This window comes from Grus americana, chromosome 1, assembly GCF_028858705.1.
Source record: "Grus americana isolate bGruAme1 chromosome 1, bGruAme1.mat, whole genome shotgun sequence".
NCBI classification, from domain to species: Eukaryota; Metazoa; Chordata; class Aves; order Gruiformes; family Gruidae; genus Grus; species Grus americana.
In genome coordinates, this window is record NC_072852.1 from 57,165,853 (window position 1) to 57,423,950 (window position 258,098).

The window sequence follows — 258,098 nt, forward strand, 5'->3', positions numbered from 1 at the left end:
CTCCAGGCAGGAGCAGTGATGGCAGCATATGGCACACAATGCTGCCAGGCAAGAGTTCGCTCACGCCTCGCAGCAGGACATAGCGTGACTGGGCCTGAGCCGTTTCCAGAAGCAGCACCCCACGCCTTGCTGGGACTGACAAATAAAGGGGGTTGTGCTGCCCCAGCATGGTTGGTTTAACGGTTGCAGAAGGGGATTCTACCTCTGGAGCAGGACGCAAAGGCGGGAGTGCTGGCTGGGGGCCCGGAACGGCTGCCCGCTGCACCACCTGCCATCTGTCAGGGGAGGGTCTGATCTGCCACAGGGCTGAGGAGCTGGGCAGAACAGGCACCTTTTCCAAATGTAGCCAAAGGGAACCAGGGTTCCCCACCAACCTGGTAATGTCTAAGCTGGTTTCCCAAATATTGCTGGGCTTGGCAGAGGCCTGCCTGCTTGCTTCACTTGCTTTGGGCTGCAAAACAGATTTTTAAGGTGCTAAAATCCAGATCCTTGTATGTTAAATCTGTCTTCACTGCCCAGACCTCTGGCTGTGCCTGGAGACTAGCCTTCAAGCACACATAGAACCCCACCCCCCCCACCCCCAGCTTCCACAGCACTTGTGACATCCTCAGGTGAGCAGGGCAGTCAGCCTGTTGTGGGGCTTAGGGACAAGAAAGTGTCCGTGTGTCCTGGGGAGTGTGTGAGGGGCATGCCTGGCAACGAGCAACATATCATTAGGGGCCATGTGCAATCTCTGTCCTGTCTTCAGCTGTGCTGGTGCCGCCCTGTAGCAGGTGCCCCAGTGGAAACCAGCAGCTGGGGCCATCAGACCCAACAGGCCAGGAAGGGGAGGCGGCACTGCAGAAAGGGCTCGTGTGGCACAATACAGCTCCTAGCTCAGTAGTGCAACTGTGAGGGCCCCTTTCTGCGGAGAAGTGGGAGCCTGAAAGCAAGTAATGGGCAGCTGACCTCTGCTCTTCCTTCCCTCCAGGCCCATGGAGTAAAAGGCAAAAGCAAATCTGCCCTGTGTCCAGCCAGTGCTGCCATGTAGGGCTCCAGGCTGGTTGCTGCAGGGTTAGCTGCTGAGTGACAAGGGGGGGGCAGATGTGCACTCCAAGCCCCCAGAGCCATGACGATGCTATTCCTTGTGCAGGATTTTGCGTTGGAAACCCAAGCCTGTGGCTCACACGCTCTCTCTTTTTCTCTTTCTTGTGTTGTTACTCCTGTCACTTTTAAATTCCTGTGTTTGTTACTAGTAACTCACCGCCATATTTACCAGGTGAGACATAGCCTAACCGTGCCCCACAGCTATCCCTGCTTTGGCCCTGAGATGGGTCCAGGCGGCTTGGGCTGAGAGAGGTGGGGGAAGGCAGGGGCTTTTGAAATCATTTGGATTAAGGTGCTGACCCTGCTCAGGCACTGGAAGGATAACCTGCCATCCTTTGTAATACCTTGAGGATTCTGTCCCCACCTTTCCCCTGCGCTGGGCTGCAGTGCTGCCAGCTGGGGAGGGGGTGGGCATCTGTTGCTCTCCTTTGGTACCTGATGCTTTTCTCAGGGGGAGGCCTTGGTGCAGGGGGCGCAGGTACCTCTGCTCCACGGTGGGGCAGGTGAATGCCAGCCCTGCACGACCTGCTCTCTGTCAGCCATTAAACTGGCAGCCAGGTAGAGGTCATACCTGTTTTGCAGCTGGGAGAAACTCCTGCTTTCCTGAGCCCTATTTGCTTGTTAACTGCATGGAGAGCCACTTTCTTAATCATTTGCAGAGGGAGCCTGCTGGCAGCTTCCTTCCTTTCTGTCCCCCTTCTCTCCACTTGTAAGCAACTCAGAGCCTCTTATCTGCCTCCCTCAGTGTCCAGGTTGGAGAGGTTAGCCCCCCCCCCCCCCCCCCCCCCCCCCGCTTTCTGTTGCTCAAGTTACAGTGTCATGTCCTAAAAATCAGAATAACTGGGGCTGGTGGACACTCCCTTCAACCGCTGGAGCCTTCCCTCGCTCCTCTCCTGGTGGAGCCCTGGTGCTCACTGGGAGCAGTGAGAGGATTAGCAATTGCCTTACAGAGCTCCCACCAGCCCCCCCCCCCCCCCCCCCCCCGGGCAGCTGCCCAGCCGTGGGACCAGGTGAGCACAGGAGACAAGTGGTTTCTTAGGAGGAAAGTATTTGAGGGGTAGGAGGATCTTTCAAGTGCTAAGGGGAAAAAGTGAGGCTGCCTGTTTGTCAAACTGAAGCAAAATCAGCTTCTTTTAGCCCACAGTGAGTAGTAGCCCCCCCCCCAAAAAAACCCACCCAACACCAAACCCAGCTGTATGATTTCTTTTGTACAAATATTTACAAAGCTGCAACCAATAAATAAAGAATGAAATTATCAAAGTGCAATGAGCTCCTAGAGGAAGGTGGGAGCACTCCACCGGCAGTCCTGGCCTGAGCCACCCCTGGTTCCTCCCACTTGGGCCAGGCACTTCCCCCACCACCACCTTTTTTGTCAGAAGGATGCCAAAGCCAGTTACAGATGTAGCCCTTCCCCAGGGTTGATGGTGAAAGGCTGAGCTCACAGCTGCTCCCTTTCACCTTTACCCAGCTACCATAATTTGTAAAATTTTGTAGGAATTTAATCACCCTAACTTTGCCCAACAGACTCAAGCTTGGCTGATGCACTCGAGAGCCCTCAAGGAGCCCAGACGATACAAAACCATGAGCCTCACCTCCTGAGGAAGCCAGCTAACCTGCCAGAGACCCTCCGCACAAGGGGCTTCTGTCAGGAGAGTGAGCGCTAACACGGTGCCTGGGGGCAGAGGAAAGATGGTGCCTCATCCCAGGAAATATTAGCAAGTCTTTTCCCCAGCAGCACCCAGAGCAGGCTAGCCCCATTCTCTGCTTTCTTACTATTATTTGTTTGAATAATAGTTCAATAGTTCTTTGTCGGAAGAGGTATTCCCCTGGACATACATTTTTTGCACCCGTTGGGAAAAACAAAGTCTGATGTTCTGCCTCTACCTTGAATGTAATCCTGAATCTTTCTGCTGTAACCACTACTTGTTTGTAATGTGTATTTGACTAGCACGCACTCTCCCTTCCACTATGCAGCAAACAGCGAGGGGTGATCAGCACCATCTGAGATGATGGTGTTGGGGCATCGGATTGAGAGCGAGTATTCAACTGGAAAAGGATAAAAGTGACAAGTTAACAGGGGAGAGAATGGATCTTTAAATTGAATTATTTTTTCAGTTACAAATATTTGGAAAAAAAAAAAATCCATTTTATTAAAAAAATTTCAAACATCCACGTACTCAAAAACTTCTCTGCTATGCTGGTGGGTGGGCTTGGGGCCACTCTGCCTTTTCCAGCTAAGGGTAGGTAAGCTCTCTGGGTCTTTCTCAAACCTGAAAAAAAAAAGAAGCTGGCAAGGTGGTGCCTCATCCCTTCTTGGCTGCAGGGAGAGTCCCTCTGGGTACGGAAATTACCTACCCTGCAACCAGAAGTAGGTCTTATGGTAGGAGAAGCATAGGCAGCTTTTACAGCCTCCCCCAGCCCAGTATGCTGGTCTGGACCTCAGCTGTTCTGGTGGTGAGGGGATACTGCAGCCTTCCTCAGCCAGATGCCAAACTGGAATGATTTTAAGTGAAAACACTAATTTTCACATCAGTAAATACGCTGCAACTTCCACCCTTCTGTGAGCCTGGGCTTCTGAACACAGTTCTCCCATGGCCTGTGACCCATTACTGTCCTACTTCGCAGAAGAGACACCACCTGCTTTTCTCTGGAGAAGCTTGTTCATGTGCAGACCACACTGTCCTCTGCCTCCACCCAGCCCTGCTTTCCACCAGCCCCTCTCCCTTTGCTAAGGGCTGCCCTCCCGCATTGTTCCTACACCCCTGAGTTTTGAGCATTTCTTGCTTTTCAGGGCCTCCTCTGCAGAGCTGCTGTTCAGGGAGGGTTGGCAGCAGAGGCACAAGGCAGGGCCGCCACTGCTGGCACCACAACTGCTCCTGCCCCAGCCACTCCCTGCCCTGTCAAAAAACAAAGTCAAAGCTCAGCACTCTCCGAAGATGCAGTTTATTTACAAACCCATTGAACAAAGTAAGAATCTAGTGTCATTTCATGAGTAGTTTGTGCTCACAGACAAGCGCTTTCAGTAGAAAGTCACAGACTCCATATCCAGAGCCACCACCACAAAGCAGCAATTCTCCACTCCCGACCCGTGTCCCCGCTGCCACTGCAGGGCGACGAGGACGAGTTAGTCTCCCTGAGCCAGCGCCAGCCCGAACCCCATCCTGAGCTACAACAGTGCCAAAATATACACGTTCCTGGAGTTAATTTACAGCTTTTTGGTTAACAGTAAAAATCATCTAGAGACTAAAATGACAGCATGAAACACTCTTGTTTAGGGGAAAGGTGTTTTTTGTCTGCTCCCAGAGGAGACAAGGCCCATCCCCTAAGGCTGTTACAGTGGTACCAGGCCAGTGCAGTCAGGCACCTCTTGTCAACAACCCACACACCAGTGCCAGGGAGGTGGGGTAAGGCTGATGCCTGTTCCCCCTTCTCAGCCCCGGCTCCAGGTCAGAGGAACTTGTCCAAGTGCTTCAGGTTTTGCCATCCCTCTCCCCGGCAGAGGCGAAGCCCTTGGCTGGCATGGAGGGGGGTGCGCTATCCCCGCTCCCGTGCAGCAGCGAGGCTCTCCTCACCAGCCCGGATTCTACTTGCACCCGCAGTGCCACCTGCCAACGGCACCAGCTCTCTCAGATCAAAGCCACGCTGCAAGGGCTGCCTCGTCCCCACAGCTACAGTAGCAGACATGCTCACACACCCACGCAGCTGCTGGCCCATGGGGCAGCGCGCGAGGGTCTGCGGACCAGGCTGCTCCCCCAGGCACCAGGGGGGAGGCAGGGCTGAGGCAAGCAGAAGATGGGGGTGGCAGAGATGGGGAAGGCTGGGAGGGGCACGTTCATTTTTGTGGCCAGAACACACTTGTCCCTTTACAGCATCACCCTCGACTGTCACCTCCATTGGGTCTGCAGCTCGGCCTCTTGGCGCTGCTGCCATCTGTCCTAGGTGGCCTGGCAGCCCCCCCGAGGGGGATTTTGTCACAGATAGAAGTGGGTGGGGTGGGGGAGGGCAGGGGGTGAGACATGATGGGGGTGGGGGAGAGGAGTGTGCGCCATTGAGAAAGTTCCCTAGGATGGGGCAGGGTGGGGGTCACCCATCTATGTCCCAGCTGAAGAGATGGTGCTTCACGAGCATGTCCTGCACACCCTCCTTCAGCGGCTTCTTCTCCTTCTCCTGCAGGATGACACACAGACCTGGGTCAGCGCACCACAGACAGAAAAAGGAAGGTTGTGTCTGTGGGCAGAGCCCAAGCACACCGAGATCTCCGGCACCCAGACAGAGCCGCCCTCTGCACTTCCCGCCTCCACACAGCTGAAACAGGGAGAGGCCCTGCGGTTTGGAGAGCACCGGGGAAGGGAGGGGCCTGCCATTTCCCTCTGCCCTAGCTGGGCAGGGACAGGCAGCACCCTCTGCCAGCACTGCCACACAGCGCCTGTGCACAGCCTACGCTGGCAGGGAAAGCAGCTCCAGCCACAGCCTCTGGTGCTGGCTCAAGAGGAGGCAGAGGATGGGCTGGAACACAAAGCTGGGAGAGGGAGGCAGTAAGTGAAGCCCATGGCTGAGGGACAGAACGAGAGACGCCACCTACTCACCTCCCTCTTTATTGGCAGCTCCCAGTCCTGAGAGAGGCTGAAGGCAAATTTGCAGAGGACTCTGCAATGGAAGAGAGCAATGGTAATACACGCACACACCCGCCCCACGCATGCCCTCCCTCGTGGATCACATGCCCAGCCTTGTGCCCACAACTGCTGCCCCCAGGCACACAATTGCTGGCTCCTCAGCTTGCCCCAGCAGGCCACTAAGCTTGCAAGGACGCAATTCGTTGTTTGTTGGTGTTGAAGGGCAGCCTTCCTCTTTGGGCTTTCACATCCTGCCAGGCCTAGGCTGGAAAGAAAAGCTTGAAGATGTGACTCAAGTGCAACCCCTACAGAGCCTGACACAGCAGCGCAGGGAGGCACGGGCAGCCTCGGGCTCTGCAAGACTGCAGACACACGCAGCCGAAGACTGCTTGCAGCTGGCAATGGGGAGGGTTGCAGGTTCCTCTCCAGAACTGCCAGTAGCACCTCAGAGTTTCTGCACCCCTCTCTCTTCCAGAAATAACAGAAGCAGCCTGACCCCCATGCACAAGCGCCGCATGGGGATGGCACGTGGAGCTCCCTCGCTGGACTCCACTCTATGCAGGCACAGCCTCAAGGCTGTCCCTAGGACAGGGATGCAGAGCTCAGACCTCCTGGCAACAAACTTTGGGCTCAGGGGAAACTCCTGCGTGGGGGTATCCTCCAGCTCCTGCAGCGGTGAGGGAGCAGAGGCCCTCCACAGGAAGCTGGCTGGGAGAAACATGGCATAAGCCTATGCACCTGCTCCACACAAACCTGCACCCAGCCATGAACCAGTCCTACTTGGTTGTGCTGAACTAGCACAACCCTTGTGCTGTGAGAAAGCGGCCATAGGACACTGCAGCGCAAGAACAGGGCACCCCAAGGTGCGTACACACAGGCTTGCTCCTGGCTAGATGCTCCCACGGAGGCCAGAAGCAACCAGGCAACACGGACAAAAGCCAGTTCCTGCAGGACGGCGGCAGCAACGGGGCTGGAGTGGTGGTGGCGGCAGTGGGGGTTTGCTCTGTGGCTCTCTGAGAGTGGATGTGACTTTGCAGAGTGCAGGGGGGCCAGGAGCACACAGTGTGGATGTGTGCCCTGGGCTCCACGCGATGTGCTTTGTGTGAGCTCAGCCGCGTTCAGACCCTGACATCACTCCCTCGCTCTACCAGGAGTCAGCCAGTGAACGACTCCTTCCTGGCCAGTGACAGTCGGACCATCTCCCTAGCACTTTCCCTGTTCCCTGCTTGGACTCGTGGTGGCTGGCAGACGACCTGGAGAGCAGAGGGGTGGAAAGGCTGTCTCTCCACCAGAGTAGGTGCAGGGCACAGCAGGAGGTTGCTGGCAGGCAGAGGCTGCCTGTTTGTCACGACAGCTCCCCAGGAGCCAAGCTCTGCCCTTGGATCAGGCAGGCGCAGTGCATCGCGTTAAACTGTCTAGACAGTTGCTGCTGCCTCAGCACACAGAAGGAAATCTCTGCAGTGGGGATGTCTGGGCAGCCCATGCTGCTACTCACTAGAGAGGGCCCAAAAGCCAGCCACAGTGAAGGCCACCTCCTGCAGAGGAGGAGGAAATCCATTCCAGACCCTGGCGAGGCCCACGGGGACACTCACCTCAGCTCACATTTGATCTGCACCCATCCAGGACTGCGCAGGAATGACCATGGATGGAACCACTTCTCCACAGTCTGCAGGCTTGAGCACAGCACCTCCAGCCACAAATGCAGCACCTGCTCGCTGCAGTGATGGGGTAGAGGCATGTTACTGGGCTGAAGCCAGGGAAATAAGCCCCATCCCTTTGGGACAGTCTATTTTCAGCCCAAGCCTTGACCCCAGCCCACAGTCCTGTTCCTGGCAGGAACAGGATAACCCAGTAAACTTGTGTGAGCCGCTCCTGCAGTAAGAACTACTTCTTCCAGCCAGGAGCCAGGCCAGCGCGATGAACAAGAAAGGAGCAGGTCCCACTCAGTGGCTGCAGTGAGGGGGGAAAAAGACCCTGTGGCCTAAGGTACATTGAAACAACTGCTGCCCTTGAGCCCGCTCTGCCCCCTCCCAAACTCCTCGCACCCATGATGCCAAGGGTATCAGGACTGGATGACTCACTTGAGTCCAACGCAGATGAGGGAACGAAGCTTCACGTCCATTTGTGCATGTGCAGCATCGTGCGTCATGTTCACAGCCTGAACCGCCTGCAGGGAGGGAAGATGTGGTTACTGCCTTCTCAGCTTAGCCTTAGGCTGGGCAGCCATTTCAGCAACACAGCCAAATGCTCGCCTCCCCGGAGCTCCCCACCCTCACCCAGTGCCACTTGCTAGCATCACAGGGGCCGAGCCTTCCTGATGGCTTCAGTTTCTGCATTTCCCCAGGCACCTGGTGTCTCTACTCCTTCCCATTAGGGAAGGTCTGGGAGAGTCTCGAGATGGGCATCACCCTCCAGTAGCCTCCAGGGGAAAACTTCCCCACGTGAGGAGCTGGGGTCTGGCTGGGCTGGGAGCAAGCACTCACCCGGTAAAGCAGCTCCTCCAGAGTGAGGACTTTGCTGTCTTCATCAAGCCTGCAAAGATCACAGCAGAGACCTAGCTAGCTCTGGAGCCAACCTGGCCACATATATACCTTTCCCCCTTCATACCCCAACAGCTCTCCTGCAACTGCTGAGCCCACAGGTGATCCTGCAGCCATGAGAGAGCAAGATACAGACCCAGAAGCAGACTGAGTAGCCCGGGGAAGGGGACAAGAGCCACTGCCAGCCCCGAGTCAGCACAGGCACAACAGCCTGCTGACACCACACCCACAGGAGGATGGGGCAGACCATGACCCTTCCCAAGGTGGAGAGCAGCAGCAGTTTGACGAGCACGCAGGAGTGGGGCACAGACCCAGCCGCTTGGAGAGAATAAAGTGGCCTTACCTGTAAGTCTTGCAGAGCACAAGGCGAGAATACACAGAGTCAAAGTCCCGTTCCACTTCTCGGCTTGCAGCCTAATAGGGCAGAGGGACAGTCAGGACACTCCGCCCTACAGCCCCCTCACCCCAGCCCTCTGGCAACACTGCCCCACCAAGGGAACTGAGACATCTCACCTCTTCAATGAACAGCCAGGGATGGCAGGGCCCCCCCAGCAGAGATGGCTTCTTCAATCCATGTTCAAATATAGACTTCAAGGCTGGACACAGCGTCCCTCGCACCAAGTCTGTCACCCCTTCTGTGACTGAGTCATCTCCAGCGATGGAGTACTGAGGAACATGAAGAGCCAGCCCTCAGCATACTGGCAAGGGGGCAGAGCATGGAGGTGGTCACTCACCTACAGCTTCTCTGCACACACCTCTTCCACTCCCAGATGCCTACCAGCCCTGCCCCCCGCCCTTAACCCCTTGCTTTTGCTGGCTCTTGCATAAGGCACCACGTTCAGTGCTTCTTCCCTGGGATTTGCTGGAACACCAGGACCTTTGTGCCTAGGTGCTGCCCAGGACACCACACGGGTGACCCCAGCAACATCCTGGCAGCGTCCAGCATGTAGGAACTGCTGCATTTTGGTGTGATGCTGCCTGAGTGAAGGTAAGGAGAGGGACTTGCAATGAGGGTCTCTGGAACTCTGTAAGCCGCTAAAAGTCAAGACAAATGGGGGTAGATGGGAATTCCCAGGTCAGCTGGGACACCACTGCGAGGTATCACCCTGACACATTGTTAGCATGAAGGGCTGAACAGTAACATGCCAAAATTAGGATGAGTGGGATCCTCCCTACTTCCACAGTTGGGAGGAGAACTGCTCAGCAGTACAGGGTGTGTTTATACACAGAGAGCTGATCTGCATCTAAGGAACCAGCCCTGAGAAGGGAGCGAGGAAGCAAGTGCAACGTCAATAGCGACATCTCCTAGGAGCTTCTCTTGGGGTCTCAGGTCAGGTTTTGAGCCTTTCCTCACTCACCAAACGCTGAGGGGGAGAGGGAAAACAGGACGTTCTCCACTTTCACTGCAAATTGCCTAGGCCAACAACTGATGACATTTGTCTCCTATCCATTACCCCAGCCTTGGGGCCATATTGAAGTATCTGCTCTAGATAGGTGGCATCTCACCACTGCTGGTTGCATGAGGAACTAAGAATCCCTCCCTCAGGCACAGCTGCTCAGGAAGAATCCACTCTGGTGCCAACAAAGCACGAGCAGGATCCACAGGCACAGCCTCAAAGGAGGAAGAGAGCACCGGCAGTGGGGAGCAGGCAGAAACACCGCCCACAGGATCCTGCTTTCTACCCGCTGCTTTCTCAGCTTCCCTGAGGCTCAGCTCTAGGGTCCTTGCAAGCCCAGGCATCACACTCAGCTACCCCCTGCAGCCCTCTGGGGCCCTCATTCTCCACTTGGTCAGCATCAGGAAGTTGAGCAAACAGGATTAGCAAGATAAACTGCCTGATCACATCACTAAGCACTCAATTGCCAGAGAGAGAACACAGACTCAAGAAAGGAAATATACAGCTCTTTTCAACTATGTTTTTTCAGTTATGTTTCACATGACTCTCTTTTTATGTTTTTGGGGGGGTTTTGTTGTTGTGGGGTTTTTTTCGTTACCTCTTTGCTCCGCTCATCCAAGATCTCCACAAATTTTGCAGGAAACCAACCTACAAAGAGTAGACAAAGAGGTGAGCCTGATATAGACACTGAGAAACCTCTAACACAGACAAGACCAAAGCCCAGCGGAAGCTGAGAATAAATCAGAGTTCATAGGGTCCAACCCTAAGAAGGCAGCGAGCAGCCTCAAAAATCAAAAGAATTAAAACTACTGCAAGAGGAAGCCAATTACAGGACACTGCCCACCAACAGCAGAGATGGCACGCACCCAAGCGCTCTGTGCCAGGAGGATGGAGCCTAAACTTGCTGGTTGCAAGAAGTAACCAGGCAGCTGCACCACTGCTCTCATACTCTGCTTTAACGTCTCCCTTGTCCCTGGCAGATACTCCAGGTAACTGGCAGAGCCTTTGCTGCAAATGTGCCAGAGCAGTTGCTGTGGATAAATGGATGCTCCACATTCAATCCCACTCCCCCCCAGTGCAACCCATTCTGCTCTCACCTCTCAGTCCATTCAGCTCTCCCACCCAACAGTGCTCATCCTTCTGGGAAATGATCTGAAAAATAGGGAGTGGAAAACACTGGCTGAAGAGAGTGCAGTGCCAGGAGGCACTGTAGGAGATCCTACAGCTGCCCAGCTGCGTGTGCACAATGAGGAACTGCTTTCTTCTCAACTGTTTTGCCAATGTTCACTTCTCATGTGGCCCAGAGCCTTCAAGGGCAAAAAACTATTGCAAGCACAATGTTACCCCTGTTTACCCCGATTTCAGATTGGGATGTCGACAGCTAAAATGCAAATGGATGCCTTTACAGTGCTACCACAGCTTAGTGCACGGTCTTAAACTGGGACCCAGGTTGAACCAAATCAATCTTTTGCTCAGCTGTATGGCAGCCAGGAAAGGGACCTGGTGGCTGCATTGAGAATGATCCACAAGACAACACTCACAGGAACATACTGCCTCATCCCCAGGCAGCCCCCAGAAACAGCAGCTGCTTCCCTTGGACTCCTAACTGAGCTCTGAGCTGATCTCCTCCCTTCTTTCCCTGCAAAACAGGGAGGGCAGGATCCCAAACAAGTTGGATCTGCATGGTTTTGCCCCGTCCCCTGACTCATAACTGACGCACTGTAATGATGTCATTCTTGCGGAAGCCCAGCTCATCGTCATCATGGCGCTCAAAGTCCAGTAGTGCCTTGGCTCGTCGTCGTCGGTTGCGGGAACAGGCCACATAGTTCTCGTGGTCTCGCTGGTGGCTCTCCATGCTGTAGTCTGGCGTCAGATCCTAGCATGCATGTGGATGAAGAGCAAAGAGGAATGAAAAGCAACAGTTGACTCCCAAATGATCTGCCAAAGCTTGCATGCACCTGTTCCCAAACCTTTTCCTGCTCCTAGCAGGTAGACAACCACCCAGCACACCCCTCCTCCAGCAGGAATGGGTTGAGCAACCCTCATCCTCCACCCGTTACACCTGGAATGTTCTTCCTCAAGCCCACACTCCAGGAGCATTTGAACAGCCCTGTCCTGTAGCGGCCACTCAACACTCATGCCTGGAGCACACAGCAGTGCAGATCCAGCTGTTCCCACTCACAATGCTGCAGTTCTTGGGATCCACACGCTGGAAGTGTCGTGCCACCTGGACAATGGCCTCACGCAGGTCGGCCACCAGCTCTGTCTGCTTGATGTTCTTGGCTTTCAGTGCCTCCAGATCGTCATCCCCTGGGGGAACCCACAGAACCAGAGGGAAGGCAAGTAAAGGACAGCAAGTATAAGGTATTTATTTTTTTTGTTAACATTAGAAGTCATTGATTCTGCAGAAATCAAAAAAGCCTGACATTAGAAGTGCCTACACTAAGGCAGGTACTTGCTGCTTATCTATTCAATAATGTAAATAACCAATACCAATTTGACTGTCTCGGATTTTAAGGAGCTAGTATTTCAAACCACACATGGAAACGGAAAATGCTGGGTTTTTTTCTTTGATCTGTCTGGACAACTCAGTATACCAAGGTACTGCGTACTGCTTTAGAGAAGTGTCTATGCAGTATATAGACGGCTGAATGGCGGGACACAAAACTAGGGAACTTTCAGAAATTCTCTTCAAGTGAAATTCTCCTGACACTGAAACAGCTTTTGGTTGAACTACTTCTGATTTTTGCATACCTCACAGGCTGAGAGCATCTTCTTCATAGAGTCTTGAAAAAGATTTGAAAAACCAAGACAGCCCACTTTACTCTGTTAGTCTAGAAGTCAGAGCCATGACACAAAATCCGCCATCTACTTAAGACCTTGACCTCCCTACGAACCAGATTTCAAAGGTTTTGGGTGTATAGAAATGGTCACAAGTACAAAGTAAAAGCTACCAAAGCATCTTTCAACAATCACTAATTCCCCCAGGAGTTTTGACAGCCTATCTCTATTAATTTATGCAAAAAGATACCTAATGAGATGGATTCATTAGGCTGTTAATGTATCTGAATGCATTAAAAATTGGGTACATGATGTTTGGCAACAATGAACCATTTGCTGCTGCTTCTAAAAAAAATTCAGTTCATTTTAAATTCAAAGTGTATTTTCATGCATCTATTTTTGCGCTCTCTATAATATATTGAAGATGTGGTAGCTTGATTAACAAAATCAATGTTTAAAACAATTTCTTTTTCATTGAACTCCAATTTTTATACAAACACAGCTTTTACGCAAGACCCAAGTAAATCACTGGCTAACAAATTAGCACTCTGCTTATCTTCTAACATCATTATAGAAACCAATATGAATAAAGCGTGGCCTGAGCTATACAGCTGCTGCAACAGCTACGTACACATGAAGCTTCTGTTTATTGAAAAGTGATTAACAGTATCTTTTAATCATAACTGATCCTAATTAAAATAGGCCAAACCTTTAAGAACATCAATAGAAGCACAGAATTAGATTTAAAATTATTTTTATAATTGTTTTCTATTTGCTAAATTAAATGATTAGAGAATCAGAAACACAGAGCTTAAGAGAAAACTGAACTTTGCTTCTGGACTAGAAAAATTGTAGGGAATACTTACTCCCAGTCCAAGCAATGAAAATTAACAAAACTTCCTCCTCAGTGGCCAGGGGTAGGAAATAGAGCATGTAAGAAGTCTCACTACAGATTCAGAGATACAAAGATTGTAAATAGATAGGTGATTACGCAGACAACGGGGATTCCCAGAAAATTCATGTTGCTAAAACAGAATGTGACTAAAGAAGAAACTACTCAACCGCAGCCACACTAGCTCTGTGGGCCGCCCTCAATTACATAGATCACTGATTCTTTCTGTCATCATTCAGTCCCTTCTGGCCAAAATACCATGCTCCTCCCTCTGTACTCAGACCAATCCCACCCAAACATAAGTAGGAGATATGGGAAGCAAGTTCCACACCCTCCCACCTTAGAATACACACGATACAGAGGAAAGCAACTGCAGTTTCCACCAGATTCACCTGACTGCACCCGACAGGCCTGCACGCACATTTCCAAAACAGGAAACCAGTGCAGGATTGACCACACGTGAGGAGGCTCGATTTTGATCCTGCAAAGACTGACTAGCTGCACCGTTGTGCAGAGGAGGATTAGCTCTCCTGCATTTCCTTGTTGCAATGCCCATCCAACAGGAAAAGGGCAACACACACATCATGTTCTCCGCCAAACTACCATTCACTGTTTTTTCTTTCTATTCCTTCATTAGAAATCTGGTCCCACTCCTTGAACCCCAGCTACAGAACGCCCTGACCGATCTGATCTAGCATGAGCAAGAATCTGATTTCTAGCAAGAGAGGTTGGACTACAGACACCTAGAGGTCCCCTCCAAACAGTGCTCCTGTGATTCTATGACTCCTGTCCAAGTCACTACTAAATCTACATTCACTCTAAGGAAGAAGAATTAAGTTCTGGGTAAGTTCTTATTCCCACTCAGCTGAGGGTGGTGTACCAGTGCTACACAGTAACTATCACAGCCAGCAGACTTTACGCTTAAAGTTGATTGACAGTTCCCAGTATAAGGTGAATTTATCACATCCAAGCTTTCCTTTCCCTCACTTGGGCTGAAGTTTTCCATTTGGGTTATCTGCTGCAGGATGACAACTTCTCTATTTTAACCAATGTTTTAATTACTGAGAATAACATTAGCTAAAAAACATGACAGTGACTATAGAGAAATCCCACTAAAATGAGAAAACCCTATCAATCCTCTCGGTTCTACCATTGATTCATTTTGAAGTTTGATCTTAAAATTTATCTTTGTGTGTGGGTATAACTCACAATTACTGTCGCAAAGCTACTCACACTTGGTCAAGAAGACTGAAACACAAGAAAGATGCATTTGGCAGCTAAATTCCCTGCCGGTTCAGTCTGTACTGATTCTATGGTAACATTACATACAAGAGGTCTGAGTTTAGGTTGCACAAGCAACTTTCTTGCATTTCTTCACTTCTGCATGCTTGACTTTACAGCTTCATTGGTCTTCTACCATAACTTTTATATATAATACTGTATGTGCTTGCAGCAAGCCTGTGACAGTATATCAGCTTTCTGGAGAACATCAGAAAAGCTATTCTCTGAAAAGACCACTAAAACCCAGTTTTAGATTTATTCAGGCCATTTGAACCACAACAGGAACACTGTTTGAACCCTGTAAATTCAGTATGTTGTCTTCCTCCAGAAAAACACTTTCTGTGGTGAGATGTGGCAATTTCAAGAAGGCTAACTAGTTGCAAGGAAGGTGATGACAGTGAGGCTTACAAAAGAAAGGGGTATTATGGAGTCACAGAAGCAAGTTACTTTTAAATTGATGCCAAACCTATTCTGGCTGTGTGCTTTCTGGCTTAGCTCACCAGCGAAGAAAATTAAGACTTGAAAGTGTTCACATTGAACTCTCGGAATAAGTGACAGGGAAGCATCAGTGATGTTTGCGTTTACAAATTTTGATGGGTGACACACTGGACCATCCTGCCCTGTCACAGATCTTCAGAGATTTTATTGAACTGAGCAGAGGAAGAACAGGAGAGTACAACATCCAGCCTGTGGACTGCATATGATCTGCCAGAAAATTTGTTTGAACTGTTTGTTAGTGCAAGGAGGACATGACAGCTGGGCTGAGCTGCAGCTCATTGTTAGTTGCCATTTAAAGACAAACCATCTCACCTAAAATTCACTTTCTGAGCTCAGACCAAAGCAAGCAAGTAGAAAACTGCACTTCTTCCCTCTCACCCTTCAGTTCTGGCTCCCTCTTCTCCTCTTCCTCTGTCCCAGTGCTTCCCTGCTTTGCTCACTCCCCTCCCTCCTAGGCTGCTATATCCATCAACACCATGTGAAAGGCGCAGGGTTGCCCTTACCGAAAAGCAGAGAGGTGATGCCAGATTTCCTGCGCTGAGTCCTGCGCCGCACAATCTGAGGGAGTGGGAAGAGAGAGAACACAGTGCACACATTAGGACAGATTTCAGAAATAAAATAAAGCAGTCCTCCACACAGGTCAGCTCTGGGCAAGGGGTCCTGACAGCTACCGCTGGAAAGGGTAGGCAAGTGAACTGGCAATTTTAGACAGGAGTTCCGGTTCTAACACGATGAATCAGCTCTACTGCTTGATCTGCTCCATGTGAAATGGGTTATTTATAGCTCAATTATTATAAAAGCATAATTGAAGTTCAAGAATCAACCATGATTCGAGTGAATAATTTTAGTTCTAATTCTACTTGTTGCCAAAAGCAGTTCTACTTGTAATTATATATACATTTCTAAGTGGATGCCTATTACATTTTAGAATTGCAGGAGTGTCTTGTGATTAGCACACAGACAAGCATCAAGAATATATCTTCCACATAGGCTTGACAAGCAGGAGCTACTATATCTGCAACTGCAGGCTGTAGTCCAAGATTAAACGCAGGTGCATTTTTTATTCAGCTTCTCAAAGGCTGCTGCTGTTTTCTGACTCTACCTTCCAGAGTTACTTTAGTACATCAGTTTCTTGCTAATGGATTAACTGCAGTTCCTACTCTGCACGCTCCAAGCAAATTTTGCCAAAGGCATATGTTGTTTCTTTTAGTTTCCATTAATAAAATGCATCACTTTTCATCATAACTCTCATTAAATTACAATCAATGTCAATATCCCTTTCACCTGGGGATTTATCAACCAGGACAGATCTGGCAGCATTTCATTAGTACAGACCTCCCCCTCACTTCCCAAGACCTTTTCTCCACTGGAGCTAAAATTCTTTCAGGCAGGAGGACCTCTTGCTCTCGAACAACAATTGGGAGGGAACATGTAAGGGAAAGGTAAAAATGAAGCAGCAGAGGCAGATGGGACTCTGTGCACTCACTTTGGATAAATTGTTGACAGTGGTGCTGGAGTTGAGCAGCTGCCCTTGGTCAGCGATGAGGTAGGCGAAGTGTTTGCGACGCTGGGTCTCCACCGCCACATCTGTCAGAGAGCCAGCCACACGCATGGCCTCCCGCAGCAACACATCTGCATCTTCAATCTGACTTGGGATGTCCGAGAGCGTGTTGAAAATTGAGGCAGAGTTCTCAGACTGGATTAGCTCATCCTCCTGCAATGATGCAGTCATTTTGCCACAGAACAGCGAGCATGACAGCTATGCTCTTGGGGCTGCTAGATGCAATTTTACATTCAGTGTACAGTCGGGGCCAGAAACAATGAAAGTACAACTAGATAATTCCATAAAAACTTCAGTAGGAAGAGTCCAAGCTACCTATGGGAGGGGAACATCATCTTTTACTACTCTACTGCACTGAGATCTGCCCCCAAAATTCTAGCTGGCATGTTTTTGAATCACAGCATTCGTCATTGAAACGAAGTCAAATCAGCAAGCAAAGAAAAACCAGAAGCTATTCTGCACCCACCGTCAGGATTGGGCTCAGCAGGGATCTTGCTGGGGACAAAGGAATGGAAGCAGCTCAGTCTCACATGCAGCGTAGCCCCTACCAGTTCAAACTGTGCTCCACCTTCCCCTTATTCCCAACAGGATCACCCTTGCCCTTCGCGCAACAAGCTGAACCACAAAATTATTTTTCGCATAAAAAGGAAAAGATCAGGCAGTTAAATGTAAGCCAGCCAAATCAAATGTAGTCAGGACAACACTAACCTCTTGGAGCATTCAACAGTGCCATCAAAAGCTTCCCAGATGACCACAACCTCAGCTTTATATCTCTGCTCAGAGATTGTGCAAAATCAAAAAGTATCTTGATTTATGTAAGATGGACCCTCGGGCTGGGATCTAGATTGAATAGAGGGGGGCAGCTGATGGGGTTTAATTATGAGGGAACAAATGAGGTAGGCAGGGGAAACAGCAATCCCTGAATCCTGTGAAGTGCCTTGGAAGTTCTTCACAGCCCCCATTTCTGAGGAAGGCAGGATGTCATCTTCCCAAGTACATGCCCAAACCACACACAGGAAGTGGATACAAAACCTTCTTGCCCCTAAAACTCAGAATTAAACACTGTAGTACTATAAAGGAGGAAGAGGAGGTGGGAATTACCTTCATACTGAGCATGCCCAAAGTGAGCTGAAACAGCACCAGAGAGCCCTGGTAGAAGAAGAGGTCCCAAATACGTAGCAGCAGCTTGATGTGGACAACACTAGCAAAAGAGGTGAGGAACCAGTGCAAGGTGATCAAGGAGAGCTCTGTGAATAAAGACACAGAAAAGAAACATGACAGAGGAAGTCAGCCAACCAGTGAAGATGGACTCTCCTAAGTGTTCTCCTCCCAGCTCAAAGATGACCAGGCACTGCCTGAAGGGCCAGGAAATTTGTTCCTAGCCCTGCTGCTCTCCTTTTGTGAAACAAAAACAGTAATTTTTGCCTGCATGCCACTCTGGCAAGAAAAGCTATGATTTCTAGGGCACACTTTTACCGATGTCATGCTCCTGGAGCAGTTTGTCCAGGCGGGGCAAGTACTGCACAATGAGCTGTCGCAGGACACGCTGGTCAGTCTGCACGCCCATCAGGGTGGTGCTGAAGTAGGAGGCAGGAACCAGTTCCTCGATGATAGCGCACATCATCCAGAAGGCATCTTCCTCCTCCAAGAAGAGCAGCAGAGAGGCAGCCACCTAGGATTTTGAAGGAATAAGAACTACATGTCCTAAGAGGAGCAGAAGTCTTCCCCCATTTCCTCGGATGGAGAAATGGACCAGTATCTAGGTGACCAACGTCCTCCTTCCCCCACAGCAGCTCTCCTGCAGTCTCCCACTGAAGTGATTTCTCCTCAGTGTAATACCTGTCCCTCCCCAACAGATGCACTGAATTCTTCCACATCTTTGGACATGTGGTGCTACTCTGCTCTCCCTTCTCTAGGAAAAACATTCCACATGGAAGGGATTTCCCTTCGGCTCATCTGGAGGCCATAGTGTCTGGCAGCACTGCCTCAAATCACTTGCCGCAGCATAGCCACCACAGACAAAACAATCCCTATCATAAAGGCACTCTGAAAGCAGGTTACCATGCCAGTGCCTTGGCAATATCCAATCTCTGGGTAGAGCCAGGCAAGTCCTCGTAGTATCCTGCGTAGCCGTGGTACCCCGATGCTGTTCATGTTGGAGAAGCAGGCGTTGCTGGGCATTGTGCGGAGCAAATCCTTTTCAATCTGCAAGATAACCATAAGCATAGACAGGGTCAGCTAGCACCATCTGAACAATGGCCTTGTGCTCTCTGCACTTCCCCATGGCCCCTTGCCTCAGGGAACTCTGCTTCCCCACACTCATGCAGAAGTCCTTAGGCACCAAAGAAGATGGCCCTGTCCAAGCACCCAGGGTCAGTTTAACAGCCTTCACTGACATGTGGGAAAATGCCAGTCCAGATCGTGACTTGGTGTCTCCCGAGAAATACTAGCCTAAACTCAGCCCCTAGCTTCACCACTGAGAGTAACAGGCATACTGGTTGGGAGTTTCATCTGCTTGGATTTCAAGCAAGGCTTCCCAACAGAAAGAAAACAACAACCTGGCCACATCTGTGACAGGGGACTTGGAGGTGAACAGCCCACAGATCTCCCTTGGGCAGTGTTGTTCCTCCTTCCAACCATTTTGAACCTATCTTCTTAGTGAGAGGTGAACATGTGCAGAGCTAGGTTTCTTTTGCCATACCCTTTGCCTTCTCCCGCAAAAGGAGAGGTCAGAGGAAGAGGGAAAACACTCTGTAACAGTCGTCTTGGTGTTCAGAGACTTTGTATTTGAGGGAACAAAGACAGGCCCTGTAAGCAGCTGCTACTACCTCAACAGAGGTGCATCTATCAGCCTTTCACCCTTCACTTCCTTCAGTGACTATCAGGATGTTTGCTGAGATGCAACTGCAGCACTGTTTTCTAGACTGCAGGTAGCATGGGCCCAACCCCTTCCCTGCTGTCCTAGGAAGGAGGGGAGCTGCACAGTTGCTATTCCAACAAAACAATGGAGAAATATGCCCAACAGTAGGATTAAGCTTTAGCAGGATTTGACCACACATGTCCTCTCAACTGTCCCTGCTGCAGGTGTCAGGCAGACATCCCTTCCTTCTCATGCAGCAAATCTTGCCATTCTCCCCACTCCCTTGTGCCCAGTCAGCACTAGACAGTATGTCCTACCTGTTTGGCAGCAATGCTTTCGTCATTAGAGCTGTTTTTCACGATATCCCGATACGACATCTCTGAGTTCCTCTTCTTCTGCAAGGCCCCCGACAGACGCATCCACAGCTGGGGGGACAGGGTGAACAGAGATAGGAAGAGTCACTAAGACAGCCACAGAAAGCCATAATCCGGCATCCTCTCAACCAAGAGTAAGTGGTCTTGCTCCACTGTCTCTTACTCCAGGCAGGACAGCCTGCCCAGAAGAGGCAGCACTCTCACCTGTGGCCTCATGCTATGTGGGATGCCGGCTAGCACCAGGGAGCGCAGCTTGTCTGAATGCGGTAGGGTGACCTCAATTTTGTCCCATGTGAGGTCGCCCACGTCATGGTTGTGTGTGAATTCCAGATGAGCCTGCCACTTGAGCCTCTGCTGTGGCTCCTCCGTCAGTGGGATCCCCAGAAGCTTGCTGGAGTTTGGCTCAGCACCATCTGCCTCAGCAAAGGGAAGGGAAAGAAAAGGAGACAAGTGAGAGAAAAAACAAGAGGGGGAACGAGCATAGGGTAGGGAGTAAGATGGCCATATGAAGAAAATGTCTTAAAAACATTCATATCTTCCAGCTAGAGCATGGAAAGGCAAAGCTTCATTTCTAACTGTCTTCTCCATGCAGCAAATTTTATGGTCATAAAATTTGGGGCCTTGAGAACTAAGCAGCTGTCAGCAGGCTTCTAGCCTCTACTTACTCATGATTTAGTGCATAGCGTGGCTGGAATTAAACAAGACTCTGACAGCAGTCATGCTGCTGGGTTTTGTAAGGATCTGTAAATCAGCCTGACAAAAGCATAGCAGGCTTCAGTGGTGGCAAGCAGAAGCTATATGCTCATGCAAGTAATGAGGTGCAAAATGTTAACTTCAGGGATATTTTATCACCAAAAAGAAGCTTTAACAGGGACACCTCCAAATTCACAATGAGAGAGCACCTTAAACTGAGGCTGGCTTTCTAAAATAGATACTTGAGCACAAGTACAGATTTGACGTAAGGCACCCTGTCCTTCATCATCCCAACGATGCAGTCCAAATCTTTCTGCTGACTTTATAATGCACAAGTAGTCTATCGAATGTTCTGGCCAAAGAAAATTGCTGTATCCTGTCCTCATCTCCGGGTCATTGCTTCAAAGAGGATCCTCTATGACTCAAGGTGCCTCAGGGCACATGTGCCAACAACTTCTGCCCTTGCACTGTATGGCCTGAGCCCTGGAAATGTCCTCTCAAAGCATATAAAGCAATTCCTGCGTACCCCATTCCTTTCTCTTCCTCTTTGCAAAGGCAGCCAGCTGTCGTAGTTCAGTGCCCAGCGGCAACAGGTCTCCACACCTCCTTCTATTTGGTCTCCTGCCTCTGTATCTTGCAGAAAAACTAGGATGTGGGTTCTGCCCCTACAATTTGCCCTACACTTTGCCAAGCTGCTGGGACGGGTAGAACACATAGTGCTGCCACTCACTTTGTTCGCAAGTTTTTCAACACACAGCACGTGTCACTATGCCTGCTGTCGGTGCTTACAGTGCTACTGACCACAACAGAGACCCCACTGTCAACTGGGAAAGCTGACCTTCCCCAGCATGCAGCTGCTAATGGAAACGATGACTTCCTCTTAGCTTTCCTCTCGCTCTGTCACCCATGACACAAGCATAATGGGATGGAAATGAGACTGCTGCATATTCTGTGCTCCAGACTCCCATAAGGCGTGCAGATCTAATGCACAGCCCTTTGTTACAATGGTAGGATACAGAAAGATGATGATGGGTGGCTAGATGAGGCCTAGGACAGAATGGTTGCAAAATCACCCTGCCATACTTGGAAGCAGGGGAAGGGCTGGACACAGGACACAATGGAATTGGGAGGGATGGGACTGACTTTACCTTCCTTATCAACTCGGAAACCAAATTCATCATAATGGAACTCTGGCTGCTCAATGGATTCTTCTTTCTGGGGGGCAGGAGAAGGAGAACAGACACTTTTACCAGTTTAGCACTGAACAACTGAACAGAGACATGTGGATATTGCCCCATCCCACCACTGTCCACACTGTGCCCTCTGGGCAACTAGACTCCTTGCCCTTTTATTTCTGATGCCTCCCACTACAGTCCCCAGCTGGGGAGGTGTTGCATGCAATTCCCATTTTGACTTCTCCATGGAAGTTGTGAAGCCTTGCCTTCCCACCTGCATAGATTTTCCCAGCAATCCCTCTCCTAGGAGGGCTTGAGCGCACCATCGTATCAAGATCAGAACTTCCCACCTGGAGGCATGCAGCCGTCCTCATGGACTGAGGAATTCACACACACCAGCTGAAGTGGTCTCTACTGTCCGCATCTCTAATACACAGCAGTCCTCTGTTACCTCTGCACACACACAGCAAATTCAGCTCCCTGCATTGCTCCATCTCCTGCCTACAGACACCTCCCCTTTCCTGCAATCCCACCTGCCCTTCCTGTGGGGGGTCTCGCAAACACTGTGCCAAGGCAGCCCCCAAGAAGCATGCTTCTAACACAGCTGCACAGTAAGCTTTAATCTGCTTCACTGGGCTCAGCTGGCCTTCAGCAAACACTGTGGGTAAGTTATGAAATTCCACAGCTGCTTCCTTCCTTCCTGCTCTGCCCACCTGGTGACAAGTCTTGAGACTAGCATTTCCTGCCATGCACAAGCCATCCAGAGTAGCTCGATGGTGACAGAGACTCCTTTGAGGGTGTCAACATTTGTACAGTGGAGCAATAGTTGCAAAACAGCAGGGCAATAATTCACACAAGTTTCTTCGTGCTCTGTAAGATCCTCTTGCAAGAGCCAGGATGCAGCCACAAAACACATGAAGTTTAAGAAGCAAACAAGTGTCCGTAACCAAACCACCGGATGAAGAGTGCATCCTTTTCCCTGTGGCTTTCAGAGACCACCAGAAATCACCAGGGTCCCTTTACTTTTGTGCAGAGCCAGAGAACACACCCTCCCTGCCTTATACCATACCTGTGTGTATTTTGCCAGGATCTCCTGAGGCCAAATGCTGGGAGTGAGTGCTGAGAAGGGACCCCCAGCAGAGGGAGTGTGATGGCCTAAACACAAAGAGATCAACATATAGCAGTGAAAACCTGGAAGGACTCCCTGGTAAGACACATACTCAATAAAGACTGTCCCAGCAAGGGCTCACTCAGCAGTTTGTCACTATTGCTACTCTAGACATTGAGACAGCTCCCACTTCACCAAGGAAGCAAGTAATTTCAGATGGTTTTGTCCCTTATTACTGAGCAAAAGAAGCAGAAAGGCCAAATGGAGTTCCCTCTAAGAAAGGGACTTTTAGGGAAGAGAAATAGTTCCATGGCATCATGTGATCTTTATTCTGCTTGGAAAAGCTGTGCAGTCAGTGCCAAGCCAGGGGAACCATTAAAAAAAATTATTATGGAGAACTAAATACCTCCTACGGAGACATTGACCCCAGCATCAGCAGCACTCCAGAGTTCCCTGAAACTTTGTCACTGAGGCACCAAAATGGGAAATCAGAGCCTTCAGCAAGATGCTCAACTGCTCCCTTTGCTCCAGAAGGGCTGGGATATTGCCAGACCACGTATAGAGAGCTGCAGCAATGAAAGTATGCCTATCATAAGCATCTTTCCAATCTCAGGTAGTGTCCCACTGAATAGCTTCCCTTGGAATAAAAGCAGACATCAAGTTTTGCAATTGAAGCAGATAAGGATGTCCCAGGTCTTCAACTGCGCACATCACCAAGAAAAAGGTTTACTTGGTTATGAAATATAGTCTCCCTCAAGGTTATATGCCCTGAAATAACCAGCTGGACCAGGAAGGAAGGCTTAGACAAAAATATGGGGTGGGAGAGTTGGCCACTCTAAGGAGGAGATCTAGTTTTAGTAAAGTTCAGTAGTCTGCAGTTGAACTCCAATAATTCTTCAGCTTTCTGCCTGCCCTAGAGCTACCATGGTACAGAAAAAATCTCTCAGATCATAAGTGAGCTGCCCACTCTGGGGCAAATCTTGGAAGCAGAACGGAACCAAGCATATCTTATTAAAAATGGGGAAGGCAGACTACATTTCAATCTCCTCCCTCCTCTATGTTCAATGGCTGAAGCAGCTTCTGCAGGCTTCAGTACAGGGTAAAAGAACGAACCTAGTTCACCCTGAGTGAAAAGGCAGCTGGGTCACAAAGAGCGGGGCAATTTCCTCTCCCCCAATTTGACCGGACAGTATGTTAACGCAAAGAATGGCTCTTGGAACCAGTAACTGTATTTTACTAAGTTGCAGCTGAAGAAAGAACAAGCAACCAAACAAGAAGGCACTGTGTCCATTTCTTTCTGCTCACCTGACATTGCGCTCGGTAAGGCTGAGTAGCAGAGGCTGTCTGCAGGTCCAGAAATGCTGTTCTCAGAGGTAAGAGGTCACTATCCTGTTATAAAAAGAAAAAAAAAATTGGTGATAAGAGAATTCAGTTATCATGTAAGAACATGGTGGGGAAAAGACAGACCCCTCACGCACAACTTCCCCACAGGAAAATTAAATCCCTTAGTATTTAAGTTCCCCCACAGGAAAATTAAATTCCAGAGATGGGAATTTCCTCTCGGTTTCATACCTACCCATCAGCTATAAACAGCACACTATCATTTAACAAATTCCTTGTGACAGTAACAGCATTGATTGCAAGAATGTCAAAAATCAAGTCAACTTTCATCGCCTTTTCCATCACGTATTGCGAGTCCTGTGCTTAATTATCAATACTAAAAAACCATACTATTCATCATCGTTCTCTGAATACACTGTCCATGGAGAAGGGATTGGAATAGTGAAAAGGGTTTAAGAAGGTATTATTAGATGCAATAAGCCTGAAAGAGATTTTAGGAGGAGCATCACAAACCACAGGAGCAAAGTGTGGAATATAGCTCCCTTAATGGAGCTGGGAAAGCTTCTGACAAGGATTTTCTGTGACAAACAGGGCTAGGATGTGGACAACATGCTACTGAGTACCTCTGCAATGAGCCAGGAGCCAGGTTCCTCTAAACTAAATCAAGTGATAGAGCTGAGATGACGAAACAGCCCGCATAGCTCCCCCCTTTACTTTCATGATACAGCAGATTTTTATAGGGGTTTTCCAGGAGAAGAATGGAATATTTCAGTAATCAGAGAGAGAGATTTTGGACTTTAAGATCAACCTTATAACTCTGTGTGTGGCAGACAGCAAGAGCTACCTCTGCCAAGCAGATAAAGCCAGTGCTGGGATATATCAGTCACTCGTACTTACTTGGGAAAGAACCTGGGACAAACTAACATTTGCAGGTCTGGGATGGGTTTTCCAGCTTCCCCTTTCCAGTAAAGCTACTTATATCTGCAAACCACTAAAAGAAGGAACCCTAGGGATTCATCCAGCAGGTACTGAGTTGTTTATAGTGCTCAGTAGTACAAGGTTATATTGCCTTTGCATTTCAGTGAGCTTTCCAGTGAGTACTTGCAGCCTGGAAGTAGCTTGCTACAGCACTCCAAGATAAACAGCTGTAAAACATTGCAAAAGCATAAAAAGCATCTGTGTCTGAGAACACAAATGATAAGACTTCTTCCTCCCAGATTTAGACAATTCTCTGCATGAGAAAGGCTGGCATGGATGAACAGACACTCTGATCTTCTGACACCAAAAGAAAAAAAAGAAAAACTGAACAAGAAAAAGTTCAGCTTTTGTTTCTGAGAAGTAATGTTGTCCATACAATGGCCAGTTGCTTATCCACGAGTTCTGTAAACACTCTTCTATCCTTCCTATCACTCTAGCCCCACTTATTCTCTTAGCACCAACTTTTCCCTCAGTAGCTGAAGACATAACAAGAATTACAAAGTGAGCACCTGCACGCTCATTTTACACGGCAACGCACACAGCATGCACACCAAGCAGGTAAATTCACTGACAATACTTATTCCCCTTTCAACATCACTGTGAATGTATTTTGATGCTTTTTTTTTTTTCAGGCTTATCACTGCCCTGCAACCACAGCTGCTCTGTTCCTGAGCCTGCAATATGTCCTTCTCCCCTGCCTTCCCTCCACCCAGTTAACCCTGTTTCCAATGACTACTATTAGGAACACAGTCACTGTTTCAGCCACGCGGTATGTCTGCCATGCTTCTCGTTACCTGTGCTCTGAATCCGTGCTCAGTGCCTCAAGCTTGTGAGTAGGGATCCTCCTCGGTCACTACTAACCTCCATTGCATGCACAATCACTGCTGAACTGACCTGCTATGGAGAAGCTGGGCCAGCGTGTTAGGCACGTAGATGAGAAAACTCCCCGTACAAGGGAATTAACCACGGTGCTCGGGAAGCAGGGCAGGCGAGTGCCGAGGCCAAAAGTCCCTCCTCGTCCCAGGACAGGTGTAGCAGAGGGGAACACCTTCCCTTGTCCACGTCATCGCACACTGGCCTCCGCCTTGCTGGAGATCACTCCCCTCCCTGCCTGCCCTCCTGTCCCTGACATTAGAGCACTGAACTTGGTGGGCAGGTTTTTCCTGCCTCTGGTTCCTATAGAAACCTTCCTGCAAGCACCCATCTGCAACGGGGCCCAGAGAGAGTGGGAGAGGCTCACCTTGCTGCTGGCACTGGGGTGTGCAGAAGGGCAGAGTGAGGAGTGTGAATCACACCAAGAGAAGGCTCCTGCTGTGGCACAAGGAGGTGGTATGCTGGGGACAGCCCACAGAGCCAGGTGTCTCCAGGAGAAGGTGCTGAGGCCACTGTGTCAGCCCTGTAGGTCTTCATCACCCTGCTTTCTGCCCCCTCCCACGCTGCCTCCAGTAAAGCATCACAGGAACTGGGAGGAAGGTTCCCTGACACAGCCAGGCACCACCCACTGCAAGGCAGGAGGAGGAGGATATCTGGCATATGGGATTGATACAGTAAGTTCTTTCCTTTGACTGAGGGATATAAACCTAAAGCAACTCTCAAACTCTCCTAGCCAGGAGACAGCAAGTAACAAAAGGGGCTCCCATGAAGCCTGTGAAATTGCATGCATGAAAATGCTACGGCTAACTTAGCTGTGTTATTTGCACAGTACACACTTCTGAAAACTAGCAACAGTAACAGATACAAAGGAAAAAACACATCAGATCCAACAAATAGTAATGGCAACTCCCAAATGCTTAGAACTCTCAAATTAAAACCAGTTTTCACCCATGCATTAAGAAGCATCTCCCATGTTTAAAGGCAATTTAAGTTTTCTATACAAAGCAATTTTGGTCAGCCAACAGGTAGTCTTCACACTTTGAAAGAAACCCATTTTTTGTTAAAATGCAAATGGTACCTGTTATTTACAACTTTACTTTTTGACTTCAGTCTCTACGGGTACATTATTTGAAGCACTCCAGCTGCAACACCTTTACTGGAGTTGCAAATACACCCTGTGCAGGATTTTATCCAATTAGTTTCTTTTCCAGCATAGGTGTCCTTTAGAAATTGATGTTTGCAAAGGAGACCTGCAAATTTACTTCCACTTGGCAATATCAAACCTCCTCTGGACACGCTTGCTCTTCCACACAGCTGTGATATGAGAGATTTCAATTACCTGCTTCTTGCAAACACCAGATAACAATCTCCTGCTGCCTATGTTTTACTTGCTTGGCCTCTCTTGCCATGTGATCTCCACTAAAGCCTGCTGTGGTAGCGCCTGGATGTGCCAGGCATGAAATGATGCTGTCGGGAGCCTTTCAGTAGGCTCTTTATTTTGGGACAGAAACTCCTTCCCAGGAGTGTTCTTCCCCTGCTGATTTTAGCAACGACAACAACAACAAAAAAGAATCCACCAAAAAGTCACCAAAAAAGCAATAGACTGTGCAGAAGATGAAAGTTTTACAAAGCAATGGTTTTGTATGCTGAAAGCTAGTAACTATGCAAGAGCTGTCAGCGAACGTCATCAGAAGGACCAGGACAAGCATAACAATTCATTCTAGAATTATTTTCATCCACTGTCATAGGAACAGCATATACAACACTTCCTCTGACAGTAAGCTAGCATGGGGAAAAACTCTTCTTTCCATTATGCTTAATTTGAACATGTAGCAACACTGTACACAGTAAATCCCACTGCCACCTCTGGACTGTCAGCTGGTTTCCACTGCTCTCTATTCTCTCTCTTCCAAAACATACTACTATTTTTTTTTTTTTAATAAAGGGAGAAAAGCCACAGTACTCATCTGGAGGCCACACACTTCAGTCTAGTGCTACAAGTCTCTTCCAGCTCAGCTTTTAAAATCCCATGTAGATTGCATTCAATTTAACATTTAGACTGACCCTTCCTCTCTCAGAAATCAGACAAAAATCAGACCTGGCACTGAATCAAGCAGCTAGGAAAGCTTTGTTTTCCTAATTAAAATCCTGACTTGCCCCATGAAATGCACAAGGGGTGCTCTCAGCAGGAAGCCCTTTGCCTTCCCTTCCCCCATCAGTTTCTCCCTGAGGTCAGGCAAAAGCATATCCCGGAGCTGCAAATGCCATTAGTCCCACAAGTCAATATTTGCTTTGCACGTATACAGCCAGAAGAAAACTCCAACTTCACAAACAAGTAAAGCGAACAAAGCACAGCCACGTACCTGACCAAGGAGTGGACAAGATGCAGATAATTTCTGCCCCTCGCACCATGACACCCTGGATTTTTAAGCGATGCAGAATTCCACGCAGACACTGACACACGCCAACTCCTGGTTAAGGAATCAATGTGGTGTTGATGAACCTGGGTCACTCCAGGAATTGTTTGAGGCTTACAAACCACAACCAGCCTGACACTGCTTTGGGTGTTGAGCAATGCGCTACAAGGGCAGGAGGGATGTGCTGAGGTGGTAGCTTGCTTTCTAGCCCATGACTTGGAATGAAAAGTTGAGGGACTTTAACTGCCCTCAGCCCACTTTCTTGTAACAGAGAAAATGAATCAGAGATAAAATAAAAGCCTATGGCAGGCCTAGAAAGGGGGACGTGGCACCTGGAAAGCAGCAAAGGTGAAGGCTGTGACAGCCTTGCAGAGCCAGGTGGGCAGGCAGGAAGGACGGCAAGCTGTTAACAGTGTTATGTCGCTGACTGCAGATGCATCGCTCAGGACTCCAGTGCTGCCCCGTCACCAGATGGGATCACATACTGGCTGCAGGAGTGTGATGGGGCAAAGTGCCTCCCCACAGCTGCCCCAGGGCACTGTAAGAGCAGCAGGTAACAGAGGCAACAAAAAGTAAATTGGAACTCTGTGTCCCCTGCTATAAAGCACCTTGTAGACTCCTAGCCACATCGCAAATGTAATTCCGTGCAGAAATGTAACAAAAAGGTACTTCCATGCAACAGATCTGCTCCATGTGCTCATCGATGTCCAGCAAGTCTGCTTGCTGCGATGACAGAGAGCACCCCACTGGAGCTGAAGGTGCTGAGCCATTTCCAGTTAATGCAAAAGGAACAGAACATGTAACTTCCAGTTTCGTATCCATTTAATCTCCATTTTGAAAATAAGGATGTGAAAAAGCGAAATCCTGGTTCCTACCACTTACATATTGGACAGACAGACCACAGCTGGACTTCCTGATTGTAGTTCAATGTGTTGAGCTTTCCTCTAAAGAAAAAGCCCTACACAACACCTACTTATGTAGAATGCAGATTTCCTACATATCAACATGTATTTTCTTTTCAGAGCAGAACTGCCTTTTATTTATCTGGCTCCGAAGCAGACAGCTGATCCTTTATGCAGGAAAAAGCTGAAGTTCTTACTTCTAAAATCTGGAGATAATAAAGGCTTCCCCCATGTGGCTCATGAAAAAAACACCACAACAAACCAGAACCAAACTTACTTATGGCTGTGCTGATTCCCTGTGTGGCTAATAAAAGCTACCACACTTTTAGCCAGGGAAAGCAGAGGGTGTCTCTCCTTACACAGCAGATATTTGGTGCCTGCTAAGCATGAACTGCACTGCTGTGGAGAACCTCTTTTTTGCCAAGACCCTTGGGATCAGAAGAGGAGGAGTTTCCCCTTTCTCGGTGCTCCCATTATTTGAGAGGTGAGAGGATACGTGATGGGAACATAGAGTGTTCCTCCCGTCTCACACAGGAGGATTACAATAGATCGAGCACTGGAACAACAGTTGCTGTTTTTAATCTGCATTGAATGACGATGGCAAAAAAGGCCAGGATACAAACTAGCAAGCTGTCCACTCTCACTGTACAGCAAAATTTCCCTGCTTCCAACACAGAGGGAAGAAAACCCATGCATGCTAAAAGGCAGGTCTGCAATCACCCTGGTCTTCAAGGCTTAGGGTAAAGGCAATTCCACCTTAAACACCACTATGCAAATATAATTCAAAGGTTTCTTATTAGTGTCTAAGGGGGCCCCAAACATTTCTTCCATGAGAGTCAATTTCTGCACAGTAATTGGACACTTTCACTTGACTAAGCATGGTGCAGGACCAGGGCACTTCTGCAGAACTCTACAGAAACTAATTTTCCCCAAAACTCTCCACAAGTGGTTTTTACCTTCCGGTCCATGAACATCTGCAAGTCTGCAAACTATTTATAAGGTGTCTGTGGAAGGTAATGGCAACTGCCCAGTTTCATTTGCTATACAGAAGTTTGAAAGAAAATATTTCTGTTAGAGATGCAGGATTATAACAATCAAAGAAAGGTTGAAAGACACTACTGACAGTTATTTAAAGACAGATATTATGAAGTCTTTTATACAACATTCCTATCCTGAGCAGTGACAAGCGGTGCCATCCAAGGCTCTCTCCATTACGTCCAGCACTAGCCCTGTAGGTTTGCCTCAGGTGCAAATTCGATTCTCAAGCTGGTCTCATCCTACTGTTCCCAGTGACAAAGGAAAAACAGCCTGAAAAACGGCAGCTCTTCCTTGATACAGCCCCTGATGGATCTGCAAAGCTTTAGCTGTCAGGGTTTGCCATTCTCTTGGTGAGGTGCAAGGAAGGCTACATTCAGGTCACATTCCTGTAATTCTTGTTTGCTCTGATAATAGCAAAAAACCATCAGATTCACCTAGCAGGACTCTAAGCAGGTCTCACTTCATTTGGCTCCAGAAAATGGCTTTTAAGGAAAATGTATCCCACAGCACTCAAGAATTTTCCTCCTTCAGGGCTCTGTCTTTCTAGTACTCAACTTTCTGAAGAGGCTAGTAACACCCAAAACACCTCTTGGGACTATTTGCAAAGCTCTTATCTAGCATGTCATGTTAGACTTAGATCTTGCTCCTGCATAAGTTTATAGGCACAGACAACTCAGGGGAAAAAGAAAAAAAAAAAAAAAAAAAGGAAAATATACAATGATCATTAACATTTGTAACAAAACAAGACAAACCCCCCAATCAGGAAGGTATCTTCTCCAGAACAAATATCCAGGTTATGGACATCTTCTCTCATCTCTCAGTCATCAGGCTCTTCATGGCCAAGAAATACTGCACTGACTGGGCAGTGACAACGGTTCTCGTAGTCATATTAATACCAATATGCTATCTTCTTTTCTGCTATCTCATAAAACAAACGTGTTTTCATTTCTCCTAGGGGTTTTTTTTCTTTTTTTTTTCCTTAAGCTAGAAACAGAATTGCTCTGTTACCAATATAACTTGTTGCATTCCAGTTTAAAAAAAAAGCTGAGACTTCCTCAGAAACAAAACAAATGTGATAGGACATCCTCCTCCTCTTCCCTACCTGGTGTCAACAGTAACGCAGGTGAAAAGTGAGATTTTCTCCAACGCTCCCAGATACTTACCCCGTGTAAGCTTCATGTATCTAAAATCTTGGCCATGTGATGAAAGGTGGCATAGAAAAAAAGTTTCAACAAGTCTTTGTGTTGCTAAGGGTACAAACCTGAAGTGCCAACACTTCTCTGTCTCATGGGGGACATTTAGGACACTGCACTCACTATATACAACGAAGCTACTTGTCTACCTCATTTTACTTGACATTTGCAAAATCTCTATATCCTATCTATCTGAGCTAGAATAGGAACTAGGATCACCAGTGTGATCCAGATCACCAACTAGGATCACCACTGATTTAGTTAGAAGAGCTGTAGTACCACATACACCAAAATATCAGGTACCTTACCTTTATCACTGAAGATAAAGTTGTGATACTCCTTAGGATTTATTTTTCTAAAGTTTTCTTTCCTTCTCATGTTTTGGTGAGAAGTTTGCAATTAACAGCCAGGAAGACAGACATCATCCCCTTCATTTCCAAAACAGTTACAAGCTCAAATGAGGTATCACTTGGGAGGAGCACACTCACTGATTCCTTTGTTAAAGCATACTGAATACCAAACATGGTAAGCAATTTTGCAACACACAAACCAATTCACTAAGAATGGCACTGAGACTAGCGGCTCATTTCATACTGATCCCTTAACCAATAATCACTACTGTTACCATACCACCTCAGGTAAGAGATGTTGATTTTAAAAAGCTAAATATTTTGAGATTTTAAGCTAAATATTTTGAGATTTTAAGATTGTTGAGGTCCTTTGGAACACTGGTATTTGCAAAAGATACCATCTTGCAGGAAAGCAAGCAACAAGTTAAAAGCACAACAAACAAACAAAAAATCCCTAAATTACATTAGCAGAGACCACAAAATTGGAGAATCATTTCAGTCCTGAGCAGGTGTGCAGTGCTTCTCTCACCTCTGATATTAACTCTATCATCCCCCTGACCGTGCACTTACTCTGGAAATATGCCCCTCCTCTCTGCTGCCCCCCATGGATTCCCTTTGCCCTTCTTCAGAGGAAGAGTCACTATGAACGACATCTTCCTGAGATTACCAAGACACATTATCCAAACATTATCCTAAACAGGAATTAAGAAAGGTGGCACCTGTCATTTTAATCTGTTAAATACAGAATTAACATAACTTTATATTAATATGACACAACCAGTCCCCACCCTGACATGTCATGCCTCTTCTCACACCCTTCCTTCCCTTTTACTTCACATATTCTCCAGGGTAGGAATCCAACCTTTGTTTCTGCATAGGGAAAGCCACACACAGAGCATACAGATCTGGAAATACATAATGAAATACATCTTCACTCCAGTGACTGTTTCCTTCCAGCACACCACTCCAGACTCTGTAGCAGCTGAAAAAATACTCTACAATTCAGATTATACAGCAAGCAACTGTATTCTGATCAACATCTCGGCAAAAGCACAGCAGTGCCCCAATCCTGCTAGGTTGGTAGCTCCTTCTTGAGTGATTTTTAGATCCAGCTCTCACTGCTGACCACCTACTGTTCCTAATTCCAACCAGACTGCTTCTCTCTCCCATCTATTAGCACTAAAGGATCCTCCATCTCCTCAAGGCACTTTTACTACTTTATTCCCACCACTCCCCTCCCGAAACATCACAGCAAGCCATACAGAGTAAGGCTGAGACATCATGAAGTAGGAAGCTATGACATCACATAAAAACCCCACACATCAACACTGAAATCTAATTGTTTAGAAGAAAAGTACCTACCTAAATTCAGACATCCCTCAAAAAATTAGGAAGGAAGAAAAGCAGGCACAGGGAAGAAAATTTTCCTGTCCCACCTTTACCAGCTCTGTGAAGAGACACCAGCTGTTCCAGAGCCCAGAACCACTGCCTGCAAATAGATTTAAATCCACGTCATGGTGTTTCTTCACTGCCTTGAATTTACATCACCAGACACTAGAAATTACGTTTGTCTCCTGACTTCCTTCTAACATTTATTACAGCTGGCAATCACAGGGCCTGCAATGTGTCTATTTATGCCCACTGCCTAGAGGATACTGCCATATTTCCATCTCTGTTTCGTGACTGTTCCTTCCACCCAGCCAGACAGGAGACAGACTGTCTCTCCTCTGGGGCACCTCTGAAAAGACGCAGGCGTGGAGAGCAAATGAGGATGGCAGTGCTGGACGGACGACACCACCTGAGAGTCAGAGCCACGGAGAAGAGAAAAGGCAGGTTACGGGAGTGGCATATCCCAGGGAGCTGGAGGGAGCAGGGGTAGGTGGTGGGGGAGAGACAGCAAAGCCTGGGGAAGCGGGGAGCAGGCAGAGCACACCCACAGGGAGAACGTGCCCCAACCAACCCAACGGAGCCTGACGATGAAGCTGTGCACAACATGAGTCACTCGGCGGAACCCAGACCCTGCGTCAGCGCAGCAGGTGAGCGGGAGCCTGCCCGGGGACTGGGGAGGGGGGGTGTCCCTGGGGGGGCCCCCTCCCTTCCCCCCGCGCCCCTGCCCGGGAAGGGGCCGGGAAGCGGAGACGCGGCCGTTCACCCCCCGCCCCACAGACAGCCCCGGCCGCAGGGCCACCCCAGCGGCTCTAGTCCCCCTCCTGCCCGAGGGGCACGGCAGGGGGGGAGGGGAAGGGCGAGGTGTGCGTGGGGCACCTCACAGGTGGCGCCACCATCACTGGGGAGCCCGACCGTCGCGGGGGGCAGGAGCAGGGCTAAGAGCCCCGGAGGGCGAGGGGCGGCCCGCCGAGCCCTCCCGCCCGAGGGCAGGACCCCCGTCGCCCACCGCTGCCCGCCACCCCCGGCTCGGCCACGGTAGCCCCGCCGGCACTCACCCGCTCTCCTCAGCGGCGTCCTCGCCACCTCCCGCCGCGGCTGTCCCCACAGGGCAGGCGCCCGACCCCGACCCGGCGGCCCCACGCGCCGCTCTGGAGGGTGGCGTAGTGCGCATGCGCGGCATCCGGGCGGCGGCGCGGGGCCCTGTGGGGGCTGTAGGCCGCGGCGGAGCCGCATCGCGGCTGGTGCCTCCGCCGGCCCCACCGGAAAAAAGCAAGCCAGGTCCCAAACCCGGATCCTCTAAAGAGGAGTAGAAGCCTCCAAAAGGATTTGTGCATCGTGCCACAGTTTTCTAGGAGGGTGACGTTTTCCCTGTGTCAGTGTTACTCTTTTTAAACTTTGCAGGAAAACAAGTCCAGCACCTCGCAGCTGGCAGCCTCCACCTGGCACAAAGATGTATTTCCAGATGATGAGAAAAAATACGCTAGCTGTTTGGGTTTTTTTATTTGTTTGGGGTTTTTTTGCTCTTCTCTGCACAGGGTTGTTTGGGTTTTTTTTTTTTAATCCCACAAAGAAGGAGTAAAGAAGACCAAAAAGGGAGGACTTCTACACCTATCTGCTTTCTTGGCTATCCATTTGAGTAATAGTTTGAAAATTACCAGTGTTCAATTAGAGTTATCCTTTTCAAACAGATGGCTAATTAAACGTTAAGAACATGAGCAGGCAAAAGATTTTAAACACCACGCGACTCACAAATGTTTGAGACATTTTGAATGCCGTAGTCCAGAGGTAAGGTAAAGCCAGAGCAATCTAGATGAGGGGAGATCGTGGCCTGAACCTTCCCACTTCTCTGACTACTTCATATAGACAAGCCTCATTAAAAACATACTGTATTTTGAAATCCTCTTTAAACAGTGATAACCTTAAGGAGAGCAGGTAGCTTCTTTCAATTAGTTCTGCTTTTCTTAATTCTATCCAGCAATCACACTTGAAAAAAAGAATCAAGTAACTCTGATCATGTCATCTCTGAGAGTGGAATAAACAACAGAGGGAAGAGGGAGCTTTTTATTGCACTCAAGCAAAAGAAATGGGCTGTAATGTAACAGCACAGGAAGAAGAGGTAAGGGAATCATTCCATTTTAAGTCAAGGGCAGAAGAGTTTGGTCCAGTACTGAATGTCCCGTAAAGCACAAACATCACAAACAGAGCATTCAGGGTCAGAAATAAGACCAAAGCTCTTGAATTTCTCTGGTGTCCAATGAATTCCAATATCTTTTTTCTTTCCTTATCAGACAAAACTTACTCGCAGTAGAGAAAGACTTTCACCTGCCAGAGCCCACCTACCATTTGCTATCAAGCACCTAACAGCAAAGGACCTGGAAAAGTAAATCACAGTGGCTGGTTCCTAACCCACACCTATAAATATGATTTTCAGAAGCTACAGAGCCACAGGTACAGTATTAAACCAGCAAGGGAGCACTGAAGGACCACCAGTTCGATGAGCCAAGAAGTCCCATGGCCCTTCCCTTTCATTATTCCTAATTTTTTGGCCTATTTGCTCCTCAAATCACAGTACTCTAAAAGCCAGGACAACCTTTTATCATCTTTTGAGACACTTGTGGAGAAAGTTTAAGAGCAGATGAATAAGACAGAAATGGAAGTGGGCTCAGTTCCCCTTACCCCTGCTCTTCAACAAATCAGTCACATGTGAATGTCAGGTAGCACCTGGCATTGCTCTTTAAACAGCTGGCAGTGCTCTATAAGGGGCCAGTGAAAGGTACTGTGATAAAGTTACCTTGTCACAATCAAGTGTTTCTCAGTAACTCAGAACACAATAGATGGAGGCTTGATTAAACAGCAGACAAAGAATGAAAAGCCCACCTGGAATCAAGGTGGCTGCAAGCTCTGGGGGTTAAATGCACTGTAGAGAACCAAAACATGACACAGTAAACAGACCTGGTTCAATAAGGCTTTTATTATCTTCCTGTACCCACACACCTTCACAGAATATACCTAAAGTGCCAGCTCAATTTTCCCACCCATCTTGCTTTGGTATGGAATCAGCGCTGGTCGAACCTCCTCCTTCAGGAACTTTGCCACCTGTTCAAGAAAGATGGGAAAGAGAAAATTAGCAAGAGAAAGGGTTCCCTTCTCCTCCCCATTCAGACCTGCTTGTCTCACTGGGGTCTCTGTTTCAGAGACACCTAGCAATCTGATACGTCCAGGGTCAAAAATGTGAAGCCTGCAAGGAAGCCAAGGAAAACAAGAGAGAGAAACATGTCTGCCTTAGGAGTATGGACAGAGGTACATAATATGTACACTCTCTAGCACACAAAGGGATGAAGGATTAAACAACACATTACATTACAACCCATAGCACATGTAGCCTCTTTCCACTTTACCTGTTGAGGAGCACGTCCAGTGAAAGAGGAGGGATCCAACAGGCTTTCAAGTTGTTTATGAATAGGGCTGAAGTAAGGATCAGCTCGGACACGGGCAATGAAGTCATTATCACCCCCTTCCTGTTTCACAACAGCAGCTGCTTGCTGGGAGAGAACACGAATCTTCTCGTGGCAATCCTGTAGGAGCAGGGGGAAGAGGAGGGGAAAAGAAAAAAGTCATTCCATTGCTACTGACAGCACATGTTGATCCTGCTAACTTGTGCGGGGGGGAGAAGTATCAAAGCATACTGCACTGGACAGCATACAAATGAGACACAGCTTGGACTGCAGTGTTTCATATACCACTATATTAAACCAAGATCATCTTCATTCTTCCACATCTGCCCTTTGAGGCTAAACCAGTCTGAATGACGCATGCGTTCCCTGTTCAATTATACCACAAACTTATGACACTGGAATCTTTACACTTCCTCAAAGTCCCCAAATACTCTTAGGAGTCACTACAGGATTTTCAGTTGTTCTATTCCCTACTTGCATGATTTTTCCAAAGACAGGCTATAGTAGCTGTTCCCAAAATATTCTATGAACTGAAATACAGGAATTCCTTATTTGCCACTAGTCACCACCTGTATGAAACCTCTTGGGAGCATAACAATGTAAAAACTCCACAGGTTTGGAAAAGGGAAAATAACCTAACTTAATGAACAGTAAGACTATGTAAACCATGGCTTATGTAAGGACAGACTGAAAGAAAAAAACAACCTTACAAATCTGAGGGCCGTAAGACATTCTCTCCCAAAGAACTCTCACATGACACTAACACTGGCAAAAGCCTTCTAACAATTTTTCTGAAAGACTTCCTAATCCCTTGACTTCCTGTGGAATCAATCTGTAAAAACAAGGGAACCTAACTGTAGTCAGGGACTACCTGCAAAATCTGATGCTGCCATGCTGGCCCTAAAATACAGTCATGTGGTTTCACTTACAGCAATGTAAGAATCTTCTCCTCAAATGTATTACCCTTGATCTGTCTTCAATTAGGAGGAAAATGTTCTCCTGGGCCTTGTTTCCTCCATCCAAAGGCCATCTTGCTCCAGCACTGACCTGCCTCAGGTGAACAGATCTGCCTTCTGGGTGTTTAGGGGAGGGAGCTGTTTAGTGGTGGGGAAAGGAGCTGAGTTTCTATGCTATGAGGCAGGAAAGCATAGAAAATGTGCTGTTCCGGAGTTCCCCGCACATGAAAACAGAACATACTAATGTGAATATGAACAACTTTTATAAATGTACTAAACTTTATAAAGTTAAACAGCACCAGAAAGAATGTAGGCCAATAACAAACACAAATGAAATTTGCTCTTCAATCTAATCAAAACAGAAAGGAGTGTTTAGTACGGAATACTTCGGAAAGAGAACCAGCTGAAAAGATAATGAAACTTACCCACATGATGTGACCCTTAATATACTTAGTTAGGAAGCTTACTGACTGGCCCAGTGACAAACATCAGAGACACAGGGGAAAAAAAAGGAAAAAGGATGTTTCCTGACTAGCATCGTGAATGAGTTGCCAGAATTGTTTCAGAGAACTAGAACCACATATCCTACTCAAAGCTCCTAGCGAACCCTTCTGCTGTTAGTAGATTGCAAGTTTAACTTCTGTCCCTGATGTGAAAATAATCACAGAAGGAAAAATTACTATCTAAAGGTAAGTGAAAATAAGCTGCTTTATTAGGATGTAAATTTGATTATCAGTTTTAAACTGAATTGCAAAATTAAATGATAAGGAAATAAAATGTAATTGTGTCTGGATTTATTTACTAAGGAAAACAATTAATTTCAATTTGCTTGGACACAGAAAACTGAATGAAGGACCATAAACAAAGTTGTTAATAAAAAGCACTATACCGAATTAGGGAAGAGTGACACATGAATGAATGGTTCAGAATGGTCTTACTTGCTTTTTTGTTAACAGCACTGATTCATTCTTCTAATTTATAAGGTAGCCAACTGCCAACATGTTCCATTTAAAGAAGCCTGGCCTGTGTTCCAAGTTCCTTCAAACATTTACAAAAGGAAAACGCCTACTAGTATCTAATATAAAAATAGGTCTCCCTCTTCTCCAGCACAGACAGCCAGATTAGCTCAAACACACAGTGTTCCTAAGAGACAATATGCATCTCCACAACTGCTCTCTCCTTAGCAGAGTCTGGCTTTGCAGCACCAGTGTAATATTAATAACTCTATGGGAGTAGGTGGAGAACAAAGAAAGGTGAGAAGGTCAGGACAAGAGCCCAGGTACTTTTGTTTCTCAGGAGTGAAATGCTAGGCAGTGAACAAAGGTATTTTTGACTGCATTTGTACCTGACGGTTGCCCCCTGCTTTCACCATTGCCATGATTATATTCTCTGTGGCCATGAATGGCAGTTCCTGCCGGATCCTCCTCTCAATCACCTTAAACAAACAAACAAAGATAAAAAAGAAACAGCATTACAGGAATTCTGTAGAGAACTGGGACTCCCGGTGAAGCTTTCCTCTCCCTTTGAATCTCCAGGACTGGATAATGACGTAAAGATAATTTCTCCTTTTGAACTTAGCTCTGGAAATCCAAGTATTGAAGCTGATACTATTTAGAAGCTGTATCTTGTAAGGGACATTACTGTGTAAAAGATGTACAATGATTTTTTTTTTAACCTGTAGGTAAGTTACAGGACTGTACGAGATCTGCCTTGACAGTAAGTTCTACAGATCCATCATGTAGTTCAGGGAAAAATATCCTTTGTGGGAAATTTTTAATTTACTACCTTTTGGCTTCAACAAGTACCCTTTCACTTTTGTCCTGCAAACAGTGAGAATATAGTGAGAATGAAGAGCAAAATTCAGAAACCATTTGAACTAACAGATAAAAATGTAATCCTTTGAGTGGGAGGATTTTTATACGCTTTGGCATAGTTGCAGCATTATCAAGGATGCAGTACTGCACACATTATCTCCTGCTTTACCTTTGGATATACCACAAGTCCCTCGGAGATATTCTGCAGTGTACTCAGAATGATGTCAGCTGTGAGGAAAGCCTCAGCAAGACACACGCGCCTATGAAACACACATACCCAGGGCCCCAGTTAGCAATAAAAGCCATGTTCCAGTCTACCTCAGATCCAGCTCTTTAGTTTCTGTAAATAATTCTGTAAATAGCATTACTGTGGTCCTACATCTGGAACTGTTCTCCTTATGGGTGCTTCTTGTTGCTTAAATGTCACAATCAGGAAAGCTAAAGAATACCTTACAGCAGTAGTTCTCAAGCTGGGGAGAAGGGAAGGGGTTTTGGTTTTTGGGGGGTTTGTTGTCAGTACAGAGAGGGAGAGAGAGGAAGAGAAAGGGTGAAGGCACACATAGAAAGCTCCAAGATAATTCAATGATTGCACAGCTAGGAAAGAGGGCAGCAATTTACAGAGCCAGCAAACACATGAGTATCTTCCCCTATGTGTTCTATGTTGCCCTGTCTACTGATCCTACCCCCCCAGGATTAAGACACGCTGCACACTCATGCTGTGCCTGGCTGTGCTCAGCGGGGAACTTCCAAAGTGATCCCATGCATTTGGTGGGGGCTTCCTCCAAGAGACCAGCTCATGGTCACAAAGGAGGCTCCAGGCAAAAAGGAACGACAAAAAGGAAAGGAGGGAAAGAAGAGGAGTAGTGGAGACTGAGCTGTGAAGGCAAAAGGCTCTGCCTCACAGTGCAGCAATTACAGCATCATCCATCTGTGACAGCAGTGCCTGGCCCATTCTAAACTGTGATCTTTTAAAATATACTAGTACTTGAACCTTGTGCTACATTTAAGGCCCCCGATTCTATCATGCTGTCTTCAAAAGGACTTTGCTGTTTTGTAGGTTGATTGCATTTTCTCTGGCTTGCTCTCCTTTCAAAACACTATAGCTTTAACAAGAAAAATCCAAGGCACAGAATTTTTTAATTCGATTATGAAGTGGACAAATCACCCTTTCTATTAAATGAGGTGAAAATAAAATTTGAAACATTCCAGTACATCTCTCAACACTTGGCAGCTATTGGGAAGTAAACACATCAGATCAACCAGTATCTAATTTCTTAAATTTACATTGTTTTCTGCTGCCTATGCAGCTCTTTTCTTAACAAGACCAGCAGCTGCGGAGTAAAGTCCTTTTGGGAAAAGATCTTCTATGCTGTCATGAAATTTTATGCAGACATTACGTTTGTGGAAACATTTTTAAAATAACATTCTCATCAACAATCTTAACACTAGTCTATAGCCAAAACTACTGTTGTTCATTGTTTCACAAGCCCCATACCTTAAAAATCTAAAGATTTCTAAGATTCTAGATCAAATTCTGCAACAGAAGACTACTTTGAAACTAAAACATTTCAAAGGTAAATATGAGCTTTATGCAAATTTAGTACTAATCAGAAGATGGAGGCATTGAATTTAATTGCTGTAATTTACTTGATAATAATTATAGATAACTTTTGCTAATCTCAAAGTAGTCATAATGAAGAACCAGAAAACAAAGCAAAGTTTGCTGAGCGGTATCTGAAAGACTTGCACAGGTTTTCATGAAACATTACTTAAAAAATAACGTTTGTGCTCTTTCTTTAGGATCTGTACTACTACTTGTTAAGAACACTTTACAAAGAGATTAAGTTTCTTTAGATTATTTGGAGGGTTAAGTGATTAAAGAATAATTCAACATTTTAGCTGTAAGAAGTGAAAAGCGGGGTCGAAAACCACATTCAAAACAGACAGGGAGGAAAATTTGAGAAATGTGAGTACTGTTATACTATGCTGTTGAAACAGGAAGACTACAAGAGCAATTTATTACCATGGCTTCTGCATCACTCCCTCTCTCTGCTGGTTTACTTTGCAGAAGATCTTGATGTTAGAAAAACCTAACAGTTTTCATCTGATCTTAGAGAGGAAACCAGTTTGCAGTCTCTAGAGTCTATTGAGACTGCCTTTAATCAAGGTGGTAACTTGTGGTTTTAGTTTAAAAACGGTATTTTCTAAATACATCAGAAGACCTTCCTGCACAAGACCTTCTGAAATTGCTGCATTGCACAATCTAAACAAACCTGTTGGCGCTGTCATCCAACGTTCGCTCAAACCACTGCACAGAGGCTGTTTGGAGGGGATCCAGCACCAGAGTCATCAGGTGTCGAGCCAGGCTGCAGCAGCGTTCTGAACGCATTGGATTCCTTTTGTAAGGCATAGCACTTGAACCTGCAAAAGGAGAAAGAGTGATGAAAACAGGACACAGAAGTAGCGCATTCAGGAAGAAGAGATGAAGGTCTTCCCCCTGATAAGAAAAATGTCTCAGGAATCATGTTTTTAATTAAAGCCTCAAAACATGATGATCTTTGTTAACAGCCAAAGGACAAAATGGAATAAAGAACCACACTTCCCCTTCAGATTAGAAACATCCAAATGTGGGGAGGAAAAACGTGAGGAGACATTTTGCAATTCTGCAAAACAGAAGAAGTACTACCACACAAAAAGAACAAATGGACTTAATTTTTAATGCAGTATTTAGTACCATCTCTCTAGGCTACCCATGGCAACTTTAGCAGTGTTCAAAACCCCATCTGCTCAATAACATTGTCCTTCAAAGTCAGATACTTATACTGCTGCCCATTGCTCTGGTGAATGGATGTCAAAACCAACCATAGAATGTAGAATGATTCAACAAATCTGACTAAGGCTTAATTTGTCAATTCAATCCTATGCTACTATTTAGGGTGGCCTGAACTTTCTTCCAGCCAAGAGCCGAAACTCTACGTTTCCTTCTCCCCCTTCTACCAATGTCAGAATCACATCATTGGTGATACTCTTGCAAGGGTCCAGCCTAGTTTCATTGTTCCAAATTTGTCTGTTTATAAAGACCAAAATGCTGAGTCAAGCTGAAGACAACCTACAGCTCCAGTGAGCTTCATGAGGAATGGAAAACACTAAGTACTCCTCAGATCTGAGTCTTCCTCTGTGGGGAATACGTGACTGCTTCTGCTCTGCCCCCAAACCCAGGAAGTACACAAATACAAGGTGCTTTTTTTTTTTCCCTTTAAAAAGGACCTAAAATACTAACAATGTCAAACCTCAGTTAATTTAAAGCAACTTCTGTCAGTGACATTTCTAAGTTTGCTTAAAAGGCTGCACCAACATAACTGAAAAGATGCATACACCAGTCCAAGAAATGTCTCCCATCCCTTACCAATCTGGTCTTTCTCAAAAGGCTCCTCTATCTCCTTCAGGTTGGCCAAAAGACGAATGTCAGTACAAATCTAGAAAAAAACCCAAGAAATTAAAAAACAGAACCAAACTAACATATACCAGTATATACTCCTGTTAGTGCTCTTGGAGAAGCATTTGCATCTGTGTCCGAGAAGTAAACTGGGACAACAGTGAAAAATTGGACAAAAAAATTGACACTGCAATCATACTTCCTGGCCTAAAAATCCCAGTCAAGAAAACATAAGGAAAAAAGCATGCCCACTGTATTAGAATAGGACTCCAAGAAAGGCAAATGTTTGCAGGGAATGGAAGATAGACCAGAAGGGAACACTGAAAATGTATAACAAAATTACACAGTGATTTGCAAACACAGATAATGTGCGCTCACTGAACCAGCCAGCCTACAAAACTAAACCAGAAGAAAATACCAGAGATCACTTTAGCCCAAGAGAAGGAAGAGGGAGGGAACAGAGATAAATCAATGAAAAGAATCCACAAGGACAAAGAGAACACCACCATTATCAGAGAAGCAATTAACTAGGAGCAAACGGTGAAATTTAAAAACTCGTACACCACTAGGAAAGACATTTACTCTAATTGGATCAATTTAGCATAGATTAGACTAATAACTGATGTGGGATTTGTTAACCCATCTTAGAATCTGCTCAGTAAACTTGCCCTATTTGCCACTGGTCTTAAGAGCTTTGAGATTTGACTATGAGGCTCGTACCTAACAATGAATTTACATGATCACAAAGAGAACAGCTGAACAAGAAACACCAATTAATATTACTTGAGAAGAGCATTCTGCACCATGAGCACCTTCTCTTCAAGATCTAAAATGTTTCCCCTTCTTCCCGATGTATACAAATAGGGTGCTCACCTTGTGTATAGATGCCCCAAGACTGGCCAGCACAGATAGGACTTCAATATCCACCTTGCGACTATAGGTCTGCCCTGTGACCATATAAGCCCTAGAAATAAGCACAGAAGTTACATGCTCCAGACACATGCAACTGTATTGCAAGACTTTGAGCAAGGAATGACATGGCTTTTACAGTGGAGGGCTGTCATTCTGCTCTGAGGAGAACAACTTTGGGTTCAGGCTGTCAATTTTGGGCAGCATGCAGATGGGAGAGAGAAAAGCAGAGCAAAAATGGACAGCCATGCTTTGACAGGGAGACAAGCAGAAGTGGCTGATTTAGGAGATGAAGTTTTCTGCAGGAAGCTGCAACTGGGAGTGCAAGATGGCAAGGGGAGGTAAGTCAACAGCAGCACAGATGTCAGTTTGGCAGTAGGGGGAATCTGGGCCAACACGGACAGCAGCAGTCACACTTTGCTAACACCAAATTTAGGTGACTAAGCATGCTTGTTACATACCGCTTAAATCCTGCCTTTGCAGTCACTAATCTGTCCAGCTCTTCAACCTCAGGGTGAAGAAAAAAACCAAAACAAACAGAGCTCAGAATGCAACAATTCAGGAAGGTCAGCAACAGCAAAAAGGATCCTTTGCTTTTCTCAGTTTACTGTCAACAAATGTTATACTGGCTAAGAAGCACCCTCTCCCTCAAATTCTGTTCACTTTCACACGGGGCCTTGTCAGAGGGATCGCAGTGCCCTTGTGAATTTGATGTTCCCCCAAACAGAATAGCATTCCAGAGGGGAGAACTGCAAAGATTACAAGTCTACGCGCCAGGTTGTCTGACTTACTTTACTATGGTCTCCCTCAAAGAGCTGCAAGAAGCTGGCTTGAGTGCCAGTGGTGCCTTTTACACCCCGAAAGCGCAGGTCATCCCGAGCCCGCTCCAGGTTCTGCAGGTCCATGCACAAGTCCTGAATCCACAAGCAGCAGCGTTTCCCCACAGTGGTGAGCTGTGCAGGTCTGAAAACAACCAAGAACAGAATGTGACTCATTGACAATTTGCACAATAACTCCAGAAGGACCACACTTTGCTGCTGAGTCTACTGTTAAGACCTCCCCTCTGACTCCTCTGAGCAGAAATTTAAAAAATCTGGCTTACATGGGAAGATGTAACAGCACGTACATATCACCAGTAAATGGTACTGAAGATACGATATATCCTTTCAGGAATTAGATGTCATTACATCAAGAGAAAACAGTAATTGTAGTTTCTGTACGTGTTAGGAGATTAAGAAATAAGTAAGAACAGGTATCAGGTTTCACTAATACAGCTTTTGAGTTTCTTAAAGAAAAGTGACTGGAGGCCCACTAATCAGAGTATCTAGAACGGGTTTCACGGCGTTTTTCCAGAACCTCGTCAAGCGGAAAAGCCTCGGTCAGTGCAAGCAACGGGAGATCCCGGCCCCGCTCCCCGCCCCGGGCTGCCCCTTCCCGCTCCTGCCCCCGCCGCTGGCGGAGGGCGCCCCCTGCCGGCCCGCGGGCCGCGCCGCGGTCTCTGCTCGCAGGGGAGAGAATCCGGAGGAGGCTGGGGGGGTAAACTGAGGGTGCAACTATCCCCCACTCTAATTCTACTCGCCCAGGGCTCAGGGGGCACCCTGGCTAACTTGTAGCACTGGTGTGAATCTCTCGGTGCAGAAACGTCTGCGTACACGTTGTGATTTTAAATGATCCCTCTAAGGGACTGTTCCTTTTTATTTATAAAAACCCCATTCCTCGGCCTCTGGGCAAACATGCAATAATTAACAATACCGTCAGCCAACATTTTTTGTAAGACCTCCATGTTGAAATAAATATCTGCAAGGTTCAACCACACTGTCCCCTTGCAAATGCTTTGAGGAGAAAATGGGGATATTATATAGAGCCTTTCAAATTATCCAGATGAACTCCAAAGACAACCTTGATACTACTTCAAAAAAGCATAAGCGCATGAACAAAGTGCTCCTGATTAAGCTCAGACATAAAAAGGAAGCATGTGAGATGTGGAAACAGGGATGGGCGATCCAGCAGGAATACAGACAAACTGTCCAACACTGCAGGGGTGGGATTAGGAAAGCCAAAGCTCACCTGAAGTTTCATCTGACATGGGATGTGAAAGAAAGACACTGCAAGTATGCAAGCAGGAAAAGGGAAGGCTAGGGAAAACACAGAACGGTTTGTAAACGGGGCTGAGGCCCTGCTGACAAAGGACACAGAAAACACTGAGGTATCAATGCCTTCTGCGCCTTAGGTTTTATGACTTTGCCTTGCATACACTTCTTGAATACTCCTTTGTACTCTTTCCAAAAGCCAAGATAAAACTGAGCGCAGAGAAGAATACTCTGAAAAGCTGTAGATGAAGAGGGACCTAGGACTAGAGCTGATTGAACTGACATAGCATATACAGTAAGACAATCAGAGACCTGACCTGATGCTCCCACTCTCCTCTGGGAGAAATTTTAAAGTGCCAGACACTGAGTCTTACATGACCTGTGCTTAATTTCCCTGCTTCTGGTGTTCCATATCACCAGGGTAGAAGATCCAGGCTTACCTCAAGGTGTACAGTTTAGCACCTCTGAAAGCAAACTGTCTTCATGAAGCAGCAGATTATTCTACCCCAACAAGAGACCTACCCAGATCTCATTGTGCTTTGACTCAGTAGTCTGCCTAAAAATATTCCTATTCTAATTCTATCCTATAAGCAGTCAATATCAGAAGTGCTGCACAAGAAGTAAACGTTTCCCAAGAGACAGAAAACAGTATCATCCTGTTAAACAGAATACATTCTTCCTGATTCTTCCCAGGGATCCATATAGGGATGCATGAAAAACTGATGGATCCCGAATCATGACTTTAGAAGAAAGCTTCAGCTACAGTGACAGAGTAGCTGTAGTAACAAGTAGCCAGTAACAAACCTTTCTAAGCTACAGCTGGAACTAACTCAACTGACAGAAAAACAAATATAAAGCAAATGTGACTGGAAGACAGGCTTACTGCAATTCCCAGTCATGCTTTTTGAAACATCACAGAATTTAAACATCTAGGTTTGCCAGGAAGTCCTTCCTTATGAAGCTGTGTTCAAACAACTGCTGACAGATAGTCAAAGCAACAGTTCATTTCCTGAGACAAGTCTGGAGTTAGGCATATACTCCTTTTCTGAACCACCAACATCATCTTAACGATGCCCAGCAGTACCGACTGCCACTGGTCAGGCGTGCGAAAAAGGATGAAAGAAAGCAGTAACAGGTCAATTTAACCAAAACACAGTCGACAAAATGAAAGCAAAGGCTGATGGCTACTTACTGGTAGTGAGTGAAGCCCAAAGTAGGCAGGTCAGCATACTTCTCAGCAAAGTCAGCCAGCCGGCTGATCACCCTCGCGAGCTGGTGGGCGCAGGAAGGATAGAAAAGAGGCGGAATGAGAAAAAAACCAACCCATAGCAGAAGCTAGCATGTTTAAGCACAACACTGTGAAAAAAAGTGGAGGGAAACAACTGTGCAGTCTTTGAATTGTAGAATACAATTGTAGAATATGGCGTTTAGGTTTTTCAGGGTATGCACAAAACTTCTGCTTGCTACAGAACTCAAGCAAGAGATGATACAAGTGGTTGGACTTCAGCTCAAACTAGTCTAGTCCTTGTGCTCAACCGAATCCTGCAGTTGGTTTATCCCTCAGTATTTTCTTTATTCCTGGAACTGGTGAGAAATAAAGGTGTTCAGGATATAATTGACACATGTACAGTCCAGGGTAAATTGGGAGCCAAGACATTCAGGTCAGACAGGCAACACTGAACTACACTCCCATTACATTTGACCTCAGAAAATTGTATTATATAGCTTCTTGAATGCTGACACACTCCTAGGAATATAGTTAAAAGGATGCCTAAGCTGACCCTGAAAGCAATACAGTTGTTTTCTGAAACTAGTACCTGTGGCACAGATAAACAAGGAGTTGCTAGTAATGCCTATGGTGAGCAAAGAAGTTTTGGGGAAAAAACTCGAGAAAGAAAAGGAAGATAACTGTTCACTTTCTTGAGAATAACCCAAACAGACAGCTCCTCCTAGCTTCCTAAGAAGGCCTAGGAAAATCTAAGTTAAAGATGGGCTATTCATAGGACATCAGCACTGCCCACTTCTGAGACACTGTGCACAACTGACTTCTTACCTTGGGTAGCAGCAGGTCAAACCCATCACGGAGGACAATCAGATCCTGAAAGAAGCAAAGAAAGAAAGTTTGGGCCATATCTGAAGGACCAGACATAATGGCTTCTCTCTGAGAGGACACAGATAATTAAAATAGGCTTTGTCTGCTCAAAAGTCTCTTCTTAAAATGAAAGCTTTGCCTTCCTTCTTGTACCAGAACTTGCAGTGAACTTGCTTATGATGAAAATGCTGGATCCATCGTTGCTCCTTCTATACTATCCACAGAAAGTAATACTGGGCAGTAGAAGACCCATTTCCACTGACTGGGTGTGAATGATTATTTTGAGATACTTGGGATGCCCATGGAATGACAGACTAAATCATTCATCCCAAGTGGAAAATGCAGGCATTGTAGGCTAAACACAGCAGGAAAGTAAGTGGACTGATCAGGCAGCAGCCATCTCTACTCCTCCTTTTGAGACTGAGGTACAGCTAGGTGCAAGTGTCACAAGGAAGGTGGTATTACCTAAAAGCCAAACAAGCTTGCAAAGGAGTAGGGTAAAAATAATCATGCAGCAGCTTCTTGTACAATAAAAGCAGTTGTGAAGTTGCAATGACTTGGACACAGGGGAACAGCAATATATACTGAGAAATTAGGCTATAGTTTGCGCTCAGTTTTAGACAGGTTTTTCACAAACATTTTACAGTTCTACAGAATGGTGGTGCTTCCCTTTTCACTTAACAGACTCATCCATTCTCTTGGCCACTGAAAAGCTTTATTTACCTCGAATTAATACAGGGGTTCCAAGCAGCATTGAAAACTCATGGGCTGCGTATATCAAAAGAGGCCTTTTGTAAGTCAGTGAACTCTTGTCCCATTGGCATAACTGACAGTTCACATGCTGCTGCATGTAACCCACCATCTCTTATCTCCTTGAATATTTAACATGCAACCAGAGCTTAGGATAGTATCCAGACAGATCTTGCATCACATCAAAAGAAATAAGGCAAGAGGAGCTTGCCTTCTGAGGGTGGCTACAATAAAGGGGAATTAAATTCAACAGCAAAACTAATAAAAATGTCTGAAAAAATCTATTTAATAATATTTTATAAACAGCTATCAAGTATGTGACTGTAGCTTTGTTTCGCCCAGCTCTGCAGGCAGGAAACTGAAAATATTATATTACCGTATTATCCCCTACGTAACAGGAAGTTGCTCCAAGATGAATGATGGCTGCAGCTTTTGGACAGCAGTGGGCAAAAGTGTGAACGTGGGCCATCACATCATGACGCAGCTTCTTCTCTTCCTCCACTGCCATCTTGAAGTCAATGTTGTCCAGATTTGTTTCCATCTCCTTTATCTGCTCATCTGTGATAGCAAGCCCAAGTGACTGCAAGGGGAAAAGAACTTTCTATTTCTTTTTAAGAGACAACCCAAATTGAGGCAGAAACTGTTCAGATAATTTACTCCCACATGACATTTCACGGAAGGCTGGCAATTTGTCACAATCAAGAGCTGTAACAGCAAATGCTTTCATTCTAGGGTTCTCCAACCTTTTCCAATAGGATAGGACAGTGTTCATGCTTAGATGTTCTTCTTGGGCATCATACTTTCCTCAATCATGTTACATCCCTGTGACAACTACATAAATTAGACACATGGGGAAAGGTCATATAAAACCAGCATAGTTTTAACTTCTTTTAATGAAATTTACCCTTTGGGTAAAGAACAATCCAGCTACCACGTGACTAGATAGCTTGTGTCAGGAAGAACTCTTTGGACCACAAGTAGACCTACACAACTGTAAACAGCAAGCTTAGAACATATGGAAAGGCACATATGTTTGTAGCTTTCCAAAAGTCCTGAAGTACTTCATGTCAGTCTGAATCTGGAAGCTTGGGAAATCAGTTACTTGATCTGTAAGCAGAAGATAAACGCTCCTTGTTCATGTTCAAAAATATTTGCTAAACCTTTTCAGCAAGCAGACCTAAAAACAGAGTAAGATATCAAACCACAGAATTATACACTGGTATAACTCTTGCACAGCTCTATACTTGCACAAGCTAAGTTAAGAAAAACATCTTTTCCTGCTACTGAGAGTTTAAAAGTCTCACAATGAACTTGGCATTACTGCCTTTTCCAAATTAAAATACTATTGTCTTGTGCATTAGTAATTAGAAGTCACCAGCCAGGAAGCTTCAAGGATACAAAGTATTTCAAAATCTGGTTCCCTTCGGAATCAAACTGACTGAAAAAATGTTTTGCAGATGTGGAATCTGGAACTACAGAAGACAGCAAGTGAAGCAGATGTGTCTTCAAGCTCCTTGTCAGATAATTAGTACCTGCATAACTTAAAATACAATGCTGCAAGTGTATATGCAACCATGAGTGTCCAGATAAATGAGGAAAAGCACCTGGTCCTGGACTGCTGCCTTTGAGCTGTACTGATACAGACTGTAACTGCCTGAAAGCACAGAGGCAACTCAGCAGGCAATACACTCTTGTGCCAAGATTAAAATCTCACGTCTTGTTCACACATCCATGATCTGTTGGGAAAAGCTGACCACAGTATGCAGTCATTGAGAGCCACACAGAGAGGAAGGAAAGAATCCCCAAGAAAAGGGACTGCTTGTCATAGGAATACGTGCAAGGTAGGGCAGTGCCAAGGCAAACGCTGTTCTCATGCATCCACAAACATCATGTGAGGCCTCTTCCCCATGAGTTTTTGCTGATATTGACAGTACCTCAGGAAGAAAGCAATGGAATGTCCTTCAAACCTGTCTACCTAAGAAAACTACCTGAGGGAGAACACAGGGTTTTCTCCAAAGCACTACAGGTCAGTGACGTGCTCTCTGGATCGTGCTTTTAAGGTGTCATTTCTCCGTACCTGTTCTAATACTTTGATGCGCCACTGTAACAGTTATGACTGTTCACTCATCCCTATGCCTGAAGGGCAGAACAGAGCAGGCAGATGACATGGAACATCTGCAAACAGAATGAGAACACTGGGCTGCTCATCTAATAAAGAGCATATGACAGAAAAATAATGAAACTTAAATTGGATGAAAAACCCAAAACAAATCAAGGGTCACTATGGGTGCTTATAAAAGAGAAAACATTCAGCTTTCGTATGTGCAAAACATTTTATTAGTCAGTTTGATGCTCCAGGATGTCAAAGCTACTTCTATGAGAAGGAAGATCTCCATGAAATTTGTACTTGACTTCCAAATAGCATATTGTTTAGGTCAAGAGCTCAAGATTCAAAAAAAAAAAAAAAAAAAAGTGTTAATAGAAGTATCATAATAGAAATGAATCTGTGCTTTAAAAAAAACAAACAAAAAACCCCCAAACAACCAACTTAGAGTTTTGAGATGGATATAAACTCATATGCTTCAGCTCTTAATGCAAACTTTAACTACTGTCAGTCAGGAAAAGATTAGTTTAAGGAGCTCCCTCTTACTAATGACACGCTTTGCTGAGACTTCTCTTTCAAACTCCTGCTTACGCCTGCTGTAAGGCACAAAATACCATCTATAAAGATTTTCTATCTGACCCAGTTTCTAGTGAAATAATTTTTCAGTTCTTATTTCACACATTCCAAGTGGACTACTCAAAAATTTCTCCCAAAAGTAGGGTGAATATTGAAACCATTCACCTGTCCCTGTATTTCACCTAAAACTTTCTCAATAAACTGCATGTCCCCTCTTTTACTACTTCTCTGCTACTTTTGGAAAACCTATGGTTAGATCTTCCCAATATTCTATCCTAATACTTAACAAAAGTGAAGTATTGCCCATAGTTCATTCATTCACTTTTTTTTTTTTTTTTAATGTTCCCAAAAAGAAATAGTATGTATCTTCAGTAAGGATGACTGGAGAAGCAACATATGAATGTCTTGAAAGTCAGGATAAGCACCGGAGTAAATATTACCCATAGTACCCAAAAAGAAATACTACGTATCTTCTATAAGGAACCTAAGGGAACTGCTTATATCTGTAACCAACTGATCACTGACAGAGCTAACAGGTGCTGAAAGTAGTTGACTCTTCCTCCTACAGTCTAGAGCTGACATCAGAAGACAAACTCCTCTGGAATGAGGAGACAGATAAAAATAGTAGTCTCACTCTTCCCACTGCAAAAAGGGTGCTCAAGAAATTGCAAGATCTGTCTCTACTTTCTGGGAACAAAACTCTATGGTGGCAATAGGAGGCAAAGCAAGGGTCAAGAGACAGGGGAACCCCAGGTTCGGGGCTTGGGAGTGGAAACCTACAAGTCTCACACTGGTTCTTTCAGCAGCTTGGGCAAGTCGCGTGTTTTGTTCTCGAACAGTAGAAAAGGTGATGATTATCTGCCGGAATTGATACGACAGTGTTTAAATTATCACGCTTTGAACACGCAAAGATCCTTAAGCGTGCATTCTTGGTACTGACGCTTCCTGTACTAGATGAGATTTGCAGCCTGATCACTGCAGCATCTCAGCTGTGACAATACCTAGTACGTGGTATTTCAGAAGGCAACTTCTATTTAACACAGCTGTATAATTACATCTTCAGCTTCTAAAACATCATGTTTGGTGCAGCATTGATATTGATGAAGCAGCTGTAGTGGTATGAACCTTGAATGGAGAAGGAACACGTTAATGACACTGTGCACTGCTTCTTCATTCTCCAGCATGGTGCTTCTCTGCCCTTACCCTAATAGTAACAGCCAGACCTAGTGCTTGGATTGCTTCCTAACAACCCCAGGACTTCAAAAATGGAAACTAAAAGACTCTGTACAAAACAAATGGGCAACTATTGAGTCTGAAAGCTACAGCTATCCTGTCAAAAGGCAGGATGGTTTTGTCTTTGCTTTTGAGGAACATATGACAACTTTTTCACTGTCAAGAACCTGATACAAGTCTTCCTCTCAGTCACAAGGAAGCCAGTTAGTGCATCTTAAAAATTGACTGTGTCTCAGCTAAGTAATAATAATAGGCTGTACACATACCCCTAACTGGGACCAAACTCAAATTAAGAAGGTTTAGCTCAAACCACATTTAAAAAGTGTTAAAACTTCATAGAATCTACTAACACAACAGCTTGCAGTCATACAGACATACTCTCAATTGCTGCTCCCTAATAGCTGAATTGATACCAGTCTTTTGTGCCTTTTTTTTTTTTTTGGTGTTACTTGGCCTGTCAGAAACATCATAAGCATTCCTGGTGTAACTGTTTTGCTCACTTTAGCCAAAAGTAAACTTATCCCAGATATAAGGGCTATCTAAAAACAACTGGCTGCAGATGCATAGGGTGGTCCAGCTGGCACACACTGACAGCATTCGGATTGAACAAGAGAGCACGTCTCATCAGTCACACCTCCTGAAAAGCAAACAGCCAGAGAAGGACACCAATGTTTGCTCAGAAGGCCCCCCCCCCCCCCCAAAACTGCTTAGCAAAGCTTTTACAAAACTAATTTCACAAAAAAAGGCAAAAGTGCAAGGGGGAGGATACGAGACAAGAAGAGGTGATTTGCTGAGGGATGACAGGTACGTTGAAGATTGCGTACAAAGGGTTGTGTAAAACTGGGCTTGCACACTCACCCCCCGCACCCCCCCCCCCCCCCCCCCCCCGCCAAACACGCGATGGGGGCCCGAAGGTGGCTCTGGTCAGTCATCTCCCGCTCTCCCCGGGCCGCTGCTCGGTCTCTGTTCCCAAAGGCAGCTCCGGGAAGGCACGACGCGGGGTTACCGCTGGTTCCCGCGCCGCAGACACCCAACGGCCGACGAGCACCTCCAATAGCGACTCCTCGCACCCGCCGGTAACCGGCCCTCCCCCGCGGCAGTTCCCGCCCTCCCCGGGCTCAGGCCTCATCCTCGCCGGGGCACGGAGGTAGCTCCGGGCCGCTCTCCCACCGGCGGCCCCGTCCCGCCGTTACCTTCTCAGCCTGGGCGAGGTAGAGCCAGAGGCGGCGCCAGGTGCCGAACTTCTTCCTCTCGCTGAAGTTGAAGGCCATCTCGGCGCTGGCATATCGCGACACCAGCGGAGAGCGGTAGCGCGCCAGGTGGTCCTCCTCGGCGCCGGGGTTCGCCATGGCAGCGGCGGCGCGGGGCGACAGAGCGATCACGGCCGCCCGGGGCAGGGAGCCCGCCAGCAGCGAGGGATAAGGGCGGCGGGCGGGCCCGGGCCCCGCCCTGCTGTCGTGACGAGCCCCCGCCCCCGGCGCGGAATACGACGCCGCGAGCCCAACGCGGGGGAGGCGACGCCCCCTGGCGGGAGGAGGCCGGACCGAAGGTGGAGGCGCGGGTAGAGCGGCAGAAATACACGCATGACAGAATAAATGTGCAGAAACCACGAGTATTAAATGCTTAGCAGCCAAACACATTTATTAGTCTTTTTCTTTTTTTTTTCTTTTTTCTTTTTTTTCCAGGAACCCAAAAATATTTTGTAGTTATAATGTAAGCAACTGAGTTGCACATAATACAATCATCTTTCAAAAAATAAAAATAAAATAAAAACAAAAAAGCTGTTTAAAAGCCCAAAAAAACCTTCAGAAAACTTATATAAGTATTACACCATCTCTCAGTTTCAATGAAATGACGACGACTTAATTCCTTATTACTCTTGTCACACTCCAATAAAACATCACCCTTTTCTTTTTTCTTTTTTTCTTTTTTCTTTTTTTTTTTCTCTAAATCCAGCATGAGAAATACAGTACCTGCTATGGCAAAAATACACATAAAATGCAACATTTCAGCTTATTTGTACATTAGTAGAGTTTAAACATTTTATTGTTTTTTTTTCTTTTTAAGTGAACCAGTGATTTTAAGTACCACTATACTAAAAGTAAAATAAAAATATAGAAAAGGAGGAGAAGGGGGGCAGCCAGCCATACAAGAGCACCTTCTAAAGTGCTGAGTTTCTGTGTCCATGGAAAACCCTTAGGGAGTTAAAACACCTGCGAGCATATGGGATGGGAATTAGGATGAAACCTGGCTAATGCAAGACATTGTGTCATCTCCTCTGCATTCTCCCCGTTTGTCCTGGATCTTTCTTTACCGCACGCTAGAGAAGGAGGGGAGAAACCAGAGCTACGGCAAGAGTTTAGTAAAGGAAGCTGTTTCAAGTATAAGAAAAAATAAAACACTTACAGGTAACTTGCAAATAGCATCAATATACACACAGCCACTATTTTTATTATTACAATGTCTGCTTCTAGGGGACAGTGTTTCAGGCAAGAGGACTTCAGCTGTACCTTCCTGTTACCCAGTTATGTGCAAAGTAGAAAAGCTGCCTTTTCTAATCCAGCCATTTTGGACATCGCTGATTTTCTGTTCTGCAACCTCCTCCCTCCACTTTTCAAGGACAGAAGGCGGCGGCATTATTTTACCAAGAAGACTAGATGAAATGAATCTATTTCTCCTTTCCTCTTCCAGACGCACCCTTCTCCCATTACTTGTTTGTAATGAGGAGAAAGTCGCCGAACATCTGATGCCCACCATTAGCCAGTTTCCTGAACAGGTAGAAGGCATTTACCTTTGTAAACATAATCCCTTATGTTTGTGGAACTCAAAGCAGCATTTCGTATCTCCATCCAAGCGGTGGAGATTAAAATAGATCAGAACGCTCCCCCGTCATCGCTTTTCCTCCTCCCCTTCCCTCCCCCCCGCCCCCAGAAAGATTACATTTGGTTAGTTTTGTTAGAAGGTGGGTTTTTTGGTTCTTTGGGGAAAAATACTTCGCATTTCATTCAAAGTAAACATCACAGAATTACCATCAGCAGAGTCGTACTGCTGTTTGTTCTGCTTTCTAGATGAGAAAGAAAAAGCACTGTGCATCAGATATTCTGCATGTTTTAGGGTGCAGCAGAAATCTAGGATATGTTTGTGTGTAAATCCTACAGGTGCACATACATCATTGCAGCTTCTTTCTCTGCATACGTTTCACCTTGAGTACTGGCAGAGATGGAGAGGGTGGCATATGGCAACAGTGGAGAGATGTTCCTAAGGCCACGGGGAGCAATGCAGGACAGAGAGGACCAGGGAGTGTCAGATAGGAAGGTTTCAGGTACAGAAACCATATTCTTGATATTTCAAAGGCCAAATTCCAAAAGGCATGGGCTCATATGCACATCCCTGAGACGCACATCCAAGAAAAAAGAAACAGCGACCGTGTGATTGGAGAGGGGAGGAAGTAGCAGAGGTTCCCTGACAGCGGTGGGATTTACCCAATGAAGACCTCTTCCCCCACCACCCTCCCAGATCCATGCTGGGAGAGCCGTAAGGCATATACACGAGCAGCATCTACTATCACTCCCTCTGTTCCTACACTTTATTGGCAGGTGATGGCTTCTGTATATCGTGGACAAGAAGAGACACTGCATTTGAAGTGTCACTGGTAACACACTGAAATTAATTCAGGGAAGGAAACAGAAAGCTACTCTGCCCTTCATCCCTGGAGCAGCAGCATAAAGTGGCAAGGTTCTTCATATTACAGTCCCCTCGCTGGAACTACCCAACCACCACCTCCCCCTTCCTTGATAGCAGGAAATATGTGTCCACTTGAAGCATGACATTACCAAAAATGCTATTTAAAGGCAGGGAAAAGTAGACAAACTGATTCTGATTTGGTGATCTGGTGAAAGAAGCAGCGAGCTCAAAGTACTTCAATCAAGTTTGAAACTTGTAAATACAACTAGAGAAACGTGACCTGTAGCAACACTAGCATAACTGTGTAAAGGAAGAGCAGGAGAAGGAAACTGGCATAAAGACAGAGGAGGAGTATGAGTAACAATCTCCATCAACTTCTGTTATTTAGGATCTGAGTGTCTGATGGCTTTAATCATTAAAAAAAAAAGTTTATCTCCCTCCACACAGGCAAACAACCTAAAAAGAATGAGCAATCTTGCTGTAAAAATCTCATACTACTTCTATCATGCTTTTTATCTTTAAAGCACTTTACAAACATTTACTATTTGATCCTCACAAAGCCCCTGTGAGGTAGGTATTATTATCATCACCCCCGCTTTACAGATGAAAAAAATGAAGACAAAGTAGTTAAATGACTTGCCCAGGGCAAGGGAAGAGTAAGGGCCAATGTTAAAATTCAGGAGTTCCAGGCTTCTGATCCTGTGCTCAAAACCACTAGTTCAAACACCTTTTTAGAAAGGAGATAAGAAATTGAAATAAAAGCCCATTATGTTTAGAAGAAAAGCTAAGATTTAAAAGGTTACATCAAAAGGGGAAATGTACCACGAGGTATTTTTGTGAGTGAGTTTAAACTTCGGATTTTTTTTTCCTTTTCTTTTTTTTAAAGGCAATCTGACAGAGTGGAACCCTGATAAGATCACATCTGCAAGGCAGGCACAGATGCGAGAGTGATCATCAAGTCTATTACTTATTACAGTACTGTGAATGTCAACAAAAATAAAATTGCTGCATGAAAACACTGAATACAGGCAGAATAATCTCTCAGTTCATGATATTACATGTAAGATAATGCCAAGGATAATGCAGGTACCATGGAACACCATGGACAAAGGAAAAAGTCAAGTCAAAGAGTCCCTATTAAGATGACGAAGAGGGCAGTGAGATCTACATTTTTCTGAGGAGACTGCTCCTGGAAGCTCAGCAAGCTTCAAGGAACACAATTCACAATGACTGCATTTTGGAGATGTGAAGAAGTGAATCCTTTTTTATGACCATTATGATACCACCTTATAGTAAAAAAGGACCATTTCTTTTAAGTAGAGGGCCTTGTCTACACATCAGTCTACATTCCCTAAAATTTCACACACTGCCAACATTAATGCTAAGTGACCGGCAGTAACACCAGACAGCAAAGCACTGGTAGCTGCTGATGTTGAAAAAAAAAAAACCAAACCTGCAGTCCTCTGTCATGCTTTTATCAACACGAGAAAGTAAGTACCACCTCCACCATCTTGTCCATAGCTGTGCCGTCACTGTATGAGCTGTGCCAGAAACAGCAGCCAAGAAAATTTTAGGGGGAAGAAAGCGTAGACATCAAGGACCAGCTGTGTTCCAATTCTCCTGGAAGAGCGCAAGGACTGTTGTAATGGCAAATGAGTAAATCCAAAAGAGAGTGCCAATGGCACTGTGTTTCCTGAGCTTGACAAGGGCCAGAACACAGGAGGTGGTAGACAGCTTCCCAGGTAGAGCCGGTGTCCCATTCACCCTATTGGCCCTGGGTTAACACTGCATGGCGAGAATTCACAATCCTGCGCAAGGCTTAGAGCTGATTTTGTTTTGCAGTCAACATTAGTTTTCCAAATCTCTGCCCAGTTACCTATTGGCCAACTTCTGAAAAAGAGAGGGTCTTATCAACTCCTTTTGATTTCAAAGTCGTCACCTCCGCACTTCCTCAAACTATAACGGATATACCATGGACACAGAAACTCCTACAGTTTAGCAAAGTTATCTTTGTCCCCTACACCCCCTTTGCAGAATGCATAGTTTACAACTCACTTACAAAATAAAGAAGCAATGCTGACCACATATGGGACCTTTTTTTTTTTTTTGAAAAAAGAACAAACAACCTCTTCTTAAGTTCAGTATCAAAATTCACATTTGCATAATAATACATTTCAAGGCCATTAGAGAGGAATGAGAGCGAAGCAAAGAAAACTGCAGAGTCTCTCCTCTCTTTGTCTTCCTGAATAGAGCTGAGAGATCCCACTGGAGTTTCTTTTCAGGGTGGGAATTACAAAGGGCTACAACAGCTCTTGATCTTGTACACCTCATGTTTTGGGTGGAACGAAGAGGTGAATTATTAGAGAAAAAAAAAAAACAAATGGAAGGAGACACTGCAGATTCCCATGTTTAGCTACAAACAGCTTCGAAGAAACAAAAAATTACTTCAGATTTTTTTCCTTTTAAACACTTCTACCTCACCATTTCAAAAACTCTTTTTTTTTTCTTCTTGTGTAATACCCTGTTCATTTAAATGGCAACATTAAGTGTGCTGGAAGTTGAAGGGTTGAAAAAAATAAATTTTCCTGTTTCTCTTATCAGGACACGGACAGAGAGGGTAAAAGTGTGCCTGCACCCACTATTTAACAGAAGCTACAAAACATCATCTTCTCTACGTGTATAAATTTGTCTCAAACATCACTGTTTCAATTCTCCAGTGCTTACAAAAAAGAAAGCCACACGCACTCACACTCATGCACACAAACATAGAGAGAAGCCACAATATGTATACAAACTCAACCTGCAACGGCAGACTAACCTAAAACTATCAACAGCTTCTGTGCATCACACGACATCCCTTCGCACCCCCCCACCCCGATCTCTACCACATATGAATACGTATTGTGCAGTGTAGAGACCAGCCCAAAGATGCTGCTTGTCAAAAGGGACCAGTGGGCTGCAATCTCGACGTATGACCTCTTGAAAGAATAAATTGACCATTGTCTCCCCTCCAGCCCAAGTGGTCTCCTCAATTAGACAGTCACTATACTCACAAAGGCACATTCATAAATACCACATTTAACTTACTGCTTGTAAAAACATAGGAGGAAAATGTTAAGCGCTTATACCCCAACCCATCCTTATTGACCCAGCAAGAAGTATCACAATAACGTATCACTTGGTGAGACCTTACTCTACCTTTAGAAGGTACATATTAAAGAAGTCTTCCAACACCTCTTTTTAATTTTTTTTTTGCATAAATGAATGCTTTTTTTGTTTTTGGCTTATATATTTTGGAATACAGCACACTCACTATAAAGCTCTGTTGTAAGGCTACCCCCTAAAGTAAGGCTGTTCTACCTTGGCTTGCATTTTCACTTCATTTTGCTTCTTCTCCACACGTTCCCAAAACAAAACAAAAAAACCCACACAGTGCCTTATATAGAAAGGGTAAGCCATATCTGGCAGGGAGAGGGAGGGGAAAGAAAGCACGTAATATCATAACCATGTCACTAAAATAGCTATTCTAACAAGCTGTGCAACCTGCTCTTACTGCTCAACAGTAAATGATGAAGAAAATGTTTACTTATGGTTGTGTTTCATCTGAAACAGGAGAAGTTTCCACTTTGTCTCAATTAAAAAAACCAAACAGATTAAAAAAAATGAGGAAGTTAGTTCTGCAAATGCAACAACACACGCTAATACCCAAGAGGAGGCATTTAGTGCTCAAGGAAACAATTTTTTTCAAGCACTGCCTCCTTGTATTGTGCATCCATGCAAACTTCTCCAGTCTCTTCTCTTCCCCTCCGCCCATCACAGTCAACAAGGCTTGCCGTAAAAATACTTAACGCTGGCTGGCACAATGAATTCTAACCACCCCCCCTCCCTTTTTTTCCCCCTTTTCCCATGGAGTGCTCTGTATTCATTTACAGAAAGGCTGTCAGAGTCAAGTCACAGAACTCCCTTTCTCACTACAAAGTTAGCAGGAGCCCTAACACTGCTGAATGTCACCAGTCCCAGCTGTCACACATACAGGGTGAAAATGGCTCTTTGCAGAGGGCACTTGATTTGCTAGAAGCTTGCTTATATAGCACAGGATTCTGGGGGACTTTTAGAGAAAAAACTTGCCTGCATAGCTCGATGAAAAGCAACACGCACGCAAACTGTGGATGCAAACAGATGTTTGCTGCGTGCTACAGATGAAGCTGCATCTATCTTGGCCTGACAATAGGAGCTGTGGCGCTTTTTGTAGCACAGATGAAACCTTAAATCACTTTTCATGTAAGGATTAGAAGCTATAGTTACTACATCACAAAGTTTAAAGTCTCACATAACACCACAAAATAGCTATATTTTAAACAGGACCCTGACTCAGTTTTAACAGCAATGTAGACAGACCCTTGAATTCTACTGTAGACAAAGCTCTGCTTGGCGAGTTGCTACAAAACGGACCTGTTTCCTATTATCTACTGCAGGGGAACTTTGGTAAAATTCAGCAACACTGGTATTTACAGTGATGGGACACTTAATGCAAAACATTGTAAGGGACATGAACTAGCAAGGCTGCTAAAAATCTCCAGTTAGGCTCCTGTCATTTAGCCCAACTAAAAACTCTGCTCCAGCATAATTTTTGCCTTGTGTTTTACATTTGGATGTGAATTCAGCACAACAGGGAAAACAGGCGCTGTCTGCATCAGGGAAACTTTACGTGTTTCTCCCCGTTACTGTTAACACCCTTCTGCCACAGGTGGAAGCCTAGTACTGGAGGTGAAGGAAGAGAGTTTGGGTTTTAGACATCTGTATTTTGATCACAGCGGGAATGACTGATATGATCTAACAGTATCAGTTCCTAACATTGCAAAATAGTAGCAAAAAACTAGAGAACTGAAATGGTATTTTGTGCAAAATCAATTTAGACAAACGAACAGATTCTGCATATGTTGTTTCAGACTCAGGACCAAAGTTGCACTTCAACAGCATTTGTTTGTTATGGTTTTTGTTTTAGAATTGATTTCAACTTAGTTTTCTTGGTATTACTTTCCTGCCCACAAATACATGCATGCATATTTACAATTAAGAAAGCTGCTTCTGCTAGGGGAACCTTACCTCTTCAGAGAGGGAAAAAAAAAGTTTTACTCAATCAGGACTCATACCCTGAGATGCTAACCATCCACCACTACACCAGCATTTCAATCCACTTGAGAAATCTGGATACTAAGGTCACATGATTTACAGCAAACGTGATATATGCAACACAGATGTTTGTTGCACTGGAAATACAACAGGTCCTCGTTTCCTACCTTGGCCCTGATCCAGCTAAGGTTTACTTACACAAAGGGCCCTTGCTCAAGCAGTACTCACTCATTTAAAGTCAGTGGGACTAATTCACATGAGGATCACTCCTGATTTCCTGGACCAGACTTGGCCAAATTTGGCTACCTCAGATAAACATACAGTACTCCTCTCAAAGTTAACAGGAAAACAATATGCACAAACAGAATTAGAAGCCTAAGAGATAAACATAATAAAAGATGAAGAAGAAACGAAAATAATTCTACAGTACTGTTTAGATGTGGCAGCATTTTTATAAAGAAAGAATAAGGGAAAAGTTTGAAGGGATATTTAGAAATTTCATGGCAGAAAAAAAAATAAAAACGTGCCAACTTAAATAACAATTGAACCTTTATATTAATTTTTGAGGTGGTTATCCCAGCCAGTTTGTTGAAAACATCCTGTTTATGTTGCAGAGGAAAAACACACTTGCCTTAATATTCTTGCTCATTACACAAGCCACTTAACTTAAAGCAAAATAAAAAATTTGTAAGAAAAACCTGACACCCTGTGATTGGAAAAAAATCCCAAACCAACAAGAACACCACTCTCCAGACTGCTGGGCAAGTGTTCAGGTAAAAGCATAAAAACACTGGGAAAACATGGCAAGTCTTCCAAAGTACATGGTACTGTAACTGCTTTCCAAAGTAAATGTCAGAGGTCTCAACAAAGTTCTGAGTTGCACTTCGATACCCCAACTTTTTTTTTTTTTTTTGCTTGCTAGACTTTGTTGTCACTGCTAAAATAACATACTTAAATGGAGCAAAGAATTATCAAACCCATTAAAAAAATTCTCAGCTTGATACACACTGCAGGGTGGGGTAAGCATAGTGGCTGGTAACAAATGGGTACTTGCTTATAACACTGCTAATTTTTTTTTTTTTTAAACCAATTAAGGATTCAAAACCAGGGAAAAAAACCAGGAAGGCTGAAACCACCTGTAAAGTGTGTATATGTTTAGACTGTATAAGCTGGAGAACCAAAACCAAGAACAAAACGGTAAGAAGAGTTCTGTTTATCACTTGAGAAAGCATTTTTTAGTGAAAGATGTTATGCTTGATTTTATGTGGAAAGAAATGCCCATAGTCTATTCCAAGATGTGCTCTCCCCACTCCCTTTTCCCTACCTTCTTTGTCAACATGTTTAAACAAATGCTGCCACTGATTCCCTCCCTGGAACAGTTTTGTAAAAGCCCAGAAGTACCCTAACATCAATTCCTGCTGCCTTTTTGCTGTTATTAGCTCAAATGGTAGCAGAATATTTGCAACATTAAGTGATGGTTGTCCCCAGAAGATGAGTCTGGTTAGCACAATGCTCAGAAATCACTTGCAATGCTTAGGAGTGCCATGACTAAGCCATACTAGCAACATCGTGATTAGCTACTTATAATTTGGAGAGGAACAGAACTGTCAACTGTAGTTGGAAAGTAGTAAGATTAATGTTACTTTAACAATGTAGGAAAACTGTCACTGAGGAGACAGTCACTAATATTTGCAGGCCTGCGTGTTTAGAGAAAGGAGGAGCAGACTGTTGTCCTACAATAGGTTTGGACCCAGCAGACCGCTGAAGCTCCACACTACCAACTCTTCAGCAGTCAGTCACAACCCACTTTCAAGTGACTATCAAGTTCCTGGGCTCTTTTTGACTAAATCCTATGATTTCCTCTCTTTTAGGATACCGCTGATTTGATAAAACACAGCCTCTGGCAAAACACCCAGAAATTCTCCCTGTGAGTAAAAAAAATAAAATAAAATCCCAAACTCCCTAAATAAACTCTCCTTCTACTGGCCCATGACAGGATTCATTTAAGTGCGTTGTTATTATTGTATTATTATTGATGCATTATTTTTAACACACACGTATATAGTCAGATGTACACGCAGCACAACAGGAAAACACTGGGCAACTAATATGAAAAGGACAAATTTGGCATCCGATTTTTTTTTTTTTTAAATAATAATAGAAGTTATCTCAACTACTGTTATGTAACTCATTGCACGACATGCTGATGCAACATGTTCTTTTTTCCTTAAGAACAGGTACATCTATTCCATGCAGTGGCCATACTGCCTCAACCTTGCCTCGTCTTCCCTTCCTTCCCCTACTGTAGGGCATGTGGGTGCATGTAAAAAGGCACTAGCACGGTTTTTGTGGTTTGAGTCTAGCCATTTCAGGCGGAGTAAGCCCCTGACCCTTAGAACTGGGAGACAGAAGTTGGCCATCCCAACACCGAACTCTGAAGTTCAAGACTGTAAGCTCTGACAGCCAGCAGCAACAGGGTGAACCGAAGAGTTTAACAGATATTTTCCTCATATAAAACAAAACGGAAAGACTGGGAGGTGGGGTGGGTGAAGAAAAGCAAGCAGCAAATCTCCAAGTGGGGAATAAACTGACCAAATAGCTGAAAACCGGAAAGCTGATCTCTAATGTACATTTTACTGGAATTTTTTCATATTTTCTCTCTTCTGTACTGAAAAAGGCAGGATAATAAAACTGCTTCATTATTGGGTATTCTGTCAGCACTAGCTTTCTTTAGAACGACTTAAAAGTGGTTTAAAGAAGCACCATCATGTATTTCCTGCTAGTTTTCCTAACTGAGGACTCTTTCAGTTACACTATACTGCATTTTTATTAGGTTTATAGTTTCACTTTTAAAAAGGTGCTTGGAAGAGTATTTTCAGTTAGTTTCAATCGAGAGGGAACAAAGTGATAGATTTCCATTCACACACTTCTCCATGCAAATGCACACGTCTGCATGAGTAACAAAGCACTATAAATGATAACCCTTCTTCTCCCACAACTTGTTTAAGATTACAATGACTTTCTGTTGTTGATATTGAGAAGTTTTCTTAATGTATTTTAATTTATACAGTCTTTAAAATTCTTGATCCCCCCGCTTGACAGTAACATTTGGAGATTCTTTTTTTCTTTTTCTTTTTATTTATTTTTTTTAGCATTTTTATTTTAAAGTAAAAACTTTCAAACATTTTGAAGATTCAGGAACTTGTAAAAGTTTATCAACAAGAAACAGCCATCTATCTAGGATAAGGTTAAATAAACCATCTTCAAAAACTGGCTTCCTACCCTAGAATTCCTGAGAATGCTTGCAAATTTAAAGCAGGAAAATAAAATGTTAAAATAAAAACACTGTTAAATGCTCCCAGAGTTAGTCTTCATCTAAAATATATATATGCACTTTTTGGTCTTTTTTTTTTTTGTACATTTTAATTTTTTTCCCTTTAAGCTTACAATGGAAGAACAATTTAGCTTTTCTTTTTAAATATTTCAAATCCCTCATTATGTCTTGTAAACAAGAGGGGCTCTAGCACCCGGCTTTCACCGTAGTATCGCAATGAACTCAACTAGCCCAAAGTGCAGGAAAAGGGGCCTCAGGGCAGGTTGGGAGAGAGAAGTGAGGGTGGAACACAGCAATGAACCAGCATGTATAGCAAATCATGTGACAGAACGGATACTGGCTTACTCAGGCCAAAGGTGCTTCACTAAGAAGTACTGCTGGCACAGGACTTTTAAGGACCCGCTCTGCATGTCTGAGCACGGCTGGTCTTCAAGCAGAGACTAGCAGAAACAAAGCTTTATGGATGTGTGCATGTGAGGGGCACTAGCTAGGAGTTGGAAGAGAGCATTTTGTTTCTTTGTGCATGGTGGGATGGATGAAGGAGGAGACGTGATAGAAAAGTATATTCAGAAGGGGCCAGAGTATGCTGCACACTCCAGTTTACTAAACAAATACAAACCTACTTATACTTTTTGTCACATAACACTTTGCATACAAATCTACAGGCATGTGTATATGCAGCATTTCCCTCAGTCAGTCTTCCTTGTGACATTGGGTTTACATAGAAAGGGCGAATTAAAAAAAGCCATGTAACTCCCTAGCCCTTCCCTCCCACCCCCAGCACACAGGCATACAGACACACACACACACACATGCACACCCCCCCCCCATTATTTGAATCTGCTTTTGCTTCTCCCCACCCGACCCATACTTAGAGTTAAATGTATTAGACATTGTCATATCCTTCAATGAAAACGCTGAAGAAAGAGAGACTCCCCTATCCTCCCCCCCCGGCAGGTAATAAAGCCCAAGCACTGCTCCCGCTGAGGGTTGGAATGGACAGGTATGTGCTGGTACAGTATGTCGGCACTTTGTTAGACGGTGTAACAGCTAGACAACACCACATGGAAGTCTGAGCACTTACGGAAAAAGTACCGGCATCTCTCTCCCCTCTTCTCCCGGCCCCAACCCCCCAAAAGACTTCCCACTTTGTGTCAAGGGATGTTCCTTCAAGTCTGCTACAACTCTTTTCACAACAACAGGTCTTAAAAGTTTTGCTCCCAGCGCACACATGCACGCACACACTGGCTATCACTGTGGATTATAGGTCACCCCTATCCTGCCCAGAGTACTACTACACTGATGCTAAAAAACCCCAAACCTTTCCTTAAATACAGAAATTAAAAAGCAACAGTACAGAAAAAGTAAAAACAAAAAACAAAAAGGTGCAATACTTTTTTTTAAAAAAAAAAGTCTTTGCTAGTTATATACCTCCCTAAGCAAAACCACGTACACAGGAAAAAACACAACAGAGAAACAAAAGGAAACGTTTGAAGTACACACTGGTTTAAGAACATTCGTAAGTAAACGTTTCTGTCAGTGATGGTCTGGCGCTGTAATACACCAAGGCCTGGCACAGGTAACGCTCACCATGAAGGACATAGAAAGGAGTTAGCTGCATGTGCTTTCAGGAGATGAGACAGGCTGGCCAGCAATTTGCTGACACAAATTAGTTTTTGTCAGTTTTAATACAAGCGGTCAATCAATTAAAAGGCTAATTTTGTTGGGCTGGACTTTCAAGTTTTTGACGGAGTCTTCAAGAATGAGTATGGGTGCCTATTTAGGTTTGGGGGAGAAAAGAGACACTTTTTTTTTTAAAGGTACTGAAGCTTGTGAAAGACTGAGTAAGAACATTTGTCTTAGCCGCACAAAAAATGGCAATGTCTTCTTTCCTCCTCTTTTCCCCTCGCTGGAAGAAAAAAATGGCTTGCATTATATAACAAACATTCTAGGGTTCACTCAGTACAAAAACCCCACATGCAGACATAAATAAATAAATACACTGCTACTCAAAAGACAACATTGGCTCCCCTCTCACCAAATCCTTTGGATATGGCAGTGTTCTGCTCTACCACAGGGTTAGAACAAGGGCTAGGAAGCAACTACCCACTCAATATGATCTGCAGACTTGAGATAGCACCCTGCTAAAATGAATTTAAAAAAACCTACTGACAAATTTTAATCCAGCCCAACTGGATTCTGCTTCAGCCACAGGGACTCCACCATGCCTGTCTTGTTTTCAGAATCAAGACATGCAGATGGCCAGCCAGCCCGTAGACCATCAGCAATGCAGCGTTTCAAGATTATATATATAGAGAAAAAAATGCACACACACGAACATGTGCACACGCACTCACACAGAAACAAGCACACGTGGGCAGTTACATGTGCCAGAACACACTGGTACTTATCAACCAGCCAATCACAAAGTGTTGGTTTTTTTGTTTTGTTTGTTTTTTTTGTTTGTTTGTTTGTTTTGTGGTTTTTTTTGTGGGTTTTTAAATTTTTTAAATTTTTTTTCATTTTTTCGTTTTTAAAGTGAGGCTCCGTCAAGTCTTCCCTCCCCCCCCTTTTTTTCTTTTGAACCCCTCCCCTACCCCAACCCAACATGGTAGACCTAAGGACGGAAACACACCCAGTGCAAACAAAGTTAAAAAGCTATTTTTTCAGTATATATGTTTCTTAGCAACAACTTCCGTATAACATGAAAAAGTGAAAAACTAGAAACTAATTTTTTTAATTTTTTGTGTTTAAATTTAAATGGTATGTGTACTTGCTTCACATTGTCTTTCTAAGTTGGCGTTCATGATTCAAGTATTTCAAGAGTGATATGTTCTCTTTTTGGATTCATATTCCAAACGAAAAAACTGAAGTTATATAAGGGAGGCAACTATGTGCTCAGACAGTCTGTCAATGACCCACCTTTTTTTCTCTCTCCGTTTTCTTTTTTCCTTTTATAAATGTATTTATTGCAAGTTGAAAAAAACGAAAAGGTCAAGTTAGTGCTGCTGCTGTTCCAAAAAAGGTCACGAGGTCAGAGTTGAAAGTTCTAAGTTCAGATTGAATCCGACCCTCCTCCCAGAAGGTCTCCAGGTAGTAAGGGAGCAGGGCTGCCCATTCTGTGTGGATCCTCTACGCTTGGGACCCCCCACAAGCTTGAAGAATAGTTTGGGGGCCCCCACAATGAAGCGCCAGTGAGATCACCCCCACTGCTGCTGCTGCCGCCACCACTGCTCCACTGCCCAAGCCCTGTTGACCCACCAAAGAGATTTAAAGCAGGTCCAACTGGATCTGTCTGGTTCTGTCCTGTCTCCAGGGATTGCCAGCCTGCTGTGGGTGCACTTGGGGTTGCTGCAGGTGTAGGGGGCTGAGCTTGTGCCAGAAAGCGACTAACCTCTTCATCTGTGGCAAACTCAGCCAGGATGGTAGTGTTTCCCAACACACACCTAAAGACAAGATACACAGAAGAAAAAAATAATAATTAGAGCTGGAAGGTAAGGGCAAGGGATTCAGAAGGCATGGAAACAACACCGTTAGGTGCCCAAACCAAAGGAAGCATCAGCTTGCCACAACCAAGTGAGCACAGAAAACTTTAGCTGTTCTTGACAGTGAAACTGACTCAAAGCACAAGAACTCCAACTTTATAAGGGGGATTCCCCCCCCTTCAGTTGTTATACCCGCAACAAAACTTTTCTAAATTTAAACTAAGTTCCTGAACATTAACACTGAGAGCAATAAAAGCACCTATACCGTGTAGCTAAAATGGTAAATGCACGTATACTACCTTTCAAATAAACCAGAGGAAGAACAGGTTAAAAGCTTGTCAAAGTCAGAATTAGTATAGTTCAAAAGTTTTCACTGAGTTTAAGGGCTCACAGCACCACCACACCCACACTCCCCCAAGATTTTTTCTCAAAACATCTCACATTTTCAAAACACACCAGAGCCAGTCAGTTCCAAAAAGCTTAAGAACAGGAAACCTAAGATCTGCAGCTTTTCAAGTAAGCCATTTTAGGTGTATCTCAAAACTATAGTAGATTCCCGCACATTCCGGTTATGCATATAAGAATGATTTTCATCTGAAACAATTCACAAGCTTTTATAAAATGGCCAAAATTGTACAGTAAGGTGCATACTGATCACAATTTCATCCTATTTGCACCTTCTTAGTTCTCTGTGTGCCAGTTTGTGCCAGCAATTAAAGGAATACAAACAGAAGGCATCTTTCTCTTCTTCCTCTGCTGATGAATGAAAGATTCCCTTCCATCCACAATACTTGAAATGAGTTCCCAAAGCATAGCACTGGACATAAGTTTTGTGTTTATGACTAATGTACCAACAAATAACTTACATGTGCAGTGCAGTCTGGGCCTTGGCCGCCTCCTGTTTGGTGTTATATCGGATAAGGGCGGTGCCCTGGGTCAGGTTCAGATGGAATGTCAGCAGTGGGCCATGCTGCATGCAGATCGTCCTCAAAGTTGACCCATCAATCTGAGGAAGAACAGCCAGAATAAAACAGATGTTTGTAACTATTTCTCCACATACTTCAATCCCAACTTTGTCTCAGTAATTAAAAGACAAGCTGCTCTCAGAAAGGAAAACAGGTGAAAGCAGTGGGAAGTAAGCAGAGGTGACAGAATTTAATTTCCAAACAGAATCAGTATGCCTTGACTTCTCACAATTATAATGCCTTTGCTTTATGGAATAATCTGACTTATCTTTCCCACTCACTTGTAGCTTGAGTCCAGTTCTCCCCATCTCATTGAGTTTCTTACATTGCCTGATCCTAAGGCAGGTTTTCCGGTAATTATATACAGCTTGTACTTCTCACCATCTTCAGCCATCAGGATTTGTACCAAAGGAACCAGAATATCTTAGTCTCCAGCACTCCAATTTCAGTAGAATTTAGTTCAACCAGTATTTAACAGTTCTTTGCAAAACTGGAAATATCACCTCTACAATGAGGTGTTCATAAAATTTATTTTGGTGCTTTTTTGTGTTTGTGGTCTATGAAATAGTAACCCACAGAAACAGTCAACGATCTTCTGCCAAACCCAGCCATGTTCATTCCTCCTGAACTAATGTTTTCACAGCAGTTGTTGCATACATTCCTTCCGCAGCAGTAACAGCTTATTACTTACCTCCCATAACTGCTGTCCTCCAAGGTGTTCTGTACAGACAGATTCCATTCCTGCTGTGCCACAGGAACACGCACACATGAATGGGATCTGTATGTGCAGATACTTAAGAAAGTGCTACTTTCTTCCTTCTCCCTCTCCCTTCATTATATAATACAATCTCAAATGAGGGAAAAGGAAGTTGTGTGTGGGTACGAATATGGACAAAGTTAAAATAGAGAAACTTGAAGATACTGCCCTGAATCCACCTTAACCTTTACAATTCCTTCTCTCTAATGTACTGACCTGCAGTGAATAGAGGACTTATTATGGAAAAGACAACTATAATCTGCTTCTTTCTCTTTTCTATTAACTTAAATGCCCCCCAAATATATTCTTCCATTTAATGGTTCCTAAAACAGTATTAAACTACTCTGCACAAGGGAGACTTAGAACTGTGCCTCTTCATCACACCACTGACATTTCCTTCACATCAAGGAAAATGGCCTTTTCTATGAAAGGAGCACAGTTTGCCATTTTGGGTGATCTGAAGGAGAACTTCATTCTTCCTTTCACATTGATGTTTTCTTAGACTGTAGAAGAAGAATGGTAAATCACCCTGCTGAACAGGGGACACTCTGTCTAGACCTTGGGGCACTGCTGATAATCACACCGGCTTTTCCTAAGCCCTGAATACAGACTAACTGGGATTGCTGAAACCAGGATCTCCACAAAATTTGTTCTGAATGGAAGCAAGCTCTGAGAACACTTGCAGGAATAACCTAACTAGACTGTTTTTGGCAGGAATGCTGGAAACATTCTGTGGTTTCACTATGGAAACACCAAAGTGAAAACTGGCAGTTACACCAGCTTTATTATTGACAACATCCCAAAGAACAGTCTCTAACAGCTATAAACTATTCCACATTATGGTCATGCAACTTATCCTCACTTCTAAGAAAAATCTTTCTGTTCCAGTAATTTTTTTGAAACTCTAGGTAATGGAAGTTTATGATGGTCACGTAGAAAAAACTGAACATCTTAAAGTTAGCTGAATAAATTACAACAGAAAAAACAACCAGACTGCATCCCAGTTTAGTAGAAACACATTTTATGTATGGTGACAAATCTGACTTTGTTAGGTTTTATTCAAACAACTGAAGAATCCACAAATCTGTATCTCAGTAAAGCAAACAAGTTCCCAGAGACAACAACAGAAAATACCTGTGGAGTGAGATTGTGAAGAACCAGCCAGTAGCTAGGACGCACTGAGCCACCATCACTCCAAGCAGATGCTGCAGATTAAAAGACAGAGTAGTCAAGACAGATTTGATACAAAGAAAAACATTTTTCTTTACAGTCAGGTCTTTCAATCTCAGAGAAATTCAGCACTATCAGCCGTGCTAACATGTGAAAGCCTAATCTTCAGTCCTGAAAACAGAAAAACATCTTTCCTTACATTTCACATCAAAATTCACTTTTTACTAGTGTTTGTCTTCAAGGAGCTTCCCTGCCCACAGAAAGCATCTAGTCCTGAAAGGCCCCATGCACTAGGTATTCCCTCCTGGCAGCTCTCAGCCCTCTTCACTCATTCCCTGCAGTGGGACCTGGGATTCCACATACCACCCCAATTACTGGCAGCAAATTTCCATTTCAAAAAGGAACTTTCCCCCCGCCTTTTACCAGACAACTGCAACTTCCTTTCCTCCAAACCATTAGTGCTGTAAAACGTACACTCCTCAGGTCTGATCAATGGTGCTATCAGTTGATTCTTCTCACCAGAGGCAAGCCTTGAGTCCTGTGCCCCCCAGCCCCTGACCGATCGGGGTGCTGTGCTGTTCCATGGAGATGATGGTTTGGGGTTGGTCAGGCCAGGAGGCGGGCGGGGCAGCCCTGTAGTGTTCCTTGAGGAAATATGGTTTTTCCACATCTTGTTGGAGAGATGAGCAGGATTGTGTCCTATGGGATCTGGGGACCATGTTGATTTGTAATCACTGAATTTTGCTAGAAGATTAAATAAATTGTATGTATTAGAGAAACTTATGAGATTCAACTAGCCTTTAACTGTACTATCACTGTAAACCCTTTGACCGCATTTATAGTGGAGATAAGCACAGAGCCATACAACAGTCAATTTATCATACCAAAAAAATCCATGCTACATCTAAGTTAATCTTTATTTTTTTTATATGCTGGAAAAAAAATAATCCCTAGATCATTTACAGTAATTTAACTGGTCGCAGTATGTTCCATCTTTAATAAGATGAACAGCAACTTTTATGTATGCACTACATTTCATTTGAGAACCTCAGAATTTCTTACAAGTTCGGGCACCACTGACCTTCAATGAAACTGAACCTTCTTCAGGCCAAAAACTTGCAGAGAACTGAAATGAATATTTACCACTCTAGGTCAACTAAGCTAATGCTACCTCCTAAAGATGTCCTCCTCCTATAAGATCAAGCTTTTACATGAACCAAAAATTTCATGCAGAGCTGACACAACAGTAACACATAAAGAAGGCCATTTAGCTGTGTGACAGTTGGACTGTTCAACAATCTTGATAGCACATATTCTTTTTTTTTTTACTAGAAAGCATTGCCAAATGCCTCTTAGAAGTTAAGACCAATAGTGGATATCCCTAACACATTTCAAGAATCCTTTATATATAAGTCCAATAAAAAGGAAAAATTAACACACTTCCAAAAACATCACTATCGGTCATGAATATTTGGGAGCTCTTCCTAAACCAGTTTTCCTTAAGGTGGCAGACTGCAAATTCGCCCACACCTTCTGACAACAAGGGACATTTATTGTGCAGCAAAACCCCATAAAACAAAAGTCAAAATTGCTCAAGTAATTTCTTTTTTCCTTATTCTGTAATGAAAATCAGTGAACATAGTGCAATCTGGGGAAAAAGGCATTAGTGTCATGAATTATCTGAGTCAGAACTCATGTGCGTGTGTGTGCAAACACATGTATTAAGCTCTATTCACTCACAAAAGGTATTAAATTACTTATTCGAAACAAAGGGTAAAAATCCAGGTTTAAAATATGCCAGGGTGTCACAAAATAATGCATTTGTGAATCAAGACCATAAAGCTTTCAGCACGTAAAAGCATGCTTCATTTTACAGGTGGATCGCTGTATTGCCACGACAGAGTAACTGTCAATAGCAAGCAGGTTTCAAGCACTAACCTATGGAAAGTATATGGAAGTGCTTAAAAGTCTGCTTTCACTAGACAGTTTGTTTTATAGATATGTGAATTCAAAATCCCCAATTCAGATGACCCACTTTCTGGCTGTAAAACACCGGTGTGCAGCTTAACAAAATGAGCAGAGGATGGTATGTGTACCAGGCAGTGGTCTAGTTTCCTCAGTTCAACTATGATTTCAACAATTTTTTATCTCTTGGGTCTTTCTTGTGTGCTAGACAAAAATTAAGCAGAGGTAAGAAGCTGATACATGCCACTCCTTTCCCCAGGCTACGAAAGAGAAATATTCTGTGTCACTGGAATGCTGCAAACACAAATATTGCTTCAAACCAGTCACCCCACACACTGGCAGCAGAAACAGTGTTGTTCTTGACAGCTAAATAGGATTTTCAACACATTTTGTGAAGGTGCTCAGATAGCATACGAACACAGCTTTTATTCAGTAAGATGCAAAAAATAGTGTTTGGGCCAGATGCAGCTCTCAGCTATGTTTGTCACTTCTTATATTTACACACAATTCTTCAGTTTTAAGTAGTTGTCAAGACGATGTCTCAAGAGAAAACTCTGGCATTCGTACAAAGTTCAAAATCCAAATGGTTTGTCTAGAGCAAGTATTTCCAGCATCCTACTCAGAAGTGTGTGCAGAAACCATTTTTCACAAGAAAGCTGTGGAGACCTTCTTACTGAGGATCTGAGGCAGATATATAAATTACTGTTTACAGGACAACCATTAAAAGCTAGAGGACTAAAAAGCCCCCTCTCACTCTCCAGGTTTCAGGGAACGATGAATGCTGTAAAAGGTGAGGCAAAAACGTTCCCTCCATGGCACTCCAATATTCTAAAGTTAAAATGAATAAAATCACTCACCTTATTACTCTAATTCCTTAACTTGTACATATAGGAGCAGGTATGTATAAAAAATTATGTCAGTCCCCCAACCTTTTACACATATCAGCAGATTGTGCGTGTGTGTGGTGGGGTTTTTTTCCCCCTTTTGCATCTGCTGCTCACTGCTACCCTATTCTTTAACTTGCATAACTAAGAATTTTGTATTGAGTGGGAGGAATGGCAAAGGATCTTAGTCTAGTTTTAAAAGCAACTACACCAGAGTATTTTATCATCAGGAAGAAAACTACTTGACCAGCCACTCAAATTTTGAGTTCCTCAGAAATTACTGAAAGACTTAATATTCAAAGTGGAACAAGAATGAGGAGCTAATGAACACATGGAAAATGCTTTGCCCAGGTAAGTTTTGGAGCCCACATACCTGAAGTGCTATGAACGTTGGTGAAGGAATTGTCAGAGGCACTGTAGGGCCAGGCACCAGGTGAAGGCAGCGAGGTGTTGAGGGAAGAATTAGACCCTATCAAAGGGAAAAGGAGAGAGAAAGAGAAGAGTAGGCCAATCTCATAGTTTCTGTAATACTATTAAACCTCAAGAGTGCCACGATTTGTACCAATGCCAAGCTTTCACATGGTACACAGGCACACAGGCTTCCTTCTTAGTCAAATACAATAGATTGTTACCCTGTCGTGACAGGAACATCAGAATATTTTCCGATATCAGAATGACTTAAGTAATCACATACCAGTTGCTCGCTGTTTTACCTGTGGTGGTGTCCCGCAGAAGTTGGTGGTCAGTATCTACAATGGGAGATGTGGCTGTCCCCCCCAGCACACTTCCAGGGGTCACATAGGGATCAGATTCAGGGTCAATGTTTTGTATACCTTTCCATGGCACTCCTGGTTGGAACTCTGAGGAGGAGGGAAAAAGGAATTAGATGCAAACAGGGAAATGCCATTTGCTGGAAGTAATTGTTGAAGCTATTTAGGAGGGTAAATAATGGTCTTCTACGCTGTTCCTCAGAGAAAAAAAACAAAACAGGTTTCTCTTAATTAAAATCTGTTTCACATTTCCTCCCATGACACTATCTCTAGTGTCTGAATATGCTACAAAGAAGTGGTGCAAGTGCACATGGTATTCCTTTGACTATTCCTGTTTTATTACATTCAGATGAGGCTTCAATAGTGTTACCCTTCCTTAATACTTTATATGTATTTTTAAGATATGTAAGATTAGAGTATGTGTTATAAGATTAGATTCTGCACTCATACTTTGCGTGCATGCAGAAGCCTTTCTCAAGGAAAAGCTACCTACCTTAAGAGGTTGTAAACACAACATTTATTTAACACTTTACACTGTAGGTACACACAGTTTATACATTATCTGTCGATACTGAGGTAATGCTAAGGTGAGATGCCTTGGGGTAAGAGCAACGTATGTACTCATTGACTTCTTCATGCTTCACCATGAGATGAATATACTTATGCTTTAGTTTCAACTATAGCTCCAGGCATGCCAAATTTTTAAGACAAAAGTATGAATTATATAAAGCATGAACATATAAAAACTCCAGTTACTGTAAGAAAGATCAGTAACTTGGTTCCTTCTCTGAGTAGATGTTCAATGAATGAAGTGCTGTGGTCAATTTTGGAAGCAGTGATAAGAAAGTAGAACTGTCAAACACAAGAACAAGTAAAGAAGCTTCAGATACTATATGACAATTTGGAGAAGTATGAAAAGAGTGCCAAGGTGGCAGATTCATCCCTTGCAGATGCAAGTCCAATGGAGTGATACCTTTATTCCCAACCTGAACTTTTGAAATAATTAATGACAGAATATTTGAGTGTAATTAAAAATCCATGATTAAAAGTAGGATCCAGGATGTGCTCGCTGGAATGAAACCATGTGGAGTGAATCTGGCATGGAAGGGTTCATTTCAGTTACCTTTGTAATGAAGAAGCATAGCCAAGACTACAACTTTCATAGATAAATACAGAAGAAAACATGATATTACTGGTTCAAACAATTGGCACAGCAAGGGCAGCATTAGATTGTGATAACACACTGGCAGGAGAATCTCAGAGAAGACATAAGAAATGCCCCGCTGGGCATTCTAGTCCAGTATTCTGCTAACAGTGGTAGGAGAGATACCATTTAGGAACAGAATGCAAACCTGGCCACTATCTGTAGGCTACTGCCCTCTCACTCCCAGCACCCACAGTCCTTCTATCTAGGACATCAGAAAATACCCTTTATCTGCTAGCACCTGCTTGGGAAGCTGTTTTGCAATCAGTTTATCCAATCACTGTTTCAACTGGCTAGTACCATCTGTCTCCAGAAGCTCTAAAAGCAACACATTCCAGAAGTTCACCACTCTCAGTGGTGGTGGTAGCAGGGGGGAAGCTCTCATCTATTTTAGATTTATATCCTCTTAAGTCCAGCATTTGCACCATGGTTCTAGTGTTGCAGGATTTGCAGAATTACAATACCACATTTATCTTGGTCACTGCCTTCATGATTTTGTAAGCATCTCCAGGTCTTTAGTAACTCAACAAAATAATCTAGGATACCAGGTATCAACGTTGCTAACAATATGAGCAATTGGCACCGCATTAAGGAAGGAATCTGCTCAGCTACTGCCAAAATACTGCAATCCTCTGACAAACAGGAGCACCTTATGCTTAAGGAACAAGCAATGCAGCTCTTGGGTCTAGTCAAAAGATCTCTGCTCTGAGATAAAGAATTCATGAACACAGGTTAGGACCTGGAAATTAGAACATGTTTTAAAAAAAAAATAAAAATAGAGTAAGTCCAAGTCTTGCCTATGTAAAGATTTCCGAGAATTGGTGAGACTGAAAATTAAGTGCATAGTAAGCTCTCATCAAAAAGTTAAGGAATATTCAAACAAGGCTCCAAAGATCAGGCATATTGTATATAAACATATTTGCTCATCAACATAATCCTGGTTTGAAGAAATGTTTTCCCTGAACTTCAGCATACCGACAAATTTCCAAACTATCCTTTGGGACTAACAGTTATTCTCATGCACATTTACCAGCTCTCCCTACAGACATGCTCTTTTACTTCCATATACTACAGAAAACATGAAGTGCATTTCTCCACTGATATTTGAAAGGTCCTCCCAAGAAGTTCAAACATAAAATTATTAGGAAAACCATGACAGACACATCCAGGCCACTTTGCCTGGAATAAATGACTGAACTGCTCTTGAATGGGAAAATTACAGTCTAGTATTACCTAGGTATGCAAGTCTGTGTGACATAACCAAAAGATACAGTTCTCACCAATGCAGCAAAACTTGCTCTCACCTCCAGCTGTGATATCAGTTTGATTGGGCACCACTTCATTTATCTTTGTGCTGAACAATACTGCTCTCTTGAACGGCAGAATTTCTGCAGCAGATGGCATTTAGGAGGAAAACGCGAAAGGTGTAGTCAGGGTGAATGCTGAGTGACCACTGTATTCATTCAAAGGAAAAATGCACCTATTTAAAGAGGTTTTCTCTTGTAACTCATTTTCTTTAACAATTATTTTCCAACACTAGGAAGAAAAATTGTATCTCCGTGCCAGGAACTGACAGTGGGACACACCTACAAGCTTGCAGAGAAAAAAGACCTACAGCGTAAAATAATTTTCGGTCTGTATTTTTCATCAGGGGTGTTGATAAGGTGGATTATGATTTCACCTAAGTTTTCCTTCTCTAGGAAGCCAATAAACTAGAGAGGCTACAAGACAGCTCAAGTGGCTGACAGTTATGGAACAGTAACACCTGTCCCAATAGTCTATGGACCTCATAAGAGAGGGCTAGCAATATGGCAATAATTGCATAAAAGCCACGTGCCAAACCCCACGATCTGCAATCACAGTCATCGGCTGCTCATTTGCACAAGAAATTAGGGATGGTACTGATCCCAGTGAAAGTGTATGTTCAGGATTTGTGAACTCCAGCTATCCTCTCACAGTGGTGAGGCAGTCAGCAACAGCAAAAACTTTACTTATCACTGACAGTGGGACTGCAGGTATTGCTAAGGAAGCTCTACAATATCAGCAAGCGATAAAGAGTAGCTATTCAGCTTCTCACTTCTGTAACAGCCTTCTGGTTCCAAGAATCTTGACAGAGCCAGTGACTGTTCCAAAACCTGGAAACACGGCAGAGCTGATCCTCACATCCCTCTCCTAACGTGCCCAGCAGTACTGTGTTTCTCAGTACTATCTAGGGGAACGGAGACTAAAGAAACAAGTTCAGCAACAATGAGCCTATGAGGGAGGTCCTAAAAAAACCAACCAACCACATTTTGGGGGTTGCTGGCATTATGAACACTAACTCCAGCTCAAGAAGCTTAGTGCTTAACCACCAGGCTGACAGAAAGGTAACGCAAATATACCTGTACAGAGAGCAGTCAGTGCTGTGAAATGTTATGGGCATGCAGACATTCTTGAAATAAACGGATTCTTTAACCGTGTTAGCTCATCAGAAGACATTTCCTTGCCGGAGTTAGACACTGATAGGTTCCCACATAAAGCACTTTACCTACTTTTTGTAGGTTTCCTGGAGTTGTATCTGTCACACAGATTCCTAGGCTTTCAATGCTACTGGTTTACCCAAGAGAAGTATCTGCACCTTTACTTTTTAGTGCTTGAGGGGATACACAGCAGAGGATTTGCAGTTAGGAGTGTTTTCCTGGAATGTAAGAGTCTTCCAGGCAGAGAAAAATCACCGCATCCACTACTTGCTGAACAGCCCTGGTGATTAATCCGTGCAACTTCACGGACACCACTCTGTGTTTAATGAATGATTTATATAGAAAATTATGTGCGTGTTCAAATACATATGTATTTTTCCTAGATACTTGCGTTTTCTAGTGTAAAGATAAAATTCTGCCAGTGAAACTCTAGGAAGACTTAAAGAACGTGCTACAGACTGTAACCCAAAAAGCAAGAAACCTCTACTCAAGCCACAAGTTTCCTGAGCAGTTCTGAAACATGGCAACACTCTTCTATCCTTTACACGACATGAGCAAAGGTGAACCACAACAGCATAGCACACACATTTTATACATATTGTACCAATACTGCTGGCAAAAGAAACCTTGTGGTCTGCAGTGTATCATGTTTGTAAACAATTCCCAGAAGAAAAGTTCATGCGACATAAAATACAAAAGGTCAAGACAAGAAAATCCTGTTCCCACCATCACAAAAAACAAGCTTTCACATCTTTTGCTTTCTAATTCCATGCTATCAATCAGAATTTTTACACCCTGTGTCAGCGTAACACAACACAAATAAGGAATCAATACAGGAGGAGGGAGCTGGTATTGTGTATTCTATAAACAAGTGTTCTTATGAAAGTTTCCATAAGTGTGAAGTCACCAAACTACAGAAGATAAGAGAGATCACCTAACAAATCCCAAATACTATTCAGGCAATTCAGCAGTTAGTTCATATTTAGCCCAGCAATCTTTTACAGGAAATTCAAAATTTATGTTCTAATTTAACATGGAAGAAATTTAAAAAAACGTGATGGACCAAGCCAATATTTTCCTTGCAGTGGTTATTTAAAAAGCATGATGAGGAAAGGTCCTAGCACATCTACTCTAAAGCTAGGACATAACCCCTGCCCTCATGTAATACCTGGAGGCCAGCTGGCGTTGCTGGATTTGCTTCCGATCTTGTTCGTTGGTGGAGATTTGGCAGGTAACCAACTATCACCAGCAGGGCCTGCATGGCTACCGAGTGGGTCGCCCTGAATTATGTCAAACTGGTTGTAGGGCGATCCTCCACGAGCCTTTCCAGGGGGCACTATTGCACCTGAAGCATTAAAAAGACACGTTTACACTCGGGAAAGGTTGGGATCTTTACGAGTACAGCATACTAAAACAAAAAAAATATTTAAGATGCATACTGGTGAGGTAAGACATTCACTAACTTGAAGCAGAGTTTCATCTGAGCTATTTCAGGTCTGACAAGATGATACTGCAAGGTGTTCCCAAAATAGCCAGTCCCCTTCTCACCATTTTTGTGCATATTGGCATCTTGTGAAGCCACAGAGGGAAGCCCTTCCATCATAGTCCACTGCTTAAAGCGGGATTCTGTTCCAGCCTCTTTCCCTCCCACCATGCCATAATCCATGCCACTTGAGCCAAAGCCTGTGAAACAAACAAACAAAACTCCATTGTCATTTGCTCTTTTTGGTTTAAGGGAGTTATTATGATGATAAGAAAGGTAAAAAAAAAAATAAAATCAACAATAGCAAATGTAATGTTCAAGAGGCAACTTCCAAATAAGCTTGTTAGGTCAGTATCCCATCAAGATACACTTTGTTATTAGGTTTGTCTTCTTCCCATGTAATGAAAAATAATACAATTTGATCAAGAGTTGACAGCTGTTGTAACCTTCGCTCTGGTGCTTATATATAAACCACTCATTTCTGGACCCATACATAACCGGCTAATATGGTAATGCAATTACCATATTAACATGGTAACTATAGGCAATGCACCAAATCGCTTTCCACAGAGCACTTACCTGAACCGTATCCAGGTATTTGCCCTTTGGTCTGTAAATCTGAGAGACCCACATTCAAAGGATTGGGTACCATGCTGTCTAAATGTGGCTTAGGCCCAACAGGGTGGGATGGTGAATGCTTCATGCCAGGCTGCCTCTGCTGCTGCTGCTGCTGGAGGGCACTCACCATACGAGCAATCTGCAATGAAAGAAAAAAAATAGGGATTATGTATCCTATACTGTAACACAGAATTCCAGTAAACATGAACAGTGACTTGAAAGAAATGCAAAGGACCTTGCTCTCTGAAAAGTACAATATGAAGAGAGCGCAAACTGAAGAGAACAGATGACATTACTAAAACCAGCACTGTCTTTGCTGCAGACTGCATTTTCCCAGCGCACTTTATACTTCACATGATTGACAAAAACAGTGCCAAACCTGTTGCTCCTGTTGTTGTCGCACAGCTTGAGATAACTTCCTCTGGCTCTGTAACAGTTGCTGTTGCTGCTGCTGCTGAAGGAGGAGCTGACACGCCTACAAGATAAGTGGGGGTGGGAGGAGTGAAAATACAGAGCTCATCAGGTGAAATATAACAGCCAGGAGCTAGTCGCTAGCAAATGCTTTGCTCAGAACTTAGGTGTTCTTTGAGCGTTTTTCATTCCATGCCCTCAAATAAAATGACAATGAATGCATTAGAAGAATACTATATCCTTCACTTGTTTCTAATTTAACATCATGCAACAATATTACTAGTACCTGCTTTATTAACATCACTATGACTACAAGTCTGAAGAAAAGTTCACTAAGAATCAACGAACAACTGCTTTCTGTACAAAGACATTGCTTAGAATCATTACTAACTCACTGCAACATTCACAATAACTACACAGGCCTGTTTAGTTTATCTGCTGCCCTCTAAGGAGGTTGTATTTTCCTGTACAAATGGGGAATACTTGTACAAAAATAACGCAAGATCAGTAGAACAAAACAGAATTAGAACAGACATAAAAAGAAAACTCTTTCAGCACATAATTTGTAAACAGTCTGTCTCACAAGATTACTAGCTACTTACTAATTGAAACTGGGGAATCTGTGGAAGCTGGCTCAGCATGGCAATCTGTTGTGGAGAAAGCTGGGGGCCCATATTGAAGAGACCAGGATTCAAGCCACTGTTGGGAAACTGTTTGAGCATGGAGGCCGAAACCTGCATAGAAACCAGTTACATATCCTCAAGAAATGCACTGCTATAAGAAAAGATGATGGAGTAGAACTATTTCTATGAAGGAATAGGTACAACACCAACCTTAATTGGTGTTCTGGGAAAGACGTTACAGATTTATTAACACATCACATTTAAACATGCACAATCTACGACTTGAGCAGAGTGAATACCCCACTTGATTGACAATATACAGTATAACATGTGCAGATGCAGACACACACACAAAGGTTCCTCCCCCAACCAACTGGTTGCTAGAGACTACACTAAATTAAAATGCTGATATATATGCAGCTAACCAGTAATCACAGTACTGCATTATTACATTAAAAACGTACTGCTTGACAAGGGAAAAGAAAGGCATTCAGGCAGTCACTGGAGCAAGGAAACAGTGCCTCACAGAAAGAGTTAATCTCTTTGTATGCTGAATAAGCTATAGTAAAAGACAGGAGTAGGTGGAGAAGAATCCCCCCATTTCTCCCTGCATTATTTGAGAGTTACACAAGTAGAATTCAAGAGAATCCCTGAAAGTCTTCAAGTCCAAAGCAAAAGGTAAACTTGTGCATTTGGAGACCCTGAGGTCTTAAAGCTCTGCAATGTAAATGCAATGTGTAGCCCTTCATCAGGCCTCTCTTTCAGGGGGGCAGGAAGCACAGGACAAGACTACTTGAAAAAAATTAAGCAACCTGTCACACCAGAAAAACCTCCAGCTTTCATTTGTTTTTGTTGTTTTTAAAATACTTTGCAAAAGCCTATGTAAGACACAGGATTCCTGAAACTACTTTGAGGTTTAAAAATACTGGTAGCAAGCATTTACTATCAACTGCCTTGGAATAAGAAAGAAGGCCGATCCTGCCGCACTGAGTTTTAAGCACTTGCAACTATGAAATTTTTTATCTTATCTAAGTTTTTGATTTCTTAACATCAAGTCAAGACTAAGACAGATGTATAAGTAACCTCAATGATGTGCTCTGAAGGCTGTAGCTCTACTTTTTACAAGTAACCAGTTACTATAAATTCCTTACCTGGGGAGAAAGAAATTGGGGAGGCACTTGCGCCCGGATATTGGGGGAAGGATTTAGTGGCTGCACTGGTGTGTGCATGCCCCTCGATTGTGCTGTGCTGTTTCCAAACAAACCATGATTGCCACCCTATAAAATTAAAGCAGTAGTGAGAAGACGAATCTTTCAGGATAATGGATTTCTATGCTATTAACTACATATCGACAACACTGAGGTAAGTACTGACTTAAACAGAGTACCCTTAGAATCACTAAGATGTTTCCCCTAAATCACTAATATTCTACCTGGGTTACAACTGCTGTACCACATTTTTGAGATGCAGGCTCACTCTCCTCTATATTGAAGAGTCATGTTTATCCACTTACTTCAAAGCACATGACAAAGCTAATGTTTTATACTCTGCACCTTACATGTTGGGAAATGGAAGCTTGGAGTACAAACAACATGCTCAAAAAAACACATTACACTGACTTAAAATTATAGCAAAACTTATGTCAGCAAGAATTTTGGGCCATCATTTTGGCTAATTTGGATACTTTTTCTGAGTAGGTTGTTAAGATATCACACATAAGCCTATTACTTCCTCTGTAAGCCTTTCACTAACTGAGATTAGAATTAAAAAATTTTATTAAAAAGTCTCCTTCTGATGTGAAAACTTCAGCACTCTGGATTGAGATTTTTTTTTTCTTCCACTAAATTGAAGAGCAGGAAAATTTTCAAGGGAGAAAAAACGTTTAGGTTTTTCTTTTTTCCTCCCAGTGATTTATTTTCTAAAGCAAGAATACTTGCTGGTTCTTTGAGGGTTTTAAAGAAGTATTTACTGTTTTATAAGCAACTTCTGTAATAATAAACCCTACTGCATGAAATAGACCAAAGAGAATTTGTGATTATGTTTCACTATTTCAGTCTCTGAGCAGACTTGTCTTTATTTGTAACATCTTTCAACAAAAGCCACAGGAAATGTTATGGACAGTCTCCTACACTAACAGTTGCATGCTGTTACTTCTAAAAGCTGAAGCTCATACTCCAAAAAGGTCCTTATGTGCCATGACTCTGTCCTTTCATTTTCAAGACCCTCAGAACTTCCCATCTTTTGCTGTATATCAGGATGTCTATGATCCTTAGATACCTGGGGTTCTAAACAGTACATTTTCCATACCGCAGTCATGATTCTCTGTTCTCCCTCTCCATGCCAGCACTGCTGTACCCAACATAAATTCATCGTTCTTCCAAACCGGGATTGTGCAGGCCTTCTCCAAAACCTTTCCTTCACTTATATACAGCCAGATTTCAAAAACTTTGCCTCCGTTTTACCACAGTACTGTGCATCTTCCACTATCCTTTTGCTAAAACACAAGTCTCTCATCCTGCTTCTACACTGGCAGCATTATGGATTGCCTCATTCACCTACATCACATTTCACCTCCTTAATGTATCTTCTCTTTCAGAAGCAACTCAAGATGTCATTTTAAGCATGTAAGAGGATAAACAAAAACCCCCAAGAAACAAAAGTATTTTTATTCTGGAAAGAACTGACTGGGATCAACTACACATTAAGATTTTTGAGAGGCCTGAAGCTGCAGCTACACTTTCACCTCTCCCTAAAGCTCAACAGACTTCTGCACACCAAATCCAAGAACATGCCTGCAAATTTTGGACTTAATCTGATGTTCAACACCAATTGTGTCACACAGAAACAGAAAGACAACACAAGGAAACACCACCATGTTAAGCATGTGACTACATAAGCTAATCCAGTTGCAATACTTAGGTTCTATTCTATCATTTCCTAGTATTCCTGCAACATTTTGTTCCCGCATAATACAGAACGTAATAGCTAGAAATTCTTCCAAACTGCAGTTACCCACTTCATTTCTTTTCCACCATTCCCCCGTACACAGAACAAAAATATTGCTACTTCAAGAGTTTTTAAAGGCTGCTAAACCAATCCTTCCTTTGGGCTGTGGGGAAGGGAGAAGGGAACAGGCACAATGCAAAATGATTGCAATTTTTTAAAGGCACATTTCTACATACAAGGTCATTGGGTGGCGTCTGGGAAAATTCAGTGTTGGGGGTGGTGGGGCAAATCAACAGCCTCTAACTGGGTTTTGAAACAGCAGTTAAAATATAAAGGTTGCGACTAACTTCATGACTTCTGAAAAGCACATCTATCTGCTGCTACACTGTGATTCAGGAAGTAAGAGGCCAACAAAACCAGATGGAATATATTTTGATGATAGGAACCAAAGTGGATTGATTCTCAATGTGCTGATATAGCTGAAATTTCCACTAACAATATTAATGTATTTAGTAGGAAAACAAATGCAAGCAACCAACTAACCAGGATTAAGCCCAGGTTGCAGCCTTATAACAATGCATCTTATAAGGTGGCCTGCTTACTTGTCTAGCAGCGAAGTTTTGGGGACTGAGCCCTGAGCCGATTGCCCCAAGGCCGACGTTGGATAGTGTGGAACCAGAGGGAGACAGCTTGTAGCTGGGAGAAGGGGAGAAGGGAGAGCAGGGAGCCTCATCCCCAAGGCACCCATCTTGATTGGAGAAAGGCAAAGTCAGCTGAAGCAGCAGTTAGCCAACAGCAGGAGTTGGTTAGTGAAGCAACAGAACGCAAGAGGAGAGAAAGAGGGACAGTGAGTGACTAGGAAGAAGCAAAGTTAATTTGTAATAGCAATTACAAGGACAAAACTTCTGACTCAAATGATCACTTGACAATTAAGATTTTGGTCCAAGGAGATAATCAATAAATTCCTAAAGGTTTCTTTTTAAAAATACATTTTGAACTCTCATGAAGTTTGTTTCTGACAGTGGCTATTACCATTACAGAAACAAACAAATCTTGAATGAATTCCTAGTGTTAGCACACACCTATGAACATAATTTGTTAGGAATGCATTAGCTCTGCTAGTGGTAGGTATTAATTAGGCCACCAGAGGGAGTTGACAAAAGTGGGTTTTGGTCTGTTGTACCAAAATGGAGGAGTTAAAAAATTCCTTGACAGTAACACGCCTTCAGAGTTTTTAAACCAAATTTCTTTTCCATTTTACGAACTGTATTAAAAAAAACCCTAAAGCATTCTGAATCTACTGGACACTCTCCAATTCATAATGTGAAGCAATTAATATTTGATAGTAACAGTGAAAGCTTCTATTTAAAATAGGCAAGAATATGAAAGAAACACTACCATAACATACAACAGATGTCACAGAGAAACAGATGTCATACAGAAGCTTACAGTACACGGACATACAGCATAAGGGGTTGTGGAATTTAGAAAGGGTGTTTCCAATAAACAACAGACATGAAAGCAGAAAATATTTGGAAGACTGTGATTACTTATATTTACTTAGATCTAAATCAACTTTTTACAGTAGATGATTGTAGTCCATAGCCAAAAGAATCATTGTGATGAAACCTATAATGAATTTCATTGCTACTAGTAGTTTACCCTTCTATGAAAAACAAAGGAATTTCTTTCTGTCCATATTAAGAGCACTCTGTTCTAAAAAAAGCCTCATTCTCCCCAGATAATTTAGCTTGTCTATGCACATCTGACACCTCTGGTTTATATACACATAATTCTACAAATCTAACTCACCCACACCTTTTATTACTGAGGTTGTTCAAGGTTACTGAATTTTTAGCAGTTCCAGAGGAGTAGGGCAAAAACTGGGACCTCAAACATGCAGGTTGATATCAATTTATCTGAAGATATTTCTCTCACCTTCTCAAAATAAGGCCCACTGTCTGTGGTTCCCATGTCTTTGGAATTAGGTGGACGGAACCCAGATCGATCCTTTCTCATCATATCATTAAAATCCCCGAGATTCATGGCTCGTTTATCTACCTCAAACTTCTTATCCGGGAGACCACCTGTAAAAAAGGGGAAAGAAGGCGAAATCAGTGCCAATAACCTCTACCACATTTCATGACAGCAGGTTCACAGCCAAAGAAAGTATCTTTAAGATCAGGGTATACATTAGATCTGTCTTAGAATTTAGCATGGCTACAGTTGCTATTAAAGATGCTGAAAAATTAAAGTAGGAAGTTTCATTTTTAAGAAAAAGCCAATTTATTTTAGAGGGTTTAATGGGAAGTATCTCTCACAACTTATGTACAGATACAAACATATGCATTTCTACAGCAGCCCCAGTTCAACTAATAATATTCACTTATATATAATTCTCAATATCTTCCAAAACCCGCACTGTTATTTATTGGTATTCAGTATCTATAGAGACACCACTATTTAAGTTCTCCATATATTCTACTTAGCCTTTACTGGGTTTGGCATTGAGAAAGAATTTCTCAAACTGCAAAACCACACACATAATTTGATCACAACTCTCCTACAGTCATGTGAACTTAACTCTTGAACACCACAGATCATCTGGTACAGTGTAACTTCCAGACAGGCAACCAGTCTCCCTCACCCTGTATGAAATGACTACACAACCAGTAACAGAGACACTTTTCAAACATCCCCTACAGTCTCCTGCCATTGTTTAGTGAGTAATCTGGTGGAATACGAGGAAGAGAGATTAATAACAGAAGATCAGAGAGATTAATAACAGAAGATCAAACTGTAACACACACAGTGAACAAGACATCATCTTTCTCTATGAGCCTATCATTAGCCAAGTGCTGACTGAAGTTTTCTACCTTACACACTGAACTGCTGCCAAGGAACAATTTTTTTGGGTCATATTTGGCACCTATAAGGTATCAGATGCATATTGTTATGTTGAAGTAGATGGAAAACATCTTTGTTTTAAAATATGGCCAACATGATAGAGATGAGCTTTACTGGTATTTTTAGTTTTAAATAGTTTTGTTTAGTAGCACAGGTGGCCTTTCCACAAAGTTTAAAAAAACCTGTCATCACAGTTAACCAAAATCTATGACTCTTCCAAAGGAAGTTGGTGATAGATATCCTACTCTACCACTGACAAAACACTAAGTCTTTATCAAACAGAGCAGACAGCCAATCACACTGATACCTTCAAAACACTTACCTGTTCCTTTAAAAAGCTTCTCAAAGCCAACGTCTCTTCTTAATGTCCTATCACAAACTATTAATACTCCTAAGTATGTTATTGCCAAGAACCTATGAAATCAACCACTAATTACATGGGGTTTTCTTGCTGGCACAGCTTTCAAAGTTGATCCAGCTTCCTCCTCTCAGATGACTTCATCATTTATCACAAAAACACTTAACAAATCACCTACATATCTTGGCTGGTAACTGAAGTCATACTGACCTGGATGAGCTCATCCCTTTCTAACATATCCTAAAAAGCTCGAACTGGCTCTGCAAAAGCAGTCACAAAATGTCACGTACATCTCAATCTTGTCAATACCTACATCTAACCACTACATGCAATGCCAGCAACGAACTACCAAAAGGCTTGTGTGCTTTAATTCTAGACAGGAAGCCCCGGCCGTTAGTTGCTTGAAAAGAAACTGAAAGAGAGACAGAGTTGCATCACTATCTGAAATGAACCTGGGTCAATGCCAACACAAGATGACTAAGCTGCAGAAACATCCTTTTGTCTCTTCAGTTATGCTGATGATCCAATCAACTCCTCAAACATTATGGAATGATGCCTTGTAAAACGGCTTGTCAAATAACATGCAGAGCATTAAACAGCACCTTTAAAGGCTCCAAGCATAGATAGGCATGCCACTTAGTGCTGAGGCTGCTGCTTAAACTTCAATATAAACAAGGCCTTGCTAAGAGAGATGATACCATTCATTTATCCCATTCATCGAAAATTCTAACGCAACCTTGAAACCTGTCGTGTGAGTCTGTTTTTTGCACTTGCCAAAAGCTATAAGTAACGCAGGTGGCTGAAGACTACCTTTACCTTACATAGTACAAGACAACCATTAAAATCTGAGAAGTTTGGATTTTACTCTCTGTAGTAGGCAAGAACACTTGTGCACAAATAAATACAAAGACCCAAATCCTCTATATGCAGAAATGTAAGACAGGTTAAAAGTCCAATCATCTTCATAAAATATGACACTCCCATCAGATCTTGGATTTTTCCCACTATTAACAGCTGTGAGAAACACTGTGAAAAATACAAAATTAATCAAGAACTTGGAAGATGACATTCGTACTCTAGGGAGGAAAAAAAAACCCTATTAAGTAGATCTCCCCCACCACATCAAGACTAAGTATGCGGCCTTTCTGCACCACTGCACAGGCTATCCTTAGCATGAGTCACCTTCCCTCAAAGTCTGACGGCCTTAAGGGCCTTGACAGCTGAAAGTTCTAATGGATGCAAAAGCTTAATTTGGAGATAAAGAACTAAGAGAACTATAATCAGCATAATCCAGGCTACCATCCTCTTCATTTGTATATTCCTAGATCTGTTCTTTAACAGCAGCATCTGAAGGCAGATGAGAGCCAAACATCCAAGAAGATGACTTATCTCCATCTAGAAGATCTTTAGAGAAACATGATACAATCAGAGCCTGAACTCTAGAGAGGCTGTATGAGGCCAAAGTTGAGAGATCCAAAAATTCTATTACCTTCCCCAAAACTGTGTTGTACTATACAAATGCACACTTTAACATCTCTTATTGGGACCCCTAACTATTCAGAGGAAGAAAGCAAGTTTGGAAGAAATGAACTTCTACTTAATCCTCTATGAAGTGTGATACACATTTTAAACTAATCAACTGTCTTGACATCTGTAAAAACATAAAACTGAAGGTGGTATTTATCCAAGAGTTAACAAACAGCTCTTGCTACTATTTCCTTCCCTACTGTCACTGTTAGATGTTTAGATAAAATAAATAAAATCAGGCAATGAAACAACCCAAAAGTTGCCACAAAGACAGGATCCAATGCAGCAAACTGTAGATGTATACGATGCTAGAAAGGGAGATTACTTAATGCTTAGCACACAGTCAGTCGTAGACCTGAATACACCAAGTTCTTTGGCAGGTAATACCTCAGAAGTAAATAGCTTCTATCCTTGATGTTGGATACAGCCAACTTGTACCACAGATCCCACACTATTCTAAGTTAGAGCAATGAATTTCAGAACAGATTTTGAAACTGTACTTGACTTGTAAACACCAATTTATTTCATCCAGAGACCTCACAGACTGTGACCTGACAAAGAACTACTTTTGCAGGTGGTTCTTCAGAGATATCGCCACAGGATCATCAGTAATTAATTCAACTGACAGGGAATACAGAAGTCTCCCACAGCAAATTTAGAACCACCAGCAGAATAAGCATTGATTGCAGTCAGTCACCTCTTCCTGCCAGCCCTCCCTTCGTAGCAAGCCCTTTGAGTCCTTTCAGCAGCATGCTGCGCCTCTGTGCCTCCATGGTTCAGCTGAGGTAGAAGCCTTTGCTTTTATGCAGAAGTAGCTGGAAACAAGCAGTTTGGTACTGGGACATTTTTAAACATGAAACAGGTAAAACAGTTACCGTGTAACTGTCATACTGTGGGTGTCTCTGCTAATCACAAGAGTCAGAATCAATGGTGTCCACACCTTCATAACAAACTTGATTTGCACTGATACAGGGACACCTTCCAGACACAGAACCACTACACACATGCTCCTCTGGAGCCCAAAGGGCATACCTCATTTACACAGGAAATTCACTGTTGTAGATAAGAGCTGAGAATACTACTACTTTGACGTATCACCCTTTGGAACAAGAATTCTAGACCTCTGGCTTTTGACATTGTAACTGGGAGGAACCTGAGGCCTCTGTGACATTCCTGAGAGTTATAGAAATAGGATGAACATCTGTCTCCAAACTTATTGCTGGACTTGTAAAGCAGCAGTGTCCTTTAAGTGGACTAGGAGATCTGTCTTTGTAGCCAGGGATATGAGGTGATCTTCCTGCTTCTGTAAATTTTGAAGAATCAAAAACTGAAGAGAAGTAGTCCCTAGAACAGGAAACGAACCTCTTCCCGTTTATAAGTATCAGTGACTATCCTGTGCAAATTTTTAGTCTTACTGAGTCTTCAAAGACTTGATAACAAATAAAAAAATCGGAACAGCAGATTTGGAACATCCCTTTTTTTAATACATGCCTTAGTAATCTTGTAGAGAAACCATCTCAAATGGCGGATTTCAGAAACCTGTGGTATTTCTATTGCAATACCATGACAGTGAATAGTCAGAGACAATTTGGAAAAGAACAGAATGCAAAACTAAATCTGATTTCAAGATCAAAAAAGATTTCTGTGAGAGTTCACTACTTAGTTTGCAAAGAAGAAAGTCATGACAAATTCAAAGGTGATTAAATGGGATTAATCCAAGTGGTCAATTCCAATTCTCATATAGGACAGTGTTTTCCACACAGCCCATCCTACTTAAGCTGTGTAGTACTTATGGTGAGGCCAACAAGAGTGAAAAATCTAGCTCTACTGAGCAGTAACTTGTAATAGCCTAAGGCAAGCAACTGAAGAAATCAGCAACAGAAGATATTCTTTTCCCTCACATCACCTCCAGGGAGCTGTGGTAGTTAGGATGTCCTACTTCCAAGAGCTAAAACAGTCCTCCTCTTCCACCAAATGAAAAGGGACCTTCAGGTTCTTGAAACAGCAACAATGAATACAAACTACGTGGACCAAACCAGTCTTTTAGGATGTCCCTTCCATAAGTTATAGCTCCGTTCTGTACAGGTATACATCCAAATCTTGCGTATCATCATCAGCTGTGTAACTATTCAAAGCCTACAGCCAAGATATTGGATGCTATAACTCTATCCTTCTATTGTGAGGAGGACTCAAAGTAAGATCAAACCTTTTCAAAGCACAGCATGTCATCCACATAAAAATACTACACGTATTCTCATATTACAAATGCATTTAAATTAAATTATACATACCTACAGACAAGTCCATCTTACTACCTGGAATGTCCTCAGTTTGACCCTGGGGGAAAAAAAAAATAATAAAATTCAGTTCCAACTTCCATGAAATGCTGAGGAATGTTTCAGAAAGCAGCTCTCGATGGTTAAACGTGGCATGAAGAAAGGACATGCCTGTGCCAATGGAAGTTTTATTTTAAACTAAAAACAAATACAAGGATTCCCGATATCACCCTGGACACACCTCACCTCGACCTCCTAATGCTGTGACAAGTTTACCCATATGAAACCAGACACGTGAATGCATGCGACAGAAAAAGATGGATAGACAGCTGCTCTGTGAAATCAACCTTTGTCCTCATGTTCCAGTGGTCCAGAGATGAAACACTGAAAATAGTGACCAAAATGATAGCTCATCCTCATGACCCATCAAGTCACCAAATCTTGAAATGTACTGCCAAGTTATTCTTTAGTTGGCAGACTGGGACAGGGTGTTCCCATAGCTTTCAGAAGCATCTACAGTCTAGCAGACTAAATTTGAGCTTGGGAGCCAACAGACATTACAAACTAATCCTAGTCCTGTCAGTGACAGTTTGTGCAGACCTGGGCTTCTAACAGAACCTCTGCATTATTATCTTTTGCTAGCCTGCATTACATACTATTCCTGCTTCACAGGATGACAGCTGGCACAATATTCTGTAAAATGTTTTACAAACTAGCATGTCAGAAGTTCTTAAAAAAATTTTATATGTAACTATTTTAAGGTATTTCCCTGCAAATCTGTCTTTCCTCTCCATGATGGCCATTTATTTATTCACTTTACCAATCAATCTTTTAGGTACTGATTAATAATGAGTCCTTTCTGTATTAAAAAGATGCTACTGCACAGTATTTAAAATATAAATAGCCAAGACAGACACAGGGCTGTAAAACCTCCTTTTCTGATATGTGGCTGAGATTCAGAATGAACAGCCTTGGACTAATCTCAGATGTCTGACACTACAGCCAGGAGCTGAGGCCTCTACCTTCAGTGCTCTAAACAGCACATAATAATAATAATCATAATAACATCATGACACAAAAATCCCAAATCCTATTACTTGCAAGGAAACTGCAATCTTGGAACAACAGTTGTCATGATGGAACTTTGAAGAGTTAAAGTAGATATTGTGTTTTTCTGAGACGTCATTCTGACTAGCAAAGAAGTGCTGAATAACCAGCTATTACAGGTATTACAATCGACATGCCAGGATAGCAAATGCAGATAAATAAGTAGTTACACACTGCAAAACAGCTGATCTTTTGACTTTGTAAAAAAGCAGTAAGCTTTAAATAAGTTGGATTTTATATTTTAAAAAATATACTTACTAGCAAGCCCATGTTTGAAAACTGTTTGGATAAAGGGTTCATCCACGAATCATTATTTCCTCCTTTTAATGAGCACTGAAGAGAAAAAAATAATATTTTTAAGCGATTTCTTAAATCCTGTTTTATCCTTCAGATGCACAAGTGTTGAATGAAAATCCTGGTATCAGAGAAATTAATCTCCTGAACAAATTACTTTAAGTTTTTGTGTGGTTGGAAACATTTACCAAATACTTTTTTCTTTTCTCTCTCATAAAATTCTTCATTGTTAGGTATACCAAACTGGATGAACACGTGCTCTGTAGAATGTTTATCACACCTTCAGTTTCATTCTGGAATATGGAAAATTTTGTGAATGTTATTTATTTATTTTTTTTCCTCTGTTACAGTTTAATACATTCTTTAATCCACCACATACAGAGGTAGATTTCTTCCTTGGTTTTCTTCCCTTTAGTGTGCTTTCTCTTACATGGGCACCGTGCTGACCTGGCTTTCAATTTGGCCTTACTATAATTTACAGGTGATCAAAACCAAAACTGAACACAGTTCAACAGAAAAGATACTGGTAAGAAAATTTTTTTGACAGTTGCTTTGGTGGTTAAAATAGAAATCTTTAAGCAAGAAAAAAGTTCATGACAATCATTTTTGCAACACAGGAATTGTAAAACTCCATACCATGTCACAACAGTATTTCCATGTCCTAAGAAGCTGCTCTGTGCTTGCCTTTTGAGTTTGCCTTAACTATGTGATTAGAAGTAGACAAAGCATAGTCCTTCTGATATTAATACAGCATCAAGTGCAACTGTACTAGAAACCTTTAACAGAAACAAGCCTTAGAAAGCAATTCACTCGGGACTATAGCCAAGCTCCCACTCCTGCTTAAGGTCAAAGGTCAAGAACAACAAACACAAGTCAGACTTAAATCTAACAGTCAGTAGAAATAAGTGTATGTGCCAAAGGTACTGTGGAATCTGAACTTCAGCAGGCTATGCAAGGAGAACAGCAGCGGACTACCACAGAAAGATGTGTCAGCAGGAGAAGAGCAATAGCCTTGGGATACTGATTGCTCAGTTTCATTTAGTAATGGCTCTGCAGCTTACATACCAAAAGAATTTGACACCTACTGGCAGATTTATTAGTCACAACAGGTGTAATACATTAAAACAAATCCAGAAACCTCACTTTTTTTTTTTTTTTACACTGTTGTAACAGCCACCTTTCTAGATGAATTCTGCAATATCTTTTTAAAAGAAGTACTATTGTAATGCTCTAACAAATCAGGCATACTGCTTTCAGACCACACAGTAGTTATGAATCATTCAAGCATTTTACCTTCATTTGTGTTTTCTTTCCTCCTTGCCCCCAGCTTGTTGAGTTGTGGGAGGAACTGCTTCCCTGAGAGCCTGCTGTGTTCCAGACTCCTCCCTCCTCCTCCTCTTCCCAGCTGGAATGACGCGTTCCTGTCACTGGCCCATCACTCTCTCCCCAGCCATCTTGCATAGATTTAGAACCTTTAGAAAAAGAAAAAAAGCTCAAAAGCAGTCTACAATACCATGCAGCTGGTGATTTGACACTGCAAGATTAGCAGAGATCATCAGAACCACAAAGGAAGGAAAAAAAAAGGAAGTGTCTTCACCGTAACAGCTGGGAAAATTTGTGCATGAATCCCAAAACCGAGGAGATGCAGTGGCATGTTAGTGTGTCATGTTTTTCAACTATTTTAAAACAATGTCAAACCTTTAAAGATATAACCACCATATAGGGATCTCTTCCCTTATACAGATACAGCTGCATTTGGATTTCTTTAAAAGGCAACCTATTGTTTTCTAGTGTAAATGAACGACTTCAGGAACACTTAAAAACCAAGGGTGCTGAGGACTCTGGTTCAGGTGGTTTATCAATTATTTCCTCTCTTGCTTCAAAACCTTAACACTTCCCTTGTACTAAACTCCTTTACAAAATTACAGAAAAAGAACTTTAAGGATTAACAACTAAGAGGACTTGGCATCGTACTCTGGTATATGTAACACAAAGTAGTTTGATGTGAAAAAAACCCTTCTACTTAAATTTCTGTTCTTAATAATGTCACCAAAAAGACTTATTAGCAGTGCTGTTTAAGTAGATATGCTATTACCAGAAAGCCACAACCATTTCATCATATCAATTCATCCGAAGGACTTTTCCCTGTTGGCTTCTTTTCTTGTTGTTACCCTCTAGCACCAGCTGTCAGACACCTTAAAATTCTAACCTCTACTGACAAGCCGCAGGAGCCCAAATCCTCATCTTGTGCACTGTCCAACTGTTCTTCTTCCTGCTCTAACTCTTCATTCTGCATATTTCTTCCCCAAGCATTTATCTCCTTTAAAAAGGATTTCCATCACCATCACCTTCTTCATAACTAATTCTTTGATTGTCTGGGGTTTGAGTGTGGAAATCAGGGATAAGGATATTAACACACATAGCAGAAAATCTGAATATACAAGAAGTCAGGAATTGTAGTTAGTCTATCAAGGAGAACTCTACCTTGATCATGCTGAAAATAAGTACAGCAGCACGTCACGGCAGTTTAAGAGCTACCTTAAAATTCATCATAAATAACAACCCAGATACTTCACAGGAAACATTTTTTTTAGAAGTATATTCATTTGTGTACCAAAATTGAGTGCTGCTTAGCAAACATACTGGTCCAAGCACAAAAATCTTACCTCTTCACCCTTTAATCATGCTACTTGCACAGAAAAGGATTATGACTGCAGAGTCAAGAACTTAATCTGGCAATGTCATATATCGGGGAGTCCCTGCAGCTTTAATTTATTTCCAGCCACAGTGTTTAAATATAGTACTATGATCCTGGTTTCAACTACAAGACCATAGCTTATTTTTCTGCATTAACAGCTCTCAGGTCTGAGATTCTTGAACATGAATCTGGACAGCGGTGTAAAGATGAACTGTCTGTAGGATTCCTGCTTCATTTTCTGCATTTGTTGAGCGAGGAGGCACAAATAGCTACAGTAAGCAAAGGAAACTTTCAGGATGAAGACAAAATAATGATGCTACAGAACACTGTACTTCCTACTTCTGACAGAGAATTCCTACGCAATGCTGGTAAAACTACGTAAATCCATTTTTTTAAACAGGTGGGCAATGATCTATGCTTCCCTTCTTTGGCTCTAAATTCTTGTTTTCTTTTCCAATCATTGCTAGTCACTGTTTCCTGTCCTTACCTCCAACCATAAATTATACCTTTGCAGGTTCTTTGTCCCAATCTCTTCTTCCAACTTATCCAAGACATTAAACATCTCCCCTTACTCCACTGAATAACGTAGCTTTCTTCTTCATTCCTTCTGGGTGCCAATTAGAAAGGAGTTGAGAGAGCAGTCACAGGACACAGGAAAATGAAGATCTCAGCTCTTAACACAGGTGACCTACTACACTCCAATCTGAAACAGCAGTCATGGGGAAACTCCCAATATTTTCTCCTCTAGAGCTGGGGACAGCTTATGTACAAAATAGTACACATATGCTGCAGCTCTTAATGGTTATGTCACACATGCAGACCAGTTAGGACAAGCAACTGTCCATTCAGAGTCTTTAAAGACTATCTTAAGTATTAACAAACCCATAGAATTTTCAACACATCATCAGCATTTCAGAGGCTCTTATTTTGGTCATATTTAGGTGGCTTTTTATAGATGAAAGAAGAGATCCATCTAAAAAGAATCTAGCATCCTGAAAAGCACCAAGTTTGTGTGGCAGGCACGTGAAGCATTACAGCCATCCACAAAAGGTTGCTATGAAGTTAACACTATGGAAGCAATGCTTTCTCTCCAGCTTTGTTTCATAAATGGCCAAACTATTTAGTTGAGGTGGGAAGAAGGGAGGATGACCCAACAGCATACAATCTGTATAGAGTGTTTCATTCCAAACAGTTACATGTTGCAAAAGCAACTTGTAACTGGAAACAGTTTTACAGCAAGTATTATCAGTTAAGTTCAGTAAGGGTCAAGTATTATCAGTATTTCCTACTAGAAACTTCATATCCAAAAGTTATTTGCTTTAGCTATAACATTGCTATATTGTATCAGCAGGTGATTGCTTTTGTTTGTTGTATTTTCCTTAAAAAGAGTGAAATAAAAATTCTACAAAGAGCTTACATCAGCAGGAATAATTTCCACAAAAATAAAACTCTTAATACAGCAAAATTTTAACTTCAAAGTAAATTTTTAAAAGATTTCAACATTTCATTCACGAAGAACACAGCTGTAGGCAGCTAATATCCAGAAAATAGTCATCCATTTAGGTTCATCCGCAAAAGAAAATTCAGTTCTTAAGAGTTACAATTTTCCACACTCATACAATTAAAAAAAAAAAAAAAGATGCCATTCAAAGGCAAGTTGCATTACCAAAGCATAGATTACCATGTAACTGCCACCACAGTGAAATTTGTCTGTAGCTGTAGCGTGTATTCCTTTTTTCGGATATGATCTTGAAAAGTGATTTATCATGTACCAAGTTTATATGCAAAGTAACAAGTGGGCAGCCAGAGAAGAAAAGACATTTTGAGAAAAAAAAAGAGACATTTCCTCACTCAGATGCTCTAATGTTTCAACACTTCCACACATCAGAGCTGCCCATTTAATTGCTTAGTTAAGAAATTTTTCATTACCTTAAAAGACAAAGTTTCAGTCATTTGTAAGCACTTAATCACTCATCCATCAAAATCTTACATGACATTTAACATTGTTTCTAGGCCTCAGATAACAATTCCTCCATAGGTGACCTATATCAAAAAGCCAAATGCTAAAAATCTCCAGGACCACTGCAAAGAAACTGGTATCTGGCCTATACTCACTAGATTTCATGGCATTCGGGGCGTTGGAAGGTGCATTCCCCCAGCCTGTTGTCGATGCTCCTGTATCATCTACTTCACCCCACCCGGGACTGGTTTCATTTGGCTCACCCCAGGCGGACGTACCATTATCTGGAGCAGGTGGAGTGCTTTTGCTCCAGACTGCACAAAGGAGAAAGAGTTTTCATTACAGACCATTTAGACAATGAATTAATACTGCAGTGCAGCATCACGTCGTTAATCTACTGCTTCATTCTTTCTGTGGAGGACTTTAGATTCTCAACAGCGTGGGTGCAACAGAATTGACAACTGTTCACATCAAAGTTAGAGCAGGCACTGACCTCCAGGGATGAAAAGGAAGAGAATGCTATGACAAGTAATATTCTCCCAGGTTAAACATGAACCCCATATCTAATGCTGTCTATCTGGTAAACTTTTGTGACTATTTAAAAGCACCAGACTAACTCAGAGTTTTCACATACTGAAGAAAGAATAAGTACATATCTGAAGTACATACTAAAACGAAGTAGTATTCTTTAAAGCATGTTTGAGTCAGAAGAGATTACATAACAGTAACATCTTAATATATTTAATGTATTTCCAGGCTACATAACTTTTTCTTGTCCTTATTTCAAAGAACAAAATATTTTGCTAAGTATTCTTTATCACACGGAAGAGCCAAATTGCGCTAAAAAACTAAATTACAGACTCACTAAATTTCAAGTGTTAAGCGTTTCAGAGCAAAAAGTTTTTGACTAAAAATAAGTAAAGAATTTCTCCCTGTTTCTCTAATAATTAAATATATAAAATGTGATTTAGCCTGGAGAAAAGGAGGCTGAAAGGAGACCTTATTGCTCTCTACAACTACCTGAAAGGAGATTGTAGCCAGGTGGGTGTTGGTCTCTTCTCCCAAGTAACAAGCAATAGGGTAAGAGGAAAATGGCCTCAAGTTGTGCCACGGGAGGTTTAGACTGGATATTAGGAAAAAGTGCTTCACCAAAAGGGGTTATTAAGCACTGAAACAGGCTGCCCAGGGAAGTGGTTGAGTCACCATCCCTGGAGGTACTTAAAAGACATGTAGATGTGGTGCTCAGGGACATGGTTTAGTAGTGGACTTGGCAGTGTTAGGTTAACGGTTGCACTCAAAGGATCTTAAAAGTTTTTTTCCAACCCAAATGGTTCTACGATTTTATAATCAAACCTGTTCTTCAGAGCTCAGATTGAATATGCGGATCTGTCAGCTAACAAACATTTTCTTTTACTAGCAAGCTGACCAGTACTCAGATCACAGTTACTGAGGCACAACAAGTAGAAGACTGATTCAAATTTTAAAGACATTTTAAGTACAGAACCAAATATTCAAATAAGAAATTGGTTTTCTTTATGGAATAAAACTTAGGAATTGGAGGCCACACGAGTATCTCATGCATTAAGGTTACATTCATATATAGAAGCTTGCTGAAGAAAGGAACAAGACTTAATACCTGATGCTTGTGATTTGCTAGTCATTGGAGTAGGCAGGCTCTGCTCCCGTGGGGCCTGTCCTCCTTGTGAGTTCTTGTCCCACAGGTTCACATTCTTGTAGTTATAACTGCTAGGATCTCCCCACGCTGAAGTGCCATCATCAATATCCATTTTTCGACTGATTGACTGTGGAGAAGGTTCTTCCCAGCCACTAGGCTCCTCCTCTTTGGGGGCAGCTGGCTGTGGTCCACTGTTCCAGTTTGGGTTTGGAGGTCGCCCATTACTTGGAGTTTGGGGCGGTGGACCCCAGGAACCAGAAGCCTCCTGCTGTTGCTGCTGCTGCTGCTGGTGCTGCTGCTGCTTGTTCCAGGAGTTGGGCTGTCGACCCGTCTCATTCCATGTTGAAGTTCTTTTACAATCATCCCATCCACCCTTTGAAGCAGCGCTTGTATTTGCACCATTACCCCAAGTTCCAATCTCATTTTGCCCACCTTCACCCCAACCAGACACTGGCTTGTTTCCTGCACTTTCCCAGTTGCTGTTTTTTGTTTGGTCAACTTCCTCTCCCCAACCGTTCTTTCCAGAAGACCATCCTTGATTAGTCTGCCGTCCACCCCACCCCTGATCCTTACTAGAGCTATCATTCCAGGAGGAAGATGATTTTTCCTCTTGTCTTCCTCCTCCCCAATTAGAAGAACTGGGGTTCTTATAGTCATTCCATCCTCCAGTATTTTTGGGGTCCTTCCACTCTGTTGGGGTTGAGAGCTCACCCCATCCAGACTTGATTTGATTGCTTTGGCTGGGTACATCGCCCCAGCCCCCTGAGTTCTTTGTCTGTGTGGCAGAGCTCTCCCACCCCTCAGTTCCTTTATCAGACTTCCCCTCAGGCCGTGGCATCTCTTCGATATCCCACACGGTATCTTGCTTAATTTGAGTCTGGCCCCAGCCAGTGTTTGAAAGCACTCGGGGGTCCAAATCAGTCCTGCTCAGCAAAGTCTGCAAGACTGCCTGGCAATCAGGATGCGTAGGCCTATATGATCGGCGTCCAGAATTGTGACTGTCACTACTTCCTGCTTTGTGGTTGCTTCCAGTGCTTTGACCTCCAACCTCACTTCCCGCAGAGCTGGAAGATCTTCCCCAACAGGGAGCCTGGGAATTGCCTTGGTTTTCAGGAAGAGGGTGGCCTTTTTGATTGTCCCATGCTCCAGTGCTAGAATTTGGTTGGTTTGGACCACTCCATTCTCCAATCTTCAGTTCATCAGACCCAGACAGCTGTTTCCATTCTCCCTGAGAGACCCCAGATGTTAATTTGTTCCCTTCACCCCATTTGTTTTCATTTGCATGCTGAGGGCCAAAGTTCCAAGACCCACCACCCGTAGACCGGTTACTGTTATCCCAAGAATCACTTCTTGACCCATTAGGTTTTTGAACAGAAGCTCCTTTCCAGGAGTCCTCTCTATCCTTTCCATTGTTCCCATGGTTTCCAGAATTGCTCTGCCCAGAGACTGTGTCAGTTCCAGAAGACCCCCTAGCTGTACCCCAAGATCCAACACTCCCAGTCTTTCTTTCTCCAGTGCTTTGTGAAGGGGTGTCAGTGCTCCTGGAAGGGTTCCCCAAGCCCATTTCAAAGGGCATTCCCTTATTCTCCATAGGGTTTGGTGAACTTAAGTTCAAGGAGTTAGTGTTTCCATTTTTTGGTCCATCAGTGTTATGAATTTGAGCCTGTTCTCTGCCAGAGACAAAGTTAACACCCGCATTTTCCATCTTTGACTGCTGTTCCCTAGAGGTCTGACCTACTGTGCTAATCTGTGCATTGGAGCTACCACTATCAGATTCCAAAGTCCCTTTCCTAGAATTGCCCTCTTGAACCAGTGCCGGCCAAGCAGATGGGTTGCTATTTGGGTTAAAGTTGCTGAAGCCAGAACCAGGACCGATTCTATCTTGTCCACTCAAGTTCCTCCAGTTACCTAGTCCATTGTTACTCTCGGCAGCAGGGTTGGAAGATTGAACAGATTTAGCCTTGGGATCAGATTTCCAGGCCCCAAGATTACATTCGTTTCCAGCGCTTCCAGACTGGCACTGGCTTCCTTTTCCTTTGTTACTAGTGGTGCTTCCTGGCAGAGTGTTCTTCTCCAAGCCAGGGTTCGAGGCACTGTTGTTATCGGTGGTGTTTTCGGAAGAAGACTCAGCATCTTTGCTGGCAATACAAGGCCACTCTTCCATGTCAGACCCGTCTACAATCACCTTGTCCCAGATGTGAGTTGGGTTGGCGTTGGTGCCGCTGTTGGAGGAGGCTCCAGGACCCCAAGTGGAATTTGCATAATTTGAAGCAGCAGCACCTCCAATTGCTGAATCTAAAAAAAAAAAACCAAAAACAAACACCCCACCCAAAAAGGTTATTTATAATCAATAGTATTTACAAGCACTGAACATCACATTTTTGACACCACTGATTACTGTTTTCATTAATAAGAATCCTTCCCTGAAACGTGTAACGAAGTTGCAAGAACATCAGGCTGGAAAACACCACTGAATACCAATACAAAACTTCTTTCAACAAACTCTTGTGGGGATCTGAATTCACCATTGACTCACTACTTCTGCTAACAATCCAACTCTTAAGTTCAACATGGTAATTATAAGCCAGTCAATGAACCTGCATGGTCATTACTGATACTGGCTGTAGACTTTTCAAATACACATTTTAAATCATACTGTATATAGAACAAAAATGTGTATGTGCACCCATTCGCATGCATGTATGCGTACATGCAGTCAACTATTGGTCTGCTACTCAGCTGACTCAAAGCAATTACAATTTATTACAGATCAAAAAGCAAGGTTGAAGACAAAAAACATCTACTGAATATATAAAGCTGAAAAAGTCTATCCTAAAGCTTCAAATATCTTTTTCAAATTGATTTTGCAACTAGGAATTTCTTTCATCCCTTTGCAAAACAAATAAAATTCTTTCCAAAAGTTACTGTAAATCAAGAGTCCAAAGCTACACAAATTACAATTACTATGTAGTAACATGCAAGCTGTATTCGATATGTAATTACCCCACATTTGTGTCACTGCTATATTTACTCTAGAAACCACAGTCTGTGGTTTTGCAAGCAGCTAAGCTGATCTGTCCGCCACTGGATGGAGGCTAGTAAGAGGTCTCACTTTTCCTTCTCTCTTTCACCAACTCTACCTGCTTCAAGTTCCCCAAGTTTCACCTCTCATTTGTGTCAGTTCTGATGGCAGTTAAGCCCTTTAACTAAGTCAACTGTATTCACTAACTCAACACAAAACTGTCCACTTTTTGGTGGATTAGTTTTTTTGCTGGCTTAGCACATTGTACAGGGTAACCTCCACGTTCAATGAGCTTTGGAGTCACTATAAGGAAATTAGCAGGATGAATGACAATGAAAGGGGCCTCTTTCTTTCATCTGCAGTGAACTATCATTATGTCCTATTTAGTATGACTTCACGTGGACAAGATATTTGTATATCATTTTAAAGCAGACATAAATTAACACAGTGCCACAATGAATGAAGCCTATGTCAGTGATGGCAGCATGTCTGTATATATGCAGACATGTTATCATCATCAGTTTAAAACATCAGCCAAGATTCCCCTCTTGCCATCCACATAATTACCTCTGATCCTCTAAATAATTTAAGTCCATTAGTACTTCCCTGTTTTTCTCTATACAGGGTTCCACTCATTTTTCTATGTATTTTTAGTACCAAGGGACCTAAACTGCCCTCACCACAAAATCCCAGTGATGAAGACTAAGCGCTATCCCCTTCTACAAAACCATGTACTGAACCCTAGACATATTAGTCTTACTCAGTTATCCCACCCAACCAGTTTACCTTATTTTGCAGAGGGTAAAGTTCATAGTCACATCGACATCAGTATTCATACCTGAATAGACTGTTACTACAAATACTGGCTCATATGACAGCTTCCATAAAAATAAGGCATAATGACCTTAAGAAAGCAGATTCCCCACCCCCCCCACCCCTAAGCTCCTATGTTATATATTCAAAAGTGGAGACCACCATTTCTGGCTGCGAATACTTTTAATAGAAGATGAACAGATCAGCTTTCAGTGCCTGTCTCAGGCTTTCAGTTCATTAGCTTAACTACTGAACATCCACTCAATGCCCTCCAGATCCCCCTTCATTGAGGGCCACCAGTAAAGATCCAGACTTCACAGCAAGGTTAGAATTGTCTTGTAAGCTTTGAATACTGATGAACGAAAGTTCGTCTTTATCTATTAAATCATAGCCACCAAGAGCCAGAAGACCAAGCAGTTCCCATGCACATTCTGTTCCTTCTATTGTCTGTATCTCAAGTGCAAACTTAACAATAGCAAGGAAGTATGACTCTCTACCAATATTTAGATCTGGCTATCCTTTTAGTACACTGAGTAAACCTTTTCCACTCCCCCATCCCCCCCAATTTAAAAGCTGACTAGACTGATCATAGGAATAGCTTAAGAAGGACAGCCAAAGACAAGTTCAAAAGACTGCAGGGTTCCTGCCTTTTGAACTTAGCAATGATTCAGCAAATGAATGATGCGTAGGCAGCTATGCACTTAGCAAGATCTTTACACAGGTGATTTTAACAGAGCATTTCACATTTCATTTCTGTGAAGACATTCTGAAAGTATTAAGATTGGGTTTCTTGCTAACATAGTATACTAGGATACAATTTAATAGACTATTTTATAAAACCAGCCTCCCCTCGCTATATTTAACAGTGGCAACAAAATTTTGGTGATTTATTGTTTTGTCTTAAGAAATGGGCTCTTGGTTCTTAAACAGATTCTTCCTTAACAACAAACATGTTGAAGATAAACAAGTTTCTGATCTGACTAAAATGGAAAAGTTACTAGCAAATGACTACTTTTAAGGATGAAAGTATGGAACTGAAGTAACTTAAAGTATTGAAATGGAGTCCTGAAATAAAGACACAGTTTTGCTGTGAGAAATGGTGGTGATTCTTAGAGGGTACTGTAACTTCTGAAAGGCTTTAACCAATAAAGTTTAAAGCTTTGTTTTCCAAAATTGTCTTGCACATCCTAAACATCATTGGTATTGGAAAAATTACATATACCAACCTACACCCTAACCCCCCCATATTGCTACAAGACAATAGTAAATTTGGTGCCATCTTACAGAATGTACTGGGTTTGCGTAGCAAGGTTTTGGTAGCGGGGGGAGGGGGGGGCAGCGCTACAGGGGTGGCTTCTGCAAGAAGGTTCTAGAAGCTTTCCCTATGTCTCAGAGTCAATGCCAGTCGGCTCCAAGACGGACCCACCACTGGTCAAGGGCGAGTCCATCAGTGACAGTGGTAGTACCTCTGTGACAACGTATTTAAAATAAAAAAAAACCAAAACCAAAACAACCTAGTGGCAGCTTTTGCAGCCAGAGAGAGAGAAGCGAGAAACTTTGCGGACACTCAGGTCAGTGAAGGAGGGGAAGGAGGTGCTCCAGGCACTGGAGCAGAGATTCCCCTGCAGCCTGTGGCGAAGACCTTGGTGAAGCAGGCTGTCCCTTTGCAACCCATGGAGGATGATGGAGAGCAGAGATTCCACCTGCAGCCTGTGGAAGACCCCATGCTGGAGCAGGTGGAGACACCTGAAAGAGGCTGTGACCCCATGGGAAGCCCATGCTGGAGCAAGCTCCTGACACAGGACCTGTGGACCCATGGAGAGAGAAGCCCACACTGGAGCAGGTTTGCTGGCAGGACTTGTGACTCCGTGGGGGACCCAGGCTGGAGCAGTCTGGTCCTGAAGGTCTGCACCTTGTGGAAGAGACCCACACTGGAGCAGTTTGTGAAGAATTGTAGCCTGTGGGAAGGACTCATATTGGAGAAGATGGTGGAGGACTGTCTCCCATGACAGGGACCCCATGCTGGAGCAGGGGAGGAGTAGAAGTTCTCCCTCTGAGGAAAAGGAGCGGCAGAAACAACGTGTGATGAACTGACCACAACGCCCATTCCCCATCCCCTTGTGCAACTGGGGGGGAGTAGGAGAAATCAGTAGTAAAGTTTAGCCCAGGAAGAAGGGAGCGGTGGGGAGAGGTCTTTTAGGATTTGGTTTTATTTCTCATTGCTCTCCTGTTTTCCTGATATTAAAATAGATGATTTTTTTCTAAGTTTAGTCTGTTTTGCCCATGACAGTAATCGGTGAACAATCTCTCCCTGTCCTTATCTCAGCCCATGAGCTTTTCGTTGTATTTTGTCTCCCCTGTCCAGATGAGGAGGGCAGTGACAGAGCAGCTTTGGTGGACACCGGGCCTCCAGCCAGGGTCAACCCACCACACAGAAGCATTTCAATTCTGGTGGAAAAATATCCATGTAAAGACAGATTATGTACTGACTTCTTGTATAAAAGCCTCACCAACACCATCTATAGCTATCTAGCAAATATAACAATGTGAAGGAGTAGGTAAGCTACATTATTTTCCCCTTTGGAAACTTGCTTTTGCTTTCACGTGGGATGAATTAATCACAGTATCAGTGTGTAAATGCCTGACAGAATTGGGCCCAATCTGAAATTCAGTTTGTAAAAAGCCAGGATCTCAGATGGGATTAATGATGTGCGAGAGAGACAGCAACACCATACCTTCCATAAACACTTTGAAGGAGCACCCTAAGTGACAGCCCCAGCCTTTCTCTTGTCCAGCTGCTCATTCCCACTCCTCTGGCACACCTACTCTCACGTGCTAGCACATATGTTCCCACTGATATTCAGTGAGCTGAACTGGTAAATCACCCAGACTGAATTGAGCTTTAAAAAACAACCTGGGTTAATTTTAATTCGAGTCAGCTCCCGGTTTAGTTAACTGTGTTATGGTGCAGAAATTTGGACAATGTGACGCAGGTCTGAAGGACCCCTATCTTTCGTGGCAACACTCCTGACTTACATCATGGTAAAGCAACTAACCATTGGCATAAAAAGTTGCCACAATCAATAAAACACAACCATATAACATCTCAGTTGATAACGCACCATTAAACTAAATGTAAAAATATGAGAATTCATAAAATCAAATTTCAAATCTCAGAAAAACAAATTATTAGGTGTCAAATTATTAGGTGGCCTCTACAATACTTCAAAATGTTCCTCATCCAACAGCAAAAAAATGCCGTTCATGAGAAATTTTGACAACTTTCAGAATGCTTCACTACCATAAAACCTCCTTTGTCAGTCTACTACAATCACTATGAAGGTATACCAATGTTGACATAATGCTAGGATTTTATATATAGTCAAAAGACTTGGGGTGGAGTTTTTTCCCCCTCTTCATCTTTCAGGTGCTTTATCAAAATCAGCCATCTCTAAGAGATCTGGCTTAAAACTGATTAGCTCAAACTTTGCCATTGTAGTTTGAAATTCACACCCTCTATCTCCCCCTGCCTTATTAAATAGGCAACACCAAAGACAACAAGCTAAATAATCTGTCAAAGGCAAACTCAGACCTAGCGGTATCGTTATTTTCTTCTTCTGACTTTCAAGCATTTATTATTTCTTTTTTAAACACCTTTATCGTTAGAACTGAAGTTGTCCTTGACTTCTCCGATCACCCAAGTTTTTCTTTAGAAGGCAGATATCTTGAGCAGAAATTTATTTGTTCTACTGTCATAACTTAAGAAGGAATATTACAATTACTGCAATTCCCCAAGGGTCTAAAATTAATCTTAAAATCAATTTATCTTCTTGAATTCAAAGTGAACAGATAAACAAAACCAAGACAGTCACCACTTTTATAAAAAGGCTTATCTAAGGAGAAAACCAAGATTACTACTAAAAAAAGTCAGGCACAAAAGGACCATCTTTCTATTTCATCCAGATGAGGAGTGACAGACACCTGCCATTTGCAGACCTGATATCTACATGTCTGTTTTCCCAGATCATATTAAAATAGTGACAAGATAGGAAATTCATGTCAAAGAAACCTAATGAGCTATTAGAACTACAACCATAAAATGCTTTTTATCCATGCTTTGTGTTTACCTTGCTGCAGTCTTAAGAACCTTACAGCATCCTATTCAAACCACCCAAAACATTTTTTAAAAAATTAACCCTTTCTTGTTCCATTTAATAGTGAAAACTGCATCCATTGCTGATAACAGCGAAAGAAAAGTTTATATGCTAAAGTAACGGGTAATCTCTCCAAAAGCAATCTGAGGAGTTTTATTATATAGATACACGCTTATGCACAGTGATCCCTTTTTCTGCCATGCGCACACAGATGTTCATTAAATATTATTATTATTACTTGCCTGTTGCAGTCCCACTGTCACTCTGCGGCAGTGCTCCTGTCACTGGTTGTGCGTTGTTTGGGTTTGCTCCTGGTGCTGTTGGGGGAGGAGGCCCTGCTCCACCCCCAAGGAGCATACAGGATGGCGGAGGGGGCTGCCCACGTTTCAGTAACACTTTGTGGTCCTGCTGGCAACGGAATCGCGGCGGCACCTCCCGAGGCATGTAGCGGGCGGCGCTTGGCGGTTGTCCGTTCGGCACTGCCACCCTTTTGGCATTGTTGCCACCATTGACTGGTGGCGATGGAGAGTTGCCAATTGGGCTGGCAGCCACTGGTTGGCTTAAACTTGGTTTCGTCACTTCGGGCACTGAAAACCAGGAAGAATGAAAATCAGAATTTTTCCACTTAAACCTGCGTTAGCTACAAGAACTCACTCTGACTCTTTCCTTTTATAATTTCATTCTTCTCTGAAATACTGGGCAACTTCAGCCTTATTGAAGAACAATTAAAGAAGCAGGAATAAGCAGTAGCAGCAAACCTCTTGCTTCCAAGTACAGCTCTGTACCCCAGGATGAAACTCTGTCCTCAGCAAGTATTTTGCTCTAAGCCCCAAATTCCTTGGAAACGTAAAGCTGGCAAAGAATACCACCCTGGGCAACAAGGCATTTTAAAATATGAGCAGTCAAATATAACTGTTGCCCCCTCCCCTCTCGCTCTGTTCCCTGATTTTCAACTGATTTTTGGATTGTTATGCATCATCCTTATGGGAGATCTGAAATTAGATCCCAAGTTTTCACCACATTACTAGGCTACATGGCCACTGCCAGAACAAAAAAAAAAAAAAAAAAAGAGGGGAAAAATCCCCTTTGTTAACAGAGTTAACAAATCTGAGTTCTCTGTACTGCTCTTAAATAAGGCAGTAATAGTTGACCCTCACCCAAAAGGTAGTCCTATATACAGCATTTGTTTTGCGTTTGTCTAAAGTTTCCCAGCTGGTCACCAGGTGCCCCTATAAACAAGGACATGCTGCTTCTGAGTGCTATTATGCATTGGAGAAGAGGAAAAACACAAACAAACCCTTGAGCAACTAACACCATCACAAAATTTGTTTAAGAGGCTCTAAACTTGTAACTCCTTACTCACATTCTCCATGTACTTTTTTGAAAAAGAGCAAAAAAATTCCTAGCCAGGCACCTAGAAGGTGTAATTGCTAAGACATCAGACTCTAAAGGCAAGAAAAATTTAATACATCTGTGCTAGGCTTTGTTGAAGATTAATACAAGAAAGAGATGTCCAGAAATCTCTTGCCAGCAAAGTGAACATAATCAGTAAAACTCTCCCTCTTACAAATGTGAGATCAAAACAAGTGAGTCTCTCTTTGGCCACATGAATGCATTATTTCCACGTTTTATTTTGATATGGGTTTTCTGATTTCTCTGTGTAGGCTTCATTGACCAAAACCCTCAAAAAGGTATTGTTAACTGTCCAATCAAGTTACTATCTTAATTCTCGTCTGTCAATAATGGCAATTTCTCCACACAATTTTTAGTAAACTGACACACAAATCAAGATCAAATAACGTTAAACTTATTTAGCTGATCTAAAAAGATAACTCATCAGTCCTGCCTTATCTGTTGGACTCTTAGGTGCCTGAACTTAAGTTTCCATAAACAAGTAATTTTCACTCATTTTGGTACCTCACCATAAGCAGTACTTTATTTCATTTATACAGGTTGTTTCAGTTTTTGGTTACTTGCCTAAAACCTTTGCAAAACTGAAAGGCTAAATATTTTAGCTAATCCATTTCATCCACAATCCTCATTCCCTCTTCAAGTACTCTGATGCTGACAAACATGGATAGTTTTAGGTTCTCCACTTTAATCACCTCAGCTTTTACTTCTTCTGAACACCCAGCTTCAGTATTTCATCTTGACCCTTCCTCTTCCAACAGTTTTGATTAAGAGCAGAGTCCTGGCTCAAATCAATAAAAAAATACTCTTTAGGATCAAAGATTCTTACCTTTGGTTTTTTGATCTGTGACCTGCAAATTAAAAGCAAGAATGTAAATACAGTTTTAAGACTCTCAAAACAAACATTGAACAGACTGTGCTAAATCACAACCTTAATTTATTAGCAACAAGATCAGTATTTGTTGCATGAAAATAAGCTGATGAACTACAAGTCTAAGCAGTACTCCTAGTTATATATATGAAGTTTTCAAAAATACTACAGCTCCTATAATATAGACTTTTGTTTGATGCAAAAGTCCCTGGTAGAAAGAGTGATTACTTCACTCATCATGATTTTTAGCATTCACACCCCCCCATCCCAAACATGGACTTCCAAAGCACAAACAAACATGTGCTATAGCACTACAGTTCTTTCAGATTTTGGAGGTAAAGTATTACAGTTAAAGTGTAACAAAAGTGTCCTTCTCTGGGAGTATCCTTACAGCAGACTGTTGGTGCTAGCAATGGAATTCCCACAGGAACCACAGGTGAGAGTAGCAGTATGTCTCTGCCATCTTCCCATTTCAACTTTCCCATGACATCTCTTCCAAGGAGAAATCCTAAACCTTACTGGATTCATTGCCACAATTACAAAACATACCAGCAATACCTATAAAGAACCAGATTTCAAAATCTCTTGAACACAATAAGCTGATTACTGAAGTCAGCCATCATGATGGCCAACATACTCAATATGTGGTTTTGCTGTACTTCTACATTCTTTCAGCATAGCAGATTTCAAGCTACAGTAGAGACAAACATACCACTGGTATATTCTCCGGAATCACGTGTATTGTAGCATGTTTTGAACCTGTCGATCATGAGTTCCACTACACAATAATGGAAAAATGCTAAAGATCATCATGTGTCAGGTTCTATGACACCTATTCTTCAAAGAAATTGCTGAACTAGTCCATAATTCTGGAAAGCACACAGTGACAGTATAGAATAATAAAAGCACAAGTAAAAAAGCAGTTTATTGTTTAAACCAACCAAGCCAGAACTCCTTTGTATGGTAAAGAACGCCTTTGTATGGTAAATAAAAAGACAAACTGCACTGAATTACTATGGCATCATTTACTTTGCATATTGCAGTGTTCATCTTTGCAAAGCGGAACATACACTATAATACAAAATCTTAAGCATTGTAACTTCACAGAATTATGTAATCCAAAAGTCTCCAAGACACTAAAAATGCACCTGTACCAAAACCGTGTCTGTACCAAGCCAGATAGCAATTTTCACTTCACTTATAAAAAATCCCATATGTGTCATATTACATCTTCTTCTGTAACACAGTTAAAAATTCTGTTAAACACCTAACTGACTGTGATGCTACGCTACTAAAGTAAAAGAAAGAGGGGGGAAAAATTATTCATTAATCCAATCCAGTAATGTCGATAGGTTTACTATGGTCAACAGTAAACATGTTAAGCAAATGAGTAACTTGTTTACTTGGAAGAACCTCATTTTACCAAATCTTTAAAGAATTCTACATAACTACAGTTTGCTTTAGGGGAAAAAAAAACAAAATTGCTTCTGCCTGCGCTGCATCTTTCTCCTAGCCAAAATGATCTGTGTTTGTGATTTATCTGCCCCCCCCCCCGTCTAGAATACAAAAGCTGAGAAAATGTGCCACTGTCTCAGATTTACAGCTGTCATCTCTTCTGTGGGTAACTTATAAGCATCTCCACGGCGGCGGCAGCAGCTATAGCGAACGGGAAGGTGGAGTCAGATTCAGCCTTCTGACAAGCTACCAACAGCTCCTGGGACACCAACCACAGGAATTTAGTCTGTGAATTTGCTTGCATAACCTCTGAAGTGATTTTTTTTATTTCTTAAGTTTCAGAAGATCCAGAAACAATAGCTTCATGTTATAGAGACTCTGTCTGAAAAAGATACCCCCAAATCATTACTGCTTATTTGGCGTACACCACCACAATCACTAAGAATGAACATACACATTTATGTTCTTGTCTATTTGGTTGCCTGCTCTGTTATTCCTAGATGTCTCCAAGTATTACTGTTAAGTTTGGTCTCCAGGAGATTTAGTGTTTATCCTTCCCAAGATTTTGGCAAAATATAACGACATGCAATGTACTGAATAACTTAGTAGGTGAGGGACCACACAGGAAAGCTGGCAAATCTCCTTTGTATTCAAATCACCAATTCCTCAGTAAACACTCACAGCATTTATCAAGATGATTGGTACAACCTTTTTAAGTTTCTCTTGTATCACTGAATATGAGCATATAATCTTCAAACCAGTAGTCTTTGTTTACCAGGGTCTGCTCCTACTGGTTCCTACACATACTTTTTGTACTTGAACATTAAACAGCAGCAACACTGAGGCAAAGGGACACTGAAGAAACTTTACTCTGTAGCTACTGATCTTTTGCAGTATTATTGTGTCAACACAATGGCTGGATAAAGACAACAGAAATACACTAGTTTATCCAAACCTAATTTAAACTGCTAAGACTCAAATTCGTGAAAAAGCCAGGTTTAAAAAGACCCTGGATAAGCCAAATTTTAACTGAAATCAGAAACCTACAGAATCTAAACACAGAGTAATGTCTGATCTTTCATAGGGTCTGTTATTACTGAAGCAACTGAAAACCAGAGACTACTGAAAGTAAAGCCTTCTGCTCTCAATTTCACATAATCATTGAGGTTGGAAAGGACAGCCTCTGGAGATAGTCCACAGTTTCCACCCCTGTTCCCCACCTGCCCCCAGGAGCCTTCCCAACTCAAAGCAACGTCATCAAAAACAGATTGCACAGGGCCACATCCAACTCATTTTTGAGCATCTCCAAAGATGGAGGCACCACAACCTCTCTGGGAAACCTGTTCCAGTGGCTGCCCAGTCACATGCACGCACAAAGAAGTCTTTTTATGATTAAGTGGAATTTCCTCTATTTCACTTCGTGCACAGTGCCTTGTGCCTTGTCACTGGGCAACACTGAGAAGAGCCTGCCTCCATCTTCTTTACTCCCTCCCACAAGGTATTTAGATACATAGATTGATAAGATCCCCCGAGCCTTCTCTTCTCCAGGCTGAACAGTCCCAGCCCTCTCAGCCTCTCTTCCTTTGTCAGATACTCCAAGTCCCTTAATCATCTTAGGGGCCTTTTGCTGGACCTGCTCCAGGATGGTTACATCTGTCTTGTACTGGAAAGTCCAGAACTAGACAGAACGGATTTTACCAGTAAGAAGCACAGACAAAGCTGCCAGAAACTCAAGTTCGTAAGTTCACTCCTAGAACAATCTACTATATTTTCAGCAAAATAGAGAGCTTCTAATAAACCGAGTGTTCAAATCCATTTTCTGAGCAAAACCAATTTTCAGTGACTTATCAATTCTCCATGGCTCAAAGTGATAGCACTTTTGCTGAAGTGTATTAGCTACAGAAAAAAAAACCCACCTAAGTGATAGTTAGCAAAAAATAATGGGTACCTTCAGTAGTAAATATTTCATATAAACTTCCTTAAGGACTTACTCTAGAAAACAGTTAGTCAATTTTACTGCACAAGTGGCAAAAGCCTGGCAGCATTTCCATCCCCAAACACCTCAAAACAGCAGGGGTTGCATAGATCAAGAGAGCCCATATTCAAGAACTTAAGCTTAATACTTTTTATCAAAACATTTCTTTTACTTCACCATGACACACTAAGGAGAGGAAATGTCTAAGTTAAACACTTAAGTTCCAGAAAAATGATGCAAAAACCAGTCTTTAATGAAGCACCACTCTAAACAATCAAGTTTTTAAATTCGAATACAGTTTCACATCCTGCCACCCCCAACACTATTTATGTTCCAGCTGGATAAAAGAATTCAAATATCAAAACCTACCTTCTGAGCGGATTCCTTCTTTTTCTTATCCTCTTTCTTCCTTTTCTTGTCTTCCATTAACTGTTCTTCCCTTTCTTGCTCCTTCTCTCTGTCAAAACACGAAAAAAACTGGTATGAGCACAACCAAGTTCTGAAAGAGCCAGATGTACTATATCCCTCTTCCCTTCAAGGAAGGCAGACAAGATACTAGATTCCTCTTATCATCACACTTCATTTGTATTTGAGGGTTTCAGTCTAACTGAGGTAAGAAAAGCACCTTCCCGCTCAGTGTGGCCACAATCACGCCACTTGCTGCATTAAGGAAAATTCCTTTATTCGGATCAGGCAGTACCCTATATATATTAACTACATGCCTGATATTAGAAAATATCTTCAAGACATTCTGGCCAAAATACCCTTTTAATTGGGTTGTGCTTTTATTTAATGAACAGTCTCATGAATCTTTTCAAATGGCAAAAAAAGGGAAGTTGTAATTTAATATAAGATGGTTTGGTCTGATATGAAATTTATCTTCACAAGGGAAAGAGATTATTCTATTGCCTGTAGCTATGTCACTTGTAAGAGACTAGAACTGTCATATCAAATCAAAACCATCATTTATTATACAAATCACTAATTTAATTTCTAGCCTATTGTACCCACCCACAGAATTTCTGTGATGAAACTTGTAATATAAATTACTTTCCAGGGAATCTATTTTTTCCACAAGAACGTTCTTTCAAAAAAGGAAGAAAAATATGTGCAGCTGCTATTGTTGTCAAGCTCTCATCTTGTTGCTATGTTTCGTATCAAATATGAAAGTACCAGAAAATGGTTAATTTACTGCATATATGCTATTGGTTGAGCTGTTTCTATGGTGAATCACATTTTTGTTAACCAGTTCTCTTCATCTCCTTAAAAGTAAATTTAAGGCCAAGTTTTCAGCTTACTTGGAGTAATTTATTTTTACAGGGAAAGATTAAGACAAAGACAATTAATGTAAAAAGATGATCTGACAGATGAGGTGTAGGATCAGAGACCAGAGATGTGTACTGTAAAAATGGGAAACAACTAACCAGTATAACCCATGATCTTTCAGAACAACATTTTATAAAAAACAGAACAGCTTTGTAAACAGAACTGGAGATCATAACAGTACTGAAGTATTTCTTATATTTACGCACAAATCAAAGCTCTTTTTTGACCACAGTTTGAAAAGATTAGAGTTGACTTTGCTGTCACATCATTCAGAATCCTCCCTTCAATGCATTTATATGGTATAGGTAATATTTTTGTTTGCATTTTCACTAGATATTGCCAAGCCAGTGTATGAAGAGATATTTACATAACTAATCAATTCCTACAAAAATATTTTGAGATGTTACGTGTTAACAGCTTCCTAATTGAGGACTTCAAAGAACTCTCTTAAAGAGAAAATGTTCTATGGACAGCAATAAAACGTTTTCCTGGTTTCTTAAAGTTCAGCTCTCCTTCACAGATAGAGAAAATAGGTAAGGACAAAATGAGTCCTTAGTAACAACATCCTGAGGTTATTACCAAATGCAATTCATACATAATGGCAAGTTCAGTCTGCATTTAACACAGTTTGAGGCAAGCATTCCACACCATACCAAACAGTGGCTTTTGCACTCTGTCTGGTATTGCTTAAGCCAGGTCAGGTCTTGATCTTTTCTGTTCTCTATAAAACATCAAAGCACACTTCCCAGCCCCAAACTCTGGCAAGGAAAAGCCCTGCAGATTTTTCAGTTTTAGTAACAGCACAAGACATGAAGCACTGGGGAGGTTAGTATACTTCGCATTGTCTGTCACAGCACTGAGACAAAATTTGCTGTTTTCTTTGAGCCACAGATTGTAAACAATATGAAAAGGCTCTCCAGTGACACCCTCATCTTTCAAAGTTAGTATAAGCTCAAATTATGTTTACTACTTTTGTACTGTCAAGCTACATGAGCCTTTTGGGCTGTAGTACCAGTTACAAGTATACTATTTCAAAAAACTTTGTTGCAGCCGGCAAAAGCTTAAGAGCTGTCTTAAAAGAGCTGCTGAAAAAGGGTAGGATCAAAATACAAAATGACTTCCAGTAATTGCCTGGCACGCAGACAGCATTCTACTTAAAAGCACCTTCCTTAATTTTGTGAGCAGCAGAGGAGGGAATGCAGAAGAATGAGAAAAAGGTCATATTCACAACCAAAGCCGAAGCTATGGCTTACGTAGCGCTAATAATAGGAGGAGCCAATGATAGAAGATCCATAGCCTGAAAGTAATCACCTAGTTATGGTCATCTCTCCTTGTGCTAAGTTCAGGACAGGGAGATCGCTACTGCTGATGCCTTGTTTTCAGACACGTACAGACAAATATCTGTGGTACTAAGGCTGCAGAGAAGCCCTTTGTTTTGCATGATGACCTCCCCTTCTTCTGCTCTTTCAGTAGATATGTGCCTTCAACATTCCATTGGGCATATCATCAACAACTACAATATAGCAATAATTGATACTTAATAATTTAGGCTTCAACTCATGTAAGCACACACCTAAGTTCTACTGAGGTGGAAGGGATCTGTCTGAACAATTGGGCTGCATCACATGTACAAGACGGTACAGATCCTGACAAAGCATACCCGACACCTCACAAACATGTAGGAAGTGTAAAGTTATAATCTCAAACAAAGCAAGAATCGATGATATAGACATGCTAACAACGTACCATGATGTTGAAAGTTCACTGAATTGGGGGGGGGAAATAGCTTATTGCCATTTTGGGTGTCACATTTGTCATCTTCCCACTTTGAATCTTTGATGCATTTCACTAATATCTGAAGTTCTATCATCAATCCCTTTTCAGTTGTACGTAAGCAGCTTGTTAAATGCAAATTTAATTTGCAGTGTTAAATGTTCTGATAAATTTAACAAACAAAGCTTTCAAGTACCTCAACCAATTCATTCAGAAGACAATGCTGCCTATTAACCTCTCTCATTAGCTAAGAGAGAACTCTTCCTGGCCTGGTGAAGGAAACTGAGGGGTCTACCACGTACATTCCAGCAACCAGCTGCTTACATTGAAAAAAGCAACATGGGGAGAAAATCCATCAACTCCAAACGAGTGAATTTAGAGTAATACAATGGGGTGTGGTTCCGGTTTTTGTTACCAGCACATAGTAATGGGAACACGGACACACCACAACCCTGAAGAGGAAGTCTGCTAAACAGCAATCAGCAGCCAGCTTTTTACTCTAGCTTTCTTCAAGAAAGGATGTGTTGATCTTAAAAATATGACCTAATTGCACTTTAATATTTCCCACAAAAATCTCAAAATCAACATTATTGAAAAGTATTTTAAAAGCATATTACAGACTTTAATTCCAAATATTTAAAGTAAGGCATATTAACAGCTTACAAATAAAGGGAAACTGTAGGTTGTAACCCAAAATTTTATTTGTAACAACCCAAAACCAAACCAAACAAACCCAGCAGCTATGACACAGTACACTCAATACCTTTTATGTAAGTTCTTATAACAACCTTTCTGGCTAAGACAAAAGGAATCATTTCAGAGAAAAGAAGGTTTTTCAGCTACTTAACTAGAGAAGTAACAGAAAATACTTGTGAAATCCCAGTTATTAAAATAGATATCCATTTTAGGAAAAAGGAAAAAATAGTTTTTCAAGAAATGTGCTCTCCTCCAAAACAATTTGCCAATTTTGGAAAATGTTAAATTCCTACAAAATCCTAATATTCACTTTTCCAGAAAATTCTATTTTAAAAAGACTTATTCTTGCAACATACGGGCTTGAGGCATGGGTAGAGGACAGAAGCTGTCTTCAAAGTTCTTGCTATCACAAACCGTGAAATGATGACGTACTATATACTGCATACTATCTGCCGGCAACACGCTTTGATGGGTAGAGATAAAGCGACACACAGAGTATTAGCCTATACAAAACCCTCACAACTCCATAAAGTCACCCTCAAACTAAAATTGCACAAAAAAAAATAAGTAAAATGTAATGAAAATTCCTAGAAACTCAGGAGTGGCACTTTAGTGTATGCAACTCCCAGTTCCTTCCACAGGGATATAGGACAACAGCGTAACTGTGTTTGGAAGTTCCTCATATGGAAAGATGCGGACTAGATACCAGCACTCTGAGTCATCTTCCCTCCTCTTGACCTCACACTTTACCGACTGTCAGTACAGTTAACTTGATTCAGCTATGCTATAACACAACACAGGAGTGACAGTGAACTTCTATAGGTGCATCCTGTTCTCTACATTGTAATAAGCACAGGATGATTTACAAATCTGCTTCCGAACTGTGAGCCAACTTCTGTATCTTCCATAATACGAGGGATTCCAAAACTACACTTGTAGGATCAGCAGCACTTTAACAGAACAAGCTTTTACCTGTGTAACTACAAGGTCACATTAACAACTGTTAAATTTTCCCTGAAGGCTTTAGCTATAACTAGCCAGAGCTAAAGGCTATCACCTTATGTGAGAGAATGATTTGCCTCTAAGTCTCACTTAGAGGCAACACTTGAGCTAATAACGCTTTCTTACAGACAGGCCTCTAGTGATCCAAAGTATCAGACCACAAATGTATTTCTAATCATTTAGAAATAGACAAAAAGATGCAAAACTTGAGGGACTAAACCAGAAATTTATTCTACAGTAAGGTATCCAATTTTGGTCAAGACTTGAAGCAAGAAGAATTTCCAGTGCACTCTAACTACAAGCATCTAGCTTCTCAGCATTTCTGAAAGTTTCCTCAGTATCATAAATCTTTGATAAGTTATACAGCCTGGATACTGGTGTGTTAGATGCATTGCAAAACACCTTTATAACAAGCTCAAGGCCAAGTACACTTCCAAGGCAAAAGCTCCTCTCAATCTATACAGGAACAAAATCTCTTAGAAAAAAGCAAGCTGTCTTCAACAGTGCTATTTCAGGAACAGATTGCTGCTGCCACCACTGGAGAAGTAGGTTTAATTTCCTTCCACTTTATTCCTCTTCTTCAACCTCTGTCCCTGACCCTCCCTTGCTTGAGCCTTCTCTGGAACTCAGCTGACTGCATGGCAAGCAAATTCAACTTACAAAAACTCACCTGGACCATTCCCCCATTCTGTAAATGGGATTAGCTTAGAGTATTATCAGATGAACACCAGAAGTAGCACACACAAGCAGCAAGGAATCTTCTCCTTTCAAAGGAACATGTTAAATTGGTTGCATTTGAATGAAACTGCACCTTATTGTATTGCAACACAGCACCCAGTTAAAACTCTATAAATTGTGTCATAGAAAGATCTACTAGTAAAAGTGAGTGTATTTCCTTTTGAAACCAATTCCTACGTTATTCTAATACACTACGGAGAATGTTTCCTCTGGACCGTATTTAGCATCTTTATCCCACATTCTGCATATGTGACCCTAGCATTGTCACCTGCATCTGTGCAATTCTCCTAACTGAAACAGGCTTTATTGGTACAATCCTCTAGCATAAAGGTATTTATATACAAATACATTAAAAAGTATAAGCTGATTATAACTAAGGGTCATGAGCAATGAAGAAAAAGCATACTAAAGAGTCCCAAATTGGTTCCTGCACCTCTAGGTGCAAGCTTTTCTCGCTGCAGCAAAGAATACTAGCCATCTACTGCTTCAAATGTTCAAGGTGGATGAAAGCTTTTAAATCATATCTGGAAGCTGGATGTCAGAGACTGAAAATGAAGCAAAATTAAACGCATTGCTGCTGGAGTATAGAAATCTTTGCAGTTTTACTTCTACTTTCATTTAACATATCCCACTTAAAAGACATGCTCCATCATTTCACCAACAAGAAGAACATGGCATGTCCAAACATACAAGCATGCTCCAGTACATTTAAATAGAACAAATAGAAGCAAGACATAACACAGCATGGGACAAATCCCACGGTGGACAGACCCTAAATTCCTAAAGGTAAAATTACTTCTACTAGACTAAGCCACGTAAAGAGTTATGGTCTTGCTGACCAAAAGATTCAAAATGGGATTAATTTTACAGAAAGTTGTTAAAATGCACATCACCACAGCCACCTTTCTTGTAAAGCAATGCTTGCATGCACACACTAGACAGATGTAAATCATGCCAAAGCTGGTTAAATAGGAGATAGCCATTTAGAAAGTCAGTCTTTAGGCTGAACTGACAAAAATAGAATACGAAATTATTTTAGGCCAAATGAATTCTGATGTTTATAAGGAAAAAAACTGATCCTTCAGAATAGCAGCCCTGAAGATCCACAATATAAAAATTTCAAGGAGAAAAAAAAAGAAAATTACTTGTTTCATTGAAATAGGATTTAAGTTTACAGCATCACTGAATAACCGCAATATTGAAGGGATAAACTATGCAGTTTAAAATCAACCAGTTAGCAAAAGGATGATTGTCCCACACTTTTTGAATGAAAGTGAAATCAAGATATCAGAACTCAGCCCCTCAGTAGAGTATGAAATTAAGACTTTTGCATTTTTAACATATACGTACATAGTATAACACATGTAAGTAACAAAAGTGTGTAATACCACACCTCCACACCCCCCAGGGCAAGCTGTGGATTTTATACACACACAATATACACTTTGCCATGTATTAAATGGAAAGACTTTAGAAAGCGTGGTTTTCGAAGTGCTCTGTAAAGTAGTGCTTTCAAAAGGCAAAAGATTATTGCTCATCAAGGAGTTACGAGTTAGCTGCTTTTTTATTCTCTTTGGCTGAAAACCAAAACAGCGTCACAGCAAGAAGTTTGCTTACTTTAAATAGCATATCTGGAACAACTGATATGACTTTATCGCAGCAAAACATCAGTAATTTCAAGTTGCTGTAGAAAATAACCAACTTTAAACATCAGCATGCTGACTTTGCTAAAAGTACATTTTTATAAAGAAAGACTCCTTACAGACTGCTATTAGACTTGTTAATAGAGTAAGATTAATTCTTTGTGGAATATTTTCTATGTTTATATATACATATATATAGATATGCATAATGATTTACATAATATAAAGAAAACAACTCTGACCATAAAGGGCTGATTACTTTAAAGAACTGGACAGTGTAAGCCCTACAATGCAACAACAAATGCTCATAAATAAGTAGGTTTGTTCTCAACACTTCAGTAACTGGTTTGGGGGTGAGGGGTGGGAACCAATTTCAGTTTGAAGAGTCTCCTGTTAATAAGAAAACCTTGGATTGTGTAAAATAAAAACTGTAATGTTTTTAATATTCCATATTTCTTGCTTGCACTCCTTCTATAGATTTACTCTTTCCAGCTGTATCACTCATCTACGTTAAAATAATTACTTCCAGGTAAGATCTAAAGTTCCCAAGTGTTAGTCATAGTTGATAAAAATAAACTATGACTATTTAAGGAAATGGACAGCTGTAGCTAAAGTTCCAGAACATAAGAATTGAGTGAGTTTTCTCCCATACTTCAGTCTTCAAATGCTTCAGAGCTCTTACAGATCAGTAATTACTATTTCATAGCATGTGCACTCATGCATACCAAAGACACAGATAAAGTGTGTTTAGAGTATTGTGAAGTGTGGTAAAAATAGTCTAAGAATGCTAAAACATTCAGTTAAAAATCTGCCTGTAATTAAGATGTCCAGTAATGTTATATCAGAACATTCATTAGGCAAGACACAGTTCTATTCAGGACTTCAAGGTTTTACATGATTATCAAATAACTTTATTTTCCTCTAGAAACTACTCACACATGTAGAAAGCTCCATTATCTACAACTGTTTACCAAGAAAAAATATCTTTGTGGTTCTGAGACCCAGAAAAAATACATAGAGAAACGAATGCATAACAAAATACTGGACAGTAAATGGCTAACTGCTACCACAATAAAATCTCAGTAAAGAGCATGTCTCTGCTACAGGCTTAGAGAGAAACAAGTCAGTTTTTTTGACAAGGGAAGAGCTGGTAATCCTCAAGTACAGTTGAGATCTGTTCCACCATAAATAATCTAACATGGTAATACATACTCTTTCAAACCCTAATTCTCGCTAAAGCCATAATGTCAGCAGATAAGAAGAAAGACTACCTGACAAAACAATTTCTCTGTATCTTCCATTAAGCCCTTTTATTTCTGGAATTACAGGGTGGGGGGAGAGTATCAAAGCTCTGCACAGCTGACCCCTCTGAGGGGGCTGCTGCTGAACATTCCTTTGCACGGGAGACACTTCTTTTCACCACACCATCCAAAAAACGAACATTTTACCTACCTCACTATGCATATAGAAATACTTTGCCACACAACATGGGTTTTGAAATGAATGCAGGCTATCTGGGAAAACTGCCAGATGTCAGTTAAAGTTAAAATGCTTATTAGTCTGCAAGTGCAGTATATACAAGTATTTGCCAGTATTGCTTTGTATTAAAAGATTAAGACATGTAAACTCTACCAGTTTTATAATCTTGAATGGTTTGCATGTCAGGACAAAAAAATGCTTTTATTTGAAAACTAACAGAAAAAAGTTACACAGAACCTTTTCCCTAAACAGTCCTTTCCAGTTTGGTTTTTAAATTATTTTTTATTTTTATTTTTTAAACCAATTCATCTTTTGGAACTAAGTGACACTTTCTGCACTAGATACATGATACTCTTACTGGTTTCACCATCAGATTCACAAATAATTCTGACTGAATGGACCTCTGGAAGTCATCTGGAATCTGGTCTAACCCCACATTCAAAGCAGAGCCATCATCAATCAGGTTGCTCAGGACCTAGTCACATTCTGAGTATCTCTAAGGATAGAGACACTACCACCACTGTGGAGAGCTTATTCCATGTTTTTACTACATCCATTGCATTTGCCTCCCCCAATATCTAATCAGAATTTCTTTTCTGCAACTTGTGTTTGCTGTCTCCTGTTTTATTGCTGTGCACCACCTCCAGGATGAGTTTGGCTCTCTATACCCTCTCATTAGGCAGCTGAAGACAGCAATAGCATTACCCCCTTAGCCTTCTATTTCTAAGGCTGAACAAATCCAGCTCTCTTGGCCTCTCCTTGTGCAAGATGTCCTCCAGAACACTGATCATCTTAGTGGCCATTTAATATGTCAGTGTCTTTCCTGTACAAGAGCAAAAACTGGACACAGTATGTCAAAGGTGGACTTTTAAGTGTTCAATAGAGAAGAATCACTTCTCTTGACCCACTGGCTATAGCCTTGCTAACACAGCAAGGACACCCTGCTGACTCACATTCTACTTTTTCTTTGTCGGGACCTTCAGGTGTATTTTCTGCAGAGCTACTTCCCAGTCAGTGGATGCCTAACCTATGCTATAGCACAGGGTTATTTTGCCCCAGGTGTAGTATTTTCCATTTACATTTGTTGAGCTTTGAGAGGTTTCTGTCAGACCATTTTCTCCCTGAGTTCTCCTTGAACAGCAATCTTACCCTCTGGAGGTGTCAACCACTCAGGCCACTTTAGGATCATCTGCAAACATGCTGAGGGTACGCTCCATCCCATGACCAGGTCATTAATACAGATGTTGAAAATTATCAGCCCCAGTGTTGACTCCCACAGGGCACAATGAGGCCTAGCTGCCAGTAGACTTTGCATCGCTGACTGTAACCAACTCTGTATCGCTGACTCTGGCAATCCAGCTCTGAAATCCTTTTTCAAAAAAAATGTTATCACCTTAGAGTAGAATGGACAAGTATTTCTGTACTTAGTGGTCCATTGAGCAGGGAACTGATTACAGATGTCTTCTGTAGAAGAACTGCAGCAGAAACCCCTAAATGAGCTACCCTCCACTGCAGGTATCTATCAGTACACCACTGCATTTTGCAGCCCAGATCAACTCCACAAAGCTCTACTGACAGCTTTACCAGTGGGGCTTTGAACTGGTTACAGTGACGCAAGTGAAGTCGATGAGTATTACTGCCACCTTAATAATGCATTCTTGTTGGTATGTATGAGAAGTGCTTTTAAAAAAGTTTACTGTTGATCTGACTGCAGTTAAAAAGCAAATGCTAACTTCTGACTATGGTGTAAACTTAATTTTAACAAAAGCAGCTCTGCACCTTCTTAGATTACAAACTGTTTTAAATGCCAAGAATAGAATTATTTTTTAACACTAAAAAAAGTCCCAAGAAACTAATCTATTTGCTATGGTAACTACGCCACAACAATTATGACATTTGTTTTAATGTCAGAATGTGACATTTCAGAAAGAATACTGAAAAAGTGTAATACAGTTTAATTAAATGAAATATTTTCTGCCAGAGTATCATTTGTGGCACCAGCAAGGGTCATGTATACAGTAAGAAACTGGATCATACAGAATCTCTGCAACATAAGTAGTTACACTTAAAACAAACTTTAACAGTTCTTGGATTGACTGACAGTTTTATATTTGTGTTTCTCAGTCATAAAAATATGAGACCTAAAAGCCAGCCTATCCAAACTATCTGGGAGATACAGGACAGAATTTTAGGGGAAGGTGGAAATAAAGAAAAAAATAGATAATATGACATTGCAGTATTATTGCTGTAGTTTAACACCCTTTAAAATATTGGTGTTTGTAACTTTTGTAATATGGCATTTCAGAAGGGATCAAGAAAACAATTGAAATATAGGTATGAGTGAAGCAGTTTCTATTTAGCAACAGTTAAATTACTGAAAAAACCCCACCAAACCCAGAGAGAAGCATGCTGCTTAAAAGCAGCTTCTACTGAATGGAGGTGCTTTGAATTCTACCTGCCTGAGGATATTATATGGGTACCCTCACAGCATCATGGTAAATTTATACTTCATTTTATAAGCAATCTGATTGTTTACTTTTATTCAGTTTCCAAAGAAACACTCTAAATTCACTTGCTTTAAAAACCAAAACACTTTATGCAAGTTAATTAATAGCCTGACAAGCACATTACATACCTCCAGATCTGTATAATACTGTAAAATATTTTCCATATACAGTGCTTCAGGGCACTGTAGTAATGAAAGTAACATTTATCAAACTGTAAGTCATTACTTTAGTATTTAGATTTAGTATAATTAAAGCAAGAATGTATTTAATTTTATCAGTGGGAAGTTAAGAACAAGGTTTTCCACACAAAGTTATTATTCATCTGTTGTAGGCCAAGCTGGAAAAACCAGCACGTTAAGGTTGCTTGAACTTCTAATACATTAAAAAAACCCCAACTCTTACAGCTTGCTCAGATTTTCTTGGCAAAGGTATTTAAGGTTTGTGTTTTCTACTCCAGTTATTGCCTGGGGCAATATTTATTTTTAACAGGTAAGAAAATTCATTCAGCCACTTCCTGCAAATATTCAGTTACAAAGTTTCAGGACTGTCACAATCCATATCAGGAAGTCTAAATTAAAGGCAGAAGGAAAAGTAACATATTTTGTAGGTCTGGGAAACACTGTATAAATCTTTCCAAATTACTGTCTCTTCTAACAAATCTTATCTGCGTATATTCAGTATATTCAGCTGGAGTTGGGCAGGTAAACTCTCGATATTCCATTACTACTAAGCATGCTCCATAAATTAAGGCTTATAACTAGGGTTATATAAGGATTTTTTTTTTCCATAATTGCTCTTCTTGAAGACTACAAACCACTGTTTATCCTCGGTAGAGACAAACACTGTTCCTCTTCATCCTTATGTCAGCTGAGCTGAGAGCCGAAGCAGGACTAAAAGCAAGTAAAAAGCCCCTGGGAACAAGCTGTACAACCCGACTGCAATGAAGCAGGACAAAGATCCAGGTGCTTTCAATTTGAATCCACCATAATGCACATGCGCAAACCAGCACTTGCATTCAGCTATGCCTCACGCTTCACTGGGCAAGTTGGTTCCTTCCTAAAGTATTTTAAATAACAGTTTTGAAGCCCCTTGTTTTAAACCACATTTATGTGTTTTTTGCAATGAGTAAAATGCAGATGTAGCATCTTGTACGAAACAAAAACCTGAAACCCTGTATTTGCATGCATGAAGCATGGAAAATAGTTTAATGTTGTTGCGCATTATATAATTAGACAAATGGTTAGCTGCCTAAGTCTTAAACAGATGTATACTTTTCAAAAGTTCATCGGTATCTCGTAATTTTAATGACAGTGTATAATCATAATCTTCCTCTGTCAGATGAGGGAAAAACCACACAAGAGATTGATATGCATATTGTTATGTAATAGCCAAATACTAGATGCTATAAGAGCTGACTATCAATTTTGGCAATCACAAAGCTCAAATACAGACAGTACTCAAGTCTGAAGAAAGAACTTGTTTACCAGCTAAATACCATGGATGAATGAGCAAGTTCTTAGAATGCAATAAAGATTATATATACTCACTTCACTGTGAAGTTGCAGTTAAGCACAGTGTACACTGAACTTGAATGAGAAAGATCTGCAACAGGCAAAATTCAGTCTGGTCTATGTATGACTAAATAACACATGTTCAAGTTCTCATGCTAACTCTAAAATGCAACTGTTACATCTACTACAATCTCACTCTCTGCTACTTTTAATGATATATTTCCTTAAGAAATACTACCTATGTTTAGCAGCTCAGTTGTATACTTTTTTCCACCATTATTTAGAACTGACCTGGGGGAGGGAAGGATGACATTTAATAACACATGCCACACAACACAGAGCTTTCCCCAGCATATGTTACAAAACAAGAGCCTGCATGACCTGCTCAAGGTTACGGAATGACTCTATTGCTCACTCTGAATTAAAAACTGGTATCCTCCTGACTGCTCCTGTATTTTCACTAATAAAATAATACCACTACTGAACACTTGCACAGTACCTTTCATCACAGGATGTCAAAGGTCTTTATAAATATTAATTAAGCATTGCAACAACACTAAGTAGTATGTAAAACTTAATTCTGCACATGAGTAAACCCAAGTAAAGAATAAATAACCTATGTTCAGAGTCATAGCACAAGTCAGCAGCATGGAGAATAAATGGCTCCTGCCATTAAGGAGCACTCCATTAGAAACAAGGACATAATTAATACTCCAAATGTGATGTGAACTGTACCACCCTTGTTCGCCAATACATTACTATAAAGCTTCAGTCATGCTCAATCCTGCAAATATCACACTAAATTTCAGGCAGCATTTTCATGAAGACACTAAGTTTGGCTTCCTCCAAACACAGAAACAGTTCCCATGAGATTTTTTAGTAAAATTCTGTTTTTCTTATCTGGTAACTTTCCTTAGAGAAGACAGGTATGAGTGTTATATTCTTTGGTACTTTTTTTAACAAGTAATATCAAACTGAGACACAATTCAAACATGAATTCAGACCCCACAAATGAAAGTAAGCTGCTACTTAACATTCAATCATGTACTCCAGTAATTAAGGAAACAAAATACCATTTTAAGAACTCAATATCCATTCCCAAAAGAAGTAACCTTTCCGAGTCCAAAATGAATGTTTTCAGCAAACTATATGGTAGTGATCACTTAAGTACTTCAATGATCTTACAACTTAATATAACGTCCACATTTGACCTGCTACAAACATTATTCCTTTACAATTAGTTACTCTTTCCAATGACCATAACTATCATGAGACACTAATCTGTAACACTCAGCGTTCTAGTCTGAAAGCCAACCGTGCTAAAACTGGTCCTAAGTTGATTTGCATCTATGTGCTGCCACATTCACAGACTTTAGTGACAGGAGTGACATTAATTTTTTTAAATTCCTGTTAACCTACCAAAAAGAACCCAAAGGTGACAAGCTCCGAACTCTTGCAAAAATTCCCTTTTAAATTCAGTTTGAGAATCTGACATTAATATGACTGCAAAAATTACTTTTGTTTGGGAGAAAGACTACAATAAGACAAACCAAGTTGCAGTAAAAACATTTACAGACTCACTTCACAGTGAATCCTGTGTTAGGATTTACAATTTCAATAAAGAAATTAAATTAAATTTCATTTTTGTGTAATTCATAATTCAGCCCAGCAGCTTTTTGTTTGGTTTTTTGTTTGTTTGGTGGGGTTTTTTTTTTGTTAGGTGGTTGTTTTTAAAAACAGCTCAAGCACAAGTTTTACTTCCCACCAAAATAACAAGATTCAGTGAAGGCTGACAAAGAGTTGGCTGAATGAAAAACAGGTTTTTGTTCTGTGTTTTCAGTTCCAAAGTATGGTTTTCTTCTGACTAGGGAATGAATGCCTGGATCTAGGTTGGTTTGTACGTTTTTTTACCCTTTCAAAAGGACATAATCTGGCAGTAGAAGCTTACTCTCTGGGCGATGAAGGTGTGCATCACTATTATAATTCTATCTCAAGCCCTCCTACAGCACCAAACCACAGAACAATTCAGTATTACATTTTATACACAGCTTTCATGACATGAAGCAATTTTTCTTCCCTCTTACATGGGACAACAGCTAGTTAACATAGTTTATGTTATCATTCAAGTATTATGCCTTCGACAGACGACTGATGAGATTTGCCATCTAGGCTTCAATAAACGGTGTTCCACACCCCACTCCCAGTAATTCTTTGGAAATCATCAGCTCAAAAGTTGCTGAGTTGTCCTGGGTTAAACAAGTCACCCAACCTTCAACAAAAGGGTCTTGAAGATCCTAATCAACTCATTGCCGCTTAGAAGTATGATCAAGTTCAAGATCAAATACTGCTGAGATATGTCCAAATGTACTTGGAACCAAAGAGGGAGCAACATTTTAGTCTGCAGCCACAGAAGCTTTATGCGAACAGTGGTAGTAGCATACACTCTCCAGACAAACAGATCCACTACAGACATAACCACTAGGCAAGTAGTTCTCCAAGTCTGAAAAAGCAGAGATACGTGATTCTTTTGTTACAATGCAGTATTTCCAACTTTATGCTTTTGTTCTACTGATCAGTCAAAAACATCTTTCAATGCACTTAGTTCTCAATAGAGATGCTGATCTCTAGCTTTTATCCAGTATGATGTAGAATGGATATCCCATGCAAAACATGTAACTGTTGCAGCACATTCTCACACTTTTAAGAGACACCCCATAAGTCATGGAGGACTGTATGTATACTAAGAAAGGAATTAGAACAGAATCTGTTATAGATCATGGTTGTACTTAAGGTCATAACTCAAAACAAATACTATTCAGTATTTGTTGCTTATAGGGTAATTACAGATGATGAAAAACTAAAGTCCAGTGAAACAGCAGTGTTAAAATTTTAAGCCAGGTGTTTCACAACAAAAAAGCTTAAATACATTTACCACTCTAAGTGTATAATTAAAACAGACTGTCCTGTCACACATCAACTTTGGCATGCAGTTTAAGATATACTCTTTACAATATACAAATTAACATAAACTTCTTCCCTCCCTACTTCAGTATGAAGATTTAAACACTGATAAAGTTACCCTGATAAATTAAATCAAATCAGCTGTCTCCTTTAAACAGCTTTTAGGATCAGATGCACACCACCATTCATATGATGGAGTGATATTTGTAAGATGTGTACATGACACTGAAGTGAGCAATTTTGTTAACAGATCATGCCCTCTTGTTTTGTGGCTTGCACCTGCTGTTGCGGCAGACAGGCAGGGATCAGGTCTCATTAAAGCCTCAATAAGAATGAGAGATTGCTGACTCTGGCTCAAGAAACTAGGTAAATCACAAGTGTATTAAGTCCTCTTCTTGCTGCATTGCTACAGACATTTTAAAGGCCAAAACGTGAAACAGTCATAAAACAAGTAAAGGTGTGGGGTTCATTATGGAATTTGATACACTCTCAATCAATAAAGAAAATTAAACTCTATTCTAGTGCAGTTTGTTCAAAATGAACAGATATGCTAGACTTGATGTCTACTTTTAAAGCAGCAAGACCTCAGGGGCACTGAAAAATGTGTGACTCTTAGGGAACCTTCAAATGCATTAAGCACACAGATTCTTTGCAGAGGCTGGTACAGAAGCGTTTGTTTGCCAGATGCATGCTTCTCACCCTTCTTACTGCAACCAGCTGGCCATCCTTTTCATTAGTCATTTTCCATTCAAAAGTGAGATCGATAAATTATTATTCAAAAACATCACAACTAAATACTTCATGTCATGACTCGTGACTAATTAAGATGTAAGCTGAAATTATTCATTGGCACACAAAATGAAAACTAGAGAGTTGTAAAGAAACTGCGTAGGAAACGGGAAAAACGAAAACACCACCACAGTACGAGTGCAAGACATGACTTGTTTTGAACTACAACAAACTAATAATCCCTCCTCATGGAGTTACTTAAGCAGCCAAAAAATTCAAAGCCTCTCCAAACTTGTCTCCTCATATAATCACTTGAGTTCTGAGGACATGAAGAAGATGTGATCATTTTGATCTGGCATTCCAAGGAAATGATTACCTGAGATCTCAAAATGGCAGAAAGAACCAAATACTCTCACCAAGGCATGCAGCATCTACAAACACCACTTGCACTCTTCATTACCTAAAACATTATTTTTACCTATCTACAATTGTGAAATCTTCATTCATATGGAAAGCTGATCACTGTCCTGAGTTAAGAGTATCATACCAACATTCTCTGGAATCTAGTGGTTTATTATTTGCCCAAAATACTGTCAAAATCAGTGTGGAGAAGAGACAGACAACCCGCACGTAATAGTAAATAAAAGTTGCATTGCTGTAGACTTTCCTAAATTTCAAATACTTAAAATTGCTGCTGTTTTTCTGAAGAACAATTAATTACAGAACACAATTTGACATTAGCTGGGCACACTTCTTCCCTCATGAATAACAAATTCTTACACAACAATTCTAAAGGCCAACATTAAATTTCTAAGCATATCATATGTTTACTTTTTATGATATGACTATGTATCAAGGAAAATTCTTTCTGTTTTAGGACTCTCCTAGGAAAACACGTACAATATACTTCAGAAAGCTAATAATCAGTTTCCACATATAGCAAAGAAAAAACCTCACCCCCTTTTTTTCATGTCTACAAGCACAATGTATTGGCACATAATGCTTGTACAGAAGTGTAAAAGCGCCTATTTGAAAGTTTGCAGCATCTCAAACACTTTAATTTTTATTTTTTCCTTATGTTTTTAATTACTTGCTTCCATTAACTGACACAATAGAGAAAAATCAAGAATTTTTAAGTAAACATCTCAATACTTCTTTTTGTTTGTGGGGTGGGGGTTTTGTTGGGGTTTTTTTGGGGGGTGGGAGTGATGCTGTTTGTTTTTTAATATTTAACTTGGGTTTTTTGGCAAGCTATGTTTGAGAACATAGAGACAGCTGTCAATTCTCCATAGGAAGCATTATGAGGAAGGATATTAGATGTTCAGTCAAGAGCTTTGTAAGGTCACAGGAAACTACAACTGCCTAATGATAAACACATTTTTAAAAAGAGACCACTCCTAGAATAAATTAGGTTAACATCATGGTTAACATTAGAAATACTACTGTTTTATTCACATGTTTTTGCTAAAAGAACCAAAGTAGTTACTGGAATCCATGGAACAAAAACATCACAAGTAGCGGCCACTGCATTACAATAAAGTATTGCCACCCTAAATCGCACACCTTCTTGATTTAAATGGGAAAACACAAGCCTCTGCTAAACACAGTAGTGCATCTTACCTGTCATCTGTGCAATGACCTGAGACACACATACAGTGGTAAATTAGAAAAATATAGAAATGTCTCTTCTTCATTCGAAAAGGAATGGAAAACAGCATTCTGCAGGCCACACAATCATACCTGTTTAACAGCCTATTTAAAATTACCTAGCCACTATAGTTACAAGGTAGAAACAAAAGAAGGTCTAGGAAATAGTCCATTAATAGGCAGAGATGACTGCCACCTCTCACATTCAATAATCTGATAAGCTATTTTTGATTCATCCATTTTTATAGTCCTGATGCGATACACTATTCCCTAGCTGTGTTTAAAAAAAGTTAACTTACTTTCATGCCTTCTGGAAATAAAGCATAGATTAAACCACCTAGTCTAGACATGAAACTCTTACTAATTGCTAAGTAAACAATCATTTCCTTATTTCTTAAACAAAGACATTAGAAAGTTTAAGTGAAAAGCATTCACTGTATCCTCAGGCATTTGTCTAAACTAAGGATAGTCTCCCACCAGGGAAAGAATTTCTTTTAAGTATGCTGTTATTTCTGTGGAATTGGTGTCTGCCCAATCTCAGCAGTCACTCATGTGAGAGCTTTTCCTATTTGTACTGAGTGCAGAAGACAAGATTTTTGAAATCTTGATTGAGGGTTATCATTCCTTGTCTCTTTCCAGGAATGATAGTTTACAGCTGAAGTGATGAATTTTACTTGCTGCTTATGTCATTCACAGATACAGTACCAGATCAATTTCTAACTTCAATCCCATTTAAATCTCTCTTGCTTTTTAATACAGTAGCTTAAGATGAAATTTAAAAAAAACATAGTAACTAATCAATCTGAGGACTGGATATGTATCTCGCTTGAAAAATCTAGTGTCCATTCATACTCAAGAAGCAAGAAGGAAATATTTTTAAATTAACTTGCAAACCACATACACCATGGCTATGGTTAATCTTCCAGACACGCACCATTCTCTTTCTGCTATGCAAGACTGAAATAAATTGTAAAGCAAGAGGTAATCCAGAGAAGAATCTAAAATGAGGAAATCTCTGAACTGTCACCTAAGAGATAACAAAAAAGCACCACCACAATAGTACACAGAAAATAAAAATGTTAAGTCACAAGGGAAAAACTAAGGTGGAAGTTATAGTGATGTAAATGAAATTTACCATTTAACATATTTCTGAATTTCCAAGACTAAGCTGATTTTTCTTGTTAAATTCTCAACCCAATTAGTGTTTGCTACTTTCAGGTAATTTTTGCCTTGTTGCATTACATAAGTTTAATAGCTTATTTTTAATGAAAACCACGCATTTGTCACGTTCAGCAATGTCATAAGACACAAAGAAATGCATAAAACTTGGAGACTGTAATTTTCAAAGAGTAACAGACATTTTTTACTTCAGACTGATTAAAAATACACATTCTTTTTCAACATCAGTCCTATCAGAGACATAGCTACATCAAAACCACTTAAAGCATTCATCATATAGATTCACATAAATTCTGCACATTTCCAGCAACAAAAATAATTTTTACCTCTGCTGACAGTAGATCTGAAGACTCCTCCTATCTTTCATTAACAGCTACTTCCTCCATCTACCACCGATGAATGGCAGTGTGGAACAGAGCAGTTTCATTTTTTAGACACTATGCAAAAACAGTGTATGATACATGACAGGAACATAAGATACTCACTGTTCCGCAAAAAACTGCACTTCTAATCTATTCAGTTAAACCTTCTCTCTATCCTCTTTAAGAAAAGTGGCTCTGTATAAAGACAGGTCAACTCTTCGCTGCTATATAAAGTTGAAGGTTAAAATGCATAAGCTGATGTGGGAGACTATTTCCTGCTGAAAGAAAAGCCCTTTAAACACCAGAACCTCAAATCTAATTTGTCAGCTTATTGATGCTTCCATGCATACTGCCAGTGCAAAGCATTTATCTTTCTATGAAGCCACAGTATTGAAAAAAATGGTCAATGCTACCTAGCAAAAAGGTGACCTTATAGCATGACCTTATAGTAAAAGTGATACAGAATTCAATCACTCACATAAGCATTTAAAATTCCAAATTTAAGGTGAAGGACCAGACCTTTAGCTTTAATCAAATGCATCTGCTATGCTGGAAATGCCAGCTGGACTTCTGGTAGTCAGTAAGTGTATGTGGCTGACTTAAATGGCGAAGTGTACCAAATAAGAGTCACCAACTGTTTCTTATGCTCATTCTAAAGAGTATTTAAAAAAATAAATACATTGGGCACCACTGGAAACAACTTCCTTAGTTAAATCAGCCTTTGATAAGCTTGCTCTTAACTGAAGTTTTAAAGAGAGGAAGGAGAACTTTATTCTGCCACTGAAGCTATCTCTACCAACTTAAATTAGGGGACAGCACAGTTCAGAATGAAACCAGCTCAGCTGGGTCTCCCACTCACCACTGCAAGAATTTAGTCCCTAACACTGTTCCAAAGTGGTGACTGGGTAGCAACTCTAAACTCAGCCACTCATCACTATAGGGTCACAGTATTTTGGGAAGATGTGTACAATTGATTTACACCATATTACCAGCTGTAATAGGTGAATAAAGCAAGAACTGCTACAACAACGTCAATCTCTAAAGTGGCCCAGGCTTGTGCAACAAACCTGACAGACATCCAGATTAAACGTCTTCTGAAGCCACAACCAGAGGGAACTGGGACATGCACACACTCAAACAGCTCAAACTGAAAGGGAAACTCAGAAACCATTTTCCATCTGGATCAGTTACCAGGGTGCATAAAAAAGGAGAGCAAGTAAAAAAGTAGACCACTGTAATGCTCAAATGAATTGTTCTGATTTTCATTAACTACCAACGAACAGTTCTAGATGCAGCCTCAAAGTGCATATCACTCAGTAACAATTCTTTCCCAATAGTGAGATAGAGTCACACTGCACATGCCAGGAGACACTGGGGCACTGTTGCAGAGTAGGGGAGAAGAGGGAAAGGAGGGCTCAAGTACTTCAACCCCTCAGAAGTGAAATATTTTATTGTTAAGCCTTCAATACCTGGATTTGGTTTTGTAACTGTTTAACTTTTTTTTTTTTATTTTCAACAGACAAAATGAAAATTACTTCCTGGTAAAACAGTGAGGTGTTTTTTGTTTGTTAGTTTTGGGTTTGTTTTCTCTAGCTAGGTTCCATGTTAGTAATTTAGGAAAATACCCTTGCTATACATTTGCATAGGGGCTCAGATAGCAAGAAATAGTACACAGATAAAGCAAACGTACCTGAGGAAAAAACCCTAAACTCTACTGTGCTGCTAGAGCTTAGAACTAATAACATTTTGCCTGGAAAGTAAAGTCCCTTTTACTGTGAAAATGGATTTACTAACCCTTGCCAAGATTTTTAACAGTACAAAAAGGTAACTTGTAATGGTGATGTTCATTCTGTAATAATATTTTAAATCAAAACCTCCTCCTGAAAGGGAACTCCTCAAATAACCAAAACTGTCCATACATTCAATAAAACCTACTCAAAGCTATGTTTTTACTTCAGGAAGGAAGAAAATACCAGTCAGTGAACCTACAGCAGGTTTTCTCTTCTGTCATACTGCACTGAAGGATAACAATGTTTACAGCCTCATTAAAGCTCCACAAGTGTTAAATATAGAATGTGAATTTCAGTTTAATAAACACTTACTTCAGGAAGATTGCCTCTGCACTAGGTTTTCACTTCTATTTTAAAACATCAAAGAAAATCATGTACTTTTTTAGGGAGGGTTTTTTTTTTTTTTTAATAACATTAATATTTCTCAAGGTAGCATGTAGAGCGGCTTTTAAGCCCTGAATTCCTCCGCTCTCAGCAAAAGCCCTTAGTCTGACCTCAAGACACTGCACTACGATTTGTGACAATTTATGACCTAGCTACATTAACCATACTCCTTGGTAAGTGGAAATCCACAACTGCTGAATGCAAGTTTTAACACATAAAAAAACTGTTAGCATTTGAGATTGAGAAAGGTGAAATACACAATTCCATCTTTTTACCCACATCCTAAGTTTAGTTAAATCAGCTTTGTTCCCATAAAGTCATAAAGGAAAAAGAAAGCATCATTCTAGTCACAATTCAATACAGCTGTGCACAACTGGCTTCAGCCCCAGGCCACAAGCCAGGAACTTCTGAGTTCAAGTCTGGCTCTGCCACTGACTTTCTGTGTGTGGCCTTCAGAGAGCCTCTAAATTTCTCTGCTGCTCCTCTTCAACTTGTACACTTACCTTACAGAATGGCACTTGCTTTGTTTGTGCAGGCTCTTCCCAAATGAAAAAAAACCCTTGAATTGACCTTGAGAGCAATTTTTACTATGGCTTTAATGCCTACGGTCCACTAAGAAGTCTCCATATGCCAGCTGATATTAACTGCATTAACTGCCAACATGCACATATTACATATATACATATACACGCATGTATGGTACACACAAATATCAAAAGATGTAGTAAGTTGGAAAATAGGTATTTCAAAGTTTGTTAAAAAAGAGGATGAAAAACGAAATCAAGTTATCTGCTATAATTAAACTTACAATGCAGAACAATCTACAACCTTGTTCTTATTAACCCACTGAGCCAGTGATGAAGTCTGTTTTTAACAGCTTAACATTAAATGCACAGGCCACAAAATGTTCAAGCTAAAATGATTACAACAACTAGTATTTTAGAATATTACTTTAACAATAGAAAAATGGCCTAGGAACATGGGGGGGGGGGGGGAGATTTAAAATTAACCAAGTTACCTAGCACTAACTGAAACATCATTTAAGAGGTAAGTTTTCTTAAGAAAAAGATCAAGGGAAGTTACAGAACCTTAAGCTGACCATATACTTGCAAGTCTACTGTAGAAGAGTTTTACCTCGTGTATCTAGACTGAAGTAGAATGTAATGGAGACTGACACTAGCTAACCTCAGCTTTTCTGAACTCCAATGATCCAACCACGCAAATACAGCTCATCACATTTAAAACAGTGTACGCTGCCTTTAAATCCATCCCTGGTAAAAAAACTTGTCCCCAAAACTTTATCGAGACAGGGTGACTTTAAAAAAATTAACCTGTTCAGTTATTCAGGGCCTAACCACAGAGAGCTAGCTTAAAGACCTAAGCAACTGTAGCTGTCGTTGTAAATCCTAGACTCTCAAAGTTCAGCTTCCACCTGGCTTTTGCTTTTTTCCCCGAAGTGGTAAATGTAAAGCAAAATTATCTCCCAATTAACGCCACAGTAAATTAATTCAGAATAATGTTATTTTGTGATCAAAACAGTCACTCGAAGACTTCATCAGAAACAGCATTCCAGAACAGCTACCATGAAAAGATGAGGTGGTTAAATGCGAATTCACATAGCTTTTGCACACGGAGGACTAAACTGGTTCAAACTCCTGAAAAATTACCTGCATGTAAGGCTTACAGTTTTCCCATCCCAGGTCATTTACTAAAACTTTCCACTGTAATTCAGTGGTTTTCAAAGCATATTTGCCAATTAAACCCTAGAAAGTTAGAGAAATAGCATCATGAAGTAGTAAATCTAAACAACTTATTCAGAAGATTAAATCTTTACCGAGATGAGATTTTGTTTTTACTTTCCTATATCACACTACCATCAGTGTATTTCCATCAGATGAAGCAATCATGAATACTACAGCAAGGCCAGTATATTGGTCAGCAAGCATTCCTGCCAGGGTAATCTAGATCTGCTCTGAATAGGATTACAGGACACAGATAAAGACAAAATATATAAAAAATAATCCTTATGCCTTGTCCACTTTCTCTCAGCACTGTTTGGTCTGGTTGAGATCTATCAAACAGATGATCTGCACATTACTTGCAAAGAAATGGAAAATTTATTTTACTCTAACACTAGGCTATTTAATTTAAAATTCTCATTAACGTTGCTATCACTGACTTCTGCAACACCAGCTGAAGCCTTCTTTTACACTAGGTTCAAAAAAACTTTTGAGGTTTTACTTCAGGTTAACCAAGTATTTTTACAGGCAATTTGAACCTAGCCAACACGCAGATTCCAACCAGTGCACATGAACATGTAATGACATCCACGAAGAAAATTAGAGCTAGATACAGAATGGCATATGTATAACCTAAATAGGATATCCTCTATTTCCATGTGCTGTATTTTTAACCAGTTTTAACTATTTTTTAAAAAGTATTTTTAGTATATACCATAGAAGCTCCCTTGAATAAAGCAGTGGGGTAATAACACTGAAGAGCACGAATAAGAATTACCAGATTAGAACTTCCAAGCATTAAAATACCAAAATTCACTTGTGTGTTGTGATCAAATCATCCTCCCCATGAATTGTTCAGCAAAAGGCTGAGCATAAACATGCTGTATATCTAGCTGGCAAAGTGACATATCAGAATATATCAGTCTCACTTTAGTTAATGAAGTTCTCAGTAGTAGTCACCCTCTTGCCAAAGAATGCTGTTTGGTAGGCAAGTGTATCAAGATACTAGAGTATCAAGACAGAAGTAGAACCATGTGTTTTAAATCAGACCCCGAACCTAGTATGATTGCTTAACTGAAATTATATACAATTAAAAATATAGATGCTAATACAGTAGCTGCAACAAGAACATGAGCGCTGCTACATTAGGACTCTAATAGTAAGTTGTAATATCATCTACTACAAACAGTAAAATTTAAACCAGGGGAAAAAAGTGGAAACGTGGAAGGCTTATTTTAAGGAAGGTTCAAGTGACAGGACACTGCATCCTGGAGAACTGGATGGCTCAGACATAGAACCAGGTTCGTAACTGTAGACTGAACCATGATGACAACACATCTGCGTATATTTGCCACAGAGCACATGTAAAATGGGACAATTGAGCTCAACTCTAATGGTTAAATGGCATTAACAGAATATATATTTAACCTTTCCTGTTTTCATATAGGTCAACTAGCCCCAAAAGCTCAAAATCTACAAAGGCTATGGTGTGTACATGCTTTAAAAAAAAAAAAAAAAAATGAATTCCAGTAGTCTCATTGCAGCTGAAGTCTTACACGTTCTCATGTACACAGTGGCTGTGCCCAACAGCCACTATGAAATTACAGATAAGACAGTAGCTTATGATTATGCCATTTAACAAATGTTGTGCTTAAAAAAAATGAAAAAAATACTGAGAATACTAGAAGTAATTTTCCCATTGTTTTATTTAAAAAAAAAACCAAACCACAAAACTTCTTTGATTCAGAAATGAAGACAATGTTCAGCTCAAGTTCAAATTAGTTTTTGGGTTCAGCTGTTATACCCACATCTGTACTTGAGGAAGCCCTAACTCTACATCTACTAAAAACACCGGGAAAAGATGAGCAGCCTTCTCTTATTTCACAAATTAAGCATGCACAGTGGAGTTTTGTGTACTCTTAAGAAATTAAAAGAATGGCCGTCTTCATTTAAAAATATTTGTGCCTTTTGCTTTTTAGTTGCTGAAGTAACTATCCTGTTCAAAGCACATTCAACTATGATGGAGTTCAGTGTCAAAATAATGGTTTTCTGATACAAATTAAACAACTGCTTACTCATTTGCAGAAAATGTATGTATCCATAAAAATAAATACAAAAAAGCTGAAGTGGATTTTTTGCTAGACTACTTCCCTCTATTATGTTTTGCTACTCTTATTTGAGCTACTTCAAAATTTGTTGACCTCCCCTACTGTTCAAAATGCTCTGAAGTTAAGGCCTCACAAGTACCATCCTAAAAAGAGAAGCACTTCCCTGCTGGCATGAACTAAAACACAGTAGTATCTTGATGCTTTGTTTTGGTTTTGTTGTTGTAGTAAACTCCAAGGCTACATTTCAATTTAAGTCTCAATTTAACATAAATTTGTATTAATACATGTGCTTTGTACTTTTAAGCATTTCTCCATCTATTGATATCGAAGTACATTCAGATAATTTTCTCTGCCTAACATATACAAGCAGTCATTTAATTAAATTCAGACAGAAATTGTAGCACTGAAAGGAATAGCACTCAGCTCTTATGCTTACTACCTGTGGTTTTTAACAAGACTTCCCTCAATATTTTCTCGGCAGGTATATTAGCACACATTCTTCCATGCTGTTTAACCCTTGGTTTGATTTGTTCTGCCTTCAAAGATCTAATCTGTTTTACTAATGTATCTTCTCTTGGGTACCTAAAATAACACCAGGGTTCGTATCTTGTTTTATGTTTTCTCACATGACCAAATGGCCTAATTAAAAGTAGTCCTGGAACTACAATATTTTGAAAGAAGATCAAGGTTTGTCTTTCAATTTGCCCATACTATAATATCCAAATATAACATCAACCAGTTCTTAAGATGTGACTTTTCAGAAATTATCATAAATACATAATTCTAGCAGCACCAGAGCATTTCAGCCCTGAACTAGAACGCCAGCACACTACAGTACAGGAAAATAACCTTTAAAATTACAACATTCATAAAGCCTTAGGAACTCCTTTCAGAAATGTGTTGATGGCACTACGTATAAAAAATATGAGGCTTTGCATATATTCACGCTGCTCCAAAATATATGCTCTGTCTCTACAAAAAAGAAAAAGCAAGTGTTGTCATCTTGGGTTGGAAGCCTACATACAAAGGAGAAAAAAAAATTTAAGCAGCAAAAAGTGCTAAATGTACAGCTCTGGAGCTGGAATTCACCACAGATACAGAAAGGCACCATTTCTCTTGTGCCCTTCAAAACAATTATGGCACCATCACTAAAACAAAATAGAAATATTTTCAGTATAGAGTATTTTTATCTCCATGATGCCTCTACATTTGCCCTCAATGCTGAAATGGCCAAAACATGTTATCTTGACATCCAACTTTAGATACTCTTGTTTGACCAATATTTGAAATATAGCACATGTAATCATACCAACTAAATGCCAGTGTGACATTAGCAACTAGAGCTGCTGTTTCTTGAAATAAATACTGAACTTGCCTTGCTTTGAGAAGCAATCAATTTTTGTATTCACCCAAACTGAATTTTACATGTTTAACAAATTAATTCTGCAGCAACAGTTATAGCTAAATATTTAAAGTTTAGCCACTTAAATTCTAACTAGCTTCCTCAGCAGGATTCTTCTAAGTGAAAAGCCATTTTACTTTTGCCCTCACATTACACACCACCCTTTACAAGACTTTCAGGAAGGTTACAAAATGAGAACCCACATACTCACACCTGATCCCCTTGATAGGGCACAAAGCATAGCTTTTTAAACATCCTATGTTTCTTATTTTCAAGCCTCAAATCTTGAGCTGTTTAAATAGGAAACCAATACTTAACAAGCTGAAACAGCTCTTAGGGAAGAGGTAAGTTTCTTAATCAAGTAAAGCAAAAAAACCCCTCAAACTTTTCAGTTGTAAACCCACTGCCAGCTGAAGACAATACCGAATATGCAGATTCCACAAATATTGTTCAAAATAAACGTTCCATCCTGGTTACCAAAAGGAAAGCAGGTCCACAATGACCAGAATTAAAGAATTCTGCTTCAAGGTGCAAGCCACAAGAAGATTTTGCAGGAGTACTAGGAAAGGTACGGATAAAAATTCTCTTTCAGCAATGCACTAATTTTACAGATTTTTCTTTGTTTATAGATTTGGATGCTTTCTCCTCTACTCAGCCATCTATTAGTAAGAGACAAAAGTCTCAAAAGGTTAAGTTTAACTGAAACTAGCCAACACAGACTGTATCATCTTAGGAAACTGCTTTTTCTTCCTTCCCAGCAGGGGTGAGAGAGAGGCTAGAAAAAGCCACTCAAAGTAAGCATACTGATTTTTCAGATGCTTGTTTTCCCTGAAGTTTTTTTCCATTAGAACAGCAGACTCCTGTATATTGAAGCTCAATGGTAGTAAGGCTTTTCTTGTCAATTATTTCTCAAGAATCTCTTAGATGTAGTGCAAAAAACTCCAGGGGCTCTGCTGACTACAGACTTCACTGTAGTTTTCAACCTACTAAAATAGTCTGCTTTGGAAAGGGATTGATTCCTGTAGATACCAATAACAATTGACATACAAATGCAAAAAGAAAAATGAAATAAGCTTCCAAACCCAGTATCATCACTGTAAACTGAACAAAGCAGAAAATACTCCCCTGCCCGAACACTTCTGCAAGCTTCAAAGTGATCTAGAAACTGCAATTCACGTCTCAAAATTATTTTAAATAATTTCCCTTTGTACCACAGAAACACACTGAATGCAAACAGTATTGAGAACTGCCCGACTCGCACTTTTAAAATCCTGTGATTTCACAGGCTGCAGAGTCCTCAACACACTCTGCACTAAGATTTGATGGGTCAAAAACATATTTATATGAGAAATTATTTTAGTTAGTCCTTCCTATTCACAGTGTACTGTCTCACAAAGCTACTTAAATGTTTGACAGACTCTGTACTGGAATCACTTCGATTATTCTCAATGGTTGCTTTTTGTCTGATCCATGACAGCTTCTATAGCTATGAGCAGCTGCAGTTATTAGAAGATATCCTGTATTCCATCTTCCTAACTATCAAGCTATACTAACATTTACACAATTTGGAAGCATGTAACATAGACAGTAATGCATGAAGATGAAAAATACACAGGAAAGGCGAGTACTTTTCTCAAGCGCAAGTTCTGGGAAGGCTACGTCTTACACTATTGCCAACTCAGGACAAAATTTAGGTTTTCATTACTTCCTCAGTTCAGGCATCGTATGCTATAGCAACTATCATATAAAACTACATAACTGGCGTTTAGGTCCAGTAAGTACCAAATCTGAGAATACTACTACTTTATATTGTATTTGAAAACAATTCTAATGTCTAATTAAGTTTATCAATCAACAGGTATAGGTATATTCAACATATTCTGGCTACATCAGGATCTCAACTAAGCCCAAGAAGGCTTTGAATAACAAAAGCCATCAGGCTGCATCAGGTCAAACACACAGAACATTTTTATAATATTCCCTCATACAGATACATGCCAATAACACGATGGTGGAATCTAAGTTCATTAACCCTAAACAGGGAGAATGTATTACTTTATACATAAAATAAGTCATCCCTTACCACTAAACTTTGTAACACCAAAAATATCACCACAATATACTATATCAAACTTGAGTGTTCTTTTTTATTGGCCTGCTCTAATTTAAAATAAAAACACATCTTTAATTTCCAAGAGAAACTTAATATACTGCAGAATTATTTCAAATATTTGCTAGCCATTTTCAGTAAACACATCCAACTCTGCCTTCTCCATTTGTATTTAACTGTATGGATGTAAGGCCACAAAGAAATATAAAATATGACCCATCTTGTAGGTTTACAAAGTCGACCTGCTAACCATAATTAATGCACACATCACTGCAATGTAAAATTACATTCGCATGATTATTTGCATAATTATCTGCTGCTTAAATATCCAGCTACAAAAAATACCACAGTACATGGCTTATAAGGAAGGGGTGAAGAATAATGTATACCACCACAGAGAATTTTTTCATTTAACCTCACAGAAAGGAGCATTACATCACACTCTTACAATGCAGGAGGAGGAGCCTGTTCTCAGAAAGCAAGCTTCAGCTATTTCCCTTTAATTTTTTGCTTGATTCTGGAGGGAGATGCAAAAATAACTCGGATTTAAATTTTTAGTAACATAGAAGACGAGGAAAAAAAGTGACAAAACGCAGCTTTTTAGCTACATTTACTAACATACAGATGAATAGCTGCTTTATAAAGAGTACAGAGCAAAAGTCAACAAAACATCAGTAGCACCCAGCACCTTGCAAGCGTGCATTCCTAAATACCTGCCCCACATTTTATCAGTCGCCAGACCCGTTAAGCAGAGAAGGGGTCCCCTTACTTCTGGGCAACTGGACACGGCAAGACCATTTTAAAGCCGACACTACCTAGCACGCCTAGCTCGCTTTAACTCCGGATGCCATGTTTACAGGGCAGGACCATTTGGTCCTGACGACGGCCCGAAACCGCGGAGCTGGCGGCCCCGGGGGGAAGGGGGGGGCGGGGGGAGGGGAGCGGCGGCCGGAGCCCGCGTAGGAGCCCGGCGGCTGCTGTGTGCGCTCTGCTCGGCGGGGCTCTGCCGGTGCCGGAATCCTCTAACCCCCCAAACCTCCCTACTCGAATGTTTGCCTGCCTGATTTTAGGGTGGGTTTGTTTCTTGGGTTTTTTTTCTTCCTTTCTCCCTGGGAAGGGTGGCCCGGTGAGAACACTTCCCCATCTGTCCCTTGTCGGACCCAGCAGCAGAAAGAATGCAAACCCATTTTTATATATGCAAATTTTTGCAGCAGATTTAAGAGCTTCGGGTGCCGTAGGGAAAGAAATCACTGTTTAGAAGCCTCTATTTAAATAAAACAAGATTTTTCAGTACTATCTTGTACTTCACCAGCTTGGAAAATAAAACGATCTTCTGTAATTTGCCTAAGTGCTTTAAATTACAAATCTCTTCAAAATCCACAATACACTTCTACGGAGACCTCCTTCTAAAAAGCCCTAAAAATCCACTAAAAGTGCTTCACGCGTAAAACCAGACAACATCTGAAGCAAGTATTTGTGCTAGAAAAAAAACCAAACACACCTCTGCAAAACCATGGATGAAAACGGTCAGCTCAGGCTCTTAAAAATCTACTGATAGGTAAAAACATTAATAAAATATAAATGTACCACTAACCTCATAAAGTGCAGCAGTGCTTAAATCCAGCGAGTTGAGGCATACAAGGTAGAAATGGAAATGAAAAAAGATCCAAAAATGATTTTGTGTTTGTTTTGTTTTTTTTTTATTATTATTTCAAATGTTCAGAAACCAGCAGAGACTCTGTCGGCCATTTTGGCTTGAACTCCCTCACTCACTCACTCTCCCTCTCTCTCCCTCCCTCTCTCTCCCTCTTGCTCTCTCTAAAGGAAGAAGCTTTTTGTGACCTTCAAATAGAGGCAGGTCATGTGACTCCAGGCAAGCTGTCAATCACGAGACAGGGCCGGCCTCCTTCCCGCCTTAAAGGGACAGCGCCCAGCCCGCACCGAGGGGGACAACTTCTCCCCGCCGAGCAACGCCGCTCGAACGCGCTCTACACCCGCTCGATTCTTTGCCGTTCATCGTGCAAAGGCGATACACGGAAAGGGTAACATAGGTGAGCCGTGAGAATATGGAGAGCAACTCAGCTGGAGCTTTTCTCTTTAAAACTAGCTAGAAGTAAAGCAGCCAATTATGCTAATTCTACATTCAGGTTGCAGAACCGATGAATGATGAAACGTGTAAGTCCCACTAGCCACACACACTCTTCTGTGGTGCACCAGCAGACACTTGACCCTAGCGCTTACCTTGAGAGGAAACCACATTTTAAGTACCCCATCCTGATTCAAGGACAAGAAGAGGTTCATCTTCAGTCCACACTGAATCCAGACTGTAACCAGACTGTCTACACAACATGCACACATAAACCTGACACCCGGGTTCAGAGGCATGAATACCTGCAGGACAGCAGAGCAAACTTGGTCTCTCCTACTGCCTTGACTGTTTTAAGTCTCAGGCTTCAACTCAATCATTAGGCAGACGCTCAATAGTCTCTTCCCATAATTTCCATAGATAAATGCTCCAACAGTTGAAAGAGAATCCCAGAGTGTTGCAACATGAAAAATCTGCAGGGTGTTTCCAGACATTACCTTGAACGTGCAGAAACAGTAAAGAAGATAGTTCAGAAACAGTATATGGTAATGTGAGTGTGACTCTGCTGTGAGGAGACTTGCTCCTGAGTCAGCCCCAACACAGGTAACAAAAGCATGAACCGGCTGTGTAATGTAACCATGTCTGGTGAGATAACCCACAGCAGCTCAGGAAGCTCATGGGAGCACCCTCGGGATTGAACCCTTAAAATACACAAGGTTCTGTATGGTTCTGCGCTATAACTATGTAGAAAGTAAAAAAGACCACACTAGCAGTGAAAAAACACCACAGAATGAAACTAACTTGAAAAGTCATGGGGAGGCACTCCATAGGAATGAATTTAGGGGGGCAGAAGCTGCACACATGATGAAGGAGAATAAAAGTAATTTGTGTATATTATCATACTACACAAGTCACTGGCTAAACATTGTGTTTCAAGAAATCATCAGGAGACTATGAATGGCTAGTATGGCTCAGGTTTTGACACGCTTTGCTCCTACTGCCCTCACAGTAAGGTACAGAAACTTTCAAACGGGCACTCCCCTGATAAGCGGATTTCAACAGGACTACAGCCAGCACTGTAACCACCCCTACATATATCTCTGCAGGCTCATGAAACTCTGGAAATAGCTAATGCAATAAAAGCAGTTAGATGCTAGCTATTCAGGTTGCTCTGTCTAAACCAGAGTAGAGAACCAGCCCACTGGATGTAACAGCTTGCGGTGCTTTGTGGCAGGGCTAATCCAAACACAGCAATTTAAGAAATGTGGTGGAGTCTCAGTGAACGTGTTCTTATTTGCGGCAAGACCCAAAGAGAACAGCACAATTGCTCTGAATATCCGAAGACAAAAACCGAAACTGACTGCCAGGCATCTGCAGAAAGCTTCATGAAAGCAAATATATATGTATATTTATGAAACAGCTATCCTCTTTCTGAAAAATTGCATTAAGTATTGCAGCTGCATGTTCTGTACGCGTTCACACTGAGTATGACAGTATGCACTAAGCTACAGGTAATTTCACCCCCTCGCAAATGCCAAGTTGTTTTACTCAGACTTATACGGCTTGCCAGCTCTTCATTCTGAAATCCTGGAAGCTTTTACTTCAAGGAGTTGATAATACTGCGATGACTTTAAGCAACCAGCACTCACTTGGGTTGCTGTGTATCAAGTGTAAATCACTGCTATAAAATTTCACCTTGTCAATGTTCTATGACAAAGCTTTTTTTTTTTAATCAGAAAACTTTTTTGGGACAAGCAAATAATCAGTGAACCAAAAATATTTAGAGAGGCTGGTATGGTCAGTTCTTAAATAACTGGAGCATGGATAAAACATCTTGGGTTATTTAGCATTCTGTTGAAAATGTATGGACTATGTGCCTAGGTTTTACCTTGACTAGTTTGTCTTCGATAAATAACCATGGACTCCACAAGATGAAAGTTACCAATATTTTGCCTCCTTTAAAATCTTATTTGGAAGACACTTCAAAATCTGTATTTTAATATATAATTAAATAAATGCTGTAATTGTTTTTTTTTTTTTTCACCTAAGCTAACAACTGAAACCTCATTCTTTATCTATTCCTGTTGGCATATCGGTTAAGATGGCTCACAAAAAGTTTTGGTTTTTTGTTTTGGTTCAGGGGGGTTTTGTTTGGTTGGTTTTTTGGGGTCTTTTTTGTTGTTTTTGTTTGTTTTAATGCAGCATTTATCCAATTAAAATTGTGGAAGAAGCAGCAGCACAGTAGTTCAGAAAACAATGAAGTAGAGCATAAAAATACACAGCACATACAAAATCTGCACATCCCTTTTCAGAGGGCAATCACACTTTAAAATCTAACCATTAAGCTTCCTGATGCTAACAGCGCTGTTAATAGCTAGTGTTAGTAAGTTATATCTTTGTTATGTGCTACTAACTTATCTGATTACAAACACTTCATTTCTAAGCACCTTCCATCTGAGGACCATAAAGCACTTTAAACACTTTAATGAAGCTTCACAGCGCTCCTATGAGGACAGTATCCAGTATGAGCAGACGTATACATGCACACACATGCACATTCAGAGAGATGCTTACAGTCATGGATTCTCTGTGCTCACATCTCAACTGAGACAGGAGTGGTTTTTTTAATTCACATTAAGCTGCACTGTGGTTCTAGTAACAGCTCATCCTTTCCGATGACCTTTTTGATAAGAATCAATAAATTAGGCTTGTGTAGTTTTATGTACACAAGCATGCTCCAGTGTCCACTACACGAACTGAGATATCAACTGTACCCTCCAGTTGTTATCTCAAAAAGGAGACCTGGTCTGTCTGATCTGTAGATCTTTGCTCAATTTTAAAAGGATTACGAGTTCATCCAGTCCTTACGCAAAATTCCCTATTCCTTGTCTCATGAGCTGGCATTTTGTTTGGGCTCAAAGTCCTACAGTCCAATGACGTATCTTACTTATTTTGAAGGCTGTGCCCTCAGCATCCTATAACACTGGACTCCACCCACTGGTCTTTCTACACTGCCTATACACGTGTGGCAATAAATTTAAGACATTTCTTCCCCTAGAAAGTTCTTCATAGCTGATACTATGAAAGTGAAAAAGTCAATTCAGCTCCTCATGACACAATTCCTCAGCAGAAACCTCAAGTATTAACAAGTTTCTCATAGCACAAATGCCTTCTCACCAACTGTCCTTTCTCCTGCTGGTGAAGAATTTGCTTCCTGAAGTATTAGATGCAAAAAGGCAGATATTTTTGCCAAAGTGAACTGAAGCTTACATGCCGTCTATCCCACTGCAGCTCATCAGTTAGATTTCCCTAGATTGCCTTCCCCAACCCTAGAAGGGGGGTGCAGTAACAGATAGAAGATAACTGGAGGCTGATTCCTCCCTAGTTCCCCACCAGCCAACCTGGATTACAATCCTAGCAAGCACACCTCTTCAAGTTAACCGGCATTAGAAAGGTGCCTTTGTCTTTCCGGAGATGAAATTAAAAGCATAACTCTTAAGGTAGAGACACATATGTGTGAGGACTAGGTTACACAGTTGCACAATTTCTAATAATAAAAAGCAAACAGAGAACCCCTTAAATTAAGGAACAGAATTAAGAGTCTTAACTATTCCTTGTGTGCTCTAACAACTGCCATATGATTTATTTCAAGAGAACAATTAAAAAACACTATGGTTAAAATCAGGAGTTCAAAGCATCTTGCTGCTTAGACTTCGTAACAACTAGGAACTTGACACAGGCATCTCAGTCCTGGATAAGGGACAGTTCAGATCACTTTTAAATTATTTTCTCTGAACCGAAAGAGATGCTGAATGCCCAACACTTCTGAAAAGTGAAGATGATAGCTAAATCTGGCTGTATCAACATAATTTTTTAAAGTCTTCACAGCAACTGCACATAAGCCATTGTGCAAGAGAGATGACCTCTCCTTCTGCAGGAGTGCAAAATTAAAATGTTCATACATCCTTCAAGGACAAAATACTCATTCCTAAGGAAAAGTAGGGGTTTGTTTTGGGGTTTCCCTCCTCTTCACATTTAGTGAGTAGTGAGACATTTTATGCTGCAGAATTGTGAAAACAGAGCTGACAGGGCCTTTTAAATACAATAACCAAAAGTATAATGTAAATTCTTTCTTCAGAGAAAAAGACTAGGATGAAAAGCATCCGACAAAGGAAAAGCTTGCTCAGATTCTAAAAAGGTTACAACAGCTTTTGCATCCCTTACACAAAGGCACCTATCAACACATTTTAGGAATGGAGCATACCATCATTATGATTCAAAACTTACATTGCAACAGTGCTTTGGAGGCATACTAAAGCTCAAATTTCATTCATATCTTGCAGGGGCCAAAAGAAAGAATACAAGGCCTGAAAACTTCACAGCATATGATGTTTAAGAACTGCACATGACACTGAGGCCAAGCCAAAGTTCTGACCCTATACATTAATGAAGTGCTCACAGAAAGATAACAAGTCAGAAGGAAAAACTCATTCAACAAACTTTGCAAACACCCAGTTTTTCACCTAATTTTTCTTCAGTCTGCCACAATACTTTCCCTAGCTGTTCAGCCTATAAATAATCTATCACTGTGCCTCCACTTCTTCAATCTCCTCAAATGCCCTTTCCAAACTGGAGAAGGATGAAGCTTTCTAGCTGCCTTTTAACAAAGTTGTTCCATGAACAACGGAACTGAAAGCTCATTTCCTAGGAATCTCTATCACACATCACTGAACCTCTACTGTACCGCACTAATCCCAGCTTCCTGCACAGCCAGTTCTCCTTTCATGCCAAGGCTTTACCAGTCTATTGAGCCCTACATAGATCTCTTCCTATAACTTTTTTTTTTACCTCTTTCAGTACCTGGGCAAAAAATAGCATATGCTGCAGCTAATCTCAAAACAGACCTGATGATTAGCTATTAACAGACGTAACCAGAACAGATAATCTTTTGTTTTGTCCTGAAGCCCTTCTTTTAGCGGGTAAAGTGATTTTGGTCTCTCCTCCAGGCAGTTACTGAAGTTTCACATACTGGTAATTACAACTATATTGTAAGTTCTTACTATTCTTCCTCACTTGACCAAAACTGGACAAGAGACTTGGGAAAAATACAGGCACGGAAAAGAATTGCATGAGACTTAACTATTCTAGGAACTGAAAGAATTGACCCCAAACATCTTCTCCCACTCCATCAAGTCCTCCTCTAAATGCTGAATGAGTTTTTATAGCCATATCCTTGGAAATATTAAATGAGTACTTTCCAGTAAGATAACATGCAAGGGAACTTGTGCAAATTAGTATTCTCGGAATTTGGTTAACCTGCTCCTTACTATCATCTTGTAAGATTCTTTATTTTGGAGACTATAATCCTATCCTAACAGGTCTCCCTCTTCAGCTTCTAAAATCCTATAAACTGCCAAAATACCAATGAAATAAGAAAACTTTATCAGTTTTATGCAATTCTATTTATGTCAGTGAAAAGATAATACTTTTCAAATAAATAGATGTTCAGGGAAATGGTTTAGGGTATCACTCCACCCATATATACAGCAAGTGGTTGCTTTCTAATTGTTATTTACAGCATGTGAATTACCATGCCAGTTAGATGATTGATTCAACTGACTTTCCATCAACAATAGCTGTTACTATGCTTTTCGAAAGCAGTAATAACCTCATTGGTTAAATCCTTCCTTTCGCCGGTTTAAGCCTTGGAGCTTTAAGCATTTTAAAACAGATAGCAGCAAGCATTTTCATCTGACCAGGTTGGAATATTTAATGAAAACCTTACCTTTCTTGTCTACAAACACTTTACCACAACAAGATCCCTTCTTTATATGGAGCTTTTAGACATGCTTCTACTGAAATTGAGTATACTCTACTCACTTTGGTTTAGTCTGCTCAAGCAAAGCAGATTTCTTACAAACACTTATGGAAGGTCTCACAAAAGACAAGATTTTTGAACTGAAAGAGTTACTCTTACTCTGGTTCAATCTTCTTTTTTTTTCCCACCTACAATGAAGCTATACTATACTTAGATTTTATTTTTTATTTTTTTAACTTATGGTGTGATAGACCAATACCTCTCTGCAAATTGTTCTAACTTGCCTTTAGTTTTAGTATGGGGAGTTCAATCACTGGCCCAGAAACCTCTAAGCAAAGGAATTTCTGGCATCTTGGTTGGAGCTGGCACCAACCCATTTTCCTTTGTTCTCATTAAAGGAACCATAATATGCTAAGTTAAATAAAATAAAATTAAAAAAAAACCCAAAACAAAAAAACCCCACAAAAACAACAAAGCCCCAAAGTAAAAGCAGAATACAAAAGGAATGCATATTCAATGGATTACTGTAAGAGAAGATTTCCTTCATTTGACTCATTTTTCTAATAAAAGTTCTGTTTATTGCTGCAAAAATCTGTAAACTGATCTTTCCAAGTGACTTGAACATCTTTCCTAAGCAATTTGCCTTCATGTACAGCCCTTCAGTTTGAAATGTCAGGAAAGAAACAGCTAGCTATCCACGCAGAAAATTCTACAAGCTGTAGCTGTCACAAATATTCAAATGCATGCACTAACCTAAAACCAGTACAACCCCCAAATATGATCAACTTCAATGAAGGGCAAAGAGTTCAGCAAATTCCATCCATCTAGGTAGGAGTAAAAGAAATCATACCAGCTCTCCAGATCACAGCATGCCAGAGGAGCAATGTGGCTTAAGAGCTCCAAAATATCTCTGTAAACAAGTTTTTAATTCATACCATGTTGACCACAGAGCACAGTATTTTTAGTCATACTAAGTAAGTCATATCTTCTACACAGAATAAAGAGTTTGCTTTTTTTTTCTTCCTTTCCCTTCTTTAACCAATAATTGTCACTCCCTGAAGGATCTAGATGGGATCTGTAACTTAGAACCATGTTTTGGGACTTAAAGACCATTTACCTTTTTTATTCTTTAAACTCTGATTTCTCTAAGCCATAGTGGATAGTCTATTTTCTGGACCCAGGAAACAACAAGAGAGCACAAACTGTAATATAACATACAACCATTAGACTTTTTTTTCCCCTTGCCCTCTTCATCTCCTTGAAAGGAAGATTCAACCATTCATCCAGGTGTACACACAAAAAATACCAAAGACTTCATGAATGTATTTATTCTTTGGAGAGAATGAAGCAGGGGAAAAAAGCACAGAGCAACTTAAATTGGATGCAAAAGGAAAAAAAGTTTTAGGACTGTAATTCATACACATTTATGATGCCACTGACTTGCACTAACAGTCCAAAAAGTGAATCCTTAGCAAATCAAAATGTGTGGCACCAACTTGGTGTAGATACCACAGAAATTTATCTAAATTAACATCTATTTTTACATTAAGAATATAGACAAAACATTAATTTAGACAGGCTTCAAAATTATTAACAGTCCTTAAATGATTTTGCTTGCTGTTCTTTAAGTCTGTTACCTCGCTCCCATGGAAGATGTCATCCAACAGTTGCCATCTAAATAGCAGTGAAATGCTGAGAAGAGAGCAAATGTCCAACCATCCATATAAATGATACATCAGAGGGCAGTTACCTCAGGCAGCTCCTGAGGAAGTGGCAACTTGGGAGAGGGAACAGCCACTAGTCAACCAGACCTAAAAAACCCCCCCGACTTCCTGGACAATGAACTTGAGATGTCAGTAGAGTGGCCAGTAGATAGTTTGCTTCCTAGAAAGGGACTAGAGGACAGGGGCTGGGGTGGGGGGCTGTCTGAAATGAAGAGGCTCTGGGATTTTAGGAATTTGATCAGTATACGAATGCTCTCCCCTTCAAAGTACAGTAAGCTCTTTAAGACAGCAGTAAATCAGAATACCCTCCGTTTCACTAGCAATCAGAATTACTACTAACTGCAATGATTAGAGAAACCAACTGTATCAAGGGTAATATGTGACACTTCTACTCTGAGTACTTTACAATATTATATTTATAAATATCAGCAAGCTGGATTGGAAAATATAGTTTTCTCTTGTTTTGGAAAGACAACAAATGTAAAGTCTCTTGATCAGATGAGACTGAAAATTCAGAAGCAGGCTTTGTGCACTTCCTACATAGTACAAATACAGATTGGGGGGGTGAGAACCCAAACAAACTAGCCTGTTCCTACCACAAGACATCTAGAAAAAAGCACTATAAAATCCTAGGGAAAAGAAGTGCCAAACTATTCACACTTAGAATGTACACTGTCCACAAATCTTTGCCCCTCTCAATATTCAGCAGCAGTGCAGGTTAAACACATTGGGATAGTAAGTGGAAACTTAACCTCAAAAGTTGACTTTTTTTCTGTGTGATCTCCCATAGCTATTTTTTCCTCAGTCATCTGGCTTCTGTTCTTCCACATATTGAGAAAACACTTGCAAAATAAGCATACAGTAATGGTGTGGGTTAGCCGAGGTACATGGAAACCCTGTATCTGCTCATGACAAAATAAGACATACAGTGCTATATGCTTTGCTACCTCCTAATTTATGGTAGGTGAAATGGGGAATCTTGAAAACCATGAAATAATTATTAAAAATATTTTCAAGACTAACTTGCAGAAGTGAACACCTAATTTTAAATTATTTTTACTTAGAATACTCAGACTAGAATTTTCTTATGGGTAATACCTTTTAAGTACAAAAATTTCAAAACATTTAAGTATAATGTTGAACTGACAAAACATGGAAGACAATTGATGGAACTTTTGGCATTTTAAAGTGCTTAAGTATAAATTCCGCATATTTTTGCTACATTGTTCAGAAGTACTGTATTATAAAGGGTGCAAGCCAACTTCTGCAACATTATTGACCTACCAGTCTCACGGCCAAAACACAGCTGCCTCTCCAGATACAGAATTCACTGCTGTCTAATCCATTTCTACCCACTCAATTGCACAACAAAGGGCAATTCTTTTCTCTATACCTCAGGCCTCCCTTATATACACAGGTAGAGCTGCCTTCAAATGCAAACTTGCTCTGCCACTCACTCCAATGCAGAGAGTAAAAATACTTCTACAATATGAAGGTGCTGAAAATATTCCTGAAACCTTAGTTGGATCAGTTTTCATCCTAAGTTTTAGTCTAATGGTTTCGTGCCCTCAAATATCCTTTCAAATCTCCAAGGATGTAAAAGAAAAAAAAATTTTCAAAGTTAGAACTCTCCTCCTCAGATGCCAATACCAGAGCTAGCCTGAATTATCACTGGGACTGAAGTGTATTCTGACACACTAACAGAACTGCAACACCCTGTCATAAAAGTGTCTAGTATGGCCACTACAGACATAGCACGTGTCTCTGCGGTGGCTTGTTAGGATGTTGGACAGAGGACTTCAGTGTCTGGGGACATTTCTCTAATGGGCTGCTTATTCTACACACACATGGAACAATCAGCAATGAAAAACCATCTACACCTTTACTTTTGAATGTAATCGTTGATGTTTTCAAGGAAAGACATTAACTTGCCATGCATTTCAACAGAATCTGGGGTGACACCCAAATTTAGGTACCCTAAATCTGACTTCATAATCTGAATTAGGATTTGGAAGCTACTTTGAAAATCCCATCACAAATCTTCAGGAAAAAAACCCAAAACACTTCTGCTTAGGTTGGTAATGTCAGTAAATTAAAAAGGTGCAATGACACTCAAGACAAATCTCAATACCTTCTATAATATGGAATGTCCTTAAAACATCAAACAAAACCCTAGTTATGCAAGCATTTAGCTAACTGTTTACTTTAAATTTGGTAAGAATGGTGTTTTATGCTACAGGGCTAGGGTCCTTCATGGGATTTTAACATTAAAGAAACCTTTCAAAAGAATACTGTAGTACTTCATAACAATGTCTGGCATTCTCACTAACAAAAGCAGACATCTACAGGATATACCACTGCAGCCTTTTTATAGTTTTCAGAAACACTACGAAAGAGTAAGGTTGATTGTTTCATGCCACTGTGGCAGCAATATTTACATGTGCACCCAATATTGGCAGGCTGCTGAAAACAAAGGAAGATTGGCCTATTAACTGGCTCCTTAATTTGAAGTACAAGGAAAGGCTGATAGAGCTTGTTTCGCTTAGCTTTAAAATGACAAAACTAAGTGGAGGGGCTGGATAGTTCTGCTACCTAAGCAAACGTAGAAGTAAGTTTTAATGAAGACTGAGACAGACTTTCAGACATGCACACTGAAATGAAAGGCAATGGACACGACTTGCAAAAGGAAAATTCTTACTGAATATTAGGAAATTTTCGCCATCGTGAGGGTGATCAAACATTGCAACAGATTGCCCAGAAAGGCTCTAGAATAATCCTGAGAAGCCTAATACAACTTTGAAATTAGATCTAACCTTCAAATTTGGCCCTCCTTTGAGCATGGAATTGGACAAGATGACTTTCAGAGGTCCTTTCCAACTTAAATTATGTCATTAGTCTATGATTCCTCTTTCCAGCTTAGGCCATTTTAGCTACTGCTTTCTTTTAGTTATAGTATCACACAAATCCAGGAAGACACTGAATATTCCTGCTGAAGCGTCAAAAAAGAATGTAAAACAACACTACCAAATTTAAAACAACAATTTTGTGATTCTCATGGGCTGCAATCTCTTCCTGGCATTACTGCAATTTGGGGGGGGGGGGGCGTCTTATTAGAACTCTTGCCTCAGAATCTAAACATTATACCATCAAGCCAGGGAAAAGGCTATCCAGTAGGTCTAACCAATGATACTGTGTAAATTATAAAAATTATCCTGATTTGTTATCTTTCTTTCAATATGAATCACTTCCAGATATACAAATTGACAAGATAGTTAAAGACCTTTCTGTGCCATTACTAAAAAACAGCAGGTGGGGAATAGCCAACTGAGTTCCTTCAGACAGCAGTAATAGCTTGGCTTACCTTGCGAGTAAACATGAGTATGAACTTGGCTCACTTTTTGTCTGAATAGCTACTGTCAAACAGACTTTCTCTGTCAGTCAGGAATGGTAAAACATTTACATTTTTGTTACAAAAAGGAGTAGTTTTTAATTACACAATCCCTTTCAGCAATAGATCAAGGTGCCTACGTTTCTAGTGGTGACAGCAAGGGATAATTTATTAGCACAGGCAGAGTTGCTAATTAATACTGCCAGAACTAGGAGTACAACCTCAATTTAAGGACTTGAACAGAATTTTTTTTTCCTACCCTACAAAAAGGTACAAAGAGAAGCTGCTCTCTGCTCATCAACAGAAGTTTGACTGTTTTGGAAAGATGTTTCTGGATCAAAGATGCCTGTTATTCTTTGCTCTAGCAGTGAAAAAGTAAAAGTCCTATTACAATTGGTAAGGCAGCGAGAAGCTACTGCCATGTAAAATGTAAGTATTTTGGGGGGAGATAATATTTACTCCCTAAGCATGGCAATTCAGGTCAGCCTCTTCATAATGGATGAAAATACAAGAGAACGCCTCTAACAAAATGTTCACCTGCAATTAAACATAATGATACTGATCTTTCTCCAAACTTGTCCTTTGGGAGGGAGGGAAAGGGGTTTCTTACCAAACCTATTAGCCACATAACCAAATAATGTGGTCAAGTGAAAAACACAGTTATATCACATACCAGAGGGCTGAGAGGAGGGAGGAATTTACAGAGTACCTAAAAACTGAGGAGTCCCTTGGTCCTCTGCCAGAGCAGAAGCATGGGCTAAGACAGCCATTATCAGCTCCAGTAGTCCAGGTAGAATTGCTTCTTTTGAAGTGTGGTTTTTAGAGTAAGTAGCAGCCCTCATTGCTGCACAACCATGACAGTTTTGTGACACAGGCATAGTGCATAAACTGCAAATCTTCCACAGGACTTGGGACGCGTATGCCTTTTCCATATTTCACTCACACTAAGGATTTTGAATAAGTGCCTGCTCTTCTTCATAATTAGCTGCCATTGAAATAAATTACGTTCATGTCATAAATGATCATTTGAAGATGTCTAAAGACCTTATATACAGCCTAACTGGATAATTCCTCCCCACAAAGTTGAGAGATACCAGCAGACAGCAGTTCTCAGGTATCATCTACAGTTCAACCAAAATATCTTAAAATGCTGCACTTTAGTACAGTAAGTCTGCCTGAAAGAACTGTTCAGTACAGCAAAAGAAAGGTTTGTGCCACTGAAGCAGGGTTTGAGTTTTTTTTTTAATACTAGAAGATACTCTTGCAATGCCTAGTTTTTATCCCCAAGTCAAACTGAGTTGAAAAACTCTGCTGAATTTCAGAAATAAAGTGCCAGAAGTTATCCACAGATGCTGGCTCCTTGGAATCCATTATGAAGTTATACTTTAGCAAAGGAAATTTCAAATGAAACTGGGGGTAGGTAAGAACCACTGCTTCCACTGAAAGTCTCTCAGAAGTATCTTTTTACTTCTGTTCTTTCATTGCCCACTCAAACTTTGAGTCCCTTGGAATGCAGTTAAATATTAAGAAATTGTTGGGCTTGCCTAGGAGGTCAACACTTCCAGACTCCTCCAGCACTCTGGCGCAAGTTAGCTCTCTCTCACAGGGCAGTTGCTGAAACCGTATCTTCTGAATACTTACTTCTTCAACAATCTCAGTACGGTTACCCAGATCGGGCTGCGTATGAAAGGCAATTAAATTAACATGGCCAACTTTTCAGGAAAGCAAATTAAAAGCACTAAAAAAAATAATCCCTGACGTCTGAGTCTACATTCAAACTTATGATCTACTTTTCACTAACAAGCTCCAATTTTATTTCAGACCAACTAGGAGGACAACAGTAAACACATGTATACGGAGTCATAGAATCACTGCAGATGGAAGGGATCTCTGAGATTGAGCAAAGGGGTGGAATTGACAAAGTATGGTTAACTACAGCAGGCTGCTCAGGGTTGTGTCCAGCTGGGTTTTGAATATCTTAAAGGATGAAGGTGGCACAACCTTTCTGGGAAACCTGTTTCAAAGGTCTGACCACACTTCACACTAAAAAAAAATTAAAAATTTCCTTATGTTCAGTGGAGTTTCCTGAATTTCAGTTTATGCCCATTGCCTCTTCACTAGGCCCCACTGTGAAGAGCTTGGCTCAGTCTTCCTTAGTCCCCTCCTCAAGTATCTACACACATAGATAAGATCCTCCCCCAAGTCTTCTCATGTCAAGGCTAAACAGTCCCAGCTCGTGCTCTCAGCTTCTCCTCCTATGTCAGATGCTCCAGTCCCTCTCTGCGGCCCTTCACTAGGTCCACTCCAGGATGTCCAACTAATCGCTAATGCAAGTAAGTAATAATACGAAGAGGCAATTTCAGATTTTTTTTCTTTTGAGATCTACAGCAAAAGAGTTGAAATCAATGCAGCTTTTTGGAGTCATTTAAGAATACAAATTACCAATCCATTGTGTGATTATCGTTTGTTTATCTCAGATGCCAGATCAATGTCACTTACAGCAAGAGGTAAGGTCTACGAAGGCAGACAATTTTGTTAGGTAGTTGAAAATTTGACATTATTATGGATAGAAAAATATTCAAGTGATTGATTTAAATTTAAGAGCAATAGCCACAATAGTATTTTGTTGGCATTATGCTACAGTTGCACAAAACAAGTACCTTCATCTCTTAGTTGCATTACTAAAATTGCACCTTTAGACTTTTATCAAAATATTATTAGGAATCATAGAATGATACTCCTTAGGGCAGGATCTGTATGATAAGATCCTAGAGGCCACCTGAACACAAATTTATTAATTAAAAAAATAAAAATCCTGCCTATCACTAATCATATTCTTCTAATAAACACAGTTTTGGAGAAGAGAGAGATAATGTTGTAAGGCACTTGAAAAGCTCTAATTAGAAATCAGGTCAACTGTAAAGGAATTCTAGCTTCCACTTGCACCTAAAATAAGACAGCAAACACAAGGATAAATCCAATACAACCTCCTTCATATTATTCACTACAATAATGTGTTTCATTATACTAGATATCTAAAGAAACAATTCAGAAGAGCAGAAATCTAACTCCTACTTTTTATTTCTGCACTGATTTTTCTTCTGGAACTTTCTGAAAGTTTCTACTTCAACAAGCTTTGTATCTCTTGGTACCACAGTTAAGTTGGGCGGTTTGAATAGAAAGAAATAGCAGCAATTACTTTGAGAAGTTTGGCTTGCTTCCTTGATGAAAAGAATGTGCATGTTCAGCACTAGAACTTCCCTGAACTCATCTTGGCTACCTCAGAAATGGTCTCTGACTGTCGCAGAGGCAGTGGACTTACAACTGCTAGCTTATCTAGAAGGCAAGGAAGATCTTCACCCCAAGTCAAATCCCAGCCTTTCTGCAACAAGCATACTGCTGATCAGTGAGAACTTCCTCCTTCATTGGAAATATTCAATTAGGTATGGGGAGGGGGGTGAGGGGGGAAGAGCTCTTTGCTGTGGATTTCTCAAAGACCACCTTCTTGCTTGCTCCAAAAGGCAGGTCAGGAAAAAAGTTTAATTGTGATATTCAAATTGAATTAGCATTGCATTAACTAAAGAAAAGAAACAGAAGACAACCATCACTGCAATGCTTCTAGGACAAGGCTCTGTTCCTCCCATCTGAACAAAAACCCAGGAAAAACCCCAACCATTACTGGATTTCAGTTTGAAATCATATGAAAAAGACATTTTAATGTGCCTTTTGCTAATGGAAATATGTCATTTTCTTCTCTGATCAAGCTTCTTTCCCTAAAGCACCGCGTACCAGCATCTTAGATGGTTCATCCTTCAAAGAGCATTTTGTTTACAATTTCTGTTCTTTTAATAAAACACTTTCTAAAGAAATAAGGCTCGTATTTCAAAGAGGACCAATCTACCATATGCACACCAAAAGGAGGGCCCTGGTTCTATCATATTTCACATTATTTCAGTGAAGAGCAGCTGTATAAAAACTTCATGTACGAACTCACTATGTCAGTGCCAAGCTTCCAGAATGATTATCCCTTTTACAACAACTTCTGATTTACCTTCTGAAATTGCAACGCATATTTCTATGCTTTTAATTTTAGGGCAAGTCAACATCCTGCTTTTTCTTTTTTTTTCAGCCACCATCCACTATTATGTATGGATATTTAAGGAACCAAAAGGGCGAGCACCAAATGAACAACCAATGCTCCCAGCACATTTAAACAAGAGTGCTTCACACCATTTACTATGGTAAGGCCCTTTTTAAATAAATGTGTGACTCACTGTTTGTTTTCTTCACCAGGAGGTGGAGTCTTGCCATGCCCCTCCATTACAAAATCCTCATGTTCCATCTGCAAAGGCAAGCATTGCAGGTCAGAAATCGGTGGAGCAAAACGCACATCACCTAAAGTGGCCCTATTCCATACGCAACAACTTAAGACAGCCACTTTATCACAGTGGCTGGTCCAGAACAAATCATGTAGTTTCTTAGCAACATATGTACATCTCCAACCCCATTGCTATGGTATCACTTTATAGCACAATTGTCAGAAAATCTTACAATGGAAAAAGAATGATTTAATGGCTACAGCAGAAGACTATCAGTCAGGGTATCTAGGTTCTAAGTTTTGCTCTGTTATGGACTTCCTTTGTCATTCTGAATAAGTATAGCTTCTACCGCTTCTTCCTTTCATATAAAGCAGGAATTAAAAAAAAAAGTTACGTCTACCAACATCTCCGGAGAAAAACCAGAATTTTCAAAGAAACTTATTAACTCCAGACAGAAACTGCTGTGAAAGCAGAGTACTTCTTGTGAAAAATAACTTTTATATGAAAAAGAGACTTTCACTGCACACGCATAGCTTAGTTAGCAGGGTAAAAAAGAGGCCTAAGGGAACCTCAAATAGATGCTGTTCCAATGACAACATAAGGTAGGCATTTCCTTTGGCTCATATGTTAAAAGATTCCAAGGGCACTAAGGAAGTTTTCTGTTTAATTGTTTGCTTTTAAAATACAGTTTTAGTGTACATTTTCAGTAATTTCTGTGGCCAGAAAGAATTACATTATATTTGATCATTAATTAATTACACACTCTTCATTTAATTACTTCAATCGGCCAGATTTTCTTGCACAGGTAGCAAAATATTCTTCTCTTTATACAAAAATTCACCACACACACTTAGTATTTTATGTAAACATCCAGATACACAGTTAGCAATGCTCCACTTCATGTGAAGCCAGCAAACAGGCCACACTGCAACATTCAATAAGCCATACAATAAAGCAACTAAATCATAATCACATACGAATCCATGATCCACTACATTAAACTGGAAAGAGGAGAGAAGCACTATTCAGTCAGTAAAGATAACATGGTTTAGTCACTCTTTGAAGGAGAAAAAAAAAACCCCCAAAAAAACAACAAACACAACAAAACCCCAAACCAGACCAACCCAAAAATCTAGTGGCCACTTTCCCTTGTGCCCCTACCCTCCCCCCAAAAGAATCAAGTTTACTTATTTGTACCTTGATCCTGTTTACAGCTCAAAAATACTGACAAAAACCATTATCTGCATATTGACATCTAACAAGGATATCAGAAGTTACGTTAATTGCCTGCACACACACAGCCCTAAGCAAAACCACAAATGAATCAAGAAACTGATGAACTATAAGGAAGTAATGACATCCAGAATACAGACAGTCAATCAAATGTGTGTAAGGTAATTTCACATTTGTAAACATGTACCCATGTAACCCATAGTCAAAACAGTATTTTCATTTGAAAGCAAGAAAGTTTTGCATTACAGTTTTGAAAACAGCTTGGACTTTTATCCATGTATTCCCACCGTATCAGACACACTGAAATCTATTTGTACCTCAGTCCATATCTGATTCTCAAGAACTCTAACATCTGGAGTCAAAACTGTCTAGCTGAAGAGAAAGGTATTGATTCCACTAATTCTGTTGTTGCAGATGTTAACACACAAGTGTGACAGCTGGTAAATAGCTACAGATTTGTGGCCACATAGCAAACCAGCATGGTTCTGTCCATGAGGGTAAATGTTTGAGAGTTACTCTTACACTTGAAATCGGGAGGTGTTTTAGCCTGTTGCTGGTATGAGACAAGTACAATTCATATGAATGGTAAGCAAGGGAACAGTTTGTGGCCACTACTGGGAAGAAAGATGAAATACAGCATTTGGGAGTAAAGAAGCACTACATACAGCATATATAGTGCTAAACTAACAAGATTCACATATAAAATAGAAATTCAATTTAATGAACCTGTAGAAAAGGAGAGATCATAAAAACTGAAGTATAAAATGGGAATGAATTTAAAACCAACAAAAACTTAGAAAGGAACGGGAAATTATTTTATCAGATCATAAACAAGAAATTGGAATGAGAACTAGAGCACCTAGTAGATCACCACCAGGACAAGGCAATTGCTGAAGTATTGACCATAAAACTGTTGCTTTAATATGAATTTTATATGAAGAATGCTAGTGATGTAGCTGTTCCAGACACATTATCATCTAGCATGCATATCTATCAAAATTACCATTTCAAAGAGAAGTAGGCAAATAATTAAAAACAACAAATCACCTGAGCCAGAGACAAGAAGATTGTAGGTCCAGGCATGATCTGTTTTAAAGCAACTAGAAGATCCCATCTACTTTGAGAAACATTAATCAGCTTGCTCTACTTCAGACAGTAGGCAAAAGTATCTGAAATGACTAAAACCTGCTTTATAAAAAACTGAAGAAGATATGATATGATTATGTCAGCAAAGAAGAAAAAAGAGCTGGGCTTCTTGTAACTTAGAGAAAGGCAATGACAAAGTTTCTCATGATAAGTTCACCAAGAAAATTAGTCACAGACTGAGAAAGTACTTATGAGCACAGAAACTGTTCAATATACCACATAAAGATTAATTGGTAGGTTTTCACTGATAGAAAAAGCTAACAATAAAATACATCAAGACACTAAAAGAGGACATGGGAACTTCAAGAAATTGAGTATTAGTGAACCAGAAAAAAAATATCTCTTTTTATAATGGATGAACAACTAGACTAGTAGGAAGCAGTTGGCTGGTCAGGCTCAGAGGATAATGGTTGCTGCATTGTTATGTTACCTGGAGGATGGTATCAAGTGGGGTTCTGCATGGGTCTACCCTAGGACAAGTCCATTAAACAACTTTACCAATAACTTGAAGGGCGGTAGGGTGTGCTCTGGTCAGATTTTTAAGATAATACTTAACTAAGGTGAAGAGGTTCAGTCAACACATCCATAGACAGGGTTGCCATTCAGATGGACCTAGACAGGCTGGAGGAATGGACCCTGCAGGAACTGTATGAATTCAGACAGGACAAACACAAAATCCTGCACCTGAGAGGCCTTGGCAATGATACAGGCTGGAGACTGGCTGGGGAGCAGTTCTGTCTTGGCAGATAGCAAGCTGATCATAAGCCAGCAGTGTGCCCTGGCAGGAAAGGTCAACATTATCGCAGGCTGCTTTAAGAGCAGCCTTGCCAGCAGATGAGGGAACAGATTATCGCCTCTACTCAGTGCTTATTATTCCAGATATGGTCTAACGCACCTCATTTGGGGTCCCCCAATACAAGAAACACATCCATAAAGTGGATGCAGTAGGCCACAAAGATGCTCAGAGAGTCAGAGCACTTGCCCTGTGAGGAGAGGCTGAGAGAGCTGGGCTTGTTCAGCCTGGAGAAGAGACAGCTTTAGGGAGACCTAACAGCCTGTTACCTACAAAGAGGTCAGCAAGGAGTCAAGCCCCACACAGTGATGCACTGTGACAGGACAAGAAACAATGAAAACAGACAAGAAACAAGAGAGGTCCAGACTGGATATAAGATGACTCATTTTCACCAGGAGAACAGTCAAGCACTGGAACTGATAAGCTCAGACAAGTTTTGTAGTCTCCTTGCTGGCCAGACTGGATAAAATCCCTCGTAACCTGGTCTGATCTCATAGCTGACCCTGTTTTGAGCAGGTCAGACTAGTGACCTTGTGACCTGAATTTCCCAGCAATCCTATGAACACAAAAATAAATTCAGTTTAATGTTGAGAGGAAATGTATAGGAGAAAAAAAAATCCCACCAAATTCTGAACCCAGCAAGAACCTGCACTTCAGTGTGGAAAGGTGTAAGAAAAGTATCTTAGAAAGTTACATCAAAAAAAGAGAAGAAAAAAGGGAAAAGAGAAGAAAAAAGGGAAAAGAGAAGAAAAAAGGGAAAAGAGAAGAAAAAAGGGAAAAGAGAAGAAAAAAGGGAAAAGAGAAGAAAAAAGGGAAAAGAGAAGAAAAAAGGGAAAAGAGAAGAAAAAAGGGAAAGAGAAGAAAAAAGGGAAAAGAGAAGAAAAAAGGGAAAAGAGAAGAAAAAAGGGAAAAGAGAAGAAAAAAGGGAAAAGAGAAGAAAAAAGGGAAAAGAGAAGAAAAAAGGGAAAGAGAAGAAAAAAGGGAAAGAGAAGAAAAAAGGGAAAAGAGAAGAAAAAAGGGAAAAGAGAAGAAAAAAGGGAAAAGAGAAGAAAAAAGGGAAAAGAGAAGAAAAAAGGGAAAAGAGAAGAAAAAAGGGAAAAGAGAAGAAAAAAGGGAAAAGAGAAGAAAAAAACCCCACCACTGAAAAAAATCCCATCCAAACAAACAAACAAAAAACCCCACACCAAACCCACCACCAAAAAACCTAAACTATGCCAAAGAGTAATACAGGGAAAATACTGAAATGACTGTAGCAGAACCATAGTATGTCCTGTTTTGGAATATCGTCCATGAGTACAGCCAGTGAAGCCTCAAAACCCCTCCACAACACTCCAAAAATGTGAGCGCTCAGAATAAAGAAAGGTCTGAGGTAGAGGGAACATTTTTACACAAATAAAATCCAACACGTGGGTTGCAGATCTCCCTCACTGCAAGAGACACATGACTGAGGTATACACACAAAAAAAAGCACAGTTTGACAGTGTTGTAACAAATATCACCCCTTGCTACCACAATATAAATAAAACCTATCTCACTGGCAAAAAAACCCCAATAACATAAAAGGATATACAATTATGTGGAAAATATACTATTAAACAGACAAAAAAAATTAGTTGTTGTACAAATTGCAATATCGAATTTCGCAAGTCCTTGGATTTTATGTTTTATATAGACATGTATATGAAGATTTATTTGTGTCTTAGAAGATTAAAAAACAATAGCAATACAAGCTTTTCCATTTCTGGCAATGAGATCATTTTTACAAAGTGAAAGCGGAAGTTATATATAAGATCATTCCATGGGCCTGATCCACTATAGCAATTTTTGCATTCCTCTTTTTGCAGAACCTTGCCTCAAATTTTCTTTTGCTTGCCTGCATATGTTAAATAATTTCATGATCAGTGATCTGTATTTTTCACTTTTAAATTTGCAGGGTTTAAAATTTTTGCTAGAAAATGCTACATGGTTTATTTAGGCTTCTGAAAATTCCAGAAGCAGCTTATAAATTAATACGCATTTCCAGCTTTCCCTGACATTTAAAAGTAAGAATCACTTTACTGGATAGTTCATCTTAATTCAAAGAGATATCTCACAAAGAGCCTTCTGAAAACAATTAATGAGCAAACTGCCCCAGTAAAATTCCACAGACATTGTTTACATTTTTTTAAAATTAGTTCTTAGGCCCAGCTAATCTATTCATAAGAGCTATTTTTGAGATCAAAAAAAGTACTTAAAAATGGAAATATTTAGGTCTTATTTTCCCAATGACAATAGTAATGTCCCATTGCAGAAAGGATGAGAACATTATTTTAAGTTTTTGATTAAGTGACTACCTGAGGACAAACTGGAGAGAGGAACAGCACATAAGAGCCACAGTTAGCTGAAAATATTCTTCTTTTTCTTCTCCACCCACACTTCTTATAGAATTCCTATGCACATTTCTTCCCCACAAGTGTCTCAGTTTCTCTTCACATCTATCATCACCATATCACATCCAGCACTCTTCTAGTCTTGTTTTTAAGGAAGTTGGAGCCCAAAGCCCTCACCAAGTTTCAGCCATACACAGCATACAGCAACCACAACAGATCCGGCTAACTGCAAGCATTCTGAAAACACATATTCTAAATCTCTGTTCTCTCTTGACTTACACCATGCATAGGAAATGCAATTGTCCTGAATACATAGAAAAAGAGGGGAAGGTATGACAAAACCCTTGGCACCTACTGTATTCCTCCCAAAGAAGGAAGAAAAGGTGGAATGGCAGAGGATCTGAGACACTTTAGTTTCACTTAAAAGGACTGCAAAGGGAGACATTGATTCCAAGAGCAGGAATTGAAGGAAGCACACGCCACACCTGCTTCTCGTGGCAAGGGGCAGAGAAGGCTTCAACTGAAAGCAAGAATGAGAAACACTCTCTTAAACAGCGGGGGCAGGAAAGTCAATAGAAAACTTGCATTTTTAAAACAAGGAACCGCAAGTTGTTGAACTCCCTATTTTCTTATTTCAAATGTTTTTTCCCCTTAAAAAGCCAGGCAGGCACCTGTGAATATCCAAATTTTGACAAAAGTTTACACATTGAGTGTTCTAAATAAAAGACAAATTATTTTATGTAAGTTAAAAAAGTTATTCACAATTAGACACTCAATACTTAATTTTTAGAAAATGAAATATACCAGAAGGAGCTTAGACATAATAAACTATTACTTTTGTTTTTTTCCAGAAGTGCAACACCTGTTACTACAGTTTCATACTACTCTTTCTAAAACTATCTTAAATGAGACCCTTTACTCATTTGATTAATGAGTAAACCTAATCTGGAGTTCCTAGATAAAGTCAGCCACACTTTGAAGGGTCAGAAAGTTTCAAGGGCAAAAGCCTCATCTTTCCTGAATCCTGATGTCGGAAAGCACATTTTCCTAACAAGATTCAACACCTCCTTTAGATATGTTAGCCCACCAAAATTGAACTGAGCATGAGAGAAGCCAATCATTTTCTCAAGGAAAAAGACAGCTGCTTGTAAGAAATCCTATACTTATTACGAATAGCTATTAATTTTAAGCAGTATTTTGTCTTCACCAGTCATAGAAACATATTAACGCAGCTTCATCAGAGAGCTACTACCACTACCTTTTCCCACTAATTCCATAGTTCCTTTTCATAGCTATGGGTTTGGGTTTTTTTTTTTTCTGTTTTATAGAAAAGACTGCAACTAGCCACCTGAGTGATCAGCAGATGAAGACTCTCTTCAGACTCTTCGTTCACTAGCATCTCAAGCACACATGAACTGAAAACCTTAGCTGCCATGCAGCTAGACTCCAGTGACGACCAGCCGAGGTCAAAAGCTGCTCTCTGCAGGTTGTGGCAATTCATTTCCAGTGCTTTATGTTACCTGCTAATTTTAACAGAGTCTACTGCAGGCCCAGCTTACTACTGATAAAGCAGTGTGACAAAACACCACTTTAACACCAGTGCACCTTCCCAATCATCATCAGCAACAGCGCTTATGTAAACAGGCCATCAGCATTTCTTTTGTCTCTCTAATACTTGTTTTAAGTAGAATTGCACAACCTAATCGTTAAAAATCCAAGCAATTAGTCACTAGTCACTACTGCTAACAGCGGTGGAAGCCCTATAAATGCCAAGCAGTTAGAACTTGTCAGAAATCTCAAAGACAATTTGAAGTCTAACAGAAATGTAATCACTACTACAAATTAAAGGAAAGCTGAGTCACCTCTCTGCCTGGCTTTATTATGAGCACTTTGGACAAACTGCATCAGGGAAAATTTTACTCATTAGCAACAGATTAATTAAATTTTTAATTTAACTTATTTTAATAAAAATCAATGCAATTTAGCTGAAACACTTTAATAATTCTTAGGAATAAATTAGTGTTAAGCTAGCATCTCAAAATATGCATAGAATAGCACAGATTGGTTAGCAAAATTAGTCCCAAAATACACTCTTTAGATTAAACCTTAATTTCAGTACAAAACCCCCAAAACTTAGAAATAGTGATTTAAACTTAAAATAAAGAAAATATTAAAAAGACCCGGCTCCTAAAAATGAGAGAGAACAAAGTATTTTTCCAAATCACACAGAGCAAAGTCTTAGAGGCAAGATAGGCATGAAAAGTTATCTGAATTTTTGGTTTCTTTCAGGATTTTGTACAGCATTGTGATGTTACTAAATTTTCATTTGAACCTATTTCTACCCTTTTCCCCTCTCAATTTTGCCAAAGCGCAATCTTGATACACAAAAAATACCAACACAAGATATGAACCATCTCCTACCCTACTCACTATTTTCTTTACGTTTCTCATCAGCATCTAGATTCAGCATTTCGATGTTATTACCATCACACAGTCCTAACTGGTTTTCCTGTTAGTAAAAAGAGAAGTGAAAAAACTTACTAACGTAATCCTACTGCTAAGTCACATATCGCATTCAGTACTCCCTGCTAATCATTTTGAATGCTAACACACTTAAACCACATATAATTACTTTTTAAAATCACTAATCTAATACCTATGTTTGGTATATGCAGCCTAATGGTACTTTAATTCCTGACTCAATGAAATGTTACAACATTAACTATAAATGCCAACACGTTAACATATACCATCATTAAAATGTGCATCATCCTTATAGAACAATAGGACAGATTATCAATGGCAGCTCAATTAATCATTAAGAATAGAGAAGTTACGTAACTCAGAAAATGCAATTTATGTTTCACCTAACTAAGCACAAAACCTGTAGCAGTGGTTAAAAGACTAGAAGTTTTGCTTCTACCTCCAACTGTCATTATTAATCACCAGCAGTTGCAGAAATAATCTATGGCCCATTTTCTATGTAATTTTAAAAATGTTTATGTTAACTAATATTCTGTGAAATACCAAGCAGCTTTCCCTGCTAAGCTTAAAACGAACAGTTTTATGAATATCATGAAAACAACAGTCACAGTTTGGAAATGCTAAAAAGGTCAGGACCCCAGCCAACATTTCATACTGTACAGATAAGAATGTTTACTTAATTAAAAAAAAATTAAATGCATTACTTAGCTGCAAAGTATTTCAAATACAACAGCTTTTATTTATTTTCATCTGAATCTTGCTCTGAAAGCAATTTGAACTACCTAGTTGTTTGCAGCAAGATACTGTTTTGCTGGTAACACCTTCAACCACCAAACATGTTTAAGTCACTCAAGTTATGGTATGACAGAATATCTAGAAATGCCATTTGAAAACTTCAACTCTGAAGCTGCCAAGGCAGCTTTGAATAACAGTTCAGCAACCTCAGACACAAAATGCGTAACATATCCTGAATATAAGCAAAAGTGCGCTCCTTTTCCTACACCACAGTTGATGATGCAGTCCATCCATTTCTTTCCTACTGTGTTCTGTACATACATAGTACAGATCTCAGAAAAATCTGAATTTACTAAGACATGAATAATTCCCATCTTTTATTTAACTAACTTTCTGTATTACTCTTCAGCTAAAGATCATTAGCATTTCACAAGCGATGAATTCCTGCTAACTTCTGCAACTCTGAAAAAATCTTTTACGCTTCCATAACAAATCTTTTACTCTTTCCATTTAGGGGAAAAATCTGACCCGAAAGCCCTTGAACAGTTCACCTGCCACCACTATTTTGAACAGCCACTCATATGCAGCCCAATGACTCTATTTAGCCAATTCATTTTACAGTTAATTTACTATTTATGGTGCAGACACACATGAACAAGTTATAGCAGTTTAAACTGACATCTGTAAGTGGCAGATATTTTGATATACACATTGTTAACCACCCTGACAGAGAAGAGAGGAAACATATTAACTGCTCTCTTCACTTAGGTTTGGAAAGTTAGATGATGCATTGCCACAAAAGGACAACAGGCACAAACAATGAAAAGAATTTTTAATGGCTCAAGAAAACAGGTGATAATCAGAATTACTGAATACTAAATTACACTTTTGCACCACATATTCAATCACGTTCACTGCCACAAATACTGTTTTCTGCTGTTTGTTAGGAGTGACTGAAAGTAACATAATGCAGGCACACACAGAGGTGCTGAAATTATTCTGCCTTAAGGGATCTGACCAGACAGGCAAGGAAGAGAAAGAACAATTAACTTTCTTTTCTGCATTCACAGAAGAGAAATCTATCGTGTGGATTCTAAACACAGAAACTGCCAGTGGCCCAGAAAGTTCCTGAGCAACAAGCAGCTGGAGGCTGAGAGCAATTCTGTTATAGGTAGGTATTAACCCTGCTTTAAACCTGTCTTAGGCATCTACTTTTGACCACTGTCAAAAAGAAGGAACATAGGCTATTCACACTAACAGTGTACAGTTACTTACCAGTTTCTGCAGTTATCAGAATGTAAATCCAAACTTATTTTAATCACAAGAGAGCCACTGACAATGCTGTTTGCTTGTATATTTTTTCCAAATCTCTCAGGATTATTAAAGTTGTTAGATATCTGGCAGACCACCAAACCATTAAAATGCCCACTCATCTCTGAGACAGAACCTGGGCTTTTCTTGCTCACATAAGTTACAACTTGTCCTCAAACACAAAACTCAACCACCACAGGAATAAGTTATTTCTATAGGAATCACACGTGGAAACTATCTGTTGAAACCTACCAATATGGTTTCAGAGTACTTCTGTAACATTTCTTAGCAACCTAATTCCACGCAGGCTTACTATATCTGTAGACAACTATTACATTCTCCCTTCTTCGTAATACACTGCCTTGTCTACTATCCAAATGTCTCAGTGAACAAACTTTAAACAAGTGACAGGAAATGTTGACATGCTTTTAATGTTGCTTTTACCCTCAGGGGATGTTGCACAATGCCTTTTTGCAGAGTTCAAACGTCCTTAGTTGTCCACACACTCACTCTACTGTAATGATGAAGACCAACACTACTATTATTAGTGTCAAGAATAAAAAAACCACAAAGGTCTTCTCCACAAACCCCATATCTACTTCTTCCACACTCAATGAGAGAAGAAAAAATTTTGAGGAACTGAAACAAATTCATACCCATCTAGTTCACAAACTGAAAACAAAGTTATCCTTGTAGGGTCATGCAAATGTATGAAGTCTTGCAAATATATGAAGTCAACGAGACCAGTAAGTTTTACACCTTTCAATGACTCAGCCAAACTAATCAGACTACAAATGATTTGGTAGGGTAAAGTAAGCTTTTACTGTCTGTGGTTCACATCTCTCCCCAAATACCTATTCCCTCAGCCTGCCCTAAGTCAGTAAGATTGAAGACATTTATCAATACTTTCACATCTATAAGATTTTGTTTTAAGTGGCTGATTATATGTAACTCTCACATTGGCATGGACTACAACCACTGCCAACAATACTTTAAAGCCAACACTGAATGGAAAGAGATCAAAAGGCAATATTCTGAAAAGGTAGAAACCCTCAAATTGTGTGCCAATAGTACACCTGCATGATGAGACACTTTATAAGCAAAGCCACCAAGCAATATCCCTGACTGTCTCTGTCTTCAAAGTCATAGTGGGACTGCACCATATTAGCTCTCAAATACAGAACTGCTTTTTAATTTTTAAGCAAATATTATTTGCTTTTTCGTCAGTTTTGCAAAGTATTGTAAGCTGCTGTAATCAACCGAAGGAGATGCTATTGGTTGAGAAAAAAAAAATTATGAAAAAGACAGAACCTTTAAAAGAATGGAAAAGGTGAGTTTAAACTGAGTTTTATTTAAGACTGAGTAATTTTTTCCTTTAGAAATCAGAGATACACACCTGTTCACCACAATGGCATTCCATGCCATTACACTTCCTCCACATGAACGACACATATGAAAAGGCTGGATCAAAGGCCTGTATGATGACAGTTCTTACAGATCTCAAAGTCAATTTGGCAGATGATGGTATTTTCCAAGGGAAAGAACATACAGCATTGTTTTAGCCTTCCCTTTCAAAAGCACTTCAGGGTATTCTGAGATTAGAAAACTGAGAGTCATCTTTCAGTTCGGTACCTGTATTTTAGCAGTCTTCACTATGGGTAAATAGGTTTCACATGAGTAACCCATCTTGGCTCTGTAAAAAACAGTACACCCAACTGGCAAAATCTTGCACTCGATCCTGAATTTCTTTTAAAATGTCCAAATAGCTAAGCTATGAACAGCGTTCCTTTACAATAGTTCAAGTAGTATTGTCTGTTTAATTCCACGTTCTTTTTCGCAAAGTCCTCAACAATTTTACCTTGTTTATAACTGCGGTTTTATAAAGCCAGTAGACCCTGATAACATACTGTACTGGTTTTGGCTGGGATAGAGTTACATTTCTACACAGTAGCTAGTATGAGGCTGTGTTTTGGATCTGTACTGGAAAAAGTGTTGATAACACAGGGATGTTATTGTTATTGCTGAGCAGTGCTTACAGAGAATCAAGGCCTTTTCTGCTCCTCAGACTGCCATACCAGCAAGTAGGCTGGGGGTGTACAAGAATTTGGGAAGGGACACAGCCAGGACAGCTGACCCCAACTGACCAAAAGGATATTCCATACCATATGACGTCATGCTGAGCAATAAAACTGAGGTGGGGGTGTGTGGAGGTTGGCAGGGGCTGCCATTGCTCAAGGACTGGCTGGGCATCAGTTGGTTGGTGATGAGCAATTGTTTCATTTTGCATCACTTGTTTTTTCTTGGGTTTTATTTTCCTCTCTTTGTTGGTTTCCCCCCTCCTCTTTTTTTTTTTTTTTCCCTAATTATTAAACTGTCTTTATCTCAACCCACATGTTTTCTAACTTTTACCCTTCCAATTCTAGCCCCCATCTCACTGGGTGGAGAGTAAGTGAGCAGCTGTGTGGTGCTTAGTTGCTGGCTGGGGTTAAACCACGTACTGCAATTACAGCTTTTTGATACAATGCCTTGAAATTCAGTTATAAACTCACAAGCAGGTTTTAGGTTTTTTTCCCCATGTAGGAAGGTTCAACTGTGCAGTGTTTTGTAGCAAAGTGTTATTAGGTTCTTTTGTTGGCCACAGTGTTAAAGTTCAAGAGAAAATCTAACCCAAAATTTCTGCTCCCCTTAATGGACTATGTTAATTTCTTTTTCAAACAAGAAGAGTATGCCATAACATTTTTACAAGCTTTAATAACATGTCATTAAAAGGGAGGACTACTTTATTAACTTAAGATTTAAAGTAATTTCATTCTTTACTGAGAGATTAATGGATTTTTATTTTAAATACAGAATATGCAAAGATTTTTGGTTTCAAATTACTCTCCTAAGGAGTCGTAACATTTTCAGGTTAGAAAAATGAAGCTAGCAGAGCATTATGAAGATGACATCAGTTTCTGTTGTGAAAAATTGTCTTTGTGCTGAAGAGTGATTTAAACAGAAGGCAAATGCTAGTTCACAATTAGACACGAAAAGGCAAGAAAAATCAGAATTAACCAGGATGAGAACAGGCAGGCAATAATGTAAGGGAAAGATTCATGTTGACAGATAAGAACAGCGGGGCAACTTGAAAGGAAATAAGGATTAACAAGTAACCTCAGGACAGCTTGATAAGTGGCACCGAACAGTGAGACTGAACAACAGGACAAGCCTCAATGTTTGTGTCACTGGTTTTGAAAAAGCCACGTAAGTGTGGAAAGGTTTTTAGACTACCTATTCAGTTCAGTAATTATTTCTATAAATACTAATGAAAAATTTGAATAAAAATACATTTATCTAACACCATACAGTAGAGAAACTCTTCCCTTTTCCTGTACTTATTCAGAGCTGAACATTATTATAAATCTTGTACAGCCACATTGTTCAAAATTCTGTGTACCTAGATTTTTATAATACAAAGCATTAAAAGGGCAGAACTAGCTATTTTTCCTCCTTTTCTTCTACAACACTGAATCAAAATCATGATTGATAAATACTCTTCTAAAGACAACGTTGGTGAAAGTCCCTCCCTCCTTGCAAATTCATAGGTTTTTACTTTGAAAGATAAGAGGAACAACAAGGAGTGGAGGGAGAAATTTTACATGACATGAAATTTTTAATTGCATTTTTTGAGAAAGAAGTTTGCAACATGCACTCAAAATTCCTGACAATACTGAAAGCAATCTAACAGTACTTCAAATCAGGCATAAAATTTTAGCTTCCTCCTGCAATATTTTACAGCAAAGGAACAACTGAGAAACAAAGTTTTAAGTGTTGTCTGTGCAGTAATCCTTAACAGATGGATGAAAACAGCTGAAAAGAAATCAGCCACAAACAAGAAGCTCAGTGCTTGTTGATGTTTTTCAGAGTACCAAGGCCATTAATGGAAAAAGCCTAGTAATCATTAGTGGCAAATTAACTACCACAAAATATAATTTAAAAAAATAAAATAAAATCATAATCCAAAGAACAGTAGAGGGTGTGGGGCTCCAAGTAGAAATTTTTTTTGTTGGGTTTGGATTTTTTTAGTGAAGGGAGGAAAAGAAACCCTGAAAAGCCAGAAATCAGACACCCTGTCTCCCAACTATTTTATAAAGTGAAAGCATACTTTGCTGTATGATATTCACCAGCAGATCATATGGATAAAATAGACCCAATATTCCTGTCAGATAAGAATTCTACATCTCCCAAAAATAACTATGTTTTTAAAAACTCTACACTTATTTGAAAAAGCTTACTTCTGTACAGGTTGTTTCCCCTCTTTGTGGCACTGATATTAGATAATTATTGGAATCAAGAGTGTGCTATTGACAGGTGCCAGCTATCTTCACTATGTTGATGCCATTTTAACAGAAAGAGTATTTTCTGACAGTCTGACAAGGAAGAAACCATGAGATCAAACAATGGAACCAGTTAAGATGAAAAGCCCTGGCAAGAAAACTACCAAGACAGTAAATTTCTCCAAAAGCAGCCTATGGGGCAGGGCGGGCGGGGGTGGGGAAGGAGCACGTGCAAAACCCACTCTTCACTGGAAAGCAATCCAATGAATGACATAAAGGTTACGCTGCCAAAAAACTAGAGAGAAGAACTGTAGAAATTTCAAAATTGAAGTTGAAAAATTGTATACAAAATTGAGAAGAATGAGAATTCAACTCAACTACAATATAATAAATTACAAAATGAAATAAAAATGTATGCATTAATAACAGTGGGGAAACAAACATTAAAGTGAGGACTGAGTCCATCAGTAACTTTCCTGAAGCTTAATTACCAAAAAGTTGCCACTGGATTTCTGTCATTTATTTCAAGACTGGCAAAGGCAAGCATGAAGACCTTTTGCAGCAGTGCCACCAGGTTGACAGGAGTCAAGCAAGATTATCATTCTTCATGATGTCTGACAGCAGGGATTAAGTTTTCTAATCATACCTCACATAATGTTAATTAGTTCAAAGCACATAAATATTTAAAGTGACCTGCTCATTTCTACATGATGCACAATTTTTTTGTTGGGTTTTTTTTATAACAGAAAGAAATCTCCTTTTCCCTTCAAGGCTTGGTCTTGTTATCTCAGAATACTGCACAGTCTAGGATGTCAGAAAATCTGAAACAGTTATAGAACCAAACCAGTTCACAAGGAATAAAGCATGATATATCATTTGTTTTCCATTGTATGACAGAGTCTTCATGTATAACTTCTTAAGTTATTTTCAAACTGGCACCATAAGAAAGTTAATTCTTGCAGTACCCAGATCTTTATATCCTGATGTTCATGGTATCTCCATGAAAGATGATTTTGATGTCATCCCTGACACCCCAGAATACTTCATTCCAGTCTACCTCAGCCTACAAAAAATTTGGTTCCTCAAGCCATGCCCTTGTGATTCCAGAAGAGACGTACCATGGCTTCTTAGTGATTAGGACTGCTAACAGCATTAACATCCTGCCTTTTCCCCTGCTACTGGGCAAGAACATAAAAAGCAGAGTGACATCTTTTCTATCAATTAAACATTCTTTTAATTGAAAACTCTAGAAACAAATATTGATAACTGGTCGTGACATCTGCAGTCTCAGGTAGACTATTACTCTAATCATTGTTTTTCCTGCAATACATATCAACAAGAACCCCTCTTGCTCTGTCGTTTTGTGGAGTCAGAAGGGTCAACTATTAATACTCTGAGATAGAACTCCATGTAGTGAGCCTTACTCTTTACAAAAAAAATTATGAGCACGTCTTTCCATGGTGATAAAGACAAAACACCTTGATATCAATATAACAAAGATATCTTTATAGTTACTATACTTTCTTTCCCTCAAGTTCAATGTATACTTATGGAAAATAAGACAGATCAATTTTAAACTCAAGATCAGCTTAAGACAATGTCAGAAGTGATTGTTAGGTGACATTTTGATGAAGACCCTTCTTGGCAAAATATAATACAGCACAGAAGGGATTTGGCTACAGAGTCTAAAGATAATTTTCCATGTCTGCTTGTTCAAGTGCTTTTCAAGTTAAATTCAGCTGAAGCGATAACAGGAACGTTCTGCAACAGGCCCAAATGTAGGTTTCCCACTTCTTGTCAAGACCAAAACCGAGTAAGAGAGAAATTCCGAACTGTGGGGAAGTACCTACCAGAGCCCTGAGCATCTTGCATTCTGAAAAGAAAAAAACCAAGTACCAAGCACAATCACAGCAGGGCCATTTGCTACTAAACAGAAAAGCTCCAAGTGTAGCTGATATCAAGGCATTCCAGCATGTAGACCTGGGCCTTTGTCTTTTGAACATGAAGTGGTTTTTAATTTATATTTTATGTTAATTTTATGTTTGTATCCTAAGATACAAACAAAAAAGTATAAAAATAAATTCTACACTCTTTTCCTCCACCTTTTGCAACAATAGCTTTAATACTGTTGTTGAAGTCCTACAAGACTGAAGAAATAATTTCAAGACAGAAAGCTTGCCCACTTTTCTTTCATAATTCTTCTGAGGCGTCCAATAAAAGATGCTATGAATCACCATAAACAGTAATTTCATTCTTTGTATCACATGCAAAAATCTCTTTTTGGCCAGAAATGAATTACTCAGAACAAAAGCTAAGAATGGTGCCTTAATCTGACCTCATATACGATATAATCAAACTTATCGTCACTGAAGAAGCTGGAATGTGCTTAATCAGCATTAACTAATCTCATAAGACCGATGAGCTGCAGACTCAACTTCTACAGTGTTTAAGAGAAGAGCTTCAAAGGAGCTGCTAACATATGAAGTGTTCCAAGTCCTTCTTAAATGTTTGTAGGAAATAAAATGCTAGAAGATGATGGATTCTTTAGATATCATTTACAGGTTCAAAAAATAATTTCTAGTGAAGGCAAAAGAATAGGTAAATTATGGGATTTTTGAGTACAGAGTGTAAACTGAGTGAGGTCCAAAAGGATTGCCAGTATTTAAATACGGGTATAAAAAAACCACCTAGAAAAACACAGAAGAAATGATCCACTGATCTGAACAATAAGCATAACAATAATTATATATTTAGCTTTTATTTACAGATTAGTGTTTTGGAATGGGTAAAAAGGGAAGAAACGAAAAATTCGTTCATTCATATGAATGAATAGGTAGCTATATTAGTGTCTTCAAAGCACAGAACTAACTCCTTCCAAAAAAACTCATGTCATCTGCCTGGAGGAATTGGGAGGGGTGATGGGGAGGTTAGACGGGGGAGGGGGAGAAGAGGAGGAAAAAAAAGTTCTGACAAAAGGAAAAAACCTGAACTATATTACTGAAGTCTTAAAAAAATATTTGTTAGAAAAATGTATCTTTATGAAAATGGCTCACTAGATCATGTAAACATTTGTAAATTAAAAGACATCATTTTAATGATACAAGACAATATAGTGGAATATAGTTTGCCTAAATTCTAAATTGTTTTGAACACTTTTTTGGAATACTTTTCATTGGAGGAAAAAAGTTTCAAAAGAGAGTTACTTCAATCTACTTCCTGCCACACAGACAAAAAATGAAATCTATGTATCCATATAGACATATAAATACAGGCACCTGTGCATATATACATAAATATGTACACACACACAGATTTTCTCTGATGAAAAGTAAGCACCAGTAGCCACGCTAATAAAATCAGTAATTAATTGCACCATGATGTTTCCTCTCACATGTCTATCCCCCACTGAACCTTGCAATCGCATCCTTGTGAAGAGATACATTCGATACCCTGGATGGTTGCAGGTTCATCCACTGATAAGTTTTCATTTGTCAGCTCCTAATCTAGTGAGCCTTCCTTCAAAGCCATTTAAAATTAACACAATTCCTACAGTACATGCAGGACAATTGCCAAATACATTCTCTAATAATTAATCACCCCCTAACTTGATGCCTACAGTTTAAAAAAAACCATTTTGTTCTATTAGAGCACAAAATGATGAGAACATCTCTCAAAAAAGCGCCAGCTATAAACCAACAAATTTTAATTTTAGTATTCCAGTTTTTTGCTTTTTCAGCCAGTCTCTTATATAAAACTACAAGCAAGCTAAAAATGATTCAGATTTTTGTGAAATTTAGGAGCCATATTTTAAACACAGATCAGCTGCCGAGTTAACACTAACTCGTTGAAATAGTCAGGACTATAAAATAAATTTATAAACCTGTTGAAGAATATGATAATCACTAAGTCATTATGTAAACCAAAGCAATTTGTGACTCAACATCTGCATCTTCAAGAAGTAAGCAAAAAGCAGGACACGATCAACATTATATTCAACAGCACGCTTTATAGTCTCTTCTCCCAACAAGGTATATTGAGAATCAGAGGTACCTTTAAAAGCAACATACTGTCCAGTCTCACAACAAAGCACATGCTGACAAGTACAAAGAAACAAGAAGCAGAACACCTTGAGTATAGATCAGTCAGCAATCCACAAACACTGACACCTGCACCTAAGGGCCCACATGCCTAATTCTTTAAGTTGAGAGGGTGGGTGGGTAGGACAGAAAGCTTGACAAACCCTTCCAGTTCTAACAAACAGAATATAGTCAAGGTTAGTATTTCTTTACAAGAGTTTCCTCTTTTCTTCCTGGGAGTGCCTGAAGACACACATTGCAATCCTTCGTAGACGGCAAAAAAGCCTGTCTTTCTAAAGGCCTTTAAAAACTTTATTTTTGAAATGTATCCAGGGTAATAAATTTTGTTTACTTGCATGCAGGTATTTATTAAAAATACCACCAGCAATCAATGTTCACTCCATGTATCCCCCATTTCAGCCAAGCAAGCTATTGCTCCTCCAAAACACAGTGGCATTTACCTCATTGACCTTGGGACTGCCTTCCTCCAGTATTTCTCCCTCATCAGTTTGCATGGGAACAGGATCTGTGCAAAGTTCTGCAGAAATGCAAAATACTGCCTAAAAGATAAAAAAAGAAAGATATGTTTTTAAAACAATGATTTTTCTGCCTTTAACACTGTTATGTGAGACTGCAGTGCACATAAATAACAATTCTAGGCTATGACCTTTAACGTTCCCATTCTGCACATATTCACTGAATTTATGTTTTACACGAACAAGTCAACTGTTATTCAGGATAAGACATAACTCTACTTAAGAGGAAAGAAAAGCACCTAACAGGAATGTACTTTCTTTTTAACTTTAAAATATGTCACTGCTAAGTATTTAATGTATTAATTGTATTTACTCATTAAAGCTATGGTCAGTAAGGAATAATCACATGGACTAGAGCTGAGCAATTCTTACTTACTAGGAAATAGCTTTTATGCAAATATAAGTTTCGCAGATTCGGTTAACAGACAATCAAAAGGTTATTAGTTTGAAAAATTGTTAGACTTCCAGTCATCCCACAGTATCTCTGAATTCTTACTTAAAGGAATTTTTCCTTGACTTTATTTTAAAAATAAATACATTATAGGCTCTAAATGGTGCAGGGAACTGATAAAATCATTAATTTTTAGGTCAACATTTCCAGTCTTACACAGGGCAACAGTTCCCAGTGTTTCCAATATTCAACACTACTTGGTAACTTGTTTTTAAATGTTTGACAGTGTCAGTGCAGTTCCAACCGAACAAAATCTACACCCCAAACTCCATTCTTAGCATTGTAAAGTAACACATGGAAGAACACAATAGAGTCAGGGAGACTTTGGTTACAAAGATTAGAATGTCTTCTACTCCAGAGGATGAGCCATCTTTTAGAAGTAATGGATCAAATTAATCAATTTAGGAGACCAAACGCACCAGCATAAATTCAGCGGGAATCTCTCACTCTCAAAATTCAAGACAAGCTATCAGTGGATCTCTAATGTTCCAGGTATGTGGAAAGTAAGGGCTCACACTGAGTTAAAAACTATCTTAAAACCAAGAGCTGTTGGCCATTAACAGCTGTCCCTCTCAAGATGCTCTAACTCTTCAATTGCACCAGCATTTAAAAATCATTTAAAGTCTTTCCACTTCATTTTTGCACCTCAGCTACAGAGCTGCTGACTCTACTGTCACCTTTACAACAGCAATTAAAAGCTTGGAAACTGACAGCTTTGGAGTATCCCCCATATCCTGGGCTGCATGAAAAGAGGTGAGACCAGCAGGTCAAGGGAGGTGATTCTCCCCCTCTACTCTGCTCTGGTGAGACCCCACCTGGAGTACTGCATCCAGCTTTGGTTTTGGCTGGAGTTCAGTTAATGTTCTTCATAGTAGCTAGTATGGGGCTATGTTTTGGATTTGTGCTGACTCATGAGACCCCACCTGGAGTACTGTGTTCAGCTCTGGGGCCTCAACATCAGAAAAACATGGACCTGTTGGAGTGAGTGCAGAGGAGGGCCATAAAGATGATCAGAGGGCTGGAGCACTAAAAGAGGATGCATTTAGATTAGCTATAAGAAAGAAATTCTTTACTGTGAGGGTGGTGAGGCACTGGAACAGGTTGCCCAGAGAGGTTGTGGATGCCCCCTCCCTGGAAGTGTTCAAGGCCAGGTTGGATGGGCCTTTGGGCAACCTGGTCTAGTGGACAGCGTCCCTGCCTATGGCGGGGGGGTGGAACTAGATGGTCTTTGAGGTCCCTTCCAACCTAAACCATTCTATGAGTCTATGAGTGCAAATAGTAGCAAGGTCAAAAAGAGAAAGTTTGGAAATTGTTCATCTAGATGCACCTCCTTCATTTCCAGGTTAAAGCCTGTTGTTCATAAGGTAAGGCTGTCTGCACTGCCAACGTCTTCTGTATGTTATGCATAGGTAGACAACATCTTTCATGGCTATTAAGTTGACACAAGGATTGAAGAATATGTTCTACAAATATAAAGGGCCTGAAGCTACAAAATGTTACATGCAACTTATTAAATCTTATAACCAACAAGATGTTATGTTCAGTAATACCATACATTCTCACACAAAGCATGAGAGCTGCAAAGACTTACAGCATAGTAATTTCCTTTTCTGGGGAAAGAAAAGTGAGGATAAAGTAGAACTCTCACCCAAGTCCTCAACAAATATTCTGCCTGCAGCATATAATAAAAAATCGTAGGTATCAAATGCTAAGCAAGACTTGTATCCTGCATCTATGTCAAGAGCCTCCTGCATATAGCAAGTATTTCTTGCTGCCCAGCTATCTTCTGTTCTGCAGCAGGAAGGAGGAGGCCAGGCTGGGCAGTCCCTGTCCATGGTACTTCACCACACCGAGTTTCTGAAACCCACTGCAGAGCTTCTGGAGATGGGAGTTTCCGAGCAATATTTTGCAGTATCAGATTCAAGTAATTAGGAAGCTCCACAGATAGTCTGATGTCTAACAGCCAAACAGCTTCAGCCAGAAGGACCGCTGTGGCACTGAACTGGCTTCAAATCAGAGAAACAAGCAACATTGTACTTGAGCTACAGAAGCATTTAAAAAGCTTATAAAATAAAACAAGAGCAGATAGGTCAGGCCAAGATCACTGCAAAGATAGGTCACTGTTCAAATATGAACCTCTGTAAAACTGTCATATTTATCTTCTGAGATATCCCTCACTACCAGAGGAATGGGAAGTGATATTATATTATTATATAATATTATTATAATTATTATTGACAGCAGCCCTCAGAAGGACTTGGGGGTGTTGGTTGATGAAAAGCTCAACATAAGCTGGCCATGCATGCTTGCAGCCTAGGAAGCCAACTGTAAACTGGGCTGCATCAAAACAAGCGTGACCAGCAGGTCAAAGGAGGTGATTCTGCCCCCCTACTCTGCTCTGGTGAGACCCCACCTGGAGTACTGCATCCAGCTCTGGGGCCCCCAATATAAGAAGGACAAAGACCTGTTGGAGCGAGTCCAGAGGAGGGCCACGAAGATGACCAGAGGGCTGGAGCATCTCTCCTATGAGGACAGGCTGAGAGAGTTGGGGTTGTTCAGCCTGGAGAAAAGAAGGCTCTGGGGAGGCCTTATAGCAGCCTTCCAGTACCTGAAGGGGGCCTACAAGAATACTGGAGAGGGACTGTTTACAAGGGCAAGTACTGATAAGACATGGGGTAACAGGTTTAAACTAAAGAGGGTAAATTTAGATTAGGTATTAGGAAGATAATCTTTACTGTGAGGGTGGTGAGGCACTGGAACAGGTTGCCCAGAGTAGCTATGGAGGCCCCCTCCCTGGAAGTGTTCAAGGCCAGGTTGGATGGGGCTTTGGGCAACCTGGTCTAGTGGAGGGTGTCCCTGCCCATGGCAGGGGGGTTGGAACTAGATGGTTTTTGAAGTCCCTTCCAACCCAAACCATTCTATGAATATTTGACACCAGTTTTTATATATTACTCCTGGAAGACAAAAAACTACCAACCACTGCACCTCAAAGAAAACAAAAAGTCAGTAGAACTAGGAAATAAAAAAAATGGAAAGGCTAGAAGAACAAAGATAAGCAAGCTCTCCCACAAAAGACAGATTAAATACACTGGAACTATCCATAGCTCAGAGAGAGTAAGAAACAGAAAAAGAGAGAGAAATAGATAAAAAAACAAATGTAGCAGAAGAGGAGAAGAGAGTTTATTCAGTCTTCATTTGTCCCATAATTCATGTTTTATCAGCTTTAATGTTCAAAACATGTATTGTACTGTTTCATACAATGCTCAGACTGAACTCACTCACACGGGATGGCAAGAAGGTGGAAGTTTTAAAAGACTCTAATTTACTGGAAAAATTCATAGGGGGAGAAGAAAATACACACAAAAAAAAAAATCTTGCAGCTGGTGTAGGAAGACCCTAAGCCACAGACTGCAAGAGGTGTTGCAAGAGGAAGTTTTGCCAAATGCTGCCCTTCTATTGTATTTTTCCCCATTACATTTGCTTCTGGCTTCTTTCAGGAGACAAAACATCAGGCAACAAGCTACGAGACAAATTCAATACTATCATTTATACACTCTTTCTGCATACGTGAATCCTTGATTCCCATGGCCACCGGCACAAGAGTACTGCATTTCAAGTTTATTTATTGCCAAAAGCAGGCATCTGGGAATTCCTGAATCCATGGGAAACTACCTCTGTGGCAGACTTTTGTAGCGGCCATTTACAACTGAGGATGACTTCTCAGCCAACAAAGTGACTGCTTAGTGCCAGCATGTGAAGAAATAATGTAATTATTCCATGTTGTTGACACCACCTCTTCAGCGCACTAGCTTCTGAGCAGAGGGCTGAAGACCACACATAGCGTAATTTTTGTACACAGAGGACAGACAGGCAATCAGAATTTGTAGTAGTGTCCTATAGGATTGGAAAAAAGGCAAAATGCCGAAAGGCATTATTTACTTATTTCCAGTATTTGTGTGATATGCCAGGTTTCCAGGGGATAAAAATACATAAAGTTTATAGACAGTCCATTTAGATTTTCAGATCCAACATCTATCAACAAAGTCACTCTTGGAAAAGGTCAAAAGTAAGATAATCCTCCTCTTCCATTCTTGCATATACCCACCAAAACTACTTCAGATGGGACTGAAATCCCCCAATCTTTTTATTCACCTGATGTTTTCTAGAAAAATTAACTAGCTTTGGCTTCAGTCAGGACTGCAAGGAAAATCTGACAAATAGTGATGCACGGGTATGTCCACTTATGTAGCAGATGCATGTCTAAAGTTAGGAACAGTTTTTATTTAACTCTTTAAAATATCATGCAGTGATGAGAATCTATTCTCAAAGGTAAAAACACTTGCTAATATGAATTAGGTACAGTTCTTACAAACTTTAATGCCTACTACAATACTGTCCTGTCATAAACCAATACGGCTTTGGGACAATCCATTTTGATTTTTAGTCCTATTTATGTTCCATCTCTTTCTGCAGCAGAGACATACACATTTCATTCAGTGGTATCAGGATGATGGATGCACCTACTAGTCATTAAATTCAGTGTATGCAGAACAGTGCAGAGCACCTTATGGATACTATCTCTTCACTACTGCATTCTAGTACACTCTGGCACGTAAAACCTGAGCCAAATTTCCATATACTTATAAATCCCTGAAAATCAGTATCAGTGAAGGTACTTCCTCAGGCCTAATTTGCCCCCCAGGTAAAAAGGTCCACCATTCAGAAACACCAGATCCTCATTAGCAGGAGAGGACTGGAATCCGAATGTCTTCGGATTTGCTGTTCATCAAACACGCACCACTGGAACTAAGCACCTTATCTAATACATGGGCCTTTCATACAGCAAGACTTTTTTTTTTTTCCAGATTGCCAGCAGGAATCAAATACGGACTAAAGAAGAAAACTGTTCTTCATTTGATATAGAAGAAAAAATTATTTCAAGCTTCTGAAGAGTGCAGCTGCAAGAGAAGCACTTATTAATGTAAAAACAATTGTGGTTCCTGTGAATTCCAAAGTCTGAATTGGATATGGCCCACTGGAAAACCCTTGAAGGACAGTAAGGGTGTGCAAACTGTCACTATTACAGAGAGTAAGCAGAAATTTAGGATAGGTCCAAACTCTCTCACAAGAGCATAAAGCAAAACAGACACACAAGTGCTCTTCAAATACGGTGGTCTTGTATACATGGCATACTTGAAAAAAAGCAGTTAGAACAAGGCAGTAATGTACTGAACTATGTCTTATTTGAGACTGTGCTTACTTGACACAATCTTATTGATACATGATTGCAATCAGTCTCTATCTAGGTATGTAGATAAAAGTGTTAACTTTTAACAGATGGTCTAGCCATATTATATCTAATTGCTACAACTTTACATTACATTGAGTTTGTTAGGAATGTACGAAAACAACATAAAATGTAACGTATGGAAAAAGAACAGAGCACTTTTTGTCATTTTACATGCTAGTTGAGTTACTGAGATGAAAGCAAGAGCATCCAGAAGATGAAGAAAACTTGAATGTAACTTCATTGCTTGTAGAAACTAATCATTTACCAATTCCAGTGACTTTAAAATCTCATCATAAATGAATTACTTTTCAAAGAAAACCATCATATGCATCAACTGTAGCTGACAAAAACAAATCGCATCAGACAGTTACAGAAAAAACTTCACACCCAAACCCACAGGAAGTAACACACTAGAAAGTATATGAAAACAGCCATGTATCCTCTAGCTGGCTAAGAACTAGTATACACTAATGTTCTTCTCACCTCCAACTTTCAAGAACGCAATACTGAATTTTGGTTGATTTTTACCTTTGACAGTTTCCAAGGGCTGCCAAAGCCCACAAGGATCTGTCCTGGCTACATTCAGTGCAAAAACGAAACCCTAAAAGGAGACAAACAAAAATTTAAAAGGTCAGTCAACTGTAGGCATTACTAGATAAAAAAAACATACAAAAATGAAAGTCAATTGTCTCCAAAGATCAGCCACCCTTACTCCCAAAACATTTAGTAAAACCATATTCATCTTAATAAAGTCATGTAGAGCAAACAAAAAAAAATTGTAATCACAAAAGAAGCAACACAGCTCCCTTTCCCTCTCCTCCCCGTATTTTATGCAGTACTGGGGAGATGGGGAAAAAGAGCTGCAATTAGGGTTAAAGAGAGAAGTACTTTTCTCCTCACTATTCTTTCACTTCAACTGTCACCCCAGTCTAGGAAATTATTCTTCAAAGGCAAGAAATTTACATACTGCAAAAAGCATTTACTTGCTGAGCCTTAGGCTCAAATTTAAGATCAAGTTTTAGCAAATTTAGGCTTTTACAGAATAAAGTTGCACCACTGCTGGAAATGCATCTTTAACTACGTCAGAGAAAATGTTAAAAACCTAATACTGTTTATTGCTTCCGCATACTTATTACTCACCCATCACCACACAACTTAGACCAACCATCAGTTTTGATAAAAGAGTAAGAATCCTTATACCGTGACCCATCAAACCATTTAAGATGTATCTTACACCTGTATCAATACTGACTGACTCGCTTGCTCTGAATCTTCGCTAAATACTACAGATGCAGGCCTGACACTGAAGTCAGCATACCTTGCATAGTGCTGCATGACAGAAACCTCAAACTGATACTGAACAGGAAATTCCCCTTCCAAGGATTTACTGTCACTATCAGCATTTCTGTAAACTTTGCCACTGCAACCACTTGAACAAAAAAAAAAAGAAAAAAGCTAACATTTCCTCATAGGTATAATGGGAATACCTCCTAAAAGGAATGTCATTGTTTAAATTAGGCATTGCAAATTTTATGTGTACCAAAAATGTTATTTGTTTGGCAGCAAATTACAATTTTCTCATTATTAATAATATCCTTTTCACAACAGTTTTGAACTGCTTACTTACTATGTATAGGTACAAAACCTAAATGTTCATTTTTCATCCAGAAATGAACATGCAGTCAAAGCACTACCAAAGCAGAGTTGCAACATGCTCAGTCTTCTCAATCACCTTGAAGTAGTTTTTCAAGTGAAAAATCTACATTAAGTACATCATCACCTTAATATTATGATGTCCCAAAAGTATTAGCAACCTTACAATCCATGCCTAAATTGAGAATGTTTTTACCAAGCAAGGCATTTTAAAACATTGTTAGAAACTAAGACTATGGAGACAGAAGTCTAAAAGAACTCAAACTCTTGATTATTTTTACAATAAGTGAATGCATACTCTGCAATGAGTAAGAAGTCATAATGTTTACCACTTTGTAATATTTCCTTCATTGAAAAAAAAAAAAAAAAGGACCACTTTCATCTTAGCAAACTAAGCACAGCAAGCTGCATTTACCTGGCTTCATGAGACAGCAGGAGATTAAAGAAATACTTCTATTACTGACACATATTGAAAATAACACATGGAGGTAAGAGTAACCCACTCTCTTGTCTGTAAGTTTTCGATTTTCCCTATTAACTTCCAAAACTATAGAAAAACATGAAAAATTGATTCCTCAACCAAGCGTTAAAGTATCATCCATCTCCCTACAACATCTCAGAAATAGCCAGCCACACCATTTATTATTAATCTACGCAGTCAAGTACACAATATAGGTGAAATCAAAGGCTGTTGTTGACGTAGCAGTTTTATCATGCATATCTGACATATATCCCCATTCAATGAGAGTATCAGCCAATAAGCAAGACTAATGAAGTGTCTGTGAAGTTTTTGACAGCATAGAATTTGAAGTTGGAGGATAGGAAATACTGCAGAAGCTGGCCAAAAACCAGCTTTACCCAGAAAGGGGTTGTTACAGGCTGGATACTGAAATACCATAGCATTAGTATCTAGCAAAAGCATTCAAAGTTACAGCCAAACCACCACATGATTATGGACCACTAATGTCTCCATGGGAAAAGAGAGAACTGCTACTAATTATGCCAATAATCTGTCTTATCTCATTACAGAATCTTATTCATGAAGAGGAGTACGGATTCCTATCCCTAATTGAAAAAAGGCTCTTGTCAGTATCTATCTAACTTTTAACAGATGTAAGACAAGAAAAGACTGATTGTCCTTCTCCCGTTACTCTGACAAATTTAGGCCTATGTTTCTAGAGCGGCCACAATGTTAATTAGCAAACTCAAAGTGGCACAAGAGAGCAGACTCCAGTGAAAACAGTTTGGGTTAAAGACAGAACACGACATGTAGCTGAGTGGGACTGCAAAGATGTTACAGCAAGGAGAATCTCAGTGTCTACCACAGTTAGAACAGAATTTAAATCTCATGCATACATCTCCTCCTAATTCAAATCCTCAGAGTAAGTATCTACTTCTGCCAGCAGCATCAACCAGCTTGCCTGGATTACAGGAAAAATTTTAGTCAGGAAAGCAATCACAGTTCAATTAGGTAGCCAGAGGAGAGGAAAAGGAAAAACAACCAACCAACCAACCCACCCACAATTTATGCACCATTTCTCTGACAGAACAAAGGGAGGGACCTCCCCCTTCCCTCCAAGAACTGTGACAGTTCCTAACCAAGGAACAATCAGCCAACTACAACACTTACTTATTAGTTCAGGCACCGAGGCACACTAGAAGATCAGACTCAGTCTCTATTAATAATCTTGCAATTACAATTACAGAAACAATTCATTATACCTACGTACTCCTGGGTTACATATATTAAGTCCTGGCCTGACAGACCAGAACTGTATGCATGTACAGTATAACCCCAAAATATTCTGTATGTATTTCTAGTTCCAATATAGTCACTGCAGCAAGTCGCTTAGCTGGCTTAGGGAATCTATGAAGCAGCAGAATATCTTGTACAGAGTAAGGACTCCTAGACCAGCTTTTTTTCTCAAGTATTTTTTAGGGTGCTGCCCATCTTCCCACATTTGCACAACAAGTTCTTTACTTACAGCAAATACCTCCTTTCTGGTCACCTCACATAAGCTGCCTCTGTAGGAACACCAAATATTCCAGGTACGCAGAACTGAAAGGAACAGGCTGCCACCAGGAAAATAGTCTCTTCAAATTCGCCCCCTCCAACCCCATCCAAATCTGAAGAAACAGTAAACACTGGTAGTATGTGTGAAGACTTTCCCACTGACTATGAGCTACGACAGAACAGCAGGAAGCTCTAAAAATATAATTCCTATTCACAACTGGGGAAAAACATGGAGTGAATGTGGTTTCTTATATAAGAACAAGTGTGTTCAAGGAAAGTGATTACACAATCCTACAATAACTCCTGAATATTAAGTATTATGTGTAAAAATGAATCCCACTACATACAAATTGTCGGGTATTTAATCCCATTTTGAAAGAATAGCATATCAGCAGCACTGAACTGGCTAACACTCAAGCCCATTTGAAATCATTCAGAATCTACCACCCTGTCTTAACCACAGCTAGAATTAAATACTTCAATTTTGGTTTTGCAAAATATAACCAACTTCCAGGAATGAAAAGAGGTCCAGAAGTATTGGTTTACCACTATACATCCAAGTTAACATCACTAAAATCTGAGTTACGCCAGTTGCTATTATTTAGGCACCATAAAAGAAAGACTTGTTGTGAAGGTAACCAACAGGTGGCACATTTCTAAATTCACTGCATCATTTTGTTGGCTACTGCCCATGCTTAATGTACAGCGTTATCTAGTGACAAACTGTTCCTGTCATTGGACTAGCTGCCATAAACTGAGTATTTTTTTCCCTGAGCTTCTAGCACTAACTAAGAGCTTTCCAGGCATGACTTCCATTCAAGCAATTTCTAACTAGCAACAGTGCATTTGAAGACAAAAAGGAGGGCTTTGCTGCCACTGTGGTTTAATTGTCCTTCTGCTAAGTGGATAAATGTTTGACAGCAGCAAATTTTAAACTTAGTTCTGACTTATGTTGTGGAATGATTCTGATAAAGCAACTAAGAGCACACTGCTCAAAAGGCCTCAAGCTGTCTAAAAATATCACTTCACAAAAACCAGCTGCTGACATAACTACACAAAACCATCACATACCCAATTAGGATATTGGGAAGTTGGCTTAAAGTCATTCACAACTTCAAAACAATACAGAAATATTTCATGTTTTTTCATCTACAGCACACCATCACCCTAACAGTCATGATTTACTATAAAAATTATCCAGGACAATCCAGGTCTCACTGTGGTAATCCTCCTCCACTTCACATGAACTAAAGATATGACTCTAAACAAAGTAGCTGGGAGGAATGGGAAAAGGTAGAAATCCTCAGCCTCTTAATAAAAAAAAAAAATGAATCCAGAGAACAGCATTCAGCAGTGGCAGCTGAGTACTCCACAAAATCACCGAGGTGTTTGACAGCAAAACATGACATGGGATAAAATGTCCATTATGTTTAATTCAGTGGTGGCTGCACAACTTCATATTTTGTTCAGTATTAACTTCTCTGCACTGATGTTTTTTGTACTATAAGGAAAATGGTTCAGCTGTTAATGTAGATATGACACAGCCACTTTCAACAAGATAAGTAACTGTAACTTGGAAGAGATATCACGTACATTAGTCTGTACCGCTTTTCTAAGGGAACATGAGAATAGAAGGACTATACAGAAGTTATGTCATTAACCTGTATGTACAAAACACAAGCTCCAATTCATAGCACTTAAGTCTTTTCACATCAACAGCCCAAATATAAATTAGCAAACCACTTTCATAAAATAGAACATTCCTGAACATGCCAGGGTTTTTTCCTAAATAGACAATTACACAACATGAGCTGCTCAAGAAAACCCAATCACTAGTGAGTTTGGTTTTTTTTTTTTCCATTAAAGAAAGTCTCCCTTCTTGACTCAATGTTAGGGAGGACATGAGAAACAAGTGCAAAAGGATAATTCCCAAATCACATTTAGGATGCTGTTTCCGAGCAAACTAGTAATATTTCTTAACTCGTGTCTCTGTAACCTTTAAAAAAAAGCAACAAACTTATTCACTTGATCACCTGGCTACTGGATCATCATTTCCAAAAGCAAGGTAAGGAAAGGCAACCCTAGACTGCACGAAAATGGTCTAACTCAGACTTGCTATTTAGAAAATCCTGTTTCCAGCTCTGGAATCTGAAGACAGCCTTGAAACATGAGCTGAAGACAGAACATTGCATTGCCACCTTCCCAGTGTTCCAAAACATTTACACAAACAACATTTAAGGTGCTAAATGTTCCTGCTCCCACTAAAGGAAAAAGAATTGAAAAGCGTATTTTTAAAAAAAATGTTTTGCTTACACATTTTTGCCACTTTCTACTGCACAAAGCAGCTTAAAAATTCACTTCTTTCCTGCTCATACTGGTTTTGCTGAAGAATCCGTTAAAGGTTAAGTGAATATAAAATGTATTTGTCTCTATTTTGCCTCAGCAGACTATCATACACTACATATCACTTCTCAACTGTAATCAAGGTTACGTACCAACTATAATCAGCCCAAGGCTGCCAAGTGTTTAAGTTTTCCAAAATCTTTTGTGCTATGTTCCACTCTTTTCAACTGTGGCTAAAGCATACATATACATGTTTCTATACACATACACATATGTGTTCATCTTCTGTTCTCTTATATTTTGCAAACTAATGCTTTTCAGGCACAAAAAAAAAAGGGGCTATTTCACACTGCTAATACTGCTTCTACTTGATAATGGTAGCAATGCTCCAAATCCTAATGGCACACAAGCAGTCATTACCATGAGTATTACGACTATTACATAAATTTAATTGTGCCCTGGTGGCAGAGACGGGGATGCAGTCAACATGCTCAAACTGCCAGCAATCCACGTATACTATCATTCCCAATGCTTCAGCACTGCTGGAGCAAAACCAGTACAATAGCAAGCCTTTATTTCAGGACATTTGCAAAATGACAGTTTTTAGAATACAGAGGACTTTAGTTTCCAGGAGGAGACGCAAAGGAGGGGGGATGTTATACTAGACCAGAGACTTTAAACATTTTTGTCCATCTTAGGGAAAATGTTACGATGAGAGACAAGTCTACTTCTCAACAGCTCAACTTTAAACCTGAAAGCTATAAATAACTCCTTTACTGCTGATAATCCCAACAGAATCATCCCATCGGATTGCTCATACCACGAAAGACAACTCAGGATCGAAGGTTTCCTTTTGAGCTACAAGCAAGCGTCATCAAGTCCTATACAACAGTATGCTTATCGAAACCAGAGTGTTTATCAAAACCAGCAGTAGTAACTAAATTAAAACTGATAAGGTAGCAAGCAGGCATATGCACAGGAAAGGGGGAGGGGTGGTTTATCCATTGACACATTCAAATGACAACTTCAGCAGTTAGAGTTAAAGACAGCACTACTAAAAACCATTCAAATGCATCACAGGATTGTAAGACACTGCACCTTTCAAACTCTTTAGTTCTTACTATCTTCCTTTATAATAATTAGAAGAGTATCAAAGTTTCCTGTATTAAACCATCCTTTGTTTTGTTGTCTTTTACAATAAGAGCTGCATTGTTAGGAATTCACACCAGTGGGGCAATACTGCTGCTAACTCCTACAGCAGTCATGACACACAAACGTGCATACCTTGCTGCACATAGAGATGCTCTAGATCACAGCACTACGCTCTGTAATGCAGCTTTGGGTAGATGTTTATAGCCAGACTGAGCTGTGACAGAGCCAGGAGGAGGGCCGGGGGGGTGTGATAGAGAATGAAGCTTAAATCACAATTTCCTTTTATTTTTTACTTCACTCTGCTAGTTTACACACCAAAATTTTCCAAATGAATGTACCATATTTATCACATTTTCTAATCACTAATAACTATTTTGTTGTATACAAAGACATTTTTACTTCCTACTAACATGATTATATATGCAGAGAAGTCCAAGATTTTAACAGTACCATTGTCAAAGAAAACAAATACTGAGTTGTTAAGCAAATAATTCTAAACTATAATTGCAAACACCAACTTTCAACATAACCAGCTGCCAAGTTCAGCTTCATCAATATTTATAGCTTGACATCAGTCTGAATTGTACTTTTCAGCTATTTAGGCACCTAAGAAAGGAACAGGAAGCTAATTTTCAAAAATCTGCTCTATATTCAACAATGTTTTTTCAATCTTTAAAGAAATGAGGCAACACACTAATTTTTTATGGCTTTTTAAAAAATTTAATAACAAAATGAAAGTTATTATGGATACAGTCCTAGTCCTCAACACTACAATCTCCGATAAACACGCTCAGTTAGCTCTACCGAATATGGAACTACTTGCAAGAACAGTTTTGGACCGCTCAAGTATGTGTGAGGCCAGGGCCCTAAATTTTAGTCTTCTGGGTTTGGCACAAAACAATTCTTCAACATTCACATCTAATTTCCTCTGAAAGTGGCATTTAAAATATAAAGAACCAATCTTTATTATTTTCCCCCAAAATATGCAAGTCTGCCTTTAGGCTACCTACTTGCAATACATGACAATTGATTTTCACAGTCAAGCTCTCCCACCATATCTAAAAACCTAACTCTTTAAATTTGCTTTTGAATGTTTTTCACTTTTATATGTTTGTCACTTTTATATGTTAGTTTTCGTTCATCCTTTATTCAATCTGAAACTGAGTAATAAAACTTTCCAGTTATTTTCTGAGTTAAAACTTTGTAAAACTAAAGTTACTTTTAGTTTATTTACATACCCAGCTGAAGCAGGGGTAAGTTAAACTGATATATGGTATCCATACACAAGGCAGTACCAGTTTATCTAGTTACCTAAACTGGTGAAAGTAACATTATCCAGTGTTGGCTGAGTACAGGGTTAGAGACAGAACAGACTAATTATGTCACTATATTCTTGCCCTGAGGCCACCACCATGTTACCGCTGTCAGAAGCATTTTCCATTGCTTATTAGCCAGCGTTAAAAGTATTTGATACAACGGGACTTGTACCCTTTTTTCCCCTGAGACCGTTCTCCACAAGCTAATTTACTTTTCAATCAACAGGAAGTCTTTCTCAATTTGAATCCATTTTCTGCAATACATGAATTGCCAAGGACAGGGAAAAGAAAGTTGGCCTTTGAATATGAAAGAACCAGAGGAGTTTACTTCCAACAGAAGAGAAGATTATCAGCCAGTTTTGGTTGCAAAGAAAGTTATAGACAGCTAATTTACTGACTACAGAGTTTAAAAAAGTGAGTGAAAAAGCCTAGCTGTGCAGTAAACTAACATTTCTTTCCCCTCTTCAAGTACCATTCAGCAAAGTGAGTGCCATCAGAAACGCAGGTAACATTCCCCTAACCTTTTATTAAATAGAATATAAACACTGAAAAACAACTAAAATCTGCCCATGTTCTTGATGTTGTCACCACAGCAGCCACAGAAATTGGAGGAGCAGATCCTGAAGCACCCAAACATTTATCCAAGCAAAAAGCACAGCTATATTTAAAAACCCTCAATTAAACTTTAGTATCCTGCTTTGTTTTGAAGGGCTATGAAATACATGACCTGTGCCTGTATAAAATCACAACAAAATAAACCCCAACAAACACTTAATATGAGGGGCGGGGGAATACTAGTATAAAGACAATATCGATCTTTAAAAACTTCCCAATATAAGAAAAATATCAAAAATATTAAATATTGAAAATTTTTTGCAACATCAATGAAAATATGGTCTGTATCTTGACCAACAGTCCCAAACAAGCACTGTGGCTTGATTCTTTTTCATTCTTGCTCTCCTCATGAAAAAAAGATTCATCCGCATTTTTCACTGCAAGAACAGACTTCTGGTACAATGCAATTAAAATCTGACAAGGCAGAATCTTAGCTATTTGACAAACAGAAAAAGTTAGAAAGCTAATTTGAAACAAATTCTTCTCAGAATCCAAATATGTACAGAAGGATATGCATTTAAATTACAATAGCTGTGATAGTAAAACTTCCTGTGTGGACAGACATTTGTGCCAAAGCGTTCTTTTTTTAGCTTATTACTTAGAAGCAGTTTAAGTTGAACTTAAAAAAAACCCCAAAACCAAAAAGACCCAAACATTAATTTCAGAATAACCATGTTCCCAACACAGAGTTGAACTGCCACATTTACAGCAATATAAGAATAGTGTTATAATCACACAAACATATCCAGGAAAAAATCTCAATGCAAACAAATCCTAGAGAGGGTCACAAAGAAAGATACTAAAAACTATAAAAGCAGCTGACAATGTCGCAAAGCAACTATCTCATGCTATATGTATTATAGAATTCTTTCCTAAAGTGATTTTCAGCTGCTTCAGGTCAAGGATGGATCATCATTCATTTTGGGATTAAGTAGATTTTGGTTTCTGTAAGAAGCTGGGGTGAGGGGACACATTCTCTTCCTCTCTCTCAGAGACAAAATTTTTTAATAAAAAATTTACACTAATACTTTCTTTAAGTTTGTATTAAAGATATTGTTCCGCAAACTAGTTGCACCCACTAATATTATTAGCTTACAGTTTCACTGTATTTGCAAAGAAAGTGAATGTACAGGTGATTTTACCTTCTACAAAATCTAACTTCTGGAAAAATTTTTAAATCACAAAGTTATGGTACTACTATATAAAAAGCAGATTCTACTGTTGGCTGTAGTGAGAAAATAAAATGTATTCTACAGCATTTCAATTGTCTCCAGAGTTATTAGTTTATTTCTACAGATACAAAAAACATTGCAGGAGAGAAGTAAAAGGTTTTCAAACGTACAAGCGAAGAGCCGGACAACCTGTGTCTCTTCAGCCACACATAGCTCATAAGACATCCAAGTTTATAACCAGACCACGCTGACACAGGGTTGCTGGGTAATTTATATTTCTTGCCTGTAAAAAGCAACAAGACAAGAGGGCCTGCTGCTATTAACACCAATGGATCTCCCTAAGGCCAAAGCATGTTTAGTCCACAGCAGACCGGCAACCCTGGAGAGTTACTTCTATCTCCTAGAGGTGAACCCCCTTCCTACCACATGTGGGATACAGCCATGAGATTTTTGCAGAGAGGCGACAGGGCCAGGAAAGGTGGTAACAACTGCCTTAGAGCAGCCCAGACGTTTCTCAGTTCTGATCATGTGGAGACTTAATAGACCAGTCTCAAAACAAGAATGCCATCATACAGCTTTTCAAACATTTAGCTTCTTGATTTAAAATAATACTTTCAATTTAACTTGTGAAACTTTGTGAGAAAGTCTACTTTTGCACATGAAGAACACAGTAGAGAACTGCAAAGGCACAACCAGTGTTTGCTGTAAGAAAAAGAGACTCGAGTAGAAAAAAAACCTGCAACCTTAGGATTCAAGATGATCAGAGGAAAAGGAAGAGGTATTTCCGACTAGCAAAAGAGAGGCTAGAATCTGAAAATCTTTGAACTTAACAGAAGAAATTTAACAGTATTCATAAAAACTACTTTCTTTGTAGACCGCTAGCAAATCGAACAGCGTAAAAGAACAAATTTCTCTTAACACAGAACAGACTTCACTACCAAAAAAATGAATACACTACTGAAAAACTGTCAGGTTGTTTTTCACTATAGTACTTTTTATAATGCTGTCAAGAGCTACAGTGAAGTTATAAAAATTAAATGCAAGTAAAAACATTAATGACACTGACTTTGCTACTCATTTAGATGGCTTAGAGGGCTTCCCCTGACACAGGCAACACGATAGTATTGTATCACCTTTTGCCTAATCCTCTGTCAGGCTATCTAAAATTATCAACTCTTTGTTTTGCAACTTTGCTTCCTATCCTTTCATCTGCTAATTAGCTTTTGAGCCTTCAATCTTCTGCCTGACAGGGTCAAAATATATTGACTACCAGTTTATACTTTACAAATTTATTCTGACCAGCATCCTACAGCATGCAGCATGACTGCTGCCTTACAGTATCACCCATTGCTCCTTACAAGCAGTATGCTTCTCCACACACCTGAAAGCTAAACTGGGTAAGAGCTACTTTAAGATCCATTCTTCCCTTTTAAATACATATTTAAAAATTTTCAAACAGTGGAAGTCTCAGACAGAACATGGATTTTCTTCCCAGATTTTTTCACAAATTATTGTGTTTTTTCTAATCCACAGACATTACATCAGGAAATACATGCAAAATATCTGATTTCAGAACTACTAAATCTGGCAAAGCCCAGAAACGCAATCCGTACTGACTAGCTGAAACTGGAAAAGGTCATCTCCATAGCTCACTACATGGTAAACACTGAGAACATCCAAACTCCAACCACAACCCTTACACTGATGAAAACTTTAAAACCTCAGAACATTCCCCTACAACATGATGCAAACCATAAGTGCAAAACCACCCTCTCCCTCTTACCGCTATAAGAAGGCAAAGGGAAAAAATTATTTAACATACTCACTGCCTACTGCTCTAAAGGAAAAAAAAAAAATACACCAACTCTTTGCAGCAAAATGTGCTTACTTCCCTGAAGAAAAGTGTAATGCGAAGAAGGTACAAACAGTAAAGCAGAGAAACCTAAGAAAGTATAAGAGTTTTACTATCTGCTCAAAGTGGCAGGGAACAGCAATTAGAATATCCTGATTACTATTACCCTAGTCACCTCACAAGCAGAAATACCAACAGGCAACTTACTTGTCTGACAGTGACAGCTGGCTCAAGTACCAAAAAGCACCCCTGTTTTTATTATAGCAGGTAGTAGCAGAAAGTTTAGTTAGGATTCACAAGAAATTAAAACCTATTCTTCAGTCCCTATTCCACACATTGTTTGCTGAAAGAACACACGAACTTTGCATATTTTTATCTGAATAGGGAGAAAGACAGTAAATATTAAGCTAAGAAAGACTATCAGCAAGAATCCACGTCTTATTCTACCACATGTAGTCAAACAATTAGAAATATATGTTACTGTTTGCTCAACACCTCTGTGCTATGTTCTTGCTATTAGAACTGAAGACTGACATCTTCCTGCTATTCTTTCCCCAAGACAGCGTAATATTTCACAAGTAAAATTTCTGAAATCACAACAAATAGATCACTAAAAGCAATTCCAGAGATAATTCAGGCACACACACTTTATAAGCAATGAGGTGACAGAAAACTTAAGTTAAAGGTAAACTCACTGCTATATATTTGCTAGTATCAGGTACTTCCCTCCTTATCTATGTGCTACATATGCTTAATTTATCATATCATAGAATTATACAATGGTTTGGGTTGGGAGGGACCTCAAAGACCATCTAGTTCCAACCCCCCTGCCATGGGCAGGGACACCCTCCACTAGACCACGTTGCCCAAAGCCTCATCCAACCTGGCCTTAAACACTTCCAGGAATGGGGCCTCCACAACTTCTCTGGGCAACCTGTTCCAGTGCCTCACCGCTCGGAAGACAAACAATGCTAGTTCTTCACAAGGTCACATTTAGTGATCCAGAAATTATACACAGAAAAAGGCTGAGTGAAAAATAAAATTTAATAATACAGAATTGAATAGCGGTAAGCTGTAAGGTACACTGGAAGTAGAAGTATTGCAGAATTTATAAATCTTCAGTACAGACAGCGTTTGTGAATCTAATGGCAGCACTAGGGAGCAATTACTGAGGAAAGCCATTGCAAAGAAGCAGGAAAATGACTGTTAATCATTATTATTACTATTATTGCACAAACCAGACAATATCTATGTATAAAAAGACAGTCCGGGAAAATAAACATGTTAATGGCAATAAGTGACTAGGACAAGAGACTTTGCATCCAATCGTTCCGCAGAAAACGGAGAATAAAGTAACTGAACCATTAAGTAGACTATTAATAAACTCATTCAAGTCAATAACTAAGCTCCTTAGACTTATTCTATGAGCTACAGTTCATACAGCTTAATTGTAAATCCAATCTCTTCTGCGAGCAGAAAAATACCAGCTTTACTGGAGGAAAAGCCCCAACAACAAAAAAAACCCTAAACCACTCAAAAAACCAAGCAAACAAACTCCATTTGAACATATTTTCAAATGACTTATTCTGTAGCAGTCCTCTAATTCTTTCCATCATTCTGGACTCAGCTATTCATCCCATTGTTCTAGATGCAGCTATCTCTATATATGATGTATATTATACATTACTTCTACAAAACGAATTTATTTCTGATTTTTTGCTTCCTATGACAGGAGGCAGATCTAAGGTAAAACACACTGTCAGAACTATGTAAAATTCTCTCCTGAAGCTCTCTCCTCTTAAGTCATCCTCCAACATCAAGTTTTAATGATCAAACACTCATCACCAAGCAAAGCCATGACACACATTCTACCTAAATGTTTTATTGGACTATTCAGTCACACAAACTCTGGTAGATGAAGCTTTTTTTTGATTTACAGTTTCAAGATTTTTATTCCCAAACATTTGAGCTTAATACTTAAATGAAAGCTTAGATTTCCAGCTAAATTTGCAGCTATACAGAAACTGCAGTAATGGACCAATTCATAAGGCTGCCTAATAGAGAGACACTGACTGGTTTATAATTAATTTTTTTCCCCACTACTTCCACATTACAGGATTGAAGTGATTCCCTTTACTAAGCATCCCGATAACATCATCGGAAAACAGAAACCAAGACCAAGTTCACAAGTATGCACATTAGAATTTTACCAATTAGCACTGAAAATTCTGAGCTAGTTCTGTATGTATAGTTTTACATGAAATTGTATATTCATGAAACCTTTACATGCAATATAGCTAACCAAGATGAAAGTAAAAGGTATAATGATAACCTCACCTATTTCTACAAAGAAAGATGTGCCTGCGCCTCGTTGCCCCCAGAACTTCACAGCAGAAAAGCTAACACACACTTATTACTGCTCTGGGCTCCATTCCCCCTTCCTCAACCTCAACTTTTTGCAGGGTGACTTCTTCACCACAGAATTGACTAGTTTCACCTGCAACTTAGTTAAACACAAGTGAAAAGTCAACCTTACAAACCACTCCTTGAGGCACTTCTACGTGGCAGTCCCTGCACTAACTGTGGATCGTGTAGAAAAACTTGACCTTATCTGTAAATTCAGGACCTCAGGTAATGCAGCAGAGGACAGCATCTACCCAGCTTCTCAACAGCCTGCATGTTCCAAGGCATCTGTACCATTAGAGAGAGTCACTATAGGAGAGGAGGGAATTGTTGAGCAACTTCACTGTAGACAAACTACAAACCTGCTTGAATTTGTACACATATTTAACAACCCTGCAAATCTAAGCTATGACCTCTACGACACTTGTAGCGGAAACTAAAATCCAATTCTGGATAGCAATATTACTGGAAAATACTACAGTAAACCAGATCTTTCAAATACAGAGCTATGTAAACACCAAAGGTCTACTTACTATTTCTCAGGAAGATTCACAGTTTTTGTAGAGGATGAAAGTGTGACACTGAGACCTAACAAGTCATGATTAAAAAGTAATAATAACGAATTGTTTAAAAAGTTAACTTTATGGAGAGATATCTTAACAAATATTCTTAAGGTTAGTCAAATGTTAAACATGTAAAAATGAAGTACTGTTTACAGCAGTAAGCATATCTACTTTAGCTAGGAAAACACTTCGTTGAAATTTGGTTTTATTCAAGAAGCCTCAGCTCTATGCTGTAGTAGACACTCCTACATGCATTTTCATAAAGCAGATTTGAGCTTGCAAGATACCATGCTACAAGCAGCGTTATCCACAGCCGGTGAAGCGTCTCCAGAAACAAACGTTCCCTCGTTTTGCTACAAACAGCTCGGAAAACTAACTTTTTTTTTTTTTTTTCCGCCTGGGACACACCTCTGAGCACGGTCACTCCTCCCACCCACACACACACATTTTAACTAGCATCATGTTCAACACATCCAGTGCGGTTTGTAGTGGTACCAATGCAACCTCAGGACTGTCCCCACGCCACACAAAACCACTTTTCTCCCCAACCACAAAAGGCTGCTCGGGGTCTTTCCACCCTTATACATTTTGCACGGCCTGGGCGAGCTGGCGGGCGGCTCTTCCCCGGGCTCGGCAGGCAGCCAGCAGAGCGCACGGCGCTGCGCACCACGGCGCCGGGCAGCGGCCTCGGGGCCGCCCGCGCGTCCCGCCGAGGCCCTGTCGGGAAAAGCGGCGGGGGCTGCGGGGGGCACCCGAGGCGGGGGGCGGGGCGCAGCCGAGGCGGGCGACGGCCGCACGTGAGGCGGGCGGCGGGGAGGGGGCAGCGCGAGCCCGGCTCTGCCCCGGGACAGGCGCTCGCCGGGGTGGAGGCGGGGGGGGGGGGAGCAGCAGCCCCAGCGCCGTTGGGGCAGCGCCCTTGAGCCGCCGCTCGGGGCCCACACCGGCCCGGCCCCCCTCTGCCCCCCGCCCCGAGACACCGCAGCTCGGAGAGGGGGGAGGGGGCGCGCGCGCTCGGCGCCAAAGGCCCCCTCACAGGCGGCGCAAGGGTCCTCAGGGCGGGAAGGGCCCTAAGGGAGGCCCGCAGCCCGCCCGCCGTCCTCCCCCTCCCCCCCCCTCCGCCCGGGGGGAGGAGGGGAAGTTGGGGGGGGGGGGAGCCTGTCCCGCACTCACCGCTGAGGCGCCGCCGCGGTGCGCTGAACCCCCTTCTTCTCAGTGCCGGGGGCGGCTCCGCCCGCCTAGCCCGGGAAACACGAACCCAGGAAACAAACACGAAAAAGCTCCGAACCCACCCCCCCACCCTCCAAAAAAACCCCTCCCCACCAAAAAAAAAAAAAAAATAAAAATCCACAACCAAACTTTCCTCGCCGCCGTCTCCCTCCCCCGAGGAGCACGAACCCAAACACACCGAGACACGCCCCCGCACCGCCCCTCGCACCGCCCATTGGACGGCGCCCCGCCGACCCCTACGCTGACTGGCCGCTTTGCCTGCTCGTCTTCTCCCTCCGCTCCCCTTTCCGCCCCTAGACGCTGCCCATTGGGAAGAGCCTCGGGGATCTCTCCGCCCATTAGTTACGGCCCACGTCAATCAGAGACAAACACCCGCCTCTCAAAGCTTCTAATTGGGCATCCGCGTCACTACTCCCTCACTGATTAGCTGCACTTGCTGACTGTCATCGGTTAACATTGCGCCCTTCGCAATTCTCACTGGCTCCCACCCCTTCTTCCTTTCTGCCAGTTGGCTGCGAGATTTGTCCCTTAAATGGGGCACCCGCTCGCCCGCCCCTATTTGCCCCGCCCTTCCGCGCTACGGATTGGTTTGCGGGTTGCACCCTCGGACACCATTGGTGAAGGGATGTGCCCGTTACACCATAACAGCCCGAACACCCGCCCACCGAGCTGCTCTCCTTTGGCAGCCTCTTCGCGGCGGCGCTGGGGCCCTCCTCAGCCGAAGCGGGAGGGGAGGCTACATCAGTGTGCCTACTTCATCTGTCGGCCCCAAGGGCGGGGCGCTGTGACGGGCACACGCGATAACGAGTACGGCCGCGGATGTCGCTGCTGAGCGGCGCCAGGCGCCCCCGCCGCAGAACGGCAATAACGCCACACTCCCTACCGTCCCCAACGACGTTTACCCTTTGCTCCGCCCCTCCAGGCACGCCCGCCCTGTAAGAACTATTGGGCAAGGAAGATGTCAGTCGTACGGCTCGCGAGGCCATTGGCGGGAGGCCGACGCCCCCGCAGCCAACTGGCAACCGCCCCCGATGTCAGCCGCCGGATGACACAGCAACCGTGGGCGGGGGGAGGTGGCCGCGCGGGGGAGGGGAGGGGAGGAGAGGATGAGTTTTTGATTGGTTGATTTCATTGTCAATCTCCGTGAAGCGCGGAGGCGGGGCGGGGAGGGAGGTGCCAGGCCGCGTGAAGCAGGGGCGGGGCAGGGGGATGCTGCGTGCCTGCGGGGCCCCACGTGGCCCGAGCAGTCGCGCACGTGACGGGGGCCCGCGAGGTGCCGCCGCGGCCGTTAGGGGGGTGAGGGGAAGGGGGGAGGGGAACCGTCAAAACGGCTCATGGCGGCAGCTCGGTCCGTCCCTTCACTCTGTACTGTGTGTCGCTGTCTGTCTTGGCACACGGACATGCGGGAACACAGCGCGGTGAGCTAGGGGGAAGGAGGTTTATGGTCCACCTCACTCCTGCCGGCCTTCATGTTCCCTCAGGGCTTGCACTAGGGGTGTGTAGCCTGGTGCCTGGCGGCCTGTGGGTGGTCAGTGATGCGGGCTCGCCTGATCACCCAGCCGACGCGTGTTCTGCATTTCACGGGCGAAATCTGGGGTTTGTTAGGGCCGAGAGGAGCTCGGCCGTCGGCTTCCACAAAGCGGCGTTTTGCCCTTCGTGCTTTGAATGCTGGCTGAGGTTTTCTTTGGAACAAGGCCCGAGGCTTTGCAGGCCGTGGCGCTCCAGGCACCTCGGTCCAGAATATCTACAGTGCCTTTGTTGTGCAGGCTCTCCGTGCTGAAAATTACTTTTATAATTTTAAGATGGAAGCTGTGAATAGCAATCAGGAAAACCTGTGCAAAATGGTTTTGCAGTGACTACAATATCATTCATAAATGTAATTGTTAAAAATAAACGCTGATCTTCAGAATTTATGAAGTGGGCTGAGCCAGAAACGGCTGTGGGGATGGGGCAGTGGGAGACTGACGCAGGAGCTGGCCTGGGGACACATTCCTGGGAGGCAACGTGAAGCTGGGGGGGAGGTGCAGCAGTGTTAGCCCGGGGCCGGAGGGGTCTGGAGAGCAGGCATGGGGCAGCGCTGCTGGATCTCAGAAAGAGAAGGAAGAAAATGAGAGATGTATAAGCAGGACCCACATGGGACAAAGAAGCGTTTAGGATTAGCAGAGCAGAAGAGCATGGCCAGAGGAGCATGTAAGTCTCTGACAGGGAGAGAAAGCAGCGAGAGGAATACATGGAGTAACAGAAGCATATGGAGGATAAACTAGGAGGAGAGAAAGGATATCCCTGCTTGTACCAAATTTCTATGCTCATTCTCATTCTCCTTGTTCTTCAGTATTTTTGAAGACTGCTGTTATCTTAATGGCTGTCACTTCCTGACCTCACCCAGGGCTGCATGCCAGTGCAATGTTTTCATTTGATCTCCCCCAGAGAATCCTGTTACAACCTGATCAACAGAATAGTAAGGCAGCTGAAATTACCGTTTTGGTGCTGAAGAGAAAACTATAGAGATGTCATGTGCCTGTCATATTAGGGAACAGGTCTATGAGTGTTCAATGAAAACTCAGTCTGTCTTGGAAGAGCCATAGAGCTCTTCACAGGTTAGTCATCACCAGGAGGGACAGCTGCCAGCACAGCAAAACAATGCGTGCTGCTGGCACGGACAGCAGACAACATCCGTGTGAATTCGGGCTACACAAGTCCATAAACAGCGGCGAATCTTTTGATGGCTTCCTCATTCAGTAATGGTAATTGATTTGTACATTGATTGGTGGGGGAAAAGCCCCATTAATGTGAATAAGACTTTATACTGGGCATATGCATATTTGTTACTGTAGTGTTTTAAGGAATGCAAAAGGCACTATATAAATCAATATGAAATAGTAGTATAAATTGGTGATGCACCTCGCCTTTGTTCCTCATTGTTTATTCACTGAGTAGGAACTGTCTGTATCCTGTCCGCATGTATTCTTCTTGGTGTAAGCAGAAATCACTAATATACTGAGAGTACAGGTTGCACGTGCTGGGAGAGAAGGGTATGTCCAAGATGCTGACCTTGTCTTGCCATAAATCAAAAAATAATAAATAATTTCCTTGTTTAGATTCTCTTTCCCCTTACTGGTGTTCTTTTGCAGGTTTTCCTTCATATGTTTTGCTCAGGGTTTTTGTGCACTCGTAGCAGGACATGGAAAGCAAGGTGAAACAATATGATTTATTTTGCCTAAGCCTAGGAAACCAGACATTTTCATTTCAGCGGAGCAAAAGATACCACGCTCCATTGTCCCTGTAGTTTCACGCTACAGAACAAATTTGAACTGTAGAAAGCGAGCAGATTTTGTTGGTTTGTCTGAAATGATAATGGATGACTCAGAAGTTCCCACCTGTGGATTTGGGGGGATCACAGCTCTCAGGCTAGTTTCTGGCTCTCATCAAATCCAAATGCTTATGAATAGAATAGTTCTTCCTATTTTTTTCATACGTCCCCCATTGCCACTTCTGTCCAAAAATGGGACCAAGTTGGCTAGTGAAATTGCATTTTTTCATCCACTGGATGTCAGTGTTACACTACCACTGTGGTGCATTTCCAGGTGCTGGGAAAGGTTGGGCTGCTTTGGGGTGAGGACTTTTGGAAGATCTGTCCACTGTGGTGGACAAGTGATGTGAAAGACCATTGAAACTCGGGGGAACAGGCTCACTGCAGTATGAATATGCTCCCTTTGACTTCTGCAGAAGCAGGCTGGGACCCTGCCTGCAAACATCTGAAAGTATCAGACCTCACAGGGACAGGCACCTCCGTGTTGGGGGCAATTCCACAACCTTTTGACTATTCCAACCTCGCCTCCTTATGCCATGAAAATACATGGCTACCTTTTTTTTAAAATTAAGTTTACGTGTGATAGCAGAGAGACAAATAATGCTGCACCTGACAGTGTGGATACAGTACAGGAAAGGAACATGAAGGAACTAAACAAACAAGGAGTGCTGCCAGCTTGGGACAATTCTGAACGCAGGAATGAGAGGGGACAAAACACTAGAAGCTGCTTTGGTATTTGGAGTTGAAAGTCAGGGGAGTTTAGATCTGACACTGGTTTATTATTTCCAACAGTGCCGTAACATCTTTTTATAGGCCTGCGAGGTTTTTTAAATTAACATACCTCAATGAACTCTGGATAGTCAGTCACTAAAAGCTACTGATACTGAAAAACAGTCTTTGTAACCCTGCCTTTTTTCTGCTTCACATGCTTTAAGCAGCAGCTATCTGGTGGGCACAGAGAGGAACCGGTTAGTTACCTGCATTGCGATTAAGAGATAGGTTACTGTTTGGAAAGCCACAGTAAAGTGTGTGCTGATGCTTTTTATGATGCATTATGTTTAAATGTTTTGGTATGAAATACGGTGTTTAACATATGATATAATGCTCTACTTTATCTGTGACCGAAACACAGGCAGCACTGGAAAAGAAGATGGCTGTTGTTAAAAAGATGTCTTGTAAAAAAGGAATTTATGTTCTCTTGTTGTATATAAAGACAGGCTGATTAGGTTATTCTCTTGCTTATTTCTTTCCCCTGGAAGATGCTTTTTTATCTATCCTTTTCCTAGAAGACTTCAGTGAAGTTTCAGCAGGCATATGACATCAAAGTACCAAAGGAATAAAACATGAATATTTGGAAACATTTTGATACTGTTTAAAATACCAATTATCCTTGTTTAAAATAATTTATCCTAATAATTACTTTCAGAAAAGATATCTGCTAAGGATTCAGCATTTCCTGTTCCTTCAGTTGAGTGGTGAGATGATTTCTCAACCATTCTCCTGCATCCTTCACACAGCTTTTCAGGGAACAAGCAAGAGAGAAAGTAATACTTCATATGCCCAGGAGCTGTAAAAATGTGGATAGGAAAAAGGAATTTGTATTTAAAATAGAGAAGAGCAGATTTCAACCCAATTATTTTTTCCTTTCTAGGTCACCTATAACAGCAGAGAACAAACACAAAAGAGCAATTTAAGGAAAAAAAGAAGTAATGAATACTAGAATTAAATAAAATAGCAGAAGGAAATTAGGGAGATAATGTCAAATGTAATTTTCAAATTTGTTGGTCAGGTGATTAGTGCTAACATTCCTGTTTTACAATAAAATGTAAAAAAATATCTTTAATGATTGTTAGTGTTCAGGATCTGAGCTTTAAGTCCCAGTCAGACATCTCCACATCTATAACTGTTCTTAAAATAATAGGCTTATTTTGACATTACCTATTTTTATGTGTCATACCCAGGAAAGACATGCAGTTGCAATAGAAACAAGAGCAGTTTATGCGTGTCTTTGGCAAAGTGCTTAGCAGAAGTTTCAATTTGTTGTGCTTTCGTGCTCACATAATACCGTTGGAAGGAAAAGGGGAAAAGAGAAGGTTGTCGGCCCACAGCTAAAGGGAAAAAATTACTAATATGATGGCAGTGTTCTTAAATGGAGAACAATTTATAATAGTATTTTGGTTTGGGTTTATTCCTGGAGGCAAAATTAAAACAATGCTTCATTAACATTATTTGAAGCTATTTTAAATATTCCCATTTTCAGCAAAACAATGTTAACGTGGGGTTTTTAATGGAAAAAAGGCAATTAGAAAAATGTTTTGAATAATACTGTATTCTTTCAGCCTAACAGTATTTTTTTGCCCATTTTTTCACTATGTTGGCAGAGGAAGATGCCTGCTTTGTGCTTTCAGTGCTGAAAGTGAACCAGTGTGCATATAGGAATTATTGGCTAGGACTGGAGCAGTTTGCTGAGGCTAGAGGTCATGCGGCTTTTCAGATGAGATTTTATTTACCTTTTAACCTCGCCATTCCACCAACTTGGTTAGAGCTATGATAACACCGGTAGCAGCCTGTGCAAAACTGTTTTGAGTCACCTTTAGCTGAACCTAAATGAGAACTGAACTATAGGCAGGTGAAAGCAATTATAGTCACAGGTCCACCTTCATCATCAGTACAGCATTAGAATTTTACAGTTAGATGTAGGGTAACTGCTACAGGCACTTTCTCCCTCCATTTTCTGAGGTTCAGATCTACGTTGGAGTTTTTATTTCTCCCAAGTTAGCCAGTTTCATGTGCGATACTCATTTACGTACCAATTTATGTCACCCAACCCCATCACAGCAGAAGAATCAGGTTTGGAAGAAAGAAGAGGGCTGGGCACATTCCTGCCAGCTCCTTCCCTGCGCCACAGGAGTTACGGATATGTACATGCCCGTGCACTTGCAAGAGGGAAGGAAGGAACCCACATCTGATAATATTGCACGTGTATGATCAATACTGAAGCTCCCACCTGTTCTTCTATCCCAAACTCTTATTAGGACAGCAAGAACATATGGTTGGGATTTTTTTTAATATTATTATTTTCTGGGAGTTGTAGCTGTATAGCAATTTAAGATGGCAGCTTTCCAAGGCTTTGCTGTGGTTCTAATTAATTGGGTATGCTGTTTAATTTTTTATTTTAACTCAAGCTTTTTGCTCATATTCAAAAGGGCTCCTGTTGTCCTTTATTATTAATGAGATCAAAGCAAGCAGAATGGCTGCCATTTCTCCTTAGTCTGTGGAAGCAAGACTGTCCGTAGTAAAAATGCACAGCGCTGTCCGCACTTGTCAGCAGGACCGAAAGCAATACCATCGGCAAAGAGGCTGCCCTTCTTTAGTCTAGTGAGCTGGACACAGACTGTGAACAGGAATAATGCTCTGAGAGAAAAAAACATAAGAGAAAACAAGGAGTGGGGCCAGGAGAACAGGGGATGGACCAAAGAGTTACTGGAGGATGGGGCAGTGGAGTGTGCAGAAGGCAGGGCAGAAAATCGGGGGGGGGGGAGGAAAGCAGTTTCCTTTTCTAGTATGTGGAAAATTGTGCCTCCTTCAGGCAGCCCAGGTGAAAAAGAAAAAATAAAAGTTGCTGTCAGTTTTGATTAGGGATTTAGAGGTACAATTTTACTGTTTAAACTCTCCCACACTTTGGATGGTGGCTATATTATTCCCCCTTCACAGGCTTCCTTTTCTTCCCAGGGTTTCCAAAACCAGTGTTTGATGGGGAAGCATAACAGTTACATTTTTATTAAAAAACCCCAACCAAACAAAAACATACACAAAAAAATAACACCAAAAACCCCCATCCCCAAGCGTTTAACTGGACTGCTACCTGACACTTGCAAAGGGGCCAGAGTCAATTGTGGCAGGACCCGAGGACAGAATGTGAGAATAATTCCAGAAGGGAGCGTCATAAGTAAGAAAGACGGAGGAGAAAACCAGCTGAACGACAGCATAGAACTGGGATTGGTAAAACAACGTGGTTACTGAAAACCTCGATGCAAGGCAGAATGAGGATGATGGTGGGAAAAACGTGGGGAAGATGTTACGTGCCAGGGAGTGGGAAGCTATATGGGAGGTTTCTTGGATCTAGGGCCGGCGTTGCACACTAAAGGGCGTATTTTGTCCCTCACACAGAGCTCTCCTCAGCTGCAGTCTCCTCCTCACCCTTGCATCATCCCTGATGAGCTGCAGGGACTCCCTGGCAAAGACCCTGCGGAGAGAGCTGTGTGGAGAGGCAGAAGGGAGATGGACGGCGACAGTGGGCTACGAGTACCAGGAGGAAGAGCTGCAGAGGAAAATGGCCCTGGGTCACCCTGTGTGAGGTGGGGTGAACCCCAAGGAAGGCGGCAGCAGCCGTTCCCATGACTTTGCCTCCAGCAGCTGTGGGAACAAAGAACAGCAAAGCTGGGTGGGCCAAGCTCTTTTTTCTTAACTACTCAAACCTGACTACTTGCAAACCCCATGACTCACTTGCTGTCCCAGCTCTGCTTCTGCAACAGTTGGCAGCAAAGTCAACCCAGGATTGTGAGTATAGCTTTCTGTGTCACCTCCTCGATGGAAATCTGCCAGCAGCTTCCCTGAGGCCACCACGGGATCCGCTGCTGGGAGTTCAAGGTGGGGCTGTGTGGGCAAAGTCCTTAGGCTGACTCCTGGGGGCAACTATAAGACCTCTTGGTACCGGGAGAGGAGGAGGTAAAGTAATCAAGATTCCAGTGGATTTCATCATGCACAAACGACCCTTCTCAAAACACCAGGTTCTTTCTTCCTCAGTTGGGGAAAAAGCAAGCAAAAACTCTAAGGCTTTCTTCCTAATCCTGCCCTAAAGCAACTCCTGGATTGCTAGAGGAAAGTCATCAGTTTGTTGGGGCTTGCTTGCTTTTCTGAAAGAGAGCAAAATGTTCTTTCTCAGCTCAGTTTTAGTCTGTTTGCTTCCACTGCTTGGACCACACTCGATTTCTGCTGCTGGATTGCTTCTTGTCATTTAGGATCCTATAGGGCCTAAACTAGCCCTGGTATCTGTTGTAACCTATGGTCCTGCTTCCGCAGGGTAGTGCTGGTGCACAAAGAGCAAGGCAGTACGCTTTTAAGCTACTCTTCCAAGACATTCCAGACCAGGGCTGTCTTCAAGACAACAAGGAGGCTGTGTTTATCAAGGGATGCCAACTCCTCCAGATGACCTTCTGTTGCAGCAATTGCTTTTGCAGCAATATTCAATGCAAAGACCCTACAGCATTTCCAAGAGTGTCCTCATGTTAACAACGCTGCTGTGCATGGGTGAATTCCCAATGACTTATGCCAAGCACTACTTACGTGCAAGATTTTGAAACAAGATGGAGCCTGCTTGGAACAACACCCTCCTTTTGGCTGCAGGGTACAGCATCTGTAGCTGGCGCCTGTGCTTGTCTGTCTCCCTCTTTGTTCTTGTGAGTCTGTCTCCTCGGATGCAAAAGGAAGCTGTTGGTCATACTCTGCTGTCAGTAACTCCAGCATAACTCCAGCGTAACCCCATTGGGTGCAGGGAAATTAATCTGGATTTGCAGAAACATAACTTTAGCTCTGTAGCTGAATTAACATCTTTAAAAGTGGTTTGGAAATTGGTGAGAAACCAGTAGAGACCGCTCCAACTTTTCCTTTCAGAAAACTTCTGATTTATTGAAATGCTGCAGTCATAAATACAGAACAAAGGAAGTGAATATATTACAGTGTCCGTGTTGTGAAAGGGCAACGGCAGATGCTTTGATAAACCAGAAGACAGGTCATTATTTCAGTGCAATGCCTGTCGGAACTTCTACCTACTGTACCTCTCCAAAAAGTTAAAAAATAACTTCCTTCCTATGAGATTTATTAGACTGTGAAGGAGAATCTCAAACAAGTGGTAGAATAATTTACCAAGTCCTAGAAAAGGTACATTGGTGAATTGCCTTGCATTGTACTGGGGCAATGGACCAGACGACCTGGTGGCCTTTTCCATTTCTAATGTCTATGATTATTGCAGTTATATCTCAGGACACTAAACAGAGCCATTTTCTTCCTTTCAGTGGCAGCAAAATGTCACTAATGGCCATGCTAAATCAGAGCAACTGATCCTTCTGCAGATGTGTTGTGCACTTAGCAAGATGGCTATAAATGATCCTACTTTGTTTAGATTTGCTGTTTTCTGTTTCTGCAGTGCAAGTGCTCAGCACAAGGGGACTGCCAGCCAAGGGAAAGAATTTCTGGTAGGAGATTAAGGATAACTAAGGAAATGGTTGCATGACCTATAAAGAGAGGATCATAAATATTGCAACAATAAAACCAATAGCTCTTTCAAAGTTTAAATAGCTTTTCTTTTCAAACACTTGAGGTAAATGCCCTTTTCCCAAGGTTGTCTATCCTTGAGATTCTGTATAGTTTCACCAAATATACTGTAATTTCTCAGGGAGCTAGCTTTTCCTTTTAATTATCTTTCTTTGTGGAAGCGTCCCCTCCACAGAAGTTAGACCCCAGCTACCTGGACGTTCCTTATTGCTTCTTCTAGTACTGAAGTTTCAGAAAAGCCAGAGCATACTACCACTAATAAAATATCCTTGCATTTCTTAAGCACAACACCCACTGAACAATGCAAGAAGGGGCAAGTATGGTTCTGCCCTTTATAACCAAGCAGCAACACTTGAGGCGAACCTCAGACGCAAGGGTCTGCCTGCATAAACACTCAGGTATAACGCTTATATTCTTCACAAACCCAAGTGTGCAACACCCCAGACCTGGGCTGCTGCAGCTCTGCAGATACAGACAGCTGACATTCCTATCCCACACACCCTGTTGGCATGCAAGACATTGCCTTTGTTTTTTCTGCTTGGTGTGGGATCCAGCTCCAGAGCAAGCAGCCCGTTCTCTTGCGTGCTCAATTTTTCCCCCCCGTTCTCCATCCTACCACTAGCCTGTAGCCAGTTCAGGGGAAGCACAGACCAGTGTGTTCCACCAGCCGCACCACAAGGATGCTGATCTCACAGAAGTGTTCCTATTCCTTTGTCACCTCACGTTCATTTAGCTCAAAATGTCTTAGCCCTTGGCTTGGCAGTACTGCTTTGGGTGCTTTTAAATAAAGAGGCACAACACCTGCCACAGGACAAAGGCTGGAGAGCCCTGATATTACTGCTCCATCCCACAATCTGTTGGCTGTCGGTCTGATTGCAGAAAGCAAAATCCTTCCTTTAACAGCCGCTCCAGTTTGGTTAAGTCAAATAGCTGAAGAAACATGGGTGTTCGTTCAGCCCACAGCAGGCGTGTACCAAATCCTCCCCCGAGCCCATGCAAAATGCTGATCAGTCCACAGCCCGCTGGTGCAACATACTTTTCTTTCTTGCACATTGGAAATTTGCTACTCAGCAGCTGGTTTTGCTTTAAAAAAATTAAAAAGGCAAAGTACCCCCTGAATACAGTCAATACTCACAAATGGCAAATATCCTTAACCTGACATCCCTGATCCTTCCCTATGCTACTGTATGTATATGCATTAAAATCAGCTCTCATTTTCATGTTCTAGGTTTCAGGCCCTCTATAATAGCTACAATCCTCATTATTCAAATGTTGTAGTTTGCCTCTCTGCTTTCTGCACAAGTTTGGTTGTTTGTGTTTTCCTGGTTATGTGCAATTTCACACATCCAGTGCGTATAAAATCATGGCTTTCAGCACTCTTCTGTCATCTAGAAGTTGCTGTTTTCTACCTGAGACAGGCAGAAGAGCTGTTTTATGGCTACAGTTCCCCTACAAGTGACATATCTAACGTTTTAGAAAAAGAAAACAAAACCTAACAAGTCAGATGACAAGGCAGAAGCTGATACTGCAGACAGACAGGCTGGAAAGGAGAGAGAAGCAGGATGAGAAACATCTCCAAAACTTGAGACATTGACACATTGTTTTAGGAATTTAGGATACACCAGTTATCTGCCCCAAAGTCCTTGTGCAGACACTTCTCAGCTACTGTCCCTTGCTTCCCTATCTTGCTGAAAAGCACGGCAAGTTTGCCCACACTAGGAGTGAGGATGGAGTAGCTAGTCTGTTACGCTGTGGTTTTCTGTACCCTAACTCCCCAAGTACACACGCCCAGGCTTGCAAGTAAGATCAGAAACAGGTGTTGTGCAAAGAGTTAGGTAAACATCTGCCAGCCTTGCTGCGTGCATAAAGGCCTTACCATTTCATCTACATCCATAGGTTTCTCTTCCAAGATGGTTCCTACAGTCAGTGACTGTGCTTATCCTAAGACTTGTTAGGATTGACGAGGATTCCCAAATTTGCATTTCTTCAGCAGGCCAAGGACAGGGGACGTAAGGTCTGGGGACAAAGAGGTCATTCATTCCTGAACTGCTCCCTGATTTTGAAAGAGCACAGACAAAAGTGTCAAGAAAGAAAAGTGTAGTATTAAAGCAGCAGTGAAGCGATGGGAAGGACAAGTTTATTTTACTTTCTTGGAGAACCTCCCTAAAACAAGTGCAGAAAAAGGTACATAGTGATGGTGGCACTAACACTATAAAGAAAGTGGTTCAGGATCCACGGAGCCCTGACATACTCTGAAACCAGCTTGGATTAGACAGACTCCTCTTAAACAGGACGAATGCAATTGCTATGTGGACTTTAAACACTGAAAGAAAGATGAAGATTTTGTTTACTGCAAATACTTTTTCATGTACCTTAATGCCCAAAAGTAAAATAGGGGCTGGATTTATTCTGAAACATGGTCATGAATTTTAAAACAGGCTTTTGTATACACAAACAAAGGGAGCATGGGAAACAAGAGCTTGGGAGTTACTTAAATGTCAAGGATTACAATGTACCAGGTAAAACTGCAATGTAGCAGAGACTCAGTTTCATAAATGAAATGTCATTGCTGATGGGTACAAATTATATAAGAAAGATGGAAAGGAAAACAGAGGTGGCACTTTGTCAGATGCATTTATAGCTGCAGCAAGGTACAGTTCAGCTGCAAAGAGAGCAGTAGTGAAAAATAAAGAAAAACTCAAGTGAGCATCTGCTACAGCCCTACTTCAGCAATGAGAAAGCAGGAATGACTTAGTCTCTTCTCAAGGTACTCAAAGTCACAGGACACTGTACTTGTGGGGAATTTAGCTGCCCACACATCTTTTAACATGCACCGCCAAACATTGGCCAAAGATGTTCATGTGTTACACAGAAACCTGCTCTAATCCAGATAGTGCAGGCTCCTGACAAATAAACAGAAAAATCCCCAAAACCCAGGAACTGCAGCTGAGAAATTAAAAGCGACACCAACGAACAAACTATCTGAATGTAACATAGTAAAGAGTTTATTTGTTTGACTTAGAAAAGGTCTCTGGCATAATCCTCTGGATACATATACATTACATATACAAATGCATAACAAAAGGAACCCAGAAGGCACACGTTCAGCCCAGAGGCTCATTCAGAACCACTCACCATTTCACGCCAGAAAGAAAGAGCGAGCTGCCAGCCCCAGCTTCGTTACTCTGTCCAAAACCAGCACCACAAGCGTAGGCCCCATGGTATGCCACGCAGATCAGCAAACCCGGGCTGACAAGCCAAAGAGTCAACAAGATCCAGAGAATAGGCGTCCTCTTGGGATTGTCCAGGGTCAGGCCACAGACGCCAAAGAGAGCTAATCTTGTTCTTTAAAATAGCAACAGAAAACCAAATGTCTCCCATCTTTCCTGCCCCCTTGGGAGGTTAGTGGCTTGGTCGCAAGAGGCGGCATCTTGGGCAAGGACCAAACGATAGCTTATCTGCAGACTGCCGTAGGTACTGCTGTACCTTCAGCCTCCGCTGGCAGACTTCCAACAGGATCCATAACCACTGCTCCTCGCCCCTCTGCCCCCCAGCACCACCAACCACATTTTATCTGGAGAGTGATATTCATTTTACAGGTCACAGCCTCAGGTTTGTAGCACTCATCAAGAACCACAATTAGCAAAACTAGTCAAAATAAATGCGGTCACCTCACCCAGACTCAGATCTGTTGCCATAGGAGCAGCCAAATAGTCCAAGTTCAGCTGATGTTATCTTCAGGGAAGAACAAGTTCCACCAGAGTCTGAAATATCCATTCTAGATCAGCAAGGCTGCATGCATCCCCAAAGAGTCACGCTGAGTTTAAGGAGCAGATTCATATCATGCAAGAAAGCAAGTTTGCTCTCTCAAATTAAGTAATTAAACAGTGCGTGATAAGCCTAAGGAATTCTACTAGCCCCTGGAGTCAAGGCATGAGACTCGACTTCTGTGACAGAGGAAGGAATTTAAAAACAAGTGAACATTGCTTTTCAGGAACTGGTGTGGCAACAAAATAGGACAAACAGGTGAGAGATGCTCTCTGGAAAGGAGATCCTGTTAGCTGACAAGGTTAAAGGAATGTGCTCTCACATCTGTCATAGGAAAGAGAAAGTAAAGCATGTTAATAAGCAAGCACAGAAGGAAAGGAAGGACAAGTGAAATCAGCCTCGGCCTATTTTTGAAGTCACTCCACCCAAGATGAAGCAAGACAAAACCAAAGAGATAGAGGACTTCCTGGAAAACCTGACCATATATATCAACATGGTACTAATTAGCTAATTAACCTATTGCACAATTAAAAAATAAATAAATATTTTTAAAGTCTGGGAGAACAAGGAAGCACCAGATGACAAAGTTCTTACCAGAACAAAAAGTGGAACAAAGTTGGCCTGATAAATTTATCTCTGATCTCTGCTAACAAAGTGAAATAAATACAAGGAGACAAAAAAAAAATCTCCCAAATGACTGGAGAATAACGGAAGTATGGCAAAATCAAGCCATTTTAGACAATCCTACAAACATACAGCGAGTAGCTTTCGGCACATGAGCCATACACCTGAAGCCAACAAGGACAACTCAGGTATTAAGTTACTTCTATGTCCAAGTGATGGTGTCACTTCCAACAACTCTTTTCTCCCATTAACAGGAACAATTTGATAAAACACTGCTTATGATAGGAGCTGAGAGACCCAGCTGTAAAACCACAGCTTGTTCCCAGAAGGCTATATAGAGTAGCAAGCATTTAACGCACTGAGTGAGGATGAGTAAGTTTAACAGAAGGTTAAATACCTTCAGTATTTTAGGGTCTCAAGATGTTCTACAGGGTAAACTCAGAGTAAAACAACCCTGCTTGCCATTCAAGTTAAATACACTTCCAGGAAAGGCAGTTAATCAATTAATCAATCAGTCAATTACACTTTATCATCGACTACAGACAGCTGTTTCAGTGTAACCACCATTGCTGCAACCCAGCACTTAGAAGAGTCTTTGGAACAGCTTGTTTGTGTTGGGAGTGCAGCAGTTGTTTTTGTGGTGAATTCCTTGTGCAGTGAAAAACTCAAATGGTTTCTCTAAGCAAAAAGAAAACTAAACCTGTGTTTTTCTAATGTCTGAATAGGTTTTTGGCAAGTAGGTATGTTAGTTTTCAGGTGCCTACTTACAATTAGAATTATTTTTTCTTAGGTATCACAAGAGGGTTTATTTATGACAGCAGAGTATGTAATTTAGATGGCAAGAAAGCAGAGTGAAACATCAATCCACACGCTGAAGAAACAAAAACAACCCACTTCTCCACTCTGTTAGTGGGTAGAACTGGAAAAGGGCCAGTGATCAAGAGGACAGAGGTCCTGTGTAATGAATAGTTACATATACCGTGAACCTGCAACTTGGAAAAAGTGATGACTGAGGACATATATGATATAGGTCTGTAAAATCACAAGTGGCAAGGAGACAAGGAATAGGGGTGGTCATCACTGTATCTGACAGTGGAAGAATTAGAGCCACTTGATGAAGTCATCAAGAAAACCACTAAAACAGCCTGAAAACAGTTCTTTTTCATACCACACAATGAACTCAGGGTTCACTGCCACAGAACACTGTGGAGGCCAAAAGTAGAAAAGGATTTTTAGAAAGGGACTAAGCTCATTCATTCAGGCCAGGTCCAGAAGGAACTGCCAGTTCAGAAAGTCCATATACTGTTGGAATGGTGTCAAAGAAAGACCTCTGTATACAAGCTTTATATTTTATGTTTCTGTGATCACCTGTTACTGGCTATCCTCAGAGACAGGATAGCAGATAGATGGCCTTTGGTCTGATCGCATGCGGTGCTTCTTATGGATCAAAGCTCTCGATTTTGGCATGATTTAGAGTTTGGAAAGGTTAACTTCAAAAAAAAAAGAAAAAAAGGAACATTTGAAAAGCTTGTATGCCTCCTCTGCTTCCTCTTTCAACCCTCAAAGATGTGCTCCTTAATCATTCAGTTTCCATGAATGGTAAAGTATTGCTGAATTAGCAACAAACAGGATTTTGTAACAGCCACTGAAGGCTGCATTATTGCTCCCAGATCCTGCCCAGTCCCCCTTATTAGGTATTTCTCCTGACCTAGTCTCAACTGCAGGTTAAACATCCCCCCATATTCCATTTTTTCTCTTTATTATATTCTTGCAAAATCACTTTGTTCGACTGCTATATTTATGACATGAAACTGTTAAGATACTAATCTGTTGGCCTCTGCTAGCTAAACCCTTCTCTCGGACCACTCATTTCTGCATGGATAAATGACAACAGGAAGACTCCTTGTGGACAAAGGATTGCTACGCTGTCTGTAAACTTCCTTATTTCACCCAGAATTTGCCACTTCAATTGGATTTAGCCTTCCAGCTGGTCAGACCAATACATTTCTGCAGTGCAGTAAACAATGCAACACAGTGATTCTGAGTCTGTAGGTAGACAGACTGAAGTAGCAGCACAAGTAAGTCAGAAAAATCTCCTGCATTTATCTGGACACAGAGCAAGCTCTGAGACCAGTCATCACAGTTGTTTTTATATATAAAATAAGTGTGCACACCGACATATGGACTAATACATTCATCACTAACCCTCATTTAAGGGACCGACCATCCACAGTCTACACTTCACCCAGTAAATTTGCTTTAACTGGGGGTGCCAGGTGCATCCAGGACCATGCAGTGGCCTGACAAACCACGGCATGAGGACTTGGCTGTAGGTTCAAAATCAATCAAGAAGTTACTGTTCCAGCTTGTTCAGTCTTCAGTTCTCCAGGCAATCCTTCACAATCAAGATAACACACAGGTAGATTGTTTGTTTTTATCACTTGTAGCGGAGTTTGGACCCAGGTTACCTGGAATGAAAAGAAGTTAAAAGTAATTTTAATGTTAAGAAAGTAAGACCTGTATAAAGTTTGGACTCACACTTCAATCCTCTATTATTATTTACTATACACCTTGTATTAGACCTACATTACTCTGCACTCCCTCATGATTTTATTTCCTACTATTGTGAAATGAAGAGTCACTAAAATAAGAGCACATTCAGAGTTTTCCTCACTCTGGAGGAAACCACTGGAGGAGTATTTCCAGGCTTTGGCCCGTACCCAGGCCAGCTTCAGTGGTATTCTTAGGTCCCAGCTGGCACTGAAAAACAGTCTGGCTATGACTTGGGTGGGAGGTTTTCCAAAGAGTGAGGGATGGAAAAAAAAAAAAAATTAAGGTCATCTCATCCATCTGATCCCCACACACATTCTCAGGAGACGTTTTTTCATGTCCAGTTTTAAACATCTCAAGTGCTGGTATTTCCACCATTTCCTTTGCAAGAGAAATCCTAAGGCCTCAGGGTCTCCCACTTAAGTAGCATAGTATGCTGCCTCAATTTTTTATCATCTTAGTTTTTTTTTTCATTGCTCACTGTATGGATTCCTTCTGCTCCCCAGTATCTGTACTTTGCCATGCTTGCACTGCTGTCTGATCTCCTTCATTACAGCTAGCTGTTAGTTTGGATGCTGAATCTTAAAAGTGTCCAATGTTGGGGAATCCCCCATTTCCCTGGGGAGATTATTCCAATGGCTGATTGTTCTCATTGTGAAAAAGTTTCCTCATGTCCAATCGGAATCTCTCCAGGAGTAATTTGCACCCATTGCCCCTTGTCTTTTCCATGTGACTCCCTGTAAAAAAAGGAGTCTCAATCTTCTTTGTAGCCACCATTTAAGTACTGGAACATGGTGATGATGTCTCCCCTAAGTGTTCTTTTCTCAAGGCTGATCAAACCCGATTCTCTCAACCTTTCATCATATGGCAGGCTTCCCAGTCCTATGATCATCCTAGTGGCCCTCCTCTGGACACTCTCCAGCCTGCCCATATCTTTTTTGTATAGTGTTTTCCTCACCTGTAGGTGATGGGGAAGAGAAGATCTCTCTCCTCTCCTCCTCCTTCTCTCCACCTTCTTCCACACTGCAACTTCTTGCTATCCACATGGGAGGCTGCACTGAAACCTCCCCTCACTTTTGTGGCTGCTCTGTATGCTACTGCCTCCTCCCCACGTCTCCCCATGGCATTTCATTCTACCTCCTGTCCCCCCTTTGACCCATTCCTCACCACCCCTGTTCCCCTCCCTGTCTGTACCACATTCACAGCCCTCATGTATATTTTCAAAAGTGTCTGTTCTCCTCTGCTTAATCTCAACTCCCAACTCCTTTATTCTTCTCACTTTCTACTCTTGTCATCTGACTTTTTTCTACAGATCCTGCTACAGTTAGAGCAAACACCCTCCTTAAATGTACCCAAGAACGTTCCCCTCTTTCTCTTCAGAAAAGAGCCTGAAAATTCCAGTTACCACCTGTTCATGATCCCACTTTGGCTAAAAAATACCGGTGACAACTAAGCAGCTATTTCTGCAGTATTGCAGTGTCCAGTGTAAATATCATTTCTTGTTGCAAGAAATACCCAAAAATGAAACATGAAATCCTGCTATTAAGTATATGTGCTCTGCAACCAACACTCATGAGGAGCAAAGGCCAATATATGGAGAAACTCAGGACGGCAGACCCTCCTGAATGAGCCCACTTTGCTTCTTGCAAGGGAGAAAACAAAACAAAAAGCCAAGCGCCTTTCAAAGGCAAATAGCTTTCAAACCCTTGCAGTATTTCCCAGAAACTGCACACAGACATCAGTGTCTTTGCTGATCACAGTCTGCCCAGCAGCAGCTTAAAAGGAACAAGATTCTGGTCAGGTTCAGAGCTGCTGCTGTTGTGTTCCTAAGCAGGCAACAGTGAAATTCAAGGGTTGTTTCAATTTGATTATGCGGTTTAAGAAAGCCTTGTAAGACAAAGCATGGTCTCCGTGCAGTGTGCTAGGACAACGCCTCAGGATGTTAATTTGGACACTTAGTTTGGGACATTACTGTCTGCAGCCCTGGTATTTTCCAGACTCCCAATTCTGACTTGTAGGTAACGTTTCCTAGCACACAAACACCCAGTCAGATTTTCAGACTGTCGCAGAATGCACTTTCATCACCTCCCTTCCCAGTTCGGATTCTCTTCATCACCATTTGCTCTTACAAGACTGAACCTGACCTTTAGCCTGCTTGAATAATGTCTTTCAATTACTCTGCGAGCTACTCAGGGTGTAGATCTGGTCTCTCTATGCATTTGCAAGGTGGGATGTGTCTCTGTGGTACTACAGAATTAATAGTGACTTTGGAGGCTGTGTGCACAGGCAGGCCCACAGGGCTTAAGTGTGCTGTTTAATCTTTACAAAAGGTAAGGGCAGCTATTTCAAACTGTGAAGCTCTGAATAATTGCATCCTAATCTGACTGCATACCAAGCACCTTCTCCCTCCTTCATTTCCACTTCTTACCTCCCTTCTGTCACCCACAGTATCACAGCATCAGTTTTTTATGAGGCCTGCTCAAAGACCACTTAAACTTTTAAAACTAAGTCAGTCCTACAGTTACCCAAGAACAAAGTGCCTCCTATTTTTATCTTGAAGCTGGAACGCTATTCCATGTCCATGTTCAATAATTTTTTATTAAATCCTAATGAAGCACATGCTACTGATTGAGTAGCTGCAGGATCCTCTGTGGTAACTCATTTTTTTCCTCTTTCTCATGACTCTCCATCTTTCTAATGTGCCCTTTATCATCTCTGTTCACATGCCACTTTGGGAGCACTAGAGAAGCTTTCTCTCAAGAACAGTGATTCAATTCAAAAGGAACACACAAGCAGTGATCATCCTCCAGCCTTTTACAACACCAGATGACCTAAGTCTATTCACACCATACCTCAAAAACCATGGGAGTCTCCCGTTGCCACTGTGTTGGGTTTGCGTGGCAAGGTTTTGGTAGCGGGGGGGCTACAGGGGTGGCTTCTGTGAGAAGCTGCTAGAAGCTCCCCCTGTGTCTGATAGAGCCAATGCCAGCCAGCTCTAAGACAGGCCCGCCGCTGGCCAAGGCCAAGCCAATCAGCGCCTCTGTGATAACATATTTAAGAAGTAGAAAAACACTTGGAGGGAGAGGGCTTTTGCAGCCGGAGAGAGGAGTGAGAAGATGTAAGAAACTCTGCAGACACCAAGGTCAGTGCAGAAGGAGGGGGAGGAGGAGCTCCAGGCGCCGGAGCAGAGATCCCCCTGCAGCCTGTGGTGAAGGCCATGGTGAAGCAGGCTGTCCCCCTGCAGCCCATGGAGGAAGGATGAGGGGGTGTAGCGATTCCACCTGCAGCCCGTGGAGGACCCCACGCTGGAGCAGGTGGAGGCACCTGAAGGAGGCTGCGGCCCGTGGGAAGCCCACGCTGGAGCAAGTTCCTGGCCGGACCGGTGGACCCGTGAAGAGGGGAGCCCACGCCAGGGCAGGTTTGCTGGCAGGACTTGTGGCCCCGTGGGGGACCCCACGCTGGAGCAGTTTGCTCCTGAAGGTCTGCACCCCGTGAGAGGGACTCCATGCTGGAGCAGGGGAACGATGAGAGGAGTCCTCCCCCTGAGGATGAAGAAGCGGCAGAAACACCATGAGATGAACTGACCGTAACCCCCACTCCCCGTCCCCCTGTGCCGCTGAGGGGGGGAAGGTTGAAGCTGGGAGTGAAGTTGAGCCCGGGAAGATGGGAGGGGTGGGGGGAAGTGTTTTAAGAGTTGATTTTATTTTCTCATTCCTCTACTCTGTTTTGCCTAGTAATAAATTAGATGAATTCCCTCTCTAAGTTTGGTCTGTTTTGCTCGTGACAACAATTAGTGAGTGATCTCTCCCTGTCCTTATCTCGACCTGCAAGCATTTCGTTATGCCTTTTCTCCCCTGTTTAGTGAATGAGGGGAGTGAGAGAGCGGCTCTGGTGAACCCACCACAGTCTTTTTTGGCGCCCAACGTGGGGCATGAGAAAATCGAGATAAGGACAGTAATTGGAAGAGGTAACGAGCAAAACATTGACTGAACGTAGATTGAGAGTGAAATAGCGGTGAAGGGACGAGAGGTGGATTCTGTGTGTATTGTCTACTCTTGTTTAGTGTTGTGATAGTGTTGCTTTGATTCTGGTGGGGGGAATTCCTTTTCTTTTTCCTTGTAGATGTGATTAGTGTGTGTGTAGTTTTTCTGTTGAACATGTTTTAATAATTCTTAAATATGTGATTCACAGAGGCGAGGGGTGGAATGTGTTGGGTTTGCGTGGCAAGGTTTTGGTAGCGGGGGGGCTACAGGGGTGGCTTCTGTGAGAAGCTGCTAGAAGCTCCCCCTGTGTCTGATAGAGCCAATGCCAGCCAGCTCTAAGACAGGCCCGCCGCTGGCCAAGGCCAAGCCAATCAGCGCCTCTGTGATAACATATTTAAGAAGTAGAAAAACACTTGGAGGGAGAGGGCTTTTGCAGCCGGAGAGAGGAGTGAGAAGATGTAAGAAACTCTGCAGACACCAAGGTCAGTGCAGAAGGAGGGGGAGGAGGAGCTCCAGGCGCCGGAGCAGAGATCCCCCTGCAGCCTGTGGTGAAGGCCATGGTGAAGCAGGCTGTCCCCCTGCAGCCCATGGAGGAAGGATGAGGGGGTGTAGCGATTCCACCTGCAGCCCGTGGAGGACCCCACGCTGGAGCAGGTGGAGGCACCTGAAGGAGGCTGCGGCCCGTGGGAAGCCCACGCTGGAGCAAGTTCCTGGCCGGACCGGTGGACCCGTGAAGAGGGGAGCCCACGCCAGGGCAGGTTTGCTGGCAGGACTTGTGGCCCCGTGGGGGACCCCACGCTGGAGCAGTTTGCTCCTGAAGGTCTGCACCCCGTGAGAGGGACTCCATGCTGGAGCAGGGGAACGATGAGAGGAGTCCTCCCCCTGAGGATGAAGAAGCGGCAGAAACACCATGAGATGAACTGACCGTAACCCCCACTCCCCGTCCCCCTGTGCCGCTGAGGGGGGGAAGGTTGAAGCTGGGAGTGAAGTTGAGCCCGGGAAGATGGGAGGGGTGGGGGGAAGTGTTTTAAGAGTTGATTTTATTTTCTCATTCCTCTACTCTGTTTTGCCTAGTAATAAATTAGATGAATTCCCTCTCTAAGTTTGGTCTGTTTTGCTCGTGACAACAATTAGTGAGTGATCTCTCCCTGTCCTTATCTCGACCTGCAAGCATTTCGTTATGCCTTTTCTCCCCTGTTTAGTGAATGAGGGGAGTGAGAGAGCGGCTCTGGTGGGCACCTGGCCCCAGTCAGGCTCGACCCACCACAGCCACCAAGAACAGGCATTCTCAATTTGCGTAAAACAAACACACAAAAAATACCTGCATGGACTCCTTGGAAAGACTTATCAGGTCAGGAAGAGCACAGCGGGAAGGCTGGTGTGCTGGACCTCTGTGCCTTCCCTGCACCTGTTCTCAGTTCTTCCTTCTCCTCTACTGAAAAAGGTGCCAGCCCTCAGGAAGTAGCAGTGGCAATAAATAAAACCTGAACATAATAGCATGATAGTGTCTTTGTGGAAAAGGTCCAGACCAAGCATCAGACTGTCTGGCACAGATCCACTGTGTTAAAAGGAAGAGGGACATCCCTGCTGCCCTGACTGTGCAATGCCCCAGAAGGGCGCAGTGCCCCACTCATCAGCTAGAGGCATCAATCTCTTTTGTGCCTTAATCTGGGCCTAATTTCATCATGACATTGTGGGAATGATGGGCTGTCTGCTTTAAAACAGCTGACAGTGAGAATGTAGGGAATCTCTGATATTGTGAAGTGCTGACAAATCAGAGATTACACAATTCTCTACTTGTGTCACTAGAGGGTAGTGCAAGCCCTCAGGTCCATTCGTCTGAGAGGATATGCCCATACATCTCCCTATAGATCTTCACAGATTTTGTTGTTCCTGTCTCTGAGGAATGGGGCCCAGCAGCACATACTGTCTGTGCTCAAGACATAAAGTGACTTGGAGAGAGAACCTCTTTAGACCAGGGTTTACTTCTGCCTCCCCAAATGCCAAACACACATCCTAAAATGGGTCTACTATAGTCTTAAATAAACCATCCATGCCTTCTCTCATGTTCATTTGGCTTTTTTGAGTCTCTCCTTCATTCAGCCAGATATATTTCCAAGAACCTAATCAATCGCTATTGTTGACCTTTCCAATACTGTGCTTTTCTTTTTGGTCTCAGGAGAATGTCTTTCCATTTCCTATCATGGCAGTTTCAAGGGAATTAAGTCTCTCTGCACCTGCATTTCGCATTCATCAGAGCACAGAATGGACAAGTATGGCTGGACAAGTCAAGGAGAGACTTTCTCCCCAGAACTAGTTTATTTTCCTGCTGGTACAGGATGTATTGACACCCAGCACAGCTCACAGAGAGGAAGACAACCAGGCTGTAGTCCATAGATTTACTTCGATCTTCAATCAAAACATCTAAAATGTTGGGAAGTTAGCTATGAACTCATAAATTGGGAGAAATCTTTATCATTTCTGCCTTCAACTGGATGAAAACTTGGAAGGACTGAGTGAAAATATCAATTGTGTTAGCAAAGAAAGAAAGGTTGAGATCTAGTACTTTTCCATAGCTTCTATTTTCATGACCTTCTCCCCCATTTCAGAAGGTGATAACAGAGCAAATTAAAAAGACTTCCAGCCTCTCCTCCACTCCTTGCCCCCTCACCTCAACACGAACACATTTTCCTCTCTTCTCCACTGGTAACTTGTCACGGAAAACACACCTGACTAAAGCCAAATGAGGAAAGAAGGAGTCACACTGGAAATCTGTCTGCACCCTGCTAACCACTACAACACTGAGCATACTGCTGCTGTTTATTAGGGCAGTGCACTTCATGAACTGTACACACAACCTGTTTTACACAAGGAGATGTTCAACCTTTCTCTCCCTTTGTCCCATACCTGCTTGCTGAGAAGTATGAGAAAACATTTGCATGAGAAGTACCAATACGACTGCCATTAAATTGCCTTCAACTTAAATTGCCTCTATCATTTGATACACCTTCTGCTCTTCTTTGATCCCACTCATTTTAATGTAGAGGAAATAACAAGATCTACTCACAAGTGCCTATACTGAATATGTTTGCACCAATCACCTGAACTTGGAACAAGGGACACCAAAGCAGAATATGCTGAGGTTTTACCTGAGATGCCTCCAGTGCTCCGAACACTGGCATGGCCAATGCTGAGCCGCTCATATTCCAGTTTCATGTTCCCAAGGTCTTCTCCTGAATGTCCTTCACTGGCAAAAGAATTGGCCTCAATGCTTGAGCCTGGAGACCGTTTGGCCTTGCGACTGAAAAGCCCACTGGCAAACCGTTTTCCTTGCTTTGAATTGACTTGTGCATCTTCTTTCTTCACATCTCGAATAGACTCTCTGGATTTGGATTTATTTTTCAGGTCCATGTGGAGCCGGGAGAACAGTTTCTGAGGGCTCCGATTCAGCTTGTTCACGTTCTCCAGAGGTGGATCGATTTCTGGGAACTCTTGCTCCAATGTGATTAAGTCATTCAGAAACTGATTTAACCGTTTCTTTGACTCACTTGTTTCCTCCTTTTCCATGTTTCCCTGATTATCCTGCCTGTGTCGTGAAGCCCAGAGCATCATATCACCACGGGTTGCCCCCGCCACTAAACCATACTTGGGGTTAATGAACTTCCGAGCCACGGTGGAAGAATGAAGGCCTGGCTTCCCAATTCCAAGAAGGAATGGGTTAGCAATACCCAGTTCCTTGTAGAAATTAACTTCCTCTGAGATGGCATAGAGCTCACGAAACTCAACGTCAAACATCTCCACGTGCTGTCCTGTCAAGACTAGCAGGATGTTTCTGTCAATGTGGGATGAACTCCATGTGAAGCTAAGAGTAGGAAACAGAACTGACATTAGATTTTTGAGTGCATACTTGACCCAGCCCACCTAACAATATCTAAGACACTACATGGGAATCAGTAGCATTATGCCATTTGCCCCTATGTCCTTGCCAAGATGGGCCAGGATAGATACGTGAAGCTCTTTATTATTGCTCTTCATTAGGCATGCAGACCAGATCTGGAAGAAAGGCTGTAAAGCTCTGAAGGATAGTTTACCCTTTCAAAAAAGCAACATTGCACCAAGAGGAGGAGTCTCCAGACTAAAAACCTCACTGAAGAAAACAGAGCACAATGGCTGATAGGGAGTCCTTGCAGACCACCACCTGATGCAGTGTGGAACTATCTCTAGCCCACTGAAATGGTCTGCTAGCATGGGCATGTTCCATTCTCCCAGGATCAGCTGTGCTCTATGCCACCTTCTCTGTCGTCCCACCCCAATTTCTACAGATGCCACAGAGATTACAGGGAGTGGGATAAGAAAGGGAATGACATGGGAAGAAGTCTCTCGAGCAAAGCCACAAGCCATTCTTTACACAAAGAATGTAGCTTTGCCTTAAGCAAAAGCGACCCACCTGTATGATCCCGTGGCCACCTTTTCACCATCCACCATCAGGAATCGGGATGCCAGTGTGCCTCTGATCTTCCCTGCTGGCATGTAGAACCCAACTCCTGTCACAGAACGTATGCGGATATTCTAAGAGGGAGGTGGAAAGACAAAATGTCACAATAAATAGGGCAGAGAATTAGATAATTGCCAGCTCCAAGTCTTAACATGTCACTCACATTATCTCACTACTTCTGGGACTACAGTTCATTTTGTATCAGCCACCAGAAATCAGAAGGGCTGCACAAAGGAAAGCATAGTGCCGTAAGACCTCTTGTCATCCCCTAGCTATGCAAGTCGCTCCCCTCCATCAGTTTATGGCCCCGTCCAATGGGTCAGCATCTTTGTAACCCTGCCTGCTGTCTTCAGCTATTCATCTCAGCCCACTGGCAAGACAATGCTTTCAAAATCAAATAATCCTCCATCTCCAGTTCTGTGCTGTAGCTCAGAAGGCCCAGCCCAGTTCAGGGGAATGAATCAGAGGAAGCTCCGAGTCACGTCTGTATTCTCTGAATCCTGATCCCTGTTCCACAGCACTCGTGAGCTCTTCTCCAAACTATGTTAGCAGGACCACAAAACCAAGGAACTTTGCAATACCTGTGCAGTGCAAAGGGCACAGTTACTTGGAGGGTAATGTATGAGACAGGTCTATATTAGGTTCTTTTTGTGCTTGTGTTCCGATTCCCAACAACACATGGCTGGACAAAACTGGGCAAATTAGAAGACTGGACAATTTAATTATTACAGAAGAGAGGAGGAAACAATTCTATGGCTCAAAAGATAGATGTTTCCTGTCTATTACAACAAAAAGAGAACTCTGACCTTTATAATTTTGCTAAGGACCACAAATAGTTACAGTGTCCACCCAGATTTCTGACTGTTCAATGGAGAGTGGAAAAAGACAGAACTTTTTTTGAACAAAAAGAGTAGGATAAGTGTCTCTACTGATGTCCTGAATATATCAGCAAAGAATTATTTCTGAAGAAGATGACGGAAAAACTTTTCATTAAATGAATGGAAGTAGTTAGAAAAAGATAATACCGCTCACCAAACTTCCTGTCTCACACTCTTTGGCCAGCAAACCTACAAGTAATGAACCAAAGCACTACCAGACACAGAGAAAACACAGATTTAAGGTTACATGATTTTCAACAACAGATGTGTGACTGCCCTTACTATAAGAATCACAGAATGGTTTGGGTTGGAAGAAACCTTAAAGATCATCTAGTTCCAACCCCCTTGCCATGGGCAGGGACACCCTCCACTAGACCAGGTTGCCCAAAGCCCCATCCAACCTGGCCTTGAACACTTCCAGGGACTATATTTGCACACTGGACTCAGTGTTATTCTGCTCATGGGTCCTGGCTGCATGAGGCTGAATTGCCAAACTGTCTAACATGAAACACCCCCTCCCCCAAAACCACTGATTGTCAGTATAAGTTTAGAGCAAATTATCTTGTTGCTCTGACACACAAATTTAGACCATTTTCTTCATTCCACCATCTGTTTCTGTAAGAATTCTTTTAACAATGAAAAGCTAAAAGGTCTGGAGTAATAAATGCAGGGTTGGGAGTCAGATAGTCCCAAGGGTAATCACAGTCCTGAAACCACTCCCTGTGATGTTCTGGGAAAGTCAATTCACCTTTGCCTCATTCTTCCCCCATCTGCAGAGCAGCAGAATCATGAGGATTTGGCTAATGCTAGCACAGCCTCAGATCCCACAAAGAGCTAAGTCCTATTATTATAAACCTCACTGACAGCTTAAATATTGATAGGCTATAAAAATCTGCATGCAGGAACGAGTGATTATAAGAATGCAGATTTATTTTAAAAAAAAAAAGTTTTCTGACTATAACTCTTACCTTTTGAATCTGCTCCTATTTTCCCCACTAAAATACAGCAGTGGCAGTACAAATTCTGACTAACAGTAACTGATGATACTACTATTTTGCATTCATTTATTGCTTGATCTGGAGTCCTGTGTGGGCATTAGCTAATTAATGCTCCCAACAATGCTGAAAGTATTATTACCCTGTTTTAAAGACGAGGAGCCTGAGAGAGAAAAAGATGAAGTGACTTGCCCGAGGCCTAGCAGTGAGTCACATGTGTGGGATGCTGAATGCAGGTTGGGTAGAGCTCAGGAGAAAGGGTGCCCTTTCCAGTATTTAGAATAACATTTGTAGTTGGCTGGCTGATCACCTGAAATATTTTTTTTCCCTGCTGAGTAAAGCTGGATGTGGGATTTGCCAAATCATGGAATATTGACTGCAAGTGTCAAGAAGGACCTCTGTTCTTCAAATCAGTCAACAGCTCTGACACGTCACGTACCTTTGTGAATCAAGAAATATCAGCCTCTGTGAGCAGAAAGTTTTTTAGCATGTAACAAGTGTGGATTTTATTGTGTTTGTATGTGGTATCACCTTCTTTTGGTGGAAAGAAAGCACATTTGAATTTCTGCAGTAACTGAGCTACACATAACGCTTAGAAAGGCACAGAGGGGACAGAACCAAACAGCTGAACACATAAACCTCCTTGAACAAAGTAGGCACAGGAGTGCATAAATACATCTTGAAATGCAGAAAACAAGCACAAAGTCATATAAACATCGAGTCACTTAACAGGTTATTTGTATAATGTTTTCTGCCTTGAAGGATCTTGGAGCATTTGTAGACTGATATATCAAGCTGTACAGAGGAGGAACAAGCCTGAGTTCATGTACTGAAGACTATACAACAAAAAAAGAGGAAAGACAAATATAAATGAGGTGAGATTGTAGCCATTCTTTTGGGCACTAGTGTTACAGTAATAACAAATATTTTGAGAAGAGGACCAGTTAGTTAGCTGGATAAAAACGACCCCTCCAGATCTGTATCCTTAGAGAAGCCTGCCTAAGGTTTGTCATATCCTGGCTTATGGAAGCTGCAGTCTGCATTAAATTTCCACATTTCCTTTACACAGGCTCACACCACTCCTCATCACAAGCAGTGACTAACATCTCCCTGGCAGCAACTTAATACGGACTGGTAACACTCAAGCCTGACAGAGCATCCTAATACAAACAGTGAAGAAATCAGTTTTTCTTGCTTTATTGTGACGCAGTTTTAAACCTTACCCTGAATCCACAGGAAGTTAAATTAGACCCAGTTTAGAAAGTCAGTAATAGGTTGTGTTGTGACTGATACTAAGTTGTCACTTGACAGACCTGGGCAGTAGTGCTCACAAGCTGGGGTTGAGCAGGGGGGATACACGAGACAGACCCTAAAGGGAAGCGTTGTAAGTACTTCCACCAGGGAATCCTGTGTGTACCTTCCCTCTTAGAACAACCGTTGATATAAATGTTGCAAAGCAAGCAGGGATATCTTTATTTCAAGTTGGGATAGACAGCATGAATGACATCTGTAAACTAACAGATGTAAAACAGATTAAGAACAGGCAACGGACAAAAGCAGTAGCTGACACATGACAGTGACTCAACAGTCCCTTATATTGACTGTGTTTCTCAAAATGTGGAGAGCCCCTTTCTGCTGTCCCTGGAAAAATCAGATCCCTTCAGTCAATAGAATCTGTTGGGGTAGCTCCTGTCCTTTGTTTTCTTGTACTATGCTTCACCTGAGCACAGAGCTGAGGGGAGGCCTCAGATGCCTGTTATTTCCCACTCTAAAATCCTAGATGGAAGTACCACGGAATGGGGAGAGAGGAAGAGAGATAGGAGGTTCATGGGGACAGGACCACTGTAACAATAGTAAAGGAATTTTTCTTATTCATGGTCTGCAAGATTCTAATTTCTGGTGATCAGACCTCCAGGTCAGAGAGATGGGTGGTTGGTGCTCATATTACACAGGGACACAAAAGCAGCTACAATCTGGAAGCAGCCACCAAGAAATGCTGGGAAATACTGTGGACATATCCTATGTGTTTGCCCTGAACAGTTTTGGAAAAGGCATGCTTGTTGACAAAAGAGTAAAACTTGCAGGTAATCAAGTAGAATAGGATGGAATGCAGCTAGCTGGACCTGGCCTGCCAAGGTCAGTACGAGGTATTATTTATTTGGGTCTCTGCACAAAGAGAGCCTTGTAAGCCCCCATTTTCAAAAGGTCACAAGCAGCCCAGAAGAATTCTCTAACAGATAATTAAAAAAACAGCAGCACTGCATCACATTACATTCAGCTTCCCTCTCACTTGAGTTAGGAATTGATGAGGAAAGATATGAAATACTGAAATGAAATTCCAAAAATTTCTTAGGCAGAAACTTTTAAGAATTCCTGGAGTGAGGGGAGGAACTCCTTACATGTTAGGGAAAATTAATGTAAAAATTAACATGAAGGTGAACTTTCTGCAGGTAACTCATTCCCTGGGCTTGCTTGGAGCTCTAGGTGAACTCCCTGTCTTTGAGCAGGAGTGTCTGTTACTGGGGTCTTGGTTAGCAGAAGCACGGGGAGAAAGAGAACGCACCTAAAAACTGGTGAGAACACTCACCCTCAGGTCAACAAAAAGAGAACTTTTTGCAAGGCTATGAATTTTCTATCTATGAGAACTTTGATTCATCGTGATATCCGAAGAACACTCTTGTGTCAAACATAACAGAAGTCTGGCAAACCATGTCATGTCGACTCAGGAAGCCATATGACTCATGCACACAAGACACGCTCTTACTAACATCCCAGGATGAATGTGTTGATGATTGAATTTAAATGCATTTCTAGTGATCTCTGGCCTTCAGACAAAAATTGAGGTTTTCTAATTTCATGCTTGGAGTCAGTAAAGAACTTTCTGTCTTTGCAGAATGAGGTACTGTCTTGTCTTCCTACAGCAGTTTCCCTCCTCCGAGACTGTCAGCAGATCATGATACCTTGCCATCTCAAAACAATACAACAGCCAGGAATTTTGCAAAAATGCCCAGCACTGTATGTAGACAAAGGGCAAAAACCAGTGTTAACAGTAAATCTCGCTGTATTAGGACCGTTGAAGTATTCACTCTGCATTGGATGAACAAGGTGATGGAAACAAAAGGGCAGGAATCACAGAGCAATCTGAGCATCTGGTGATGATGAAAGACAGAATAAGCATCCTGACCCTGCAGCAATGACAGCCCATGGTAGTGTGTCATCTCTCTTTCCCTGGGATCAGAATGTGCCTCTAAACCTTAAGTTACATCCCACATTGCTGCAGCTTTCTGAGGAAAAGCCATCCTGTAAATCTTGCACAAGCATTCCAAAGGAAAGGTGGGAAGAAGGAAAAATATGCAATTCCTTTGTTGACAAACTATGGCCCACTTTTAGAAGAAAGCAAAAGGGTTACACAAAAAGACAGTGTAAGGAGAGAATGTGTTCCCTGTTGCTGAAACTTTGTAGAAAAAACTCAGACATCAAAGCAGAAGTCAGGAGAAAGACATGTCTTAAAGAAGAAATGGGTGAATGATAAAGTTAACTACACTAGAGTTTCTTGTTCTTCCTCAGTGTCCCGGTTTTGGCTGGGAGAGAGTTAAATTTTCTTCCTAGCAGCTGGTATAGCCCTGTGTTTTGGATTTAGGATGAGAATAATGTTGATAACACACTGATGTTTTAGTTGTTGCCAAGCAGTCAAGGACTTTTCAGCTTCTCATACTGCCCTGCCAGCGAGAAGGCGGGGGGGCACCCAAGAAGCTGGGAGGGGGCACAGCCAGGACAGCTGACCCAGACTGGCCAAAGGGATATTCCGTACCATATGACATCACGCTCAGTAAATAACTGGGAGAGTTGGCCAGGAGGCACGCAGCTCCCGAACTAGCTGAGCATGAGTTCTGGGTGGTGAGCAACTGTGCTGTGCATCACTTGTTTTGTATATTATTTTATCATTATTATTATTATCATTCTCTTCCTTTTCTGTCCTATTAAACTGTCTTTATCTCAACCCATGAGTTTTACCTTTTTTCTTTTCAATTCTCTCCCCCATCCCACAGAGGCAGGGTGTGTGCGAGCAAACGGCCGTGTGGTTGTTTCAGCTGCCTTCTGGGTTAAACCACGCCACTCAGCAATTCCAACATCCTCTGTGATCAAGCAATGTGGGACAAAATGATTCTGCCTGAACAAGCCCGGAGGCCCAGATTGCTTTCTTGCTTTTCAAAACAACCCTTGACACATTACATCAATGAGGTGGGGGTGGGGGGACTCCTCAAGGGGAAGCCTTAACCTTGCTTGAGATTCCTTGGGTACCTAAAGCCTGGTGTTAGGAGAATCACTATATGATGATTTCTGCCATTCTGACCCAAGCAGCACCATAGATACATCCAAGGCAGTCTTGGGCAGGATACTAAGAGGCCATCTTCCTTGAGAGGTAAATGACCTGCTTCCCCTTACAGGAAGACTCTTCCCAGTCCTTCCATAGTACCATAGACAGGAACAAACTGCATTGCCCTTAACAAGATTAACTAAAGCCTTAGCCATACTGGAAAAGGAATACAACCACCTCAAGGGGAATTTAAGATACAGCATGAGATAGCTGGGAAAAAGAGGGGGAAAAAATGAAGGACAGCACTCTGTGGGCTGGAGCTCTGCAGAAGAGTGAACAGCTAGGTCAAAGGATGTTAAAAAGTTCTTCTCAGTGGACCTCCTTCAGCTCAGCTTGTATTTGGACTTTTTTTTGCTGAAGGAGTCTAATGAAAAACATAGCGAGGGCTGCTGTGAGAGAAGGGAAGCGCAGAAAGGGCACAGAAGAGTTTTCTCTGCTTTTGATGGCATCAGTTCAAACTCTGCTTCTTTGGAAAGGGTAACGCAACTAGTGTTTATGCTGCAGGACCTAGTCACTGCTGTAGCACGTCACTGTGATGATTGGTTTTGGAGTGCAAAGTCTGTGTAGATACCTACGGAGAAAGAGGTAAGAGGAAGAGCAGAAGGGGACTGCTTACTGTTTAAAGACAGAGAAGGCAGACAAAAAGGAACTCACACCTCTAATAGCATTGCAACTTTTTCTAAAATGCCAGGGCATCTTTTCATTCACTCTACCCAGGAGTTAAAATACGCAGTACTGAAGGCATCATTCCTGCACATGATGACACGGTGAGAAAAGTACTGGGAAACAGGCACCGGAACAAATGGAACTACTGCTGTGATTTCACACTTTTGTACCAAAGAGACTCGAGCCTAGGCCACAGAATACCCCTGAAGCTTGAAACAGGTCTATTATGATGATGTCTGTGTCTTGCTTTCAAAGACACCAGAGGAAAGATACTTCCATCTCTGTTTTGGAGAAAGATGAGAAAGCTGCTCAGCTGGATGTCTTTTTTGATGAAGTCCAGAAAGTCAGAGCAGAGTGACAGTTCACGGGAGCATTGTTCAGATATATGCAAGTCATCTTCATCCAGATTTAAGAAGGTTCTCCTAAAATGGTTAATATGAGCCTCTATAACTATCAGAGCTTTTTTAGTTTTGGTTGTGTGGGTTTTGTTTTTTCTTAAACCATTAATCGAGTGTTTATGGAAGCTCTGCCCTTCCTCCAGGCAAAAAGGCACTTTTTTTATCCCCGCTGCTCAGAAGAACAGTTGGATCACAAAAGGGGCGAGTCTGGCATCCCATAGGTTGTTTCCAACCTAGCAACTTTTTCTCTATTCAGAACAAGTCTGTAGTAGTGACAGTGATTAAAAACCATGAAAAAAGCAAGGAATACAATACTAACTGTAAACACACGAAGGATTTCAGTCTGTATGTAATGGAATGAGATCCTACTAAGGCTGCTTCTGCCAGCCAAGCTGAGCTGACTACTGTGCTGCATGCACTATATGAAGGCATATTCTGATATGGAACTGGGGAGCAGCTATGCTCCTCAATCCATATGTTCTCAGACAAAGGAGGACTACAAGCTCGTTCACTCCCAGGTGATCACTGCTGGATAGGAGAGTACTGATTTCACAGACTATATGTGTCCTAGAACTGGGATCCCTGCAGACAACAACTCCAAGAGATACTCTGGACTCCAGTTTGAATCCTTGCATAGGAGACCCACAGGAATTTCCTCAGACAATTTTCTTCCCAAACAGGAATATTTAGGTCACAAGAGCCAAGAAACTACATAGATCCCTGTCTCAGGTGAAAGACAAAAAATCCAAATCTTTTCTTTCTTTCTTTCTGTATTAGCAAGCCACTCTCTCATCCCTCTGTGTTCCATCTACCCCTGTCTAAGTGCTGTGATGTGACTTGTAGGGAGGAAGACATGTGTTTGCCTGTCCAAATGAGTTCCAAGATTCATTACAACTAAAAATGGCCACTGACCTGCAGGAGATAATGGCTGAGTACTGAATATCTTACCCGTATCTGCAAGTCACTGAGGTCAAGGCATCTGCACATTTCCAAGAAGAGCTTCACACCCTCCTCATCTAGGATTATATAGACTGGGATCCAGCGTTTATATGCTGCATCAACAATATCGCGGAAGATGTCCCGGTCTGTAAATACATCCATGACCACTGCAATAATCTGGAAACAAGAAGACAGTAGACAGACAACTGAATAAAATACTAGGAACTGAAAGGGATTCCCATCACACTGGTGCAAAATAAAGGAGAGCACTGATACCAAAATATGGAAGAGGAGGATACAGGGGAGACAAAAGTACAGGGAGGTACATGCCCAAGCACTACCAATAGTCTTGTCATTTTCTGGCTTGGCTCCTGCTGCACTTTGGAAGGAACTTAATAAATGTCTTGGAGAGCTCTCCTTCTTCTAGGGGAAGATGGCTTATTTCAGCAGCCTGAGGAATGCCAAAGCCAAATACCTAGTTTCTCCTCTGTGTTGTGAAACTTTCACTGCCTCCATGAAGATCCACTTAAACAAAGAACACCACTGAAAATAGATTGAAAAAGAAGAGTGAAAAACACAGCTCTAATTTAATCAGAAGGTGAGTAATGGAAGAATGAATGTGCAGAGGAATCGGGGCCTGAATCCTCAGCCATGGTATGTAGTGCAGACAACAAGAATTTTTTTTTTTTTTTGCCTTTTTCCCCAATTCCCTGTGAGAAGCCTGCTGTCAGGGCTGGCTTCATGAGGAATGTCTTACGGAACTCAAACATATACACCTCATATTTGTCAGGAAGGGACTGGGGAGGGAGGGGGAGAGAGAGAGAGAGTGTGTGCGTGTGCTTTTTTTTTTTTCCCCAAGATTTGGAGGCAAAAATGATTGTTCCCTCTCTTCACATGTACATTTTTTCTGGTATAAAACTAATCCCTCTTTCCAGGCACAGATTTTACATAAAAACAAAAGGTTGCACTGACGTGACAGACAAGCCTGAACATTCATAGGATGAGTAACAACAAAACCAAGAAGGTTATGGGCAACTTTAATGCTGATCTTACATGTTTTGTCTTTCTCTCCCTTTCTGTATCTTTTACACCATTAGAAATATCAATTCACTTTTCTGCCTGAGAGAGTTATTCTCCCCAACATTCGAAAGGCTATGAATGAAGGAAACTACTGTTTTCCTAGTCCTACTGGGAAACATCAACTTGCCAGGTCAGAGCTCTCATGCTGACAGTATGCTAGGAATAGAGTTGCCTGAATTTTAATTTCCCAGGCACTGGGGTCACAGTGACGAGCCAAGCCGTGCTGGGGATGGCACATACAGGTGTGAATGGAGCTGAAGACTGGATCGAACAGTAGGATTTTCTTCACTTGAAGTTTGGAAGAGGTGCAGCTCAGTTTGCAGGAGTCCCCTACAGAAGGGGGAATAATTCTCACCAGAGACCTCTTTCCTTTAAAAAAATGCCCTTGAATAAATTGCTTTTGGGAAAGTGATGCCACAGTAAATGTCCCCTACTGTGTTTGCTGAGTCTCTGCTTGTACGGCCAAGAACAACCAACACATCTGCTCCATCAGGCTCCTTCTGTCAACAGTGCTTACACAAGCTTTTCTTTGTTAGAAAAAAAGAGCTGACATTGTGTTTATGCTCATCATTAACACATAGGTTCCTGATACAGGTGAACTATGGTGGAGCTACATTATAAACTAGTAGTAAGTCCCTTGATAACTCCTGCTCAGCAGAACTGGATTTCAGGTCCTGCCTGCGTTCTCACTTCCCAGCCCAAAGCAGCGAGATGCAGGGAATGTAGCTAGAACCCCTGAAAATTAAAATATGGTGAACTTGTGCCACTTTATCCCTGAACAACTTTATACACAGGTAGATTATAATTAAAGGCATGAAGAGTTCATGCATTAATTCAGGCCTGTTATGCTCCCTCTCCCCTCTACACACTGTGGTATGGATGTAGTTATTTAGGAGCAAGGATGCCAAATAATATTCATTTGAAGTAAGAACATCCACATAGGGAATGGATCAAGAATAGATAGAAGTGTGAAGTGTGATTTGTTTTCTTTCCATCTCCATTTGCAATGAGTCCAACGACTGCAGAGATTACACCATGTCCTGGACAGACCATTAGTTGTTAGTACCGGCCTTGCGATATGAAGGGATGGTTCCCTCCAGGCTTTGGGGCCCTGGGTGAGTTCAGGCTTCTTTACAAGACTGTGGATTAAACCCAAGAAAACTGCAGTCCTGTACAAAAAGCAGATGAGCTGCCTTGCAGGTGGCACTTCCAAGCCAGCAAAATGTGCATTGGGTTATGGCAGTCTTCTCAAACCCCTGCCACAGCTGGAGATCTATCAATATTACCTAGGAGCGTTCCCAAATACAGCAAGTCAGAGCATGAATGTCTACCCCTGCAAGAGGTTTTCCCCATTCCTCTGCCTATTCTATGGATAACAACGTATCTACAGGGCCCATAGGTGTGCCTAGCTCTTCATAGGTATTTACAGATTGGCAAGCATTAACTTGCCAATCTCATTGCGGCAAGGGAGCTTAATTAGCATATGTTTGTAAAACACTGATGATAAGCCACCCACAGCCATGTGCCACATATTACTCGTATCTGTTTAGACCCCTCACCCCAAAAATAACCCAAAACAACCAGAACCTACTCTCATCTGCTGAATGAAAAGCAGCTACCTGGAGATTTTTTTTGCCAGGGCCAGCTCAGCTGAACACAGTAGGCAGAGTTATCTACGAAAAGGACCATTAAACACTTAAATGGCTGTTAAACATGAAACCACCTTTGAGCTGGGAGGGGCACAGTTCGTCCAGTCAGTTAAAAAAAAAAAAACTACAAAGGTATTAATTACTTTTAGGTGCCAGGCACAGCTATCTAAAAGAACAAAGTTTCCCAGTCCTTACACAGTCAGTGGAGGCATTTGCAGCAGCGGAAAGAGGATGGCAAGTTGCACTAAATTGGAGCGTAAACATTTTACAGCTTCTGGCTCTTCTGAACGACTGATCACACCAGTTGCTGAGCAGGATTATGGGGTGTGCACGTATTTCTGTGAGCAGGGAGCTGAGGAGATCACCCGCTGGATTAATCCCTCTCTGGCAAGTTTTCTGTGTTTCCCAGCAGATTTGGTTTTAACAAGTCTGCAAAGGTTGTGTGTATCGTGTGTGCTGGGAGGGGGGAGCGGGTGGAGGAGGAAATGACTGCTGAATTAGAAAGCAGAAAAAACAGAAAGCAGTAAAACTAAGAGCAGGAATGAAGTGTCTTATGCTGTTATGCCCTTTCCCAGAGGGGATGTCAGGTCTGAAGAAGATCATTTCCTGAGTGGTCTTCCCTGGAAACTTCACCCAGACCTAGAAAAAACTCGTCATTGCCCCCCACCTATTCAACAAAGCTCTTGTAGCGTCATGGCTGGTTTGTTTTCTTGCCAGAGGTGCCCTGTCATCACTAACAGTCCTTTCCAGCCAAAGATAAATATGAGGAGCAGCTGCATATTGTCTGGACTCCGGCTGCTTGCAGTCCAGGCTGGATGTTATTGAGACCACAAAAAATAAACCCCAAAACCACCACCCCATAAACAAACTCTCTGCCCCGTGTTTAACTAGGGATACCTGCATGTACAGGTGGCTGGCACAGCATCACAACCTGTCTTCCCCTGAGCCAGTGAATCACAAAAAGCAAAACACAGGTATAAAACCCCAATTTGGGGGGAGAGGGGGTGCAGGGGTTCAACCGCATCCTGGGCGTCAGCTTTGGCAAACCATAACACGACCGGTAACTAACTGCAGGGAAAGCCCTGCCTGATGGACGCTGACCAACTGGAGGGCCAACACGCTCCTCCCGGTTCGGAGGGAGCCAGCGAGCACAGCCTGGCCACAGCGAGCTCTTGCTCCCCCTTCCACCCCACGGGCCCCCCAGCCAGGCCCTCTGCCCAGGCGTGAAGGCGGGCAGGGGTGGCCCATCGAGGGTGCCCGCTTCGTGTGGCGGCCGGGCCCTACCTTCTGCGCCTGCTGGATCATCTCTCGCACCACCTCCTTCAGGTGGGGCGCGCTCTCCTCCTTGCGGGGGTGCGTGAAGAGGGCCACCCGGCTGATGCCCCGGTAGAAGGTCTTATCGGTCCAGCCCAAGTCCAGCGGGGGCACCTCCGTGTCCGAGCACTCGGGCCAATAGGCCAGCGAGAGGGTCTCACCGCCGGGACCCCGTGCCACCTTGCCGCCCTCCCGGGGGTCGTCGTATCCCCGCCAGCTGCCCCGCAGGGCCTGCAGCTCCCGGCTGGAGAGAAAGTCACGGAGCTGCTCCTTCCTCAGCGCCTCCCGGTAGGCCGCCTCGCCCCGGGTCACCAGCGCCTCCAGGGCCCGGCGCTGCTCCTCGCTGTAGTAGAAGCGGGGCTGGGCCTCCGTTACCTTCTCGTTGACATGCGACTCGTCCAGCAGGAGCACCTGGGACTCCGCCATGCTGCCGGCACCCGCAGCGCCGGCCGGCCGGGAGGCTGCGGAAGGAGGGAAAGGCAGAGCCGGGCCCGCCTCACCTGGCCTGCCCGAGCCCGCCCCGACGGGTGGAGCGGCCGCACCGCCCTGCGCCGGCCCCTCACGCTCCCCTGGATCCCTGGGGATCTCTTCTGCTCTTCTCCCAGACCCACACGCGTCCCTGGCCCCCAGGGGACGGGGTGGCCGTCCCCTCAGCATGGCCAGGGCCAGGGACCCTGACCACAGCGCTTGGAGGAGAGCCTGGCCTGGGCTACGGGCAGATTTTGGGGTGCAAATGCAAAAGTCTATTTAAGAGGGTTTTCCCCCCTTTTTCCAACACAGCAGCCACCTGAGGGGTGCTCATGGGGAAAGGGGGACACGAGCGTGGCCAGGGACACCGGCAGAGCACCACGGTGGCCACGAGCCATGGTCCATCAGCCGCAGCTGGCTGCTAGCTGGTCCTCTCCAAATCCACTTACGGAGGAGCAGTAGCAGCTCAGCGACTCCCGAAAAGCAGGAGGTGGGTACCCTGTTTACAGATGGGAAGATGCCAGTGCGATTTGCCTGGGGCCACCCAGCAGGCTGGTGTCAGAGCTGGGAATAAAACCACCCTGCTCCCAGTCTCTGAATGGGAGCATGAATAAACACCCCCGGCTCAACACACACGTCCCAGCTGAGACACTAGGGGCTGTAATGCTAAATTATGATTTTTGCGTGGTACGCAATAGTTGCTGGGGGCCCTAATGAAGATTCAGGCCCCACTGCGGTTTGCAGTGCGTACACAAAGGATAAAAAGCAGTGCTTCCCCTTGCAGCCCAGGGACCCAGGGACGGAGCTGGCAGAGATGAGCAAGGAAATGGGGATAAAGGCAAGGCAGTGGTGAAATACCAACATTCAGAGGCAGTTGCAGTGCTTTACATGTGTCATTAGCCCTAAGTGCTCACATGCACAAAAAGCTGCAAGGACAGAGCTGCTGCAGCTGCTCTTTGTCTCTTCCTTATAAGCGATCACCCGTGCTCCAAGTGAGTTAGCTTAAAAATCCAAGTATGAGGTGGGGCACTGGAGCTCATCCTGTGCTGTTCCTCTCCTTTAGGTAGAAGGGAGACTTTTAATCTTCCAGACTGTCATCAATAGCTCTTCCTAGCATAAAATTCACTCAAAATTTGAAATTGCACTTTGCAGAGGTCTACTTCTCTGCCTATCAGGTCCCCTTTAAAAATTAATTTCAATATAGGTTCTTCTAGCCTGATGTCCAGCGGAAATGAGGCTTACGTGGTCATGGTGTCTGCATCTGTCTGCCTGTCTGTCCATCTCTCTAATAACTTTTGAACCCACTGGCTGATTTCAAACAAGTTTGGCAGAAGCGAAATTACATCCCTACAGATTTTGTGAAAATAAATGGCCTGACAGCAAAAAGAGACCCTACCACAGTCCCTGACAGGGAAGGTTACAGTGTGGGTTCACACCTTATTAGTGTTTTCACTTTTACGGAATATCTGAAATCTAATAAGTGCCTGATCTGTATGAAAAGCTTCAAATGAAGTTTATGCCATCTTAGACACCCTAGTCAATCAACCACAGCGTACAAATACACAGGAGATGTGGCTTTGTTAGTTCCAGTGCTCACTAAACTACTTGTTGGGTTGGTTTTATTTTTTCTGTACCAGAGGCTGCCATCAGCTCTGCTATTTCATGTGTGGCTAAATAAAATCTCTTTAATCCTAGGTGCTCTGTTCATTTGTAGCTGCGCAATGTAATCCTTTGTGTTCAGCTAAGGCTCCCACATGAAAGCAACAGAAGGTCCACAAATACATGTTTTATATTTAAAAGCAAGCGAACAATTCCCACATCCAAGTAAAAACAGCAGAGATTTTTCAGTTTGTTGTGATGAAATGTTTAGCCCCTGTCTCTCACTCTAAAAGACAAAGTGTTGCCTCTGTGTTGATACGATAAATAGGGGCAAGGAGCTGCGCGAAAGCTGAGGCACCCCCTTTCCCAATGCATGCATGTGTCCCTCCTGACCCCCTCCCCATTCTCACAGCAATACGTTCCAACCAAGCATATTTCCTATATGGAGTTTTTATAAGGTCTGATGATTCAGTGCCTTTTCATATAGCCTGACCCTCGGGCTGTTGTCCTGACAGCCTCACCTCAAAGACTGGTAAAAAGGGCTGTGCAAACAATCACAGAGGTAACCCAGCCCTTCGGGACTGGAGGAGAAGAAACGTGGCGGGCAGGGTGGGGGGAAGAACTTGTGCCTGGTCCTGCCCCTCTGGGATCAAGGGCTGAATTCCAGTTTCCACTCTAGAAGAGAGTGAGCCATTATTGTTTCAGCTCAGGTTTTCCTCTCTGCCCTTAGCACTGGCTTAAGAGGAAGAAGAAAGGGGAAGCCTGCTTTTGAATTGGGCTGAGGCAGCTCCAAATCCACGCAGAACTAGACTGTCAGTCCTTTGATTTATTTTGTTCCTGGGGATTACTCGCTGGAGGGGCTGCGTGTGCCTGGGCACGGTTGGGTCTCTTTGCTTTTCGTCTCTATTTAGGTGTCGTCCCAGCCAAGTCCTGGTTAAGGTCTTGCTTACTTTTCTGGTCTGGTTCCAAAACGTTTTCCAAAGGATGTAAACTAACCTATCAGGAAATATTACCTCTTATTGTAACCCTCCCCCAACCCCATTACAGTGTGTTAAATCTTCTGCCTTCAAACACCTCCCACATGTATTCTGGTTACTTGGGCCTAATTGCTTCACTTTCCTTTGCGAGGCAGTGCAGGTTGTGTACTAGATAAAGATACGACACCTTATATTTAGCATTAATTTTAACTGCGCTTGTCCTGAGCATACATCTCTCTTGCCAGTCCTTCCTGTGTAATTTCAGTCCCTAAATAGCCCACCTCATGATATATTCTTTGATAAATTTCCCAGCAGTGTTTTTGTTGTGACATAAACTGCTACAAGCTCTTGTTATAAACCTTTGGGTGCTCAGCTCTCTAGGAATAAAATTCCAATGCCTTCCCCCTCACGTTTTCTTTACATCTAATTTCTCCCGAGAGCAGTCAGCATCTACATGCAAAATAGGAGCAAAACCAGGGGAAGGTATTAAAAAGAAAGGATCATTTTGTGATAGTGGTAGAAGCCTTTTTTTAAGGAGGGGTATCATCCAAAACAGAACAACATGATTTACCCAAATGTCTGTGATCAACCATACTACATTTCTTTCTTGTTTGTTTGTTTGTTTTTTCTCCACAAAAGCAGCAACTCGTTAAAAATGAGTTTTGCAAAGAAAAGAGGATGGCTTAAGTGCTGGAGGATACAAGAGAGTGTTTTCCACTTCTCTGGAAAGAGTCCCAGCTCCAGCTTAGCCTGAGGTGATGGGGCTTTGCTGTCTGAAATGGAAGGGTAAATAAATAGGTGCCTGTGCCATGATTGTTATTAAACACTACACTCCCTCCCTGTGCTGGCTGGCACCACAGAAAAACTCGCAAAGGCTTGGTGGAGATTGCATCTTCTCAACTCTCTTCTCTGCAGCCAGGATCCAGGAGTTTGTGGGAAGACTGTTACGTGCGTCGCAAGCCGCGCTCTGCTTGTCCCGAGTCTGAAATTTCATTTGCGACGGCTGCCAACCCAGCGCAGGAATGGGTGCATTAGTCACGTCAAGTATTGGTAGAGCTAAAAAGCCTGAAACAAGGGGATTTCAGGGTGGAGAGAAGAAGCGTTTGCCTTCACCGTTCTCCCTCCAGCAACCCAAAGAGCTGCAGGCGGTGGAAGGCAGGTGTGTCACTGCTGCAGCAGCAGTGACAGGCTGCAATCCAGAGGATGAAGAAATGCTTTCAGATGCTTCCTTTCTGTCATATTACACTGCCTCAGGGAGAAAACCTAGCTGCTGAATTGGAGAATTGCCGCAACTGAGTCAAGTGCTTCTGGCCTCCCACTCAGTTTTTCAGCTGTTGTTTCCATGTGAGAGTAAATAGGTAAGAGAGTCCTCTGAAGAGAGCAGAAAGGAACAACTGCGTTTGCGGGCTCATTTCTTGCAGCAAGGTATTCGCTGACTGAGCGCGCACAGAAAGGCCTTTAGCTGTTTTCCCCGGCTGCTCCCATTCACAGGGCAACAGTTTGAGGCAGTTTCCTGTAAGAAACAGTGCTGACCCAGGTCTCTTGCTTAATCTTTCAACGCCCATATAAGCAAGGACTCAAAATTGGTTGCAATTCAGAATTCACCTGAGCTACCCTGAACGACCTTGGCCAAGTTGTCTGCTGTGCCTCAGTTCCCTACCTGTAAAATGAGGAAAATACTGCTCTACTTCGCAGAACTGCTACAGGGAAGAGCTTAGAAAATAAGAACCCAAACCAACATTACCGACATTTACTTTGGTTTCTCCTGCAAGGCAGGGAGAAAAAAAGACAGCTGTAGAGTCCCTTTGCACATGAGCCAAACCCTGAATGGAAGCTCTCGCTAAAGAAAACAGCGAGGAATAAGCAATGCAGTCTCTGAATAGGATGCTTAATTGCAGCTATAATTACATAGCTCTCAAATCACAGTGTGCTTTATAGACAAAGGAACACCAGGAATGGGGGTACTGAAAAGTTAAGGCAGCAACAAGTCTACAGCATGGTGATCTTACCTGTGTACTGGCCACCTGTCCGCCTGCATTGCTACTGACTTTTTGGAGAAGAAAATGCTTAGGGGGGGAGGAGTGGAGCACAGAGGGAAGGCTGGGGTGGGTATCCCAGGGAGAGGCAGGAGGGATGAGGAGCAGACTGGCAGGAAGCAATTAATGGGACAATCCCGATATGGTGGAACAGGCCACCAGCCAGTGTGGCAAGATGAGGTGTGCGATGGAGTTATGTGCTGATGACAGGGATGAGACGTCCCTGTGCTATGTGGTGGGTAAGAGGGAGTCAGTGGAGGGAATGCAAGAGACGTGATATGTCCGAGAGTGAACAAAATAATTTGAAAAACTGCATAATCCCTGGAGGAAAGGAGAGCAGTGGGAAGCCAAGATGACGCTCTGGTGCATGCAGAGTTTTAAGCATCCTGGAAGATGGCTAAAAAAAGCCATGGCAAAAAAAGGAACCCCTGTTTTTTATACGAGGGGACAAAGAATAGAACTGTGAAGCTTGGTTATGAGGAGAAGATAGAAGTGGGCCCTAAACTACAAAAATGAACAGGTAGAAAGCAGTTTGGTCATCACAATAAATGCAAAACAGCATAGGAAAGAAAAAGGGAACCCTCTGAGAGAAGGTGCAGAAGGCTTAAGTGTAGGCTTAGATCTGGAGATGGAACAAGGACATTTGTGATTCATGAACATAAAGAAAGATACAGGTAGATTTTAAGATGTGCTAGAAGTGTGTTCATTGGTTTTGGAAGATGCCCTTTACTGATCAGCATACATTGGCCTCTGATGTGTATTTAGCTTAAAAATATCCAGAGAGGCAATGTAAAGGAGAAGCCAGCTGCTCATGACCTTATCAGAAGCACCACTAGCTCCAGAGGATCCCTGCCTTTCCCTCGCCAGTGTTTGTGTCCAGCAATGCCACAGTGAAGGCAGATGAAGTGGGTGCAACTGACTCCTGTGAGTCAGAAAAAACAAATACAAGGAGCCGACCAGACCTCCCTTCTGAAAGGCTGTTTCCAGAGAGACGTGTTGTAGGTGTGAAAGCAAAACTTTACAGGAAGTTATGCTTGAAATCTGCTGTTTAATTTTTTGCCTTATAAATCCAGAACTAAGGCCATAAAAAACATTGCTCCAAGTAGGGGTGCACTCCGGCCACCCCAAAGCTACACAAGGAGAAACGAGCATAGTGCCTACGTTTTGATACAGGAGACACTCCTTCCTGGGGCTACGGTAGGGAAGAGCTTCTAAGCCAGCCAGCCTGAAGCATGGTCTTGGTCCTGAGAAAGAGTCACAGGGACAGTGACTCAGGCTGTCCCTCCCTGGGTCTACGGACAACTGAATTCAGGCTTAGAATATCGTATTTTCAGATCAGCATGGGAAGAAAGATATGTTCTTGAATTTTTCCAAAAGCAAAACCCAAATGCATAATGCACTTATGTTCTTCCAGTGCCTGTTTTTAGATCCATTTCTTTTGCAACTCAATTAATCAAGATCTCGCTGCTCATTTTAAAGTAAGTGGCATTTCTCTTACGGAGGTTTAGAGCTTTCAGTCTTAGAGGTTTAAAAATAATCAAATGGATTCTGAGCTAATCCAGATTCATAAACCATTCTTGTCTGTTAATATCTGAACACTTTGATCATCATATTTAAGAGATTCTTTTCTCCTGAGGGGTAGTTTTCAGACAGATTGCCCCCCACTACTCTTTATTTTGAGGCTGCAGTAGGTTACCATGCTGCACCCTCATCCAAAACACATAGGAGGAAGGGAGAGGGAGGAGGAGCTGCAGCAGAAATAAGCCATGGCTCTGAGCTTACCCATGTGCCTTTTTCCCCTCTTCTCCTGACAATGGAGAATCCATAGATCTCTCCTTGTGTTTAGCCTATCCTCCTCACCTGCTCTTTTCTATTTACCCTGCCATCCTTTTGTGGGATCTTTTAAAACTCTTCCCTTGAGAGTGACCATGGGCATTTTTTCCTTGTACTCGTCCAGCAAGGCTGGCTCAGTAACATGTTTCTGCTTGTCAGACCCCCACACCTTCTTCCCCACCCTCCTGTATTTATTTTCTTCTGTTGGAGAAGCAGCTGCATCCCCTGAGGAAAAGTGCAGCTTGTGGTAGATCCCCACCAGAGTATCTCAGCTCTGACAAGCAGGATGAGAGAGTCCAGTCTTCATGGCTCTCCTTCCACTTTGTTGAGGTTGCCAATTAGTAGAGGAAGCAATGATTGGATTTCCCCCCCCCCCCCATGCTGACAATTGACCTAAGCCACAGTAAGGCAGGAAATGCAATTAGACAGCAGATGATCTTGGGAAGGACTGCAACTAATTGCTTAGCATTTTGCATTTCTCACAAACATTTAATTTATCCTTCTACTCTTCCTGAAAGTCACGTATACGACATAGTGGGATCATTTAATCCCCTCATGTAAGGTAATTGCCTTGTGATCCTCTTTCAGCACTGCAGAGCAATGTGAATAGCAAATTACAGCTCAAATATCACTCATGCCAATGCTTGGGGTAACACTGTGAGAAGCAATGTGAGGGACGTACTGGTGGCCTTGGTCACCAGGTAGCACAGCGACTTTCCAGCTAGGCTTCATCTGAAGCTGCAGCAAGGCTCTTTTGAGTGTGGGGCCGAATCCGCCATGGCAAAGCAACATCACAGCCTCTGTCCATCACCTCCAGGAAGCTCTGGCTGACACTCAACATTGGAGAACCAGAAGCAGTCACGATACCCACAGGAGAACAAGTAGCACCGTGTGTGAGTCCCAGCATGGGAGAATGGGTAGGCCTGACATTTGGGATGGGAAACGGATAGGCTCCTGCTCTGGGTGTCTAGGACATGCAGCTATATACTGCTGTGGCACTACACAGCAATGCTGGAAAATTCATTCAGTCAGCTGGAAGAGGGCGAGTTTGGTTTGGGTTGTTTGTCTGCAGCACTAGGTAACCTACTTTTATGAACACTGCCCTGGCAAATTAATTAGATCAGGGTGATTCCCTGCTTTCATCTACTCAGTGGCCTGCCGGTCCCTTTTGTTCTGAGCTCATCTGCGTTTGGAAGGTAAACACAAGGTACGCCCATGGTGACCTTTAGAACTAGAAGCCTTTACAGTTTGCATAACACTGCAGATATATACGCCATGATAATAAATAAGCTAGGGTAATTACAGAATAAATCCTTGCCCCAAAGAGATACCCAGATGTGAATGGTGAAGTACGCTGCCAAACATAAAGTACGGCTCAACCAGAGAGGAGTGTGCTGCAAACAGCCAGGGTTTTTGCAAGAGGGGGGAAGAAAGCCTAGTCAACATGAACAGGCTCCAAAGGCAAGCTGAAAGAAGTCAGAAAGACAGAGGGGATGAAAAAGAAAGTGAGAGAGATGTTTAACTGCTGCACAAGAGTGAGGGCCCAAAGACAGGGATTGCAAGAGATTATGAGAAATGCTATGTATCCATGGCATAAAGATAGTCATGGAAAAGGAAGAGGAGCTTTAAGTCTGACATCCATGGCTCTGCCATTGTCCTGCTACGCTTGCTACCTTTGGCAAGTCACTTCACCTTCATCTCACTTCCCTCCTCCGCTTTGTACATCTTGGCACCCTGACTTGCAAATGCTTTGGAGTAAGACTGTCATTACTACAGGCATGAGAAGTGCCCACTGCAACCATGGTCTAAACTTAGCCAGTGCAACTCTGTCATGAAGGACAACAAAATCCAATGGAAGATCAAAAGCTGTTGCATAGACTTGGACACAAGCAAGGCACGTCTGGTAACAGGGACCGACAGCCTGTGCTGTGGGGATGAAGGAGAACAGGATGCTGGACAGGAGAGGGCAACACCGGTCACCAAGAATGCAGCTTGCTCATGGCAGCAGGATAAGAGAAAGAGCAATGAAGAGAAAGAAATGTTAAAATCTTGATATGTGGGTGGAGGTGAAGAGACAAGCAATGGTTCAGTAGAAAAGGCAGGTGCTATTTTAGTCAGACTGGGCTAATTTCAGCTCTGATGTAACTCCATTTACGTCAATTTTAGTCAGTGGGATTACACAAAAGATTAATTTAGGTCAGTGAGTTGAGGTGAGGGTGAGTCAGCGCAAAATAAGTTTTGGGGTGCAAGGGAGAGATGTGAGACAAGGACCAGGTGAAGAACTGGAGCCATCCTGGATTTGGAGAGATGTTTGAGAAGGGAGGGCGGGGATGAGAGTGGGCGAACAAGTGGCAGCAAAGACAAACAGGCCACGGGACCCTGCAAGGATGTTTGCCGATGATTTTTGTTCCAACCCAGGACAATTTTCAAAGAAAGGCATTCTCCCTGAACTCTGCAACGCAGTGGTTATTTACCCCTTACTCCTTCTCATGGTCCACCTCCCCTTGCCGCTCCTTCAGGCAGCTTGCACACCAACACACCATACTCACTGAGAGATCATAACAATTTAGCTTTGTTTTTTTTTTATTTTTTGGTGTGTTTAATCACAAAACATTCCAGGTTTAACCTGAAATAAATTTTGGATCAGGGTTTCACAGGGCAACAGCTGCATTTAGCAGGGAGAATGGGTCTGATTCACTCCTGGTACAGCTTCACTGGAGTCAATGGAAATGAATTTGTTCCATTAATTCTCCAGAGACAGCGTGAAAGCCAAATGAAACCAGACAGGGCTATTCTCAGGCTGACAAAATCATCCACACCTTAACTCTCACCAGCCTGCCCATGGAACACATGGAACAAGCACCTGAAATACCTGACACCATCTTTAAGGTTTGCAAAGAAGTGCCTCTCAACAATGCATAGGAAATAAAAGAATGATGCCATTACTCTTAATGAAACGAAAACAAAAAATAATTAAGCACATCTCTTGCTTCCTTTCCATTCCACTCTTCTTTTCTTTCCCTGCACATGCTTTCCATCAATTGTTTCTGAGGCCTCTTTTAAATTGGTGTTTACTTTCTCGTAATTCCATGTACTGAGATAATGTAACACCATGAATCCTTTTCTCGCCCCTGTCCTCGTTTCCCCTAGCTTTTGTTTTCCCATTCAGTTTTTATGTTTTTGTTCTTTGAAATCATGATCTTCAATTGTATTTTATTTTCATTCCCTTCCTCTATAGCTTGGCCCTGTTTTCATTCCTGTTCTCTCGTTCCTTGTTTAGCATCAGCTTTAGTTGAGAGAAGAAGAAAGTCAGCAGGCTGTTAAGGTTAAAGATTAACTTTAACCATCTCTTTGACACCTACCCCAAACTCAGCTCCCTCAGTTTCCCACCTTCCACAAATACTTGGTACTGCACAAGAAATAAACACCCACAAAGCGCTCTCGTCTTATATTCAATCACCATAATAAATACAAACTCTCTTCTGTAACATTCAATCATTATATTTAGTCTTAATATCATGCTTTTCATCTGCAAACACCCACACAAGCATTGGTTAATTTGTCCTTACAACAGCCCTGCAAGATAGGTAATTACGTGTTATTATCTACATTTTACACATAAGGAAACTCCAGGAGAAATTATGAAACTCCTAACAAGCACACATGCCCACAAATCTAAACAGGTACTAACTATAACTTCTACAAATGCACACATACACACAGTACTCTACATATATATTAGCGTACGCCAAAAATAAGGGATTAGCAAGCTTGCTGTAGGACAGGAGAGAGGTGCTCGACACATTACGTCCACCAAAAAGAAACATGAGATTGCCCTGTACAGCAGAGGAGAGGTGCAGGAAGCAAACAACGAGCTCTCTGGAGCATGCTCTGTAGTTTCGGGGCAGCATTTCATGACCTCCCTTTCCTGCAGATGAGCAAATGTGCAAGGTGAACAACTCCTTGCCCCCATGTACTTTTTCTGAAGCACCACCGAGGTTTCATTTCATATTTGCAGTTTCACCACTGGTGACCGCCCTCACTCTATCAACACTTGTTTCTGACAAGAAGTTGGGAAAACCCAGTCATGCACAACCCCCAAGTGAGCTCCTGACCTATTTGAATGCTAATTACCTCTTAGTGCTCTATCCAACTCGTTCTACTGCCTATCGAGATGTCAGGATGGGAAGATAATAGACCTTCTGGACTGCGGGCAGCTGCACACACCAAACCATAGAAATATGGAAGAAACATTAGTGGGAAAGCCAGAGAACAAAAATGAAGACATGAGTAATTACCTTTGATCTAGGATGTCAGCTGCCTGTGCCAGAGTATCCTGCGTGCAGCAACTCCCCTCCACCGCGGGGACAGGATGCTCCGTTCCCGTCCCACGCGGTGCTCCCTCACAGCAGCCCTTGCACCGCAGAGGCTCCAGGGACTCTGCAGGGTCTGTCGGGTTCCGTTTTGGAGGGTCAGACCCTCAAGTGTAGTTAGACATTGAATTCCTACTTATGCAGAGGAGCTCCACTGCAACTAGTGGGCATTAGATGCCATTAATATAAAGAAATTTGATATGAAAATAAAGACGTCTGTAAGGATTTGGGCCTTTGTGACTTCCCATTTCATTGTCCTCCGTTCAGCGTGACGCTGAGGCTCTCATGGACTTGGGAGTCATGGTTCAATGAAAACTACCCTTTTCCCCCTTTGTCTGTCCTGTCTTATTTTCTGAACCTGTCACATCCTCTCTCACCACAGGTGTGTCCAGGCAAATGATTTCAATATTGTCTTCCTTTCACCTCTTGTGTTTTGGGTGGGACTGGGGACAAAGCTATAGGACAGAGCTTGCCAAGATGACTATACATTGCTTGTTCCATAAAAACTGACACAAGGCCCCATGTCTTCTCTGTACCAATAAAAATGTTGTTAAGGCTGTGTCATTGCTAGATTTTTTCCTATTCCAGATTTTCTTAAAATCCTTTACTGTTTTTAGCTTTTCCAGCCAGGGTTGTGTCCTCGATGCATTCGGTTTTCCATGTCAGTTTTCTATATTTCATAATTTCTGTTTCAGAACAATTGTGGTCTCTTTTTTTCTTTCCCTTAGTTGGCATATGTTACTTTTTTACTTCTAATTGCTGCTTGAGCTCTGCCACTGAGCCAGCACAGGCTGCTGCTTCCTAAAACACAGACATTGATGCCAAGGCTGAAACTTCACAGAGTTCTGCCAAACCTGCTGACTCCGGATTCCCACATCACAGGGGTTCTCTCAGCTTCATTCCTTATTAATTACAATCAATCATTCATACCACAGGAGTGACCCAAACTTCCAGACTCGTTCACGACCCAAGTGTCTGTGTGCTGTGCAGACAGGGACAGAAGGCCAGCCCTGTCTTACAAACTACAAGTTGACAAGGTGAGGCAAAATGATTGTTCCAGGTAAAAATTGTGGTCCTACATAGATGAGTGGTCTTTGCTTTAAGGACTCTCCTTTCCTTGGTGCTCTTTATCGATAGGTAAAGGATCAGACCACCAGCAGAGCACCTGGTTTCCCCATCCACTGGATGTGGGGAAACCCCACTGCTTCAGTGGGAGCAAAGCTGCAAGAGGGGAGGGGAGAAGCACCGGGGAGCACTGACAGCGGAGTTACTACTTGCATAGTGGTGCTGCTGAGGGTCCTGTAGCACAAACAAGTGTTAAAAGGGATTTCAAGTCAGGGAGGGAAATACTTAACTCATATAACATGCACTGAAACGTTCTGATCAGTCAAAAATGCCTGCTGCTTTGGCCATCGCAGTGATCTATCCTACCTCATTGCTTCCTTGTGCTAATCCTGTCTGTGTGCCTGTACCCACCTCTTATCACTGCCTGGAAACTGCAAGAGCTCTGGGGCACAGCCACAGTGCCAGTACTAGAGGGCCTTGATCTTGGTCTGGATTCAACATTCCCAAGTGCTTACAGCAACTTAGGAGTAGTAAGAATAAATATTAAAATAATACTAGCAAACCTTAAAAACACCATACACACCAAAAAAAAAAAAAAAGCACGCTAATGTCCATGATAGGTGTAATGAAATGGAAAGCAAATCTACACATCCTTGAGAGAGAAAGTGATGGGGCTGGTGAACTTTAGGAACACTGTAGAATGAATTCCAGGACCATAATGAAGCATTTGAGCTGGGGATGAAGGATGAAGAAATTAGAAGCTACGATGATGAAGACAAGAGCTTCCAGCTAATGTGGGAATGCAAAGGGAGACAGTGGCGGGATGCAAATAGGAGGTTGATGTGATTGCAGTGCTGAGCCAGCCAAGCCTTGTCTATACTAGCAGTACACATCCTATTAGAAAGAGTTTTGCACCCACGCTCTAAGTAACAGGATGCTCAACATAAATTTGAATTTTGCATGAACAAAAGACAGCTGCATTAAAAATGGGTTAGTCAGTCTTGGTTAATGCTCTCTGAACACAACACGTGTGTTGTATACGCTACACTTCAGCCTCCTTGGGCACTGTATTCCTCAAAATGTTAGCTCTCCTTTACATGGGATAGTCATTTATGTACATTTACAACACAGTCGTTCTTCACTGACTCCCCTGTGAGGTCTGTTATTCTACACTGGACGGGCCTCCACCAAACACAGTGTCCTCCACTTCCATTGTGTGGATTGCGTGCATCCATGCAGGATGCTTGGCTTGACCACGTACTGTGAAACAGTCATGCCACAGTCACCAGCCTGAGTTATTTACCGAGCTAAACTAGCTCTAAGTTAACCAGCTGTTTTTCCTAAGTGACATGTTTTCCCTGTAAGGACATGGTTGGGGAAAAAACCCTCCACTTTTGTAGCAGCTTTTTCAATAAACTGGAGGCCACAGAAATAAGGAAGGTAGAAACAATAAAGCATAATATGAAAAGTATTTCGAGAAGAGCTTTGGAGCTGTGGTCAGCTTTGAGTCATGAGAAAATAAAACCATGAGGCTTTGACCATATTAGACTGTCTTACAGAGTTAAGTATAAAGATTTTTTAAATAGATAAATGAAAATTATAATTTCAAAGAGGACTAAATCACTACCCACACCCTTTGGCTCCCTACATGAAGATCTTATCAAATTAAATTACGATCTCTTTCTGGAATAACGAGGTAGAACCTCAGCTGGTAAAAATCAGAATAGCTCCATAGACTCAAAACATACAACAGTGACTTACTCAGCCAAAGCTCCATCCCACTGCCTGCTCAGATGTCTTCTCAGGTGTCCCCCTTCCTCCCAGAGCCACACTCAAGCCTGCGTGTGCCACAGCTGCACATTCAGGCTAAAACAGGCTGCTGTTCAGAGACAGCTTTCTCTAGATCCAGGAAAGGCAGCACTTCAGAAAAATAGGTTTCATATTTAAATGTTTGTTGTAAGGACTATAAACACCACCAGTCTTTTGTCAGTAATGGTATCTCTCATTATAGTGGTTGGCCTTCAATTCACCAACAGAGCCAAAGGCTTCAGAAGACTGAAGGGACAGTCGTGACCATGTTCTCCAGCTTCCCGTGACCAAAGCCAGAGTATTTCACCCTGTAAATCTTGTATCCAGCCCTCTTGCCAGCCTTGAGCTGGAGACTCTGTGGTAGAGATCACAACAAGCTTGCTACATCGTTCAAGTGGTTATGAACCTTCTCTTAAATATGCATGCTTTATTTTCAGTCAGAATTTGCCTAAAATTAGTGCAAACCACCCATTTGTGTATCTTGAAGCCTCACCTCTTATTTTTTTGAGTCCTAAATTCAAGATGTTTACAACTGGTGTTCTAGAGTGCATTCTGCTGTGTAAGTGCTTGTGAAATGTCTGTGCTCTTCAAGTTATGCACATTTTAAATGAGAATATGCAGCTATCATTTTGGTCAGCTGATGCTGAAGATTGAAACTTGTAAGCACTGGTGTGCTCTCCAACCTGATAAACACGACTGATAGCTGCACCCCACCCAGAAAGAGAGCATCAGCAACAAGTGGCACTAATTTAGCTGTTTCATAGGGTAGCAAGGTGCCTCTTGCTATTATTTTTTTTTCTTCTGAAAACTGTTGTGCATGGTCCATTCCTCTCAGAGGTAATGTTGATAACAGCTTGAATGACTGAGAGTTTTACTGTTGTGACCATGTTCAGAATTAGTTTCTTCCTGCTTTAATTTACAGTTAAACAAATAACAAACTATTACAGCTTTGCTGTTTAAATGAAAAGACTTTCTGCGAGCTTCCACAGAGGGGATGTAGGATGCACTATTTGTAGCAGATCTGAGTTCTTTCTCCCTTTCTCACCCCCACCCCGCTCTCCCAAACAAGCTTTAAAGAAAGGATTCCCTACTCATGTAAAGGCATTATGGCAACCTCAAAGCCAAGTAAGTTTTCATTTTGCTGAGTCTGCAGCCTGGGATGAGGTGATCTAATAGCTCCTGCTGCCAGAACTGGGAGGTTTTGTCTTCCCCTTTCCCCTCCTGGCTGTGCATTCCCACTGCTCACCCTGCACTGGCTCTGGGCCTCCTTACGCTGTCCTCGGTGAGCTGACTCAACTCGTCAACTCGGCGAAAAACAAGTGAATCGTTTTCTGCAGGGTAGCAGTGAGCTGTTAGATTGACTCACCTGCTCTGATGAAATCATGGCCATTGTTATTAGCAGATCATCTGCATCTGATAACAGGCAAATAGCTGCCATCACAATGGCGAGCTCAGATGTACAGATATACAACTGCAGAGAGGTGGTTCTCTGCTGCCACATATCCCTCTTATTGTCACCTCCGTCAAGTGAATGTAAAAAGCTGCTAGTTCAGAATGAGCTGTCAGTGGTACACATGCATTCAGCTCTGATGGAAATGATTCTAGAAGGGGCAGATCGAAGGGCAGTTTCCCCTTCTCCTTAGTGCTGGTAGCAAACTTGTAGCTGATTTCCCCCTCTCCCCACAAATTTTGATGACACCAAAAAAAAAAGGGGGGGCTGATGCAGTCTCCTTCTAATTCAGCATTTTGGAAACAAACTGTTGGCGTGCTGCACCTGGCAGAAAACATTCAGTCATGAGAAAGGTCATCGTGGACTGGTTCCTGCTGTTTGTTATTGTCTGTTGGCGCTGCAATAGCACCATTCTTGGAATTTGACAAGACAGAGGGACTGGCCAGTACCACAAGGAAGCTACAGTCTGAGTCAGACAGACTCAGTACGGACATAAAAGATACAATGCAAATGACCTCTTCTACATCAGTAGAGAAGGTGCTGCTTCTTTTTTTTCTTTTCTTTAGCTGTGGCTGGATATCACTGAATGGTTTTCCAGAAGCACCTCTTAAACAGGGAATTGAACTGCAGTCATGATATCAGGACGCTGTCACCATTTTATAGCTTTAAGTGCACCTTAATAGACTCATGTCCTAAACTGCAGGGGTTTTGCCACAGATTTGCTCTCATTTTTATTTGTGACAAACAAACTTGCCATGGCTGTATCCTTCATAAATCCTGGTGGAAATGAGCCTGCTTGGACTAGTGGGGAGAAGCCGCAAGATATCTAGAGATCTTTTAATTTGTTTGTTTCTTCTTCCTCCCTTTGTTGCCCGAGCTAATTTTATTTCTGCATGTCTACAAGGATCCCTGCACGCCTGCCATTTGTGAAATTTTGCATTTTCATGTTAGCAGGCTGGACATCCGCCAAGCGGCTCTCACTTGCACAATGACAGCAGACAATGTGCTTTGAATTTTCCCTCTGCACAAAGGTCAGTGAACTTTTCCTACTCACTTGCCTGCTCCCCTGCTGTCCTGTAGCTTGCAGATAAGTCCTCAGCTGTTTTCTACTGTCAGTTTTGCTTATGTAAGAAACTTCTTTTGCGTTTGATGCAAATTAAGGCTCCTGAATTGGGTCACATGAAAGCTGCCTCTAAAAATTGGAGAAATTGGCAATGCTCTGCCCTCTTCCTCAGTGCTATTAAAGGCTTTATCAAACACTTAGTTCATGGTTCCCCACTGAAATGCAAAGCTTTCAGCAGCAAGGAGTGGCTGGGTGTCAGAAGCTCTTTACTCAATGCGTATGTTTTAACCAGTAAATGTTACTGCCTGGATCATCTAGGGAACACTAATGGTTTCAACTGATCTCTATAGGGTTTCATTTAAAAGCAGCTAAGCCAATTGCTTTGAACAAGTATTTGAAATGAGATGTCTGCAGAGGACTTTCTTATATCAGCACAGAGGCAAAAGCTGGGCGATGGGCTTTCTAGTGCATCCAAGGACAGCGACGTGATGGGCTGCAGCTGCAGGGAGGTGCGGGTAGGCTTCTTGGCCGCTTTGGGCAGGGGCGGGCAGCATTGGCAGGAACGGCATTGCCAAATACCTCTCACGCCTAGTCTGGTGTAACCCAGGCTCCTTGGCAGAGAGCTGCAGAAGCAGAGCAAGAGTCTGAACACAGCCCTAGCCCAGATGGCCACATCTCTGTCCCACCAGACATCGTTGCTGTCCCTATGATGTGGCATTGATATAATTAAAGACCTACTGCTTCCCCACTCAGGGTAGAGCTCACCCTTCACCTTACTGCTGGACTACAGCTGCTGGGGCATTGCTCCTGCAGTGCAAAATATCCCAGCTGATACCGCATTGCTGTGCAAGGCTGATTTCTCCTGACCACGTGATCGTGGCTGCTGGATCTTTTGCTTCTGCCATCCTTGGTTGCTCTCCACACAGGCTGAAGACAAAATGGCCTTCCAAGAGCCTGCAGCATCAGGATCCCATTGGGGAGGAAGGATGAGGGGTGCTGCTGAATACAAAAGATGGTGAACAGGTGCCTGGTGTGAAAAGCTCCAAATTTTCTGCACAGCCCACTGAAATTGGGAACTACTTTCAATTAAAAAAAACAAAACAACAAAACAACAACCGAGGAACTTGATATATCCGTGGTACAGGGGGACTGGCCTGGCAGCCTGATCAGGTGCTGCCTTTGTGACAGCACTGAGGATCATCTCCCTTGTGCTCTTATGCTGTCAGCAGTCAGAGGGGAACCAGCCATGTTCCCGTTGTTTCTGCAGCACGCTCCAGTGAGTGCAGCCATTATAGTAAGCATGTATGCCAAGACAGAGACATCTCTATTCTGTGGCACAGAAAACCGCCTGCACAGCTTTTGCATGAAAGGAGATTTCCATTTACTGTTTTTCTCTCAGCCTTATTAATCACAGAGACATTTATAAACAAAATATGGATCTGCAGCAGAATGTAGGCTCAGCTGTGCTCATCAAACTTATTTTTCCATGTGCAGTCCAGCTTCCTCTGTTTCATTTGTTATAATAATGTTTGCCTTCCCACATAGTTTTCCTGCTTTTATCTCTGTTTACAATCTCTTTTCTCATGAACTGTCTGTCTGTCTTAAGAAAAATACCAAACAAAATACTTCTCTGGATTCCTCTTTATTCCTTCCCATTTTGGTTTCACAGTGGGCTCTCTCAGAATGTGTTCTGGAAGGTTATTTCTTTAGGAAACATTGACAAATGTCAGGTAAAGCACGGGCTTTAAGTGAAGCACCACAAGGATTGTGTTACAATTAAAACTTGTTGGAAGAAGGAGCAGGAAGGTTGGCAGGGTATATGGGTGGAGGAGAGGAGTGTCTCTCTTTTTCCTTATTAAGTGACTTGATCTATATGAGATATCATTTAATGGGTAGACTACAGCAGAAAATGGCATGAGGCATGGAAAACGCCTCCATCTTGTGGCTACAGCACCTTCTACCCCAGCAAAACTCCCCTCTTTGCCCACACCTCTTCTTGTATCCAGAGACTCCATTGCCTTGGGAAGTGCCGTGGTTCTTCTCTGGGCTGTTGTTTTGCTGGGAGGAAAACAACTTCTACTGTGGGAGGGCACAAAAATGTAGTCTGACGCCTGTGCCTCCCAGCTGTTGGCATGTGCAGTAAATGCAGGTAGCACTGCCTCTACTCTGGGGAGCTGGCAAGGACAAAAAGCAGAGGCAAGCGAGACTGGGTCTTGCAGACCAAACCTTGGCCAGCTGCACAAGGCAGTGCAAAACATGGCACTAGTATAGTTATCACAGATGCCACGATACCTTTGCCTCCTAGCAATTTCGATGTCATTAGGTGCTGCTCATAATGGGAAATCATCATTTTACTGTGGTTCTGGTATGTTGTCCATAATTAGTGTGCAGTCCTTTAATGCTTATTACCTTAAGTATTAATTCCTTAAACATCAATTAAAAAAATCACGTGAAAATTTACCTCTTCCTCAAACGAATCATGAGTTAACATGGGGGTACTTACAATGTACTACTTAGACTTGCTTAATTAGTTAATCTCTGTAAAGGGGTTTCAAATGTGTGAAGAGCTATCAAACTGCTAAGTGCATTATCTTCAATTAATTTTGTGCAACTACGTCTTCACTACCAAGAGGGTCTTTAGATTGCTGAGGAAAGGAAAAGGAGACGTTGCTTCTAATTTTAAATGTAACTAATAAAAAAAAAAAAAAGAATTAATTGAAAGATGATTTGACATGGTGGGAATACGGGTGAACAAACCATTTCTTCTGTTTCAGCCAGACCTGAATATGAAAGATTCATCATTCATATCCCTCCTCTGCCTTTTCTGGTCTGTGGTTTCTTTGCTTCCATCTTCCCCTGGTCTTAATCCTCTCTCTCACTGAATATTAACTGTCTCTCTTCCAAATTCGATATTACCTTAGCAAAAAAAAAAAAAAGTTAAAAAAGAGCAAATCACAACAAAACACTCTTCAAACTATGGAGTCACTGAGGCTACACCCTCACACCAACCCAATAATAAGGTAGCTTGTTCCAGAAGAAGCCTCACGGACTTCACTTCAAAAGGAGATGCTAAAGGCCCAGAACAGAGCTCCTGCAAGAGAACACGGCCAAGTGCAGCCCAGGAGGTCATATGGTATCTCTCAGTTTCCTGAACCACCCTGGTAGCCAATGGAGATAAGTTCTTAACGTGTCTTTCAAAGTTTTCTATTCTATTTAGAGCTTATATGCCTTGTTAATTATTCTCATTTTACTTCACCCATTAATAATCCGCTTTTGGTGGAGTTCTCTCAAAAATTTGACAATCGGTTCTTTCTGCTAATACTCTGTCTAGCTGGCAGCTTTATTTAGGCCAGCTGCATTGAATTGGACTTTACCAAGAACCTGTTTCCTGGATTATTTTTCTCCCACTGGGACTAACAAAAGATAAGAACGTTTTTCTTGCTGGG

At 41.8% G+C, this 258,098-nt stretch overlaps 4 protein-coding genes across 34 annotated transcripts; all 4 read right to left on the minus strand.

The window, feature by feature from the left end:
• Window positions 1–4,013: 4,013 nt before the first annotated feature.
• Window positions 4,014–34,534, minus strand: SGSM3 (small G protein signaling modulator 3). Of its 6 annotated transcripts, XM_054819344.1 has the most exons (23): window positions 34,396–34,487; window positions 33,314–33,749; window positions 24,165–24,248; window positions 22,821–22,906; window positions 21,725–21,791; window positions 20,088–20,296; window positions 19,827–19,934; window positions 18,711–18,854; window positions 18,126–18,321; window positions 17,751–17,896; window positions 16,575–16,802; window positions 15,592–15,646; window positions 11,819–11,946; window positions 11,357–11,512; window positions 10,734–10,788; window positions 10,235–10,284; window positions 8,753–8,905; window positions 8,583–8,653; window positions 8,183–8,231; window positions 7,781–7,866; window positions 7,292–7,414; window positions 5,673–5,733; window positions 4,014–5,253 (listed from the first exon to the last, which is right to left on the minus strand). In XM_054819344.1, exons 3-23 carry the CDS (start codon window positions 24,169–24,171, stop codon window positions 5,170–5,172), a joined length of 2,262 nt encoding a protein of 753 aa, XP_054675319.1. In that variant the 5' UTR covers window positions 24,172–24,248; window positions 33,314–33,749; window positions 34,396–34,487; the 3' UTR covers window positions 4,014–5,169. The 6 variants fall into 6 exon arrangements, with proteins under 6 accessions (XP_054675319.1, XP_054675311.1, XP_054675329.1 ...); XM_054819336.1 differs by lacking the exon at window positions 33,314–33,749 and having other exon boundaries at window positions 34,396–34,534; XM_054819354.1 differs by lacking the exons at window positions 33,314–33,749; window positions 34,396–34,487 and adding an exon at window positions 26,419–26,651.
• A 1,759-nt stretch (window positions 34,535–36,293) lies between these two features.
• On the minus strand, window positions 36,294–54,209 carry ADSL (adenylosuccinate lyase). Its single transcript, XM_054834958.1, has 13 exons — window positions 53,949–54,209; window positions 49,219–49,422; window positions 48,054–48,098; window positions 47,193–47,272; window positions 44,702–44,873; window positions 44,372–44,418; window positions 43,875–43,965; window positions 42,972–43,041; window positions 41,839–41,986; window positions 39,735–39,825; window positions 39,097–39,186; window positions 36,739–36,915; window positions 36,294–36,436 (listed from the first exon to the last, which is right to left on the minus strand). The coding sequence occupies exons 1-13, from the start codon at window positions 54,102–54,104 to the stop codon at window positions 36,350–36,352; spliced, it is 1,458 nt and encodes a 485-aa protein (XP_054690933.1). The 5' UTR covers window positions 54,105–54,209; the 3' UTR covers window positions 36,294–36,349.
• Window positions 54,210–54,381: 172 nt separating this feature from the next.
• On the minus strand, window positions 54,382–200,802 carry TNRC6B (trinucleotide repeat containing adaptor 6B). Of its 26 annotated transcripts, none has more exons than XM_054807745.1 (27): window positions 200,744–200,784; window positions 184,838–184,910; window positions 178,494–178,592; window positions 159,525–159,592; window positions 113,518–113,605; window positions 109,677–109,698; window positions 107,680–108,024; window positions 99,410–101,743; window positions 97,929–98,087; window positions 94,409–94,587; window positions 93,304–93,408; window positions 93,080–93,154; window positions 91,730–91,775; window positions 86,585–86,733; window positions 82,852–82,977; window positions 81,680–81,811; window positions 81,046–81,141; window positions 80,628–80,805; window positions 80,114–80,248; window positions 79,734–79,910; window positions 77,411–77,494; window positions 74,846–74,992; window positions 74,506–74,601; window positions 71,758–72,027; window positions 71,248–71,318; window positions 69,258–69,397; window positions 54,382–68,352 (listed from the first exon to the last, which is right to left on the minus strand). In XM_054807745.1, the coding sequence occupies exons 3-27, from the start codon at window positions 178,545–178,547 to the stop codon at window positions 67,962–67,964; spliced, it is 5,667 nt and encodes a 1,888-aa protein (XP_054663720.1). In that variant the 5' UTR covers window positions 178,548–178,592; window positions 184,838–184,910; window positions 200,744–200,784; the 3' UTR covers window positions 54,382–67,961. The 26 variants fall into 26 exon arrangements, with proteins under 26 accessions (XP_054663720.1, XP_054663732.1, XP_054663706.1 ...); XM_054807757.1 differs by lacking the exon at window positions 200,744–200,784 and adding an exon at window positions 200,563–200,700 and having other exon boundaries at window positions 71,803–72,027; XM_054807731.1 differs by lacking the exon at window positions 200,744–200,784 and adding an exon at window positions 200,563–200,700.
• A 15,815-nt stretch (window positions 200,803–216,617) lies between these two features.
• Window positions 216,618–238,420, minus strand: FAM83F (family with sequence similarity 83 member F). The gene is made up of 5 exons (XM_054844133.1): window positions 237,950–238,420; window positions 233,946–234,113; window positions 225,635–225,756; window positions 224,337–225,049; window positions 216,618–217,122 (listed from the first exon to the last, which is right to left on the minus strand). Exons 1-5 carry the CDS (start codon window positions 238,403–238,405, stop codon window positions 217,058–217,060), a joined length of 1,524 nt encoding a protein of 507 aa, XP_054700108.1. The 5' UTR covers window positions 238,406–238,420; the 3' UTR covers window positions 216,618–217,057.
• Window positions 238,421–258,098: the final 19,678 nt, after the last annotated feature.

Coding starts and splice junctions, on each gene's coding strand:
- SGSM3 (XM_054819336.1), bottom strand. Junction 21,792..22,820: donor TCCTGGCAAAATACACACAG/GTATGGTATAAG, acceptor CCTGCCCCCCAG/AAAGAAGAATCCATTGAGCA. Junction 20,297..21,724: donor TTTCCGAGTTGATAAGGAAG/GTAAAGTCAGTC, acceptor TTGCTGAGGCAG/ATGGTGCTGAGCCAAACTCC.
- ADSL (XM_054834958.1), bottom strand. CDS start 54,104: ATGGCGAACCCCGGCGCCGAGGAGGACCACCTGGCGCGCTACCGCTCT. Junction 44,874..47,192: donor TTGGGCTTCACTCACTACCA/GTAAGTAGCCAT, acceptor GGTTGTTTTCAG/ACCTGCACAGCTCACCACTG. Junction 43,042..43,874: donor TTGGGGCATCTATACACAAG/GTGAGCACCCTA, acceptor GTTTTTTTCTAG/ATTTGTACTGACATTCGTCT.
- FAM83F (XM_054844133.1), bottom strand. CDS start 238,405: ATGGCGGAGTCCCAGGTGCTCCTGCTGGACGAGTCGCATGTCAACGAG. Junction 225,757..233,945: donor TCAGTGACTTGCAGATACGG/GTAAGATATTCA, acceptor CCTCCCTCTTAG/AATATCCGCATACGTTCTGT. Junction 225,050..225,634: donor GTGGCCACGGGATCATACAG/GTGGGTCGCTTT, acceptor TCCTACTCTTAG/CTTCACATGGAGTTCATCCC.
- TNRC6B (XM_054807751.1), bottom strand. CDS start 178,547: ATGCAAACTGATGAGGGAGAAATACTGGAGGAAGGCAGTCCCAAGGTC. Junction 109,699..113,517: donor AGAAGGAATCCGCTCAGAAG/GTAGGTTTTGAT, acceptor TTTAATTTGCAG/GTCACAGATCAAAAAACCAA. Junction 86,734..91,729: donor TAAGATGGACTTGTCTGTAG/GTATGTATAATT, acceptor CCTTTTTTACAG/GTGGTCTCCCGGATAAGAAG.